Below are 282,321 nucleotides of genomic sequence, written 5' to 3' on the forward strand. Positions count from 1 at the left end.
TGATGACTCAATAAGCAATTTTCAAAAGAATGGAAAAATTATACATAAATGAAGTCATGCAGGGTCTTACGTAGATTCATTATGGCCAAGCGGATATAAATAATATGTAAATAATTGTGATATCAGTCACAATGGCCTTAATGTAACCCTATAGTGATGTCAGCAAATGTTAAATCTTATCGGGGAAACTCATGCAACATGCGTAGTTTGGCTGGAAAGGTTCATTCATGTGTTCAGGCAATGGCATATGTATTTTTATTTTGTATTTTTATTTAACTTTACAAATATGATGTGGTATTTTTTTCAAAATGACTCGTTTATTTAACAGTTAGAACATCTTTGCATCTTTCAAAACATCTAAGGTGGGGAAATGAGATATTATAGCGTTAATTTAGCCATTTTTAGGGTTAAAATATATAGAAAAAATGTATGGCTTTTATCTTAAAGTGACATGCCTTTACAAAACGTATCGGGACAGGTTTGCTTTTTAAACGTTCTTTATGTCACAGGGTCAGATATTTCTTACATTTGGGTTGGAACTGTATATAAAATGTAGGTAAAGTTTAAACTAAGGGACATTAAAGGTGACAGAAATGCTTCTCATGATGAAACACAATTTTATCATCAGGCCTCTGGCATATTCATTAATTATGCCACCTTTGGTCTGCCTTTTGTCTCCATAAAGGTCTCTGACTGTATCTCTTTTTCAAATCTGTTACAGCAAAGTCCTGCATGCGCTGCATGTCTGCCATGCAGGGCTTCAAACCCTTTATAAACCACACCTGGGTCAGCTAGAAAGTCATAGCTCTTGCAAACAGGGAGACAGAAATCCAAGTGTTGCTTGAAGCAAAGAACCTCCTGTAATTGTTACCATTTATATTTTGCTTTATTTCCTTGTGGTACTATGTGGAAAGCAGTGGTACTGGCTGTGTGTCTGCTGGTGGCTGGGGTTCAGCCCATTGACGTCCCAACATATGGAGTGAAGCTATGTGGCCGTGAGTTCATCCGGGCAGTCATCTTCACCTGTGGAGGCTCTAGATGGAGACGCTCACTCAGGAGTTCAGGTGAGAGGCTGAGGGCACTACATCCATCACTGACCTTGTTAGGTCTCTAGTTACCATCACTGTTAGGGTTTTATCTGATGATTACGTATATATGATTTTATCTGGTAACTAAAATATGCTTTAGTTGTATGTTTGAGTCATCAAATTAAATCAGATGTATCAATATTACTATTTATTTCAGTATTTCTGTAGATTTAATGTATGTCCATGATTACGTTTCTTTACCATCTTATGCTCATTTGTGATTGTGTGTAATTTGGCAAAAAAACATGTGGCATTATGATGTTATTTTAAATGCAGATATGCAGAAAATACTATATACATTTGTATTGAACGATCATACTGTGTGGTATAATTGGCTTAGTCAGTGTTTACATTATATGGAATGTAGAGCTCTATTTTCATTTGCATCGTCATTAGAAGGGTTATCTTGAACCGGTTGCTTGAACCCCAAAATTGTTATTTTGAGCTTTTGACTGCGCAATAACTTAGTTTTGGTTATCGTTTGCTATTTCCCTAGAAACGTTCCGGGGATTAATTACTCTATTTTCACATTATGCCATCTTAATGACAAACTATTATTTAATCTCAATATGGAAGAGAAATGCAAGTATGTTTTTTGTAATTCCTTGTTTTGCTGCTGCAGATGATTCAGAGGACCCATTCAGCTCCAGTCAGATGGAGTCCTCGGAGGGCTTGATTCACAATCCTGTGGTGGAGAGTCTCCTCCAGAGGAACAGAGATCTGAGCTTCACCACTACAGACAGCCATGAGGGAGTGTTCAGCAGGCCAGCCCGTTCTTTCATCACTGAAGAAATCCTGCAAGCCCTACGCAAGGCTGACCGCAAGGGCCGGGACGTAGTGGTGGGCCTGTCCAATGCCTGCTGCAAGTGGGGCTGCAGCAAGAGCGAGATCAGCTCCCTGTGCTGAGTCAACCTTCGCCATATGAGTGAACAAACTGGCAGACATATACACAAGTACACAAACAGACACACACTCCTTTTTTTCCACTTGTCATGCATTTAAGACATTCTTTATTGAGTTAAACTATTGTGAACTGTTTAATTTGTTCTTTGTTTGAATTGTAAGGAAAGGGCTGCCATGTGTTTTAAATGTTTACATTTTATTTTATGGTTACAAATGAACAGCCTTAATTATTAGTCTTGAACCAAGCAGTTTTGTCTTGTCCAATAATTGTCACACACATTGTAATAAACGTTTTTCTGCGTCTGTAGATTGTTGGTATTTTGCATTGCTTCCCTTTTAGTGAAGTGGTTCCAAATCGAGGTATGGTCTCTCCAAAAGGTCACAAGATCAATAAATCTGAAGGGTTTAAGATGAAGGGTGGAAGACATTGTCTAAGATGAGACATTATTTGGAGAGCAACAAAGAAACAATACTAAAAAGGAATAGAATATACGACAGAACAATTACAATTAATCACAAGTCTATATATTTTTCAAACTATTCTTTGTTGACCAGCAAGTATCTATATCTTTAAATTAGTCAAAGTTCTTTAAAATTAATCTTAAGCAGCATGTTCATATATCTTTTGATTATAATTATTGATGCAAGAGTGTGATCAAATGTGGTAACGGTAGAGTTACTCCAGCTGTAACTAAAGTCTTATTAAGTGTTGATTATATTTTCACATCATTGAACAAAATCTCCAAAGTAACTAAAAGTAAAAGTATAAGATTTACCTCTGAACTTTAGAGGGGTAGAAGTACAAAGTAAAGTACCAACAAATGGAAATACCCAAGTAAAGTAAAAGTCCCTCAAAATTGTACTTAAGTGCATGCAGCACTTGATTAAATGTTATTTACTTTACTCCATTGCTACTGTGCAGTGAGTTTCAAGCGAGCTCTTATCAGTTACTGTGATATCTGGTGAGGTTTATTATCACAAAAGCTAAGATAAAAGTCACCAGTGTTGTTTCGATATGACATTAAATGTTTTTAGTGGCGTAAGGTAACTCAAGGCAAGTGAAGTTTATTTATATAGCACCAATATCACAGCTCTCTGTCAATCAGATGTATTTGTCTATTTAATATTTACACAAGGTAATTCAAAGTGCTTTACAAAAATGAAAGAGCATTAAGAAATACTCCACCGGAAACACATTATAAAATGGCGTTTAAAAACAGTCATTAAAAAGCAAAGATAATCAAATAAACATAAAACATGAATGACACAGGTATAAAATACATGAATAAAAGTTACATTGCAGTGTGAGATATATGAATAGTTCAATTAAAAGTAATGATTAAAAGAAACGTCTTCAGCCTGGATTTAAAAGTAGTAAAAGTTGCATCGAACCTGCAGGTTTCTGGTAGTTTGTTCCAGATGTTTGGAGCATAATGACTGAACGCTCCTTCTCCATGTTTAGTTGTGACCCTGGGCTGGGGACAGAAAACAGACCCGTCCCAGTACTTAAGTACAATTTTGAGATACTTGTACCTTACTTGAGTATTTCAATGTTTTGCTACTTTGTACTTCGACCCCACTTCAATTCAGAGGTAAAGTGTTCTTTAAATCCTCTACATATATGTTATACCTTTAGTTTCTTTGCAGATTTTGATTAATAAGATAAATATATAAACAACACTTAAAAAATACTTTAGTTGGAGAACCTGGAGTTACATTCACAAGTTATCCTGCAGTATACAAAGTATTTAAACTAGCTCCACCTTTACCAGCTTTGATAAACACATTAATGCATCAATAATTATAATCAAAACATATCATATATAATTCTGAAATGGGCCAATTTGCACAATGAGTAGGCTACTTTTACTGAAGTATATTTTGAAAGTTGTACTTTTACTTGAGTAACATTTCTGGGTCATTCCAGAATTGGAGGACATTTCATGTCCCCCATATAAAAAAAATCTAATAATCCATGCCCAAAAAGCTAAGACATGCACTTGTTGTCAGGGTTGAGTAAGCAGGCAGGACCCAAATGCAGATTTCCAAGAATAGTCCTTTATTCCAAGGTACAAAGTAGAAACACAGAACACTACCCTGTGACACACAGTCAACTACAAACAATGAACCAACAATGACAGACAGAAAAACAAGACCAACAGGGTGGGTGGAGGGGGTCTGGAGGAGGGACGCACAACCAGGACCAACAGGGTGGGTGGAGGGGGTCTGGAGGAGGGACGCACAACCAGGACCAACAGGGTGGGTGGAGGGGGTCCGGAGGACGGGCCCGGAAGGGGTCCCGGGCGGACGGCCCGGGAGCAAGGCAGAGTCCAAAAAGGGGCGAAGGCCACAGCGGGCGAACTCGGGGACCCAGGCATGAGAGCGAAGGCAGTGGTTGGGAGAGTCAGGGGGCCGGGCTCGAGGGCGAAGACCACGGCTGGGGAACTCAAGGGGCCGGGCTCGAGGGCGAAGGCAGCGGCTGGAAGAGTCAGGGGGCCGGGCTCGAGGGCGAAGACCACGGCTGGGGAACTCAGGAGGCCGGGCTCGAGGGCGAAGACCGCGGCACTCAGGGGGCCGGGCTCGAGGGCGAACAAGAAGGCGTCTACGGGACAGCTCCGGAGGACGGGCAGGAAGGCGCTGACGGGACAGCTCCGGAGGCCGGGCAGGAAGGTGCCGACGGGACAACTCCGGAGGCCGGGCAGGAAGGCGCCGACGGGACAGCTCCGGAGGCCGGGCAGGAAGGCGCCGACGGGACAGCTCCGGAGGACGAGCAGGAAGGCGCCGACGGGACAGCTCCGGAGGACGGGCAGGAAGGCGCCGACGGGACAGCTCCGGAGGACGGGCAGGAAGGCGCCGACGGGACAGCTCCGGAGGCCGGGCAGGAAGGCGCCGACGGGACAGCTCCGGAGGCCGGGCAGGCAGGCGCTGACGGGACAGCTCCGGAGGCCGGGCAGGAAGGTGCCGACGGGACAGCTCCGGAGGCCGGGCAGGAAGACGCCGACGGGACAGCTCCGGAGGCCGGGCAGGAAGGCGCCGACGGGACAGCTCCGGAGGCCGGGCAGGACCCAGTATCGGCCTGACAGGAACCGGAGCCGACGGGACAGCTCCGGAGGCCGGGCAGGACCCAGTATCGGCCTGACAGGAACCGGAGCCGACGGGACAGGCGTAGACGGGATCCTGAACATGACATGGGCTGGTGTCAATGGGACCCCGGATGGAGCAAGGGCTGGTGTCGACTGGACCCCCAACGGAACAGGACACAGAGTTGGCAAGACCCCCGGCGGGACAGGTGTCGGCGGGACCCCCAACAGGACAGGATCTGGTGTTGGCAGGAAATCCGGCGGAGCAGGTGTCGGCGGGACCCCCAACGGGACAGGACAAGGGGTTGGCAGGACCCACAGCGGAACAGGTGTCGGCAGGACCTCCAACGATACTGGACGTGGAGTTGGCAGGACCCTCGGCAGGAGAGTTGTCGGCGGGACCCCCAACGGGACAGGACATGGAGTTGGCAAGACCCCCGGCAGGAGAGTTGTCGGCGGGACCCCCAACGGGACAGGACATGGAGTTGGCAAGACCCCCGGCAGGAGAGTTGTCGGCGGGACCCCCAACGGGACAGGACAAAGGATTGGCAAGACCCCCGGCAGAAGAGTAGTCGGCGAGATCCCCAACGGAACAGGACATGGAGTTGGCAAGACCCCCGGCAGGAGAGTTGTCTGCGGGACCCCCAACGGGACAGGACATAGGATTGGCAAGACCCCCGGCAGAAGAGTAGTCGGCGGGACCCCCAATGGGACAGGACACGGAGTTGGCAAGACCCCCGGCAGGAGAGTAGTCGGCGGGACCTCCAACAGCACTGGACATAGGGTTGGCAAGACCCCCGGCAGAAGAGTAGTCGGCGGGACCTCCAACGGCACCGGACACAGGACCGGCAGGACCCCCGGCAGAAGAGCAGTCGGCGGGACAGGACATGGAGTTGGCAAGACCCCCGGCAGGAGAGTAGTCGGCGGGACCTCCAACAGCACAGGACATAGGGTTGGCAGGATCCCCGGCAGGAGAGTAGTCGGCGGGACCTCCAACATCACAGGACATAGGGTTGGCAAGACCCCCGGCAGGAGAGTAGTCGGCGGGACCTCCAACGGTACAGGACATGGGGTAGGCGTCGGCCGTAGAGCCAACAGGACACGGGGGGCTGGCGTCGGCCGGAGAGCCAACAGGACACGGGGGGCTGGAGTCGGCCGGACCACCGACAGGACACGAGGGGCTGGAGTGGGCCGAACCACTGACAAAACACGGGGTGCTGGAGTCGGCCGGACCACTGACAGGACACGAGGTGCTGGAGTCGGCCGGACCACCGACAGGACACGAGGTGCTGGAGTCGGCCGGACCACCGACAGGACACGGGGTGCTGGAGTCGGCCGGACCACCGACAGGAGACGGGGTGCTGGAGTCGGCCGGACCACCGACAGGAGACGGGGTGCTGGAGTCGGCCGGACCACCGACAGGACACGGGGTGCTGGAGTCGGCCGGACCACCGACAGGACACGGGGTGCTGGAGTCGGCCGGACCACCGACAGGAGACGGGGTGCTGGAGTCGGCCGGACCACCGACAGGAGACGGGGTGCTGGAGTCGGCCGGACCACCGACAGGAGACGGGGTGCTGGAGTCGGCCGGACCACCGACAGGACACGAGGTGCTGGAGTGGAATCCACAGGTGGACTGGAGGAGGCAGGAAATGCAGCAGAAGACGTCAAAGTCGAGACCCGAGCAGCGAGGCCCGGGAAGCATAGAGCCAAGGACCGCTGGCTTTCCTCAAAGTCTCGCCACGGAACAGAGGGCGGAACCATGGCTGCCGGGGCCAGAACTGGGGCTGGAACCATGGCTGCATGGGCCGGTTCTGGAGCCGGAACCATGGCTGTTGGGGCCAGAACTGGGGCTGGAACCATGGCTGTGAGGGCCGGTTCTGGAGACGGAACCATGGCTGCTGGGGCCTGTACTGGAGCCCAAAGCATGGCTTCTGGGGGTCGGGCTGCTAGCCTGGACTTGCGACTCCTTCTCCTAGGAGCCTTTTGGAGGCTCCGTGGACCTCCAAAAGCCAGACGAGTGCCCGCGAACGGCTCCTGGACAGGAGCAGGAAATGGGGAAGAAGCAGGGGTTGACTTCAGACGGAACACACCGAGATGTATGGTGTTAGGTTGGGAGTTGGGAGGCAGGGGGCTAGCATGCCTGGGGCTAGCAGGCCGGGAATCACACGTCGAGAGGAAATCCAAAATCCAGTCAGGTAAGAACTTAACTAGAGATGGATCCACTGTTGCCACCTGGTGAGCCTCTGCCAGAGCAGCCTCCCTCTGCTGAACACTGGACGCTCCCCTCCACCTACTATAGCAGCAAGCCAAAGAAAAGGTAAAATGTTGTAATTCCACCTCAAATGGATCTGCTGGGCCCATTTCTGGTTGGTTCATTCTGTCAGGGTTGAGTAAGCAGGCAGGACCCAAATGCAGATTTCCAAGAATAGTCCTTTATTCCAAGGTACAAAGTAGAAACACAGAACACTACCCTGTGACACACAGTCAACTACAAACAATGAACCAACAATGACAGACAGAAAAACCAGAACTAAAATACACACAAGACCAATCACACAAACAAGACACAGGTGAGGAGGGAGGAGAAAACACAGGGGCACCAGGTGAACACAATCGGGCAATCAGGCAGGACAGGGGTGAACACTTTTCAAAACAAAACAGGAAACAAAAGACAGAAAAAGACAAGAAAAAACCCAACACAGACAGATCGTAACACTTGTTGTGTTAAATATACTTGTCTTGAGACAAGATGCATATAAAGTTGTAGAAAAAGTGGTTTCAAAATATTATTTAAAATATCAAATAGCTCTCGAACACCCCCTAAAATTGCCCTTTTCTCTTGTCCCAGCTTTTTGGTGACCAACTTGCATGTCAAATATAACATTTCAAATAGGGTTTTTATTTACTTTTTTTGGTATTATTCTATTGATATATGTGTCTTGTAATGGTAAAATCAATTTGTTAAATCATAAACACATTTTAAATAACAGTAATTTTGCACAGAAGGTGTGTCCCTCAACATGCGCGCAACCCTGTTACCGAAACCTTTTTAGCTTGGCAGAGGAAGTGAAAAAACTGTTTGTCGCATGACACAGTGGAAAGGACATCAGCAAGCCATGTGCTACTACCATGGGTAGACCAAAACTAAGTCCTCTCTTTTATTTGTAATATATTTCCAATCTTGTCACTCTTGAAGGAGTGTGGCACTCATACAAACGCAACCCTGTTACTCACATTATGAGACTAAAACAAATTAATTTCAAATGTATCTTTCTTTAGTTAAATATCTAAGTGTGTCCATTCCTTGACAATAGCATTACATTGTGCAGCTAGCATTAATTCCTGAGGTAAAAGCTAAAATTAGCATTGATTTTCAACCCTGTTACTTGCAACCCTGTTACTAGAGTAACAGGGTTAATTCTTCATTGGAAAATATACATTTGATGCCTTAGCTGGGCAAATCACTTTTTTTGATGGTTTATTATCTGTTTTTCCTAAATACATAACAAAAAATAATAAAATGAAAGGTTCATTTTTCAAAAATGTTGGTGTCTAAATTGTCCTCCAATTCTGGAATGACCCTTCTATTGCAGGACTTTTACTTGTAACGAGGTATTCCTACACTTTGATACTTCTACTTTTACTAAAGTACAAGATCTGAGTACTTCTCCCTCCTCTGATTGTTTTGGACCTGCAGCAGACAGTGCAGGAAGTGTAAAAGTATGTTTACGTCACGGCATTTCCAGAAAGGGGGCGACCCATCAGGATGAGGCACCGGTAAAAACTGAAGAAACATTTTAAGCTTCACAACAAACTTTGAAACAAGGTTGTATATGGCTGCGGGATGCACGACAGACACCCTAGCGTGTCTCATAACGAGGTAAATGTTTTTAAGTCATATTGAATCACTAAACATCTTTAAACATGTCGCTTTAAATTTAACAAAATTCAGATACGAACTACGGTTTTGGGCTACTTTCACTTAGTATTTGGACTGTTGCCGCTGTGCCTTTATGTATTAACTATACCGTTACTACGTATGTATAAACTCACTAACGTTACAGTAAATGTAACGGGACTGTCCGCATGTATGCTATTTATGTACAACTTCAGCGTCGTACAACCTACAGTGTTTCGATGCACGTGCTTGTGATTATGACTCACTACATTTAATCCGAAAAAAATGCTCAAATGCTTTTTTTAAATACATGTTGAATGTTGCCCCTTCTGTGGATGATACATTTTCTGTGTATTCATAATGTATATAGGCTATGTGTATTTTTTGTACAGGCACTAAAGGTCTGGGTCCAAATGTAATGGCCACACTTTGGACAAGGTGGCTTCTTTCCATGTTGTTGGCCAACCTGCTAAATTGTCTTGCTCAAGGTAGGCTTATTTTGTGTTTTTGCTATGTAAATTAAATATGTATATGCTAAATTCTTCCTTTCCATCATATTTTTACTGTGCTTTTGTTACTTTGTGTGTGTTTTTTCTAATGTATAAATTGACTACCCTATGTAGAGAAAATATTGCCAATTTAGTCCACTACATTTATTTATAAGATCTATGAGACTTCCTACTTTGCTGCGTAAGATTGTTCTCTTACTAAATAAATTATCTGCTTGTCATTACGTTGTGTTTAAAACCTAAATACCAAAGGTTGGATAAAGTAAAGTTTGTCAAACTAGCTCAAATTCAACCAGCTACAACATTACATTTGAATGCAATATAACTTGCGTTGTCCAAGCTTTGGTAACACTATAGTACAATAATCTAGTTCCTTGGTGTACCACTACAAAACTGCTTCACAAAAATATAAAGTACATGTTTAATACATTTCCCTGATGGGATGTTGTGCTTACACTAAAGGCATTACATCAAGCTTTACATGTTTTGACGAAGGGCTATTTGTACCGAAACATGCTGATCACATGCCCAGAGGTTTTCTAATTTGTTGACTTCAGTATGATCTGGCATTAATGTCTCTTCTTTAGAAGAAGGAAGTGGTTACAAAGGAACGTTGCATTTGGGCACAGACCTAAACAAGGCCTCATTTCCTGTTAAAGTCGGTGCTCTTCCTTGCAAGGTGCGGTGCACAGGCATTTATTTGATCATAACTTAAACGTTTTTGAGCAATAATTTAAATGTAACAAAAGGTGTGAGTGAGTTTGTGGGTATGGGCGGATACACGTAAGAGTGTTTAGATCTCTGTACTTTTCTTGTGGTTCACCTGTTGCTTTCTGGTGCTCTCTTATATTCTCTATCAGCTATTCACTGGCCATCTCTTTACTGTTTTGAAAATTAAAACTATCTGACAAAAACACTAATGAATAGTAATAAGAATTCATATTTAAATTGCACTGGTAAAAGTGCTCAAACTGACAGTAAATCAATACTGGATGTTTTGACTGGAATGAACTATGGAGAGTTTTATGAAAAGTCTTTATTTGAATGTTTCTTTGAAAATGACTTTTTTTTTACTCACGATATCCTGGAAGTCTGTCACAGTATATTTCCCTATTGTGACTGGTACTTCCATTTTGGCGTGGCATGTATTGTTCAGGACAGTATAATGTTTAAGGGGCACTTCATACGACACGTGTTAAGTGGTGTTTAAGAATAATGAAGGACCTGTCTTTCTGATGACATGGTTGGAGTTCTACGTTCCTATTTTTTCTCATACACTAACCAAACACACCCTAATTCAACAGCTCCTACTTTTGTGAAAATGATAATGGTCAGTTTCAGTTGAAACACTTTTCGTTTCAAAATGAGATATTTGTATAGGAATATACTTTGAACAGAGTTTTTCACTTTTGGTTGTATCCCTTATCCTGTTTATTCGTACAGGTCCTCCTGTTGCTCCCTCTCGTCCTGAGTGCTATATCCCATGTGGTGAGAAAAACAATTGCGTAGATATCCACTGTAATCCTGGCCTGGACCCTCGGAACTCCACAGAGTACAGCCTGCACTGGGAGCCAGCAGATAGCGAGTAAACACAAACTAACATATTCAATGTCCTGTCATCTGACAACTTTAAAACTTTTGATAAAATATGTTTTAAACCTCTTGTCTTTTCCTCTTTTCCAGGGAGAAGCAGGGGATCAGTGGTAACACTTCGGATTGGATTATCTGTCGCGAACAATACAACCGCGGGAAACTTCGTGTTCGGGTCCAGGCTAAGAACCAGTATGGTTCTGCTAAATCTCCATACTCAATACTCAATACTGAAAATATCAGTGAGTCAGTCTTGAACGTTCTTGTGTTTGAATACAGACAAGGCCACTATCAGCAGTAATAATAATAATAATAATTATTATAATTATAATTATAATTATAATTATAATTATAATTATAATAATAATAGTATTTGATGCCAACCATTATGACCATTGTTTACCTATTTATGGGGGAAAAGTTGGTACTGACTTTTGTCACTCCTAATATTAATCTTGAAATTACTGATTTAGATTGAAGTGATACTTCATATTGGATTGTTTTTGTGTATATGTCTTTTTTTCTAGGCAAGTGGCCCCCTCCAAAAGTAGCATCGCATCAAGACTCCTTCAAAATTGACTGGACTTTCACCTGTGATGAGCAGCTCTTTTTGAGACATTGTGATGTCCGATATCGGACTGAGGCAGAACAAGACTGGCATGAGGTGTCTGGTTTAGGTTTTATCTTTCACTAGTTTCCTTTTCTTCACCTCAACATGCTCTACACTGCGAAATGGAGTTCAGACACAAAGATAATCTTGACAAAGATAAAACATTTTAAATTGTCGATTGACTAAAGCTATGTCAACTGAATGAATGCTTCATCTCCCCCCCCCTCTCTACACAGGATGAGGATGAGTATGATCTCAGCTATACGATGGACCATCCCCAGCCCAGCACCGTCTATGAACATCAAGTTTGTTGTTCCTGTGGCGAAGACTTGAAGAGCGACTGGAGTGAAATCCACAGATTACGAAGCAGAGAGACAGGTGGGTCCATATATGTCCAGTTTGTTTTTGTTTTTGTTCTACTGTTGAGTTAAAAAACAGTTTGACATTTTGTGAAATAACACTTTTTTTTTTTCTGAAGCGTTAAGATTAGAAGATTGTTAGATTAGATTAGATTCAACTTTATTGTCATTGCACAAAGTACTGCTGATGATGGTATTGTTTTTTTAACTTTAGTCTTTGTGTGTGTGTCATCATCACAACATGTACTCCTGTAAACACTTACTGTAGCTGAAACGACCACAGAAGGGGGTTTGAGTAATTTTTCAGGTGTTGTGACTGTGTAAAATACAGTTATGAAACCGTAAAGTTGTGTTGTTTCTTGCAGCGGCTTGAGTGAACCAATTGGAAGACATTCACTTAACAGATATTTACTTAAATGTGTTTAATGGAGACAGTTATAATGCACAGATCAAACAAAGAGGTCTCCTCTAATTTACCCCATCGGTATCATCCCCCCTACTTAACAAAATTAACATTTTACCTGCAAAAACTGAACCAAGGAGTTCAGAAAACCTGCACTGGGTTTTAATTTTGCAATATTCTTTCTGGTCTCTTATTTGGTCCTCCCGTCTTTAGCCCCTGTTGGAGTGCTGGATCTATGGCAGGACTGTGGCATAACTCAGAAAGGCTCTGACTGTGTTTTGACCTGGAAGGTAGGTAAACAATTACATACAATCATTATTCTCTGACTGAAATAAAGAACCACAGACTCACTTTATCCAGACTCTCTGTGGCTAACCTGTCTTTCTCCACGCCCTATCAAGAAACTTCCTCCGACTTGTGGTCTAATTCTGGGATATGAAGCCAGACTGTCTTACAACATCGACACTCTGGTGTTGCTGAATGTGTCTACAGCTGAGCCAAAGGGCTTATTGGTGTGTGAGGAGATACAATGCCACCTCACGTCCTCTCTAAAGGACGTATCCTCAGTCAGTGTATCTGCCTACAATGCTCAGGGGGCCACGGTGCCGTCTAACCTCACTTTGCCGATACCAGGTATCTTTTGATCTCCCATACTGTGGCTGTGTTTGAAATCACTGTTGACATACTGCATACTTCATAGTCAATAAGCATGTACTGCATACTGCAGAAATGTGATGATTTAGAATGCCATTACCAGTAGTATATAGATGCACAGTGTACATCACATCACTGTGATTAACGGTCCGAACTACAGTTAAATAATATTGTTTGTCACAAATGTAAACCATACTCACCTTTCCTATTTCATATTTTTTGAAGGCTTAATAAAACAACTAAAACATTACTGTCACTAGCCATCTTTAAAGGTAGGGTATGTGAGTTTGAGAAACCGGCTCGAGATCGCTAGAATTTGAAAATACACGACCGGAGAAAATCTGCCACTTCCTTACAGAGCCCCTCCTCCAACACACACGAACGCGCACATGACCAATGAGGGCACGAGATAAGTTTGTGCACAGATGGAAGGCTGACAGGCAGGTAGGCCATCCAGTTATTTTAGCCGGGCCGGCTAAAATGATTGGTCGTGCTTTTTACAGTACCACGGCTTCCACAGATGACATTTTTTTTATGGATATTTTGTCAAAGCACTTAAAATATTCATTGCTATCGGGATGTTAAGAGCATTCCATGGAATATAACAAAAAGTGTATCTTGAGCCGGTTTCTCAAACTTACATACCCTACCTTTAATTATTATTTAACTAACGCTTGAGTCTTTAACACGTCGGCTTAGCGCTCCTTACTTACAGTTGAGTAAGTCCATTGAGCTTTCGTCTCATAATCAGAAATTCTTGCCAATCTATTTTAAATCTCTCGCATAAACAGAATCTATATAATTTTCTGTTGAAACGCACTACACACTCACGTGTTTCAAGCCATAATTAGAATGAAAAGTATGTAACTTTGATAGAATATGTGCTAAAAGTAGATGCATATCATCAAAGGTCATTTATTGTAAGATCAAAACAAGTCAGTGTTTCAAATATGGAATAATTGACACAATATATAAAATATCTTAAACATTTCTCAATCAAATCTAGGCTTTTTTTGGTTCTTCAGTAAAATTCACTTTGAGCAGCTTTGTAAAATAAGGTAATTGAAAGAATATTTGTATTATCAAAATCAAATAACAAAGCATGTGTGTCTTTCTAAGGTAAAGAGAAAACAGATCAAGCTATTCACGTTGAGATGAATGAAGAGAACCTCACTGTATCCTGGGATTCACCCTCTCAGCCCTCAGACAACCTGAAGGAACATGTGGTGCAATACAAACAAGCTGACTGTCCTTCAGGCCAAGGATTTGATTGGGTCAAAGCTACCACAAACCAAACAACAGCACTTTTTAAAGGTCAGTTTATTTTGGATATGTTTATAGTAATACAACATGCAACAATGCTGCCTCGATCTTTCAAACGTCTGATTGAGAAGCCCTAGAAAGCAATACAGACCATTCATTTAAAGTAGAAATACACTTCAAAGTAGTATTCTTGGTGCTGCAATCAAACTGCATTTGTTTCCAAACAAATATTGATTTTTATTTGACCATTTTGTTTTTATATATACACTGGAGGAAATTTGATTCCCTGCAGATTTTGTAATTTTACCCACTTACAAAGAAATGAACAGTCTGTCATTTTATGATAGGTTTATATAAACAATGAGAGTAAGAATATCAAAAAGAAAATCCAGAAATTGACGTTATATAAAAGATAAAAATTGATTTGCATTTAACTGTGGGAAATAAGTATTTGATCCCCTTGCAAAACATGTCTTAGTACTTGGTGGAGAAACCCTTGTTGGACACACAGAGGTCAGACGCTTCTTGTTGGTCTCCAGGTTTGTGAACATCTCAGGGAGGATTGTGGTCCACTTGAAGATCCTCTCCAAATCCTTCAGGTTTTTAGGCTGATGCTTGGCCTCTCGAAACATCAGATCCCTCCACAGATTTTCTATGGGATTAAGGTCCGGGGACTGGCTAGGCCCCTCCATCGCCTACATGTACTTCTTCTTTAGCTACTCCTGTGCTGCCTTGTCCGTATGTTCAGGTTTATCGTCCTGCTGGAAGACCCATCCATGACCCGTTTTCAGTGTCCTGGCTGAGTACGGTACATGACTTCCCAAAGGAAGCATAATGTTTCCACCTCCATGCTTGACGGTGGGGATGGTGTTCTGGGGGTTATAGTCAGCATTTCTCTTCCTCCAAACACGGCGGGTCGAGTTGATGCCAAAGATCAACATTTGTGTTTCATCTGACCACATCATCTTCTCCCAAGCCTTCTCTGAATCCTTCAGATGTTCATTGGCAAACTTCAGACAGTCCTTCCATGTACTTCTTAAGCAGGGGGACCTTGCGGGCGCTGCAGGATTTGATCCATTATGGTGTAGTGTGTTACCAATAGTTTTCTTGGTGACTGTAGTCCCAGCTGCCTTGAGATCATTAACAAGTTCCTCCTGTGCAGTTATTGGCTGATACCTTACTCATGATCATCAATACCCCACGGGGCGAGATCTTGTGTGGAGCCTCAGACCGAGGGCGATTGATGTTCATTTTGTCTTTCTTCCATTTAGAAACACACACATTATTCTTCTGAATAATCGCACCAACAGTTGTCTCCTTCTCACCAAGCTGCTTTCTGATGATCGTGTAGCCGATCCCAGCCTTATAGGCAGGTCTAAATGATGTCCCTGAGGTCCTTAGACAGCTCTTTAGTCTTGCCCATGGTGGAGAGGTTGGAATCTGATTGATTGATTCTGTGGACAGGTGTTTTTTATACAGGCAACAAGTTGATATTAGGAGTACTTTTTTAAAAGAAGAGGACTTATGTAACCGGTCTGTTGGAGCCAGAATTATTGTTGGTTACAAGGGGATCAAATACTTATTTCCCACAGTTAAATGCAAATCAAGTTTTATCTTTTATATAATGTCAATATCTGGTTTTTGTTTTTGATATTCTTACTCTCACTGGTTATATAAACATACCATTACAAATACAGACCGTTAATTTATTTGTAAGTGGGTAAACTTACAAAATCTGCAGGGGATCAAATACTTATTTCCTCCACTGTATCTGTAACAACATGGCTGCTGTTACTGTCCAAATCAAGGAACATTTGTAAAGATCCCAAAGTACTAAATCCCCCTGTCTTAGTGCTAAAAATACTAGTAGCATTAATAAGCAGGCTTGTTAACATTCCTCTGGTTGTTCCCTTGCATTGGGATATCTACTGTGGCAATTTGTTGAGTTGCCTCATTGCAAACTCTCTGGTAAGCAGAGATTTAGCTTGTATGTCCAGGGCTTTTATTGTGAGATGGGGATCATGACCGGGTGGCTGACAGGATTGTGTTGTAAAGCGCGGCTTATATAGAACCAATCTAAATGCACATGGTATAATTATTCTACAGCCATTACATTTAGCAATCAACTTTTACTTGATGATCTTAATTGAAGAAAAAATTTTGTCGCTTATCCACCTCTCAATGATAATCACCACTCTTGCGGCTTTCACACCAGTATGATTGCCTGTTGAACTCTGGTGTGTGTCTCCCTCTGCAGGTCAATATAAAAAGTACACCCCGTACCAAGTGTCACTGTTCACTTTATCACATGGCAGTGAAGTCCATCACATTTCATCCGTTATTCGATATTCACTTGAAGGATGTAAGTATTTTAGCATTGTTTTCAGCTGTCTTTTTTTAAATATTACAGTTTATTTCAATAAAACATGTTGTCTCTTCTCATCAAATAAACTGGACTTGTAACTATCATGTACTTCTCTCTGTATAATTTCAGCCCCCTCCGCAGTGCCATCATTTAAGGCCTTCTTGATTGCTGCCACTCAAGTGACCTTGTTTTGGGAGTCTGTTCCTCTATCCAAACAGCGTGGGGTGATCCTGTACTACCAAATAGTTGTATACAGTGGAGTACACAGACACGGTAGGCTACACAGCAACAATATATAACAAAGGATAAAAGCGTGAATCTCCAGTGATGTTTGCAGAGAACAATGATTGGATGGAATGCAATGCACACATTCATTTTAAAAAAAAACGAAAAACTTTTCATCTAGCAATATCAGTTGCCAAAATGTGGTTTATGGCTACATACCTGAAACACTAATGACACCCCCACCTGTCATAGCTGTACTACTGTGCTAAGTGCAACTGTTAGCCCGCTTTACTAAATGTGGAAAATGCTAAACAATATCAGCATGTTAGCATTGTTAAAGTGATGTAGAAATTAAGAGTTGAATGTCAAAATCGATCCTAACTCTTGAATTGGTTCTGTTTTATGTGGGGCATTACAAAATGAATTTGAATGTATAAAATAATGATGAATATATTAAAATAAATATAATTAAGCATGCCAGAGTAATGATATACTTTGGTGATTCTCTGGTCACTAACTTTACCTCAAATTATTTCTCTCTTCTAGTTCACAATGCGAGTGTATCCCCACAGCAGGAAAATACTTATAAGCTGGAGCATCTCAGTCCAGAGCAGGACTATGAGGTGCGAATAAGAGCCGTGACGGCAGCCGGGCCCGGAGCAAATGCCACCGCAAAGTTCAAAACGCAGCACGATTACAATTACGGTATTGCTTCACATCTTAATTATTTTCTTTTTGAATGTAATTAGCCATTTTGAGAGGTGTAATTAGATTATTCTTAAACCATAACAGGTTGGTCCGTACATTTCAGGCTTTAATCCCCCTCCCCCCCATTCACTCTCTTTTACAGCCCACCTAATATTACCAATTGTGCTTGGAGTCATTTCAGTGGTTGTGATATGCCTCGTCATTGCCTTATACAGGTGAGATATTCATCTTTAACAACTTGTCATTGTTTTTTTTCATATTGCTCAACCTATATTGTCCTCTGAGTTATGCATAGCTGTTATACATCATGTATTGGTGTTATCCATTGTGTGAATATTGAAGCTAGTAAGTCAAAAGTCAAAGTCAACTTTAATGTCAATTTTTCTATGTGTTTGTACAGACAGAGAGATCGAAATAACGTTTCCAAAAATCCCAAATACAATAATACAAATATACAAATATGTATAATGGGGCGTGTGTGGCGTAGTGGGTTCAACCCCCACTGCAGTCAGCATGTCGTTGTGTCCCTGGGCAAGACACTTCACCCCAAATTGCTCCTGTGGGGATTGCCCACAGTATTGAGTATGTAAGTCGCTTTGGATAAAAGCGTCTAACAAGTAACATGTAATGTAATGTATACAAATATGTATAAATATGTATATCCTCTATACATATTTGTATGACAGTTCATGTTCTTCATGTAGTGTTTCTTTTTGAATATGGGTGTCTTATATTGTTTTTTGTTTCTAATCTCTTTTGTCTCTTAGTATTTTTGGGCGAGAGATCAAAGCGTGTCTTCCAAGTTTCTATTACAAAGTGCCAGATGCCCGTAACAGCCACATTTTCAAAAACAAGCACCTGGTAAGAGATTGACAAAGAAATGACTAATTTGTCTTCTTACAGTATGTCAGAAAAAGATTTAAACTGATTGTTGTTCTTGAGTTATGTTATTATTTTGCTAATCCAATGGTATCACTTTATCCCATTTACAACTACAATTCCCGTTAGGTTGTCAAGTACTAGTTGGATTGTGTATAACCAAAACATAACAGAAGAGCCTGACTAAATATTGGTTCTGTCTTTGATCTCCAATAGATTAGTGACTCTTTGGATTGGATCTGCTTTCCCCTCTATGAGCTACATCCCAAGATCTCTCTGTTGGAGGTTGTGGAACTCCGAAGCAGGGTTTTTAAGTCCTCCCTGGAAAAAGCCTCCGACCCTGAAGGATTAACAAGGCTAGTGATCGGAGATGAGTGTTCACAGATGGACAGTCAAGACGATAAGAGGGAGGAAGCTGTCCCAGAGGAGTGTCACAGGGCAGACCATAGATACGGAAGAGAAGAGTACAGCAAAATGGTTGACTCCGAAGAGGAGAGGGACAGGAAGGAGGAGAACGAGGAAGATTGCTTGAGCTCATCAGAGGAAGATCAGTCAACGTCGGGCTACGAAAAGCACTTTATGCCCACTATTTTTGAACTTAGAGTTTGATGTTTTCTCTATGAATGGACTGCATTTGAATGGATTGCATTTAGACAGTGCTTAATGACCCCTCAAAGCTCAAAGTCAGAATTCACCCATTCACTCACATTCATACAGAGGCAGAGGCTTCCTTACAAGGAGAGACTACACACAAGCCATTGGGAGCAATTTTGGGTTAAGTGTCCTGCCGTGCTGGGGACCCAACCACCCTCTACATTGACTTATCGACATTCATCTCACATGTTTTTTCTTTTTTCTTTGAAATGTGCAGGACATGTTTAATGTAGAAATGTGATTTTAGACCATGACCCTCAGGAAAGGTTTCAGTAGCATCTCTGCAGGCCCCAGGAGGGTGGGCTCAGGTCATTGGAAATGTACCAAAGCTTATGACAGTCAGACAGTTTTTCTCTCTAACCTGACTTCTACATTTAAATATTACTTATTAAGCACATGGCAATCACTTTCCTTACATTTCCTTTTTTAATTACATCTCAAATATAGGCCCCCATTGTTGTGGGTAAGGCAAAACAACACATGTGGCCACAAACTGACAATGTACTGGGGGTGCAGTAAATAGTATTTATTTTATGATCAAATCAAATCAAATCAAATCAAGTTTTATTTATAAAGCACATTTAAAAGCGATTTTTGGTCGAGCCAAAGTGCTGTACATGTAATAAAAACACATGACTACAATCACAATAAAAGACAATAAATTACAACAGATATTTCAAAAGAAAACACAGGGAAAAGTCAGGAGTCGTGCTCCGCTCTGACTAGAAGGCCAGGGAGAAGAAGTGTGTCTTAAGAGTAGATTAAAAAACCCCTAGGGTCTGGGCCGACCTCACATGGAGGGGCAGAGTGTTCCAGAGCCTAGGGCCAGCTGCCGCGAAGGCTGATCGACACATTAATCCAGACTGGACCCTAAATATAAAGTAAATTAGGAATTGTTTATGATGATAGCACCTTCTTATACACATAATGACATGTATAACTCAGGATACTGTTTGGAATGTAAGTACATTTGTGTTACGTAAGTATGTATAGTATGGACATTTAAAAGGAAAAGCCATGCTAAAACGTAGTTTTTCTAATCAGGTGTCCCTGAATGAATGCCCTATCCATTGGCTGAGGATGTTTTTGTTCAATTTGAATTATTAACTTCCAGATAAGCTTGTGAATGTTGGACATTTGATCATGTGTTAATATGTAAAGCAGAAAAGCCCATATAACATACAAATGAATTTAAGAGCTACAGGAACTTTTGCTATTTTGAACCAACTGAATGTAAATGTTAAACTGTGATATCTGGAGTTATTTCATGATATATTTAAAGTGGTCATTTGATATTGCATCTTTTACATGATATTGCATTTTTTACATGGTTTGTATGTGTAAATAAAGAAACGTCCTGTAAAAAAGAAATTAATAACTACTACGTTTTTATTTATGTATATACAATTTCAACAAAAATAGGATCAAATGATATACAATTTTTTTATTTCCTTATTAATCTGTTGAACTTTGAGTTGTAGCCCAACTAATACACACTTTATTTAATATGAAAACTTTATAATATTCCTTTATTTCATGATCAAAACACCACCCACATCCTGTAAATGCTTTCATGATTTATAATATATACATTTACTGTTATGTTAATTAATCCGTACCATCATATGTATTTATTATTATGGTTTGTGCTTAATTTTTAATCATTATCATAAACATTTGAAAAAGCGACTCTGTAATCTCGCGTAGTTTGCGAAAATGGGTAATGAACGGAAGCCGCTATAGGTCAATTTCAATCGGCGTGCTCATTTGAACAAGAGGAACCGCTACGAAGCAGGGGAGGACAGCGGCCCAGTACGAAAACTCAACTTTCAACTAAATATTGTACGTAGAGTATGGTGCTTGTACTTTAACAAAACATTTATATTAGAGATATTTAACATCGAGGCCGTTTTATCGGGTAAGGTTTTCTGATACAACAAATATCAAGTGTCCGTTACATAGCATTAGCCAGGCTAGTAGCATTAGCATCGTCAGTTAAAAACGGCTCAAGGCTTAGCAGCTAACGCCAGCTTGCAAAAACGTGTTCACCAAATGTGAACCCAGTATTGGCTGTGAATCACGTATTGAACGCAATGGTGTACTTCAACATTCAGATGTTGTGTTCTTCTTAACATATACGGTGGTACAGGGCCTCATTTTGATAGCAGACTGGCATTTTTCTGTTTTTATGCCGGGCACATTGTGACCAGTCGGGGGCTGCGCCTGTCGACCAGGCCCGAGCAAGAAGGGCAACTTTACCAGCACCAAGACAACTGTGCAAAGGCGTCTAAAACTGTGCGTTAACAACCGATATGTTCAGGATAAACGACAATATGCTGATCAATTGCTAACCAAGCCAGTCAAATATGCGTTAATTGGTTTAAACCACACATACTGCGAGCTATGGACCGGACATGGCGGCCCAGCTAAAGCTACATGGCTAACTTATTTCGCGACAACTTTTCTAAAACCCGGATGAACACCACTCCTCTGGTAAATCGCGAGTGTCCCATCCACGTACACGGTGTGGAATGTAGAGGGAAGATATTGAGACACAAAGCGTTTCTCTAACTTAGACCAGCAGACCGGGTGGCGCGGGGGTGGGGGAGGATTAACTTGGAGCGGCTAAGCCGGGTCACAGAGATTTTAGCTAGTCGTGTTGTCTAATGACCTGTTTTTTTTGGTTCCACAATCCGATTTGCATTCATAATTGTATGTGTTAGCAGGCTGGCACTTTGTGTGGCCTATCGTTTCCGCGCTTATATTGTCTCTTAAAATTAGCCCGTAGCTAACTAGTAGGCCCCTATGTCCGCCTTGAACCTGCAACATGTGCACCTTCTTCCTACACATGTCCTTAGGCTTTTCCCTTTCTTCTTCGATCATCTTGGAACTGGTTCACTGACCGAAACGATAACACCAAGTAGGGTCTGCAGAGGTTTATATAACCGTATATATTAAGAATGGACCCCTTTTTATTTATTTTTAAAGAAAGGTATTGCATTGAGTGGCTTGAAAAGTCTCTACAGCATGTGCAACTTCTTCCTACACATGCCCATAGGCTATTCCCTTTCTTCTTCGATCATCTAGTAAACTGGTTGATTGACTGAACATGTGTCACAAAGAAGGGCCTGTTAGTTATAACCTTTTATATTAAACATGGACCCTTTTTAGTAGAGTATTGCAATGACTGTTTAAAAAAAAAAAAAGTCTTCATAGAGCCATCAAATTGTGTGTTAGTAGTGATTACTAAAGATGTCATCAAAAGTAGCCAAACTTTTTTTTTAAATAGTTGATCTGTATGTTACTGTTCACCCTGTTGGAAGAAAATAAATCACATGGAATCTTATCTTTCAGTTTCTGATTTGGGTTTTTAAATCAAATATACGTGATTTATTTTTGCAATGTGATCTCAGTCATAATACACCCATAGGAGAGGTAGTCCTTGGAAGGACAAGTATTTGGGTCTTTGCAAACAAATTTGAGTCGTACTCTTTTTTTTCCTCTGCTAAAAGCCATAATAAAATAGATAATTGCCTCTGTATTTCCTAAACATCCACATAGTTTTTGGAGATGATGCATAAAAAAAAACATCTGACTGCCAGTGATGGTGTTTGTATTCATACTGTCTGATCCAAAAACCACTAACTACTTCTATGTAAACGTTTTATATTGTGTGAATACTCTCTTTATGTGTATAGAAATACATTAATGTGGATTGGTTTTTGTACACGTTTGTTTTTCAGGATGGAGTGGCAGCCAGATGAGCAGGGACTTCAGCAGGTCCTCCAACTGCTCAAAGACTCACAATCCCCCAACACAGTCACACAGAGAGCTGTCCAACAAGTATCCTACTTCACTGCAATCTGGGTGTTAATAAAGCTAGTTTTCAATATTCTTTTTCTGCCTGTCCAATAACATCAATGTTTTTAGTGCTAGTGCAAAGGGATCTTAACCCGTACAGTGTTCTTTATTTGTTTTTACTACTGCCATGTTATCAGATTTGAGTGTTATCCACATGTTTAGGATTTTACTGTTTCCCCAGAGTAGAAGAAGGGCAGTTGATCAAGAGCTAGAAGCAAGCTCCTATATCTGAAAGTTGCATCAGCTGCATAAAAGTCTCTTTTTTTTCCATGGGGAGGAACTTGTAATTCTACAAACATTTTAATATTGTACAGTTGTGAAACACATTGCTTGGTATAGAGATCAAAGGTTAGTCACCTGACTTGAAAATTCAATATGAAATGATCCTTAACTGCCATGCTAGAAACTTGAACAACTCAACCAATTCCCCGACTTCAACAACTATCTCATCTTTGTACTCACGCGACTCAAAACTGAAGGTGAGAGCCAGATATATTTTTTGCCATTTTGAACACACTTGTACTGTAGTCTAGTTTGTCAATTTTGCAGCTGTAATGGTATTATTTTGTTCCGGTTTCGAAAGGCCTTTTGTCTTTAAATTGTTCTTAGAAATGCAACAGAATCTACTTTACACTTGTGTTACAAAACTGTGATTGTGCAATTTATTGAGTTTAAGTAGAACTGGTATCTCGACAGGAATATTGTCTATTTTGCATCTTGACTGGTTTTTGGGAAACATTTGGCATGTGGGGCTTCCCCCCCCCTCTTAGATCAGTCAAATTATTGGTTGTTTAGTGTTAGTCGACTAAGACTTAAGTAAATTAGTCATATGGCCGGCAGCCTGGTTGTTAGTATCTGGACATGATGAAACACCCAGCTCATTGATTTACAATGATACCTTATGTTCCTATATTTTCTGATCCAGATTTACCAAGGCTCTGCTGACAGCCCAATTCAATATAATAAAAAACAAAATGGGTATTATCAGGGAAATATATGCAAAATCATAAAAAAAACTTTAAACTTCATTAAATAGACACATTTTGTTGATGGGTTGTTAACCACCCTCAACTTTATTTAAACTTATTTTTGTTTGTTTTCTCCGCAGACGAGCCGACTCGCTCTCTGAGCGGTCTGATACTGAAGAACAATGTTAAGGCCCACTACCAGAACTTCCCCCCAACCGTTGCTGAATTCATCAAGCAGGAATGTCTCAACAACATCGGCGACCCCTCGCCGCTCATTCGTGCTACCATTGGTGAGTTTTTTGTTTTACTGAAGTGTGATGTTAAATAATTGTTGTGGCCTAGCTTCCCTCGACACTCACACTCCTCCCCTTGCCCTCTGGAGATGATGCATAAAAACATTTAAAACATCTGAATGCACATGAAGGGTTTTTGTATTCATACTGTCTGATCCAGAGCTGCTGCAGCCGCTCTACATCCTGTTAATTATAAATCCCTATCTGACGTCTGCCATCCCCCGTTTCTCTCTCCTCTAGGCATCCTGATCACTACCATTGCCTCCAAGGGAGAGCTACAAACATGGCCTGAGCTGCTGCCTCAGCTCTGCAACTTGCTCAACTCGGAGGACTACAACACCTGCGAGGTCTGTACCCACGCTGCTCCGCTGTGTTCTTCCTTTGTTTTTAACCAATGAAAGGCTGGTTGTTAGTATCTGGACATGATGAAAAACCCAGCTCATTGATTTACAATGATACCTAATGTTCCTATATTTTCTGATCCAGATTTTCCAATGCTCAGTCTTGTTGCTCAATAGTGATATATTTAATTCAATCTCTGTTCGTTTTTTGATGTGTCAGCTCCTACTTCCGACTGTCATTTATTTTATTTTAGTTAAGTCTGAGACATTTATAAATTCCCATTGTGAAAAATAACTTGACCGAGACAAAGTTTAGCATTTGTGACTTAAATGAATTGTGTACAGTGCTCACTCTCTCCTCTGTGTCCCTGTATGTTTGCGTTTGATTTGACAGCCTCTCTGTGTATGTCCGTGTCTCAGGGCTCGTTTGGAGCACTGCAGAAGATCTGCGAGGACTCGTCGGAGCTGCTCGACAGCGACGCTCTGAACAGACCTCTCAACATTATGATCCCCAAATTCCTCCAGTTCTTCAAGCACTGCAGCCCCAAGATTAGGTACAGGAGGGAAAGAGGCTCACTCTGATTGGTGTTTGTTATTATCTTCTGGATGTGATGCACAATATAACGTCTGACTTACAATGAAGGTGTTCGTATTCATACTGTCTGATCCAGATATTACCCTTTTATCACTTTACAAATCACACTGAGGTGCAACTTAATAGTTAGATAATTGCCAACTTTTTTTTTTTTTTGTGCCGCATTGTTGAGATCTAACTTTATTTTCAAAAACACAAATTAATAATCGTTTTGGGCTCACACTAAAATATGCCCTATGCAAGATGAGGTGTTAGCTTTTTTTTTTAAATACATTAATACAAGTTCAAACCAATCCTAATGTTGCTATCACTAATCCATCTCTCTGTGACTGTAATACTGTTTTTTATTAATGTCCCTGTCCCTGCAGGTCTCATGCCATCGCCTGTGTGAACCAGTTCATCATCGGCAGAGCCCAGGCCCTAATGGACAACATCGACACATTCATAGAGGTATGCTGAGTGTTACTAAGGTTTACTGTCAAACATTTCAGTTTCACTGTATGACAAATACATATGGGAGTAATCTTTCACCTGGGAGAGCCTTTCCATAACAGGCTTTTTACATTTAAACTTGCAGTTGTACTTTTAAGTTTGTATCGCATCTGGACATGATGAAACACCCAGCTCATTGATATACAATGATACCTAATGTTCCTATATTTTCTGATCCAGATTTGCTAAGGCTCTATGCATAGCTGAAGGTTGATCTGACTTTATTGCTGCGTTTGAGTAGAAGTCCAAAGAAAGTAGAGTTTGCCTCATTGTTAAACATTTTCTTTCCCTAGTTTTTTTTATTCATCCCAACGTGTTATTTCCCCCCCCAAAAAAACAGAGTCTTTTTGCGCTGGCAGCAGATGAGGACTCTGAGGTTCGAAAAAACGTGTGCAGAGCCCTCGTCATGTTACTGGAGGTCCGCGTCGACCGCCTCATCCCACACATGCACAGCATCATCCAGGTAAGCGTTGGACATTTCCTCAATCAACTGTGTACCTCCATTTAAAAACATCTTTAATGGTATGTTCCCAAAAACACAAAGCAAATCGTTTTTACATATAAAGTCAATGCAAGGACACTCATTTGCACCAGCAGACATTGGCATATTTTAAGCTGCTGAGAAGTTAAATTGAAGCAAAGTGTCTCAATGGAATATCATAAGCAGAAATGATCCTACGTTCAAGCTTGCAAAGTGACTCAAGTCAACATTTCCTGTTAACATGGCATAAGTCAGTCTTGTATCTGGACATGATGAAACACCCAGCTCATTGATTTACAATGATACCTTTTATGTTCCTATATTTTCTGATCCAGATCGGCCAGGGTTTTGTTCTAGGATGTTACCCAATAGTACACTTTCCGATCTGAAATGCATATTTCTCTCACCCCCTGCAGTACATGCTGCAGAGAACCCAGGACCCCGACGAGAACGTGGCTCTGGAGGCCTGCGAGTTCTGGCTGACTTTGGCTGAGCAGCCCATCTGTAAGGAGAGTCTGTCCGGACACCTGGCGCAGTGAGTAGAACTACTGTAGATGTCGTGTGTGTTCTGTGAAGCCTTGAAACGATATCAACCTTTCATGTCACCATTCCTCTGGCCAAAATAATTGTTGTACAATATTATCCTTAAAGTGACTCGAGGCAACATTTCCTGTTAACATGGCATAAGTCAGTCTTGCACCTGGACATGATGAAACACCCAGCTCATTGATTTACAATGATACCTTATGTTCCTATATTTTCTGATCCAGATCCGCCATCTTAACTCTAAATGTCACTAAAATGAACGGCAATTATTTTCATGATTATACAAATTTGAATTCACAACAATCACCTGACTGTTTTCTTTTTTTTTGTATTGTGTTCCATTCTAAATTCTAAACAGCCCATCCCTAGTTTCTCTGTTTTACTGTAGACTCAGTTAAAATAAAATAAAAAACGTATAATTAGCCGCCACTTATAAACTTGCACATGAGATTTCTCGGATGTTTTAACCAAGCACGTAATATCCTTTCTCCCCTTGATGTAGACTGACGCCTATCCTGGTCAATGGGATGAAGTATTCAGAGATAGACATCATACTATTAAAGGTAAGCTCTCTTTTTATTGTTTTACCCAATGCTCATATACTATCTTATGACCCTATAGTGTTTTTGGATGATTGCTGAGCTACCTCAACATAGTTGGACTTTTGAGTCCTTCTTGGATCTGGATATGATGAAACACCCAGCTCATTGACACACGATGATACACTATGTTCCTATATTTTCTGATCCAGATTTGACAAAGCTCTGTTCTACGCTGTTGTATTTCTTCTCCATTTCATTTTTCCACGACTATACTCATTGTAAAAATGATCTATGCTGAAAAAAGTATAGCATTTATGGCTAAAGTAAATAAAATCATGATGTTGCTGAAGTAAAGTGTTGTTTTTTTACACAGGGCGATGTGGAGGAGGAGGACGAGGCGGTACCGGATAGCGATCAGGATATCAAGCCCAGATTCCACAAGTCACGCACCGTCACCCTGCAGCACGAAGGAGCAGAGGGTGAGCAGGACAATGACGACGATGATGACGATGACGATGATGACGACGACACGCTGTCTGACTGGAACCTGCGTAAGTGACGGAGAAATATATTTCCTGAAACGTGGCAACTTGTGAAAAAGGGGCCATTTGCTGATTGACTGTGTACATTTTGTCTGAATTCAGGTCTAAATTCATATCGTTTCCTTTGGACCAACTACAGTTTTCCACTCTTTCAGCACGTTGTACATTCACTTCAAAGTAGATAGTTGGTTTTCATACAGATTTGCACAAACTAATTGTAGCATACTCCAACCTAAAAAAAGTTTGTTTTTATACAAATGGATGCACTTTAAAACTAATGCCCAATGTCTGGATATGATGAAAAACCCAGCTCATTGACACAAGATGATACATTTTGTTCCTATATTTTCTGATCCAGATATGGCACAAAAGTTTCCACTTAGTCCATAATTGTTTTCTCTGTAACTTGAACATTTTCCATAGTTCAGAACAGGTGGAATGCTTTCCTATGAGAAACTTGTATAAATCTCTTTCAGACCAATAAGGAGTTTAGCAAACAATGCCATTGATAAAGTTGGTTGAAATGGACATGCAACCCCAGACAACATTGTTTATATCTGTATTTCTTCCAGTGTCTGTCATCAGTAGCCACCACCCTGCAGAGTGGGTTCCTGCCTTAATCTTCTGATGTCAAGTCGCATGTAAAACAAAGTTTGGGGGGCGTTTAAGAATGATTGTAATTTTATTTTTTAATGTAGGAAAGTGTTCAGCTGCAGCGCTGGATGTGCTCGCCAACGTGTTCCGTGACGACTTGCTGCCCCACCTCCTGCCGCTGCTGAAAGGCCTCCTCTTCCACCCCGACTGGGTCATCAAGGAGTCTGGCATCCTGGTGTTGGGGGCCATAGCTGAGGGTAAGACTGACAGGACTTGCTTAACAGGCTTTTTTTTCACGAAACTGTGTCTCAGAGCTTCTTAAAATGTAATAAACTATGAATGTGTCACTCACTTAACGGGAAGAAACCAAGCTAACTGACGATATGACATTTTTTTTACCGAAACAAAACACAAGTCTCACAAGAAGCACCTAAATGAGCCCTGAGCGAAAAAATGCTAACGCACTTAGCACATAACTCTAGGTTTAAATCGATCGATATACTTGTCGGATCTGCACGAACAAGCTTTGCTAGCAAGCTGAGATTCCACAAATTCTAGAAATATAAGTATCATCACTGAGCGATCAGAACTCGCGACAGGGGAAGCAAATGCAGACATCACACGGCGTAGCTTTAGGTAGCAAAAAACAGATATGCTCACCGTTTGCTGTTATTCTGATCAAAAGTTGTGTTCAATGGCATTAAAACGAGAGAAACGCGGCTGAAGGTTAATCCATAGGTTAATCCAATGTGTCTGTCACTTTGAAAAAATTCTTGATCTATAATTCCATTTTTATGTCAAACTGAGTTTTCATATTAGCTGCTAATGATAGCTTCCAGAGTGTATGACAGTTTCGGCTACGCGTCACTCCCTCCTTATTTGGTAACGTGTGTATGTGGAACTTCTCCTCGATTCCATTGGCTCTAGCGGTTAAAAAGGGATGTCAATCATCAAAATCGACCAAGGGGGGCCAGAGATACGTCAAATCCACCCAAATGACCCCAGAAGTGATTTTTTTTTTAAGATCTCTCTAAATAGGTCAAATTTAACTTGTTTTGCATCAATCTTGATACAGGGTACTTATTATATGTTATAGTTTGGATTCCTAAAGCTTTTAGTCTACTCGTATCCCATCATAGTGTTCAATCTGAATTGACCTTAAAATAAAAAAAATCTAGATTGATTCTGGCTCTTCTACATCCAACTCACAGGTTTATCATTGCTTTGAGAAAAAAGATTATTAATTTACCCCTTTTTAGAAGTGAAGTTATGGTCATTTGTTCTGGGAATGTCATTTTCGAGCCTGAGACCTGGAAAACGGGCTCGGGGCTTAACAGGTTAAAACATTTGTAACACTGAATACAAACATGTGATACTTGGGAGAGCAGCTGTCATCTTGCTGGCTCAGTATCTGCTAAATAGTCTCTTACATCTGGACATGATGAAACACCCAGCTCATTGATTTACGATGATACCTAATGTTCCTATATTTTCTGATCCAGAATTATATAATCTTAGAACATTCCCGACCACACATGAACAAATGTTTCTAGAAATAAACTAGGGTAAACCAGAGGCTCAGGACAAACATGCGGTTGTGGTCCTTTCAAAATTCCAGTAGAGAATAGTCAATATTTGTATTGGCCACTTATCCGAAACGGAACCAATCTTTAATTTAATACATTTCCGTAATGGTAAAATCTCGGCTTATTGTCCTTTAAAAACAAAAATAAAAAATTATCTAATGTGTTGCCCCTCTTCATTCCTCAGGCTGCATGCAGGGCATGGTGGCCTACCTGCCAGAGCTGATCCCTCACCTCATAGCGTGTCTATGCGAGAAAAAGGCCCTGGTGCGCTCCATTGCCTGCTGGACCCTGAGTCGCTACGCACATTGGGTGGTCTCCCAGCCCCCCGACTCCTACCTCAAACCCCTTATGACAGAACTTCTTAAACGCATCCTGGACAGCAACAAGAGGGTGCAGGAGGCCGCTTGCAGGTAAGCAGCTTCCCATTCCCTTTTTTAAATCTCAGCTTACTGATAAACAATGATTTTTTTTTTTACCCATTTTAATAATAATTCATTTATTTTATATAGGTGCCTTTCAAGGCTCTCAAGGTCGCCGTCCAAACACAAAACAAGATACACAATACATAACACCAGCATAAGAAACATAAAGACAATGCAGTATATAAAAAATAACATGAATAAAACAGGATGTGTGATGGATAATGATCAGGGTGGATATGCGATTGTGAACAGATATGTTTTGAGACGTGATTTGAAAATACCCAATGTCTGGATATGATGAAAAACCCAGCTCATTGACACAAGATGATACATTTTGTTCCTATATTTTCTGATCCAGATATGGCACAACATTTTCCACTTTGTCCATAATTGTTTTCTTAGTAGCTTGAACATTTTCCATAATTCAGAACGGATGGAACGCTTTCCTATGAGAAACTTGTATAAATCTCCTTCAGAACTATATTTTTAGATTAAATATTGATGTTTTCTCTCAGTGCGTTTGCCACCCTGGAAGAGGAGGCGTGCACAGAGCTGGTGCCCTACCTGAGCTTCATCCTGGACACACTGGTGTTTGCCTTTGGGAAGTACCAGCACAAGAATCTCCTCATTCTCTACGATGCCATAGGAACCCTGGCAGACTCAGTGGGTCACCACCTCAACCAGCCTGTAAGTGCCCCCGAAATCTATACCTGCACCGTGCCTTCTTTACCACATGCAGGATCATACATAGTTTCACACTAAAGGGAATCTCACATCATACTATTTTTCCATTTTCAGGAGTACATTCAGAAGTTGATGCCCCCCCTTATTGCAAAGTGGAACGAGCTGAAAGACGAAGACAAGGATCTCTTCCCACTACTAGAGGTGAGAAGTTTTTTTTTTTTTAATATCGATACATGCACTAAAGGTGACTTATGTTAAATCCGTCACATTTTCCTGGCCCATGATTAATGACTAATTGGTGATCTTTCATTTTATGTATTGTTTTTATACAAATGGATGCACTTCAAAACTAATGCCCACTGTCTGGATATGATGAAACACCCAGCTCATTGACAAACGATGATACATTTTGTTCCTATATTTTCTGATCCAGATATAAAAGCTTAGTTGTTGGACAACAAATCTTTTGTTTTTCGTTCTTTGCTTTCTCTATAACTTTAACATTTTCCATAGTTCAGAACAGACAGAATGCTTTCCTATGAGAAACTTGTAAACATCTCTTTCAGACCAACGAGGAGTTAAACAAACAATGCCTTTGATAAAGTTGGTTGACATAGACATACAACCCCAGACAACATTGTTTATATCTGTATTTCTTCCAGTGTCTGTCTTCAGTAGCCACCGCCCTGCAGAGTGGTTTCCTGCCTTACTGTGAGCCCGTCTATCAGCGCTGTGTCACACTGGTCCAGAAGACTCTAGCTCAAGCTATGGTGAGACTGCAACACACACAAAAGTGTTGTGAATTTATTCTATTAAAATGTTTTACAAATGGCTGCATTCACCAAAAACAAGCCCAGTACCTGGATATGATGAAACACCCAGCTCATTGACACAAGATGATACTTTTTGTTCCTATATTTTCTGATCCAGATATGCAACATATTATGTTTAGCCAAGTGAGACAGTTGAGTGTCCGCCATTTTAAGTCTGTGCAAACCACACTTCTAATGTTTCTTCCTGTCTGAACAGATGTACAACCAGCATCCAGACCAGTATGAAGCTCCTGATAAGGACTTTATGATCGTGGCCTTGGACCTGCTGAGCGGCCTGGCCGAGGGTTTGGGGGCTAGTGTTGAACAGCTAGTGTCCCGATCGAACATCATGACTCTGCTTTTCCAGTGCATGCAGGTATGAGCGAGTGGTTTCTCGTTTCTCTCTTTTTATGAATGGAGAAAAACACTGAATACAAAAATGTGATACTTAGGAGAGCAGCTGTCATCTTGCTGGCTCAGTATCTGCTAAATAGTCTCTTGCATCTGGACATGATGAAACACCCAGCTCATTGATTTACGATGATACCTAATGTTCCTATATTTTCTGATCCAGAGTGATATAATCTTAGAAAATTCCCGACCACACATGAAAAAATGTTTCTAGAAATAATAGGGGTAAACCAGAGCCCTTTGACCTGCTGCTGGCCGAGGGTTTGGGGGCTACTGTTGAATGGTGAAAAAGTAAACAAAATGTACAGGAACTTTTATTTATTTTTAAGGATAACACTAAAGTGTCTGTTTGTTGCAGGACACGATGCCCGAGGTGAGGCAAAGCTCCTTCGCTCTGCTGGGGGATCTCACCAAGGCGTGCTTCCTGCATGTTAAGCCCTGCATTGGTGAGTGTTTCATCACAGCACTGACTTACAATGCCATTACAACGCCTGTCCTCTACTATCTGGCTATCAGCAGTTACCAGCATTAGGCGCTTTCACACCAAGTACTTTGCCGTACTTAGTTCATCAGAACTCTTTAGTTCTGAAAGATCGCGTTCACACCGGAATAAGTCCCTGAGGGAGGATTAGGCAAATGAAGCCGCTGACGTCACTTCTTCTGCTTTGGTTTTACTGGCAGGCCGCAAACAACTTCACGGTGTATACTGCCACCCGAAGTCCCCGGAGTTGGGGACTGGCTTCTACTGAAGCCTTCAGAGTAAATCGCCAGAACGCCGACATCTCATCTCCACCGCTCCCACGTTTTATTTTGTGTTGCCATAAGTTAGTCTCTCTCCGTTTGTGCGCTGGGCTAATGCTAATGCCAGCAAATAAAATGGCTACTTCATAAAGGTTTTTTCGGAGTTTTACGGGGCGTGGTTTGCAATCCGCCCAGCCAATCAGAAATGGGAACCTTTTTCTCCCATGAAAGTACCTGCTCTCTAGCAGGGACTGAAAAGGTTCTCATGAACTAAGTTCTAGTTCCGGATTTTTTTGGTGTGAATGCAAATTTTCAGAACTATACTGGGAAAAGTACTCCGGTGTGAAAGCGCCTATTGACTGTTTTAATCTCTGTAAAAGCCTTTTATACGAGCACTAAATGTTCCTCCCCAATTTAGTGCTCGCTCGCCACACTCTGTGATGATCACCTTACAGACATTCGAAATCTGATTAAAACGTGCGGATGACTTTTGAGTCTGAGAAGTGTGTGTGTAGAGCTTGGTGTTTCAAGGAGGGAGAGCAGTTTGTAAATCATACATGAAGTTGTAAAGGCAGAACTTGTGTAGTGTAAAAGTGACTGGATGTCTTTCTGTTCGTATTGTAACCTGTGTGTTCGTGTCCTCCCTCCAGCTGAGTTCATGCCCATCCTGGGACTCAACCTGAACCCAGAGTTTATCTCGGTGTGTAACAACGCCACCTGGGCCATTGGAGAGATCGCCATGCAAATGGGTAAGTGTTTGTGCTTATTGTTAAATAATAAACCCTTTTTGTCTGCTTATTTGAATATAAAGCCCAGTATCTGGATATGATGAAAAACCCTTTATTGAAAAAAGATGATGCGTTTGTTTTAATTTCTGATCCAGATATGCCAAATGATGTTTAGCTAAGTGGCACAGTTGAGTGTTTGCCATTTAAGTCTGTGCAAACCACACTGCCAATGTTTTTTCACTTTGCCATTCATTGTTTTTAGTACATGAAAAATGTCCTTTTCCTCATGACAGAAGGTTTCTAAAAGTTGTAATACATTCCACCTATCGTGGAACGAGAACACATGGGCTCAATAATCAAGTCCAGTATATGTCATTTAACCTGTGTTAAATCAATGTTCTTCTAGGTGCAGAGATGCAGCCGTACGTGGGCGTGGTTCTGCCAAACCTGGTGGAGATCATCAACAGACCCAACACACCCAAGACTTTGCTGGAAAACACAGGTACGCACACTGTCAGACACAGTTTAGGTTGTATGTACTTCAAACGTTGGGAAGCATTTGAGTGTCAGAGGGAGTTGACGTTAACTTGTTTCGCCTCCCTGTGTGCAGCCATTACCATCGGCAGACTGGGTTACGTCTGTCCCCAGGAGGTGGCGCCACAGCTGCAGCAGTTCATCAGACCATGGTGAGTTTATTGTCATTCTGATGTCATGAAATCACAAGTTTACTGATATTAAAATGAGACACTAATCACTTTTCTGGTTTGAATCCCAGTAGCCCTTATAGCAATACATTTGTATGAACTTTAATTCAGAAAGGACCATTCTTTTTGGTTTACAGAAGAAAAGAAAGTTTATTGAGACAAAATATGGATGAATAAACCTTCCACTTTTGTCCACCCCCTTTCCCAGGTGCACATCGTTGAGGAATATCCGAGATAACGAGGAGAAGGACTCGGCCTTCAGGGGGATCTGCGTGATGATCGGTGTGAACCCTGCAGGCGTGGTGCAGGTGAGCAGATGTGTAATAAAAGCTGTAGATGCTACAGAGGACGTCCAGCTGACTCCTTTCTGGAAATGATGACACACCCAGCTCATTGATTTATAATGATACCTTATGTTCCTATATTTTCTGATCCAGAATCACACTTTACACCCCTGACCCTGTTCATTTGAGCTCTGAATTTACTCTCAACCTCTTGTCTCTCTCTTTCTCTCTCTCTCTCTCTCCAGGACTTCATTTTCTTCTGTGACGCTGTGGCCTCCTGGGTCAACCCCAAGGACGACCTGAGAGACATGTTTTATAAGGTGAGAGCCTCGTCATCAGGAGTACCATCACTGTTCCCATCCTTTCACACTCAAGGACCTCATGTTAGATGATTAATGTTTTCAATGAAATGTTCCTCAATTGAGTGCTCGCTCGCCACACTCTGTGATGATCACCTTACAGACATTCGAAATCTGATTAAAACGTGCGGATGACTTTTGAGTCTGAGAAGTGTGTGTAGAGCTTACTGTTTCGAGGAGGGAGAGCAGTTTGTAAATAAATAAAACAACTGGTGTATTTTCACATTCAGTTTAATCGCTATTTATTTCATAACAAAGTTAGTTAATTTGTTGCATCCCATGTTTATAGGGGTGTAACTTATTAGTTTGGGAGAGAGGAAGAAAATTACCATTTGTAGATCAAATACGCACCCTGTTAAGTTGAATTCTTAAAAAAGTTAAACCACTGTCCTTTTAAACTCTCAATTTTAAACATATCGATTTACTGAGTTTATTCGGCATCCATGACTGTTTTCCTTTTTCTTTTCCAAGATCTTGCATGGCTTCAAGGACCAGGTGGGGGAGGAGAACTGGCAGCAGTTCTCAGAGCAGTTCCCACCCCTGCTGAAGGAGCGTCTGTCTGCCTGCTATGGCGTTTAACCCGACCTCTTCCTCGTCCACACAGGACACCAACCTGTTAGGTATGTCCAGCAAACCCCCCCCCCATAATTTAGTGGGAATGCTGATACAGCATTCAAACTACTTGTTCTTCTACGCACAAATTCTTTATTTTTATTCCGCCGGGTTATTTTGCGCCTCTTCTGCTTCCACATTCCAGAAACTCCGTTCAAACATGAAAACGTTCATTTCGATCGGGAATCGATGGCTATTACTTTTCTCATTCATAACTTTCATAATTCCAGGGATATATCCCATAATTCATCACATTTTTAACATGGAAGTCAATGGAGAAACTCTTCAGACTTGAAAAATCTTCATGCGACGTAGAAAAACATCTCGTAGCTTGAAAAATAAATAATTAAACAAAATGCCTCTTGAGGGCATGAAGTGACAAAAACTTTCAACATGTCTCCATTAAGGCCCATTGTAAATTCAGCCTGATCTTTCCTCACAGCAGCAGCCGCACACCTTTAGTCAATCTGCCAAAAAGGCCACATTATTGACCCGAAAGTACACGAAGCACACTTCAGACGCTCGGTGTCCTTGAGATGCTTCACGCGTTGAAATTTCACAGATATCTGTCACGGTTCTTCAACAAAACGTTCACATGTAAGAGGTTTATCTCTCATTCAGATGGAAAGGCTCTCCTCTCACTGATTGCTGCACATCACCTTTGATCTCTGGGCTCAAGCACAGGTGTTTCATAACGTCGTTAGCTCAAACATAAACACCTGTGTGTTGGAGACAGAGGTCGCGTTAACCGAATATTTTCCGTCCTTGACGGAATTTTTCCAAGAATGACGGAAAAATCTGAAAGCAGTCCGTCATTTTGACAGATTAGAACACAATTTGGAACAGCGCCAAAATGTCCACCAGCGGCCCACATTATATTACATCCTTAGTGGCCAGGTCGACTGAGGGCGATCTACTGTACTCTACTGTAACTATTATTTAGTAATTCACACCCCTGTCCAGTTGGTGGCTAGTGTGTGCATATTAAGTAGCTATTGTCTAGTCTTGTATTTGACCTTGTTGATTACCTCGTTGTTTAACTGGCTTTAGCAATCGCAAAATGTCACGGCAGCTGAGTGTCCGAAGCTTTTTTAATAAGCCCAGTAATTGTGATGGTGTGGATAAACGAGGTGAAAAAAGAGGGATTGATGCAGTGGAGGATGGACAAGCCAGTAAGACTAAAACTGACAACGTTCAACCAGCAGCAGAGGGACAAGCAAGTGGCAAGGAAAAATAAATCATTCATATTCGTTTTGACATGAAAAGTGTAACGCATATGGAGATATGACATGATGTCATAACTCCAACTGACAAGCTCAGAACGCCACCAAACATCACATGATGTTAATCACATTAATACTGTGGCCCTAAACAGCTCTACATCAAATCTGATGTTACATAATGTGGTGTTACCATGGCAACGCATCCCTCGCCATAAAACAATGTCGATGTAACTCCAATGGACATGGTCCGATCGTCCCCAATCTTCACCTGTATATCACCGTTCCATACCTCAACAGCTCTTTGCCAAATCTGACATATCACCCTCTGCGTTTCCATGGAAACACATCCCTTGCCAAAAAACACGATGTTGTCGTGATACCTATGCAAATGGTCAAAACGGCACCAGATAATGGTTAATGGCCCGGCCCTCAACAGCTCTACGCCAAATCTGAGATCTCAACAAAAACACGATGTAACGCCTATGAAAAGGGTCAAAACAGCACCAGACTTCAGATAATGGTTAATGGTCCGGCCCTCAATGGCTATGTCAATTATGGGTTGTCATCATATGCCGTTTCCATGGAAACGCATCCCTCGCCATAAAACACGATGTTGTCGTAACTCATATGAAAATGGTCAAAACAGCACCAGACTTCAGATGATGGCTAATGGTCCAGCCTTCAACATGTCTGTGCCATTAGTGAGTTTTCCTCAAAAGCTGTTGCCATGGCAACGCATCCCTCGCCGTAAAACACGATATTGCTATAACTCCTATGAAAATCGTCAAAGTGCTGAAACTTCGCGTGTGCTAACAGTCCAGCCGTGACGACATCTACGTGACTGTTTCTTCCAATGCCGTTGCCATGGTAACACAAGGCTCACCATGAAACACGGTTTTCTCATAACTTCAGTGAAAATGCTCCAAACGGCCCAAACCTTCACAGGTTTGGTAAAGATGCAGCCATCCACACATTTAAGCGTATTCTGGGGTGTCATCAAATGCCGTTGCCATGGCGACAGATCACTCGCCATCAAGTTAGTTCAAAAGTTTGCAGTTCAAATATTCTGCTGCTTTTCCAAGCCTTTTTACTTTCTTTTCTTATCACACATTCAAGCCCCCAGTGTTCATGTATAATTTCAATCTAAATTCTTCACTTTCTTCTTACACATTACATTTCAGCATAGCAGTTCATCGTCAGCGTTTCAGCATAAAGCATTCCCACTAGCAATTTCTTCAGGAATCGCATTCTCTAGTTAATATAAGCTCTTCAGTTACTCGTATGTGATTTTAATTTCTTTCCTCTCTGTCTTTTCCCCAGGTTAATGTAGGGGAGGGTTACTGGGGAACTCATTGCACTGCCCAGATTGTGGGGAGAAACACGAGCTGGAGGGATGTGACCGGCTTTGACCCTCCACTCAGCGGACGGCCCCCTTTTCCCCCCCGCACCCTGTGTGTCTCTCTGGGGGAGGGAGGGTGGGAGGAGGGTGGTGGGTGTGGGAGGGTAAACTGGGGATATACATATACCTCTCGGGTTAAACGCCTCACTAAATCCAACTCACTCTAAAGTGACTTTCGCCCACAGGGATCCTAGGTGAGGTAGGGGAGGCTGGCTTCGACCGCCCCCTCCTCCATTTGATTATTTTGTTATGATAGGTGACGGCTGGGAGGGCAGGGGAGGGGGGGTTGGCAGATAGGTACATAAAAAGGAATGATCTGAACCAGCGTAGGGTGCCACAGTCCCAAACACCACATGCACGTAGTCCGTAGACTCGCACACATAGATGTGATTTAATCAGGCTCGTGCCAGAGGCTAAACTAAAAGAGGCTTTTACTAAGTAACAATGCAGGAAATGTGCACAAATAGTTTGCACCTTTTACCAAGAAATTGCATAAACCATTTGGTGTGCATATACATGGGTCTTCTCTTTTCACATGTACATTTAGCTGAATTTAATTTCCTTCCTCTTCCCTCAGTTACTGAGTTCCTCTCCAATCATAGGCCTCTTGTTTTCCTCTTCGTTTGAGGCTAAAGAAGACGCAGTAGGACTAAGGTTTTACCACCGCAGTACCAAGCTATTGCATGGCATATGATCACCTCTTAAGTGACGCATGTTTAAGTGAATGTTGGTCTTGTTGCTCACTTGATTTATTATTAGAGTAATTGTCATCAGTATTGGGAGGCTGCCATAATTTGAAGCTGTCAGGTGCTTGGTTCGTTTGTCCTCCCATCCATACATATTGACTAATCAATGTCCCTTTTAGTTTAATGGAGGCTGTGCTTGTGAAGACCAATTCTAGGCAGATGAATACAGGAATTAGCTTAATATCTGATTGTTTGGAGAATCCCTCTGCAACAAGAGTTCAAATACTGTAGGTAAGTTGTGAAGCCATTTTGCTGCTGCTGCTTCATTTTAAGAGACTTCACGAAAACAGACTAAATGAGAGCGATAAGACATCACCAAAAATGAATCGGTTCTTACTCGTATAAATGCACTTTTTTCTTTTTGTAAGAAATTGAGAATTTAAAATGTAAGAAACGGTAATAATGTACTGATCTTGAGACAATGTTTTTTTTGACAAGTGATTTTAGGACTGTTAATGGCTTGCTGAAGTAAGCGTAATGATATTAAATGGTAAAATGACTAGGTAAGACATGAGGCCTCTTAACAGAGTTAGTTTTATAATGTAGCTCCTAAGATGGATTGAATAGGATTTAAGAGGGAGACATCTTAATTGCAGTATTTTGGATCTTTGTGAACCTATCAATCCACTTCTGTGTTTGAGAGTCCCCGTCTTTCTGACCAAAGCTTTTCGTGAAACGGCGGCTCCTCCTGGTCATAGTCATTGCATGCTTCTCAGTCTTGCTCCAGTTTTCTTTTTTAAAGTAATTTTTATAATGGATCCATTTGAAGGGATCTACCTTATAAGAGCTTTGTCAATGGCAATGTCACTCTCTGCTGGACTAATAAGGTACTTCTCCAGCTTCTGATCAAACTAGTGATTGTTGTTGCCATATATTCACCCGTTAATACTGTGTAGGATTTGCCTGGGAATACACTGACTCTCGAGTCCAAATGGTTCTCCCCTGACACTGGTTAGCTTATGTGAGAGTGGTGGTCTTTATCCAGCTTTATCTTTTAGTCTTTGTCCATAGTGGATGGTTGTAATGGAAGTGTGTATGGCTGTTTGCTTGTTGGTGTTTTTACTATAAAGGTGTGTACGTGAGTACTGCTTAGATGTAATATTGCACCAGCCCTACAATAAAGTTATGTCAATGAAGTTAATGTGGCCACTTGGAGCTTCAACCTTCGCCTGCCAGTTATCACCACTCAAATCTCACTATGGCAAAAAGTCCAAATCTATTTCCTGAGTTGATGGGTTAAGTTTCCTTAACACCTTACAGGGTGGATACTAATGGCATCTTCTCCGGGTTTACCTGAAGGCAAGCGTTGAGTTTGGAGGCGGCCATTTGCTAATCACAGCCTCGACACATCAGTTCTTGGAGCAGCAACCGGTGAAGCATTAATTACCTGAATCACGCAGAAGGATGCAGCTCCTGGGCCACGAAAATTGGTTAAAAGTTGACCACTCTTCACCATGTTGGGATACACTAAGCGATATACAGAAGTAAATTCAAATGCACGATGTCCACTGGTTGTTTTTTTTTATTGTTTTTTTATTTTTATTTTGATGCACATGTGACAGTTTTGTTTTTATTAATTTATTTAGTTTCTGATTTGTTTTTTTGTTTTTTGTGCCCCAGTGCACAAATTTCTTTTGGACTTTAAAAGTTTTTTTTTTCCTTCTTTTTATTTAAAGAATAATTTGTTTTCGTTGTTTTATAGCGGACCATTTGATTATGTCAAATCTGATGTTGTGGTTGGACTGAAGGAGGGTCGGTGCTTGCTATGCTTGGTGCATACCTTAGGGAAGAATGTGGAAAAACTAATTCATAACTTTTTTTCAATCTGATATCAAGGCTGGCAATTGAATTCAATGTAGTACCTTATTTTTTGCTCAACTGTGTTGCAGATGGGATGTTATCCAACGTATCTTTTTATTTAATTTCTGTGAATAGGGGAAAATAAATTGTTTTCTATTAAGATTTGAGTAGTCTGAAGTTTTGTGATCTGTTTTATCAACTGAATCCGTTTGGGCCGAACTTGGTTCCTGAACTAAGATGAAATTCCAGTATACATTAAAAACCTAATTAATCAAAAGTATTTACTTTTGTACACAGTGCATCCAACTGAAATATTGAATTTATCTTGGAAGTGTTCCCTGGGATTATTTTAGATCTATACTGAAGTTAAAGACATGTCGAAAAGATAGACTTAAAAGCAAGCAGAGGTTGGAGAAGTACTCGGATCTTGTACTTCATTAAAAGTAGAATTACCAGAGTACTCTGTTACAAGTAAAAGTCCTGCATTCCAAATGTTACTCAAGCAAAAGTATTGGTATCAAAATATACATAGGGTACTTATTATGCAGATTGATCCATTTCAGAATAATATATATGATATGTTTAGATTACAATGATTGATCATTAAAGTGTTATGCAAGCTGGTAAAGGTGCAGCTAGTTTAAATAACTATACTGCAGGGTAGTTTGTGGATTTACTCCATGTGTAACTAAAGTCTGATTTAAGTGATATTTCACATCGTTAATCCAAATCTGCAAAGTAACTAAAGGTATTAAATGTAGTGGAGTAAAAGTACACTATTTACTTCTAAATAGTAGAGTCAAAATAACAAAGTAGCATAAAATTGAAAAAAGTACAAGCATCTCAAAATTCTACTTGAGTAAATGTACTTGGATATTTCCCACCTCAGAAAGTAAGTGTATCTGCATCACTCTCAAATGGCCTGTAGTATGCTCAGTAAATGCATGTTAATTAGAAAGGAGCACAATAAAAAATGTTTTTGCCATCTGAGCTCAAACTAAGTTGAATATCATATGCAGTGTAACAGACATTTAAACATGAATGTTACAGCTTTCCTAATTAGTCCAACATCTGCTATTTGTCCATAAGTGTTCATTTGATATTAAAGTTTCAAACTAGGTGACTTCCTTTCTGAGCTAATAATGAGCTTGTGTTATAATGGTGGTTTTGAAATGACAAGCTCAAACACCGGTTGCAATTATAGTTAACTTCAGAAAACAACGCCCTAACCACAGGCAACACTGTTTCCTCTCCCCGTCACATAAGTTTATTGAACTCACAACAGACGATGGTAAAGTATATTGTTTTTATTCTATCTTTTGGGTATGATGAGTATACCCTTATAATGGCCATTGTCAGCAGGCTATAGACTGTTCACTAGTTGTTGGTAAACTCACTTTCTTGCTGACAGAAAAACTTCCCAACTCTCTGAATGAATGTTATCCATATTTAAAATAAAATAATGGGAGAATATATTATGAAAGGAAACCTATTTATTATAGATGAAGAATGTGGTTGCCAAAAGCAAGCCCATTTAGCAGTGTTCCCCCATGACTTTTCCCAGAAGCTAACATAGATATGAGTATCATAGAAAGGAAAAAAGAGTGGCAAATAAATGAAGTGGGAATTAAAACGAGTATGTACCTGAACGAAAAGTATTACAATTACCTCAACATGTATACAGATGGATCTAAGAAGCAAGAATGCATGGGGATAGGCGTGTATATCCCAGAATTCAAAATATCAATCTCAAAACGAGTGTCAAATAACTTATCAGTTTATACAGCAGAAATACTAGCAGCAATTATTGGGCTACAATGGGTTGAGGTCAGACCTGATAGGGTGGTGATATGCACAGACTCACTGCTTTGAAAAGCATACAGTCGACAATAACTGAGAGAAGATTTATTTATTGAACTTAACCATTGCTTATTGAGACTTCAGAGAAGGGGAATAGATGTGCAGTTATGCTGGGTGCCTGCACATGGGGGGGTTCAAGGGAATTAGCATGCTGATAAGTTAGCAAAAGATGCGTTACAAAGGAAATAGCAATACCAGTTTCACTTGGGAAAGGAGAAGGAAAAGCAATAAGAAGGGTATGGAAATATGGCAGAAAAGGTGGGAGGAAGATCAGAAAGGGAGGAGATACCACAAGTTACAGAAATCAGTCATAAAGATCTATACAGAAAGGAACAGACGGGAGATCATCATCACTAGACTCAGACTGGATCATACAGGATTAAAGGGCACAATGTTTATAATGGGAAAAAGCGAAGTTGAAGAATGCAGGTGGTGTGGAGTGAAAGAAAAATGTGGAACACATATTACACTGCAACATGTACAAAACAGGGAGGGAAAAACTAAGAGACAGGGTCAGAGAGGCAGGAAGGGAGTGGAGCCTGATGGGGATACTGGGAACAGAAGGTGAGGGGGTAAGAGCTACCAGGAAGGCCATTCTTAAGTATTTTAGTGAAACAGGATTGATTGGAAGAATTTAAAACAACGTAAATACAATGGTATAATTCCACAAGTGGTGATAGGATGATGTGGTGATACACACTCTTGTACAGTAGGTGGCGGTATGCACCTTAAAATTGTTTGCAATCCGCCAATAACCGAGAGAAGAAGAAGCCGACTCCAAGCTGTCCGACTTCAGGCGAGCTTTTTGAGACCTCCCCCGGCTGCAATCGGCTATTCTCGTCTACTTTCGAGCTGACCCCACGTGACACCGGCTATATATGCCGGTGTCGTCAGAGGATCTGTTCCTTTTCACGCTGCGCGAGAGTATCGTGGCCACATTCTTGTATGCTACAGCGTTCGGTTTGGTTTGAACGTCTGATCTGAGGGATTTCTCTGCATACAGCTGGCCGCGTGCAGCTTCGCGACTGATCCAGTCGGAGCCGCGGGTTGTTGACTCGTCCTCCAGGAGCTGTGGCCGGCTGTGCAGAGCTTCGACGGAAAGGTTTGTGTCAACTTTGTTGGTGATGGCTGTGTTCCCGCACCCTCTCCCAGCTAAATTGTCCTGATTGCTGTCTTGTTTATTGTTTGGCTTAGACTTTCTGGTGACGACAGTGTTCCCGCTTCCTCTCCCATAAAGTTGCCCTTATTGTGCTATGTTTTACTTTTTTGCATAGCTGATTGTGGCAGCGTTGTCCCCGAGCTATCTTTAGCATTTTGAGTTTCCAGCTTTAGCTGCGTGTCTCGTTTAATTTAGTTCAGTAGCGTGGCTCAGCCTAACTATATCGCTGTTATTTATGGGTTAAATGCAGAGAATAATTGTCACTGTGTGCTCTGCATTTGTGACCATTAAAGAGGGCATTTCTTGGCATCTGCAGGCAGCATGGAGAACTGGATACAGCGTGGGAGGCGGGGCCTCATTCATTCCTATGAGAGTTGCTCATTGGCGCATGAAGATAAAATGGCCCAACTTTTGAGAGAGCGAAACGTCACAGATTACCCGTCATGCCTGAGAAGTACCCGTATGTGCGCTCATAGAGCATGCGCAACTTTAACCACGTCAGTAGGGACGAAATAAAACGATAGTTACGTCTGTAACTACGGTTCTATGAGTCCCGGATGACCGCCAGAGTATCTTGTCACTCAGAATTCTTGTGTGCTCGCGAGAAGATTCTGGGAACAGATCCTCTGACGACACTGGCAGAGATAGCCGGTATCACGTGGGGTCACAGGTGTCAGTGGCTGCATCTCACTTCGGTTAAATGAAATCCTTGCGTCGTTTCCCTGCGTTTAGTCCCTCCCACCAGGGAAGCATGGAGAGATGCAAGGAAACCATGAGAAGCAGGGAAATGAGCTTTAAGAGCAATGAGACGTCCTTTCCTCCGGAGCGTCACGTGAAGCGACGTCCGTTTGTGACTCCGCACAGCTGATCGTCTGACAGCAGCCAGCTCTGTCCCCGTTATTTTCACAAACACCCCCGCCACACATTTACCGACATAAATTTGTATCATCCCAAATAAATAAAATAAAATAAGAACTCATTCTCAAAAAAGATAAACGCCACTCTCAAAATGTATAAACGAACAATAGTTTGATTAATATTGATTAGAGTGCACAATATAAATAAAATAATTGAGAGAAGAAAAATATATGTTATCTATCAAAACCCAGTTGGATTAACATTCATTGGATTGCACACTTTGTTTGTGTGGATATGTAGCAAATTCACATTTTAAATAGTACTTAAAGGTGGGGTATGTAATTTTGGAGAAACCAGCTCGAGTGCGCTAGAATTTGAAAGTACACAATCGGAAAAAATCTGCCTCTTCCTTACAGAGCCCCTCCTCCAACACTCACGAACGCGCACATGCTTGTGCTTATTGTTAAATAATAAACCCTTTTTGTCTGCTTATTTGAATATAAATAATCCTCTAGCTTGGAACACTATGCAAAAAATATTGAAACTCAGCATTTTGATTCCCTTGCATCATTTTAAAGCACGACTGGATGAAATATTATTGGATACCTGTAAATGTAAATAGATGCTAATGTATACCCCTGTATTTATGTTGTGATGTCCTTTTTGTTTTCTGTTTGTTTTTATATGTGTAACTCAATGTACCACAGGTCTCCCTTGTAAAAGAGATCGTTGATCTCAATGGGATTTTTAACCTGGATAAACAAACAAACAAACATAAAGCCCAGTATCTGGATATGATGACAAACCCTTTATTGAAAAAAGATGATGCGTTTGTTTTAATTTCTGATCCAGATATGCCAAATGATGTTTAGCTAAGTGGCACAGTTGAGTGTTTTGCCATTTAAGTCTGTGCAAACCACACTGCCAATGTTTTTTCGCTTTGCCATTCATTGTTTTTAGTACATGAAAAATGTCCTTTTCCTCATGACAGAAGGTTTCTAAAAGTTGTAATACATTCCACCTATCGTGGAACGAGAACACATGGGCTCAATAATCAAGTCCAGTATATGTCATTTAACCTGTGTTAAATCAATGTTCTTCTAGGTGCAGAGATGCAGCCGTACGTGGGTGTGGTTCTGCCAAACCTGGTGGAGATCATCAACAGACCCAACACACCCAAGACTTTGCTGGAAAACACAGGTACACACACTGTCAGACACAGTTTAGGTTGTATGTACTTCAAACGTTGGGAAGCATTTGAGTGTCAGAGGGAGTTGACGTTAACTTGTTTCGCCTCCCTGTGTGCAGCCATTACCATCGGCAGACTGGGTTACGTCTGTCCCCAGGAGGTGGCGCCACAGCTGCAGCAGTTCATCAGACCATGGTGAGTTTATTGTCATTCTGATGTCATGAAATCACAAGTTTACTGATATTAAAATGAGACACTCACTTTTCTGTTTGAATCCCAGTAGCCCTTATTGCAATACATTTGTATGAACTTTAATTCAGAAAGGACCATTCTTTTTGGTTTACAGAAGAAAAGGAAGTTTATTGAGACAAAATATGGATGAATAAACCTTCCACTTTTGTCCACCCCCCTTTCCCAGGTGCACATCGTTGAGGAATATCCGAGATAACGAGGAGAAGGACTCGGCCTTCAGGGGGATCTGCGTGATGATCGGTGTGAACCCTGCAGGCGTGGTGCAGGTGAGCAGATGTGTAATAAAAGCTGTAGATGCTACAGAGGACGTCCAGCTGACTCCTTTCTGGAAATGATGACACACCCAGCTCATTGATTTATAATGATACCTTATGTTCCTATATTTTCTGATCCAGAATCACACTTTACACCCCTGACCCTGTTCATTTGAGCTCTGAATTTACTCTAAACTTCTTCTCTCTCTCTCTCTTTCTCTCTCTCTCTCTCCAGGACTTCATTTTCTTCTGTGACGCTGTGGCCTCCTGGGTCAACCCTAAGGACGACCTGAGAGACATGTTTTATAAGGTGAGAGCCTCGTCATCAGGAGTACCATCACTGTTCCCATCCTTTCACACTCAAGGACCTCATGTTAGATGATTAATGTTTTCAATTAAATGTTCCTCAATTGAGTGCTCGCTCGCCACACTCTGTGATGATCACCTTACAGACATTCGAAATCTGATTAAAACGTGCGGATGACTTTTGAGTCTGAGAAGTGTGTGTGTAGAGCTTACTGTTTCAAGGAGGGAGAGAGCAGTTTGTAAATCATACATGACGTTGTAAAGGCAGAACTTGTGCAGTGTAAAAGTGACTGGATGTCTTTCTGTTCGTATTGTAACCTGTGTGTTCGTGTCCTCCCTCCAGCTGAGTTCATGCCCATCCTGGGACTCAACCTGAACCCAGAGTTTATCTCGGTGTGTAACAACGCCACCTGGGCCATTGGAGAGATCGCCATGCAAATGGGTAAGTGTTTGTGCTTATTGTTAAATAATAAACCCTTTTTGTCTGCTTATTTGAATATAAAGCCCAGTATCTGGATATGATGAAAAACCCTTTATTGAAAAAAGATGATGCGTTTGTTTTAATTTCTGATCCAGATATGCCAAATGATGTTTAGCTAAGTGGCACAGTTGAGTGTTTGCCATTTAAGTCTGTGCAAACCACACTGCCAATGTTTTTTCACTTTGCCATTCATTGTTTTTAGTACATGAAAAATGTCCTTTTCCTCATGACAGAAGGTTTCTAAAAGTTGTAATACATTCCACCTATCGTGGAACGAGAACACATGGGCTCAATAATCAAGTCCAGTATATGTCATTTAACCTGTGTTAAATCAATGTTCTTCTAGGTGCAGAGATGCAGCCGTACGTGGGCGTGGTTCTGCCAAACCTGGTGGAGATCATCAACAGACCCAACACACCCAAGACTTTGCTGGAAAACACAGGTACACACACTGTCAGACACAGTTTAGGTTGTATGTACTTCAAACGTTGGGAAGCATTTGAGTGTCAGGGGGAGTTGACGTTAACTTGTGTCGTCTCCCTGTGTGCAGCCATTACCATCGGCAGACTAGGTTACGTCTGTCCCCAGGAGGTGGCGCCACAGCTGCAGCAGTTCATCAGACCATGGTGAGTTTATTGTCATTTTGATGTCCCGATTGAACATCATGACTCTGCTTTTCCAGTGCATGCAGGTATGAGCCAGTGGTTTCTAGTTTCTCTTCTTTTCAGTGATGGAGAAATATATTTTGTGAAACTCGACCTACTTGTGAAAAAGGGGCCATTTGCTGATTGACTATGTACATTTTGTCCGAGTTCAGGTCTAAATTCATATCGTTTCCTTTGGACCAACTACAGTTTTCCACTCTTTCAGCAAGTTGTACATTAACTTAAAGTAAATAGTTGGTTTTTCATACAGATTTGCACAAACTAATTGTAGCATACTCCAACCTAAAAAAAGTGTTTTTTTTATTTATTGTTTTTATACAAATGGATGCACTTTAAAACTAATGCCCAATGTCTGGAGATGATGAAAAACCCAGCTCATTGACACAAGATGATACATTTTGTTCCTATATTTTCTGATCCAGATATGGCACAAAAGTTTCCACTTTGTCCATAATGGTTTTCTCTGTAACTTGAACATTTTCCATAGTTCAGAACGGTGATTTCTAGTTTCTCTCTTTTTATGAACGGAGAAAAAGTCAACCAAAAATGTACAGGAACTTTTATTTATTTTTAAGGATAACACTAAAGTGTCTGTTTGTTGCAGGACACGATGCCCGAGGTGAGGCAAAGCTCCTTCGCTCTGCTGGGGGATCTCACCAAGGCGTGCTTCCTGCATGTTAAGCCCTGCATTGGTGAGTTTTCATCACAGCACTGACTTACAATGCCATTACAACGCCTGTCCTCTACTATCTGGCTATCAGCAGTTACCAGCATTGACTGTTTTAATCTCTGTAAAAGCCTTTTATACGGGCACTAAATGTTCCTCCCCAATTTAGTGAATGATGATCACCTTACAGACTTTCAAAATCTGATTTAAAACGTGCGGATGACTTTTGAGTCTGAGAAGTGTGTGTAGAGCTTGCTGTTTCAAGGAGCGAGAGAGCAGTTTGTAAATCATACATGAAGTTGTAAAGGCAGAACTTGTGTAGTGTAAAAGTGACTGGATGTCTTTCTGTTCGTATTGTAACCTGTGTGTTCGTGTCCTCCCTCCAGCTGAGTTCATGCCCATCCTGGGACTCAACCTGAACCCAGAGTTTATCTCGGTGTGTAACAACGCCACCTGGGCCATTGGAGAGATCGCCATGCAAATGGGTAAGTGTTTGTGCTTATTGTTAAATAATAAACCCTTTTTGTCTGCTTATTTGAATATAAAGCCCAGTATCTGGATATGATGAAAAACCCTTTATTGAAAAAAGATGATGCGTTTGTTTTAATTTCTGATCCAGATATGCCAAATGATGTTTAGCTAAGTGGCACAGTTGAGTGTTTGCCATTTAAGTCTGTGCAAACCACACTGCCAATGTTTTTTGGCTTTGCCATTCATTGTTTTTAGTACATGAAAAATGTCCTTTTCCTCATGACAGAAGGTTTCTAAAAGTTGTAATACATTCCACCTATCGTGGAACGACAACACATGGGCTCAATAATCAAGTCCAGTATATGTCATTTAACCTGTGTTAAATCAATGTTCTTCTAGGTGCAGAGATGCAGCCGTACATGGGCGTGGTTCTGCCAAACCTGGTGGAGATCATCAACAGACCCAACACACCCAAGACTTTGCTGGAAAACACAGGTACGCACACTGTCAGACACAGTTTAGGTTGTATGTACTTCAAACGTTGGGAAGCATTTGAGTGTCAGAGGGAGTTGACGTTAACTTTTTTCGTCTCCCTGTGTGCAGCCATTACCATCGGCAGACTGGGTTACGTCTGTCCCCAGGAGGTGGCGCCACAGCTGCAGCAGTTCATCAGACCATGGTGAGTTTATTGTCATTCTGATGTCATGAAATCACAAGTTTACTGATATTAAAATGAGACACTCACTTTTCTGTTTGAATCCCAGTAGCCCTTATTGCAATACATTTGTATGAACTTTAATTAATTCAGAAAGGACAATTCTTTTTGGTTTACAGAAGAAAAGGAAGTCATTGGGACAAAATATGGATGAATAAACCTTCCACTTTTGTCCACCCCCCTTTCCCAGGTGCACATCGTTGAGGAATATCCGAGATAACGAGGAGAAGGACTCGGCCTTCAGGGGGATCTGCGTGATGATCGGTGTGAACCCTGCAGGCGTGGTGCAGGTGAGCAGATGTGTAATAAAAGCTGTAGATGCTACAGAGGACGTCCAGCTGACTCCTTTCTGGAAATGATGACACACCCAGCTCATTGATTTATAATGATACCTTATGTTCCTATATTTTCTGATCCAGAATCACACTTTACACCCCTGACCCTGTTCATTTGAGCTCTGAATTTACTCTCAACTTCTTCTCTTTCTCTCTCTCTCTCTCTCTCCAGGACTTCATTTTCTTCTGTGACGCTGTGGCCTCCTGGGTCAACCCTAAGGACGACCTGAGAGACATGTTTTATAAGGTGAGAGCCTCGTCATCAGGAGTACCATCACTGTTCCCATCCTTTCACACTCAAGGACCTCATGTTAGATGATTAATGTTTTCAATGAAATGTTCCTCAATTGAGTGCTCGCTCGCCACACTCTGTGATGATCACCTTACAGACATTCGAAATCTGATTAAAACGTGCGGATGACTTTTGAGTCTGAGAAGTGTGTGTAGAGCTTGCTGTTTCAAGGAGGGAGAGAGCAGTTTGTAAATCATACATGAAGTTGTAAAGGCAGAACTTGTGTAGTGTAAAAGTGACTGGATGTCTTTCTGTTCGTATTGTAACCTGTGTGTTCGTGTCCTCCCTCCAGCTGAGTTCATGCCCATCCTGGGACTCAACCTGAACCCAGAGTTTATCTCGGTGTGTAACAACGCCACCTGGGCCATTGGAGAGATCGCCATGCAAATGGGTAAGTGCTTATTGTTAAATAATAAACCCTTTTTGTCTGCTTATTTGAATATAAAGCCCAGTATCTGGATATGATGAAAAACCCTTTATTGAAAAAAGATGATGCGTTTGTTTTAATTTCTGATCCAGATATGCCAAATGATGTTTAGCTAAGTGGCACAGTTGAGTGTTTGCCATTTAAGTCTGTGCAAACCACACTGCCAATGTTTTTTCGCTTTGCCATTCATTGTTTTTAGTACATGAAAAATGTCCTTTTCCTCATGACAGAAGGTTTCTAAAAGTTGTAATACATTCCACCAAACGTGGAACGAGAACACATGGGCTCAATAATCAAGTCCAGTATATTTAACCTGTGTTAAATCAATGTTCTTCTAGGTGCAGAGATGAAGCCGTACATGGGCATGGTTCTGCCAAACCTGGTGGAGATCATCAACAGACCCAACACACCCAAGACTTTGCTGGAAAACACAGGTACACACACTGTCAGACACAGTTTAGGTTGTATGTACTTCAAACGTTGGGAAGCATTTGAGTGTCAGGGGGAGTTGACGTTAACTTGTTTCGTCTCCCTGTGTGCAGCCATTACCATCGGCAGACTGGGTTACGTCTGTCCCCAGGAGGTGGCGCCACAGCTGCAGCAGTTCATCAGACCATGGTGAGTTTATTGTCATTCTGATGTCATGAAATCACAAGTTTACTGATATTAAAATGAGACACTCTTCACTTTTCTGTTTTGAATCCCAGTAGCCCTTATTGCAATACATTTGTATGAACTTTAATTCAGAAAGGACAATTCTTTTTGGTTTACAGAAGAAAAGGAAGTCATTGGGACAAAATATGGATGAATAAACCTTCCACTTTTGTCCACCCCCTTTGCCAGGTGCACATCGTTGAGGAATATCCGAAATAACGAGGAGAAGGACTCGGCCTTCAGGGGGATCTGCGTGATGATCGGTGTGAACCCTGCAGGCGTGGTGCAGGTGAGCAGATGTGTAATAAAAGCTGTAGATGCTACAGAGGACGTCCAGCTGACTCCTTTCTGGAAATGATGACACACCCAGCTCATTGATTTATAATGATACCTTATGTTCCTATATTTTCTGATCCAGAATCACACTTTACACCCCTGACCCTGTTCATTTGAGCTCTGAATTTACTCTCAACCTCTTGTCTCTCTCTTTCTCTCTCTCTCTCTCTCCAGGACTTCATTTTCTTCTGTGACGCTGTGGCCTCCTGGGTCAACCCCAAGGACGACCTGAGAGACATGTTTTATAAGGTGAGAGCCTCGTCATCAGGAGTACCATCACTGTTCCCATCTTTTTACACTCAAGGACCTTATGTTAGACGATTAATGTTTTCAATGAAATGTTCCTCAATTGAGTGCTCGCTCGCCACACTCTGTGATGATCACCTTACAGACATTCGAAATCTGATTAAAACGTGCGGATGACTTTTGAGTCTGAGAAGTGTGTGTGTAGAGCTTGCTGTTTCAAGGAGGGAGAGAGCAGTTTGTAAATCATACATGACGTTGTAAAGGCAGAACTTGTGTAGTGTAAAAGTGACTGGATGTCTTTCTGTTCGTATTGTAACCTGTGTGTTCGTGTCCTCCCTCCAGCTGAGTTCATGCCCATCCTGGGACTCAACCTGAACCCAGAGTTTATCTCGGTGTGTAACAACGCCACCTGGGCTATTGGAGAGATCGCCATGCAAATGGGTAAGTGCTTGTGCTTATTGTTAAATAATAAACCCTTTTTGTCTGCTTATTTGAATATAAAGCCCAGTATCTGGATATGATGAAAAACCCTTTATTGAAAAAAGATGATGCGTTTGTTTTAATTTCTGATCCAGATATGCCAAATGATGTTTAGCTAAGTGGCACAGTTGAGTGTTTGCCATTTAAGTCTGTACAAACCACACTGCCAATGTTTTTTCGCTTTGCCATTCATTGTTTTTAGTACATGAAAAATGTCCTTTTCCTCATGACAGAAGGTTTCTAAAAGTTGTAATACATTCCACCTATCGTGGAACGACAACACATGGGCTCAATAATCAAGTCCAGTATATGTCATTTAACCTGTGTTAAATCAATGTTCTTCTAGGTGCAGAGATGAAGCCGTACGTGGGCGTGGTTCTGCCAAACCTGGTGGAGATCATCAACAGACCCAACACACCCAAGACTTTGCTGGAAAACACAGGTACACACACTGTCAGACACAGTTTAGGTTGTATGTACTTCAAACGTTGGGAAGCATTTGAGTGTCAGAGGGAGTTGACGTTAACTTGTTTCGTCTCCCTGTGTGCAGCCATTACCATCGGCAGACTGGGTTACGTCTGTCCCCAGGAGGTGGCGCCACAGCTGCAGCAGTTCATCAGACCATGGTGAGTTTATTGTCATTTTGATGTCATGAAATCACAAGTTTACTGATATTAAAATGAGACACTCACTTTTCTGTTTGAATCCCAGTAGCCCTTATAGCAATACATTTGTATGAACTTTAATTAATTCAGAAAGGACCATTCTTTTTGGTTTACAGAAGAATAGGAAGTCATTGGGACAAAATATGGATGAATAAACCTTCCACTTTTGTCCACCCCCCTTTCCCAGGTGCACATCGTTGAGGAATATCCGAGATAACGAGGAGAAGGACTCGGCCTTCAGGGGGATCTGCGTGATGATCGGTGTGAACCCTGCAGGCGTGGTGCAGGTGAGCAGATGTGTAATAAAAGCTGTAGATGCTACAGAGGACGTCCAGCTGACTCCTTTCTGGAAATGATGACACACCCAGCTCATTGATTTATAATGATACCTTATGTTCCTATATTTTCTGATCCAGAATCACACTTTACACCCCTGACCCTGTTCATTTGAGCTCTGAATTTACTCTAAACTTCTTGTCTCTCTCTCTTTCTCTCTCTCTCTCTCTCCAGGACTTCATTTTCTTCTGTGACGCTGTGGCCACCTGGGTCAACCCTAAGGACGACCTGAGAGACATGTTTTATAAGGTGAGAGCCTCGTCATCAGGAGTACCATCACTGTTCCCATCCTTTCACACTCAAGGACCTCATGTTAGATGATTAATGTTTTCAATGAAATGTTCCTCAATTGAGTGCTCGCTCGCCACACTCTGTGATGATCACCTTACAGACATTCGAAATCTGATTAAAACGTGCGGATGACTTTTGAGTCTGAGAAGTGTGTGTAGAGCTTGCTGTTTCAAGGAGGGAGAGAGCAGTTTGTAAATCATATATGAAGTTGTAAAGGCAGAACTTGTGTAGTGTAAAAGTGACTGGATGTCTTTCTGTTCGTATTGTAACCTGTGTGTTCGTGTCCTCCCTCCAGCTGAGTTCATGCCCATCCTGGGACTCAACCTGAACCCAGAGTTTATCTCGGTGTGTAACAACGCCACCTGGGCCATTGGAGAGATCGCCATGCAAATGGGTAAGTGTTTGTGCTTATTGTTAAATAATAAACCCTTTTTGTCTGCTTATTTGAATATAAAGCCCAGTATCTGGATATGATGAAAAACCCTTTATTGAAAAAAGATGATGCGTTTGTTTTAATTTCTGATCCAGATATGCCAAATGATGTTTAGCTAAGAGGCACAGTTGAGTGTTTGCCATTTAAGTCTGTGCAAACCACACTGCCAATGTTTTTTCACTTTGCCAATGTTCTTCTAGGTGCAGAGATGCAGCTGTACGTGGGTGTGGTTCTGCCAAACCTGGTGGAGATCATCAACAGACCCAACACACCCAAGACTTTGCTGGAAAACACAGGTACACACACTGTCAGACACAGTTTAGGTTGTATGTACTTCAAACGTTGGGAAGCATTTGAGTGTCAGGGGGAGTTGACGTTAACTTGTTTCGTCTCCCTGTGTGCAGCCATTACCATCGGCAGACTGGGTTACGTCTGTCCCCAGGAGGTGGCGCCACAGCTGCAGCAGTTCATCAGACCATGGTGAGTTTATTGTCATTCTGATGTCATGAAATCACATGTTTACTGATATTAAAATGAGACACTCTTCACTTTTCTGTTTTGAATCCCAGTAGCCCTTATTGCAATACATTTGTATGAACTTTAATTCAGAAAGGACAATTCTTTTTGGTTTACAGAAGAATAGGAAGTCATTGGGACAAAATATGGATGAATAAACCTTCCACTTTTGTCCACCCCCCTTTCCCAGGTGCACATCGTTGAGGAATATCCGAGATAACGAGGAGAAGGACTCGGCCTTCAGGGGGATCTGCGTGATGATCGGTGTGAACCCTGCAGGCGTGGTGCAGGTGAGCAGATGTGTAATAAAAGCTGTAGATGCTACAGAGGACGTCCAGCTGACTCCTTTCTGGAAATGATGACACACCCAGCTCATTGATTTATAATGATACCTTATGTTCCTATATTTTCTGATCCAGAATCACACTTTACACCCCTGACCCTGTTCATTTGAGCTCTGAATTTACTCTCAACTTCTTGTCTCTCTCTCTCTCTCTCTCTCTCTCTCTCCAGGACTTCATTTTCTTCTGTGACGCTGTGGCCTCCTGGGTCAACCCTAAGGACGACCTGAGAGACATGTTTTATAAGGTGAGAGCCTCGTCATCAGGAGTACCATCACTGTTCCCATCCTTTCACACTCAAGGACCTCATGTTAGATGATTAATGTTTTCAATGAAATGTTCCTCAATTGAGTGCTCGCTCGCCACACTCTGTGATGATCACCTTACAGACATTCGAAATCTGATTAAAACGTGCGGATGACTTTTGAGTCTGAGAAGTGTGTGTAGAGCTTACTGTTTCGAGGAGGGAGAGAGCAGTTTGTAAATCATACATGAAGTTGTAAAGGCAGAACTTGTGCAGTGTAAAAGTGACTGGATGTCTTTCTGTTCGTATTGTAACCTGTGTGTTCGTGTCCTCCCTCCAGCTGAGTTCATGCCCATCCTGGGACTCAACCTGAACCCAGAGTTTATCTCGGTGTGTAACAACGCCACCTGGGCCATTGGAGAGATCGCCATGCAAATGGGTAAGTGCTTGTGCTTATTGTTAAATAATAAACCCTTTTTGTCTGCTTATTTGAATATAAAGCCCAGTATCTGGATATGATGAAAAACCCTTTATTGAAAAAAGATGATGCGTTTGTTTTAATTTCTGATCCAGATATGCCAAATGATGTTTAGCTAAGTGGCACAGTTGAGTGTTTGCCATTTAAGTCTGTGCAAACCACACTGCCAATGTTTTTTCACTTTGCCATTCATTGTTTTTAGTACGTGGAACGACAACACATGAGCTCAATAATCAAGTCCAGTATATGTCATTTAACCTGTGTTAAATCAATGTTCTTCTAGGTGCATAAGTTGAATTCTTAAAAAAGTTAAACCACTGTCCTTTTAAACTCTCAATTTTAAACCTATCGATTTACTGAGTTTATTCGGCATCCATTACTGTTTTCTTTTTTCTTTTCCAAGATCTTGCATGGCTTCAAGGACCAGGTGGGGGAGGAGAACTGGCAGCAGTTCTCAGAGCAGTTCCCACCTCTGCTGAAGGAGCGGAAATGCAGGAAATGTGCACAAATAGTTTGCACCTTTTTCCAAGAAATTGCATAAACCATTTGGTGTGCATATACATGGGTCTTCTCTTTTCACATGTACATTTAGCTGAATTTAATTTCCTTCCTCTTCCCTCAGTTACTGAGTTCCTCTCCAATCATAGGCCTCTTGTTTTCCTCTTCGTTTGAGGCTAAAGAAGACGCAGTAGGACTAAGGTTTTACCACCGCAGTACCAAGCTATTGCATGGCATATGATCACCTCTTAAGTGACGCATGTTTAAGTGAATGTTGGTCTTGTTGCTCACTTGATTTATTATTTGGTTGTTTTTAAAACAAATTATTTTGATGCACATGTGACAGTTTTGTTTTTATTAATTAATTTTGTTTCTGATTTTGTTTTTTGTGCCCCAGTGCATACATTTATTTTTTACTTTAAATGTTTTTATTTTTTATTTAAAGAATAATTTGTTTTCGTTGTTTTATAGCGGACCATTTGATTATGTTGTGGTTGGACTGAAGGAGGGTCGGTGCTTGCTATGCTTGGTGCATACCTTAGGGAAGAATGTGGAAAAACTAATTCATAACTTTTTTTTCAATCTGATATCAAGGCTGGTAATTGAATTCAATGTAGTACCTTATTTTTTGCTCAACTGTGGTGCAGATGGGATGTTATCCAACGTATCTTTTTATTTAATTTTCTGTGAATAGGGGGAAATAAATTGTTTCCTAATAAGATTTGAGTCGTCTGAAGTTTTGTATTCTGTTTTATCAACTGAATCTGTTTGGGCCTGACTGGAAACTACCATGCAGATGGCTCTTGGTTCCTGTTCAGCTGGGAGGAGTTTCACTTGTTTTACAAATGAACTAAGATGAAATTCCAGTATACATTAAAAACCTAATTAATAAAAATTATTTACTCAATTTTTTTGTACACAGTGCATCCAACTGAAATATTGAATTTATCTTGGAAGTGTTCCCTGGGATTATTTTAGATCCAATCTGAAGAAGTTAAAGACATGTCCAAAAGATACACTTAAAAGCAAGCAGAGGTTGGAGAAGTACTCTGATCTTGTACTTGATTAAAGTACCAGAGTTTAGGAGTACTCTGTTACAAGTAAAAGTCCTGCATTCCAAATGTACTCATTATGCAGATTGATCCATTTCAGAATAATATATATGATATGTTTAGATTATAATTATTGATCATTAAAGTGTTAAAGCTGGTAAAGGTGCAGCTAGTTTCAATGACTTTGTATGCTGCAGGGTAGCTTGTGGATTTACTCCAGTTAGAACTAAAGTCTGATTTAAGAGTTGATTATATTTCACATCATTAATCCAAATCTGCAAAGTAACTAAAGGTATTAAATCTAGTGGAGTAAAAGTACACGATTTACTTCTAAATAGTAGTGGAGTAAAATAACAAAGTAGTATCAACTTGAAATACTCAAGTAAAGTACAAGTATCTCAAAATTCTACTTCAGTACAGTACTTGAGTAAATGTATTTCCCAGCTCTGAAAGTAAGTGTATCTGTATCAAACTAAGTTGAATATCATATGCAGTGTAAAAATAAAATGTGACAGACATTTAAACGCAAATGTTACAGCTTTCCTAATTAGTCCAACATCTGCTATTTGTCCATAAATGTTCATTACCTTGGTTGGTTATTGGCTAATGGTTACACAAGCCAAAACATCGTTATGACAAAGTGTCCCAAATCTGATCAGCTCATTTTCAGACAGGTTTTTATATAAATGGATCAGGACAAAAAGTGAGCAAATCTTTTTTCCTGAAACTTTCAGAATCTCTTTACACAGAGGGGACACATGTTTATGTATAAAAGACATGAACAAGTGTATTTTGCATGATAGGTCCCCTTTAAAGTTTCAAACTAACTTCCTTCCTTTCTTCCTTTTCTCAGCTAATAATGAGCTTGTGTTTTATCCCATTGGTGGTTTTAAAATGTGACAAGCTCATACACAGGTTTGCAATTATAGTTAACTTCAGAAAACTAAACCCTAACCACAGGCAACACTGTTTCCTCTCCCCCGTCATACGTTTATTGAACTTAAAACAGACGATGGTGGAGTAGAAGGTCTCCAGCGGGTGTGGTTAAGCTGGAAGGACAGGATAAACAGATGGAGGGTGTTGAAGTAAACTGATTATACAAGAAATGCGCATGGAGATAGTTGTTAAACCTGCAATGTATGTCATATTATAATCAGGAAATGAACACAGGAAAAACAAGAAGTACGGGGGGACAACATTAAGGGTAGCCTAAGCTTGTTAAGGTTGGTTAGAGGTGTGAGTAACATCTTAAAGCCAGGCCAGCATCCTTCAGAGACCATCTGTCAGCCAGGTAAGGTTTTTCAAAATCGGGGTGCCTTTTTTGTGACAGACATTTAAACGCAAATGTTACAGCTTTCCTAATTAGTCCAACATCTGCTATTTGTCCATAAATGTTCATTACCTTGGTTGGTTATTGGCTAATGGTTACACAAGCCAAAACATCGTTATGACAAAGTGTCCCAAATCTGATCAGCTCATTTTCAGACAGGTTTTTATATAAATGGATCAGGACAAAAGTGAGCAAATCTTTTTTCCTGAAACTTTCAGAATCTCTTTACACAGAGGGGACACATGTTTATGTATAAAAGACATGAACAAGTGTATTTTGCATGATAGGTCCACTTTAAAGTTTCAAACTAACTTCCTTCCTTTCTTCCTTTCCTCAGCTAATAATGAGCTTGTGTTTTATAGACTGTTCACTAGTTGTTGGTAAACTCACTTTCTTGCTGACAGAAACACTTCCCAACTCTATCTGAATGAATGTTATCCATATTTAAAATAAAAATAATGGGAGAATATATTATGAAAGGGAACCTCTTTCTTATAGATGAAGAATGTGGTTTTGTCTTTCAGCAAGAAACTGTTTACTGGTTTAAGAAAAACAAACAATCTAAAGGAAGGTACACAGATTCAGTCGCCTTTCTGTTTACTGGGTTAAGAAAGAACAACAATGGAAACAAAGGTACACAGACTGCAAAAGTCAAAGCCAGGCTCATAACATCCCCTTAACAGCAAGTTGCGATCTTTTAATAATTGAAAATAATATTTTAAGGACCTGCATGGTCTGTCCCAATTCTGTGTGTAGAAGTGATGCCCTGAGTTTACATTTAACATTGTGGTTTTGTTTTGACAGTTTAATCCCACAGGCCATAACACAGTTTAATGCCTGAGCTCTGTTAAGCCACTATAAACAGTATTTCATTTTACTGTACACATTTTAATTCTGTATCTCTTATTTTATTTTCATGTATATAGACTCCAGCTTTTACTTGGTAGCTTACAACATCCTCTCCATTATTTAGCTTATTGTATTTATTTATTTTTCTGACATTTATATAGTTTACTTAATTTGCATCACTTGCACATTGGTCTTGCAACACAATATGCATTATTTTATTCTTATCTACTCTGTTTCTTCTTGCACTATTTTTATTTTATTGTTTAAAGTCTTATATAATTATATTGCAATGTTGGAGGAACTTAAAGGTGGGGTAGGTACGTTTGAGAAACCGGCTCGAGATCGCTAGAATTTGAAAATACACAACCGGAGAAAATCTGCCACTTCCTTATAGAGCCCCTCCTCCAACACACAAACGCGCACATGACCAATGAGGGCACGAGATAAGTTTGTGCACAGATGGAACTGACAGGCAGGTAGGCCATCCAGTTATTTTAGCCGGGCCGGCTAAAATGATTGGTCGGACAGTATTACGGCTTCCACAGATGACATTTTTTAATGGATTTTTTGTCAAAGCACTTAAGATATTCATTGCTATCGGGATGTTAAGAGCATTCCATGGAATATAACAAAAAGTGTATCTCGAGCCGGTTTCTCAAACTTACCTACCCCACCTTTAAGTGCTTTGACAAAAAATCAATAAAAAAAAATGTCATCTGTGGAAGCCGTAGCACTGTAAAAAGCACGACCAATCATTTTAGCCGGCCTGGCTAAAATAACTGGATGGCCTACCTGCCTGTCAGCCTTCCATCTGTGCACACATTTATCTCGTGCCCTCATTGGTCACGTGCGCGTTCGTGTGTGTTGGAGGAGGGGCTCTGTAAGGAAGTGGCAGATTTTTTCCGGTTGTGTATTTTCAAATTCCAGCGCACTCGAGCTGGTTTCTCCAAAATCACCTACCCCACTTTTAAAGGTAGGGCACAGATGGAAAGCTGACAGGCAGGTAGGCCATCCAGTTATTTTAGCCGGGCCGGCTAAAATGATTGGTCGTGCTTTTTACAGTAGCCTATTACGGCTTCCACAGATTAATTTTTTTTTATGGTTTTTTCGTCAAAGCACTTTTTTATTATTCATTGCTATCGGGATGTTAAGAGCATTCCATGGAATATAACAAAAAGTGTATCTCGAGCCGGTTTCTCAAATGTACCTACCCTTTAAGATTTTCATTGCCATTTCTATCTGTATACTGCACATTCTTTTTCATTTAATCGTTTATTTAGCAGGGACAATGCACATTAATGAACACTTAAAACAACAACAAAATGCAAATAGTGTAAATATGCCGGATTTTAGTTTGGAGCTAATTTCCATCCGCAATCCCTCACATAAAACATTTAAGAACAATTATTCACATAGCAAAAACAAATACATGATATGCAAAAAGTGCAAAAGAGCAGCATACACAAGTATTTACCACATGGCAGTACAATCTAGCAGCAACGACATATACAGTGCAAGATAAGATACAAGAGCTACCTAAAGTGCAAGAGGAGATACCCCTGTGTTAAAGTGCATTTAGCGATGATTGCACGTCTGTTTGTTTCTCAACCATTCTTTGAGTGGAGTCGACCTTTAAAACTATTGAGAGTGGGACAATCCCGTATCTCAGTTGGGAGGCTATTCCACAATGAGCTGAATGGAAAGTACATTTTGGTTTTGACAATAAAAACTTTGAATCTTGTTAAAAATAATAATAATCGAAGAAGAATGCTTAGACAGTGTAAAAATACTCTTTTACATGTAAAAGTCCTGCACACAAAACCTTACCTAAACAAAAGTACACAAGTAATGTCATTGAAATATAGTTAAAGTAGAAAAAGTAAAGCATTAATTGTCCCATTTTAGAATCATACATATTATATTACTGGATTATTAGTTACTCCTAAATCTTGAGATACACAGCTTTAGTTTCATGCATTATCAATAGAAACTAAATAACCACACTGTTTCCTCTCCCCCGTCATACGTTTATTGAACTTAAAACAGACGATGGTGGAGTAAAAGGTCTCCAGCGGGTGTAGTTAAGCTGGAAGGATAAACAGATGGAGGGTGTTGAAGTAAACTGATTATACAAGAAATGTGCATGGAGATAGTGGTTAAACCTGCAATGTGTCATAAGAATGAGAAGGGAGCATGTCGTATTAGAATCAGGAAATGAACACAGGAAAAACAAGAAGTACGGGGAGACAACATTAAGGGTAGCCTAAGCTTGTTAAGGTTGGACAATCAACACTTTAAAACAACTGTGTTTAAATTATAGTTAGATCTGATATTTATTTTATTGATTTCTATTGATTTCAGAGTTGTAGCGCACCACTGAGTGCTGCTGAAAAGCATAAAATGAGACAACTAATACAATATGTACCATTGATGCCTGAGCTGGCCTTATCATTTTTTATTTTGTTGATGGCGTTGTGCTTGCTGGACTCCATCTATTTTTAGATAATACCTGGGAGGATATAGAATTAAAACATACAAAGAAAACAGTGAAAGACTTCCGCCTCACATACTGAATGCATGGTAAGAACTAATGTAGCTGGATTTGCCAGTTAGGTTAGAGAAATATAAGTGCAGCTATATAAGTATACTCTACTACACATAACAGGTGAATGCTGCACCTGTTTACTGTTCAAAATGTGTCTAACAACCTTAGTTACCTTTCAGATTGTAATATACAACATCCTCTTCCTGCCCAGTGAAAACATTGCATCGCTAAAGTTGTTGATTTTTAATCTGATAAACAGTTTCTTTATAGTCCAAGAAAATACCCCTAGTTCTTTAGATAAATAAACTACTTAACAGTAAAACCTGTGCTCATAATATTGTCATATTTGCTCTGATGCAAGTCAAATTTCAGACTTGATCTGACCATTAGTAAAAGTTTGAACGAAGGGCTTTTTGTAGTAAATCCTGAAATGCTAGAGTTCGAATGGAACCAAATGGGGCTACACACTACTTGGTCATCTCAGCTTTGGTCTAACCTACTTGGTTATCTCACATTTTAGGCCACTCAGTCTAAACCCTTAATACATGCAAACGGTTGATGTGGATCTGCATCAAATACACAATTCAAGAGAACCACAACAACTTACCAAAGTTAACAAACCTGCATATGTTTGATCTTGAGGAAAAAGCTCTTCAAGTTGTATAGATATTTACACTTCCCACTTCCAGAACTTATTTAGGAATGTTTGTTATTGTTCTTTCAGACAATATGGCACACCATGCCCACCCATTACCTGAAGATACCTGTAGAGAAATGGAGCCAGTGCCAGAGGATACACCAAAGATCCAGGGCTACGACTTCAACCAGGGAGTGGACTACCGCGCACTGATGAAGTCCTACCTTACCACCGGTCTGCAGGCCACTAGGGTGGGCTTGGCTATCCAGGAGCTCAACAAAATGGTGAGATGGTTGAACACAGAAAGAGATCTTTGATGAATACGCACGTACATTTCTTTGGTTTTGTTAGATTGCATTGTTATCTTTTGATTATGCACAATTAACTGATGGCATGGTTTTAATCGGTCTAATTCACTCCACATCTAGATCGAGAGGCGCCAGCAACCGATGAAGAGGATAAATGGATTTGCTGAGGAAGACCCATCCACTTGCCCCTGCCTTAACAGCTGCACCATCTTCTTCAGTTACACCTCAAACCTCATCAGCAGTGGAGTCAGGGAGAGTATCCGCTATCTTGCAGAACACAAAATGGTACAACTCTCCTAAAAAATAAGGCATTAGCACCAGGATTAAGTCGTTTTCTAAAATATTAAACTAAATTACATAGATTTTTTATTAAAACAGTACATGATTGATCCATCAGTTGAGAAAAAGATGAATAGATAATTAAAATAATAGTGTTAATCATTTGTATAACGATCACCATTTCTCTCTGACTATTGTTAAATGTTAGATGCTATCTTGTCCACGAACTGCACTATTGAAACAACCATACATATGAATCTGAGGAATATACAGTATAGTCTTGTCCTGTAGTCCACTACAAATCATATCTGTTCCCTAATCAATATGTCTTTCTATGTATAGGTGGATGTCTTAGTGACAACAGCTGGAGGTATAGAGGAGGATCTGATCAAGTGTTTGGGCCCGATGTACATAGGAGACTTCGATATGCCTGGCAAGCATCTTTACAAAATAGGACTGAACAGGTCAGAGAACATGTTGCATCATCAGAATTTGACACTTTGCAAATGGAAATACCACATTAAAAGTGAAATTAAATTAAAAAAGTGTTTTTGATGTGCTGTGTTCCATTGTTGATACAGGACAGGAAACACACTGATGCCTGAAGAAAACTATGTGAAATTCGACAAATGGTTGATGCCCATTTTAGAGCAGATGCTGCTGGAGCAGAACACTCAGGTGTGTGGACTACTTTTCAAACTTTTCAAATGTTTCCCAAAAATATAAAAATGCTGCAAGTTTCGAAAATATATTTAAAAAAAACTCAAATAATATTATTTGTAAGAAGATTTTTTTTCGCCCTCTCATCAAGCGCACTTATTTTTTGTTAACTTCTTTCAGGGCGTTCGCTGGACTCCATCTAAGATGATCCATCGGCTTGGCAAGGAGATCAACAACCCTGAATCTGTTTACTACTGGGCCTACAAGGTGAGTCCTGCCGGTATACATTAGACTGGAAATGTGTGGACTTTTGGAAAAACCGAGGGATTTTCCTCTAAAATACACTAAACATTGATCTGCTGACGATTTCAGAATAACATCCCGGTGTTCAGCCCTGCCTTGACAGACGGTGCCATCGGAGACGCGTTCTTCCTCTTCTCATTCAAAAAGCCCGGTTTGATACTGGACATAGCTGAGGGTAAAAATAATGGGAAACCTCATTGGTGCTTACCTTATTTGAGTCTGTGTTTGTAGTTGGTCTTACTCAATGCATTTGATTACAGATATTACAAAGTTGAACCATCTTGCAGTGGCAGCCAACAGCACAGGGATACTCGCCCTGGGAGGGGGCGTGTCCAAACACCAAGTCTGCAATGCAAATGCATGGGTACGTTTTCTACGTTTTTGATTATGAGATTGTTTTGTTGTTATGTAAATACATATATCTTATCAAATATGGAAGAGAGGTTGCAAGTGACTAAAGGATACATTGCTTTGTCTCCCTCCAGAGAGCCGGAGCTGATTATGCTGTGTTTGTGAACACGGCTCAGGAGTTCGATGGCTGTGACTCTGGAGCCAGACCTGATGAGGCCGTGTCCTGGGGCAAGATCAGCTTAGATGCCAAACCTGTGAAGGTATTTGATATCAAGTATTATATAATTGGTCCATTACACCTAGCCTGATTGGCCCAATGGGTCAAACCCTCTGATTGGCCCATTTAATCGAGTCATTTGATTGGTCAATTGAAACAAACCCTCTGATTGGTTCAATGGTTCAATTAAAGGGTTCAATCATTATGTGTGACTGGCGAAGCCACACACAGTAGGCTATAGTATTGGACATACTTACCTTATCGTATTCTCCTTCTTCCGCCACAAATGTTGTCATGCTACTCGTCAGGCAACGTTGACACGAAACACACAAAAAACACATCAAAGCGTGCGGAATGACCGGGATCGGGTTGCTATGTCTTTTATAAGAGATTCGCCTAGCAGTTTTCACGCAAATCACAGAAAACTGCGATCATTTGCCCCATAGGAATGAATGGGAGAGCTGGTTAAGACTTAGATTGGGTGACATCACGACTAGAGGGGACAGGAGCTGTAAAAAAACTGCTTTGATCTTTGAACACACCTGTCGGTCGTTAACTAAATCCAGTTTCAGTCACACAGTCAACATTTCTCTGAATTTTGTAGTTAATTTTAGAGATTGAGTAACTTATTCTTTCATCACAATAACAGGTCTGAACAGGCCCTTGTTGGAAAATGTATTTGATGTTTTAACAGCTTCTCATTTCTCTCTTTAGGTGTTTGCAGATGCTTCCATTGTTTTTCCCTTACTGGTGGCAGAGACCTTTGCAGTTCATGCTAATAAGATGACAGCTGGCAAAAACGAGTCAACAGATGTTTCCTAAATCTGTTAGAAACACTAAACATATTTCATTTTCCTATTTATTCTTTCTGTAACATGAACTGTGAAAATAAATGATATATGCATTTACAAACTGCTCTTCCAGTCTTGACTACTCAAAGACAGCATTCACCCATTCATAAACATACAAGTTTCCACCTGCTCATCACTGTAGACTAACATTCACACACAGTCACATACATTTTGGGCGCCAATATTGTTCTTTTTACTCTACTACATTTATGTACTACTTTACATATTCAGACGATAAGATAATACAAAATACAAATACAGATTACCATGACGGAATATTAAATTAGAATTAATTGCAGAGATCGGAACAACTCACAGGCTATGCCTAAAAACTAATTTAAATGTCAACTTTTCTCACAAAACTCATCAAGGGTGTCTTTTAAGAGGTGATGCTCTTGGAAACTCGTGGCAAAGAAAGTCACTTAAAATGTACTAATGTACTTACTAATTATTATTAATTTAATTATTAATTAATCATTAAGGCAAGGCGGGGCAAGTTTATTTATATAGCACCTTTCAACACAAGGCAATTCAAAGTGCTTTACAAAAATGAAAGACATTAAGAGCATCCAGTTTTTTAAGTCAAACTCCTCACTCTCACACTTTTCTCTCTTGAATCTGAAATAATCACTGACGAAAAAGCAAAAAGCAGCGGGATGATGCCGGAGACACAGCTCCTGAGAAAATACTTTTTGTTATGCGTGGAACTCATACATGCCAACCTTTCCAAATCCAAAAGAGGTAGGTTTGTATGGAGCTAATTTCCTGCCATAACTCCACAAACAAACTAAACAGGTTTTACTAATGCCTCATGATTCACTAACAAACACAATGTGGTTTGCAAATACAAAACACCATCTACAAACTAATGCATTTAGTTTTGCAAAGAAAAAACGTGTCTATCAAATAAACACATACCATTTTTCTAATAAATCATGTTTCAGAGACAAATTCAGCATAGGTTTTACAAGTACACACATTTTTTTTACAACTACAACACTTCTTTTTACAAGTACAAATCTTGTTTTTACAACTACACTTTTTTTTACAGGTACAAAACTTTTTCTTTTCACGGCGGAATATTACTGCCAAAAGTCACGTGACTCACTCACGTGACTTTTGGCAGTAATATTCCGCCGTGGTTGTGCTCATACACAGGGGGTGTTTCTCAATCGCGAGTAAAGCTGCTTCAGAGCCACTATTTCAAGCATACTACGTCATTGAGTGCCGCCGAAGTACTGTTCCAATCTCCAGCATACTTGGAAATCTACCGAGCCCGGCGTACTCCGTTTGGAGAAATATCGAGGCTGCACATGAGTAGACTTCGCGGTCTTAAAATCCCCACAATGCTTTGCGCACGGACCAATTTCCCCAAATCTGTGGCGGAAGATGTAAGGCGGGGCCTCTCATATGATGCACACCTGCACACTTGCTAGCCTGTTCCACTCTTTGTTTTCCGAATGCCAGGAAGTATTCTTGACTCGCTTCTGAAGCAAGATGCTCGGCAGACATGTGCTACCAAGCAAGCGTACTCGCGATTGAGAAACACCCAAAGTCACACATGCTCACTCACACATGCTCCACGGCAGCAGGGGGCACTACTGAGTCCATTGGGAAGGCGGGAGGTTGAGCAGAGAATGGAACAGCCCTTGCCAGCCTGATGACAGCGGTGTTTCTCGCGATCCAGCGATCTGAATTTAGCGATCACAACGAAAACAGCCAAGACACATATTGAGCCCAGAAAATGAATGTTCTTAGGGCTGTAAATATAATAAGCCTTTGTCTAAAATGGACAACATTGTAACTAAGGAGATTTAAACTATACAGCGATTCTGCACTCGGTCAATCAGCTGCTCTTCATTTTCTTTCCTGCTATATTCAATGAGTTATACAAATATTTTTTACCATATGTTCTGAATAAAACTGATACTGTTGGACTCGGTACTAGTTGACTGCTACCAGAAATAAAAGGAAGTACTTTACTGTGTACTTTGTGAGTAATCCTCTGTCAGAGTCCCCTCCATAGTACATAATGCATGTTTTTTGCTATCTTTGATGAATGATAAAAATAAAATGTTACCATTAGTTCTTAATGAAATTGATACGGTTTAACTTTGTATTAGTAAGCCTACTACTAACAATACATTGAAGTACTTTTACTGTGTATTTTTTGAGAAATACTCTGTCAAAGTCACCTGCTGAGAACAAAATCAAGCCACTTCTGCTAAGTTTGATGAGGGAATTCTTTTTTGTTGCCATTAGTTCTTCGTGAGATTGATCCTGTTGGACTCAGTACTACTGAAACTACCCCCACAAGTACTATGAAGTACTTATTGTGTACTTTTCCAGTAATCCTCTGTCAATGTCCCCTCCTGAGTACAATAATGCATGTTTTTCTTTTGATAAGCGTTAAAAAACATTTCTTCCTGAGACTGATATTGTTGGACAGAGTATTTTAAGAGGATGGTAGACATGATATCAGCGATACTTCCAGTCAGTACTCCGGCAGCAGCATTTTCACACCTTGGAAAGTCTTTAGAGTCTGGCCTGGAATGGATAGCTGGTCACAAATATCCTTCAGCAAAGTAACACACTCTGTCACATGGTTGCCCTCTTATGATGCTGCTGTCTTTTAATATATAATTATTCCTCTGCCGCTAGTTCGTTCCTCGCAGATTCTTCAGTCTCATCAGCCTCATCCTTCCATCAGTCCCAGTTAACGCCTCCAGCACACTTCCAGTATCTGATTCCATATGATATTGTCCTGATGCTGTAAGGGTGATGCCCCATGATCACAAAATGACCCCTCTAAAGTCTGAGTGCCAAGGACCTCATATTATGTCTGTCATTAATGTTACATAACCCATTCTAACAATTTTCTTTCCTTTTTTCTCTTCTCTTAACTGAATAGTCCTGTCTTTAAGTATAACCAAATGTAAAGTCCTTTTCCTGCACCATTTTAAGGCTTCATAACAGGCATGTTTACTGTATGTGTTTGGAGAAATAACACAATCAATGGCCCAGAATTGTACTTCATAAACTATGAATCTTGTGGTGCTTGAAGAAATACAGACGGGTTAAGCCGGCCAGGTTATATATATATATATATGCCTTTTTTGGAGCCATTTTTTTCAATATTTATTAAAATGTCACTAGTTATTTAAACAAACCACTATCTGAGGATAATACAAGCAACCATAAAACGATAGTTACGTCTGTAACTACGGTTCTATGAGTCCCGGATGACCGCCAGAGGCGGTGCTTTTAGCACTGGATATGTCCATCGTGCGCATGCGCAGTACGAGTACCAATATCAACAAAGTCACCTGTGACCCACGTGACACCGGCTATATCAGCCAGTGTCATCAGAGGATCTGTTCCCAGAATCTTCTCGCGAGCACACAAGAATTCTGAGTGACAGGAAACTCTGGCGGTCATCCGGGACTCATAGAACCGTAGTTACAGACGTAACTATCGTTCTATTTCGTCCCTACTGACCGTCAGAGGCGGTGCTTTTAGCACTGGATGACTTATACCAACCGTGTCATGAAGAATCCCAGCCCTGGCTCACTACTGGAAGCAGCGGAGCTCGGCAAAAGGACCATGCCCAAAGAATGGGGAGTGGCGACATTAACCCGATAACTGGAGAATGTGCCAGAAGACGCCCGCGACGCCGCGGCGCAGATGGTCTCCAGGGGCGCCCCTCTCAGGGCAGCCCAAGATGTTGAGATGCTCCTTGCAGAGTGGTATCTCAGCTCAGATGGCAAGGGGCGGCCACTGGCCCCGTAGGCATGTGAGATGGTATCGACAACCCAGTGGGGCAGCCACTGGTAGAGGGCACACCTCCTTTAGTGCCGCTATGGCAAAAACAAGAGTTGCTCCGACTGCCGTATACAGGCAGTAGCCTCGATATTCGCCCTTTGGGCACCCACAGGGCACAGCCACTTCGACGTGCCGTTCTCCCGAATGTCAAAGCGTGCCAGCTGGGCAGGCTGATTGAAGTGGGTTTGTGGAAGCACCCTGGGCAGGAATGCCAAGGGCAACACCTGAGAGTCCCACCTGGGGCATGTATCGTTTATGGAGAGGACATGTAACTCCCCAATTTGCCTCCCTGAGGCCATGGCAAGCAGAAATGCTGCCTTCGTGGGCAGCCACCAAAGCCCCACCTGGGCCAGGGGCTCGAAGGGAGGAGATGATAGGGCATCCGGCAGCAGGGGCAGGTCCCAAGCCGGAGCCCTCGGGGTGCTAGGGGGACGCTGCCGTAAAGCCCCTCTTCAGGAAGAGGGACACCGACCTGAGGCACCCCGCCGTGGCGCCGTCGACCCGAACATGTCGGGCAGAAATAGCAGCCACATAAATTCAGAGTGGAGTGAGAACGCCCACTATCTAGAAGGGACTGCCGTCTGGGCAACAGTGTACCTGCTGTCCCAAGGAACATGCATATTCTTGCCCCTCAGTTGGGGTAGAAAGTACGTGAGTGCAAGCTGCACAGCCCGAAGCTCGAGCACGCTGACATGGCGTGCACCCTCCTGGGCAGACCACTGACCCTGAGCGGTCCTGCCCTGCCGCACTGCACCCCACCCTAAGAGACATGCACCTATGGTGACGGTCTCCTGGCGGGATGGGATGGCGCCCATGGGCACGCCCATCAGGAGATAGACCCTGCCCCTCCGGCGTGACAGAGAGTGGAGACAACGCTGCAACGCTCTGACTTTCCTGTGCCTGTGCCACTTGGCATCCAAGAGAAGGCTGATCAGCCACATCTGCATGGGGCACAACGACAGCGGGCCTAAGGGCCCAACGGCTGAGGCAGCCGTCAGTCTGCCCAAGGGCCGGAGGAACTGAATATCAGGCACCCTCTTGCCGAGGAAGTAGGCCTCCCTAAAGTCCACGGTTGCGAACCACTCCCACTGTGCATGTGCTGCGGTCAGCATATGGAATGGCAGCACCTCCAGGAATCTGTCGATTCCTCTGAGGTCCAAGAGCAGGTGAAATCCGCCGACTTTCTTGGCCACGAGAAAGTACGCAGAGTAGAACCCCCTGGGCTAAGCAGAGGGTCTACTGGCTCGATTGCCTCCTTGGGCAGAAGGACGGACAACTCTTGGGCTAGAGCTAGGGCATCTGCCGGATCGCTGACGACTGTCATTTTGGCCCGGCCGAAGGCTAGGGGCCGGAACTGCGGTTCGTACCCCTGGGTTAAGGTGAAAACCCCCCAAGGGCCGGAAGTACAGACAGCCCAGTAGCTGAGCTGCTGCTGGGGGGAGGCCGGTAAGGCTCTGAGGCACGAGGCCGCCTAGATGGCCGGCAGCAGGGGGCACAACGGATGAGTGGGCCGCTGGGACCTGCGCAGACCACCAAGGTAAGCTGGTGGCTGAGTGCGGCTGCTAGAGGGGCCCCTGGGCCTGCTGGGAGTGGACACAGGCCTATAAAGACCCGAGAGCTGCTGCCTGGTCTGCCTAGCTTGGGCAGCACGCTCCAATGCCTACAGGGCAGCTGCCCCAAACAGCTCCCCTGACTCGACTGGCACACTACGGAGGACATGTCTCCGACGGTGGTGACTAAGCAGGCCAAACCTGGCGACGAGTCTGCCCCAAAAGGACATGACTCGTCCCAATTCCCTAGCATTAGGGCAAAGGCTTGCAGTGATGCATCACTGAGGCCCAGCAAAGAAGGCTCAGCCGGAGCCTGCTGCAGAGAGGTAGAGACAGCCAGTATCAGATGGGAGAGGGAGTTCCCATGCCGCTGTGTCGTAGGCCTTACAGAGCAGCTCGTTTGTGACCCTGCACTGAGGCCTAGGGCGCCTGGCATCCGCGGCCAGAATCGCGGAGGCGATGGCAGGCTCAATGGATGGCAAGCGACCCAGCCCCACCCTCGCCGGATCCTGCATGGCAGCAGAGTGGGAGAGGGCCCTGGTGTGTCTCTAGCATGCATGGAGCTCCCTCAGGTACTCCTCCAAAGGAGGAACAGTGGGAATGAAAGGGGCAGGGTTATGCCTGAAGAAGGCGCTAGCCTGGGTCGGCCTGCGGAACCTGAAGCTGCAAGCGTATCAGGGCCGCACGAATAATGGCCGCCATGGAGCCGTCCTCCGTGCCCTGCAAAGAGCTCTGAGCAGAGGAGTGGGGAGCCTCTTCGGGGGTGAGCGGGGCCCCGCCCCCCCCTTTTCAAGAAGCGGTTCAGCCGGAGCCGCTAGCGACATGGCATCCTCAAGCAGAGGTGAGGCAACCGAAGGCGGGCCAGGCGGCAAGCTAGTAGCCCCCACACCGGCCCCTGGCTGAAGGGCCAACAGGAGCGGCTTTGTCTGCTCCATGATGGCAGCTAACCGATCCACCTTAGGGGACAGCCCACATGAATGAGCCATTCTGTGGGTAGCCAGATGCAGCGTAGCCGGGAGCGGGTGCGGGAACACAGCCTGCACCAGCTACCCGTTTAACGGAAAGAGTAGAGCGGTGCTGCTACTCGCCGAACAGAAAGAGGGATGTAATTACACCCACGTTACCGGCAGAGGGCGAGAGCGCTGCCTTCGCCTAGCTGGATTAATAAACAAGGCAGTCTAGCGTCTACCAGGAGCGGGGGCGAGAACACTGCCTTCACTGGTTAAGTTCGAGACGAATGCCAGATGCAGCGTAACCGGGAGCGGGTGCGGGAACACCGCCTTCACCAGCTACCTGCTGAACCGAAAGAGTAGAGCAATGCTCCTACTCGCCGAATACAAAGAGGGATGTAACTACACCCACGTTACCAGCAGAGGGAGCGGGAGCGAGAGCACTGCCTTCACCTAGCTGGATTAACGAACAAGGCAGTTTTAGCATCTACCAGGAGCGGGGGCGAGAGCACTGCCTTCACTGGTTAAATTTGAGACGAATGCCAGATGCAGCGTAACCGGGAGCGGGGTGCGAGAACACAGCCTTCACCAGTTACCTGCTGAACGGAAAGAGTAGAGCAATGCTCCTACTCGCCGAACACGAGAGGGGTGTAATGTCCTACACCCACGTTACTAGCAGAGGGAGCGGGGAGCGAGAGCACTGCCTTCACCTAGCTGAGTAAATGAAAGTGCAAGGCTACTAGCAGAGGGAGCGGGGAGCGAGAGCACTGCCTTCACCTAGCCGAGTAAACGAAGCACGGAGCTACCAGCAGAGGGAGCGGGAGCGAGAGCACTGCCTTCACCTAGCTGGATTAAATAAAGAAGTTCAACAGGACAGCTTAGCCGGGCGGCTGCTGCTAGAATCAAGTACACGTCTACCAGGAGCGGGGGCGAGAACACTGCCTTCACTGGTTGAGTCAGAGACAAATGCCAGATGCAGCGTAACCGGGAGCGGGTGCGGTAACACAGCCTTCACCGGCTACCTGCTGAACGGAAAGAGTAGAGCACTGCTCCTACTCGCCGAACACAGAGGGGGATGTGAATGACCTACACCCACGTTACTAGCAGAGGGAGCGGGAGCGAGAGCACTGCCTACACCTGGCTAGATTAAACGAAGAAGCTTAACAGGGCAGCTTAGCCAGGCAGCTGCTGCTAAGAATCAAGCAGCACGCCGAACACGCCAGATGTTAGCCAAGTGGCCGCTGCTAATAGCCAGAGTGATACGTTACAGGGCAACGATACCGGGAGCGGGAGCGAGAGCACTGCCTTCACCAGCTGAGTTAAATAATGAAACTAAACGGTCCATGCAAGGTGTTAGTCAAGCGGCTGCTGCTAACAACCAAGCGAAATCAAGTCGAAAAACACAATGTTTAAGACCAGATAACTAGCTTCCAAAGAAGAGAACAGCACAGAGCTGTAGTTACAGTAGTAACCATGGCCAGCCTACACGGCCTAGAACCGTAGTTACAGTAGTAACTATGGACAGTACTTGCACGGCTTAGAACCGTAGTTACAGTAGTAACTATGGCCAGTACTTACACGGCTTAGACCCGTAGTTACAGTAGTAACTATGGCCAGTATTTACGCGGCGTATAACCGTAGTTACAGTAGTAACCATGGCCAGTACCTACGCGGCTTAGAACCGTAGTTACAGTAGTAACTATGGCCAGTACTTACGCGGCTTAAAACCGTAGTTACAGTAGTAACTATGGCCAGTACTTACACGGCTTAGAACCGTAGTTACCAGAAAGTAGCCCGACAATAACAAGACAGCAATCAGGACAACTTAGCTGGGAGAGGGTGCGGGAACACAGCCATCACCACAAGTTGACACGAACCTGTCCGTCGAGGCTCTGCACGGCGCACCGCCGGCCACAGCTCCTGGAGGACGCGTTAACAACCCGTAGCTCCGACTATCAGTCGCGAAGCTCCCCGCTGTATGCAGAGAAATCCCTCAGATCAAACGTTCAAACCTGAACGCTGTAGGCTGCAAGAATGCAGCCACGGTACTCTCGCGCAGCGAGAAGATGAAAGGAACAGATCCTCTGATGACACTGGCTGATATAGCCGGTGTCACGTGGGTCACAGGCAGTGGCGTTTTTATATGTACAAAAGTGGTGGGGCACAAAAAACTTAGATGTCTATATATAAGCTTCTGCAGTGACGTGCAGTGAGGTTCATGGCTGCTGAGGCACTGGCACTGACTCTTCAGGTTTACAAATATTATATTTTGACCTAAACCAAAATATAATATTATTTTCAAAAGCTTTTTTTGTCTGATGCTTCGATTAATTTTAAACAGACAGTTCAACAAAAGGATACCCAAAAAATGTAATTTTATCATTTAAATATTGAATTGTTCTCTCTTAGTAAGATCCCATTTTCAATAAAATGGCGGTCTTACCTTGACTTGAAGATGAAGTCCATTTGCCTATCCTTCTGGACAAACATTTCTATTACTTTTTTGTAAAAGTCCTCCTTATGTTCTTGTAGTTTCAAAAGTCTATCATAAATCTAATCCATAGATTTATGATAAAAAAATTATATAAGTAGGGTAGACATGTGGATGTTATCCGGCTAATCAAAACGTGCATTTATCTAACAGGTACGTTTCCCACAGATCTTATTTCGAGCTATTTTCTAAAATCCTCTGGAGAAATCTCATTGCTTTTTTGTGCTTACTTCCTGGTTTTAGGACGCGCCACTGCAGCTCTCTCGTCTCCTCTTCACACACCACACTTTTCGCGGCACACGTACTTACAGCCAATCAGCTCTGAATGATTTGAGATGACGTATGGTGGGGATGGTAGCTCCGTGCCCCTCTGGTCATTATTTTTTTGCCACACACATTTCATTACAAAATACTCTGAGCATGCGCAGTGAAGTTTTTACAGTCACCGTTGACTTCACAGCGAGAGGAAGGGGCATAATCAGGTTTTGTCCCACATGGCTCTAAACAGCTCAATAGGCACACACTGTGACTGTAGACACACTAATTAGAAGAACACAGACTAAAACAGCAATGTACAGACGAATCAGATGATTAAACATGATCTTAAAATATATTTTATATATTTTTTTATTTATTTTTTTGCATTTTTGTAATCATTATTTGTAATACTTTCTGCTGACACTAGGTGGGGCTGTGCCCCACCTGCCCCTAATGACCAGTCGCCACTGGTCACAGGTGACTTTGTTGATATTGGTACTCGTACTGCGCATGCGCACGATGGACATATCCAGTGCTAAAAGCACCGCCTCTGGCGGTCAGTAGGGACGAAATAGAACACCCTTTATCTAGAGAGCCATTGAAGCCCATGAAGAATTTATCCTTCCACAAATCTTTTCAACTGCTGTATTAATAAAGTTGCCACGTGTTTTCAAATTCAAGTTAAGGAACTATCTGTGTAAAACATTACAAATATTCTTCATTTGCAGTATTTAAAATTTTTTCAGAAAGACTGCATCAATTATATGCTATATATATTATATATAAATATATATATATATATAATATCAATATTGTTATTAACTTAACAAAAATGGGATAATTGCCATGGATGTGGTGTTTGATATAGTTTACGTTCAATTTTAACTATTTTAGGCAGAAAAACGTATATTGACGAAACCTTTTTTAATAATTTACTATAATTTAGAAAGGTTTTTGTGAGAAATCATTTCAAAAGTAAACTTATTTTTCATTTTATATTTCAATTTGAAATGTTTGCACACAACATTATTAATTTTTTTAATTAAATGTTTTAATTAAATTTTATTTTAATTTTTATAAACATTTTAAGTTATGAATCCATTAATTGTATTGTATTTCCTTGAGGCTGGGGAAGATATCCAGCATGTGGTTCAACATGTAATACAAGTAAGTATATGTACAACATGGAAAAGTAAATAAAATAAGTTTAATAGGAGGATGTGGATTTATTTTCTCTCACCTTGTAATTACACAATCAAACAATCTATAATTTAGCTCTGATCTTCACAAAAACATTTTGTTGAATTGGACACATTTTTCCAAGCTCTATTGACAGACATGCAATGACAGGGACTGATGGAAGAATCTGAGAGTAATGAACTAGGAGCAGAGAAATAATCATATTTAAAAGACAGCAGCCCCATAAGAGGTCAACAAGAGTCACAAGGGTGCGTCACTTTGCTGAAGGATATTTGTGACCAGCTATCCAGGCCAGACTCTAAAGACTTTCCAAGGTGTGAAAATGCTGCTGCTGGAGTACTGACTGGAAGTATCGCTGATATCATGTCAACCATCCTCTTAAAGTACTCTGTCCAACAATATCAGTCTCATAAGAAAGGTGTTTTAACGCTTATTCAAAATAGCAGAGAAACATGCATTATTGTACTCAGGAGGGGACATTGACAGAGGATTACTCAAAAAGTACACAGTAAAAGTACTTCATAGTACTTGTGGTACTAGTACTGAGTCCAACAGTGTCAATCTCACGAAGAACTAATGGCAAAACATTTTTTTTTTCCTCATCAAACTTAGCAGAAATGGCTTGATTTTGTTCTCAGGAGGGGACTTTGACAGAGTATTTCTCAAAAAATACACAGTAAAAGTACTTCAATGTATTGTTAGTAGTAGGCTTACTAATACAAAGTCAAACCGTATCAATTTCATTAAGAACTAATGGTAACATTTTATTTTTATCATTCATCAAAGATAGCAAAAAACATGCATTATGTACTATGGAGGGGACTCTGACAGAGGATTACTCACAAAGTACACAGTAAAGTACTTCCTTTTATTTCTGGTAGCAGTCAACTAGTACCGAGTCCAACAGTATCAGTTTTATTCAGAACGTATTGTAAAAAATATTTGTATCACTCATTGAATATAGCAGGAAAGAAAATGAAGAGCAGCTGATTGACCGAGTGCAGAATCGCTGTATAGTTTAAATCTCCTTAGTTACAATGTTGTCCATTTTAGACAAAGGCTTATTATATTTACAGCCCTAAGAACATTCATTTTCTGGGCTCAATATGTGTCTTGGCTGTTTTCGTTGTGATCGCTAAATTCAGATCGCTGGATCGCTAGAAACACCTGCCATCAGACTGGCAAGGGCTGTTCCATTCTCTGCTCAACCTCCCGCCTTCCCTATGGACTCAGTAGCGCCCCCTGCTGCCGTGGAGCATGTGTGAGTGAGCATGTGTGACACTGGGTGTTTCTCAATCGCGAGTACGCTTGCTTGGTAGCACATGTCTGCCGAGCATCTTGCTTCAGAAGCGAGTCAAGAATACTTCCTGGCATTCGGAAAATGAAGTGTGGAACACGCTAGCAAGTGTGCAGGTGTGCGTCATATGAGAGGCCCCGCCTTACATCTTCCGCCACAGATTTGGGGAAATTGGTCCGTGCGCAAAGCATTGTGTGGATTTTAAGGCCGCGAAGTCTACTCATGTGCAGACTCGATATTTCTCCAAACGGAGTACGCCGGGCTCGGTAGATTTCCAAGTATACTGGAGATTGGAACAGTACTTCGGCGGCACTCGATGACGTAGTATGCTTGAAATAGTGGCTCGGAAGCAGCTTTACTCGCGATTGAGAAACACCCTGTGTATGAGTCAGTCACGGCGGAATATTACTGCCAAAAGTCACGTGAGTGAGTCACGTGACTTTTGGCAGTAATATTCCGCCGTGAGAAGAAAAAGTTTTGTACTTGTAAAAAAAAGTTTTGTAGTTGTAAAACAAAGTGTTGTAGTTGTAAAAAAAAGTTGTGTACTTGTAAAAAAAAGTTGTGTACTTGTAAAACCTAAGCTGAATTTGTCTCTGAAACATGATTTATTAGAAAAATGTTATGTGTTTGTTTGATAGATACGTTTTTGCTTTGCAAAACTAAATTCATTAGTTTGTAGATGGTGTTTTGTGTTTGCAAACCACATTGTGTTTGTTAGTGAATCATAAGGCATTTGTAAAACCTGTTTAGTTTGTTTGTGGAGTTATGGCAGGAAATTAGCTCCATAGGTTTGCTCGTGGCAAATGTGCACGCCCAAATTAGGTAATCAGAAGAAATGGAACCCCAGTAATTACATGTATAAACCATGTATTTAACATATATTGCATCATTTTATGCATTTTTCAGAAAAAGTGGTAGTTTGGTAAACAGTGACATCAACGACATGTTTGGTCTGTAAAATGCCCGAAAAGTAAAAGAATGGGAGATAAATATCCCAAAGTCTCCACATTTTATTATATTTTTAATGTGTTTCTGGTCCTCTTTCAGTTGCATTGTTGGAGAAGCCTGTGACATAAGATTTTCAACGACATAATTACTCTGTAGCTATGTTAGTTTGACAATAAAGAACCTTGAACCTTGACAGTGTCGATCAGGGGTGCCCAACCTTTTTTGTACCGAGAGCTACTTTTTAAGTGGCCAGTCTGCCGAGATCTACCAGTCCAACTAGAGAGGCGCAGCCATTACTGACAGCCGACTACCAGGTAAATACACACTTCTACTTGTATAAAACTGACTTTGTACGATTAATACTTCATAAAATACTGCAGATCCTTTATCTTACCTCTTTCTAATCTACACACATACAAGTATTTAACTGAAGTTACACAACAGTGTTGTTGATACAGAGTTGGAGTTTATTCACACGTCACAAACTACAGTGGGTAATGTTTTCAAGAAACATTGAACAGTGCTGCCACATATGACATATGAAAAAAAGAAAAGACTGAACCCTTTCTTTGTCATTATATAAAAATAGTGTTGCTACAAAAGTATAAATTAGTTTTACTAATAAGACAACTCAGATCTGAAGCTACACAGGAATCTGCTGCCAAAGTGCAATAAAAAAGACAAAATTAATAGAATCAAACCCTTTTCTTTTTTTTGCATTTTAGTAGAGTATAAAAAGAAATGCCTTTAAAATAGGATGCAAGCAACACTAGTTTCTTAACCTGAATTGATAATAGACTATAATCAATTTAAACAGAACAGATCTTAAAGTTTGCATTCTTATACCATTTTGTACAATAATTATAATGAATAAGTTCAAACAAACTAAAACTTACAGCTGATTAATAACGGTATCTAACTTGAGTTTTTATTATATCAAAAACCTGTTGAAATGCTACTGTTATTTTTACTGTCCCCAAAAAGCGCGTCGGCAGCCTCCAGGAATGCTTCTTTCACAACTTCGCCGTCTTTGAAAGACTTCATGTGTTTTGCAAGAACGTGACTGACACGATAAGATGCTATGGTAGCAGCCTTGCTCTTGTTGTTGGGCCTGGTGAAAATTGACTGCTGTGCATTTAGCTGTCCTTTCAGGTCCCTCACCTTTTGGGAGCGTAGGGCAGAATTAGGAGGGAATTCCGTCTCGTAGCGTTTGTGCACTGTTTTGAAATGCCGCTCCTAAATTACCCTTCTTCGATAAAGCCACGCTCGCATTGCAGATGAGACAGATGGACTTCCTCCCCACTCGGAGTGAAAATTATATATTTTGGGCTCTTTTGCTTCTGCCATAATTGTGGTCTTGTGTGTGCGGACTGCACAGCAAACTAGTGCCCAGTAGTGATGTGTCGGTCGCGAACGAGCCGGCTCAAAAAGCCGGCTCTTTTAAGTGAACGACGGGAGCCGGCTCGCGCCCGCGAACGAGCCGTTTTTTTGTTTTTGTTATTTTTTGTTAAGTAATACAAGACAGAATGATATGATGATCTCCGCGCTACAGCTGCTCCGTGCATGCATGCAGTGGCATGTAATATCCAAGGATTAGAGACTGTTGGATGCTGCTGTTTTGAGCATTGCAATACATTTATTTGTATTATGTTTTTTTATGATTAGAGACGGTTGGATGCTGCTGTACTGAGCATTGCAATATATTTATTTTCACTATGTTATTTATTTATGATTATCCTTGGGCTCAGCAAAGATTTGATGTCAGCTGTTGCTGTCTTTTTTTCTATAGTTCAAGGTTCAAGGTTCAAGGTTCTTTATTGTCAATCTGACATAGCTACAGAGTAATTATGCAGTTGAAAATCTTATGTCACAGGCTTCTCCAACAATGCAACATAATAACATAACATAATAACAATAAGAGCAAGAGCAATACAAAAATAATAATAGTTATAAAAATGAAATAAAGTTATGATGTGGAATAGTGCAGTATGAGTCTATATACAAGTTATTGGAATGATATATATATATTAGGTATTAGATACATACTACTGAGTAGCAGTTGAATGTTTGAAGTTGTTTCAACAGTTCAATTTTTTAACAGTCTCACTGCCCGCGGGAAGAAACTGTCTCCGAATCTTCTTGTCCTTGCCAGGATGCTGCGGTAACGTCTGCCAGACGGCAACAGAAAGAACAGTTTGTGGCTGGGGTGATGGGGGTCTTTGATAATCCGTAGTGATTTCTTCCTGAGCCGCTGGGAGTAAAGGTCCTCCATGGATGGCAGCTCCGTCCTGGTGATGTGCTGTGCAGTTTTCACCACCCTCTGTAAAGCCTTACGATCGAGGTCGGTGCAGCTGCCGTACCAGGCCGTCATGCTGCCAGTGAGGATACTCTCTATCGTGCACCTGTAGAAGTTGCAGAGTATCCTGGAATCCATTTTGAACCTCCTCAACCTGCGGAGGAAGAAGAGCCGCTGTCGAGCTTTCTTAGTGATGGTGGTGGTGTGAAGAGACCAGTGGCGTCGCCTGGCCTGGGCATCCGGGGCTTTAGCCCCGAATGTTTTTTCTGTAGCCCCGGACAATTCTCCCTCAATAATATAATACATTAACCGTGCTTTACGTGAACCTCATCATGACACAAGAGAGGACGGCAGCACTGTAATTTCCCGTGTTCATTGAATGCAACAGAGGCATGACACCAGACCAATCAGAGAGTTGCATGGAAATAAACGTGTGCTTGTGTCATTCAAGCTCGGCTCTGTGTGTGTGTGTGGCAATAGCGCATGTGAGAGAGAGAGAGAGGGGGAGAGAGGGAGAGGGAGGGACCGTGCCAGCATGGACCATGTTGTTAGCATCTGGTTAGCTAGCTGCACTAATGGACATATGGAGCTGTTTGCTCCACAAGAAGCTGGAGGAGAGTCCTCTCCTCTCAGACTCAGGTGAGCTAAAGGACTCTGAGTGTTTAGATACATAACTTTAGTCTAAGTTATCTCAGTGGGTCTCAAACGGTTTGGTCACAAATTATTCAAAAGATTATTTCCGCACACCTTCATATGATCATTATAGTTATAAAAAAAATAAGAGAATAAAGGAAAAACAGTTATGAAATACTATATGGCAGTAAAACAAGAATAGAGTTTAAAAGGAGAGTGATTTGTAAAATATCCATAAAGAAAAAGTACATCTGTTTACAGTTCTGCTTCATATGGGTGTTGAGAGAGGTATCCATAGATCTCTTCATTTTGCTCTCAAAGTGCACCAGATTGATGCATCTAACTTCAATATTTAAAAAAAAATCTTCCCGGGGGAGCATCCCCCCGGATCCCCCTCGAGGAGGTGAGCCCCCCACTCATAAAAAATACCACTTTACCCCTGCCTATATGCCGTGAGCTGATTATCGAGCCTTCATTGTAACAGTCGCGGGTGTACTGTGTGTGTGCGTGTGGGGAGTGTTGCAGTAAAAAATGCCACTGTAGTGCCGCCGCCACTGTGGGCTAAGCCCCGAATGTTTTCAGGTCCAGGCGACGCCCCTGAAAGAGACCATGTCAGGTCCTCAGTGATGTGGACCCCAAGGAACCTGAAGCTTTTGACTCTCTCCACCGTAGTCCCATTGATGGCGATGGGGGCGTGTCCCTCTCCCTGCTGCTTCCTGTAGTCCACAATCAGCTCCTTTGTTTTGCTGATGTTGAGATGGAGGTTGTTCTCCTGGCACCAAGATGTCAGGTTTTCGACCTCCTCTCTGTATGCCGTCTCGTCATCGTCTGTGATCTGGCCGATGACGGTCGTGTCATCAGCAAACTTCACGATGGTGTTGGAGCTGTGTGTGGCCACGCAGTCGTGGGTGAACAAGGAGTAGAGGAGAGGGCTGAGCACGCAGCCTTGAGGGGCACCGGTGTTGAGAATCAGGGTGGAGGATGTGATATTTCCCACCCGCACTGCCTGGGGTCTGCCCGTCAGGAAGTTCAGGATCCAGTCGCAGAGGGCGCTGTTGAGTCCGAGGTCTCTGAGCTTGATGGCCAGCTTGGAGGGCACAATGGTGTTGAATGCTGAACTGTAGTCAATGAACAGCATTCTCACATATGTGTTCCTCTTCTTCGGGTCCAGGTGTGAGAGGGCAGTGTGGAGGGTGAGGGCTATGGCGTCGTCTGTGGACCTGTTTGCTCTGTAGGCAAACTGCAGGGGGTCCAGAGATTCAGGGAGGGAGGAGGTGATGAATAATTTGACTAACCGTTCAAAGCACTTCATTATGATGGAGGTGAGTGCTACTGGGCGGTAGTCGTTGGGGCAGGTGATGATTGTCTTTTTGGGGACAGGAATGATGGTGGAGTGTTTAAGACATGTGGGGACTACAGACTGCAGCAGGGACCTGTTGAAGATGTCTGTGAACACCTCTGCCAGCTGAACTGCACACACCCTGAGAACACGGCCAGGGATGCCATCAGGTCCAGGAGCCTTGTGTGGGTTAACCCTTTTAAAGGATTTACACACATCTGCCCTATTTAAAACAAAAGGGCAGTGTAGCTCCTGGTCCCTCTGTACCTCCACAGCCTGGCTGCTCTCGAAGCGTGCAAAAAAACTGTTTAGCTCATCTGGGAGAGATGCGCACGCAGACACTCCCGCAGCACCCCCCGCTGCTCCTTTGTAGTCAGTCATTGTCCTTAGTCCCGCCCACATATTCCTAGTGTTACAGCCTTTGAAGTCAGATTCCACCTTCTCTTTGTACTGTCTCTTTGCATTTTTTATTGCTCTCCGGAGATCATACCTAGACTTCCTGTACTCCTCCAAATCTCCCGCTGTGTGCGCGAGAGTGCGCGCTTTCAGTTTGCCGCGCACCTCACCGTTTACCCAGGGCTTTTGATTTGGGAATGTCCGTACAGAAACCTTCGGTACCACGTCATCGATGCATTTCCCAATGTAGCAGATGACAGTGTCCGTGTGTGTGTTGATGTTATTGTCCTCAAACACACTCCAATCCGTAGATGCAAAGCAATCCTGCAGTGCTGAATCTGACTCCTCGCTCCATCGTTGTACTGTCCTTGTTATCGGTCTGTCCCTTTTAAGTTTCTGCTTGTAAGCAGGCAACAACAGTAGTGAGATATGGTCTGATTTGCCGAAGGGAGGGCGAGGGAGAGCCTTATATCCATTCCGGAAAGGGGAATAAACATGGTCCAGTATGTTTCCCCCGCGCGTCGGGAAGTTGATGTGTTGGTAATATTTTGGCAAAACCTTCTTCATGTTGGCGGTGTTGAAATCTCCGGCCACAACGAACGCCGCATCTGGCCGTGAAGTCTCGGTTTTATCAATAAACCCAAACAGCTGATCGAGTGCCGTGTTGTTGTCGGCGAGTGGCTGCGGCGGGATATACACTGCTGTTATCACAACAGATGTGAATTCCCTCGGCAGATGGAAGGCCCGACATGAGATCATGAGGTGCTCTAGCTGTGCGGAACAGTCCGATGAAATAATCTTCACATCTGAGCACCAGTTGTTGTTAGTCATTACACACACACCACCTCCCTTACTTTTCCCCGAGTTTGCAGTCCGGTCCTGACGAAAAATAGAGAATCCGTCAGGGACAATAACGGAGTCCGGGATAGCGGGGTTGAGCCAAGTCTCAGTGAGAATTAACACGTTACAGTTCTTAATGTCCCGTTGAAAAGCAATCCGGCTTCTGAGTTCATCTAGCTTATTTTCAATGGATTGAACATTAGCCAGAAGAATACTCGGAAGAGGGGGCCGATTCTCACGTTTTCTCAGTTTGACCAGCAACCCGGCCCGGCATCCCCGCTTTGTCTTCTTCTTGCGTCTCTCAGGTAGAACAGCAACAGGTAGCCATGGTGAATCTCCATTGTCTGTCGGAGGGTTAATATTGTCCACGAAGTTTCGCAATTGGAAAAGTTCCTCTCTGCTATATTGTATGGCAGAGTAGGTGCGGTCGGCTAGCATGTTGCGAACCATGTTAAAAGTAAAACGGCAAAAGTAAAAGAAATATGTACAAAATACGAAAATGGGCAAAGTTGGAGAGGGGCACAAAGACGATGCGGCCATCTTCACCGGCGCATCACAGTTAATACTGAAATAGAGCCCTGCTGTTTTGTCAGGGCCTTTTCTTTAAATATAATTTTAAAATGTCGATACAGTAGCCCCTTTTTTTAAATGTCTATGCTTAAGTTTTTATAGGTGTTGCTATCTGCTTTGTGTAGCGTGGTTCTACAAGCAAGTCTGTGCCTTCATTGGGTGGTATCAGAGAGATACAAGGGTCTGTAAATGCAATGAAAACAATTGGCCACATGCAGCAAATAATTGATATTAAACATGTAATTTTTACTTTTGAATACTTCAGTACAAAGGATGTATTGAATAATTTAAGTGATATGTGTACACATATAAATCATTAGTCAAAACAGGGCTACATTTGATTGAATTATAAAAGGTATAATATGTGGTAAACTGAAGAGCCGTTTGGGAGCCGAAAGAGCCGGCCCTTCTTGGTGAGCCGAGCCAAATGATCCGGCTCACCAAGAAGAGCCGGAATTCCCATCACTAGTGCCCAGCCCACTGCCTACCAGCCACGCCCCGATAAATCACAAAGCTTTGATGCGTTCAAGTGCATTATTCTGGCACAGGAAGATTATGTTATAGGACATTAACGATAAAACAGAATATTGTCGTTCTATTTTTAGACACATCTCGCGATCGACTGAAACACAGAGGACTGTTTGTATGATGGGATCACAGACACGCTGCAAACGGTGTCCGCCAAAAGCCGAGTCCAGTGTCTATGTAGTGTCATTTTTATTTGTTATAGTTTGGGAAGATTGAAAATCGGTAGGGAGAGTCAGCTAAATCGGTAGGCGGTAGAAACATGTCAAAAGCGGTAGACTACCGCCCAAATCGGTAGGGTTGGCAGGTATGTAAAGGTAGGGCACAGATGGAAAGCTGACAGGCAGGTAGGCCATCCAGTTATTTTAGCCGGGCCGGCTAAAATGATTGGTCGTACTTTTTACAGTACTACGGCTTCCACAGATGAATTTTTTTTATGGATTTTTTGTCAAAGCACTTAAGATATGCATTGCTATCGGGATGTTAAGAGCATTCCATGGAATATAACAAAAAGTGTATCTCGAGCCGGTTTCTCAAACTTACCTACCCTTTAAGATTTTCATTCATTTCTATCTGTATACTGCACATTCTTTTTCATTTAATCGTTTATTTAGCAGGGACAATGCACATTAATGAACACTTAAAACAACAACAAAATGCAAATAGTGTAAATATGCCGGATTTTAGTTTGGAGCTCATTTCCATCCGCAATCCCTCACATAAAACATTTAAGAACATGACAATTATTCACATAGCAAAAACAAATACATGATATGCAAAAAGTGCAAAAGAGCAGCATACACAAGTATTTACCAGATGGCAGTACAATCTAGCAGCATCGACATATACAGTGCAAGATAAGATACAAGAGCTACCTAAAGTGCAAGAGGAGATACCCCTGTGTTAAAGTGCATTTAGCGATGATTGCACGTCTGTTTGTTTCTCAACCATTCTTTGAGTGGAGTCGACCTTTAAAACTATTGAGAGTGGGACAATCCCGTATCTCAGTTGGGAGGCTATTCCACAATGAGCTGAATGGAAAGTACATTTTGGTTTTGACAATAAAAACTTTGAATCTTGTTAAAAATAATAATAATCGAAGAAGAATGCTTAGATAGTGTAAAAATACTCTTTTACATGTAAAAGTCTTGCACACAAAACCTTACCTAAACAAAAGTACACAAGTAATGTCATTGAAATATAGTTAAAGTAGAAAAAGTAAAGCATTAATTGTCCCATTTTAGAATCATACATATTATATTACTGGATTATTAGTTACTCCTAAATCTTGAGATACACAGCTTTAGTTTCATGCATTATCAATAGAAACTAAATAACCACACTGTTTCCTCTCCCCCGTCATACGTTTATTGAACTTAAAACAGACGATGGTGGAGTAAAAGGTCTCCAGCGGGTGTGGTTAAGCTGGAAGGATAAACAGATGGAGGGTGTTGAAGTAAACTGATTATACAAGAAATGCGCATGGAGATAGTGGTTAAACCTGCAATGTATGTCATAAGACTGAGAAGGGAGCATGTCGTATTAGAATCAGGAAATGAACACAGGAAAAACAAGAAGTACGGGGAGACAACATTAAGGGTAGCCTAAGCTTGTTAAGGTTGGACAATCAACACTTTAAAACAACTGTGTTTAAATTATAGTTAGATCTGATATTTATTTTATTGATTTCTATTGATTTCAGAGTTGTAGCGCACCACTGAGTGCTGCTGAAAAGCATAAAATGAGACAACTAATACAATATGTACCATTGATGCCTGAGCTGGCCTTATCATTTTTTATTTTGTTGATGGCGTTGTGCTTGCTGGACTCCATCTATTTTTAGATAATACCTGGGAGGATATAGAATTAAAACATACAAAGAAAACAGTGAAAGACTTCCGCCTCACATACTGAATGCATGGTAAGAACTAATGTAGCTGGATTTGCCAGTTAGGTTAGAGAAATATAAGTGCAGCTATATAAGTATACTCTACTACACATAACAGGTGAATGCTGCACCTGTTTACTGTTCAAAATGTGTGTAACAACCTTAGTTACCTTTCAGATTGTAATATACAACATCCTCTTCCTGCCCAGTGAAAACATTGCATCGCTAAAGTTATTGATTTTTAATCTGATAAACAGTTTCTTTATAGTCCAAGAAAATACCCCTAGTTCTTTAGATAAATACACTACTTAACAGTAAAACCTGTGCTCATAATATTGTCATATTTGCTCTGATGCAAGTCAAATTTCAGACTTGATCTGACCATTAGTAAAAGTTTGAACGAAGGGCTTTTTGTAGTAAATCCTGAAATGCTAGAGTTCGAATGGAACCAAATGGGGCTACACACTACTTGGTCATCTCAGCTTTGGTCTAACCTACTTGGTTATCTCACATTTTAGGCCACTCAGTCTAAACCCTTAATACATGCAAACGGTTGATGTGGATCTGCATCAAATACACAATTCAAGAGAACCACAACAACTTACCAAAGTTAACAAACCTGCATATGTTTGATCTTGAGGAAAATAGCTCTTCAAGTTGTATAGATATTTACACTTCCCACTTCCAGAACTTATTTAGGAATGTTTGTTATTGTTCTTTCAGACAATATGGCACACCATGCCCACCCATTACCTGAAGATACCTATAGAGAAATGGAGCCAGTGCCAGAGGATACACCAAAGATCCAGGGCTACGACTTCAACCAGGGAGTGGACTACCGCGCACTGATGAAGTCCTACCTTACCACCGGTCTGCAGGCCACTAGGGTGGGCTTGGCTATCCAGGAGCTCAACAAAATGGTGAGATGGTTGAACACAGAAAGAGATCTTTGATGAATACGCACGTACATTTCTTTGGTTTTGTTAGATTGCATTGTTATCTTTTGATTATGCACAATTAACTGATGGCATGGTTTTAATCGGTCTAATTCACTCCACATCTAGATCGAGAGGCGCCAGCAACCGATGAAGAGGATAAATGGATTTGCTGAGGAAGACCCATCCACTTGCCCCTGCCTTAACAGCTGCACCATCTTCTTCAGTTACACCTCAAACCTCATCAGCAGTGGAGTCAGGGAGAGTATCCGCTATCTCGCAGAACACAAAATGGTACAACTCTCCTAAAAAATAAGGCATTAGCACCAGGATTAAGTCGTTTTCTAAAATATTAAACTAAATTACATAGATTTTTTATTAAAACAGTACATGATTGATCCATCAGTTGAGAAAAAGATGAATAGATAATTAAAATAATAGTGTTAATCATTTGTATAACGATCACCATTTCTCTCTGACTATTGTTAAATGTTAGATGCTATCTTGTCCACGAACTGCACTATTGAAACAACCATACATATGAATCTGAGGAATATACAGTATAGTCTTGTCCTGCAGTCCACTACAAATCATATCTGTTCCCTAATCAATATGTCTTTCTATGTATAGGTGGATGTCTTAGTGACAACAGCTGGAGGTATAGAGGAGGATCTGATCAAGTGTTTGGGCCCGATGTACATAGGAGACTTCGATATGCCTGGCAAGCATCTTTACAAAATAGGACTGAACAGGTCAGAGAACATGTTGCATCATCAGAATTTGACACTTTGCAAATGGAAATACCACATTAAAAGTGAAATTAAATTAAAAAAGTGTTTTTGATGTGCTGTGTTCCATTGTTGATACAGGACAGGAAACACACTGATGCCTGAAGAAAACTATGTGAAATTCGACAAATGGTTGATGCCCATTTTAGAGCAGATGCTGCTGGAGCAGAACACTCAGGTGTGTGGACTACTTTTCAAACTTTTCAAATGTTTCCCAAAAATATAAAAATGCTGCAAGTTTCGAAAATATATTTAAAAAAACTCAAATAATATTATTTGTAAGAAGATTTTTTTTCGCCCTCTCATCAAGCGCACTTATTTTTTGTTAACTTCTTTCAGGGCGTTCGCTGGACTCCATCTAAGATGATCCATCGGCTTGGCAAGGAGATCAACAACCCTGAATCTGTTTACTACTGGGCCTACAAGGTGAGTCCTGCCGGTATACATTAGACTGGAAATGTGTGGACTTTTGGAAAAACCGAGGGATTTTCCTCTAAAATACACTAAACATTGATCTGCTGACGATTTCAGAATAACATCCCGGTGTTCAGCCCTGCCTTGACAGACGGTGCCATCGGAGACGCGTTCTTCCTCTTCTCATTCAAAAAGCCCGGTTTGATACTGGACATAGCTGAGGGTAAAAATAATGGGAAACCTCATTGGTGCTTACCTTATTTGAGTCTGTGTTTGTAGTAGGTCTTACTCAATGCATTTGATTACAGATATTACAAAGTTGAACCATCTTGCAGTGGCAGCCAACAGCACAGGGATACTCGCCCTGGGAGGGGGCGTGTCCAAACACCAAGTCTGCAATGCAAATGCATGGGTACGTTTTCTACGTTTTTGATTATGAGATTGTTTTGTTGTTATGTAAATACATATATCTTATCAAATATGGAAGAGAGGTTGCAAGTGACTAAAGGATACATTGCTTTGTCTCCCTCCAGAGAGACGGAGCTGATTATGCTGTGTTTGTGAACACGGCTCAGGAGTTCGATGGCTGTGACTCTGGAGCCAGACCTGATGAGGCCGTGTCCTGGGGCAAGATCAGCTTAGATGCCAAACCTGTGAAGGTATTTGATATCAAGTATTATATAATTGGTCAATTACACCTAGCCTGATTGGCCCAATGGGTCAAACCCTCTGATTGGCCCATTTAATCGAGTCATTTGATTGGTCAATTGAAACAAACCCTCTGATTGGTTCAATGGTTCAATTAAAGGGTTCAATCATTATGTGTGACTGGCGAAGCCACACACAGTAGGCTATAGTATTGGACATACTTACCTTATCGTATTCTCCTTCTTCCGCCACAAATGTTGTCATGCTACTCGTCCGGCAACGTTGACACGAAACACACAAAAAACACATCAAAGCGTGCGGAATGACCAGGATCGGGTTGCTATGTCTTTTATAAGAGATTCGCCTAGCAGTTTTCACGCAAATCACAGAAAACTGCGATCATTTGCCCCATAGGAATGAATGGGAGAGCTGGTTAAGACTTAGATTGGGTGACATCACGACTAGAGGGGACAGGAGCTGTAAAAAAACTGCTTTGATCTTTGAACACACCTGTCGGTCGTTAACTAAATCCAGTTTCAGTCACACAGTCAACATTTCTCTGAATTTTGTAGTTAATTTTAGAGATTGAGTAACTTATTCTTTTATCACAATAACAGGTCTGAACAGGCCCTTGTTGGAAAATGTATTTGATGTTTTAACAGCTTCTCATTTCTCTCTTTAGGTGTTTGCAGATGCTTCCATTGTTTTTCCCTTACTGGTGGCAGAGACCTTTGCAGTTCATGCTAATAAGATGACAGCTGGCAAAAACGAGTCAACAGATGTTTCCTAAATCTGTTAGAAACACTAAACATATTTCATTTTCCTATTTATTCTTTCTGTAACATGAACTGTGAAAATAAATGATATATGCATTTACAAACTGCTCTTCCAGTCTTGACTACTCAAAGACAGCATTCACCCATTCATAAACATACAAGTTTCCACCTGCTCATCACTGTATAACATTCACACACAGTCACATACATTTTGGGCGCCAATATTGTTCTTTTTACTCTACTACATTTATGTACTACTTTACATATTCAGACGATAAGATAATACAAAATACAAATACAGATTACCATGACGGAATATTAAATTAGAATTAATTGCAGAGATCGGAACAACTCACAGGCTATGCCTAAAAACTAATTTAAATGTCAACTTTTCTCACAAAACTCATCAAGGGTGTCTTTTAAGAGGTGATGCTCTTGGAAACTCGTGGCAAAGAAAGTCACTTAAAATGTACTAATGTACTTACTAATTATTATTAATTTAATTATTAATTAATCATTAAGGCAAGGCGGGGCAAGTTTATTTATATAGCACCTTTCAACACAAGGCAATTCAAAGTGCTTTACAAAAATGAAAGACAGAGCATCCAGTTTTTTAAGTCAAACTCCTCACTCTCACACTTTTCTCTCTTGAATCTGAAATAATCACTGACGAAGAAGCAAAAAGCAGCGGGATGATGCCGGAGACACAGCTCCTGAGAAAATACTTTTTGTTATGCGTGGAACTGCCAAAATGTTATAAGCCCTTGTAAACAGTGACACAGTACAAAGTATAGAACAGAATTAGACATTTCACATGGGCAATGATTAAGAGACAAATAAAGAAACTGTAGCTGCAACGATAAATGAATCAACAACTATTTTGATAATTTGTTTGAGTTATTCTTTATGAACATTTCTCAGATTTCAGCTTTTCGGGGCTTTTATTTGAAACTACTTCCGAGAAATGAGACCGGAACCGGAAGTTGCGTTTGGTATGTTTTCGGCCAGGAGTTCGTCTTGACAAAACTTGATATTCCTGAATCATATTAGATTCCAGTCATATTTGTGTTTGTTTAACTTTACAGATAGTGGTCACTGTTTTGTTGGGTGAAGGCTTGTTACCGGTGCTTGGCATCGTCAACGGCTGCACCTGTTATCAATAACATCAGTTAAAGCCAACGTTAACCTGCTGTCGTTGTCAACGTTGCGTTAAGTTAGTTTTTTTTAGATTTATGTAACATTTATCAGGTGCGTATATACCGCTATCTGGCGAAACCTAAAAACGGATTGCATTCACGGGTAGCTAAATCTTTATTCAAGCATCTTACCTCTACATTGAGTTCACGCTAAGCTAACCTAAAGATTTGCATTGTCGTAAGACGTCCAAACAAAATAAAGGAAGTGTTAATTTAAAGTAATGCTAGTTTACAGTGAGTGACGACCAAATAAAATATAAGTAATGCTAATTTAAATTGATGTTATCTTACAGTGTATGACGACGGCAAAGTAAAGGAAGTGTTAGTTTAAAGTAATGTTAGCAGTGAATAAGTAGAGGTCTTTGACAGAGGAAAGGTGATGTCTGAGGCCAGGGTTACTGTGTGTGACTCGGAGAGTGGACCCGGTCCTGACCCGCTGACATCTCCCAGTGCTGAAGCTTCTGGGCCCGACTTGAAGGGGTAAGACTTTCTTACTTTATACTAAAACAACTGGCTGTTAATTTTACACAAGGATAAGGGTTTAACAGAGGTGGAAGAATACCTCAGATGTTCTACTAGTAAAAGTAGAAATACCATAGTTTAGGTGTAAAACAATGTTACTTAAGTGAAAGTCGAAAAGTATTGACATCTAAATACTTAAAGTACCAAAAGTATTCATGCAGATAAGCCCATTTCAAAATCATACATACTGTATGATATCATTATAGGCTAATCATTGATGATGACATTTTAATTATTGTATTTACAGCTGGGTAGCACGTGAATTTAATCCAGATGTAACTAAAGGCTTGTTTAAGTGTTGATCAGATTTCTTTAAATCATTTACCCATATTTACCAAGTAGCTAAAGGTACTAAGTAAATGTAGTGGAGGTAAAAGTCAACCATTTACCTCTGAATTTTAGTGGTAAATAATTACAAACAAGCATAAAATGGAAATACTTAAAGGGGACCTATCATGCAAAATGCACTTTTGTACGTCTTTTATACATGAATATGTGTCCCCGGTGTTCCAGGGAACTCACCAAGTGTCAGAAAACACAACCCTCTCTATTTTCCTCCATACCCAAATCTCTAAAAAAGGGGCTGCAACGGATCTGATAAAAACTGATCCAGATTTGAACACTTTCCTGACGTCAGGACAGTGGCGCTACGGCTATTGGGCCAACTCCACCAATCAGGAGGAGACAACCACGGCATTGCCGTTCGAAAGCGCTGGATACGCTGTAGTACATATGCCAGGCCTCTAGATGGTGCTGTTGCTCACAGAATCAACCCTTGCAAAAACAGAGCTATAAATTGTCAAATTGAGCGAAATGAGTCATGGCTAAAATGCATGATCTGTTTGGTATTTTGAAAAAAAAAAAGTATAAATATGCCTTATATAGGTATGGTCCTACACTATATTATTCAAATATAGCATGGTAGGTCCACTTTAAGTACAATACAAGTACTTCAGAATTGTACAGTACTTGAGTAAATGTAGTAACTTTACACCACTGGGGGTTAATAACTAGGTTGATTTATATTTTCTTTCCAGTCTTGTGCCTGCTAGTCCCCGGTCCTCAACAGATGTTAGCCCCTCACCTTCTGCTGAGGTGAGTGGCTTGTTGTCGTTACCATGGGAGATGTTGACACACATTGCCTCTCACCTTCCTGCTCAGTGTGTCATCACTGTGCTGCCAAAGGTTCGTCAAACATTCCATCATTTCCATACAAGTATTCTAAAGATGTCTTGAAGGCCAATTTGTGTTGTTTACTCACTAGATTTAGGTATCACAATGTGATGTATTTCTAGTGGGAAACCGTTGTCAGGTGTAATCTCATGCACATGTGCCATCCTCATGCAAGTCTTAACATCGCTATTAGAGTTAAGAAACAGTATGGCAACTATTACAAATGTTACCTCTTCCTCCTCTTTTTAGGTCTGCCATACTTTGGGCAATGTGGGTAAGGACACCACCGCGTGGCAGCTCCGGGCTCGCAGACTTATAGGATCCCAAGCTGTCTTTCCAGTGGGGCCAAGGGAAGACTTTGACTGGCCCTCTGCTTGCCTGGAGATAGAACAGCTGATAACCTGCTGGACAGGCCAAGGGCATCTCGTGGCAAAACAGACCAAAAAGGATGAGGAGGAAAGCGAAGAAGTGAGGCAGCAGCAAAGGGCAGGACAGGAAGAGGAGCCAGTTGTAGAAGGACAGCAAGATGGTAGAGAGGAAGGGCTGGAAGAGGTAGGAGTGGAAGGGCAGGAGGTTGCTTATGGTGTTGATGAAGGAATGGAGGTGGCAATGGAAGGTGAAGAGGATGAAATTCAGCCCATTGTAGGAGGGGACCAACTTGAAAGATTGAGGGAGGAGTTGGAAGAGAGACTGGATGATGATGCAGGAGCACTGATGGTAGAAGAAAGGAACCACAGGATGGTGTTCAATGATATTGAGGCGTTAGGTGGTGCTCCAAATCGCATGGAGAACCTGGCAGACCCAAGGAATCTGGGTAATAGAAGACGGGTAGAGGTGAAGCAACGTCCGCCCCCCAGAAATCCGAGCCCACCTCCAGCGCTGGAGTGCACCACCCTCCCTACATGCCACATTGCGCAGGTCAACTCAGTCCTCCTGCTGGGGGGGGAGGGGGCAGTGTGTGCCACAGGCTCCAGAGACATGAATGTTAAACTGTGGGATCTAAAGGCAGGCTCGCTGCTGCACACACTGGGAGCAAGGGGGGAGTTCAGCACTCATCGAGGCTGGGTCTGGTGCCTGGCGTCTCAGGGACCTCTGCTGGCCTCGGGGGGCTTCGACAGCACTGTGAGGCTGTGGGACCTACAGGCGGGGGGTGCAGCGACGGGCCTGATCAAGACCGGGGCCGCTGTCCTCTGCTTGTCCTGTCAAACGGATGTTTTGGTGGCTGGAACATTTGACAAGAGGGTCAGCATGTATGACACCAGAGGTGAGGGGTTGAGCCTATAACAGTCCATAAAGCAATCAAAGGTCATTAATAATGTGATAATAAAACATCCAACTATTAATCAATATTATAATTATTTATTAAACACCTTTTTACAAAGTCGAATATCAAAGACATTTAGAAGACAAATCACATAGATAGATATAAACTTTATTCATCCCAATTTGTATAGTTCCTGAATTTATGCAATCATCTTTTCCACAGCTGCTGAACCTCTGGTGAAAAGCGTCCGTCTCCATGGCAACGCTGTGATGTGCCTAGCTGCAGATGACAAGTACATCATCTCCGGGAGTAAAGACTGCACGGTGGCTGTCTATGACCGGAGGGCATGCAAGGGCTTGAAGAAAATTCGGGTATACACAATAACACACAGATGCCTTGATGTTTTTATAAAGAACATCAACCTGTAACCTTGAGTTCTTGAAGAAAACCATGTTTTTCTTGCATTCCTCCATGAAGAATCTAAAAGTCTTGATAACTGATGTTAACAGGGATTGTTTTTAACAACGCATTTTCACTAAACCTTACCATTGACAACACTGGGAACGAGCACTGGATAAATGAGACCTGGGGCCTATACTACAAAGCCGGATTTTCGCTTAGCCGGCTGACTTCAGGGAAAACTCGGGCTTTCCGGTCCTACGACGCTGGTTCTCTTTTTAGCGGGCTAGATCTCCATGGTAACTTATGCTGAGCGGCTAACCTCCTCGGGAGGAGGTTAGGTTGCAGGCTAAGAGATCAACTCAGTGAAAGCACCGCCTGCTGACCAATCAGAGCTCCGTGTGCGGAGTTTAAAGCTATCAAGTCATATTACAGGATAGAGGAAATACAGAAAAACTGCCGTTGCAGGAAAGACGGCCGGCAAAAATCAACTGACTGTGTGAACGTGAAAATTAATAGAATATCCCCTCCTATCTTCAGAGCAATCTGACTATTATAACATTAGCGTTAAGAAAGCTTACTTAAATATCTGCCACGACATAAGTAACCGGATCAAAGTAACATTAAGTACAGTCTGCGGCACTGTGAGTGCAGACGTCGATGTGTCCCATTATCATTCATATCATATCACATCATAATGTATCATATATTTCCTTATCTGAGTCAGCTTCTTGAGCCGTATCTGGCCGTGCAACACTCACAGTGTCACATACTGTATGCAGAAGTATTATTTTAAGCAACACATTAAGTTGACGAAACACTCGAGTCAAATTCTCCTAATTAAAGTCAGATCCACTCGTGTCTTGGACGGGGCATTGATTTCATAAACCTGTTAATGTACGCATTCAAACGCTTTTTCTTTTACCAGCTGTATTCACCTTGCAGGTGCAGCTATGTGGCTTTTATCCTGGATAAAGTGTTTAAGTCATGGATGTTTAAAGTTTAACTTCTTCATATTTGACTAATATTAAAGTTCACTTTTCATTCAGGAAGTATGACGCTGCGCTGTCAGTACGCTTGTCCATGTTTGAGATTGGTCGAATGCTCCAAATACCACCCCTTTCATGTGAACGCGCACCTAACTAGATAGGACACGGCTGGCTTGAGCGATCCACTTGATAACCAGCGTCGTAGTACAGTTTAGCCAGAGCGCGTATGTTTTGGATTGGGCCGGCTAACTCAAACATATCCAGGTTAGGTTGAACCAGCTTCGTAGTACAGGCCTCTGGATTATAATGCATGATTTATGTGATCGTTTTTAAGTGAATACTTTGTTATGGTATTGCTGTTAAACATGGCCCACATTTTCTTCAATTCATCAAGCCTTTCTCCGTTGTTAGATTCTTTGTTTACAGTGGAGATATGAGAGAAAAAAAGTTTTCTTCAACTGTTCGATGTAAAAGATATAAACATTGTATTTTTGTGGGTGTTTTATTTCTTTTAGTTTGCATATATGGTAAGATGCATCTGTGTACCTAACTTGCACAAACCCCTTTCATTTCTAGCTGAGCTCTTACCTGCTGTCCATGAGCTACAGTGGCTGTGAAGTATGGGCAGGGGACAACAGAGGTATGCTCCACTCCTTTTCCATGCAGGCGGGGACCCTCAAACCTCTGTCCCAGTTTGATGTGGGACACACAGCTCTGGTCACCGGCATCCACAAGTCAGCTGGAAGCCTCTACACCTGTTCATCTGATTGCACTGTCAAGGTAGGATGACGTATTCTTTTATAATAGAATGGCCTCTTTTCTGTTAGTATATTTCTTTGTTGTTGTTTTAGTTTTTCCTATTTTTTATTTAATTTTTTGTCATTAAGATTTGTATTCCATTTTTCACATTTTATGCATAAATGCAGAACAAACATAAACAAAACCAAAGGCATCCAACTTAGAGGAAGCAAAACAAAAACAAAAACCCCCCACATACATATGCGCACACACATATACATCAACATAAAGCATGTAAATACACATTTACAACATATATATCATATACACGTATATATACATATACACATATACAGATACACTTCCTGTCCCTAGTACCCTGTACCCTGCCTAAGACAATGTTGATATAGGCCAAGAAGATGTGCCACATTCCGTTAGATTTGCTTGGGATGTTATTTACCCTGGCGATCATAATTTCAAAGGCATTTTTTAAGCCATTGTGTAAACTCTGGCTTATGTGGGCTCTTCCAGTTGTGCAGAATAAGCCTGGCAGCTACAATAAAACCTGTTAAAGTCAGTCCTAGTTCTGCTTTAGTAAGGCCTGGTGGCACAAGAGACTTGTCCCCTAGCACAATTTAATAATGGATAAACTTGCTTCTCGCATGCCTTGTAGCCCAACCTACATTCGAGCCTATTTTGTTTTTTGTAATTGACTCAATGTGATTGTCAATAAGGATTCACTTTCCATGGTCTCATGAGTGTTAATAAAGGTTGAATAAATGAAAAAAAATCTCATCTCATTACAGGTACATATCCCTTGTGCCCCTCCAAGGACTGTTTGCATAATGCCTCACCAAATGGGAGTCAATGGGGTTAGTATTCAAATGTGTTAACCTTTTAAAAAGGATGTTGTTACTTTACTTAAGTTAATTTAACAAAGCATGTAATGTAATTAGTTGTTTGATCTATTTGGGAAGGAGAGAAAACATCTTTATCAATGAAGAAATAACAACAAAATTGTAAAAAAGTTAACTTACGTAAGCACACAAAGTCATAATGAATACAATTCCTGTTGCCTGTCTGTTTTTCCTATGTATATTATTCCAGGCTCATTGTCATTCCTAAAATGTTTTTTTCTTCCCTTGTCTTCATCCTCTCACTTACTCTCCACCTGTCTGTCTTTGACTGTCAGCTAAGCGTGGAGGCTGGAGTCCTTGCTGTAGCTTCAGGGGAAGATTGTTTGGAAATATGGAGGCCCAGAAATTGAATGAGCAAGACCTGCAAACTACGAGACAAGACTTGAAAGCAGGTGTTAATAAGACCTTTCAGCCTGTAAAACACCATACTGGTCTTTTAGCATTTTAAACTAACAACAAATGCAAAACTCTGAAGATGTTAGTGACTTGACAAATTACCACAAGAAGTTAGGACAGCAAATTATTCCAATTGAATCCTTCGTGGTACATATGTCCAAACAAAGTATTTTATTCTGCTGCAGTAACGCACACAAATGTTCTTGGAAATATGCATTACCAGTTGCTTGATTAAGCTTTAAAAGTTAATTTATTTTTGCTCTTCCATGTGTTGATGTGTGATGGTTGAGAAGTTTAAGGCCCCTTTTTTTAGCCAAAAGCTCTCGGCCCTTTTTATTGAATTCTTTGTTAAACCTGTTGAGAAGTTTCTCTACAAACAAAACTATAAATATGTAAACACAGGAAACGTGTTTGTCTCATGCACTTATTTACCTTCTGTGCCAGTAGATTTCAAAGACACTTTGTTTGAAGTGTAGAAATGTGTTGATCTTGTTTGAAAGCTTGTAAATCCATCAAAATCATTTCAATTACTAAGCTGTACCAAAAGCACTAGTCATCTAAAGTGAATACTTGTATCCAAGTTCTCTGTGACACACGGATTATATTTGTAAATCTTTTTATATGAACACACTCCTCAGTTTGAGTCAGTGTGATCTGTTTGGAAGTTATGTCAGCCTTGTGTGTTAGTTTGTGTGTGTGTTACTTTATAAAAAGTATTGAATTGCTTGAATGAATCCAACTATACATTATTTGCACAATACTACACATTTCCATCCATTAAAGAAGTTACCATTAAATAGCCTGGAAATCTTGTGTCTGAGTTTTTGGCTGCATGTGTTTTCTGCCTTATGGGGAGTTCTGATGTCATGGCTTTATGCTAAATGTTTAAACAAAGCTAAAATGGTATAATAATAATAATAATAATAATACATTTATTTATTATAGCACCTTTCACAGAAATAGATTTCACCAAGTGCTTCACAAGTAAGAATAAATATATACTTGAGTTACCCATGTAATAGTTAGATGATGAATCTTTTAAGCGCGACTTAATGTGTTGTGTAAAGAAGCAACAATACTAATGCATTTAAGGGTAAAACAAGTGTTGTCTTTAATTTAGGCTTAAAATGCATTGTCTACAAGGAGATACTTTAAGGAAAGGTTAAACAAACAACAACAGTGTAATGGTTTGTGCAGTCTCAGTGGCAGGAGATTAATCTTCTCACTAGAAGGTTATCTTTAAAGGTCAACTATTATGCAAAATCCACTTTGTCATGTCTTTTATACATAAACATGTGTCCCCTCTGTGTAAAGAGATTCGCTCACTTTTTGTCCTGATCCATTTATATAAAAACCTGTCTGAAAATGAGCTGATCAGATTTTGGCCACTTTATGTCATAACGATTTTTTGGCTTGTGTAACCATTAGCCAATCACCAACCAAGGTGACACCCCCCCACCTTATCACCTGAATCTCTTCCTAGAGCACCATTGTGTGCTTTTTAACCAAATATCTCTCAGAGGGGCGTGGGGAGTGGCTCCTTATTTTCATCTAAAGTAACACACAGAGAATCAGCACTTTTGAAACAGGGCTGAAACAGAGGGGATTATGGGATGCTACAATGATCTGTTGGGTATTTCGAGCCAAACACTTTAGAGACATGTTTTGTATATATCTGAGAGCTATAATATATTGATGTAAAAACAGTATAATAGGGGACCTTTAACATATTTGACTGTAAAAAAAAAAAGCAGTTGCCGTCTGTGAGATCTGTGTTGATCATCTGTCCTGGAGGCAGTCAAAGCAGCACGCAGGTCTTCTTATCTTTGAAAGGATTGGAGGAGGCAGCGATGCCGGTGAGCAGAGGGTCGCTGCGCCGGTGATCCTGACAGAACCGCACCAAGTCTCCTGCTGTCAGGGAGATCTGCTGGGAGAAAGGTGGACAGGGTGGAAATTCACAGGATTTCAGGCATTGTGAAACAGTCATATTTATGTTAAACTATTTGACATTGTTTTTAACAAAGACTTGGAGGTATACTCGTTTTTTTTTTTTTTTTAAAAGTACACTAAGAATACCTTGTGTCCCTACAGGTGCACATAATTACTGTCCATAAAGAGTGCTATTCTGGATTAAATTACTGTACTTATGAGCCATTCCTAGTGCTGCTAAGAATGTGGGATAACATTTCATTGTACTACAATAATTTGTAGACACAATTAAGCTGTACTTTTGACTCAAATTGTATTTTAAAACCCTTCTCAGATAACTATTAATAAAACATACATGAAACAAAGCTACCAATATGTACATTTGAAATATAGTTTAGAATGACACATTGTCCTAAATTATAATGAAGATACACTTAAAAGTTAGAATTAAGTGAATCATTACTGATTAGTTAAATTAGGATTTCTTCAAATATATATATAGTGCATCTAAATGATGGCTCAAAATAGTTAAGTAGTAGTCTTAACTTTGGTTTCATATATCTTGAGTAGCACAAATGATGTAGCAATATCAGGAGTATATTGTATTTATACAAGAATCAGCACACATTTATCATGACTATAGCTAAATTAAGTCTTGTTCAGCGTGCTTTGATCCACCTGGATGTGATAAAGCATGCATGTAGTTAACATATTCTTCAGAATTGTACATACCTTTATTCTCTCCATGCACGCCTCCACCCGAAGTTGATCCACCAGTTTTTGCGCCTGAATAACACTGTTGCTGCTGTTTCCTGACATTGCCTTCTGTGTGCAGATTCAGCCAAAGTCCTGATAACTCGACTAAATATCCTTCTTATTTTATGAATAAAAAAGGAGCAGCAGGAAAATGATTTAGAGCAATATTCTTCCAAATCCAAAGAGTTGGCACGGATTGTGCAGGAGTCAGAAAAGCTCTTCTTTGTCACCTGTAAAGTGACCCCTTTTTATTCACTGTTGGGGGCAGTTCAAAGGCTCTGTGATATGAAAGGTCATACAGCACAGTGTTGGAAATGTCACAGACACCACTGATTCAATATTAAAGGCTAAAACATGATGCTATGTTTCGGGTCATTGCTGCAATATGTGCCTTTGCTTTTAACATTTTAACATTAATACATGGGTTTGCTTATTGTAAATGCAATATAAGAAATCTTGAGGTTTTTCAATTAAAGATTCAAATGCCTTATCGTCATATGCACAGTATAGCTACAGTGTAGAAATGGCAATACAAATCTTAAGTCCCAAACTCCTCCAACATTGCAACATAGTTATATAGGACATAACACAAATAAAAAAATACAAGAAGCTTAATAATGCAGAGGATGTTGTAAGTGACCAAGTAAATGCAGGAGTTTACATAAATAAATAAAGATATACAAGAACAGAATGTAAAATTAAATATTGTACAGTAAAATAAAATAAAATACTGTTTATTGCAGTGATAACTATTTTGATAAATAAAAAGTAAAATGCCAACAGATGAATGCTTTAGGTTATGGAGGCACTTAACAGAGATCAGGCATGTTGTGTGTTAACCCTGTCTTAGCCAGTTAAGCCCCAAGCCTGTTTTTCAGGTCTCAGGCTCGAAAATGACATGCCCAGAACAAATGACTATATCTTCACTTTTAAAAGGGGTAAATTAATAATCTTTTTTTTCAAAGCAATGATAAACCTGTGAGTAGGATGTAGAAAAGTCAGAATCAATATAGATGTTTTTATTTTAAAGTACATTCAGATTGAACATAGTAAAAAAATGTAAATGATTGTGTCCGTCCAAAAAAAAAAACATTACTTACAGTGAAAACCACCCTTGAATGATGGGATAGTAGACTAAAAGCTTTAGGAATCCAAACTATAACATATAATAAGTACCCTGTATCAAGATTGATGCAAAAAAAGTGCAATTTGACCTTTTTAGAGAGGTTTAGAAAAGAAAAACCCATTTGGGTGTATTTGCCATATCTCTGGAACCCATCGGTCGATTTTTGTGATTGAGACCTCTTTTGAACCGTTAGAGCCAATAGAATCGAGGGGAAGTTCCTAAAATCCATCTAAACATTACCATTGGTGAATGAGAGTGATGCGCAGCCAGCATGCCCAAAACCGGAAGCTATGTTACACTTTATATGAAAAGTATGTTTATTGACATAAATGTTATGATGGATTATCAGTAATCATTTCAAAGTGACACAGAGACATTGGATTAACCTTCAGCAGCGTTTATATGCGTTTTAATGCCATTGAACACAACCTTTGATCAGAAAACAGCAAAGGTAAGACGTATTTGCCGTTTTGGCCCCGTAAAGTGAAGTTGTGTGTTGTCTGTGCTTGCCTTCGCTGCCGTGAGTTTTGGTCGCACAGTGATGATACTTATACCATTGGAATCTGTGGAATGTCAGCTTTCATATGATATCTAGTTTGTGCAGATCCGATGAAGTATAAAAGATTGCTACCGTGAGTTATGTGCTACGTGCGTTAGCACTCTTTCGCTTCCGCGGGCGGGGGCATGGGGTTTAACACCATTCACAGACATTTTTTTACATTTTTGCTTTTGAATTAAATCAGCAAAAAACACTTTTAATTGTTATCCATTCAGTCACATGTAGGCTTATTAAAGATAACTGCTTGGAGGTCATTTCCACCTGCCTGAAACATTGAGCCAAATAAATAATAATGTCAAGTGTGCAAAAGCCACCACAATCATAGTATGGGTTAATAAACATTTTTTTTTTTTTTTACAGAATATCAATAAATACAGACGCAAATAATGAACAAGTAATATAAAAACATTATGTCAGTAGAATTCATAGGTGAGCCTCTAAGCTTATTTTATCTATACTGTATTTGCAGCATTCAATGTTATTATTTACTGAAAATAAGTGGATCGAAGGTTTGTTTAATAAAGGAAGTTAACTGGTCTAAGAAAGACACACAATTTAAACCAAGGTACACGGCTCCAGTAAAGTTTTAGTAAAACAAGCGATTTAACAACCTGTTCAGCCATGGTTCAGACAGAAATACACGTTGGGCATGTTTGTCCCTCCTCGCTCTCCGTAGTAGGAGTTTCCATGTCACAGGGTATCGTAGCCTGTACATCCATGGTATGTAGCAAGCAGGAGACCCATGTGTTGTTTATATGCACTTTTGTGTCCGAAGCCAGCCGATTAATACAGAACCATCTTTAGCTGACGTCTCTTCAAAACAGGTATTTTGTCAGCTCTATTTTCTATTATCTATGTCAGTCGATAGGACCAATCTAGCTCATAGTTAGCTTGTCTGCTAGCCAACGACATTATCTAAAAAGAAGTTCTTAAGTGAAGGACTGCAGTTTTTGATATTATTGCAAAAGACAACAAATCTAAAAATGTTGTATACTTGGTTGTTGTGTGAAAATGAAGTATACAGGTAACTCTTTATTCACATTTTAAATTAAATATATATGCAGTGTCATTAAAACTAGCTGCACATTTACCAGCTTTGATAAACACATTCATAACTACTTTTGGTACTTTAAGAATATTGTGATGCTAATACTTTTGTACTTTTACTAGAGTAACATTTTTGAATGCAGGACTTTTACTGAATATATGACACAGAGAATAAAAAATGAAGAGATCTGACTATTTTACACTGTATATTACTTGTGAAAACTGCAGTAAACACAAGTTTCAAGTCTCATATACTCTATATTCATGTGCATAATAGAGTTGTGTAAAATAACAAAGAGCCTTCCCTAAAGCCTTGTTATTTATTCTTCTGGAGAGCCTGTACACATGTTTTGTGATCATTTTCAGTGATTATGAGTAAGAACATTTAAATAAGATAAGATTTGAAGTTGGCTTTATGATCTTCCTTTTGCTTGTTGATACAAACATACAATGTATGCAGAGAGTCTGCAGCGGTACCGCCAAACCCCCGACCCGTCTTGTAACACGGAGCCCGTTTCCTACACCATCAGGGCCGGTTCTAACCAATTTGCTGCCCTAGGCGAGATTTTAGCTGGCGCCTCCCCCCCCCCCCCCTGCCAGAAAATTGTTCAGTAGAAAAGGTTAAGTATCCAAGGAATACACAATAGAATATATAAAGAATAAATGAAAAATCTCTACAAAAGACCAATACACTATAAAAACAGAAACTTATTGACATAGGTAATATACATCATAAAGGCTTCAAATGTATTCAGTATTGTATGAACAAGTTTTAATTGGGGTATGGACGTCACATCCTCTAGGGCGGTCCGGGGGTATCCCCCCCCCCGGCAAGAAATGTTTGAAAATGTAAAGTAAAATGCTTCAATCTGGTGCACTTTAAGCACACATTACTAGAGACTAGATCTAGTGGGTACAACTCTAAACACCCATATGAAAAAGATCGGTTTACATTTTAATAACCAAATATGTGAACATAACCAATAACCTACCACAGCCAATAACAAATAAATGTAACTTATTTTATTTTTGTTGTTCATTCATATCTTATTTTACCTAGTTAACATTTATTTATGCATATTTTTGTATCTCAAGTTTTAAACGATATTTTTGGTTTACTGTCCTATAGTATACATTGAAATGATTTCAAACCTGTTTATCCAAATAATTATAAAGGAGTGCCTTGGAAATATTTGTTTACATAAATTGCATTTATCTCTCTTGCTCGCTCCCACGCCCACTTTAGCTGTGAGCTGCGGACGCCTGATAAGCCAACACCCCCCACTTTCATCACTTACAGCGCCCATCGTACAGGGCAAATTAAAAGTGTAACCGGGGTGAAAAGGGTGTTACATTTACTTAATTATGAATGTTGTTACATCAAGGCCGAAAATTAGGATGAGCGCAAACAGTCAAAAATGTTTTTTTCCCCCCCAGATCTGGCGCCCTAGGCGACCACCTATGCCAAAAACCGGCCCTGTACACCATGCTAAATGTATGTCTGCATAAAGCTGAGTTATGATCGGTCATAATAACACACAGAATTTGGTGATGATTAATTAGTTTACAGTGAGATTTACTCCCATACTTTTGGCCATACTCACGCAGCCCTACAAATGAATTGAGATTTCCACACAAATGTTCTTTAGCAAGTGTGCAGAGCAGTGTTGATTTAAAAAAGCAATTTGAAGGTTGGATATTTGTAAACCTTTTTTTGTGTATATATATATATATTAATAATTTAAGATGTAAATTAATTCCAGTTAATTAATTCTATTTTTATTGTGACATTTGGTGGCATCAATGTGTGCATTTGATACAGATAATGGAGCAGTTGCTTTAGGGCCACAGTGTATATCCCTTAAGGTCAAATAATGAGATCCTCAACCTCCGCCCCCCTCTCGCACCTCCACACAGAGCCCCCCCACATATCAAATCCCAACTTAACCCCTGCATGTATGTATTGCGACATTGAAAGACACTTTTGCAGTAATCAAACCTGCAGCCTGCTAAAAACAAAAGCATGGACCAGTTTCTCGAGATTGTGTTGAGACATGAGTGTTTAAGTCTTGCTATGTTTTTTAGGTGGTAATATGTTTTTGTAATTCCTTTTGATGCGGTTGTTAAAACTGATTCCCAAACTACACTGATATTTCTGACATTGTTTGATGTCTTACAGTGAGAGACATCAAACCAATTGTCAGGGACCAAGCAGTAAGACAACAGGACACAGGAATTGTTTAAATAAACTGGGTTTTTTATTTCCCCAAAGATCCAAAGAAAACATCATAAACCAATAATTTCTAATAACTATAAAAGAGGTTAACAGAAAATACCTCAAATAAACATGGCATCAACTTAACAGGTGTTACCTCAACAAACTGACCTCGTACACTGACAAACCAAGGAACCTATATAGTGGCTTGGCCAAACCAAGTTGAAACCAAGGGATAATTACTACTAACAGAATACACAAAGGACACTGACAAAACCCAAAAAACTTTGACATGGAAGCAGGTGGTTTGTCCCAATTGGCTCCTCGCAGTATTTATGAGTCCTCAGCGCTCAGCCACGCCCTTTGCTGAACCAGGAGTGCTTACGAAAGCCTGTTCATTTTTGGCACCAACATTTATTGTACCTGTTATCACATGCTGAAGAAAAATGACATCTCTTTTGACTCAATCAAGGCTCTGCTTTGCATCACCTTGTATGATAACCAAACTTGTTGTTGTTGCAGAAATCATGTCTGACGGTGACATTTCTAATGCCAGAGAGGCTGTCCTTAAGCCTAGTTGCGAACTCCCGGAGGACACGCTAAAGATCAGGGGCTACGACTTCAACCAGGGGGTTGATCTCCAGGCAATGATGGACTCCTTCATCACCACAGGCTTCCAGGCCAGCAGCTTGGGATTGGCTATCCAAGAGATAAACCAAATGGTGAGAGACATCTCGCTGTAGCAAAGGTTATTTTACAAAAAGCACATTTACTTTACTTCTTACCTATGTCTTACCCATAGGACAATGGTCTCTGTGATTGTTTCCTACCCCAATACAACAGAGGTGAATAGGTTCTCATTGGTGGGCCACACAGTACTAAATAACCCCAAAGGAAGAATTAGAACAGCAGGTTGGCTTCCTAGAAATCACTTGATTGTCTGGAGCTAGAAAACATGACATGACCGGAATCTTTTTTGCCTTTTATTGACCTTTTATTTTGACAGCCACAACAGAGACATTAATTCTGCAGTTGAAACATTTGTAAGGAAACTGTCAGCTTCTTCTGTAGATTATCCAGATGTACTGTTTCTTGTAAAATATATTTGTTTTGTTTAGCATAACAAACTAAATTCCATTCTCCTCCATTGTATCAGGGTGGAGGCAGAAATGTCAGAGACAAACATTTTCAAACCTGGGCGCATACAACGATAATTATCTGCATATATAAAAATGGGAAGAGATAAAGGCTTTTTGGGGGTGAACTGATCCCTTTTAAATGATATAGATTCAGTAGCCTGTGCTAATATGTAATGTTGACCATTGTTGTTCAATGACTCCACACTCACAGATAGAGAAGCGTCTTGAGCCAGTGGAGGAGGGTGAGGGAAAAGAGACAGATGAATATCGCAGCAAGGCGGGCTGCACCATCTTCCTGGGTTACACCTCCAACCTCATCAGCTCTGGAATCAGAGAGAGCATCCGCTACCTGGCTGAGCACAAAATGGTACACATTTATTACGTTTCTTAAAATATTATCCATGTCATAGTTACATCACAGAGAACATCTTAAAGGTCACCTATTATGCAAAATCCACTAAAAATGTTGTCCTGATCCATTTATATAAAAACCTGTCTGAAAATTAGCTGATCAGATTTTGGCCACTTTATGATGTCATAACGTTTTTTTGGCTTGTGTAACCATTAGCCAATCACCAACCAAGGTAACACCCCCCCCCCCCACCTTATCACCTGAATCTCCTCCTAGAGCAGTGCTTCTCAAAGTGTGGACCACGGGTAGCCCGTGAGCGCCCCCTAGTGGTCCGTGAGTATATTGGTAAAATATTGGAAATAAATAAATAAATTAAAGTTTTCCGCCCTCTCGCGGGAATATCTCCGCAATGGAGCGAGATTAAGTTTCACTTTCAATTGCATGATATAGCCCAGCGCAACATCTTCATCGAACATGTTGCCACTTGTTTGCGGATTTGTGGAGTTAGGTGGTCTGCGAGGTTTTCTTTATTGGTTAAGTGGTCCTTGGTATGAAAAAGTTTGAGAAACACTGTCCTAGAGCACCATTGTGTTCTTGTTAACCAAATATCTCTCAGAGGGGCGTGGGGAGTGGCTCCTTATTTTCATCTAAAGTCACACACAGAGAATCAGCACTTTTGAAACAGGGCTGAAACAGAGGGGATTATGGGATGCTACAATGATCTGTTTGGTATTTGGAGCCAACCACTTCAGAGACATGTTTTGTATATAACTGAGAACTATAATATATTGATGAAAAGAGTATAATAGGGGACCTTTAACACTTTGACCAATCCAACAGGGAGACCAGTCTATCATTCTGAACCTGTCTCTTTGTTTTAGGTGGATGTGATTGTAACCACAGCTGGAGGCATAGAGGAGGATTTCATTAAGTGTATGGGTAACACATACCTGGGAGATTTCAACATGTCTGGCAAGGAACTCCGCCTAAAGGCCATCAACAGGTTGGTTACTACATCCTCAGAACCATGCTGCATAATGGTATAAACTGTAAATATGTCACCTTTAAATTGTGAATAGCAGATGTTGCTCTGTACTAATAATGACAAAGGACAAGACACAGGTTTTAAGATGCAAATATTCATCTTGTTAAGTCTTGTACTCTATATCAGATGCACTGTTTGTTTACATCTTGTTAATCCTGTGACCTCTTCCTCCTCCTCTGTCCTTGCTGGATGAAGGATAGGGAATCTGTTGGTGCCCAATGACAACTACTGCAAGTTTGAGGACTGGCTGATGCCCATCCTGGATCAGATGCTGTTGGAGCAGAACGAACAGGTGGGTCTCTCTAATAAGTATATTCAGAATCAGAATTAGAATCAGAATCAGTATACCTTTACTCGTCCCACAGAGGGGAAATCTACATTTGTTACAGCAGAAAAGAGCCAAAGACAGCTTAATATTATCTAAGAAGCATGCATACAAAATAAATACATAATAAAATAGTCCAAGGTGTCTTTAAATGTCAGTCCAAAAACCAAAGATATTCAGTTGAATATGATGTGAAACAAAAAGAGAGTAAATATCATCATTTGAGAGATGTCATATTTGCACGAGAAATTACTTTCTATAATTATTAATTGATTTACCAATTAATAGGAGTAATATTCTTCTGAGCACTTCTAACCACAGGATTTCACTTAGGGACCGTCAATAATTCTTTTTTATTATGTGCCTTTTTGTTTCTTCCCTGGTATAATTTATGGTTGTTATATTTTAAATACATAATTTGACTATCTGACTTTACTTTAACACGCTCCCAAAAACATACGGTAGATGTATCATTACACCATGAAGCTATATTTAAAAATTGTTTTAAATGAGAGTTGTTAAGGTGTAAAACTTGAGATCTGGGATGTTTTTGAATCCAGACTGGAATAATGTCAAAGCTGTCATTGCTGAAAATGAATGTAAGAATTGAGGGTCAAATGTATTAGTGGAATTGCAGAATTGTTACACCCCTACTAAACGCTGCAGTTGAATTTTATAATTTTGTCTACATTCTTTTTATTTTTTATTTTAGGGGACCCATTGGACTCCCTCAAAAATGATCCATCGGCTTGGCAAGGAGATCAATAATACTGAATCTGTCTACTACTGGGCGTACAAGGTGAGATGTTATATATGTTGGTAAAGGGTAAAAAAAAATTAAACTGCCTGAAATTCTGACAGTCCTGAAGAGTATAATAATAAACTTGTTAGCAACAATAGCACATTTCTCCAAAAATGTATGAATAATAAATTAATTGTGTATTTTGTTGAGTGAATGGTAATCAAGTTGTGACATGAGTGGACTATAAAACCTCTATGACCGGTTGTTGTGTCAGTACAGGGTTTTTACAGTCAGTAAATATGTTTTTGTTATCTTCTGTTTCAGAATAACATTCCTGTGTTCAGTCCGGCACTGACGGACGGCTCTCTGGGTGACATTCTCTACTTCCACTCTTTTAAAAAGCCGGGCTTGATTTTGGACATTGTGGAAGGTAAAAGCAGCTTTTAATGTGTCTAACAGAAAAGGATCCCTGCAGCTGCCTCATCTGTTGGACGCTTCATGAGTGTGTATTTTTTTCAAGATATTCGCAGGATGAACGGCCAGGCAGTGTTTGCCAAAAGGACGGGAATGATCATCCTGGGAGGAGGGCTGGTCAAACATCACATATGCAACGCTAATCTTATGGTAACTAACTTCATGTCATCTTTATTTATCTATACTCAAACTTAAATTCACGGCAACTTTTAAATGCAATACCAATGGCCATCATTGGTGAAACACAATTTCCTGATACTTATAGTTTTTTTTAATTGAATATATTAAATTAAGTTCCTCTTTGAACTATAACAGTTCATATTTACCCGTTTTTTCTAAATTATGAATACTCTTACTTTTAAAAATGTCAGGGTTTATTACACCTATCTACCTTAAGAGATTCATTTCATTGCACAACTTTTAATGTATTTTTACATCGCAGTATTGCTACTTTTACTTCAGTAGAGCAACTTAATATTCCAACCACCACTGCTGGCCATGACGATATTGTTTAATAAAAAAAAAAACGTTGATAAAGTTAAAACATATATTTGTGCTCTCTAGATTTACACTTGTGGATAATAACCCCTGCTTTAACATGGACATTACAACACCAGTTCCCGTTCTGACGTGCTCTTTCTCCCCCCCCCCCCCAACAGAGAAACGGGGCTGACCACGCTGTGTTTGTGAACACGGGTCAGGAGTTCGATGGCTCTGACTCTGGAGCCAGACCTGACGAGGCTGTGTCCTGGGGCAAGATCAGGATGGATGCCAAACCTGTGAAGGTACCGATATTTAAACCAATGTCTATGTCAACATACAGTAAGCCTTGACCAGAGCAAGGTTTGTGTCAATATTATGCTCCATATGCTTTCATTTGTTTTTATTTGAGATATCTTGCCTTCTGCTTTACTTCTTCTGTTATTTAATATATTTCCAACATGCAGCTGATATGTTTTTAAAGAATCAAAGCATTAACAGCCGACATTAATCTTTAGGCTTTTTATATTGAAGAAATTAGTCATATTTTGACATAGTCTTACATTTTATTGCGGGATGTATTTTTTGAAACATTTTTTATAGCACATCAGAATTATTAACAAGTCGAGGTTAGCTGGATCCTTGAAGCAGTTAAGTCAAAGATGTTTATAACACCTTTGGCCTCAAAGGGGCAGTGTCTGCACATTGTTTGATCCAAGCATGCAGTGGGGCAATAAAGCACAAAAACCAGTGTATGACAAAAACTTAATAATGAAAACAGAAATCAGTTTAGTGTAGCACAACACAATTACACACAGTAAAATAAAAGTGGTACAATGCTCTGTTCCCAGGTGTATGCAGATGCCTCTCTGGTCTTCCCTCTGATCGTGTCCCAGACCTTCGCTACCCACGCCGACAAGTTCACTGGCTGCAAGAAAACTGAATAAGATGTTCGCCACCCCCCCCCCCCGCGCGAAAATGCTTTGTTAGAAGCCACCACCATGTGCTGATATAAGTTAGACCTTATAAAAACTCTATTGACAATTTAAAGAAACAGCATTATATACAATGCTGAAGTTGAACACTTTATTTATTTGGACTCGGTGGTGAAGGGTTTCCTAACATTAGTTTATGATAAAACTCTCTATTCAAATAGTTGAAATAGTATGGAGTAGCAGGCTATTGCATGTACCAAAGAGACTGTCCAGAATGCATCAGGTTTTAGCTGTGTGTGTGTGTGTGCTTGCGGGTTTGAGAGTGTGTGTTTTAATAGAAACACACGTTATTTAAGAGTTATGATTTATTGTTGTTTTATTGTGGAATGGTGCACTGTCCTATCACTTGTATATTACCTCATTGCTTCTCAGTTTTATCCTTACTTTCACTGTTACAGGTGGAAATATGTATGACTTTAATAAATCATAAATAAATATTTCAGTCCCATTTTTAAAAGTCTTTGTGCACTTTGTCCGTTTTAAGAAGGCCACAAGGGGTCCATCATGTGACACTTCATTACACATGACATTAACAGAGCAAACACGTTGTATGTGGCTTCTGATTTCTGGCTAAACATTTTATTTGGAGTATAAAGTTTGCAGCTTCTCAGTTGCATTTGAAATGAAAGAGAAGCACTATGCCACATGATAAGCTCTGACATAGATTGTATACCTTTCAATTGTTCAGTTTATGGGGATGTGGAAAACCCATAAATTGAACAATGTTTATTATTAAGGTCATGGTAAAAAAGTGATCATTTGTATTTCATTAACTCATGTTACTTTGAATTCTTTAAAAAACTTGTTTTCTGTCGCATGTCTCCACGATGAACCGAGAACCCAAAATCAGAGACAATTGTTGATGAATTGTAGTAAACTCAGGGCCTTGTTTTACCACAGCAAAACATTTGTTTACAAAACTGTCACGCAACTCATTTACAATAATCCAAGTCAAATGGATCCAGTTGTCGGCTCAACCAATTTCATCAGACATTTTCCAAATATATTTGGATTCTTCTTTCATGGTGAGAGAAACGTTTGTTCTCTCCAAGCATTCACTCTGGGATGAGTCATTGATAGATAGATCATCTTGGGGCGAAGTATTCCTTTAATGCCGTTTATGAGATCTTCCAATCCCCCCCGAGGGGCTCATAACAGCATCACGACTTCCGCATGTCTGGCTACAGCTCGCTCAGGAGGTGGGACTCTCAGCTACTTCCCTTTCTGCCTTCTTCAGCGAAATCAACCGCATAATGTAACAATGATAAAGCCATTTCCCGTTACAATACATCAGGCTGCTATTGTGGGAGTGGATATTTCCTCTGGCTAATCACTGCTCCCATATCCTTTACACACAGCCACAGTTAAATCCACAACCCAGTTATATTTGCAGGATTTGGAATGGAAATGTGGGTAGTCATTGAGTCGAATGGGAATAAAATGTATTCTCTTTTCCCAGAGGAGTTGTTGAAATGGTCAGTGTTTTTTTTTTTTGTGGGAATGGTGACCTTTTCTTATTTGGAAACGAAATGGAGATGGAGAAGTGGAATTGGAACTGGGATAAGGTCAACTTTCCCAAAACCTCAGCCCCATGTGACACTCACACACACACACACACACACACTTTGGGCGTTCCTGTCGTGGTACAAACTGCTTTTCCATTCAGCCCTTCTATCATTTCCTCTTGGCGGTGCAAGAGTGTGTGTGGTGTGTATACATGTGTGTGTGTGTGTGTGTGTGTGTTTACCCAGGGTTTGACAGTTAAAAGATTTCTCTTAAAGGGCAGTGTTGTATGGATTCTCAGCCCTATGGAAACTTATGTTTGCTCTGTGCTTAATGGAAAGATTACAGAGATACTGAGAGGGCTGAAAAGAGTGAGATAGAGACGTGTGTGTGTGTGTGTGTGTGTGTGTGTGCGTGCGTGCGTGCATGCCCGTGTGGATGAGCTGCAGTCACGCTATAATAATATTGTGTGGCGTCTGCACAGAGCAGACAGTCTTTGCCCCTTCCTCCTCTATGGAACAATCAGTACACTGTGTGATGTGCAGGGCCACAGCACTCATAATGGCAATTACGTCTTCTGTGGCCAGATTTGCAGCTCTTTTTTTTAATGGTGAGAACCAAAGAGTCAGACAGGGAGGGGGAAAGAAGAAGGAAAAGACGTAGGGAGAGTTGAATTGCTGCACAGCTGCAGGGTGGGGTAGATCTGGGAGGAGTGGAGGGAAAAGAAGGCTAATACACAGAGGATAGATTTGTTCACATTAGCATATTTACAAGTGTTTATACAAGGCCATCATTTCCACTGGGGATCACTTTTCAAAATCCTGTTTTTTTCCTGCTCACTTTTATTGTTTCAGGTTAATTTTCACTCAAGTTCCTTTTAACAGTGTCCTCTTATCAGTGTTTTCATAATGTCCAGCCACCATATTCCAGATAACAGAAGAGAAGTGCTGATAAAAGTGTAGCATTCACTTATTACCTTATGCTCACAGAAACTATAGTGAAATTAGAAGTTTGCTGCTCTACCCTATTGGTGAAAGGTTGTGACAGATATTATGCATTATTGTACACCGTTTTATTTGAGTAAGATTTGCATATGTGTCCTCTAATTAGTGCCCTAAAAAGTTATGTGTTATTTTCCACATTTTATAGATGAGAAAATCACTAGATGTCGACAGCTGTCAGTAATGACACATAATAATGGTGACAAGTGTAACAAATCTGAATTTACAACTCAATATGGAACAAATTCGTTATAGTTAATTATAGTAAAGAGTTAACAACAAGGGACTTATGTCAGCAAGCTTAGGATGTTGCATAAAAAAGTAGGAAGGAAAACTTGGTTAAAATAAACGTTAGCTATATTTCCAAAGTTAATTGTCTCTTTAAAGGCATATGCAGGGATTTTCAATGGCTAGACACACAATTCAATGTTTCCTTACTTGTTTTTTATTTACATTTCTCCGTGCTATATTTGTGTGTTTTTCGCTATTTTACTTTGTTTTTTTTTGGAAAATCTGGTATACCTGTAAAGAATGCTTAAATTCAACATCAAAGCTAATCCACAGTCCTCTTTGTGATACAACCGCAGTTGTCAACTTGTATTGGGCATATTTTACAAGTAGAGTTAATGCAAATATCTTTAATAATAAATAACTGAATATCATAAAAAAAAAGAAGACTGTCTTAATGCATTTTTATCTTTTTTTACTTCATTGTTTCCCCCACTTCTAAAACCAAAGGTATGGCCTTAATTGTGTGTGTGTGTGAGTGAGTGACAACTGCTCCTTATCTCCACCTTTGTTTACCTGTTATGTTGCCATAGGAACTCCCACCTTCGAAGCCTATTGGCCAACCTGAAGAGCTGAGCGGCAGGTGAGACAATGCAGGTGCGTGGGTGTAGGGAGGGAGGAAGACATTTGCAGAGAGAGGAGGGGCCGGCCGACAAACAAAGACAAACCCTCCGATATAGAAGGAAAACAATAGAGCAATAAATGTACAGAAGGCTTTGATAAAGGGAAGAATGAAGTAGAAGACGAGTGATAAAGGGTACGTGACCTTTTCCTCAGAAACAGGAAGTCGCCAGTTGAACCGCTTGTGACGCAGCTGTCTGAGGCTGATGACGGCCATGTGTCACTGTTGCTATAGTAACCCAATCAGGGGCAAACATCCGGATGTCTGCTCACTTCCCATGTCACCATTATAGATCTAATCATTTAAATACAACATTAGTTCAAATTGATGATAAGGTGAGATTTGCTTTGGTAGAAGAGTAGGTAAGAAAGTTAAAACAATACATTTTCACATGAGGCAAGGGCAATTCAGAATAGACGAGTTGATAATGAGTATTTCACATGTTGATACAATTAGCTTATGTCTTTTTTTTGCCCTATTATGCTTTTGGGGGTTTACCCGTTACTGTTATGTAGGTTTTTGTGCATGTAAATTGTCTACAAAAGCTAAAATCCTCTATTGTTTTCCTTTGTTTTACGTCCTTAACATAGTGACTTCATACGCTTCTATTGGCTTGTGCCCCAATGCATTGTAGGGCAGTATGAGAAGATTCAAGCACTTTTTGAACATTAAAGCATGTAAAAAACATGTAGATGCACACTATACAAATGTTAAACCTGACAATGAGCATAATAGGGCCCCTTTAACATTATTTTATAAACAGTTATGCAGAATCTCTTATAACTGAGTTTAACCACATTGCATCATCACTCATCACCATGTACACCGGAAAAAAGAGGATGTAAGTGACAGGTTTCCTTTAACGTTAGGGTATTTATATCCTTGATGAATAAATAATACTTATAATCTTTTATTTCATGTTATAGTTGCTTATATATACATGATATATAATATATAGAGACATCAGCTAAGAAAATCAGTTCAAGTACTGATGTGAGGTTTTCACACAGTTTGTTTATTCGAAACTCAATTATTAATATTTTCGGTGATTTACTGACATCCATAAACTTGCAATCAAGAGGCACAAAATCAAGTTTGGTTGAAATCTGATTACCTGCACTATTGTTCAATTATATTTTCATCTCTAAATAATGCTTAAAAATAGAGCAATTGTGACTGAATATTTGGACATTTTATAGGAACCTGAGTAATTTTCATGTGTTTGAGATGGTGGCAGCTTGTTGAATTAACAAAATGAGAAGTCAGATTGAAAGCAGAGTTTATATCGTGCAACTGGGGCATGGAAGTGCACAAAACATACAACTAAAATCAACCTGGACTCCAGAGTATTACAAAAAGTGGAAACAGTTGCATAATGGTATATTGCAGGTAATGTCAGAGGAAGTAAATGACAAATAACAGCTTTTCATACCTCCAACTCTTTGGAGGAAATTATGAATAGGGTATTCAGTTTGTGCAGTTATGCACATAGGTCTTAAGATTTCCTGACATTACAAGACTTAGATTTCAAGGAATGAGGTTAGCATGGGCACAACATGGACACACTCATAGCTATGAATAATAGATTGTCGCTATGTAGAAATGCAGATATTCTAGTGTTGTTCCCTCTGTAGTCATCTCTGAAAGATTTCCAGCTAATGTGTGGTAAACGTTTTAGAAGAGGTTACGCAATTCACAAGAGGTTAAAAGTTAATGTTGCATAACTGAACTGTGACCAAAATAAAGCAACACATGGTGTAAATGGATTTGTTATCATAAAGACATTAAGGTCAAGCATAAGCAGCCTGGTGCAAGAGCATACTGACTTAATGACTTAACTGACTCATTTCAACTGAGGACAAAGTCATCAAATGATCTGATGGATTTGAGCTGAGTGGAGGAACTACAGTGAAATGTCCTGGTCTTAATTTGGAATAAAAAACAGAATTGTATTTCCTAGGTTAGGCACTTGTGAAGAAACTTTAACTCCGTCCAACTTTTAATTTGTTTATTTATTTATTTCACAAAAAAATTGTACCAACAACAGGCATAAAACCGACACAAAAAAGCTTTGAAACCTGAAAAATAAATCAAAAGAAAGCAAAAACGGTGAAACACATTTTTCATCAGACCTTATTAAAGGTGGGGTATGTAATTTATTTCAGAAACACTTTTTGTTATATTCCATGGAATGCTCTTAACATCCCGATAGCAATGAATATATGAAATGCTTTGACAATAAATACATAAAAAAATGTCATCTGTGGAAGCCGTGGCGCTGTAAAAAGCGACCAATCATTTTAGCCGGCCCTGCTAAAATAACTGGATGGCCTACCTGCCTGTCAGCCTTCCATCTCGTGCACAAACTTATCTCGTGCCCTCATTGGTCATGTGCGCGTTCGTGTGTGTTGGAGGAGGGGCTCTGTAAGGAAGTCTGAAGGAAGAGGCAGATTTTTTCCGGTTGTGTTCTTTCAAATTCTAGCGCACTCGAGCTGGTTTCTCCAAAATTACATACCCCACCTTTAAGAAACAGTTTATAACAAGAATGCATTTTAACATATTCTTTTCTTTTTACATACATTGTTGGTCAAACTAGCTTATAAGGTTTCATAAAAAGTGAAGACATTTATGGTCTGTAAATTCAATAAGACGCCAGGCATAAATCCAAGTAACGTGTTTCATTACAGAATGTGAGTGTGTACATCTGTCGAGGAAAATATTGAGACTAATGGTTTTAGCATAAAGTGAACCAATATTTCATAGTTTAGAAATGCATTTATTAAAACATGCAGTTGCCACAAAATTCAGACTTTGAGACGATTGCTACAGTCATTATTCAACATAGTGGCAATAAAATGACCTGTGTGTGTGTGTGTGTGTGTGTGTGTGTGTGTGTGTGTGAGAGAGAGTGGAAAAGAGACCAGTCTCCTGTTCCTGCTGAACTGAGCCAGCCGACATCACACACTGATTATCAGCACAGCAGGCACAGGAGACTGACCCAGCAGGGGGGAGGGAGGGGGGACAAGGGTGACACACACACACACACACACACACACACACACACACACACACACACACACACACACACACACACACACACACACACACACACACACACACACACACACACACACACACACACACACACACACACACACACACACACACACACACACACACACACACACAAAATCAGTCAAACAGACACTGATGCTCATGCAGAAATCAACACGTGGAAGCCAAGACAAAAAATTAATACAAACACAAATCCCCACCCCACATTAAATGAGCATGGCAGGCAGCAATGCAGATGACGACATGAGATGACATGTTGCTCGCCCTTCGGGGACAGGAGCTTCGACTCTAATGAGATGGCTGACATTTAGCAGGGACTGACACGCTGATGCCACACAATTTCAGCTTGTTCAGCAGATTACCAGTTATTACCAGAAGCTCATGGATAGTGATAACTGCTTCTCAACAGTTATCTTGACCACAGTGCAACACCGAGTCATATTTGGAGCACACACCTACTCCACCACACATGCTCGACACACTTACTGTTATGACTGATATGATGAGGATATCGGGGTCTTTTTTTGGTGGGAGTCTAATAGTATTTTTGTTCAATTGAGAAGGAACATGTTTTTACCTCTTTATTGCAAGACTGTTTTAAAAGAGGAAGTGTGTTTCGATTTACCGTTGTTTAATGCTAACTGGCACTGAGCTACACTACTTAGTCAATTTACCATCCACATTCAGTGCAGTTTTAACTGAATTTCCAGAAAATCCTCAAATAAAAAGAAAGTAAACTTATTACACTTTCCATCCATTTCGACCACTTTTATTAGGAGTTTGGCAAATTTGGAAATGTTTCTTTTGAAATGTCACACATTACAGATGACAAGTTAATAGGTAATGTAACTCTGGATTACTTAATCTATACATCTTTATAACCCAAATTAAGATTAAGAACAGGGCAGCAGAGTGCATTTTATATATTCCATATTTTCTCAGTAACAGATACTAAATAAAACACTGAGCTAATAAATAGGTTCTCATTCTTTAACCAGGTGCAATTACATCATTGTAGAAGAGAGTTTAATGACTTAAAAATTGACAGTCAACCTCAAATGCAGTTAAAACATGATGGAAATATGATATTCATGTTAGTTTCATGTAGTGATTCAATTTGGTATTTTAATTGATATCCATGAAAACAACAAGATGGATCCACTCTATATCTATATACAAGTAAATTAATGTAAATAGTGGTGGTTTGATGCAGTCCGGCCCCTCCCTGACCTTTACTCTCCTCCAGCAGGCTGCAGCCCTGTGGCGGCAGAACTTAACCACTGTGAACATGGCAGACACTCACTGCTCACATGTGGGCTAAGTCCTGCTGCCGCAAAGCCAGGTCGTACTGGCATCTGGCTTTTGCAGAGAGCAACAAGGGCGTGTATGCAAATTGGAAACACGGGCGTGACCATGTGCGAGTTATCAAATTAGTGTGCGTCCGTGTTTGTGAGAATTAGATGGCTATTTTCATGTCAGCCATTGGAAATCCCTGGCAATGTGATTCAGTCCTGTAGTCTCAAAAATCACTCTACCAGGAATTCCCCTGGCCATCAGAGACAACAACAACAATTTGTGGTGAGAGGAGGACTTTAAAGAATGCACAAAATAAATAAAAAACAACCCCCATCTTCGTCGCCTCTGATACTTATCGTGAGAGGTTCTTTCCCTCCTCTGTGTGAAAGAGTGAATTATAACAGTAGAGCTTCATCGTTGTCATTCACAGGTCACAGTCATTCTCAGCCCTGTGTGTGTGCGTAGTTCTTGTCAACTCCCAGACTTCCCGTGGCCTCTTATAAAAATAGCTTTTCAATGACAGAATGGAGAATTAGGTTAGAAGGAAGTGGCCAGTGAAGTGGCACTCCCTTTAAATACGTTTGCCCCGCTCTGTTCTGGCTCTTTATCTGTGCCCCTTGTGTGGAAAAAGAAAAGTCCGGAGAGCACTGTGCCGTGTTTCCTCTGCTGCTAAGCTAATGCTAAATCTCTCAGAAGAGTGGAATGTTCATGTTAAGTACAGAAAACTGATATTGTATTTATATTTTAATGCGTCTTATTACTGCCTGTCAAATGACACCTGATATAGACAAGTACATACACTCACCCCCCCCCCCCCCTGGAGCAGCACCTCTTATTACTCTGAATTCCTTTTTCTTCAATTTTACCTGTCTGGACATATTTTGATAATTGAATGTCATTCCAAGCTCCCAATCCACTTTGAAAGCTATTCTGCCATCCTATTCAGGTCTCTCTATTCTCAGCAGCATGTACAAGTTGTGAGTCAGTGGGACGCTTTTGGGGAACTCCAGACTCTAAATACGTTTTATCCGGATGTCTGTTGTCACTGTGGGGCTGTTGCAGGGCTGTGCTAGGGACGCAGTGAACTTGGAAATGATTGCTAACGCTGTATCACTGTCTGAGAGTTTGGAAAGAGCTGTTAGACGTGCAGATGCTTAACACTAGTTTTCTCAAGGCCAATGTTCCTTTCAATGGGGTCAAATCAACCAATGAGGCCAATTACTACACCTCAGAAAACACAGGATTTGAGGTCAGCTCTATTTAAACTTTGTGATTGTCTTTCTCAAACAGAATACTGTGGAAAAAACATTTCTGAGACACTAACTTACTTTAGAACCAGGTATCAAAGGTATTTACTCATAGAAAACAAAAATATCTACTTCAAAGTGAATCTTAACCCATCTTGTCTTGCCTTTTTTTTCTAACTGTAATCTTAATTTTAGTTTTCTCTTATGCGACATGCATTATATCCATGGTCAGTCTCCACATGTTCATAATAAAACGTTCCATCACAGAGAAGCAGGTCGTTTAGGGTCCCAGCACCCATCAAAGACAGTACGCTAACTCCTTTTTAACTCCACTCTTCCATCAACCCAAAACCCTCTATCCCGCCACCCTTTCATCTGGCAGTGGCTCGTCTCGTGTGCTATTTTCTCTGCCTTTTCATCTTTTCCATCGGGTTCTCTCTTCCCCTTCGCGTTCCCCCCGTCAAACCCGCAGCCGTTAATGTGTATGAGCTCATTCCTTCCCTTCCTTCCCTGTAATGACGGCGCTCTGGTTGACGCACGCTGTCCAACACCTCACCTCAAGACGCTGGCTGTGAGGATCCTAACATGTCTCACTTTAGCATTTGGCCTGTCTTTCTTTTTGAGTGCTACGGTGGCAACATGTTGTTAAAACTTTTCTCAAATTTGGTGTGTATTACGGTTAGGAACAATCACAAAGTGCTACCATGCTGGCTGCGACTTATTGGCATCTCATAGTTTGTGCCAACGTGTTGCATCCCGATGGAGGCATGGTATAGGAAAATGAGTGTCACTGGATGATGACCGGCAGCAGATGTGCAATGATTGAGTGAACATGTTTTTAGAGAGTGTCTTCATGGCATACAGCCTTGTGTGCGGGTGCTTTGAAGGTTTCAGGGTGTACACTTAACGCTAAGTGTGTGTTCTACTAAGTTTATATTCGTGCACACGACCTATGGAGGCCGTGTAGACGTGGCCACGGGCTGTTTTCTCCAAACCGTCTCTCCCCTTCAGACAGAGCGCAGAATTGACATTGCCGTTTACACAAGGGCACACAGTTAAGTGGAAAAGCCTCTGTTGAGACAGCTGGATCTCAACCCCTTGTTGTTTCAACACATATCTTCTCTCTCCCTATGCCCTTGCACACACACACACACACTAAGAAATGCACACATCTCAAAGGCCAGGCACAATCTGCCTCTCCGCACATAATGTTCTCAATATCAACAAACAAACACAGTTATCACAGTGGGCCGCCAGGCAAACATGGCATGTGCTTTCACCGGGCTTCTTACTCTGTGCCACAACCAGGAATAGTACAAATACATACCAATCTGACATCATTCACACGTCCAGGCTGTGAAGCGCTTCACAGAGCAAACAGTGAGCAGGGCGGCTTGTGGGCTGGCTGTTCGCTGCCATTGTGCACTTCATTAATTATTATGTATCAAACTGAAGCATATTTATAGTTTGTATATTTCCGTAGCGTCAGAGAATTTTACAGAGTGTGATTGGTTTCCGACCTCAACCTCATGAGAAATGGATCTAATGGTTCATGACATTATGTCAACACTTGAGCACAAGGGTTATAATACAGTCTGAATTCCTTGCTCAAAGGGTAAATTAGCCATGTTTGCTTTTCATCATTGCTGTTATATCAATTACACCTATAAAACACACTCGCCCTGATGAATGCAGAGGAAGACAACACTATTCAAAATAGTGAAGAGATGAGGATGAAGAGGAACGATGCATGACACAGCAGAAACTGTAACAGCACTTCCTGCAACTTACTTGTTGCTCATTCAGTTTCCTAACCCAACCAATAGAACTGCAAAACTGTAAAAAAAAGACTGCATTACAGAACGCATCCCAATGACTCAAACATAGTTCTTTGAACTCACACACCTCACAGTACCACACCCTGGCTCTCTAACTACCAGACAGACTGTGTGTCTGGGTATGTGTGCGCATGTGAGAAAGATTGTATGTGTGTCATGTTGCGTGTGAGGGAGTAATTATTGCTGAGGCCGTGACATTCAGTGACATTCAAACAAGGACTCGCGCTCTACTATGGGACCTCTCTGCTGCATTTTTCTTGAACCAAAGGGGAACGCTCATTGGCTGGCCTGGAATCAATGGAAAGCACCACATGTGGGACATTAGTCTGAGAATTAAAAACGTACTTCCAGCTCCAAATTGAACACAAAAAAAAGTAAAGCTATAGCCACAGCAATGAAGAGCCCAGCCCAAGCTCGTGGTCCGCTCGCTGCAGCCCAATGCGTGTAACCCTATCCTCGGCCTGATTCGTAGCCAAACACCCTCACCACCACCAGCCCTGTACTTAGAGTACAGCCGCCCTGCTGCCACTGAACCACACATGCACAAATGGATGCAGTAACTACACACACACTTTTATTCCACTACGCCACGGTTTCCTGAGCCCGGGCCAATTCCTGAGGATTGCTGCCGGGCACACCCACCCACCAAAACCAAGGCTTTCCTCAAAACCTTGATCCCCACCTTCTCTCCTCCTTCTACTCCTTATTTCCTCCAATCAATCATCCATTAAGCCTTTCCTGCTAGGCTTTCCAATCTATTGATTCCCCTCAGTAAAAAGGCAGATAAACTTCCAACAATCCTTTTTTGGCCACAGAGGTTATCTTAAGTCATACTCAGTTGCATACAGAGCAAAGCAACAGATCCATGTGTTGGACTAAATTAAGTAATTCTTATCTTGACTTTTCTATGTGCGTCATCATGTCAATGCTTCATTTCACCTTCCACTGCCTGTTCATCACTTCCAGAGGGGAACCAGACAGGACAGTGGACAGGAAGACGGAGACAGCCGGTCCTAGCTGAAACTGGATTAGCTACAGTAGCCGCTGGATTCCCTTCCTTTCATGGAGGTTTGGGAGCTCGCAGACTTACAGGGCCTCTGAACAATGAGAGGAATGTTCCAGCGGCTCTGGCCTTGCTTCACCACTACCATTACGTCTCTCGGCTCCTTTTCGAGAACTTTTTATGACCTCTGTTCCCACTCTCTTCTGCCAGCAACAGCCGCAGAGAGACGCACAGACTGACATACATGCAGACAGACGGATGACAAGCATGTGGCGTACGGATAACATACATAATGTGAGCAGACAGTTGGAAAGGAAGGCAGACAAACAGGTAGAGGCAAACTCATTATGCAATTATTAATTCAGACGGTTGGAGTTATCATCGCTAAAGCAAACAGACCAAAAGACAGAGTGGCAGACAGAAAGACAGGCAGACACAAATTAAGCCATCCCATTCAAAGGAACTATTTAGGGCTGACCTTTGTAATAGAGCCGGTCCAGAGTGGCAGACCTAAGATCAGGGCAATATTCCAGTGCCAACATTACAGTGCATTTGAACAGCAGGCCCACTTTACTGTCGCTCCGTGTGAATATCTGTCCCGATCAACAGGTTGCAGGAGTTGCTCTGAAGTGAGTGTGAAGTGCCCCTCTGTGGAAGACCAGTGATTCAAGACACACACACACACAAAGTCAAAGAAAAGCGTACAGATTTGCCAAGTCATAAAGTCATAAAACACTAAAAAGGCAACAGTCAACTTGATGCTGCACCTACCTGAGAGTACAGTTTTGACTCCTTTCCTCTGTCTCAATGTCACTGTCCTTATGCTCTCCAGGGTCACACTCTGAAGTCGAACTTCACAGTTGTCGCCCCCCCACCCTCTATCTCTCTCAGTGTTTGTCTGTGTCCCCCCACTCCTCGTCCCGTCCCGTGGGTCTGTTTCTCCTTCGACTGTGCTGACAGGAGTGTGTGTGAACGCGAGTGTGTCTGGGAGCCAGACAGGGTGAGAGTAAGAGAGTGGGCGGGCCCGCCTCAGAGCAGGGGATTCCTTTATGACGATGTCAGAGAAGAGGAGCCCTCCCCTTTCTTGTCTCCTCTCTGCCTCTCCTCTCCTCCCCTCTCCTCCCTTCTCCTCCCCTGTGCATGGCTGAGGCTGCTGCTAGAACACAGGAAAGGGGGCAGGGAGGTAATTGGCTGCGCAGCTGCTAATAAATGAGCAAAGACTGTTTGAGTCAATAGCAGGCAGGAAGACGGTCTAAATGTGCAGTGTTTAGTGGACAAACACTTGTAACACGTTGTTGTCAAGAGACGTGAAAGTTCCCAAAAAGCCAAAGAAAGTGAAGATTTCTGTCTTTGTCTGACAATATCAAAGGGAACGTTATTATCCTACAGGCAATGATACAGGTAAGATGTCGGATTATGCTCTCTATATTAAACTGGTTTTCAGAGGTTTGTTTTGCTTTTCTCCGATAGTGTACACTTGTGTTTGCATCATGTGGATATTTGTATTTGTTAAAATAGGATATGATATAAGACCTTTAATAGTACAAATAACTTTTCAAAGAATTACAGACAAAATTATCGTAAAAAAGGCCCACAGGATATAAAACCAAGGTAAAAGTCATACATGTTTTTGTTGAGTATTATGAAGTCTATTGAAAGATGGCAAAGAGACATTTGAAGCTGAGGATTTTTTGACAGATACGCAACCATGCTGAAATAGTGATAAAATCGTTACCTTATCAATTCTGAATGTTTTTGATCAAGTTGGTGAGAAGTGACTTTGTCTCTTGTTTTGGTGAAACTTTAAGCTGCTTTTACCCAGAGGGACGTAAACTGGGGCAAAAGTGCAGGGTTTCAGTTATCAAAGCAAAAAGAGATACACAAATGTTCCAGATAACTTAAGCCTGATGCTTTTCAAATATGAAAATGAGTGAGAGAAATCTTTGGGTATGATTCAACAGATAACATGTAATTAGTGAGTTTGCGTGACACTCTTTGTGGTGTCACAGCCAGGGCAATTCTTCTTCCATGTGTTTTACTGATAGCGAATATAAATCATCATATATGCATCACCACTGTTTTAAATCAACGATTACTAGTTGTGTTTTCACTTAGAAAACATCTGAAACGTATGAACATCAAGGTCTTTGCAGATTCAAACCTGGGTTAGGCTGTTGTAGTTTTGCGTGTGTATGTGTGTGTGTGTGAGGTGTTTGTGTTCAAACCAAGCTTGATCTGCACCTGTCAATAATAGGACCCTCTTCCATCTACACACTAGTCTCTACCCTTCCCCACAGAGAGACAGTAACATGAGCTTCAGAGAGGGGCTATTAGAGGCTTTATGACTTCCCCTTCTTTCCCCGAAGCCTTTGGGTTTGTGTGTTTGTTTGTGTGTGTGTGTGTGTGTGTGTGTGTGTGTGTGTGTGTGTGTGTGTGTGTGTGTGTGAGCGGCACAGACAACCACGCCCCTGCGAGGGAGCGGACGTCACACATTCCACAATCACATACACACTCATGTGTCTCTTAGCAACACATACACAGCTTAGTGAAATGACTATGCCAGTAAGACACATGACCGCGGCACATCGTTTATCCTCAGATGGGATAATGTTTTGTTTATGGACCTCAGTTTCTATGTTTTCTTCGTCGGGGATTTACAACTTTGCATAGCTGCCGGATTTGAACGAAGTCTAATGAATACCTTAACTTTTTGATTGTTGGTTAGCAAAGATTACTTGTGGTGTGGCTGAAAACTTTCCCAATCTGCATCATGTGTTTTTTCTCTTTGTGTGTATATTTGTATCAATGCATGAACGCTGATTATCTGTTCAAATTAGGCCATTGCAAGACTCATTGTATGAAAATACAATGAGTCTTGCCCTGAAAAGTCTAAAGACACTGTAGTATGTGATAAACTCGTCTCTGGTAAAAAAAAAAAAAAAGCCCCAAAAACGTTTCCATCCCCGGTCTGTGGTCTAAACCTCAGTGCGTGCCGTGCACACTCCCCTTTCATTTTGCCTCACAAAGATGACAATTAGCGTATCCGCACGCAACACCAGTACTGTAATGAGTGAGATGACACACATCTGTAGCAAAGATTCTCTCAAAAGCTACTCAACAACTTTCATTTCTGACCAATACCACCTCTTTCAGCCTGGATGAAATATGATCCAAATAAACCTGGTATGAAGCTGTAGATAGGCAGCCATTTCTGGCTTCTTTTCAACCAATGCCAGTTAACTGAGAGCAACTCTGGTGCGCAATGTTCTGCAATCATTCCAGCTGGCAGTAAAAACTGATGCTGCAAGAGACTGCTGCTTCTTCTTACCCTGAGGGCATAGTTTTTATGATTCTGTTAAACATGATCTACTATATATATATATTATCTACTATAGACATATCTACACTAGTGGAAAGTGTAGTGATATGTTAGCATGGTTGTAAATGCTCCAGCTGCGTATGTCTTTCAACTGATGTGTCCATTTTCAAAAGATAACGTGCAGGTGTACCGATGGCAATGTGTGAGTGTGTGTGCAGTTTGTGTAAGCATGTGTGTATAATAAAGAAGTCATTCATTACAACTTTGACCTCGAAGGTCACTGTTAGCTGCAGATCTAGAGCTCCAGTGGGTGAATGTGTCGTCTTTAGTTAATGGTTCATTGAGAATATTGCTACACTGTACTGTATATCCTGTTTTACGTTAAAGGTCGATGTACAGACCTTTATGTTTTTGACTGTAAAAACTGTTTCAAATCATGACTTTCAATGTTTAATCGCACAGTTATTTTTGATAGTGTATGTGTAACGAAGACTGGGTCTCAAACAGATCATCAAAATAGTGCTGCTTTAAATAGCTGCAGGTGTGCTCATTTCAAAAGTACCATGTTAACCAGGAAGCATGGGTAACACCATTTCCTAATAACTAAAAATGTCATTGTTTGGGGGTTTAATAATCAGAAATGAGTAGAATCTGATGATTCATTATTTTAAGATAACTGGGTGTAAATGTGTAGCTTATTAGAATTAAGTTAATTAATTTGATCAACAGTTGGTTGGCCTATGGGGAGGGGCTTAATAAGCCTCTCGCCACAAATGCTTTGGGGGAGTCTGATGGTGGCTGTATAGCAGACAGGTGACCATAACAACTTTTTTTCAGCAAGCTGTATATGTATATTTTTCACTCTCTGTTTTTGAGTTGGACGTCCAAGAGAGTTAGTTTTTTCCACATTTTTTTGTATATTAAATTTGTTTTTGTCATCTTATAATTATATTCTTAGTTATTTGACCCAAAGCTTTTGTAAAAAAAAGTGTTTTGTGTCAAACGGCTTGTACTGTATGCATGTGTGTTTGTGTGTGTGTGTGTGTGTGTATGTATGTGTGTGTGTGTGTGTGTGTGTGTGTGTGTACTGTTTGCATGCCTAGATGTGTGTGGGTCACACGGGATGTTTGACTTGACCGTCTTAGACAGTGAGTCAGACGACAGTGAGTCAGACGACAGTAAGCGACTCTAATCTGGGCCACTGGGTTTGGGAGTCAAAAACAGAAAAAAAACTCCATCGACTTCCATTCGGTTGTCATGGTGAGTCAGATCCAATTATGCAACAAGCAGTGGAAAATGGTTTTGGAGAGAGAAAGAAAATGTAGGAGAGCGAGAGAAATAGCTACTGTCGGTGCCAGCTGATCTGTGAGGTTTGAACGTTAAACTTATTTAACCAGACACGTTGGCTGGAAAGGCTTTCGTATTGACAGCAGCAGTTTCTGCACGGAGAGGCAAAACTTGTCAGTATGGAGTCCTTCGTTGTCTCTTTTTACATTTTGCAACTTTTGAATGCAAGTCAGCAGAATGGTAATACCATGTATAAGGGCAATGGCATTGGTGGAGGTACATTTACTTAAAGGTGGGGTATGTAATTTATTTCAGAAACACTTTTTGTTATATTCCATGGAATGCTCTTAACATCCCGATAGCAATGAATATATTAAATGCTTTGACAATAAATACATAAAAATGTTTAATCTGTGGAAGCTGTGGCGCTGTAAAAAGCACGACCAATCATTTTAGCCGGCCCGGCTAAAATAACTGGATGGCCTGCCTGCCTGTCAGCCTTCCATCTCGTGCACAAACTTATCTCGTGCCCTCATTGGTCATGTGCGCGTTCGTGTGTGTTGGAGGAGGGGCTCTGTAAGGATGTGGCAGATTTTTTCCGGTTGTGTATTTTCAAATTCTAGCGCACTCGAGCTGGTTTCTCCAAAATGACCTACCCCACCTTTAAGTATTGTACTTTTTGGACATTTTGGTACTTTATTATTTTAATTTATTGCTATTTTATACTTTAAAATGTATTTAAACACTCATGGTTAATTGCACATATGAAAAAACCTGACATGCTGATATGGTTTAATGCAGTACAGTACTAATCTACACAATATTTTTAGTATCTAAATGTGGTCCTCATCGACAAATTACAATCCTAAAATGCTCTTGTAAAATAATAATATTATAATGTGAAAAGATCCATTCTGCATAACAAGTAATTTCACTTGTGTGGCATTTACTGAATTTTAAAATTCTCTCTATCATGTGCTAAACTGGTGCTAGATAGTGCTATCCACCCTGCTAGCAGTATTATGCACCATGCTGGAAAAGACAGGGCAACTTTTCTGAATCAACTTCTCAAATTTCATCCCTCTTTACCTTCTCCCAAATTCCCGGTGCTCTTTTTTTCCCTATCCACCCATGACCCACTCCCGGGACATTTGAGGTCACCCTTTTTACACACCTCATCCAAGCTGGACCAAGTCACTGGAAACCAGTCAATAACTCGGTCATTCAGCCCAAAAGAAGACCAGCATAAACTCAAACCAGGCAGCTTAGAGGCTTTAAAATGATCCACTTGACTTTGACTGTCCTTATTTTTTCTTTCCTTTACTCTCTCTCTCCTACCTCTCTGGTATTCATGTGTTGGCAGTTGCCGTGGAGACAGGACACATAAACACTGTGGCGGTAGACAGGAAGTGCTGCGGAACCACAATGGCGTCACTGCGGCTCTGCACTCGCTCTCCCCTCTTTCTCTCCTCTGTCTGCCGGAGCCAGCTCGCATGCTATTATCCTTAGCAAGCTAAATGTAGACCACACTGCTCTCTCCTTCTCTCTGTTCGCTCTCATTTCTCTCATTATTATTAGCATTGCTTTTTCAGCTGTGTCCCTCACTCACTCTCTGCCTCTCTTTCTTCAACTTTTATGCCACATTAGCTGGAAAAATCTCTGTCTGATTTGCGGTGTCTGGATGCCTGGTGTCAGTTGATGTGCTGAAAAGCTGTCGTGCTTAAAGCGTTTTAAAAGTTCGACCTGTCTGCGGGGCGTTCACTGCCGAGAAGCTGCTACCCTGTTTCAAAACTGGGTCAAGAATGTGTGTACTGTATGTTTTGGAGTTTGCGTGGATGTGTGAAAATACGTCAGTGGATTCATAGTTATAGGTACAAGGGCGTCAGATTATATGCATACTGTATGTGTACTTTATATATCATCGAGTGAGTCACCAGGTGAAGTCAGAGGCTAATATAGCAACAAGGGCAGTACCACGGAGAAATACAAAGAATGTGTGTGGTCCTATTGCAGAGTCTTACATCAGGCTGACATTAGTGCACATCCCTCCTGTTTTCACTCTGTCTTTTTTACACATCCCAGCTCTAAATATACTCCTCTGGAAAAACCCCTTGAGAACATACCGCCCTCTCCCACTCAACATGCTAAAAATATCCAGCCAAGACCACCTTAACTCACTCGCTTTACTTTCTGTCCTCGCTCCCCCTCATTTGCTTCCCTGATGCACCTCTCACTTGTTCACCTTTTGTACTCAACACCGGTTCATTATCTTACATGAGCCTTAACTCCTTTATGTGATGTGACCTTTCTTTTTACTTACTTTGACCCCCTTTTCCGCTTCCACCTCCTCTCTGTATCGCTCTACTGATAGCGGCGTCTTCTTCCAATCCCTCAAGGCTGCTTTGCATTTCTGCTGACATCCATCCATCCATCCATCCAGCCAATCAGAACGCCAGCCAACCAGTCGCTGGACCAAACAGCTGACGTGGACTTGGCTGGAGGTCAAACCAGGTGAAACACATGAGTTCTTCTGTTACCAGAAAAACAGAGGTGGTTTTTGGAGTCAGCTCATAGTATACTAACAACTGAGAGAGAAAATCAAGGAGAGTTGAAACACATGTGAAGACCTAAGATTCACCTACAACTAACTACAATGCAAGCAGTCTCTTGACACCGTTTTCCCCCACAACTTTCACACTAGCAGGGTGATTGCTGAGGACCCAAGGAAGTGCAGTATTGAGTGTGAAGTTCTTTGGATGAGAGGTTCCTGAAAAAGCTGCAAAAAGCAATAACATGGCCAAGCTATCAGGCGTTCAGACATGCTGCGTCCATAAAACAAATTCCATATAACAACATAAAAGACAAGGGCGAGATTGTAAACGGGAAACCTATCCAAGAGCATAATCATTAAACAAACACTAAAAATCAATGCCAAAATATCATCACATTGTCTTCTTACCCCTCTCTACTCATTAGGTGGATTCAGATTGAAACAGCAACGCGGTAGTAATTGTGAATTGAATGAATGTTGTTGGTGGTGCTATGGCTGTAAAAAGAGGAAGAGGAAAAGGAAGCGAACCAGCGAGAAACATTTGAGAATGAAATGTAGTTGTGAAACTGGCATATGGATATGTTTGTATTTTTCCATTTGAGGAACTAATTAAAAATAGTGAACTGTACACATAAGACAGTCATTTTCTCAATGTTTGTTTATGGTGGTCAACGAGAGAGGAAGCCTATCTGTGGCCATATGGAGTTTCTGTTCCTCCGTTCAACCGCTGACATCATTTGGAGTGACACACAGCCGGTGGACTTCCTCCGTCCCATTAATCACTTGTGTGTTAACAGGCACACACACTCTCTCCCCAATTCCTGTAGCCTTTACAGCTCGGCACCACATTCCGCCCTCCCTTGTTAGCTTCCCGGCTTCAACATCAGCCTCCAACGCTTTTTCCCAGCTGGCCTGCCCACTTAAAAGTGACCTTTGACCCCTCCTCCTTCTCCCCTCCATAAAACCTCCAACCTCCATGCTTTCTCCACCTGCTGCTCACCTGCTGTGTGAGTGCTGAAACCAGACGAGGGAGGACCTGTCTTTAAACTGACTGATTTGTATCAAGAAAGGCCTCTCTTTTTTTAAATGGAGCTTTGTGTGTACTTTGGCTTTCTCGCACGTGTGTTGTAAAACAAAAAGAAGTTGAACAACCCGAAAGCCGTTGGTGGGCAGGTGATACTTCTAGCGTGTTATCTTTACAGAGGTGAACCTGACAAGAAGGATTATCAACGCTGAGCTCTGATTGGCTGATTATGAGCTGAACTTTTGAACATTTGAGAGTTGAGGAGAGTGATTGAAAGTAGGGTTAACAAAGACTCAAAGAAAATGACACATGGTTATTTGATTTGTTGTAGATTTTCGGGGAGTTTGTTTGGTTATAGATATTGTTGATTATGTACATTTTAAGCCTTAATTTATGCAGTGCTGGCAAATTATAGTATAGTAGTGCCAACGCCATGGCAATTAAACATGCTGTTAAAACTCTGAAATGAACTGAATGAAGAGGACAAGTAAAAGATGGAAAGAGAGAGAGAGAGAGTCATAAAGCCAGAGTGGAAGTTAGTAGTCAGCTTTATGAAGTGATGAGAACGAGTAGTATATCAACTTTTATGATACTGTAAAAACACACAGATACATCTCAGTAGGGAGAGTTAGGGGTCTGCACAGAGGTCTATTTCTGCCACTATGTTAGGGTCCACAGTAGCCAAAACACACATTCAGTGTGGGATGAGCAGTGGTCTGTCAATGTGTGTAAATCACAAGCTGCACACATACATCTGCAGACTCCTCAGTGTAAATAAAGTTAGTCATCTCCACCGCCTAAACTACTCCTTCACTGAATCAAAAAGGAGTAAGAAAAGTCATTAAAAGAGTACAAGTAAAAACACAAAACAACTCTTCACTCTTGAACAAGTTTTTTCCAGTTTGTCAAAGAAAAAAGATTTGCAAAATTAAACAAAATTTGTTGTGCAAACCCGGTGGCTTTTCCAAAACTGTGTAGGCGTCACACACTAAATGGGTGGTTTAGCAAGTTAAGCCAAGGTGTGCACAAACTGGGTGTGTCTGTGTGTGTGTTTCCGCTACCCCCACCCATGTGAAGGGTGCTCTTGGGAGAAGGTATGTGCCTGCACTCGTGCCCACTGGTACTTCGGCTTCCCTCCATTTTGGCGTATGCAAGCTCCCAACCCAGCTTTCTGTCTTTGTTCCTTTCATATTTCTTACTTCATTTTGTTTCTGTGTTTTATGATTTTTGGGGTAAGCACAAATCATCAAACTTGTTTCCCTTGTTTCTTTTGTCTGCCCTCTCGTGCTCCCTCTCTCTCTGTGCATGTTGGTGTAGCTGTCCTTATTTGGCTTCTCTTCGAGTGAGTGGGAGTGTGAGTATGAATGTGACTGTGTGTGTGTGTTTCCTCCTGACTGTGAGTCACTGCTTGTCTGACTCACGAGCGCTAACAAAAACACAGAGTTACCATGGGGACACACTCACCCCTCCTCTCCCTGCCTCCCCTCCCCTAACAGTCTCAGCTCTCCCTCCTTGCGGGCACCGCTACATCCCGGGCATCCCTGGCACTGTTACATGGGTGGGATGGTGGTGGTGGTGAGGTGGGAGAAAACAGAAAGAAACAAGCATACAAGTAAAGTAAAAGCTGGTTAAAAGAGGAATAAACTGTAAACTTAAATTCAAGTCCAGGAGCCTGCAGCAGGACAGAAACCTATTGTGCTAGACAAACAATAAACTATCATCAATAGTAAGTAAAAAGGTTTTCACTGGCTGTGACGGGGGAAACAGAAAAGTGCCCACCTGTGGCTCTATTCTCTGCTTTTGTTCGCTTGCTTTTACTGCTCTGAAATTGCAGCCTGCTTTGAACTGGGCCTGTGTTTGATGTGCTGGCGTCAGTTCTCGGCCTTGCTACAACCTCCAGGGAGCTTGATAATGTGCCCACGTGTGGCGTTACATTTCGACAACCATCAGGTAGGGCATTGGACGTACCCACAGGCTCACTTTATAATCCCTACTTCCTGGATGTTAAATGCTGGTGGTGCGCCACCCAGTGGATCTATTCCTAACAGACAGATGGGACAGATAAACTGTACTGTATCATTGGGTTATAATGGCAGGTAGTGTTCTGGACATTTGAATAACACTCTGACTGACCAACCAATAATTGAAGAATGTATGATGTTTAGACGTTACCAATTACCCCAAAGAGACTTTTCCCCTCGAAACTACTCCCATTAATTTCCCTTCAAAAACTGTTTGAGGTGAACCCAATATTTCAGAAATATACCTTTTCAAAACACACAAATAAATACTTTTTCATTTGGGAGTAGAGCTGGAGTGTTTGGTTGAGGATGCTGAGGAAACATTTTAGTATTATGAAAACCTCTCCTTCTTTTGTACGCCACACTGGAGTCTATCAGAGCACCTGCAGCAGTATACTAAGACCAGTGTCCATTTAAATGTACAACTTCTAAACCTTCGAACAATGAAAACAACAATAACATCCACATAATGTGCAATAATACTTTTTCAACATCACATGCAAACTTACACTCTATTACCAGTGGCAATATTACTCTTAATATCATGCACACATTTATTTTTCTATTCAGGTTTACTTATGTTTAGATATTTTTTCTTACTTTTATTGTTATTACATTTTGCAATCATGTGAGTAGTTTCTTTAAACACTTTATATTTGCAGGCAGCTCTTGTTTTTATTAATTAATTTTACTTTGCTATTCGTTAGTGTTTCTTCCTATAACTGTTCATGTTAGTCATTCATATTGTCATTTTGGGGTAGTCTCTAGAATATTCTTCTGGATAAATAAGGCACTATTTTTTATTTTATCTTGTGTCAACACATCAGATTTAGGCCAGAAGGTTGTGAACCACTGGACTGGATACCAAACTGCCAGGGGTGGGAATAGGCCTATGTTACATTTTACTACACAAACTACTACTCTATCAAAGTAAAACTATACAACACTGTCCTGATTGAGGATCATTATGGGTTTGGTTATCATTCTTGTACTTCAGCATGGATTTAAAAAAATTGCATCTACTTTTTTTTGTTACCTTTATTGATTACATCCACAGGGCAATCATGTTTAGTGACGCAAATCACACACACCCATTGATTGCGTCCTCAACAGGTGCATGCATGCTGGGACTAGCTAACATGCATACCGCTAAAATGCCGATGTAAAATGCTCATGTTGGACCCTCCAGATGGGATTCTGCTTTTAATAAGGAACTTTTTACCTTCTTTGTGTGTCATGGGGCCTTCGCGAAAAGATTCCCTGTTCTGTTTGCAGAGCCTTTTCTCAAAATGTTTGAACACTTTAAGAAGTGCATTTGGATAGAGAGACGAAGTGGACTAGTTTGCCTATTTTGATTTGAAGAGGACCGTGCAGAATAAGGAGAACTCCGTCTAACAGGATGCCGTTCATACAGGTGAGTGCAACAACAGCAACACACTTCCTGCACTCACTGTACACATGAAGCCACTGCGCATATGCACCACGACACAGTAAAAACTGTGCAGTCTCTCCCTTTCTGTTGTGCATGAGTTTGTGTGATGTCGCTGCAGCGTCTGTGGAGTTTATCGTTCATACCGCATGTGTTGTCTGTCTGCTTTGGCCATGTTTAATTCTGCTGATGACTCTATAATATGTGGCATGGTAGTTTTCTACATGTAGTCTATTAATACCCGCCGTGGTGTCCATAGACTCTTTGATTGCTGGTCATTTTGGTCTTTTCTGGTTAATTCTAGTAACGGTACACAGAGTAAGGAGGCTGTATAATTCATAATCAGTTGCAAGCCTTTATATGAACAGGCTTCCATCTACAGAAATAGATGTTCTTGTTTGTTTGGACATCACTTGTTGCTGATGTCGATCATAACACCCTCCTCAACATTAACTCAGAAAAGCTCAATTTTAACTGACCAACCCTTTACTTATGCAGGTCAATTTTTACTCTTGTATTTTGACTACTGTATTGAGATAAAGCTAGCACCAACACCAACAACAGTTTATGCTGTTTACACGATAAGGCATCAGTATTACAAATACTCAATAAAATCCTCGAAACATTTGTATTTTTGGCTAAACCTGTCCATTTTGCTTTATTAAACTCTTAACACTTACATTGTTATGTCAGCAATTTTATTTAAGTAAAACATCCTTATATTTCTTCCAGCACTTTCTTTCAGCAACTTGATACATGCAGACTGAAGGGAGATTTAGACCAAAAATACAGCTGCATACTGTACACCTGACCCTGTATGCTGCCAGACAGAGAATCACATGAAAGTACGGAAACACACTCTTTCCCGTCAACCCCTCACACACATGCACAGACTCTCTCACACACCAGACACACAGTTCAATTACTTTTGAACTCTATTTAACCTTTGCTTGGCCTTTAAGCTCTCAGCAGCTGGCTGGTGGAGAATTGTGAGAACTGAAACTGAAAACTGAACGATAGCGTAATCCTCTGCAAGAGAGAAGGAGGGAATTAAAGAGGAATCATAACAGAGAGACTAATAACGAGGAAGAATGTGAGATAATACATTTCCATTCACACAAAGAGCTTTAAAACAAAGTGTGTGCCTTTGGAGCAGATAGATGGGAAAGCAAAATGTTAAGTATTGAAGAGACAGACTACAGAAGGCATGAGAGATAATGACAACAGTTTAATATATTCAAAAACACCATTGTCACACTTTATTGAAAAAATGCCACCTGCCTTATATACTGTATGCTTTTACTGTATATATACATCAGCCATGGTATCATAGAGTTTTCTTTGCTGTGACTGTCAGAACATACATAGTGAAACGCTAATGCACACACAGAATGATGTACAAAGATGAATTAGGACACTGTAAAGGTGTGAACAGGTACAAAAAGACAAGTTCTCCAATTTGCACTTTCACTTGTTGCAATGCATTGTATCAACATAGCTTGGATTGCGGCATGTATACCTTCTCTACACTCGTACACATTGTGCTCCAGCATGACAGCTGTGCCCCTGTGCGTAATAATCCTCAGTAAGCTCCATGGCTCCTGCATTCTCTTTCACTAGATCCCCCGGAGCATCTCTGACCTCACTGTGCAGCCTTAGCTACACCTCTCTGCCCCACAACCTGCTCACACTCTGCTCACGTTGGACCCCATCACATCCTATAACTATCTTTCGCGGCTATAGTTGCACTTCTGAGCTCATTCCCGGTCCTGACCCTTATCTAATTAATGGAATAGTACAGCATTTTTGGGAAAACCCCTTTTCACTTTTGGTTGGAAAGTGTCACCTGTGCTAAATGTGAAGCTACTGCAAACAGCAGGTTAGCTTAGGTTAGCATAAAAAAGAGAAATGGGGGAAACGGCTTACTTGCCACATCTTAATCAATGTTTTTAATATGTAAAAAAAAAAATCACATTTGTTTAATACGTACGAGTGTAAAAACATCCACTTGCAATTTGTGCCGGACTGTTCCCTGGCCATGACAACTAGTGGACACCAAAAGACGTTACTCTTCTTAACTAAGTAATAGTCCTCTAGTATCAGAATAAAACCAGCCTGCTTAACCATCCTCTCTGTTTTATTTTCCGGGCCAAACGGGACCTCTTATTTGTGGAGCAAGTTTGCCCCCTGCTGTACACATCGGGCCTCCTCCAACCTTCCTCGCCTACTTTCCAGCTTCCATGGTTAAATGTATCAATACATTTTATGTTAGTGGTGCTTCCCTTTGTTGTGCACCGGAGCATTTTAGAAAAGAGTTTAGTGGTAATACATTATTAAAAGTGAGTGCTAAATAACACGGAATAATGTGTTATTTAGGATAATGGATATAATGGATAATGGATTACCTTTTTGAACAAAAGCAGGGCTGATCTGATGACCAGTTAATACACTCTGTAAAAATACGTGTAGGAAATGTTGCAACCAGAACACACAGCCATCCTTTTCTTTATGCGTGATAATAAAATAGATCTGCGTGGGCTGAAGGTGGAGGCTCTGAACTCTTTCACAGTGATCTTCTGCCCATCTTGGGCTTCCTCTGAATGATGGGCCAAAACTCCCACAATGTCCACAATCATTGTTGTCACAGTGTCCATAAAGCTCTTTTAAAATGCATGAAAATGGGATAATATTTTCTTTTTATAGTTTGTTTATACTTTTTAATTATAAAAATAACTCTCTCCCTCATTTGTTTGAAACAAGTCTCTAGAAGTGTGGATAAAGGAGGATTAAAGTGATGGGGATGTACATACATTTGTAAAAACTTGACTTTAAAATATGCTTTTCCTTCATAGTTCCTTCAGTCAGTTAGCACTTCCTTCATATTGTGCTTTAAAAAGGAGAAAATAAGCTGTTAAAGAGTCTCTGAAGTGGCTCAAAAAGTCAAATCCATAGTACAACTTTTTTCCTTTTGTCTTCTTATATCTTGGTATCCTTCGCAGAGCGCTCAAACATCTGTCATTGGAGGGGAAAGTCTCAGAAGTTGCTGAACAGCTCATATTTTTTCATCCAGTCCATTTGTGGAGCCTTTCTCTTTTCTTTGTTATGGACCTTCATCTTTTCCTCTGCTGCCGTAGCGCTCAGACTCAGACCCATCTCAGCGAAAGGGTCCATCAGCTGGCTGCCTTCATCTTCTGCCAGCTAAATGGGAGATGGAATGAAAGAAGCACAGACAGAGATAAAGGTTGAGGGTACTGACTTCTATGTAAAAGACCAAACAGAATACATGTAATCCTCACACCCACCTGTGTGCTGTTGCCCTGGCTGCTGAGGTCGGAGCGCGTGGACCTGAAGGACTGCGTGGTGGAGCTGCCGTTGATCTGAGGGTTCGGGGAGCCGTTGGATATGGAGGGACCGTCATAGTCTATAGAAAGGAAAATCCCATAGATTTTTGTTGTCTTTATACATAGTCGATATTCAAAGGAATGGGTTCCCAGTCCAACCATGTTTGTATTAGGGTTCCCTGAGGTCTAATCCAAAAGTATTGCCAACATTTCATAATAAAATATGGAAAAGTAATTACAAAAAAGGCTTGTTTCCTTCCACTACGGTTTATTGTGAGGTTTTTAAGGAAGGTTATCATCATCATGTTCATCATGTATGTAATGATTTATAAGCTAAATCTGTTTCCAGTGCACATGTCTCATCTGCTTACTTTAACTTTTCCACCTCAGCCGAGTATTACAACTTTTTTGCAATATTGAAAGGTTATTTTGCCCGTTGAATGATAATGCAACTAATGTTTTAGTCGAGAACTATATACAATTCTTAAATGTTCTTGGTTTCCCAGAAATAACCATGTCATTTTCCACTCATTATAGGAAAAATCTGTTGATTTAAATTGAATTACTTCCAATAATGGTTAATATAACCTCTGATATTTTAGCTGAGCATGCAGGAAATGTAAATGTACACAAAGAAACAAGTGAGAACGTAGGTGCTCTTCAAGTACTTTCCAAAAAAAGTGATTGAACTCTAAAATAGTAACCAGTTTTGTTGACCACCTCAGAATTTGCAGTGAAATACCTGCTATCACTATCTATTATGAAATGACCATAACATGCATGTTAATGTGGTGTTCTGACAGTTATGTGCATGTTTACCTCTGAGATGGCTGATTGTAGGGACGACCCCACTCCTCTTGAAGTGTTCGTCTGTCTCTTGGTCCACCACCAGCAGCCAGGTCTCATCTCCCCCTTTCTTAACGAAGGCCACCACCTCTGCATGCCGCATGCCTTCGATGTTCACACCATTTACCTGGAAAACGGAGAAAAAAAGAGAAGGGTTTATTTGGAAGGAAAGAGATTTTTTTTCCGAAGACAAACTTTTCCATGTCCATGAATTGCTTAAATGACACTCAACTTAGTTTTGAATGCAACACCTGAGTAAACCATCTTCCACAACTTTCATTTATACCACACTGAGAGCTGTGCTACCTAAATTATCCAGTAGGTGGAGCTGTGGGACAACATACTGATTACACACTTTTCAACATGACCTCTCTACAAAACGTTACGCAAACTCTTGTTATGAATTATGAATTCTTGAAACAGGGTTTGAGGGAAGCATTAAGGGCAGCTCTACAGGGCAGCTGTTGAGTTATGATTTACCACGATTAAAGACTCCTTCAATTCCAAAAGGGGTTACAACAATCGTCCCTCAGAGGGACAAAATGATATGTCTGCACGTGATTGACCATTTATGTCACAATATTGGCATAACAAAACAGAATAGCCTTTCTCTTATCTAGATGCTGTCTACATTTGGAGGCCTGCTTTGTCTAGACCCTGGCTTCTCTGAGGCAGGTAGCTTCGCACCACGCCAAGTTAGTGTTGGTGCACAATCAATTATTGATGGCTCTCCTGGGCTCCGGCTATAGTGCGGGTTTCAGGTGTCCAATTCCTGAGGGGGAATTTGTTTAAAATTCACCGCTTATGACAAGATGGGACACATTAGTGAAGCAGAGGGAAATAAACCCTTAACAACTGCTTTTGGGCGCCTTGGTGTGTGGAAAGTGGGTTATATAAATATAAAAAATAAGACAAATGGGTTGATTGAGAGAGACTTTATGGGCTTTTCAGGGAAGAAAGGAAACAAGATCAAGAGAGAGAGAGAGAGTGGAAGGAAGATAAAAAAAAGAGAGGAATTGACAGATGGAAAATGTGAACTGCTCCTCTCCTCTGTTAAAAAAAAACGTATCCTTTCTTCCCAGGACTCATGATAGACAAGCAGACGGACATACAAAAAATAGACATCAGTCAGCCAGGGACACAGACAGACAGTTTGATATAGAGAGAACAAGCATCTTTGTATTGGGCCAAACAACAGGTGTTGTGTCATGTTTCACAGCCCTTCATTAGCAGTCCATCCCACACAAGACAATACACTCTGCTCCCTGCACACACTGGCTAATTAATACGAGCTGCAGGAACAGTACAGAAGCTTATTTCTCATGGGAATATTCCTAAGGGAACCTCTCGATACTTGTCGTGTGTGTCTGTGTGTGTGTGTGTGCACGAGTGTTCAGGTGTATAACTCATGAAAGTCATGTAGAGTCCAGCCACCTGACACATTTTTGATGTTGTTTGGTTGTGTTAGTGCAGCTAGACTAACCTTGGATCAATCAAAACAAACAATTTCCGTTGCGTCTGCACATCTGTGTGCACGTTGCGTGTGTGACATTTAACTGACCATGCAGCAAACAATGAGAGGTGATTAAGATGAAGTCTGCACCCCATTGTTAGAAAAGCTGTTATAGATAATGCATGATTCAGCAACTGCACAGCCTGTTAGATAAATGAGTGGAAAATGTAATGTTCCCACAACAGCTGTGATGTTTTTTTTCCAGTGGAAAGAGTACTTATCACTCTGCGTAGAAAGATTTCATGGTAATGTCTCAGCAGTAAGGACACCATTTGTTGTTTAAAACGATGGACAGATAATTTTGTTCTTTGATAATTTTGTTCTATGCTCCTCAAAAAACACCTGCATGACTACAGTTACAATGAAAATCAATATGCATCTAAGTGGCTATGTGAACAGTTTGACCATGGTCACCAAATCTGGTCTGTCAGGGATTTTTGTGTGTGCAATTCAGTATCTCGCTTGTTTTTTCATGCATTTGTATATGGAACCAAAAGGAACAAGGACAGATTTCCTTTTTTATGTTTAAAGGTGGGGTAGGTAAGTTTGAGAAACCGGCTCAAGATACACTTTTTGTTATATTCCATGGAATGCTCTTAACATCCAGATAGCAATGAATATCTTAAGTGCTTTGACAAAAAATACATAAAAAAATGTCATCTGTGGAAGCCGTAATACTGTAAAAAGTACGACCAATCATTTTAGCCGGCCTGGCTAAAATAACTGGATGGCCTACCTGCCTGTCAGCCTTCCATCTGTGCACAAACTTATCTCATGCCCTCATTGGTCATGTGCGCGTTCGTGTGTGTTGGAGGAGGGGCTCTGTAAGGAAGTGGCAGATTTGTTCCGGTTGTGTATTTTCAAATTCTAGCGCACTCGAGCTGGTTTCTCCAAAATTACCTACCCCACCTTTAAGTGGTGCACATGATATCTCTGAATGTATTTATTTGTGTCTGCTAAAAATAACTTTACAAAAGACACTTCTGCTGTACTTAGGCACAGTGAGGCTAATAACAGATTGTGAATGACACCACAAAGCTAAAAATGTTTGCGATAAAGATGATGTACTGGAAACTAAAACATTGGACCTGTGCAAAATGTCATGTCAGTCCCTCCAATAGTTGAGTTTATGTCCAACTGGAACAAGGAGGGTTACAGACCGACATTACCACCCATAGAGCCACATTGCTAAAATGGTTAAAGCTAATCATTTCTGAGGCTTTTTATAGTTGTCTACAGTCTTGTGCATTCAAAATATAAAAGTAAAATGCCTGACAAAAACTTAGAATCAAGTTTCTTTGATGTGGAACAGCGTGAAAAGGTTGTGATCCAGGTATCAGGTGGGCTACCAAGAAGTTAACCTCAAGTGTGAGTATTGTGCACTTTTCTATGTTCTTTAGTGTCACCCTCAAGTTTGTAAAGGTACAGAGTACGCACTGTTGAGCACAGGCTGAGCAGAAAGCCTGATGAAGCATTCACTGGTGTCACTGCTTCTGCCAAGCATCGACAGCTGGGCTCTCATCATAGCCTTTACAGCGCTGGCTGCTGATACACCTCCAGCGTAATGGGGCGTGGTGAGAAAGAGACAGAGAGAGAGAGATCTGTCATGGTTGTTCACCTCTCTAACAGGCTGCTGACAGATAACACAAGCGCTGTCTTGACGCATGGTTAGAGACGGTTGCAATTATCAGCACGTGCACACACACACACACACACACACACACACACACACACACACACACACACACCAGGTCTCTCATAAAGTTGACCTTAAAGCGTCCCACAGGAAATGCAAAATACTTCCAAAACAAAAATAGTGCGAAGTCTAAACGAGATTCAATGTGTTAAATTCTATTTGTATTACATTCACACAGTCCCAGGCTAGCAGTTTCCCATGTTGTCTTTGTGCTAAGCTAAGCTAACCAGCTGCTGGCTCATGTTATATTACACTTGATTCATCATTAGGAAAGAACATTATCTTTTTGTTGTGCAAAGCAACTTTCATATCTCTGCAAGGGGCTTTTAGGATATTAGTCTCCTATCAAATAATACCAGTAGCTGTCTGGGAAATAAGAAATTAACCAAACATTTGATTGAAAAGTTGTCTTAAACATGCAAATAAAAACCTTACATGTTGGGAGATCCTATATGAACTCTGTTTAGCCTCCCTATCAGACCCCACTGAGTCCTGTTTGGCCTGGTCTGCACCCTGAAGTTCAGCCAGTGAGGACAAAGGTCATGGGAATGAAGGATGAATGTTGTGTGTGTAAACTCAGATGGAAAACTGCTTATAATGAAAATGATGATGTTACTGCCAGCGTAATTGGTTGTACTCTTCACCGTGGCAAACTTGATAAAACACTCATGATCTTGTCACCTATTTGCTCATGTCGAGATGAATCGAATATCTTTTAACTTTTATTTGACTGACACTTAAATGCATGATATTCAGTTTGGGACAGAAACGTTTTAAAATACAGTTTAGAGTCTGCTTTTGTTATCTGTTGTTGGGGACACTCCTTCTGTCCTTGCATCTTCGCTATCCATTGCTTTTTTCTAATCCAACACACACTGTCTACCTCTTTTTCTCTCTATGTTTTAAAAGAAGCGGCATACACACACACTCCTCCTCCCCCTGCCACCCCCTGCGATCGGACTGATTTATAACGGACTCTCCTCCCCCCTTTGACCGGCCTCTTCTCTCTCTCTGCAGTCTGACACACAGTGAAGATTGAGTCCAGGCTTCAGGTCCTGTTATCTTTAGTAACAGAGGCCTGGCAGCAGACACACGTGTGACTCCTGCGTTGTTAATTACAGCTGTGACAGTTTATGTAGATGGGGTCACATCTGTATTTGATCAAGTGTGAAAACGCAAACGTTTCTGTAACTTTAGACAAAGGTATATCTACTTTTTTTTTTGGACCAGCTCTCTGTATAATGATTCTTCCACAGATGGCTGACTTTTCTACTTTCTACTATTGTTGGATTGAGTTATTCTCGAAGAAATGGACAATGACATCTGTTGACTTTTAGTGACGTTCTGAGCAGCCTGGAGCTAGGGCTGTGCAATTAATCGTATTTTAATCGCAATTACGATTTTGGCCTGCCACAATTACGAAAACAACATAATCGAAAAAAACAATTATTTTGCTTTGCTAGGTTGTGACAGTGCACTGCAACATATTTGATCTAATTTAATTTTGGTCTCATTTATTTGTATTTATCATATTTATATATGTTTAGTAGCTTGTGGAAGTGCGCTCCAAAATATTTGTTGATCTTGTTTATTGGTATTTATTATTTTGATATTATTTATTTAAATGTATCATTTATTTTTGTATTGGTTTTTCAGTTGAATTATACGTTCAGGGTAATCAACAGTTGAAAAGATACTGTTCAAATTATTATTTGTATTTGTTTTAAAGTTCAATAAATGGATTTTTTCAAAGTCAATGAATAATCGTATTTAATAATCGTGATATCAATTATTGACCCAAATAATCGTGATTATGATTTTTGCCATAATCGCACAGCCCTACCTGGAGCTACTTTCGCTGAGAAGCACTGGTAGGCAGTGCTGCGTGTTGGTGTGTTGGTGTGTCATGGATTTAATGCTAAATAGAAGGTCAAATAAGTGTACATGGAGATTTATTTGGAGATAATGGACTGCATGGTTGTGTGGAAATGTGGGCACATGTGCAAAATCAGGAGTGTAGGCACACAGCAGCACACGTATACAGTTCAAACACACCTACAAAGCAACAGAAAAAGTGGCACAACGCAGGGCGAGAAGAGGCTTATAGAGGGATTTTCTCACACCCAGTAAATCATATTACTCTCAGACATCTACCAGATTAACCCAGAATAATTCATCAGTAGTCACCTCATTAGTGTGGGTTCATTCCTCTGCCTGGGTCTGCTGTCAAAGTTCATACATGCATGTAAACACTCACTTAATACTCCTTAATATTCCTTTAAGCTTATCACAACCATGGGAGGTCTCTCGCCATCCCATTAACTTCCGACACAAAAATACTCCTAACTGATCCACCACCCACCACCGCTGCATATACACTGGGGCTATAACCTTGTATTTGTTTATGTCACATACACATCTGTTTTTGTATCTGTATCTAAAGCTGCACTCGTTCGTTTTTGAAAGTCTACTTTTCATTTTGTATCTTATTTTGTTTTCTATTGCAATCTATACTCTTATAGCTTCCAACTAAATAATACCATCATACAAGTCAAATAATAAAACATTCAATACAGAATTGCATTGAGCCATATTGCATGCATTTTGTTAACAAACTCAAGGTGGAATTTATAGTGGCCAGAGTTCAGATTAATTAAAAATGTAAAAAAAAGGATTTGAGAAAATATCGTATAGGCAAAAAAGTGCTACAGTCATCATTCTACAGTTGGTCAAATAGCAAAGGATATTGAAGTGTCAGGAAGTCCAGATAAATACAAAGTTGGTCAAATAGCAAAGGATATTGAAGTGTCAGGAAGTCCAGATAAATACAAAGTTGGTCAACAACATTTTAATTAATCCCACCTTTTGGGAAAAAATATACAAACCTATTTAGCTTGCTTTGTTTCTGAGGAACGCTCTCAAGACACAATTTCAGAAACTATTTGTATTTGTTTAAAGGTAAATCTATTCATAGCTAAATAATGTATCTGTTAATCTTTACATCTAATCATACACAACAACAATTATAAAATGCAGTCCAATCAGCAAAAAGGTAACAGAGCTTCAAATCTGACCATGTTCACAAAAAACGAGACCAGAGGAGGATTTACTGCAGTGTTGTTGTATTAGACTGCACTGTTCTGTAATACCCAGACAATACATCCACGCTCCTTTGTCCTACCTCAATCAGCCTGTCCTGGGCCCGGAGCCCGGCGTGGTCTGCAGCTGATCCGGGGTCCAGGGAGCGGATGTATTGTCCGGGCCTGGATCGATCACTGTGGAGGTTAAAGCCGTAGCCGGCGTCAGACCGGATCAGGTGGCAGAGGCGTGGAACGAGCTCGGACGGGTCGACCGGGGGCCGCGACTGGACCTGGGCTTCAACCTGGGCAACAGCCTCCTGCAAGGGAAAAGTAAAAACATAAATGCACAAGTTCATACTTTAGTTACTGATGACAAACAATGGAAAGTAAAATTCTGAAATGCTCCATGGAGACATGGGATCATTCTCAGAAAGGAGCTAGAAACTAAATCACAACATTTATATTGTCTTAAAGGTCTCCTATTATACTCTTTTTCATCAATATATTATAGCTCTCAGTTATATACAAAACATGTCTCTGAAGTGTTTGCTTCGAAATACCAAACAGATCATTGCAGCATCCCATAATCCCCTCTGTTTCAGCCCTGTTCCAAAAGTGCTGATTCTCTGTCTGTTACTTTAGATGAAAATAAGGAGCCACTCCCCACGCCCCTCTGAGAGATATTTGGTTAAAAAGAACACAATGGTGCTCTAGGAGGAGATTCAGGTGATAAAGTGGGGGGGGGGCGGGTTACCTTGGTTGCTGATTGGCTAATGGTTACACGAGCCAAAAAATCATATCACATCATAAAGTGGCCAAAATCTGATCAGCTCATTTTCAGACAGGATTTTATATAAATGGATCAGGACAAAAAGTGAGCAAATCTTTTTTCATGAAACTTTCAGAATCAGGGGACACATATTCATGTAGAAGATACATGAAAAAGTGGATTTTGCACAATAGGTGACCTTTAAAGCCTTTAAAAGTGGTTATAAAGGTGCAGTATAAATATATAGTGTTATTTGCCCATTGCAGGTCATTTGATTACAGCATGTGACTAAAACGCATAACTGAGTCCCTTTACCCATTTATAGCAACCACCGCTCAAGCCTTTCTGGTTAATGTTTATACACATTTTTTTTGGTGGAGTTTGATTTCACTACAACATTGTAAAGAAATCCCTTTGTTTATGGTCAACCTAACCTCATACAAGGATTCACAAGATATCTTGGGCAAGCCCTTGCAGTGCAGAACCTTTTTAGGCAACACAACTACATAAGCTCTTGGAAAAGATTATGTATTGGGCTAAAATTTGCAACAAAGTTGTGTAATAAATAGGTAAATGCTAATTTCTGGTTTCACACAGTCTGTTGGGTGAGAATCCATTGTTTTTAGACCCATCCAATCACCCCTAAATCCTCCATTCACAGTCGCTCTTTATACGTCACGTCTCCTGTTATTTTAGAATTTGAGTGCATTTATTTTGTATAAGTATGGATCCTAATAGTAGTAATAATAATAATAGTTATTTTCTATAACATCACTCTTTCCTGATGCATCGCCTTTGTCAAAGTTGTTGAATAGATTGTATGTACTTGGAGTGAAAATGTCCATTTGCAGCTCATCACTGACAGCTCTTAAAGCCTGCGTGAAGACATTTATAGAACCTGTATAATCACACTGATTTTCCACCCACACACCGGGTAAAACATGTGCAGTGAGAGGGATGAGAGCTGGTGGCCAGCTCTGTAACCTCAGCTGATATTAGCTGTGAGGTTACTGACAGGTAGAGTGGGTGTTGGGTGACCAAATATGAGTCTACATATGGTGCACATACTGTGTTCATCGGACAGATCTGTATTACGCAATCTGATAACTCCATTGTTTCATGTGAAGCAACTATCATGGTCCGTTTTGTGCATGCTAAAAATACAAATGGAGTATGTGGGTGGCATGAGAGAGAGAAAGAGAGACAAAAGTACTGTAGAGAGGAGAAGATGGTTCATGATTTATTATGAAAGAAAGACTTTTTTTTTTAAAACTTCCCCTTCAACATTCTTGTGCCATTATTGCAAATATATTTGAGGAATTATGGCTGAGTCTGGATCACCACAACAGAGCCTGCAAATAAGCCTCGACAAAAATAACACAGATGGCAACATATCATTTATTTTCAGGCACTGAATTCTTTAAGAATTCTTTAGGGTAACTGTGATCTGGCAGTCTGCCCTGAGTAGAAATCAAGAGCAAAAACTCTAATGAATCCCTCCAAATCTTCCTTTCCTGGCCAGAAAGGAAGTTCCTGTGTTGGGCAGCTGGGTTAGATATTCCAAGGGGGGAGACAAAACATTTTAAATCAAATATATTAGCATCCTGGGATCGAGGCAATGAAGAAACAGCAGAGAGAGGGAGAGGAGGAAAAGAACAAGCAAGGAGGGAGAGAGTGCGTGGGAAGGAAGAAAATGAGATGCAGCGAGAGGATTGAGAAGGAGAGTTCAAGAGGAGAAACAGTGGATTTAAGAACAGCCTGCAGAGCCCAGAGAAATACTGCAGACTGATAGATAAACAGAGCCTTACAGAAAAATCAAGATGACAGAAGTTTACAGTTAGCGACCATGGAGAGGAAAAGAGCTCGCAGTGGAACTCATTTCACATAAACAGTGAGAGTAGCACAGCTGGGAGTCATTATGTGGGGGAGACGCAAGTGTCTGCCAATCTAACCTCTGACTGCCTCTCGATGAATGTACACACCCACTAATCACCCCCTGGGGCCTGTACCATCTCTCAACGTCTCAGTCTTTGGTGTTTGAGTGCATTTTGGACATTTTTGATTTGGTCTTTTTGTGCTGTGGGTTTGATCTAACAAGCTTAATTGTGCATGTTTGTGTCAGTGATGGAGGGAGACAGCACGACTGTGTGTCCTTGGTTTATTATTGATAGTGCATAGATCCAACTGTCCTACTTGTGTGTTAAGGATAGAGACCTGTGGTTTGAAAGATTTTAATGTCAGCCAGAGGGTATTTGAGGGCCTGAAGTTACCATACTCTACCTTACGAGAGGTCATTGATTGAAATGGGTTCACCATGTTTGTTTGAACTGTGGGTGTTTGAAAATTGAAAAATGTGAAAAATATTTGTATCTGAGTGGAGGAAAAATAGATGTTTTCCATCTTTGTCGGCAAACAGGCTGTCATCAGGAAAGCGGCCGCTTATCTGCATCTGTACATCTTTCAAAACAGTCCCAATGGGAGGAGACGCAGTAACTGGTTGGAAAACACTGTCCATGTTTTGTTCCAGGCTCATAAATGTCCACATGGAAAATTCTTCAATTAATCAGAGTGCTTTTTCTATACGGAAAACAACATGGAATATTTCACGCCCACAGCAGAACATTATGGAGTTTGGTAACACAACACACACACAGTGACATTCTCAGACATACGTACTGGCCTCTGTGTGACTGTGGCACACTGAGAGGATGTAGCCAGTTGTCAATGGGACAAGTGCCATCCCATGAATTCCTTTAGCTTCCTGTCACAATCAGCCTTTGTTTGTCAGTCTGTGTGAGTACATGTGTGGGAGAGTGCAGTGTACACACAAGACTTGTGTTTGACTTTGTGGTTGGGTTACGCCACTTTGACTACATTATAAAATACACAATTTTTTTTGTTTATTATAGTGCAACATGAATTGTCACGCAAGGTCAGACAGGGGCTGCAGCTTTGACTTGAAAGCCCATGTCATTTCTTTGAACTTTATAAATGTAAGCTACATTTTCACAAAACACCAGCCCCCTAGGTTACAGTTGCATTGCCTATCGAAATATCAGTTTCCACACAACCGTAACTAGCTAGCTGAACAATGTTCGCTTCATGAGTTTTTTGAAAATGCTGTCTCTATCTGACTTTAACATATCCAGCTAACATTAGAAAAATCTGAATCTTACATTAGAGGCATCAAATAATCAAACGCTGGCAAAACGTTCTGTCTAAACGGTACAATTAAATAAGTTAGTTAGTAGTAAGCTAGTTTAACGGACATGCTAATGCTGAGAATTACAGCTTGATGTATATGCAGTGTTCTACATTTTGGTGATGATTGGATAACCTTTTTTTTTTTTTTTACACGTTTAATTTTTATATTTCCCTCTGCATGCGACCGCTGGCAGTGGCGTTGGCAGTTGATGAAACTAGATCGCAGCTTATTGAATAATTTAGCGGTGGGATGGCTCATGACCGCCGTTAACCCTTTCACAGCCAACGATCATTTGCTCCCTGTTTGCACACACACAATGGAGTGTGTTTGGGCACGCATGTGTTTGTGTGTGCTGTTATACTGTCGCTGAGTTGTTACAAAGCTAATTTAAATCTAGTGTGTGTGTGTGTGTGTGTGTGTGTGTGTATGCATGCATGTAAAGGATTTTGTCAACAATACTCTCACTTGCATGCTTTCCAAAAGGGGATTAACGTAAACTTAATATCCCGGTTATAATAAATCAGGAGGTCAAGTTTCCTTTGAGCCCTCAGTCCTGCTGAGTTTGGTTGCTAGATGTGGCAGATTACCATATCTTGAAAGCTGTGTGAGAACTGCATTGGATATAGAACACATTATTGAGAATAAATGATATATACTTGACAAAAACTACATCTCCTGAATGCAACCAGGTAAAGTTAAGAGTTATAAAAGCATATCATTTGTAAACTGATCAATCGATAGACGCCAGGTTAAACAAACAAGAAAGCATTGAAGTCATTTTAAGGGAAAATCCAATGTGCAGTTAAACTAAAAAGTGCATTCATCATACAATAATGTAATTTATTTTATGACTTTCCATAACTTGACCGGAGTTCTTTCCTGAGCTAAAAACTGAATCCCAGTTTTTATTTTTTTATTTTCAGGTTAGAACAATTCAGCTTGATTCAAAATCCTGTTTTCCTGCTGCGCTATGTAGACCTAAGCATACAATGTTCAAAACAGCTGCAAACATTTACTTTAGCCCCAAATAAATTGCAATAAAGTTGGAGCTTACATTTGAGTTTATGTCTCTAATTGTTTAACTTTTGACTGGCTCATGTATAGTTTTTCCAGAGTTTAGTTATAACCTTACAGTATATAGTATAACCTTGATGGTAGACAGAGTTTTCCAACAACTAGCACAGTTGTCGTGTTAGCATTAGCCTGTGCTACCTAGCTATGGCTGCTGAAAGGTAACATTGCAAATAGATGATCATCCCATGCTGATGTTGTGTAACGTCAGTGTAGCGAAAACAACTGAAGCATTTGGCACTTTTGCTTATGTAATGGGTGACAACAAGTTGTTTTTGAGACAGTAGTGGAACCAGTACAGCCAGTTCCAAACATCTGTGAGAAAACATGCATTCATTTCATTTCATTTCAAACCTTTATTTAACCAGATTGGTCCCATTATCTACATGTAATGAGATTGATGTAGTTTGAAGAGTTCTGAGTGTACTCGCATTGCTCTGTATCTGCGTGACAGCACAGTGCACAGGCTTCATAGCTTTAAAGAGTTCAACCAAACCTCGAACGAGGATAATTTACAAGGGTTTTACCAAATTAATGAAATTGCTGTGTCTCAGACATTCTGACCGTGACAGCTCTACCCTGAAATTGATAGTGTGTGTGTGTGCCTGCAGCTGCCTTAAGTGTTGCTCAATCAGAGAAGAGAGCAGATCTGGCCGGCTCTCAGAGGGCGAAAAAGAGAGAGAGGATTGGGAAAGGACCAAGAACAGCTGGAGAAATCCAAAAGTGGGATTTGGAGCTTTTAAAAATGAAACTGAATAAAAGGTCATGGGGGAAAACAGCGACAAGAGAGAGCAGATAGAGTGAAATAGGACATGCAGAGAGGAAGATGAAGCACAGCATGTGTAGGAGAGCACGAAAGGCAGCACTAGACAGAGCAAAGTGAACATGAGGATTGGCCAGAGATTTTGATAACCAAAAGTTTTTTCCCACTGGTGTTGTGGTGTGTTGCGTAACAGCTCAATGATACGAAAGCTGGCTGTGTGGTTTGTGTGTCCAGCTCGGCTCTACCAGCGGTCTCTAAACTCTAGAAAGTTTCCTGCTCTGCTGAAGTCTGTGTGAGTTATGTGTGGTATTTGTGGTACAGGCAGTTTGAGTGTTTCCTGAGATCATAACTCAGTAGCAAGTAAAAGAGAGAGAGGAGCTTGAGGTGGAATGTCTAAAAAAATAACAAGCGAATGCATCTCCTGGCAAAGAAAACATAAAATACTCAAGGAGCTGCATTGTCAAATTGTAAAACTGGTATACTGAATTACTCATGAAGCAAGTATTAGTGTGACCATGTATCTATCTTTGTGACTAGTTGGACTAAACATCAGAATTCTAGGTTGATGGGTAATACAGATTCAAGATGCAAAGTGGATCCCCTGCAATTTAAGTCAAATTCAATGTTTTGGAGAGTCTTGCATTGTGATCTTTTGCAAACATCCCATCTGCTTGCATTATGCTATTTATTATGCCTATTACCACATGCCGTTATTTTCACTGCCACAAACCATGTGTTGCAGGGATATTTCTTTCAAAGAAGAGCAGCAGTCCTTAAAAATGTGCAGTTTGTAAATGTCAGTTCACTTTAAATAGACTGAGGCAACATTTCCTAAAAAAAGCAATGGTACAAGAAAAATAAATGCTTATGGGCTAGATCCACAAAACAAAATTCACAAATTATAAATTCAACCAACAAAAGAGCAAAAACAATGTATACGCTTTCAATTGCCTTGAAAGGTTGAAGATTACTTACAAAATACTTCTCCCAACATGGGTCACACTCTCCAAAACATCTGATAAAGTGGGCATGGATGTTTTCTGTCATTTAACACTTGTTGCAGATGCTTGCAGCTGAACTGTCAAGCTGATTGAAAAGCTGCAGGGCTGAAGCTGCAAAACTCCTGAGAGTGCAAACATATTGTGAAGGGTGTCATAGCTGCAGGCTGAGCTGTCACTGAGCACTGATGAGATCATGGTGGATTTATTGGCCGTCAGCTCACTAATTGTACAAATAATTAGCACAGAACAAGAGCTTTGATAGTGAACAGATAACAACTCCCTCCAAGGTGTTACTTCATGCTGTAGAAATGTCTATAACAATTGCCTTGTAAATGCCAACAATAATATATATCGTACAAAATGTCAAGGCTTATAAGACCCCTGAGGGTTAAAAAGTCTCCAATGTGGCGATCACACAGAGAGAGAGTCGTCAAAGGCAGTTCCATACCATGAGTACTTTGTCAACAACACAAGTGTACACACATACAGCCTCTTTGTGAGAGGAAATGTGGCTTTGGTTTCCGTAAAAACCTGCTGTATAGGGTTGATTGAATTGAATGGACCTGCTTAATGCTATATTTATTATCTTAGGGCACTGCAGTAGGAAAAGGATCAAAGCATTGATCTGGACACATATCAGTCCTGCTTCATGTTCATGTCCAAATCACAAACCGGCTTTGAAACTGGCTCTTCCACTCTATCAGCATATTGTACAATGAGTCTCAACATATCCTTTAGCGTTTCATTCTCACGGTGTATAACATGAGGAGGTTAGTGAAACTATGCAGACAGACAGGCAGACAGACAGAAAGAGAGAGGTGAAAGACAGCAAACCAACAGGTGGTTTAAACCCCCCTCTTATATTTTCTCCATCTGTCCCGCATTAATTTCATACGCTACATTCTTCCTTAATGTCATCTCATTTACATTGATCCTCCTCAGAATACTTACTTGTCTTCTTTCGAACTACATTCTTTAACCATTGCCTAATCTTATCTTTGAGTACCGCACATTACAACACATTCCCATAGTGAAGTGGCTGCAGAATACAAAACTTCTGTCTATTTGCATCTAAATGTCAATTTATATTATGTGGGCTGCTGGCTAGTGTATGTGTGTGTGTCACAGATGACGGAGTAAGATTTCTGCTTCTTAGGTTATTTTAAGATATAGTTCGTTTTAAAAAGCATTGAATGGATTAATCTAAAAACAAGGCCTTGATTAGGATTGAAATGTCTTAAATCAATCTTACAAAAGTCCTAAAATGCTAAGACATTTGAAGTAAGATCTTTTTTTGTCTGTTACTCCATAAATACAAAACGGAACTAAACGTGAAAAGTACGGTGAAAAGTACTCCGGTGTGAACGCGGCTAAAACATCTATATTTACTGAATACCTCTTCAAAACATTTTTTAAATCTAACTTCCCCTTAGCTGTAGGAACCCGGTTTCCATCTACCTCTGTTTTTTTACGTGTAACAAGACGGCAGTTAGTGTTGTTGATGCACAGTAATATGTGTGTGTTTGTATGTCCACACCCCTGTTATCAGTGTGTGGCAGATAGCCCTATCACTTGGTTAGGACTTAAAGTGAAAGAGGCAGATGGAGACAGTTTTTTAACAAAAAACTAAAAGTAAGGCTATAATTTGAAGATGCCACCTTGAAGGGTGATGGATATGTGATAATGATCTATTTGTGATATTTTAGACCAATTACAGTTAAGTTTATGATTTTGTTTAAAGTTCCTTATCTTCACCCACTTTCTAGACACACATTACACTACTCCTATGTTTATGTATAAGCCTCTGGGTCCAAAAGCTGTGAAGAGACACTATATATGACATCATGTAGACACAACCATGCTCTGTAGGGGAGCTGTTGTACATTACATCAGGCTGAACATTCCGTAGCTCTATATGTGTGTGTTTATCTGCAAAAGACAGCAGAAAGATATACTTTACATGCAGACTTTCGAAAAAAGGAATAAATTAGAGGGGATTCCCACCTGGTGCACATCTTATACTTTAACCCACGCTAATCTCACACACCCATAAACTATACCTCCCCCCTGTTTGTCAAGTGTTACTCAAGTATCAATAGAATTCCCAATTGATTCATACGGATACAAAGCCTCCCATCACATCTTTGACTCCCACAGAGTGTGTGTGCACACTGCAGGGATCGATTGTGTGGGAACGTATGCTGGCTCACAGCTGTGAGAGCAGCAGAGAGCAGATGCAAACTGAACATGTGAAGGGACCAAAACATGAGTAACCGGTCAGGAGTGAGAAGAACAGCTATGAAATGGCGCAGTTGTTACAAAGGCTAAAGTCTTGAATAGGTGTGCAAATCATAAACCCATAATGTTAGCAACATATGAAGTGCTCTCTTTACTGCTTTCAAAGACATCTCTATCCACAACAGAAGGTTTGTTTTCTCTTTCTCTCCAATTGCTGGTGAGGCTGCTGTGTGGGCAGCACATTAATCAATCTTTGGCCTGGCCACAGCCGACCTTCTCTCCACTGGTATTCCCACATTGAACAACTACAACTTTGACTATTTGGTATTTCTTTGGATAGCAAGCTCTAGGAACGGACAACATACAAGCATTAACGACTTAAAGAAGGGATTTTAAAGATCAGTCCCAGAAGATCTAAAGAGGGCAGGAGATGGCAGGCCTGTTTTTCACATATTCTGACCCAGTAAGGTCTATATAAAAGTAGTGCTCTATAAATAATGCTGAAGATTTGGGTCAAGGGTTTTAATTGCTACAGCTCATTTGTGGATAGGTGAAGTTCAGTCAAGAAATGTAACGGCTTCATAATCTGTATAGTCATGGTTTGGGCGACAACTATAATAATACACTAGCAAATAATGAATATCTTTATTGAAAACTGACACAAGATCACAAATATATGCTGGATATATCAACTGAAACTAAAAGCAATTGTTATCATAATATACATTCTGTATAACTTAAATGTGAGTGGGCTTTGCTACTCAGCCAAGTTAACTGTCAATTATTATTAGGAAAACAATCAGATTTTAAACATTTTATAAAAAATGTTTTTACCAACTTCATTATAATTCCAGGTTCTGATATTAATAGATTTTTTTTTAGGGTGCAGACTGCTTGTTGGTCCTGATAATACAGATAAATAAAGTCATCGGCATAGCTATGAAAATATATTTTTACGATAACATATTTAACAACCAAGCATATAGATAAAATAGATGGGGGCCGAGCATAGAACCCTGAGATACTCCACAGTTTAGGAGGTCAGTAATCACTAGAGCAATGTCTTCAACAAAGTCTCTGACAAAACAAATTTAGATGTTGTGGTCTGTTGTATCAAATACAAAGTTTAATTGTATTAAAATCTGTCTGAACCCAAACCTTCATCCCTACCAAAAAATATATTTACACATTTTGTAGAGCAGTGTCATTTCTACGCTTTGCCAGATAGAAACTTGAGATCATGGAGATGAAAGCGTTCTTTATTATTTTATTTATAATTATAATATCACAGCAACCTAATCCAGGACAATTGACATTTCCTGTAGTTAAATCATTATTTCTGCTGTTAAACTGAGCCTGCAGAGACAGTAAGGTTGATGTCTTCTAGGTTAACAAGGGCAATATTTGATATTATCAGCTGTGCATGGGGAGATATTAAATAGAGACACAGCTGTGTACACACACACACACACACACACACACACACACACACACACACACACACACACACACACACACACACACACACACAACACACACACACACACACACACACACACACACACCTAGTATACACTCAGTTGTTCATGTCTCTCTTATATTACCCACCTTAATAATTTCTCCATTTCTCTTCCTCAATTCTCCAGACACACACACACTCCCCCCCCCACTAGTGACCCTTCCACTTCCTACAGGCCATGTTTTTACTCCAGGAATTTGGTTCACCCTTTTTTTTTTAAACACACACACACACACACACACACACACACACACACACACACACACACACACACACACACACAATCTGGACCCCTGCATCTTGATGTAACACAGTTGGTATTCGCAGGAGTGGGGGTGAAACACCAGTTCCAGATGTTACTAAAGAGTATTTTACACTAACTCACTCTTACCAATGTACAGCAAAATGTATATATCTTCATATTTCGTATCCTAAAGAGACAGGTTTGTTTGAAAAAAAGCTGAATAGGAATGTTTTGATTGTTGATATGCCAGGTTAAATAAGGTTAGATAAATAAAATACATTATCTTTGCCAAAAAGGAAGACTTGGAGAGGATTTTTGATATGCTCCAACGTCAGCTGTATTGCTCCACTTCAGCCCTTGTATTATACTGCTCCACTTCAGCCCTTGTATTATACTGTACATAACCTCAAACGTTTTGTCGAAGCAACAAGAAACAACCTCACGTTTGTCTTGTGCTCTTCAGATCATGTCTGGGTAGCAGGCAGAAATTGTGAACAGATGATCACACAGACTGAAGTGCTGAATAGTTCAGCATCTTTTCCCAATTATCCCGATCAAATTCAGAAATTGAGTCTGTGTAGGGGGCAAGGAGGAGATGTCAGAGAGCGAGACCTCGGCAATCTTCGCATCTTCTCGGAAGGTGGTGGCGAAGTCCATAGGGACTTGGCTTGGCAACTGGAAGGTCACCAGTTCAAGTCCCGGAAAAACCAAGTGCGACCGAGGTGTCCCTGAGCAAGGCACCGTTCCCTACACTGCTCCCCGGGCGCCGTACATAATGGCAGCCCACTGCTCCTAACACTAGGATGGGTCAAATGCAGAGAAACCGTTTCGTTACATAGTACCTGTACTACGTAATGACAATAAGTTGAATCTTCTTCAATCTTCAATTTTGCATTTCGATAAACTAATACCCTGAGATGATCATGTTTTTTATGCCAGGGACAAAAAAGGAATTTAAAGAAAATATCCCAGTGACAAGAAGTGAGAACAATATTTCCTGTCATGATGACATTCAACATCTGCAAAGAGATGGAGCAAATAACTTTTTCTTAAAGAACAATGTGGAGAGCCTTGTGTTGTCATCAAAGACCTCTCGTCTGTTTCTTTTCCCCCAACTTCTGTTTATGTTCCCCCAACAGATCCAAAGGAGTTACTATTTGTGTTTATTCAATTCTGACCCTGTGACTTTAAGCCCTGACCCTTAAAAACAGTGCTCTCTGTTCATGGTTTTCTCACGCAGATCTCTTTTACGCCAGCACCACAAATATGCACATGTTTAAGTATTTAGAAGTTGTCTGCAGAAGCATTTTCAGAAAATTGTTTGGCCTCTCTTGTTTACTCCGTCTTCTTGTCTGACTTGTTTAGTCTCTGCTGGTGTTTACATGGAGTTTGTTAAGGTTTCACCACCTGTGAAACACATGTGTCTTCCCAAAGTTACAAATGAACAAATGCTCATAAACTTCACAATAGCATACACATGCACTCACACTTAATAAAACATGTTGTGAATCTTCATAGAAAGCAGTGTTTCATTCTTTACAGAGCAAAGCCAGTTTTGCGCACACAAAGAGCACCTCTACGAACACACACCCCTCCTTTCAGTCTTAGTGTTTTAACAGATGTGTGTGTGTTTGTGTGTGTCAGTTTAATGTTCTCTATAGGGAGCAGATGATCTCTTGCAGGCCTCTGCAAATCTTACACATGATGTAGTGAAGTTTATTACAACACAAAGTGCTGTTCACATGTCAGTCTGTGTGCTCACAGCTGGGTCATCTGGACTACTGATATGTTTCTGACTGAGCCAAACCATCATATTATGTTACAAAGCAAATAACCATTTTAAAAGGTCAAAGTCATAATGGACATATCCGAGAGAAACCAAGACACTGCCTGCACACGTTAACGCTCATTTATGCAAAACCGTTTTTCCTTTTTCTTGTTGTCCCTCTTTTTTCTCACAAAACTTGTCGGTACTTTATTATTATTATTTTTTGCTATCTGTCCAGCGCACAAATCCAAATGCTGACTGTTACCGTAGCAACGACTTTCCATGTACTTCCTAGCAAGCGTGGTGTTAAACTGACCAGGAGTGCAGCAGGGCTGGAAAGAACAACAGCAATCCACAGTGTGTTTGTGCATGTGGTGGAGGTCTCACCACCAACAGAGAGGGAAAGTGCAGGCCAGGGAGAGGTGGGAGGAAAACAATATCTCCCCCATAATACAGAAACTGTCCTGCCAGGAACATGTCTGTCATGGATTTGTGGAATGGAATATTTCTATCTATTTGTCTTTGTGCACGGCATAACACAAAGGCAAAACATGCCTATCACAATATAGAGTCAACAGTGATCAAATGTCACCTTTTTATCTGACCCAGAGTCCAAAGATATTCATTATATTATGCTTCAATACCACTTTATTATTATGTGAGCCCAAGAAAGACTGCAAATATCCACATCTGAGAACTTTGAATTGATTATCAACCATAAAAGTAACCGATCATTTTCTGTGTTTGTTATAAAATAATAAAAAGTTCTGGTGAGAAAGTGACACCTGACACTTCATCTTGAGCTTTAATGACATACCCACGTCTGCACAGAGAAAGAGCACTGACACCTCAGGTGTGTTAGGGTAAAATGATACGTCTTAAACCCAAGTCGTAATGTTCTTGTCTTTGAGACGTCTCATCCTTTCTGACTCTAGCATCAATCTTAGTTCCTGCTAAATGTCTTGTCGATTGTCTGCTGGCCAGTGAGCAAGAAAGTGAAAAGAAAATAGTTAGAAAGCGACAGCAAACGAAGTGTCTGAGCTTTTTTTCAGTTTCATACAATTTTCTCTGATTTTGTCACAGAGAAATGGATCGAGAACCAGATAATAGCTTTAAAGTTTTTTTTCTAGGACTGTTTTATCGAGCCAACATATTTTATATGGGTTTTCAGTCTCAATATGCTTAACAGTGATACACTTTAAAGGTGGGGTAGGTAAGTTTGAGAAACCGGCTCGAGATACACTTTTTGTTATATTCCATGGAATGCTCTTAACATCCCGATAGCAATGAATATATTAAGTGCTTTGACTAAAAATCCATAAAGAAATGTCATCTGTGGAAGCCGTAGTACTGTGATGTAATGACCAATCATTTTAGCCGGCCCGGCTAAAATAACTGGATGGCCTACCTGCCTGTCAGCCTTCCATCTGTGCACAAACTTATCTCGTGCCCTCATTGGTCATGTGCGCGTTCGTGTGTGTTGGAGGAGGGGCTCTGTAAGGAAGTGGCAGATTTGTTCCGGCTGTGCATTTTCAAATTCTAGCGCACTCGAGCTGGTTTCTCCAAAGTTACCTACCCCACCTTTAAGGTTCTGTGAAAGACACCCATTGCATAGTATTTATTTGCACATGACACGGATTGGCCATGAAACTGAAGAAAGGCAGTGTAATTTAACCGAGGGAACATGCGCACTCACAAAACCCGTAACAGGAAAATGAATGGACAAAGTGATTACAGGTGCAGAAAGGACCATGTCTACCCATGTTTCTGCTGTGACCATGTATTCTGCCAGCTTCTATCAAACCTCTTCACCAAGTCTCCCCTTCACTGTGTGACTCCACTACCTCAAAATGTTTTACTTTCCCCACTCCCCTGCCCCACTGAGGGGGGCCCACTTCCTGAAAAGTCCCTCCAACAAATCTTCAAGGTTGTTATTGCCTTGGCTTCTCTTACTTGGGTTCCCTCTGTCCAAAAGCTGTCTGCTCTCCATCCCTCCCTCATTCTTTCTCTCCTGCCTTTCTTTGAAAATAAAACTTATGAGAAGAAATGTGCTGATCTCAGCAGTCTCGCTGAAACAAACGGACTTTTACAGCTGTGACAGAGTCAAAGAATTAGGAGAAGCGATTCATCTTTCATCTTTTTAGTTACGATTGTTCACTTGGTGATTCATGTTTCCATGCTGATCAGTCTGTTTTCCCCTCTGCTTTCGTGGTTGTAATTACACGGCACTGATTGCCAAAGATCCTTGACAGCCACATGGACAAATGACAAACAAGTTGAAATATGTTATATTAGCATGCAGTGTCAATACTGAGTCTGCATATCTGTTGTGGAACCAGGGAAATGGAAACATCTTACATTTTCCACACTATCAAGGTATCAATTGAGAAACAGAGGCAGGTTTCAATGTGCCAGTCTCAACAGGAGTTTGCTTATGGTCGTCAAAGTACAAGTTTAAAATGTCCCAATAGCAGCTCCTACATTTGATATGCACTGATGCTTTTTGGCTTAATCTGCCAAACTTTTGTTCCCATCCTTTCATAAGTCATACAAAAAATAAAAAAGGAACAAGAGACCTCTAAGCATTTCCCTGAGCCTCAGCCAGGCCAATCCGAACCCACCAGGCACTGGGATTTCTTGCCATAGGTCACAAACCCAGAGCTGAACACACACACACACACACACACACACACACACACACACACACACACACACACACACACACACACACACACACACACACACACACACACACACACACACACACACACACACACACACACACACACACACACACACCACACACACACACACACACACACACACACACACACACACACACACACACACACACACACACACACACACACACACACACACACACACACACACACATTTAGGATTTAACTGATTGGCCCTGTCGCTGCAGTGCATTTGTAGAAGTAGTGCCTGAGTGCTGCTCACATATGGGCAGGGCAAGCCTAAGTGAAAACACATGTTTGTGTAAATGCAGAAAGCAGAAGTGGAGCGGCCTCGTCCCGCTGATAGAGGCCATGTGAAACCAAAGCCCATCAGATCTTTGTGTTCCAGGAGAGACAGAGCGAACGGAAATACATCCTGTTTTCCAATTTAACATGGAATAACCAAACAATGAATCTGATTTAGAAAAAAAAAGTGTATCAAATGACTATTGAGAAATATCCAACCAACTGTGACAAGGAGTTATGAAAACAAACACAGGAAGATGTGAATGTCCTGTAAAGTTCCTGCTTGAATATAATTTCACAATATTATCAATATCTACAGGGTTAAGAGGGTTAAAAAAAAAAGCCTAATCTTAGAATCACACTTTAAAACTAATGTAACCTCATTACTTCTCTTTATTTTTGGATTACCTCAATACAAAATGAAATGCCAAAAGAAAACAACAATGTAACATTTGAAAAGAAGAGAGGTCATAATGATGAACTGGAAATGTAGCAATGGTTTCACTCGAGCCTCAATTCATTTTATGTTGTGAGACTTGTGAAGTGCTTTTTTTGTCTAATCTAAATCTGATTTTTCTAATCTAAAACAAAAGGCTTTCAGAAAATCTCCCAAACATCTTTCTTGATTCATAAATCTTTAACTATTTCTGTGCATTTCCTGTTCTTCAGAGCCACTGCATTGTCCGTTTCCAGATTCTTAACTTCTGAAGGCTCACCCCCTCTGACCTTTCCTTGCCCTCTGTGACCTAACTCAACATCTGGAGCGAATTCAGCTAGCCATGTTCCTCCCTCAGGACACACAAATTCATTATCAGACATACCCTAAACATGCAAGGAAGGCAGAAGAACAGGACGGAAACTTGCATAACATATACTAATCAAATCTGAAACTGGCAAAGCAGCAAGAGAACAAGTCCGGGGTGAGGAGAATCTGTTCAGGGATGACTCACGTCACTTATCTGCAATCTGTTCGCTGATGGGTTTAGTATTTTTAACTCTTGTGTTTGGAAGTTGACATACTCTAAGAATGCTTTGTCTGAGTCTCTGAAAAAGACTTGTGTTTTTAGGCTGAATGGCAAGGCCTTATGTTCTCTACACATAGAATATCATTGACTTGATGTTAACTAAAAAAAAAGCTCACATAATAAGAAAATAGTTAGAGAATTTGGGTAATACTCTTGCTCTTTTTCTGCTAAGCGTTACATGAGAAAATAAGTATGCATTTACAGGCAGCAGCGTTAGCTTAAATCCAGACTGAAAATGGCTAAACAGTAAGTTTTGCTCTGTTGAAGATCTTCTGAAAATCTGGCATTATAGATGCTCATAGGCTGATTTTGTTATCTTTTTGCCAGAGCCCGTCAAGCTGTTTCCCTCCATTTCCAGTCCCCTATGCTAAGCTAAGCTAATCCTCTGTTGATATAGCTTCAAATTCCCTGCGCACATACTGTAAGTGTGCCGTTGATCTTCTTATCCAACTCTCTGCAAGAAAGCTAATCAGTATATTTCCAAACTGTAAAAATCACTAGTTGAAGAACTGTAAATGTAAAATGCTGCTGATTTCCTTTGTCCTGGGGTTTTGGACTGAGGATCAGACAAAGCAATTCATTTAAATACGTCAACTGGGGCTTAGGGAAGTTGTGATGGGCTTTTTTCATAAATAACTATTGTTAGGCACTTCGCAGTTGTTTGATCAAATAATCATGAAAATAACATACAGAACTATCTGTTATAAAAGGATTGTTAGCTGCAGCTCTAAACAACTGGTCATATTCTGTTCTGACAGATACAAGTTTGAGCCGGAAAACATCCTTTGGTTTCTTGCGACCAACCAGGAGTTTTGCAGCTAGGAATAACAAGATACATATTAGGCAAAAAGGGAGACCTATACATATTACAACTGTTGATCAATACTCCACCTGTATGTCCCCCCTTAGAAACCAAACACCATTAAAAGAGTAACACAAGTATAAAAGATAACTAAATTAGACTGTTTTTACTGTTCTCTCCTGTCAGGCCAGCTTACCTTCTTCGCAGCCTTGGAAGGCGACCTCCTGGTGGGCTTCTGCACCTGGCTGCTCGGAGTGACCGGCTGCTTGGACACCGAGCCGTTCTCCCGCTTCTTGCTTGGGGAGGATGGGACAGAGGATGGGACAGAGGATGGGGGTGGCGAGGGGGAGGCTGGGGGAGAGGAGGAGGACGGAGGTGAAACCCTGACGATGGCCATCTCTTCTGTGGGTGTGAGGCGGAGGCTGCGCAGACTTTCATGTGTCTCTTGGTCCACCACCAGCAACCTGGTCTCACTTTCCACTGCTTTGATCCGCTGTACCACCTGAGGGACGGGAGAGGACGGTTGTTCACTGCTCATTTTGTTTCTTAATAGAAGGTTTAACTCCCAAGCTTGGCAGCAGTGAAACACTAAAGACTGCAGCTATAGGAAAATAACCCAATCGCATCAAATGATATTTGGTTAACCAGCTCCGTTAGAAGCATCCAGTCAGCGCAAAGACATCTTTCGAAATGATTTAACACATTCACACTTTTCTCAGACATGTGGGTGTACAGAGCCTTTCACAGTGGTGATAGAAATATGTAAACATTGACCAAAATATCAGACACTATGAACCATAAGATGGCAACTAATCGTAATATTTCAGGAAAAAAGCCAACAATTTGATGATTTTGCCAATATTTTGTACTTTATCTTTGTCTTGATATTTAAGAAAAGACCATCTGATTAATTTAGTGCAAACATTTGCTCTGAATCAATCCTTCGTGTCATTGATGTAGATACATACTGGGCTCTCCAACCCTTAAATGTGGGCAAACATCATTAGATGACAAAACAAGCAACTTTGCAATTCTTTGTGCAAAGCATACATTTAAAGCCCCATGGATGCAGAAATGTTATGAGAGCTTCAAACACAACAGTCAACAGTTTGTTTTTATCTCTGTTGTAACAAGGTTACAGATAAACCTAATGTTCCTCTGTGAGCCTGGGAAAATGATTATCTGAGGCTGCTGTCTCTTTCTGACAACCAGTGCGAAAACAGTCTCTCAGCTCTAAGTCCTTTGACAGTGCATACCTGCTTCCAAACAAAGGGATGGTGCAGGTTAGTCACATGTTTCGGTCAGGTCTAATTAGAAGCTAAATGAAAAGTTATGTATCGCAGTAGGAGGAGGGTAATGCATGCAAAACCGGTGTGACCTTTTGATAGTCAACTACATTCCTCCTGTAACATGAGGTAAAACCACATATATCATATGAATGCACATCTACTTGCCTGGTGATGTGTCTCTTTCTCCACGTTCACCCCATTCACCGACACCACCCGGTCCCCCGCGCGCAGCCCGGTCGCTTCTGCGGGGGACCCAGTCTCCACTTTGCGGATGTACTGTCCGCTCTTCCCTTTCTCGCCATGCAAGTGAAATCCATACCCGTCCTCCGATTTTGCCATGACACAAAGCCGTGGTTTCCGTTCGCTGGCCATTTTTCCACTGACGTTTTTAAAACCTCCTGCAGTTTTTAGTTAAAGTATTATTACAAGTTAAGATGCAAAGAGAAGAGTTTAGGAGAGCTGTTGCAGGGCTAACTTCCACGGAGCGAAAACATATCTGCACGATACGCACGCTTTCCATGTAATAAAAACACTCAATACAAGCAGCTCCAAATGCACTTCACAAGAAGAAATCCCAGGGATAAAAATACCAACAAAACAGGCATCAAACTTCAATAAAACGATGGAGCCAGTCCTCCAGATCGTGTGTCCTGTGTCCAGCTGAGGCGCACTGCTGGCGACTCCAAAACTGATCCGCTGCAGCGCGCACAGACTTCAGAGCCTCCAAGACAGCATCATTGATGTGACTGCAGACGTGTTGGAGTCGAAATAATCAGCAGGGCCTCACCTCTCCCTCCACATTTATCCATAACAACTGATCGGAGAATATGCATGCAGTTATGCTGTAGTTTGCGCAGGTTGAGCGCCGTGTGCGCAATAGCACCACCTCCCTCTGGCCAGGCTACCTGTTTGTCTCTCAGGAAAGTGAAATATTCGGAGCACAGTGAGAGGATTCAGAGTTATACAATACTGCCCCTAGGTGGTGGGTTGTAAACAAATGGTTAAGTAAATATAAAGCACTGCATGCTGCATTGGGTTTAAGAAATATACATAAAATATACATCTTCTCAGCTCAACAAACAAGATTCAACATGTGTTTTTATTAACATATAATTCAATAAGAGCATGCAAACCACAAGATGACTGACTGACTGTAGTTCTCCATTCATAATTTAGACCAGGTTCTTGCCTAAATTGTTAATTTAATCTATAACCATTTAACCCCAACCCTAGGGAAAAAATGCCCCAAATGACTAACCCAAAGCGAATCACAGATCTTCAACCATAAGGCACCGTAAATGCATATTTTTGGTGACCATTAAAGAGTAGAAATATGAATCCTTAGTAAGTAAACCAATTTCTGTTTTGATTATTTGTTTAGTCTACTATATAATCAACATTTTAAAGGCAATATTACCACTACTTAACTACAAAACACTATTAATTTTCATTTATCTATGCTATAAATAAAAAAATCTCCACAACATTAAAATAATAATAAAAACAACGAATCTATACAGTAGTTATACATGACTGTAGCTCATAGTTTGGATGGATTCTCAAAGCTAAAGGGCCAACATTATCTTCCATAAATAAAACATCTTATATTGCAACTTTTTGTATCTGTTTTGTATTCTTATAGTTATTACAATACTTTTGTTACTCTTATTTGTAATGTTGACTTAAAAATCTGCTGAACTATTGCTGTTCATACATTTTTGGTAATATAATAAATATAAACTAATGTTAAAGGGGCCCTATTATGCTTTTTGGGAAGTGTGTATAGGTTTTTGGGTATGTCTGCAAAGGTTAAAAACGCCAATCACAACGTAGCCGGCGAGCTAACCAATCAGAGCACACTGGGCTCTAGTTCCAGACAGAGGGTGAAAAGAGGTGCTGCAGCACAGGCTGTATGAGACAATTTCTTTTGGAACATTAAAGCATGCAAACCTGTCACTGTAGTCACATGAGTATGATATATCCTTTTTAAACCAATGCTTTATTATTGCAGTTTCTAACAGTGACCACTGGAGGTCAATGAACACTCATGATTCAAAAGGTGTTTCAACTACACAACACATTTCTGGTCAAACCTTTTAAATCAAGTTATTGTGTCCACTGAAATTAAATAAGGATAGACAAAACTTGAACAAAATCATATTTTTTCTTGGAATGCATGATGGGGAGATATCGCTTCATTGCAATATGATATAATTAATACAGACATTATTGACATCATCAATGATACTAACATGACTACCTAGTTACTATTAGGAAGAAGAGCTTTGCTGCAACGAACAACAAACAGCCGATCTCCGGTATTTCCATCATGCTATCCTACAGATCTTCCTGTCCTCAGCAATGGCTCCATTTGCTCATAGCATTTTCCTTTATTAGATCATTTGGAGAAAACACAATCAGATTATTGTTTGTCTGCTATGGGATCTGGATTCACTTGCAACTTTTTTATGATGTCCACGCGCTGATAGATGGTCTATTATCTTGATGACCATTTTAATGAATACATCAGGGTTCAACTCAATCAGGCCAGGAAGGACCATCATTTTAATGGAGGGGACTTAAGTTAATTAATTCATCACAACACAGTTACAGCAACAGTATTGTCTTGAGGAACGAACACATTCCTCATGCTTTATACTGTTGAAAATGGGACAAACCTGCTGATCATTTTGTTTAGTCCCTAAATGATCCAGGGGGAACAGAGCTGCAGAGATTCAACATGTATTGGCAATCTTTGATCACTGATTTAAGGGTTATTAGGGCATTTACCACAAAATAGTGGCTCCTGATTCTTAAATTTGACAGTTTGCAGATTTTCTTAATGTTCTATATTTATTGAGTCAGACAAAACAAGCAATGCAAACACCTCACTTTGTGCCATGGAGAAATTGGCGAAAGGCATGAAATCAGAGGTTTGATATTTTTCTTTTCATGGATTTTGCCTTGTGTATTTTGTTTTCGAGTGTACGAAAGGAGATTAAAAGTGTACTGGCATTCGGAGCACAAGGTTTGTATCAGTTACCAAAAATGTACATGAAATTATGTGGTGTGTGCTCTCTCTGACAACACACACTAGTCTGCAAATTAATAAGAAAACAAAACGTCAGCTACAGTGAGCATCACATTAATATTCGTCATCTGTCAGCATACACACATACACACACTCATACACACATTTTAACAGCACAGGAGAGGTATTTGGCTCAGTTGCCTTGTGTCTAGATTAAAGAAGACAGTTGCTGGCATCAGAGGAGAACCTCAGGGCAAAGTCCAAGTTTAGTCTTCAATGTAATGTCACATGAGTCACAAACACACAGGACACACACAACAACCACCACAGACAATATTATGTACTGTACAAGCTCCAGGTTTTCTTAAGCCATATGACAGAAACGAAGGTCGGTTAATTTAAGTGTGTTTTAATCTTTTAGCCAGTGAAATCTGGCTTATAAAACATCTGCCATATGCTGTCATTTTCAAAATAAGTCTTTAGAGGATGTGATGACTCGAAACAAGGCATATCACCTTACATTGCTATTGTTTGTTTCAACATGTAGAAGTGAAATGATTCAATGTATCATCCACAACAATGGTGTCTTTCCATCTGTCTGCATAAACAAACACATGATTTGGATGTAAATGTAACCAACACATTGATCCACTCCCCTGCTGCGCTTTTCCTCCTGCTTCAGTTTTAAAGAGTCACCTAAATATCAAATAACCTTTTGAGAAATAAACCTAAGAGAGGGAAATGCCACTCTGAAGTCACAAAGTAGGTTTCTGTGACTATTATATTCCTGCTATTATATCAAGATTGTAGCACTGCATGCAGTCTTCTTCAGATACATTTACTTTGACACTTTCCAAATAATAATATCTAAACAGTGAGAGTGGTCAAGTGATAAGGATTGAGAAGGAAAGCATGAGCAATTTGGTTTTCGGTTTGTTTTGACACTGAGTGGGAACATGCATTTATCTTGGGCTTGGTTTACTGCAGGGAACTTTTTAAAAACATAATTGAAATGCCCTCCCCATGTCAAAGGCAGGAAAAAGATCACAGCTCTCAGCTTTAATTAACTGCACGGAGTCTCCCCCTCTCCCTTTTGCAGCCAAAACACCCAGCGAGCTTCAAGAGAAAGTGTTCTTGGCTTTTATTTTAAATGTTAAACTAGTTTCAGGTTGGGCTGTGATTGGCTTCTTGTTTTGCTGCAATGCAACACAGATTTAAAAAAAGCAGCAATGATGCACAATTATAATGTACAATTATTCACCTCCACTTAAATAAATGCTTGAATTCCTTTCCGCTCTATCACCACACACTGACATGTTGTTTATTTAAACAAACAAGATACTCACCTTCTTCCTCCTCTCCCTGAATTGTCAACAAACACATCTTGTGTGTCCATAAAGCCATGTGTGGTCAGTTTGATGGCGTCTGATTTGTGTCTTCCCAGAAAACAATAAATCCCTGGAATTCCTGTTTACATTGAAATACTGTACAAACTGTGATAACTACAGTATCTATCTATCTGCGAGCGACAGTAGGCATTTGCTAGCATATCGACCTTAGAAAGTCCTCAGGCCTTAATTGTTTATTCTAGTACAACAAGGTTTTTCCTTTGTTTAAAGCTCCCATGTCATGCTTTTCCGGTTATTACCCGTCCCCTTGTGTGTTATGAAGGTTTTTATGCATGTAAACGGTGTGCAGAGTCAAAACCCTCAAAGTACACCCTGTAGCGAGTAAAACTCTAACACAGAAAATACCTCCCCAAAACGCCTCGTTGGAGATACGTCACTGCCCATTTGAGTCTTCCATTTAGTTCCGGGTACGGCCTGATGTCATGCGGTACCCGGAACGAAATGGACCAATCCCGAAGAGCTATGGCCACACCCAGCGGCGCTGGCCGCACCCTCTGCCAGCCTAACATTTACTGTTGGAAGCTCTGGTTCAGTTCACAACCGATCCAGTCATGCCACTGCCAAGGACCTGTTTCCTGAAATGTGAGGAGAAATCTGAGCTGTTTGTCCTACCGACGGAAGAACCACGACGAAGTCAGTGGTTGAAATGTCTTTTTAACACTGTTCCTTCAGAGGTTCGAAGAACCGGCATTTCACAGACGAAAGCTTCCAAAACATTGCCCAGTTTGAGGCCGGATATGCACAGCTTGTTTGGACCGTTTGGAGCAGGGGAAGATTCGGGTACACAACCTGTAAGTTTGCATTGTTATTTGTGTATTTATCAAACAAGACTGTTTAAATGTGTAAACTGTGTTGGACTGCTAAGCCATTGACACAGTGCTAACTGTGCTAACTAAGTTGCTAGCGTTTCCATATATCAACTCTAATATCAGCAGATGGCCTTGCATACATGTATCTCATAGCAGGAGAATGTCTGCATTCACACACAAAATACCTATTGACAGTATACTCCGGGTGATTTGCCGTGCGGTCAGTCGCGAAACGTAATTACATTATAGCTGGCGTAGCGTGTATGCTACCGATCTAACCGACGGAGCTAGACCTGGGTCGGAAAAACATTTTTGTTATGCTACGTTGCTAGCGTTTAAATATATCAACTACAATGTCAGCAGATGGCCTTACATGTTTGTCATGGCAGGAGAATGTCTGCAGTCACACACACGGAATACTCATACAGTATACTCCGGGTGATTTACCGTACATTGTGACAGTACATGCAGGGTTCGAGTTATAAACTGAGCTCTATGGGGTTCTTTGAAACTAACGCGTGCGCACGCATGCACGCGCACACACACTCAATCACACACACACACACACACACACACACACACACACACACACACACACACACACACACACACACACACACCAATAATAAACATGGACAGGGGTTACTATTTAAAAAAAAATTGCAAATGTATTTGGGAACCTATCCATGTGAACATATTTTGGGGGTGGACCTCAAATCCTCTAGGGGGGTCCGGGGGCATGCCCCCCCCTGGTAAGATATTTTTTTAATTTTGGAGTTAAATGCATCAATCTGGTGCATTTTGAGGGGAAAATAAAGAGACTAGATCTATGGAAACACCCATATGAAACAGATGCCACATCATGTAGACAGACAGTCACCCTGTGTGAGGCAAACCCACATTTGCGCAGCGTTGCATTCACAATAGCCTACATTAAAAAAACAAAATCGCTAGGCCATCGGGAAACCTCCCGGCCCTCCCGATGGCCAGTCCGGGCCTGCCAACAGCTCTACTTGCTACAAACTTAAATATGAAAACATAGCCGTGGGAACATGTTTCAAATGGGGGGTGCTGTGGGGATGACACCAGGGCCGGTTCTGACCAATTTGCTGCTCTAGGCAAGATTTATGCTGGTTCAATTATATCTTATTTTATCAGTTAACATTTATTTATTCATCCATATTTTTTAATCTCTCCAGTTTTAAAGGATATTGTTGGTTTACTGTCCTATAGTATACATGTGCCAAGAGCAAGGACTGTCTTAGGTAAGACAGCTTTTATGTGCGCAGCTCCACTTGCTGAGCAATCTCATTCCTCTGCATGTTTTTAAAGCTATATATATATATATATATATATATATATATATATATATATATATATATATATATAGAGAGAATCAGATCAGACGTTTTAACTTTCATTTAGCAAAAAATAGCATGAAACTTTACATGCAAGTTCCAAAGTAACTTCCTGAAATGTAATTGTCTGCGGTGATTCTACGGAGTCCCCAAAGGCCCAAAATTGTGCACACAAAACATATTTCCGGCTGCCCGGGCCTAAGGAAGTAGCTCTACTTATGAAATCTCTGTTAGTTTAAACTCCCACTTCACTACTTTACATTCAAAACAAATAGCTTATAACATGTGGCATGGCATTATTGATAAAGCCACATATTAGTCTATCAAATAGTTACATCATACTTATCTTAACCAGCAACACCAATAAAATACTGCTTCACATAAATGCATCGCAAATAATCATCAGTTTTTATTCAATGCATATAGAGGCAACATAACCACACATCAACATTTCATCCATGCATTTCTTCACTTGTCAGTTGTTGTTCAAGCTCTCAAACAAACAAGCGGGCAGTACATCACATCGGCTCTTTTTGCTGCTACTTTGACAACATGGTTGCAACCGGTTTTCGTGCTGTTGATGCCAATTTTCATTTTTTTATATAGTGAGTTGATGATTTCATAAACTAAGAGTGAGGTACATTTTCGCCTCGCACATTTTCCATCCAAATGAAGCAACATTTCTAAATCATTTTCAGACAAATTTGACTACACATGTTAGTGTTGTTAGATCTTATTGTCTTATATTTTTGTACAGCACTTTGAATTGCTTTGTGTTGAAAGGTGCTCTGTAAATAAACTTGCCTCGCCTTGTGATGACTCAAAATCTACTAGGATTAATAAAGGTCCAAAGTGTCTATTACGTTAGTAGGAAATCCAACCTAGAGCAACTGAGCATTGGAATAGAACATGTAAGGCCCAATGAGACATGTTGAATCATTAAACATCTGATAGAACAAGAACAAGACACACCTAGTTTTTGTTTTTCTAAAAACAAAACAATGAGGTAGATACTAGCTGTCATTTTTTTTAAGAAGGGGCAGCTTGGGCGTATTGTTGAACATAGCCGTGGGAACATGTTTCAAATGGGGGGTGCTGTGGGGATGACACCAGGGCCGGTTCTGACCCATTTGCTGCCCTAGGCAAGATTTTTGCTGGTTCATTTATATCTTACTTTACCTTAACATTTATTTATTCATCCATATTTTTTAATCTCTCCAGTTTTAAAGGATATTGTTGGTTTACTGTCCTATAGTATACATTGGAATAATTTCAAACCTGTTTTTATTTATCCTAATAATTATAAAGGTGTGCCTTGGAAATATTTGTTTACATAAATTGTGATAAAACCGTTTGAGACCCACTCAGATAACTAAAGTGAACTATCTAAACACTCAGAGTCCTTTACCTCACTGAGCCTCTCAGGGCACATGGAAAATGTAACCGTGGTGAAAAGGGTGTTATCTTTACTTAATTATGAATGTGAACATCAAGGCCGAACATTAGTTTTTTTTGTATTATATTTGTATTATATTTCCATTTAATCTTGTGGACGTGCAGATTCCCTGTCCTCCATCAGGGGGTGCTGCAGCACCCTCACCACCCCTACTTACCACGGCCCTGTATGAAAAGGTTCAACTGCGCACACACACATCATCTCGGCTCGCGCAGCACGCTCACAGGCATAGATTGTGCAATAAAGTATTGCGCACCTTGGAGGTGCAGTGCAGCAGGCATATTGTTATTCAAGAGATGCGTTGTTCTTTTGGAAAACATGTTTTTCTTTTCAATAATACTCATTACATTGACACATGCATTATTTGTGATTAAAATAATGGTTGTTGGTAATGTATTAGCGACCCCCACAGATGTATGATTTCACTGCGTCCGTGGGAGCTCAGACCCCTCCTTATGGGAGCTCAGCTCCCATTGGCTCCCACATAACTCGAACCCTGAGTACATGTACATACTGCATGTATAGCTAACGAGGCTAGCTGTATGCTAGCGCAAAACAATGTATTCATGCAAGTTACAATGTATGACCGAACGTAGCAGAATACCCGTATAAGATTGCAATTATAAACACGTTATTGCTAGCCTAATATGAACCACTAGCTTTTGTTCATAGTAGTTTTATTACACTACATTATAGTTGCCGTTCCTCCGAGCTAGCGTTCATATCGTGTTAGCTACCAAAGTAAACAATAAAGCTAGCATATTAGCTGGCAAGCTGTTCATTAGATAGATCCACACTCCTACCACAACTACTACTAACGAATCTAAAACAACTAAGTTTCTCTAATATTTTGTGATTTGCATTTGATTTCGTCCAGCCAGATCCTGGCGGACAATACATGATGGGGACGGGACTACTACTACTGAGGCCTCATCCTAAAAAGCACCGGCTGCGCCCAGGCAAGATGCAGGGAGGAATGGATGATATACCGTGTATATATGTATATTTATGTTCATTTTGTACATTTCTAAAAATAAAGTTTAATGGAAATACTTAGTAGGCCTATCCTTTCTTCCCTGAATTATTTGCTCCTATAACATATCATTCATATATAACAAACCATGATTTGATTTCTCATCAAACAGTAGTAGTTTATTACAGGTAAAAATAACTTACTCTTTGTTATGACCGGCTCGTAGGCCACAACGGAAAGACAAGGAGACATACACGAGTTTACAAAACCACGGCACATTTATTGTGGTAAATGCAGAGATAGGTGGTCGAGGGGAGAGAATCGCCGAGCCGCTTTGGAGAGAGACGGGCCGCTGGGCTTAATAGCACCTCGGCTACGGAGGTGTCCGTGATCGCGCTGATTAGCCTCTTCAGCTCCACCCCACCGTAAGACCTGCAACACACCTGCACAAAGGCCCTGGGGCCGTCACACTCTTCTATAACAACAGTTGTAGGTACAGTTCGGTTAGTTAGCGTATAAAATATACGGCTGTACCGACGCCATTACAAGACTGATGTTCCCCGAAAAAAGCGGGCGGAGCCTCTCTGGCGGTTGACTAATCAGAACAGAGTGGCCGAGCTGACCAATCGGAGCACACTAGGCTCACAGGGAGGGGGGGGCAAGAGCTCCAACCGTTTAGTGGAGAGAGTGAATACTGCTGAATACACATACTTTACAGAGATGCTGTATGCGAAACCAATGTGAGTTTGGAAAATTGCACAGTATAAATCTATTTTAGTATACCTCAACAATGTAATTATGATCAGTGGAAATGGCCATGACATGGGCCCTTTAAGTTCTTTGAAAAGAAGTCGGCCTCTCATGGCTAGTTTTTCTCGGAATCATCTTAAAGGCTAAACAAGTTGTAATGTGCTCTTTTCTCTGCTTGGTAAAAATACGGGTCCTTCACTTAACATTGAGGTCGATGGAACAAAAGCAGCATTACCCCAAACACAGAGGTAACCAGAAGCTGCAGAAGGCACAGAGTGTGTTTCTACCCCCACACCCTGCCACACAAACAGGTTGTCAGTAAACATAGAATAAGGGCTGCGTATATGTTATAGAAGTGCACTAATGAGGGAGGGGACATAAAGACAAGTGGAAGGCGCAGCGGCACAGAGAGGAAATGGCAATGGAAGAGGAAATACCGAATCAACTATGTGCAATATGTGCAATATATATACATGCCGTTAATAAGTGTGCAATATATACCTGGCTGCTAAATCCACAGAACTGTTAGGGTGTGTATTTTTGTAAATTGTGTAACCTTTTATTTTATTCTATTTTTTATTCTATTATAACATTTTTTTAACTTTAATACTTTTTTATGCATGTAACATATGCAACATAATGTAACATTAAGCTTTATTTGGCTCTTTTTCTGCTGTAACAACGTAAATGTCCCTTCTGTGGGACTAATAAAGGTATTCTGATGATTCTGAAAATGCTCAGGGGGAGAACATGATAAAGGCTACTGGAAACCCATGCTGTACAGCGATGGAAATCAGTTACATTTCATAGATAGTATTATAAGCTTCACTGAATAAAATAATGTCAATGATATGTGTTGTAATTTAGTACAACTCCATTGGAATATAACAGGTTGATATGCATAATCTTACTTTTTGTTTACATCTCAACCTGCATAAGTTAACTGCTAGATGTGTAAATGACCAATTGTTAGCTGACATGTTTTTTATATCAGCTTAAAAGATTATGAGTTATTGTTGAGTTTACAACTCCCCCCCACAATTAGTTATCCCGTGTTTAAGAGAGTAACTTCACTAATTTTGCACATTTGCGCATTATGTTAATTTCAAGTTACATCCTAAAATATGTTTACAAAAATGTTTTATAGTCAGCTTTTCCTATTTTGTTGTATCACTTCTTACTTACTCAGTTTTTATTTTTATTTTGTGTGCCTTCTGAATAAGTTAAAAAGTAGTTACTTAAGACCCATACTATTATGTATTTATTCAACTTGAGAATGGAGTGGATGAAAGTTACAGTAAGTCTTTCAACGTGTTTATGACATTGTAATTGAATATACTTCAAAACAGGAAAAAGTGAAGGGTATAACCAAACCAAACAAACCCCACCACCATTAACACAAATTGAAAGTCATCTGATTTTATTTTTCTGACATTAGATCTTTATGTGGCTTCATGTTAGCTGTCTGCAGCTCATTGCATTGTGTAGCATGAATGCAGGGTGAACATTACAAAGAAGATTAGTTTATTAATATTCATGATGACCAAGTTAGCATTCATGCTTTTTATTTGTTTAAGGATGTAGAACTCAAAACTCCACAACTAAAGTGGCCTATAATCTTATTTTTGTTTTAATTCAGTGTTTTTCACACACAAACAATGTATCCTTCAAGGTATCAATTTTTCCACAGGTCCTTCTTGCTGAACTCAAACCCACCACAAACATTGTTAGCATGGTTTTGCTTGGCTTACGTTAAAACTTGCCACAGCAATTTCCCAATAAGGTTGGCATACAATATGAAAGCTCAAAGTCCAGGAGCTAAATGCTCACTTTACTTCTCCATGGCAGTTTTTTAGAAATATAAGATAGAAGAGATACACGTACATGTACAATACTTGGCTGAGCTACTTCAAGGAATGTTCATAGATTAGTTACATTGATGTTAAAATGTCACAAAAAAGCCCTATCTAAAAAGCCAGAAGAAATATAATTGTAATGTTCATGACAAATGTTTTAACAAGCTTTACAATTAACCAACAGAGCAGTGCTCAAGTTACTTAAAGCAGCACAAGTTTACTGTAAGAAAGAGAACAACTGCGGAATTTCAATATTACCGTAACTCCCGGTAAAAAAACAAAAAAACAAGGTGAAATTATCTGTACTATAATGGCTCACATGATAAATTCAGCATAATGTGTCGCAGCACCAAATATCAGAGATTCTCCTTAAAAAAATAATAGCAGATTAATATTTGGGGAAGTACAGCTGTATCATTTATTGTTGACTGTTAGATGAAAGGATCAATCAGCCACTTTCTGCTGAATATAGTTGCGTTTTCCAAGAAACAAAATGTGTTTACGAAAAACAAATATTTCCAAGATTCTTCCCTGAATGTTAAAGCTAGGGTATATGCAAATAGTTGTACTTGTTGAAATTCTCTACTTTCCAACAATTATCAATAAATCTAAAAAAAAAAAGAACTACAAACGTTAACTGAAGTTTTTGCAGGCCTGGAAAAAGCCTGTCCAATCAATTCATTTGGCCTGCAAGAAGTGATTGGACGGCCTACCTGCCCGTCTACCTGCCCAACCGTGCACCTGCACACACTGGTGTTTCACGTGCTGGCGAATGTACATTATACAGTTTCCATCAAGATAACAGGTATACAGTGATTGCATCAATAGCAAAAAGCACCAGCAGTACATTTAACAAGGCTTCTTACTATAATATGATCAAATATGAAAAATAAATTGGAGAAAAATGCCTCCTGTATTTTCTTCTATGCAGTTAAGGTAAAAACAGCTGTTTGAGAGCGTACAGCTTTTGAAACGTGTTTTGTTTCATTTTGAGATGTTGCATCTTTACATAGCCTAATGCTTGTACACTGCAGCCAGCCTAAATACAGTTCAAAGACATAGAGAACAAACACAAATCAGTAATGAGGGTTATTTGCTCACTCTGGTCCTCTCTACAAAAGTCCCAGTCAGATAGGGAGTATCAGCAATAAAGACAGGAAATACCTATCAAAAAATGGTCCAGGAGTGAACAGTCCCACGTCCCATTTTGTAGCACACTAGATCATGGTGACCATGCTTGAAGACTCAAAGCAATTGCTGGCCATTCAGCTCTGTTTTTGTAGTAAAAGGGTGATTGTCAAGGTCCTCAATAACCGGCATTTGGACAGGCTGCTGAAACATACCACAGACACATAGATTAGGAATACAATAAAGACAAAATGAAAAAACTTTGACATAGGCTGAGACTTGTTGTCCATAAATACATTCCTAGACATGTTATTGTTGAGAGTTACCACCTGGGGCTCAGTTCATTCGTGTGTATTACATTAAGTGGGCTTCATGAAACATGTTTCTACTATAAGTATGACTTTAAATAATACAATACAATGACAAGGCTAATGGCTTTATATTTTTTAAACACAATGATTATGCCTGCCCGGGTCCTTCTTTTAAAAGGGGCCCTATTATGCTCATTTTCAGGTTCATATTTGTATTTTGAGCCTCTACTACAATAGGCACTTAGCATATCATATATAATGTATTGGTGCAATGGAAGCGTGAGTGTTACGTAGTGAGGCGTTTCAGGCAGGGGTGGGGGGGGGGAGAGAAACTCCCTCTGGAGGGAACTTTGGGATTTTAGCCTTTGCAGACCATTTACACACATAAACCTATATTACACACTACAGGAAAGGGAAAACCCCAAAAATGCATAAAAGGGCCTCTTTATGGTTAAGTATACCAGTTGTAAAATCTACTAGGCATGAGGTAGGAATGTTGGCTTTAATCAGAAACTAGATGGATCACATGAATATGGTTAACACAATACCTGAATGCTCTGCATGGTTCCATTCTGTGTGTGATTTCCTGGCGAGTAAACAGGATTGTGGTTTTCCTTGGGGGAAGTTGGTCTACCTCTCATCTGGCCTGCGTTCCCAACAGTGTTTGGCTTCTGGATGCAGAGCACCTTCTTGAAGCTCTGCCTGAAGTTGTCAGAGAGGAAGCCGTAGAGGATTGGGTTGGCGCAGGAGTTGACATAGGTGAGGATGACCAGGAAGAAGTAGATGGCAGCATTGGTATTGCTCTCAGGGATGATATGAACCAGGTTGACCATGTTGGTAGTGAAGAAGGGCAGCCAACAAAGTACGAACACCAACACGATGATCACCACCATGCGTGTCACCTTCCGCTCTGATCTACGCCGCCTGGTCCGGCCTGCACGCACACCCGCTGACCTCACCTGAAAGTGAGATGGGACATTGAGAAGGTTTCATGAGACTTTGACAGAAGAAGCTACAGGGAAATTCAAAAGTGTATTCCAGCCTGATCTTCCAGGAATTGGGGTGCCATACAACACAATTGCATTCTCAATAACGTTTTGAGGAAAACAAAAGTTGCCCCGGATTACGTTTGTATACAGATATACAATATATTACAGATATGTTTCTAATCATGATCCATAGACGTCCATTCAGTGTGGAGGGCAGGGGGAAGAGTCAATGTTTACTTTTTTTACTTCATACCTTAAAGGTAGGGTAGGTAAGTTTGAGAAACCGGCTCGAGATCGCTAGAATTTGAAAATACACAACCGGAGAAAATCTCCCACTTCCTTATAGAGCCCCTCCTCCAACACACACGAACGCGCACAAGACCAATGAGGGCACAAGATAAGTTTGTGCACAGATGGAAGGCTGACAGGCAGGTAGGCCATCCAGTTATTTTAGCCGGGCCGGCTAAAATGATTGGTCGTACTTTTTACAGTATTACGGCTTCCACAGATGACATTTTTTATGGATTTTTTGTCAAAGCACTTAAGATATTCATTGCTATCGGGATGTTAAGAGCATTCCATGGAATATAACAAAAAGTGTATCTCGAGCCGGTTTCTCAAACTTACCTACCCTACCTTTAAAGGTGGGGTAGGTAATTCTCTTCAGAAACACTTTTTGTTATATTCCATGGAATGCTCTTAACATCCCGATAGCAATGAATACATTAAATGCTTTGACAATAAATACATTAAAACATGTCATCTGTGGAAGCCGTGGTACTGTAAAAAGCACGACCAATCATTTTAGCCGGCCCGGCTAAAATAACTGGATGGCCTACCTGCCTGTCAGCCTTCCATCTGTGCACAAACTTATCTCGTGCCCTCATTGGTCATGTGCACGTTCGTGTGTGTTGGAGGAGCGGCTCTGTAAGGAAGTCTGAAGGAAGAGGCAGATTTTTTTCGGCTGCGTACTTTCAAATTCTAGCGCACTCGAGCTGGTTTCTCCAATCTTACCTACCCTACCTTTAATGTCAATGTAAAAAACATACTTATTTTAAGACAAGCATGATCTTTTACTTGAGCTATACAAATAGTAGTGTGGACTAAACACAAGCAAGTCGTTTTGTTAAGCTTTAGTTATCCTTAGTTTAAAATTAGAACATTAACTATATTGTTGTTTTTTAACTTAATCTTAATATGAGGCAGGGGTGTGTATTTAGAGACCATTAAAAGCCAAAGGCCAGTTCTATTTATCTCATTACCTTGATAACAATGAGCAGGTAGCAGAGGCAGATGACAACCAGAGGACCAAAGAAGCCCAGGATGGATGTGTAGAGGATGAAGGCAATGGCCCACAAGTTGTGCGGCTCAGGCCAGGTAATGTTGCAGGTATTAAAATCCTCCTGTACATGTGAGTAGATCGTGACGGGCAGCACGACCACAAAGGACACAACCCACACCATGCCATTCAAAATCTTGGCCACCTGGGGCTTCCGCCAATTGGCACTGCGACCAGGATGAACCACAGCCATGTAGCGATCGATGCTCATCACCGTCAGGCAAAAGATGGAGGAGAACTGGCTCATGGCATCAGCAGTCATGTACACCTTGCAGAAGAAATCTCCATAAGGCCAGTAGGAAAGCACACCACTGGTGCCTAGGAAAGGAATTCCCAGGATGCAGAGTTCATCCGCCAAGGCTAGATTGAGGATGTACATGTTGGTTATAGTCTTCATCTTGGTGTAGCGAACCACCACATAGATGACCAGAGTGTTACCCAGAAGACCCACAATAAAGACAATGCTGTAGACAACTGCAGTGACCACGTTGAAGGACATTGGTTCGGGCAAGTCTGAGTTATTTTTGTGGGTGGGGTAGCTTGGGTAGGGCTTGGAGGAAGGCAAGGTTGCATTGTCAGATATTGACGTCCAATTGTAGTAGCCATCCATGTTGAAGGAGGTAGTGCTGGTGTCTGTTAGGATTACAGTAAATTAGGGAAAATGCAGACACAAATGTACAAATGTGATACTTGAAAACACCACATGTTAACTATACTAAGAAATGCAATGTTCAGCTTGGATTGTCTGTCTGGCAGTTTGGCAGTTTGGGAAATGGGACCATCCAAGCAGTATCTGAACCCCGGGGCTGTTCTAAGGCGAGTTTTGTCTTTAAACAATCTATGTTATGTATACCTTTGCACCTTACAACAACACATGGGTTTGAGGCATTCTGGGCAAGGTGCCAATATTATTAGGGAAACGTTCCACTACATTTCCTGGGCCAGTGGCCAACAGTCCATTTCTCTTAATGGGAAGTTAATCTTCCTAGAAAAGGATAAGCAGGTTCCAAGTGCTGTCATTGCAGTTGAATTAAATGTGGGAACAAGAAACAGCAGCCAAGTGGCACGTATAGCCAAAATCCTCAAAGAGCTAGAGTGCCACAATGAAAAATATAAATTAAGGGATTTGAAGTGGAACATAAGTAATTTATTTTGTCAACTATTCCATTAGTTTTGTGAAATCCCTCAAGTGTGATAAAGTGTACTGGTTCTGAGGCAATATACGTTAGGACTATATTCTAGCATATAAAAGTGTGATTGTATGTTGAGCTGATAATTTAAATAACAACAGGAAGTCATCTTGTCACTTGTCCCGCCAACTGGAAACATGATTGGTGGGATTTTTTATTTTAGAATTGAGGTTCAACAGGAGATGAGGTAGACAATGGATAACTTCACTGCTTGATGGATGTGTGCTCGTGTGCATTCATGCAGTCTGGGGACATCAGGAAGTTTGAGCTGAAGATGAACTCAAGTCAGTGTCTTGTGTCCTTTCACTGCTGTTAACATCTTTTTTTTCAAAGTCAATTTAGTTCTAATTTTGCCTTTTAATATAATCTGTGTGGTAGAAGTTCTCAGATATTTAACCATATTGAAGGTAGTAAAACAATGGAGTAAAAATACAACAACATTGAATTAAATTACTAGAAGTAACATTTAGCAAATTGACTCATTTCATATTAAAATATATTTTAATTGGTGATGGATTCATGTGAACATTGTTCTAATGTTGCAGCCGGTAAAGGTGGAGTTAATTGTAAAGTGTGCAGCACCTCAATATTGTACATAATAAATGTACGTAAATTCCACCAATTATAATGCAGCTGAATGTTAGTGAATTTAAGACCCTTAATTCAGATAGTAAAATGTTTATTCCACCACAGAGCAATTGATTGAAGAGTAATTCCTAATTTAATTTTAGACGTTCATCTTTAAGATTACAACCAAACTTAAAATAATGATATAAAGTTGTGAAGGTATCCCTAATTGACATATACAATGTAAAGCCTGTTACAGCAATTAAAACAATGGCTGCCCCCATTAATAATATAATTCCTACTGCCATTATTGTGTTTGACCTATAATAATAATACTAATAATAACCTTAAAGCAGTCAGTTGTCAGCCAAAAATGTGTTGCACAAATAAGAAGTGTGACGTAAAGATGCATTGAACCGTGCTTCAAAACACGGGAATGACGCGCAGCCCGCACTGTGATGTTGAGAACACAAACACAGGAGCTCCTGTCCCCCTTTACACTGCTTGGTATTTGAAATGTTGTCAACTGATCTATAACACCTTCAGCCCACAGCCATCCGATGCCTGGCTCGTTATTAAATCTTAATTTTGCCAAATAAACTTTTATGGCTCACAAGTTTTCCAAACGCACATGTCCACGCAGGGCCGTCCCTGGCCAACATGAGGCCCCACGCAAAGTTATATGATGAGGCCCTCTGTTTCGCGAGCGTCGACGAGGGGAGCCTCGCAGCGGCGAAACCCTGCCGCGCCACTACGGTTACGGCGGTTTTGGTCCGGCCTCCTCCGGCGTCATATCCTACCGGGCGCGTTTCAGGAGCATTTCAGAAGCGGAGCGTCTTGCGTGCCGGCTCGCAGTTTTTGTTGATTTGGGCATATTTCCTGGACAGGCTACTTTGCAGACCCTATCCCTCCGTAGTCTATCAAGTAGGAGGAGAAATGCCAGCGTTCTCCTCCGGTTTACAGGCACTGTGTAAATTATATATATAGAATAATTATGATGATGAATGCATTTTTTTACCACTAAAATACAGCAACACATCTTTGATTCATGTCGTTTATAACTGGAATATTACAATTATTATTAACTTTGTCTGTACAAAGTAGCCTGTCCAGGAAATATGCCCAAATCAACAAAAACTGCGAGCCGGCACGCAAGACACTCCGCTTCTGAAATGCTTCTGAAACGCGCCCGGTAATGTATTCTGGTATGACGCCGGACCAAAACCGGACGCGACGCAGACGGACCCGGTGGAATCGAGGGGTAGAGTGAACTAACTATGATACAAGCATTTCATTAATTTACATTTACATTTCTCTTTTAAATGGCGTGGTATTCAACGTACCTGTGCGCCTTTTCCTCTCCACCTATATCAGTAGGCGTGATGCGCGTCTCCCACGATATTCATCAGGTTTCTCTGGGGTCAAAATCAACTCTCTCGTTCTTTTCCTCAGTCGCTTGAAAGAGAAACCTCACACTTGAATTGTCATCCTGCGGCATTTTCTTGATGTCACCACGCTCAGGTTTCAATTTCCACAGTCGCTAAAAGCAAAATTATCTTCCAGGATTTTCCGCGCAAGTCTCAAGGAAATTCTGTGCGTCCTAAAGCTGATCTTTCCCAGGGTCATTTAGCGCTTCGACGCATTCTGCGAGTATTTATGTGGAAAACGTCCCCCCGCCTTTTGGATGGGAAAGTCCCACCCATAGGTGGCTGCAATCACCTGACAGCACGAGACTAGTTGTTTGTGTAAAAACACACATTGAACACATTGTTTTCGTTTTTTATTTAGAGGCAGTGGTGGGAATAGAACTTAGATCTTGAGTAAAAGTAGAAGTACCATAGAATAGGAATACTCTGTAACAACAAGTGAAAGTCCTGCCATCAAAATGTTACTCAATTAAAAGTAGAAAAGTATTGGCATCAAAATAAACTTAAAGTACCAAAAGTAAAAGTACTCATTTTGCAGATCGGTCCATTTCAGAATATTATATACTACATGTTTTGATTATAAATATTGCTGCATTAATGAGTTTATTCAAACTGGTAAAGGTAGCTTGTGAATTTACTCCAGGTTTAATTAAGTCTTCTTTACTGTAAGTGTTGATTATATTTCACATTATTAATCCAAATCAGCTAAGTAACTAAAGATAATTAAAAACAAATTACTGAGAGAAAAATGACACAATTTACCTCTGAATTGTAGTGGAGTAGAAGTACAAAGTAACACAAAATTGTACTTGAATAGTTACTTTACACCATTGTTTAGAGGTTCCAGTAAATATAGTCATACTAACTTTTTCCCCTACTGTGAATGAGAGACAGCCAGAGTCATGGAGGTGCAGCCTGGGGAACAGATCACCTTGATGGTGGCCCGGGGCACCTGAGACGGAGGGAGAGATAAATTAGGCTAAAACGGAAAAGTGGTGGAAGGAGGATGAAATTGCACATTGAAGGAGATGTGATGATAATTGTTTGGGAAAGCTGCCTAATTTGAAGCCATTAGCTTCATGTTGTTGTCATCCAGGTCAATGCAGCGTTAACAACAGGCTGCCGCACGCACGCACGCACGCACGCACGCACACACACACACACACACACACACACACACACAGAGAGCTGAGATGTGTTCTGTACTGCATATGTGCTGCTGTAAAGCTGTGGCAGCCATACTATAGTCTGCATATGAATGAATCAAGCTGAACAAATACCTGACACAGCCCATATGATGAATGATGAAGTTGTTAATGTGTGACATTATTGGAGGTGACAGTGTGATCTGGTGTCTGCATGATGATGATGATGCAGTGAGCCCGGCTGTGTGAGGCGTCTCTATCTCAGCCGTTTGCATCACTGCCTCTCAGTCTCTCCCACAATCTGGAGAGAAGCGAAAGAAAATGATCTGAAAATGAAATATGACGTGTAATTTTTTTGTATTTGCTGCACATTTTTGCAAAAAGTCCTGGAAAATGACGCCTTCCTACACACATACAAAAACGCACACACACACACACACACACACACACACACACACACACACACACACACACACACACACACACACACACACACACACACACACACACCACACACACACACACACACCAAACACAAGATAAAGTTGCTCCTACAAAGGAGCAGCGGGGGGTGCTGCGGGAGTGTCTGCGTGCGCATCTCTCCCAGATGAGCTAAACAGTTTTTTTGCACGCTTTGAGAGCAGCCAGGCTGTGGAGGTACAGAGGGACCAGGAGCTACACTGCCCTTTTGTTTTAAATAGGGCAGATGTGTGTAAATCCTTTAAAAGGGTTAACCCACACAAGGCTCCTGGACCTGATGGCATCCCTGGCCGTGTTCTCAGGGTGTGTGCAGTTCAGCTGGCAGAGGTGTTCACAGACATCTTCAACAGGTCCCTGCTGCAGTCTGTAGTCCCCACATGTCTTAAACACTCTACCATCATTCCTGTCCCCAAAAAGACAATCATCACCTGCCCCAACGACTACCGCCCAGTAGCACTCACCTCCATCATAATGAAGTGCTTTGAGCGGTTAGTCAAATTATTCATCACCTCCTCCCTCCCTGAATCTCTGGACCCCCTGCAGTTTGCCTACAGAGCAAACAGGTCCACAGACGACGCCATAGCCCTCACCCTCCACACTGCCCTCTCACACCTGGACCCGAAGAACAGGAACACATATGTGAGAATGCTGTTCATTGACTACAGTTCAGCATTCAACACCATTGTGCCCTCCAAGCTGGCCATCAAGCTCAGAGACCTCGGGCTCAACAGCGCCCTCTGTGACTGGATCCTGAACTTCCTGACGGGCAGACCCCAGGCAGTGCGGGTGGGAAATATCACATCCTCCACCCTGATTCTCAACACCGGTGCCCCTCAAGGCTGCGTGCTCAGCCCTCTCCTCTACTCCCTGTTCACCCACGACTGCGTGGCCACACACAGCTCCAACACCATCGTGAAGTTTGCTGATGACACGACCGTCATCGGCCAGATCACAGACGATGACGAGACGGCGTACAGAGAGGAGGTCGAAAACCTGACATCTTGGTGCCAGGAGAACAACCTCCATCTCAATATCAGCAAAACAAAGGAGCTGATTGTGGACTACAGGAAGCAGCAGGGAGAGGGACACGCCCCCATCGCCATCAATGGGACTACGGTGGAGAGAGTCAAAAGCTTCAGGTTCCTTGGGGTCCACATCACTGAGGACCTGACATGGTCTCTTCACACCACCACCATCACCAAGAAAGCTCGACAGCGGCTCTTCTTCCTCCGCAGGTTGAGGAGGTTCAAAATGGATTCCAGGATACTCTGCAACTTCTACAGGTGCACGATAGAGAGTATCCTCACTGGCAGCATGACGGCCTGGTACGGCAGCTGCACCGACCTCGATCGTAAGGCTTTACAGAGGGTGGTGAAAACTGCACAGCACATCACCAGGACGGAGCTGCCATCCATGGAGGACCTTTACTCCCAGCGGCTCAGGAAGAAATCACTACGGATTATCAAAGACCCCCATCACCCCAGCCACAAACTGTTCTTTCTGTTGCCGTCTGGCAGACGTTACCGCAGCATCCTGGCAAGGACAAGAAGATTCGGAGACAGTTTCTTCCCGCGGGCAGTGAGACTGTTAAAAAATTGAACTGTTGAAACAACTTCAAACATTCAACTGCTACTCAGTAGTATGTATCTAATACCTAATATATATATATCATTCCAATAACTTGTATATAGACTCATACTGCACTATTCCACATCATAACTTTATTTCATTTTTATAACTATTATTATTTTTGTATTGCTCATGCTCTTATTGTTATTATGTTATGTTATTATGTTGCATTGTTGGAGAAGCCTGTGACATAAGATTTTCAACTGCATAATTACTCTGTAGCTATGTCAGATTGACAATAAAGAACCTTGAACCTTGAACCATTATAAAATGCCTCTGTAGGGAAAAAAAGTGTGTATGTGCAAATCCAAGCATGTGTGTGTTTGCATGCGCGTTTACAGTGTGTACTACACCATTGCATTTTTTTGTAAGCTATTAGTCTGAAGCATCAATTGGGGTTAATAGGGGACAGTAGGAAGTTGATGACGTCTCATTCTTTATGGGCCAGTCTGACTGGTCCTAACCAGACCAAACAGGCAGATGAGACTTGTGATTGAGTGTTTAAATACACACTTTCAAAGCCTGTGTATAGAGGCTTGCCCTGCAGGGACAGTGGTGTGTAGTGGTACTGTCACGATAATGACATGAGGGCAATGCCAGCTGTCAGTTTCAAGGTTACTACGTCAATAGAAAATCCTTTTGAACCATGCACACCATATTTTCAGGTGTATATTTTACCTTGTAAAACGATTTGCTTTTCTTACAGTCAACCAAAGCTGTTGGCATTACAGAAATCGGACCAAACCTAAACGTGTCAAACTGGAGTTAGGGGGAATTAAGCAGAAAAGAGCTTTTGAATTACTCAGAGACTTCTCCGTCCCTCTTCTTATTTCCCTCTCCCTTGAGTTTCCCCACTAACCTTATTCCCTTTATCACCCACTCATTTCATATGGGTAACAGATCCATTGTTTTTCTGCCAGGTTGTCTAGTGTGTGCTTTTTGGACCTTATTGTCTGACCACTCGATGTTGGTTTCCTTATCTGCTACTGGTGAGGTTTTGCCTGTTTTGCCGGTTCCTTTAAGCCTTTTGCATTCAAGTATTTTGTGTCCTTTTCTTGTTTGCAACTAGTTTTGTTACCTGAAGCTCCACCAAGTGTAAACACCAAAGTGTGTCTCCAGAGAAAGAGAAAAAACGATCTGGTGTAAGGAGTGAGCTTAACCTCTGTATCCCTGCACTCCTTATCGCAGCATGAGGAGCAGCTCGAGCCTAAAGTAGCTGCTATTTGCAAAAGACCTCCCAGAATATATATATTTTTTAAAACTCTTGTTTTGTTTTATTGATTCTGGAAAAAGAATTGAGACAAGATGATCACAAAACGGTGTCTAAAAAAAGCCTGATTTAGTCTATGGATGGGTAAACACCTGAACTATGATGCGTTTTTGCACCCTATGTTCTGCTAACAAAAAACACCAGCCTACAAGAATAAATAGTATCGGCAATGTAAGCACCAAGGTTAAAAGCGGTCATGAAGGAGATAACCACTAAATTATCCCACTGACAGAGAAAACCTGCCTTGCAAGAGCTCGGCCTGGGATTGTTCCGGAAGCTGTACAATGGCCAGATGACCACAGCTGTGAGGTACATCAACACCGCTAACACGTTGCATGCTGTCAGGACTTTGTCAAATGGTGCGGGGAAGAGAGACAGAAGGCGGCAGACGGTAAAGATGATGACGAGGAGGGCAAAGATGAAGCAAATGGAGTAGACAGCGACACACCACTGGAGCCCTGGATAGCTAGAGTACTGGCGGTGGTCCAAGCAGATGAAGATGATGCAGGCCACAAAGGCCTCCAGAACCTTGAGGAGGCCCGGGACTGTGGACAGGAACCCACTCAGCTCGCCGGGTTTAGCTCGGGTCAGCCCCACTTCAACGGCGTACAGGATAAAGACCAGACAGGAAGTGACTGTGGCACCGATCTGTCTGCTGCAGCTGGAGCAAGTGTAGAACCTGGGAAAGATGATGGACGCTGCTAGCACCTGTGTGAGGAAAAGGTAATTATAAGAATGAGAAATGATTCATTCTAACCTTACTGTCAGTCTTTTTGACTTATAAGAACAATTGCACACTTAACCTGTTAGACCCCAAGCCTGTTTTTCAGATTTCAGGCTCGAAAATGACATGCCCAGAACAAATGACTATAACTTCACTTCCAAAAGGGTTAAATTAATAATATTTTTTCTCAAAGCAAGGTTACATCTGTGAGCTGTCAGAATCAATATAGATGTTTCTGTGTCAGAGTGAATTCAGATGGAACATAGTAAAAAAGTGTAAATTCTTACCTCCGCCTAAAAAACCCCCATTACTTATAGTGAAAACCACCCTTGAATTATGGGTTAGTAGCCTAAAAGCTTTAGAAATCCAAAGTATAACATATAATAAGTACCCTGTATCAAGATTGAGGCAAAACAAGTGAAAATTGATCTTTTTAGAGATATTTAGGGAAAAAAAGTCCAGGCGGACTAAGCTTTGGGCACATTTGGGCACATCTGGTTCCATCAGTGCCATTTGACCTTTTTCAGGTACCAGACTGTAAAAATCATTTTATAACATTGAATCATCACTATAGTTATTCATTCCATCATAAAAAAAAAAAAAAAAAAAAGATTATTGTAAAATTTAAAAAATAAATAAAAATATTTAACCTGCTAATTATTGTCATGGATTTGAAAACTGATGTTGTTTATTTGCTATGTTCTGGCTGCTAGCTCAGTGAATTCTTGCCTGCAGTGATGGGGTGTATACCCATGGAATCTGTGGAATCTCAGCTTTCAGATGATGTGTTGTTTGTGCAGAAAGTATAATTATAAATGATAATTTTTGTGAGTTATGAGCAGAAATAGCATTAGTCCGTCTTTGCTAAGGGCTCATTGAAAGGCTTCTTGTGGGAATTATTATTTATTTTTTTTTTTCGTGTAGTCAGTTAGCTGAGTTTCTTCCCGTCAGCTGGGTGTGGAACATTCATAGTTTCATAAATGACACTTCAGAGATCACACTGGTGCTAGCAGATGTAGCATTTTCGGACCCTTCGGCGGGTCCGTGGGGTTGTAAATGATATCCTACTCTTACATTATGTTAGCTGTAATTTGGCCTTCATTGGGTTCATTTGATAGATAGTCTACAGATTTTTCACTGTCAACATCTATATATTTTACTTTTCAGTTCTGTGTTTCTGTTCTTTTTGTGTTTGTTAATTTCTTTTTTTTGTTCTCACATTTTGTGCAAGGCCTTGTTTTAACTTGCTGCTGTGATGAAAAAATTCCCAAATTGGGATCAATCAAATAAATCTTATCTCTTTATCACTTATTGATAACCCCTTTTTTTCTTTGTATATTAGCAACAGTAAAAAGTACATTATCACCAGTAAATAATAAACATACATTTTTACAACAGCCTAATGTCAAAGTTAGTCAAATGTGATTATTATCATCTGGTTTGGGGAGCTGTGGCTATATTAAAATATACTTTTTTATGTTAATAAAACTCAGCTTCTCTAAATCTCTTTTAATTGAATTGTAGGAGTAACAAAGTAAACCAAATGAAACAATTTCAGGAAATATTTCTTAAAAAGTACATAAATTAATTGTGTGATAAGGTGGATTTGTTCTCCCTCTGTACCCTTATGTTTACATTTTCATCTTGGCTCACATAATGTATTTATTTAAAAGGTTAGCTCATTCATTTATGTTCAAATGCATCTTCTTTTCAACCTGTACACTTTAATATTCCCAATAACACTAATGTCACTGGCTTCAACAACAATCCATGTCAAGTTTATAATACAAATATTTGTAAACAAAGACAAATGAGAACATACCAACCATTAGAGTTGCCAACATGGTAAAAGCGGCAGTGAAGTCCTCCCAGGAGATCGGCAACTTAGAGCTGAGGCTGAAGAACTCCAGGAAGAGTATGAGAAAGGTGACGCAGAATCACAAGCACCAGGTGAACATGCACCACGTCCAGAAGGACTCGGCCCTGTTTCCCACTGAAGCCACCAGGCTGAATGAGATACAGGTGAGGATCAGCTCCAGTATCCGCACGATGCCCACAGGCACTGTCAGTGTCCTGAAATCCAGTGTCACCATGGTGGTTGTAATCCTGTTACTGTGGTTCTGGAGAGATATTTAATAAGATATCCTCTTTTCACCAGCTTCTTTCCTCTTCCTTCTTAATTTGTTTTATTATTTTTGCTTTCTCAGGCCTCGCAGCTCATCGGGTTAGTCCTGCCTGAATGACGGATACAGAAAAGGTGAATGCAGAACCAATGGCCGGTCCCTTGTCAACGCCCATCTGTAACTTCTTCCTTAAATAAGCGTGTGAGATATATGGAGGGTTTTTCTAGGGGTGGGGTATCTGGTGTTTCCCTTTTTTTTGTTGCTTATCCGTTGTTTGCATATGGCATGGTCAATACAATAATTCAAATGATTTACAGCAGTTGTGTCCAACAGGAACTGCACCCTATGACGTGTCCTTTCACTTCACCCTTTTTGTTATTAATTATGTTTGCCAACTTAACAGCTTGCCCACACATCAATGGATTCAATCTGTAAATGCGTTACAGGAGGCTTAAAGGAATCTGGCCTCAGTGCTACAGAAGAATAATGTAAGATATACATGGAGCTTATATTTGTCTTTCACTGGATATGAAATGTAGGTGTGAAATACTGCATAGAGAATACATCTGAGGTATGATATTAATGTTGCTTTTTAGGACATGGATTAATCAACTAAGGGCTTTCAATTACAGTACTGTTCCAAATGAAATCCACTTTACTGCCAACTGTTTTAGATGGCCACACACACACACACACACACACACACACACACACACACACACACACACACACACACACACACACACACACACACACACACACACACACACACACACACACACACACACACACAAGATAAAGTTACCAGTGTAAAATGCCTCTGTAGGGAAAAAAAGTGTGTATGTGCAAATCCAAGCGTGTGTTTGCATGCGTGTTTACAGTGTGTACTACACCATTGCATTTAATTGTAAGCTATTAGTCTGAAGCATCAATTGGGGTTAATAGGGGACAGTAGGAAGTTGATGACGTCTCATTGTGATTGAGTGTTTAAGTAAACACTTTCAAAGCCTGTGTATAGATGCTTGCCCTGCAGGGACAGTGGTGTGTAGTGGTACTGTCACAATAATGACATGAGGCCAATGCCAGCTGTCAGTTTCAAGGTTACTACGTCAATAGAAAATCCTTTTATTTATTTAATCGTTTATTTGGCAGGGACAATGCACAGTAATGAACACTTAAAACATTAAAATGAACCATGCACACCATATTTTCAGGTGTATATTTTACCTTGTAAAACGATTTGCTTTTCTTACAGTCAACCAAAGCTGTTGGCATTACAGAAATCGGACCAAACCTAAACGTGTCAAACTGGAGTTAGGGGGAATTAAGCAGAAAAGAGCTTTTGAATTACTCAGAGACTTCTCCGTCCCTCTTCTTATTTCCCTCTCCCTTGAGTTTCCCCACTAACCTTATTCCCTTTATCACCCACTCATTTCATATAGGGAACAGATCCATTGTTTTTCTGCCAGGTTGTCTAGTGTGTGCTTTTTGGACCTTATTGTCTGACCACTCGATGTTGGTTTCCTTATCTGCTACTGGTGAGGTTTTGCCTGTTTTGCCGGTTCCTTTAAGCCTTTTGCATTCAAGTATTTTGTGTCCTTTTCTTGTTTGTCACTAGTTTTGTTACCTGAAGCTCCACCAAGTGTAAACACCAAAGTGTGTCTCCAGAGAAAGAGAAAAAACGATCTGGTGTAAGGAGTGAGCTTAACCTCTGTATCCCCGCACTCCTTATCGCAGCATGAGGAGCAGCTCAAGCCTAAATTAGCTGCTATTTGCAAAAGACCTCCCAGAATATATATATTTTTTAAAACTCTCGTTTTGTTTTATTGACTCTGGATTTTTTTTTAGACAAGATGATCACAAAACGGTGTCTAAAAAAAGCCTGATTTAGTCTACCCTCATTGATATGAATGGATGGGTAAACATATGTAAAACTCAGGTATTCGGTATTAAACTCTTAAGACTTAAGGCAATTTAATAGTATGCCACAGTGTAGTCAATCTGGCAAAAAATGTTTTCTCTTTTATAAAATACCAAAAACAGCAGCTCATTGTATGTTTCTATACAGAAGTACCCTAAATTGTCCTTGAATGGCTCAGTCGCTAGAGTGTTTACATTCTTATAACATTGGCTGCAATGATCTAATTTCCTTACACTAATTTCCTCAAAACAAACCTAACCCAGGTAATAAGTTATTGTAATGGACTACATTTCTAAAGTTACTTTATCATCCCAACTCCTTACTGAGCTGAATCAATACTCCACCGCTGATCACCACGATGAGGCAAAACATGTTTGTGTGTGTTTTGGTGTGCAGGAAAGGGTTGAGTGGAGGACAAAGAAAGTTGAAGATAATTAATGAGAGGAGGTCCAGAGTGGCGACGCTGTGGCTGGCGCTGTGTGTTCATGTCAGAAGATGAAAAGGTTTTAAAAATAAAAAAAATCAATCGGTATCTGTGCTGTATGATCACTCTTCTAGAGAAAACCCACACACAGTATCAATGGGAGAGTTTTTTTAAGCTTTTGAGTTTTAAAAAAAATCTCCCTGTAGTCTGTTTGTATCATCATTAAATTACATTTTAATGTAGGCACCGGGCTGTCTTCTGTGTTAATCAGTTTCCTTTTTACACAATATATCCGTACTTAAAGGAATACAAGTAGAAAGTATGAAAGCAAATTACATCTCTCTGTTGTTTCACTATGGGATTAATTGCTTTGAGAATGTTTAAATTCATAGTTGTGATGCGCATGAGCTTGGGGAATTATTTTGCATGTAAAGATTGTTCATTTAATTAACTGCAGACTTATGATTAGCTAGTTAGGTTAATAACTTGTGCTTAACTGTGAGAGCAAAGCAAACTGCTGTGTGTTTCCTCTGATTGTATCAATAAAATAAGATAAAAAAACAACTATCTTAAAACAATCTGAGTTTCCAGGAAATGTTTCTCCTAATCTGAAGATTTAAAAAAAATGAGCGTCACCCAGACATCATACTCACTCTTTGATAAGCTATAAAAGTTCTCAGTGTGTCTTTTTGCATTATGCTAATTAATTGCAGTACGTTATCTTCCTGTTAACACGGCCCTTTATCATTTCCCCTGAGGGAGTTGTTAATTAGGAAAGACAGAAAGGCTATATTTTATTATTAAAGGAAAACCCATTTGACAATCATAATTATAACTTGCCAGGATTTTCGAAAGAAGACATATCATTAAGCATTCAGGCGACATTAGGCTTTCATGGAGTGACAGTGTCAGCCTGCATTTAACCCTCTGTCTGAAGAAAGGGAGGATTTGCACAAAGTGGAAGCTCGAAATAACAACTCCTGGCGTCTGGTGTGGGAATGTTTGAGAACACTTGTCCTTCAATGGTGAACATAACATTTTCTGAGCTGGATAAAAAAAATACTGACTCTCCTCAGATCTTTCAGAAGGAGTTATGGCTCTAAAGCAGGGGTGTCCAAACTACGGCCCGGCAAATTAAAAAAGTATAATGGAATATAGCCCACAAATGAAACTTGTGCTTGACTTCTATTGTACTTCTTAAATATAAATGTAAACATATATTACACAGTACTATTCATGTGATAATAAGACCACTTTTCAAAATAAATTCAGTCAATTAAAGTTGGAAACATTTTCAAATTTTCTTAGTTGAAAAAAGCCCAATGACTTATTTACAGAACAAGCTTAAAATACACCCTTCCTATTTCTCCTTAATATAATCAATCTGAGGCTTCTGTTTTAAGGGATGAGCTGCCAACACTCACAAGCATAATGTACCTACATTTGATTGATTTTGCTAACTTATAACTGAACTTATGACGCAATATACCTCTAGTGAGTGGCCCAGCCCTTCGTATATTTTTTTGTATGTGGCCCTCAGTGAAAACAGTTTGGACACCCCTGCTCTAAAGGTTAGTCTGGCTAAGATCTGGATATCAGGGGATAATGTACTAGCTGGTAGGATTGGAAAACAGATTTTAATTTGGCCTTTTGCAAAAGGGGTTGGAGTTAGTGTTATTTCTTGTTAAATACATATCCGTTTAGGCAGGTTTAATCTAAAATGACAAGTTAAAGTGAAAGTAAATAAATGAGGTGTTGACCTTGCTGACCTTCTGAAAGCGCAGACATTTAAATACAGTGTGAATATAATACATATGAAAACTTAGATTATGTTTTGTAAATGTATTGGACTCAAGACTCAAAGTTTCAACATTTTCAAATGGTCTGTGTTGATGACAGATTGCCTCCTATAGCATTAACACTAAACCACAGGAAGAGTGAGTTTTTTGGCTTCTTGAAATTATTTTTTCTTAAATGAGATGACAATTGGTCCAAGTGCTCATTTAGGATCTTTGTAATCATTTTTGAAAAATCACTGAGGTTACAGTATATTAGCTATGAGCAATTAGCTGAAAGAACCTTTGACATTGGAAAAATACCATGTAATAAGTGTATCTTCAAGGTACAGTTACATGTTTAACCCTCCTGTTGTGTTCGGGTCAAATCTGACCGATTTACTACTTTCATCAATCATAACTTTTTGTTTTATATTCGATTGAATTAAGGCTTTTACGATATCCTTCACAGTAGACATTTGAACATATACAATTGCTGATCACCACTTTCATTGAATTTTGGATGATTTTGTCATGGTGTTCCCGGTCAAAACTGACCGCCATAAAGAAAAAGGAATTAGTAACCATCAGGATCAGATAAAACACACACACACACAAACACACACAAACACCCACACCCACACATACTAGATGTGTTTTCCCCCCCTTATGTGCCCATCCCCCCATGTGAATCACACCTGGCACACACACACACGCACACACGCACACGCACACACACACGCACACACACACACACACACACACACACACACACACACACACACACACAGTACAACACACACCTACAGCTCCTAAAGCATATAATATATATCAGGATAAAGCCGTTGTGTATTTTATTATGTGAAGCACTAAATGGTTTTAGAAAAATATCGACTCTTTGTTTGTACTAAACTAAAGCATACAAATTGTTATCACTGGAAACATCGCGTCGTGATTAAAGCAGTTAATAAAATAATATCCAGGGGATGCATGCAGAGCTGTCATTGGCTGAGATAAGTCCGGCCGTGCGTCACGACTCTTATAAACATCACTCCATTCGCGGAGGATACATCAGTGTATCCTCGGTTATAGCTCCTCCAGAGAGCCTCCTCGATGCTCGATCCTCGGTCCTCGATGTGCATTTAGAGAACTGAGATGTCCTTCAACATGGCACGCTGAAATCCATTTCCGGGTCACTACCGGAGGACCGAGGAGTCGAGGAGGGTAAATTAGAGAAATGAGAAACCTTCAACGAGTAAAAACCTACTTAATTAAAAAATATGTATAAAAAGTTCAAATTTGTTGAACTTTGACAGTGCAGCCAATAGCTGCTGAAAAATGCTTAAACTGAAGAAATTAAGAAACAACCACAAAACTTACTTTCTGAATTTCCATAACTCTACAAAAAACAAAGTTGCCTAATAAGCCAAGAAACATTTGCTTTGTTAAACATCAGAATGCGGAGGCAGATACAAGGTTTGTTTATAAAAGCACTGATATAGTCTTTAAAGTGGAATCCTCTGCTAGCAGTATTAGCATTGTAGCTAAGACTGTAGCTTTCTGCTTTAATTTGCATACACATTAGATAAAGAGGGAATAAGTTTACTATTTGAACAGGTACACTTTTTATATTAAGACTTAAAATGACTCGGTAAACATGCAGGCATTTTCTCTCTATCTCTCTCTCACAAACATTTTTCAAATATAAGGCATCGATTTTTTTACCCTGGACAATCTTGAAGTAGTGCCAGTTAATAAGTGGTGATATATTTTCAAAATGTCCTCTCCTGATTGCTGCACAGGATCCCTTTTAAAATGAGTAAGAGGTTATTGGGAAATAAGATGAATTAAGTAAAAAATTGACCTGAAGTTAAGAAATGTGTTTATTGCTGATAACTAAATGTCGATACATTTATTGAGGTTTATTCTTTACATTAAAACGTCAATGTAAATTCCCTAGAATAAGAAAATTGATATAAAATAGTCTAAAAGAAATAAATGTTATTACTTAATAAGCAAATATCATCATAAACCAGAGATGATAGAGGGTATTGAAACACCTTTGACAGGCATTGTTTTTTTCCTAGTCAATATTAAACAATATAAACGTAATGTGTGAATTAAGGACAAGTTAGAGGTAAAACATTTAAATACTTTAAACTTGATTTATTTTAAAACATATAAACACATTAAGGGTCAACGATTATTGTTGCTTAAAAATACTGTACACTAAGAATCCCTTAAACATGTCCTTACAGCTGCGTTCCCTAAAATTCCTTCTTGGGGAGAATCAAAGTAAATGAGTTACAAGATAAGTTTTGCCAATGCCATTAATTACAATCATTGATTTAGTTTAAACTGCACTTAATGACTGAACCTGTCAATGATTGTCAATAGTGTTTGACACACTCCCCTCAGATAACAGAGTCAGAGCAGGTTGGAGGAATGTCATTGATTTAATGAACATACAGCACAGAAACACTTTCCCACTGCTGAGTCCAGGAGATCCTTTCTAAAGTACAAGCTTAGATTTCATGAACAAATGTAATTCTTACAACTGATCTGTAGCTGCAGCCCAGTTTAAATTGCCACCATATTTATTCAGTTTTATGTAGACGAAAACACTCTGTTTAATGCATTTTTGTCTCTTGTGCAATCTAAATGAAAGCTGATTGTGCATGCCTCTGTGTCTGACAGAAACAGACAATTGACTTAAAAAAGCTCTCTCTTTCTGACAGACTGACATGAGAAGAAAAGCTACATTTCCACGCTCCGGTTGCTCCTTTTGAGTCCAGATCACTCACACGGATTGGTGTGCCAGGTAGCACAAAGGCTGCAGGATTACAAGTGAGATTTGGTTGATGTCTTTTTAGACTTCCTATTGGTTAAAAAAGGAAAATAATGAATTGACGTCATACTTTTTGTAGCTTTCCGTTCCTACCCACCACAACTTTGAGCAAGAAAAGAAGCTAAATAAGAAAAAAAGAAAGATAACACCTTGAAAAAAGTTAGCTGTTAATTAAAGGGTTTTCTCTTCCACTTTTCCCACACATCGCTTCAACGTGGAAATATCTCGCTGTCTCGCCTCTACCTGTTTCTCTTCCTCTTCTCTTCCCGTTGCATCTTTCAATGGACGCACTGCTTGTCACTGTTCATGCATCATGTTAAACTAATTGTTATCTGTAGGCATTTACTTTACCAGAAAATGATTTTACGAATAAAGAAATAGTACATTTTAATTTCTTTTTTGTGGAGCATTATATTAGATGATTATGAGGGTGCTATCAATCTACTCTACAAGTATTTTTAACAAGCCGCTATGCCTTTAATCAGCAGGCCACCCACGAATGATGACATCACAATCATTTAAGTGTAGACATAGATTGACATGTGGCCTTATTTGACTGTGACTCAGTGTTATAAAAACTAAAGTAGGAGCTCAAAATTATGACCTGCACTATTTGATTTACATCAGGATCCAAAGTTCTACCAGGCTAATTTTATTTTTTACAACAGTGATATAATAGTTTTAATCATTAACTAACTCCACATAGTATACAGGGCACCAAACATGCTGTTCATTTAATCACTCATCTTTAGCAGAATATATGTATTGCATTCAGCATTGTGTGTAAAAGAACAGTACATCTATAAATCCCTGGATTGTTTTCAGTTCACGTTGAGAGGCAGCAGCTTCACTCATTGCTTACAAAGAACACAAGGCGTATGGAGTAAACTGTGTCCAGGGTGTAAACAATGACGTTGAATATCGTCATGAAGGTGACCACCACCAGTTTATCCCAGGGACAGAGGGAGGCACAGGTAATGGGTCTCTTATTATTGCGGAAACTGTACAGTGGCCAGATCACCATTGCTGTTGTATACATCACCGCTGCCAAAATGTTATAGACAATCACAACTTTGTCAAAGTACGGAACAAAAGAGGTCAGCTGTGCAGTGGTGATCAGGATTATGAGGAGGGCGAAGATGAAGCACAAGGAGTACGCGGCCACGCACCACTGCAGTCCTGGGGAGCTTGAATACTGTCCTGTCTCCAGGGACATGAAGATGAGACAGGCGAGGAACGTCTCCAGCATCTTCATGATGCCGGGCAACGTGGAGAGGAACCCGATGTTCTGCCCGCTTGGACGAAGGCGAGTTAAAACCACCTCGCCTGCGTACACCCCGAAACAAACCCAGGACACAACAGAGGCTCCGATCTGGCGGTGGCAGGTCTTGCAAGTGAAAAATGTGGGGTATATGATGGAGACGGAAAGACACATGAGAGTTGACAGCATGGCAAAGCCAGTGGTGAAATCGTCCCAGGCAAAAGGTAATTTGGCGTTGACAGTTGTGAACTCCAGGATGAGAATGAGAAGGGTGAAGAAGAAGCAGAAACACCAGGTGAACATGCACCACGCCCAGTAGGGAGACTGTACGTAGCCCACTGTTGCCACCAGGCTAAAACACATACAGGTGAGGATGGCCGCCATTATTCGCATGATGCCCACTGGCTGAGTGAGCGCCCGCAAGTCCACACCAATCATGGCTGCACAGGATGAATCTGTTTGACCCCAAAAAAAAAAATGTTTCCAATGTCAGATGATTCTTCTCAGTGCACCCCTCGTTCAGCAAGGCCTTGTTTTTCAAACCAGCTCCTGTCAAAGAAATCCATGTAGCCAAGAGCTCCTGAGCAGGTGTGTTCTTTGAAACAGAAACTCAAAGTGTGGTGGGTGTATACTCAAACAGAGCATCCCAGGCTTATCTGCACAGTTTATGGCCCGTGTTTGACTTTACGGATTGGATACAGGTTGTCTGTTATCATATTCATCTCACGCCACTCACATTGCACTCTGGTCCTCAGTGCAAGCCTTGTTCAGAAACTAATCTCCAATACAATGATGGGGTGTAAGGTCAAGTCCTACGGAAAATCACACCTAACCTGTCATGGATATCTGGATCCAAAGATAGATCTCATCTTTGTCCCTGGGTAGTTTAATAACGTTTTTTAAATCAAATATATAGTTTTTTAATTGAAGTGTATAAACTTGTCAGTTAACAGCATAAAAACACCCCATGGTATACTAGTTAGAGCCTTTAGCCCCATTTATTAGAGTTGACTTTAACTACATTAAAATAACGTGAAGAAAGTTTATATTATTCTATTCCACATAAAAAAGAGAAAAATAACAATAGATTGTTTAGTGTATTTACTCAATGTTAGTCATTACATCAGTGTTTACATTGCCCTCTACCAAAAGCAAAATATACTGTTAAAACTCAAACTCACTTTCTATACATTAAGCCAAGAAGCAAAACAAATTATAAAAAAATCAACCTTGTATATGACAACAAAAGCACTCATTACAAAATAGATATGTTGTATTTGGCTGCCTTTGGTACCCTTGAAGTTTGCATTATGGTTTGGGTCCAAAATAACATTGTGTAATGTGGTCGATAACCTATAACTTATAGACACAGAAAGCCCTTTTTTTAAATTGATGTTTGATTTTATTCTCTCTCCTTCTCTTTATTTGTGTTTACAAGATAATTATTATTTCTACTCGTGATTCTCCATTTTTACTATAGAGGGCAGCAATGCTTGGACTGGAGTAAGATTGTGTATCTAACCTCAAAAGATATTATTACGATAAGCAAAACAGACTTTAATCCTGACCTATCACTCACTTTCCTTTGTTAAAAAACACATTTACCGTCACTACTTTTTTTATTTTGACGTTTCATCATTAAATGTGGCAACACAGAGGAGTGACTACATATCATGATAGAGAAAAGTTTGTTTATACGAAAAGCAGCAAAGTTTGAGTGGAGTTGTGGAAGGTATACACACTTTGGCACACCTTTGCAAACATCCTTAGAAAAGGATAGGAGAGGGGCAACTGTGCCTGTTTAAACATTACACAGTTTATTAAGTCATTAAACATATTACTCATTTACAAGTCCAAATCCAGGAATGTTTTTCATTTGTTACTGAGGTGCTGAAACAGTTAAGAAATAGTTACACTTGCGTTGTTGACACATTTACCGTCACTACTTTTTTTATTTTGACGTTTCATCATTAAATGTGGCAACACAGAGTAGTGACTACATATCATGATAGAGAAAAGTTTGTTTGTACGAAAAGCAGCAAAGTTTGAGTGGAGTTGTGGAAGGTATACACACTTTGGCACACCTTTGCAAACATCCTGAGAAAAGGATAGGAGAGGGCCAACTGTGCCTGTTTAAACATTACACAGTTTATTAAGTCATTAAACATATTACTCATTTTCAAGTCCAAATCCAGGAATGTTTTTAATTTGTTACTGAGGTGCTGAAACAGTTAAGAAATAGTTACACTTGTGTTGATGACACAAATCACACTTTTATTCCTATTTCAAACACTGGAATTTACAACGATATACACTACATGAGTTTGCAACTGAGACTATCACTGTCATATCAATGCTGTATCAAAAATAACGGAATTAATAAGAGTCAATTGAGAATAATGCAAGTAAAAGGGTATAACAATAGATTGAGATAACATCTTCTTAATGTTAAAAACTAGACACAGGACTGTTATTCCATGTCCTTAGAGAATGTGACATCAATAAATAGAAGTCAACAAATAAAAACTAAGATTGACAAAGAGTGTCAGGGTTATCATGAACAAAATACAGTGAATCTTTAACAGTAGTTATCAAAGAGCTGCTTTATCTAAGTTCTGGTTGACATTTGACACCTGAACTATGATGCGTTTTGCAACCTATGTTCTGCTAACAAAAAACACCAGCCTACAAGAATAAATAGTATCGGCAATGTAAGCACCAAGGTTAAAAGCGGTCATGAAGGAGATAACCACTAAATTATCCCACTGACAGAGAACACCTGCCTTGCAAGAGCTCGGCCTGGGATTGTTCCGGAAGCTGTACAACGGCCAGATGACCACAGCTGTGAGGTACATCAACACCGCCAACACGTTGCATGCTGTCAGGACTTTGTCAAATGGTGCGGGGAAGAGAGACAGAAGGCGGCAGACGGTAAAAATGATGACGAGGAGGGCAAAGATGAAGCAAATGGAGTAGACAGCGACACACCACTGGAGCCCTGGATAGCTAGAGTACTGGGGGTGGTCCAAGCAGATGAAGATGATGCAGGCCACGAAGGCCTCCAGAACCTTGAGGAGGCCCGGGACTGTGGACAGGAACCCACTCAGCTCGCCGGGTTTAGCTCGGGTCAGCCCCACTTCAACGGCGTACAGGATAAAGACCAGACAGGAAGTGACTGTGGCACCGATCTGTCTGCTGCAGCTGGGGCAAGTGTAGAATCTGGGATAGATGATGGACGCTGCTAGCACCTGTGTGAGGAAAAGGTAATTATAAGAATGAGAAATGATTAATTCTAACCTTACTGTCAGTCTTTTTTACTTATAAGAACAATTGCACACTTAAAGGTGGGGTATAGGTAAGTTTGAGAAACCGGCTCGAGATACACTTTTTGTTATATTCCATGGAATGCTCTTAACATCCCGATAGCAATGAATATCTTAAAGGGGACCTATCATGCAAAATGCACTTTTGTACGTCTTTTATACATGAATATGTGTCCCCGGTGTTCCAGGGAACTCAAGTGTCAGAAAACACAACCCTCTCTATTTTCCTCCATACCCAAATCTCTAAAAAAGGGGCTGCAACGGATCTGATAAAAACTGATCCAGATTTGAACACTGTCCTGACGTCAGGACAGTGGCGCTACGGCTATTGGGCCAACTCCACCAATCAGGAGGAGACAGCCACGGCCATTGCCGTTCGAAAGCGCTGGAGACGCTGTAGTACATATGCCAGGCCTGTAGGTGGTGCTGTTCTCACAGAATCAGCCCTTGCAAAAACAGAGCTAAAATGCAAATTGAGCTAAATGAGGCATGGCTAAAATGCATGATCTGTTTGGTATTTTGAAAAAAAAAAAGTATAAATATGCCTTATATAGGTATGGTCCTACACTATATTATTCAAATATAGCATGATAGGTCCACTTTAAGTGCTTTGACAAAAAATCCATAAAAAAATGTCATCTGTGGAAGCCGTAGTACTATAAAAAGCACGACCAATCATTTTAGCCGGCCCGGCTAAAATAACTGGATGGCCTACCTGCCTGTCAGCCTTCCATCTGTGCACCAACTTATCTCGTGCCCTCATTGGTCATGTGCGCGTTCGTGTGTGTTGGAGGAGGGCCTCTGTAAGGAAGTAGCAGATTTCTTCCGGCTGTGTATTTTCAAATTCTAGATCACTCGAGCTGGTTTCTCCAAAATTACCTACCCCACCTTTAATGTAAATGATATCCTACTCTTATATTTTGTTGGCTGTAATTTGCCCTTCATTGTGTATATTTGTCAGATAGTCTACAGATGTTTTGTCTTTTACTGTCAACATGTATATATTTCCCTTTTTTAGTTGTTTCATTTTTTATTTTGAGATGTTGATAAAAAAATGTTCACATTACGTGCAATGCCTTGTTTGAACCTGCTGCTTTGATGAAATGTTTTCCCAAATTGCGATCAATAAAGTTAATCTTATCTTGTTATCTCTTATTGATAACCCCTTTTGTAATATATTCGCAACAGTAACAAGTATATTAGCACCAGTAAATAATAAACATACATTTTTACAACAGCCTAATGTCAAAGTCAGTCAAATGTGATTATTATCATCTGGTTTGGGGAGCTGTGGCTATATTAAAATATACTTTTTTATGGTAATAAAACTCAGCTTCTCTAAATTGTAGGGGCTAACAATTTAAATACATTTTTCTTAAAAAGTACATCAATGAATTGTCTGATAAGGTGGATTTGTTCTCCCTCTGTACCATTATGTTCATATTTTCATCTTGGCTCACATACTGTATTTATTTAAAAGGTTAGCTCATTCATTTATGTTCAAATGCATCTTCTTTTCAACCTGTATACTTTAATATTCCCAATAACACTAATGTCACTGGCTTCAACAACAACCCATGACAAGTTTATAATACAAATATTTGTAAACAAAGACAAATGAGAACATACCAACCATTAGAGTTGCCAACATGGCAAAAGCGGCAGTGAAGTCCTCCCAGGAGATCGGCAACTTAGAGCTGAGGCTGAAGAACTCCAGGAAGAGTATGAGAAAGGTGACGCAGAAGCACAAGCACCAGGTGAACATGCACCACGTCCAGAAGGACTCGGCCCTGTTTCCCACTGAAGCCACCAGGCTGAATGAGATACAGGTGAGGATCAGCTCCAGTATCCGCACGATGCCCACAGGCACTGTCAGTGTCCTGAAATCCAGTGTCACCATGGTGGTTGTAATCCTGTTACTGTGGTTCTGGAGAGATATTTAATAAGATATCCTCTTTTCACCAGCTTGTTTCCTCTTCCTTCTTAATTTGTTTTATTATTTTTGCTTTCTCAGGCCTCGCAGCTCATCGGGTTAGTCCTGCCTGAATGACGGATACAGAAAAGGTGAATGCAGAACCAATGGCCGGTCCGTTGTCAACGCCCATCTGTACCTTCTTCCTTAAATGGTCAGTAAGGAAATGTTAAATAAGCGTGTGAGATATATGGAGAGTTTTTCTAGGGGTGGGGTATCTGGTGTTTCCCTTTTTTTTGTTGCTTATCAGTTGTATATATGGCATGGTCAATAAAATAATTCAAATGATTTACAGCAGTTGTGTCCAACAGGAACTGCACCCTATGACGTGTCCTTTCACTTCACCCTTTTTGTTATTCATTATGTTTGCCAACTTAACGGCTTGCCCACGCATCAATGGATTCAATCTGTAAATGCGTTATAGGAGGCTTAAAGGAATCTGGCCTCAGTGCTACAGAAGAATAATGTAAGATATACATGGAGCTTATATTAGTCTTTCACTGGATATGAAATGCAGGTGTGAAATACTGCATAGAGAATACATCTGAGGTATGATATTAATGTTGCTTTTTAGGACATGGATTAATCAACTAAGGGCTTTCAATTACAGTACTGTTCCAAATGAAATCCACTTTACTGCCAACTGTTTTAGATGCCCCCCCCCCCCCCCCCCACACACACACACACACACACACACACACACACACACACACACACACACACACACACACACACACACACACACACACACACACACATACACACATGCACGCTCCGACCCACACACACACTTAATGGTTTCATCTGAAAGTGTCCTTTATCTAACGGAACATTTAGATTAAATGTTGCGGTACAAGAAATATTTAAGAGTGGACAAAAATGTTCTAAGTGTTTTCGCCAAAATCTTAAAGAAAATGTATATAAAATGTGTTTGTGTTTTTATCCAGTCTTCATTGGAGTACCCATTAGAAGAAGAAAAAAGGTTTTGCCACATGATTCATTAGTCAAACCTCTTCAAACATGATTAAAATAAATCTCTATCTTGTTTAGATGAGTCTGCAATACTGTGACTTTGGCCCAAAATGGGTAGTGGTTATGATATGTTCCCATGAAGCAGGGGTCAATGGTTAACTCACAGCCTCTCCCATCCCCACCCCACCTTTCAAACACTGAGCCCTAACGTCTATAATTCCACAATCACAACCACCAGATATTTGTCCTTCGGATGTTCCTCCTTTTTCACTACTACTCACTGTTTCTGTATGTCACATTGAGCACCAAATAAAACACATTTGCTTTTATAACGTATTGATTGTGACCAAACACAGCTTAGTCAGTTTTTGTATAAAACATGTGAAGAATAGCAAACACTATTTAAGATCAGAAAACGAGGTCCAAGCAGAATAGGGCTGTCATGGTTTCTCTAAAGGGAATAAAAGACATTAAAAAAAATAAACTAATGATCTTATGATACTTGTAAGAGGCTTTCTAGGCATGATGCTACAACTACAAAGGTAGAGATAAGTTTGTCCCATTGTCAATGTTATGATATTGCTGTACTGTATTTCCTTTACACATGCAGTAGCACTGAATAGCATGCAGAGGCAGCCAAAACCTCAGATTCACTCTCCTTTGGAAAGCGCTTTGTTCGCTGGCCGTTCCCCTTATATAATGCTAACACTATATTGTATTGTGCAGATACATCACCACAAGTCTATACATTGTTTTTTCTTTATGGAAAATCCTAATCAGTTTACCTTTAAGCCCCAACCGAGACTCTACATAAAGCTGACCCACACAGGAAATCATAGTCAACACCATCTTTAATGTGTTCTGTTGATAATGTACATAACCGTTTACATTACTAGATTTTACACCGTTTAAAAAAACATACATTCAAAGTTCAAGTTTCTGGAGGCCAATATGATGTGTTTTATATATATTTAAAACAAAGTCTCAAACTGAAAAAAAACACCTATTTTTAAACTCAGATTTTTGTCACTTATCTTTCAACCAACACTCTGTAAAATAAACTGTAACAAAAGACTAAGACACAAAGAAAAATAAATTAATGCTGGCGAGAGGAAAGAGCTGCAATAATGATATATTGAAGACAGTAGAGGCACTGACGCTCTAATACGATTATTTGTCTGGTTTCCAAACAAAAGTTAACTGACAAGAGACAAAGAAGAGAGCTATCTCTAAAAGTCTCTTTGGGGTGTGACCGTCCTTGAAGACATTTCCCTGTCTGTCGATTGGCTTGTCTCCTGTGGGCTCCAAATCCAGTGTACTGTTTATTTATATCCTGTCCTGTCCCATCAAAGATTCATCCATGAAGACTGCCACAATATTCCTTCGACATGGTCTTACAATACCTCTGGCCTTAAACCCTTAGTTTATCAGAGCATCACAGAATCTCCTTTTATGACTTTGCATTACTGATAACAAGAGATAGATCAATAGAGAAAATGGGAGAAGGTCTTGGGCCTATCTGTAATTGTATAACCTCTGCAGGAGTCAGGAATTGCACTTTGTTAAAGGATATTTACTTTGATATTTCCAAATCATAGATACATTTTCATCAGAAATAAAGTAGTTTACAGCCATGTTTTAACCTATCCCTTCTATTTGTGTTAGAAGGTGCCCCTGTGTACAGCCTACTGCTAAAGGATAAAATGGCATGCTTGTTTTAATTTATGCATCCAATATGAAATATGTTACTGGAAGTTGTTTGGCTGTCTGCTTTTCAAAAGCTGCCTTCATTATACCTCTTTAGTCTTAGCCTAAAATTAGCTTAGTTTTATTGTTTCATGTGTTTCTCCCATGATCTGGAATACAGCCCATTGAATTTAACTCATGTTGCTCTCTCTGATGGTGTTAGGTCACAGCTATGCTCTGTCTCAGCTGACTCCCTGTGATGCTCACTTCCTGATTCACTGTATCCAGTATAATAGGATAACATAGAGATGTAATTGAGGCGAACCGATTATTTCACAAATGTGTGAAAACCGTTAACCAAACACTCTTTTATACTTACACAGCAGAAACAGAAATTATGTAGTAGGCACTAAAACAGAACTTTCTCCTAGTTGAAAGAAAACACTAACCTGTAATACTTCAAGAACAACACAAGTACCTAAAGCCTTAACAAACAATGTATGACGTATAACTTGCAAAGCCCTCCTCCTGTTGAGATGTGCTTAAACTGACCCCACATTCTGCTCTCTGTTAAGGATGGAGGGGGAACGGGCCTCAAACATTATAATTTTGCAAGTCTGCCGTCCTCTAGTGGCCATACATATGAACAATAGGAAATGTTTTCTTTGGATTCCCTTCCTATGTCGACCTGCAATTATCAAGTGTGGCTGTAGCGGAGTGCATTCCAGATGTAATGGGACATGTCCTTGTGACAGTCCTGTGACCTCTCGGTATCCTCAGCCCCGTCCTGACTGTCATCAGGAACTTCATGTGTCAAAGTCATGTGTTTAAACTTTAGAGGTTCACACAGTATGTGGGAGATCTAGTGTTGCAAAATAACACTCTCATTTCCTGCTTAACCATAAATTACAAATATTGACCTTTGGAAGAATCCTGCTTATAAAACAGAACTACTAACATAATGTTCTCCTCCGTATCATAACTTATTACTAAATAGTTGATCTGAATGTTGGATTCCCCATGTTAATACTTTACTTTCACTCCCTTACTTCTGCTTCTTACATCATTTAAATAAATACAAACCTGTTTTAATCCAAAATGTTATTTTATTGTTTAGAACTGCTCTACTTAGCCTTAAACGTGTGATGTCATTAAGTATAAAGTATTGAGCTGCTCCATAGACAATTTATATGGAAACTTTAAGAGACCCTTCCTCAGGGTGCTAACATATTTATAAATGTATTGTCTATGGAGCAGTCCCTGGCATTATACTTAGTGACAGCACCATTTTGAGTTTTAGATCTTTTGGATTTCTGAGAGAGTTGTTCATGTTAAGTCATACTTTTGGATTTTTTTATCCAATAGACATCATGTATTGAAATGTAAAAAGACCCACCAGGGTAGATTAGAAATGGTCACTAGGGAAGGAGGACAGTTCAACTTTTATTCATCCAGATGAAAGTGTAGGGAAAGCACAGTTACTGGTGTTACACGTCAGAAAACAACATGGATGTCAGTTTTTTTTATAGTGGGGAATAAAAGGCATGCAGCTGGTCATCTTTTTCACTATCGTAGCTTTAACCTCTTAAATTAAGTTTGGAATATCCCACACTATCTGGATGAAATAGGATTTTTACAGCTGAAAAACTTGAGGCTGGTTTCGTTTCCGTAGACATTCTCACATGGTTTTCATTAGGTGAGTCAGACTGAGATTAGACAACAGGAAACTACACAGGAAAAAACACGTACATACAGATGTTATCATGGCAGAGAGAGTTTAGTTATTATTCATCGACAAACAAAGTAACATTATTTTCTGTTAATCTGTCAAAAATAAGCCTTGGTCCCTAGTTAGAGTGTTTAGTACTACTAACTTTATGTACGTGTTTTTGTTGTTGTTTGTTTGGCCAACAAAAAAACATTTGTTCTTACAGGCGTCATTCACCATCTCTTTTTGCTGAATTCTGTGTTCATATTTGTTATTGCCTTTATGTTCATTATTTGAACAATGCTATACAAACACTGTATATTATACTAGTTATTCCTTTAAGACCCACCCATCCACAAAGAATGAAAGGGAGTGGAAGAAGGGAGGGTTTATCATGAATCTGTCGAGCTCCAGTCCGTCGACTGGATCCCAGTAACTGTAAGACTTCCTCGATAATTGTTTTTAGAACGCTCTCGCTTTTAATGCGTTTCTTCCTGCCTCACTCAGTGCCAAACAGCTCCAGTAGAGAGGCTGCGTGATTCTCCTTTATTTAGTTTGAAGGTAAGTGGTAGAAAACCTTTTATTTTTACAAATGCAAAGTTACATAATGATCAGCTGCTGTTGCTACTATGTTAGAGTATGTTGTTTATGAATGTGTATGTTGACCTGATTTAGCTGGTTATTAACCCACTTGTTTACAACAGATACAAAAAAATATAAACAGTGAATTGTCAGAAGTAGACATAAAAACCTCTATCTAGCCACATCGTCAAAGCAAAACAGGGCGAGGCACTAGTGAAATGGAAAATGGGCCAAGTTACTATTCAGCATGAGTCACAGGAAGTTAAACAGGGATTTACTGGCAGTCCAGAAGTATGAGCGAGAATGACCAGCATATGGAGACCACAATATTTCATAGCATCAAGTAGCACTTTACCAGTTTGCTTCACTTAAAAGGGTCTTAAAATGTCCATCTGGAAGCTTTTTGTTTATATAGCTGTCCGTTATGTCACTTTCTATCGCAGAATGAGTTAACACAATGGTGGTAGAGTCGATGACCCATATATCTAAACTCTATCTTTCCTAAAAAATGTGTCAACTAAACAGGATAACGGTAATTTGGGGAATTTTTTGACACCGGATCAGTTCCACATTTTGCAGAGAGTAACAGTCTGGAGTAGCCACAGGGATCTGATGAGTTTCAGACTAAAGGCTGCAAACCTCTTTTCAGGGTTTAAACCAACTAGTTTCACTTAGGCTGTTCTCATGCTCATGGCCTGAACAGCATGAAATCACATCCTGGCTGCTCAGAGTCATGGAAAAAGGCCAATTATTGCCTAACTTCTTATTACAACTGTTTGGTTTTTCGGCCCCAATAATCTGAAACCTTAAAGGGGACCTATCATGCAAAATGCACTTTTGTACGTCTTTTATACATGAATATGTGTCCCCGGTGTTCCAGGGAACTCACCAAGTGTCAGAAAACACAACCCTTTCTATTTTCCTCCATACCCAAATCTCTAAAAAAGGGGCTGCAACGGATCTGATAAAAACTGATCCAGATTTGAACACTGTCCTGACGTCAGGACAGTGGCGCTACGGCTATTGGGCCAACTCCACCAATCAGGAGGAGATAGCCACGGCCATTGCCGTTCGAAAGCGCTGGAGACGCTATAGTACATATGCCAGGCCAGTAGATGGTGCTGTTCTCACATAATCAGCCCTTGCAAAAACAGAGCTAGAAATGGTCAAATTGAGCAAAATGAGGCATGGCTAAAATATATGATCTGTTTGGTATTTTGAAAAAAAAAAGTATAAATATGCCTTATATAGGTATGGTCCTACACTATATTATTCAAATATAGCATGATAGGTCCACTTTAAGAATTAAAGAACATTTTTTAGTATTAGCAAATCAACCAGGACTAAAATCTTAAGGAAGGTCTTTTTGAGAACCTGGACAAGTATATCGCAACATTATCAAAAACGACTTTAATGGCCTGCTTCTCTCACTACAAGCACATGTTTCGTCTGGTATATTGCCTCTTTTTACTGTTTTATTTTGCCTGTCAAAGACCAGTAACAAGCCTGCTGCTACATGTCTCCAAAGTCACGCTCAGTTTTTTCCCTAGGGAGGAAAGTGCATTTGTTCAAGTAGTGTATTTTCCTAGCACTTGTTATGTACTTGAGTTTTTGCATTTTTTCAGTCACTTTGACGCCCTTCAACAAAAACTTCAGAGGCATACCACATTAAGTGAATGGTTATTTTACAGATTAAATACATACCTAATAACACACGATGCACAGTAATATATCAAACTAATAATAATAATGAATAAAATAAACAATACGATTATATCTTTACCAAATACAACAGTCAAAGTACTGCTTACTCATACTATTTAATACTTGGAGTATATGATAACATATATCATGTGTATGTAATAATGTCTTTACAATGTTACTTTAACTTCAAGCCATTACCGATGTTTTTATGATAATGTATAAATGAATGTGAAGATAGTCATTGTGGGTGTTCACGGTTGTTCACGGTTGTGTGATTTTGTAAAGAGGATGTGTAACCTGTCGTCAGTGCTATTCTTCTGCAAAGCTAAGTTAGTATGCGGAAGTGAAGCTGTGTTATAATTGAATTCCTCCTGCTGAAAGTGTATCAGTTTAATCAATACATCTGAGTTGAGCTTAATAAACCCAAGTGCTACTGTTTTGCTAGCTTCCTCTTTGCTTACATCTACATAACAATCCCCTTTTTCCTCTGGCTGTAATCCTAACCAAACCTAAAAAAAACGAAGGAAATTAAATTTTGGCTTCTCAAAGGGGTTACGTGATGCAATAAAGGTTAACTGCTTCTGGAGTAAGCTAGTGATTGGGAGCAAAGTGCTACTGGAGGAGGTATTCGGTGGAAGTTGTTGAGGAATTTGATTAGAGGTATACTTAACCTCGCGATCAGCCAAGTGAAGGGGAGGGCGTGAAAAACGGTTATGAAGCCTCAGTATCAACTGGTTCCATATCTTCAATAGTCAGATTACTCAAATCAGTTTAAAGGGCCTTGAAATTAAGTCTGGGCTTCTTGATAAGGTTTGGTAGTTGAAAAATATGGAGTATGTTCTCGTTGGAGAAGCAGAGGCAGAATTACAGTTTAGGATTCCTTAATCTGTATTTCTGTATCTGTATTGACACTGTCCTTTTTAAAGATTGTAACCTTTTTGTTAACATTATATGTAAACTATGCGTGCCATAAGTTGGAGGATGTGCTTCAAGACCTATGAAACAGACATTCAGTAAACTATTTAATTTCCCATTTCCTTTAACCTGTTATAATATTTATAAAAATAAAAATAATAAAATGACAATTTCTAGATACAGTACAACAGTAATCTTAGTGGTACAATGTTAAACCATGCATATCGAAGCATACCCTTCACCAGCTTTTCATCACACATGTAGCTACCACTATGTAATGAAAAGTGTTCACATACTGTTTGTGCTGTACTGTGTTTCGTGGCAGCAATACAATGCATTTTACGTTTATAACTACCTTTAAGACTTAGAGCCTTTTGATTAACCAACAAAAATACCCTTTTCTCATCCGCAGTACATTTTTTGAAGATGGAAAAAGAATACCCACCACAGCAACAAGCTCCACCTTACCCTGGGCCGCCTATGAACTATGGCGGTGCAATGCCACAGCCAGGGCCGAACGCTCAGCCGGGCTACTACCCCGCAGCACCCCCACCCATGCAGGGAGGTTTGTGTCTGCCCTACTGCTTTCAAAGATGATAATCTTTTTAATGTCCTTTTAACCTTGCCCAGGATTATGAGACCAACAACACAATTTAAAGGGGCCCTATTATGGGTTTGGGGGGTTTCCCTTTCCCTCCAGTGCAGCTATAGGTTTTTGTGGTGGTGGTCTGCAAAGGCTAAAATCCCAAACTTCCCTTTCTCCCCCCCCCCTGCCTGGAAAACGTCTCAATTTGACTCGTTAGTTCTCTTCCGAAATAAGCAATCAATCAATCAATCAATCGATCAAAGGTTTATTTATATAGCCCAATTTCACAAATGAACATTTGTCTCGGGGGGGCTTTACAGAACATAGTGACATCACCATGTAACACTCTGGCTTCTATTGGCTAGCGCTCCTTCACATTATACGTGACAGGCTTAGGGGCGGGACATCTCTAAGCTATTGACCAATCACAACAGAGCCGGCCAGCTAACCAATCAGAGCAGACTCTGGTTTCAGACAGAGGGTGAAAAGAGGTTCTGCAGAGAAAAATAAAGCACTTTTTCAACATTAAAACATGTAATCATGTCACAGAACAGGCAACATCTGCTCTTGCTCTGACACAAGCACACTGTCAAACATTCCTCATACACTTTCAGATTGAAGGCTTGCAGTGCTGCCTCTGTGCTGTAAACACTGTATAATATAAATAAACGGTGCATTATTAAAGATCAACAGTCAGTTGAAGTTGCACGACACAGTGAAAGACCTTTCTTTAGGGAATACCCTTTTGTTATGACGACATGCAAGTATGACTACAATGTAGCATAAAAGAGCCCCTTTAACATCTTTCCTTTGTCAGAAAATGTGTGTATACTAATGTCTTGCTTTGTAAAGCCTTAACAGAACATTTTATATACTTAAACACCAAAAAAGCAAAACGTGATTTATACAATAATAGATCAAAATCCCCAAAATATTAATAAATTAGATTACTACTATTGCACTTGTATGCGCTTTATGCTATGAATATAATAATACAGTACTTTGGTAAAGGTGATTTAAAGAAATATCTGCTCTGATCTGACTTTCCTGATTTGATAAATGTTGTTTCATCTGCCAGATGCTCCAGCCACTGCTGTTCCTGCCACAACAGGTGAGACCAAGCACAATCTGTCCTATGTGAAACACAATACACATACAGATAGTGAACATGTTTCTGTTCCAGCTTGTGGAGTTAGAACTGCCCCTGCACAGAGCCTCAGAGTCAGTGGGTGAAGTCCTCAGTTTCCTACCAAAGTTATCCGAAGAATAGTTCATTTGTTTCGGATGTGCATAACAAAAAGCTATTGTCCACTGTCTCTTTTTGTGGCTTGCAGTCACATTTTGAGTATTTCTTGTTGCAACAGATGTTAGCTATTCCAGTTAAAGAACTTCTTTAGGTTAGCTCCAAATATAAATACATATAACAACATAATAAGGTGACAGTGGGCTTGTTTAATGAAGGATGGGTCAGATTAACACACATTTAGATATTTTTCATGTTACTGTCTCTTAGTTTCCTTCGACACCTTGAGTCAAATCTGAGCTTTCCAGTACTCTAAATATCTATAATGTATTACTATAAATACCCTCAATGGTTGGGTGGCTCACTGACAGCAACTCCTTACCAAAATACAGATGGTGTTCTATTAGCAGCCTCTGCTGGTCATGTTGATTCAGTGCATTCAGTAAATTGTATTCTCGAATCTTTGAATGAATGCCCAAAAATGGAAATTCTACAGAAACAAAAGATACATCCGCCTAGCTGGCTGGAACATGGATTACGAAATGATGTGTTAAAAAAATGAAATAGGTAACTCTTAAAATATATTCAGTTTATTGCTTCTGGTTTTCAATGATCAAATGTTGCTGTGAGAAATGGGGCATTGTACTCATTTTAAGCAATTTGTGCATTTGTCATCCTCAGTGACTCACGTGATTGTAGGACATGTACTACATGACGTCCCAGGACAAACTGTCTGTCCCCACTGCCAGCAGTCAGTGATCACCAGTACAGAGCGCACAGCAGGCCTAATGACCTGGGCTATCTGTGCTGGCCTCGGCCTCTTTGGGTAAAAACAACAATATTTTCTTGTAGTGTCTGTTTTATGGGGGGAAAATGTTTCTGAAACACACCAGAAGATCCTCCTTTAAAGGTCACCTATTATGCAAAATCCACTTTTTCGTGTCTTTTATACATAAACATGTGTCCCCTCTGTGTAAAGAGATTCTGAAATGTTCAGGAAAAAAGATTCACCCACTTTTTGTCCTGATCCATTTATATAAAAACCTGTCTGAAAATGAGCTGATCAGATTTTGGCCACTTTATGTCATAACGTTTTTTGGTTTGTGTAACCATTAGCCAATCAGCAACCAAGGTAACCCCCCCCCCCACCTTATCACCTGAATCTCCTCCTAGAGCACCACTGTGGTGACCAAATATCTCTCAGAGGGGCGTTGGGAGTGGCTCCTTATTTTCATCTAAGTAACAGACAGAGAATCAGCACTTTTGAAACAGGGCTGAAACAGAGGGGATTATGGGATGCTGCAATGAACTGTTTGGTATTTCGAGCCAAACACTTCAGAGACATGTTTTGCATATATCTGAGACCTATAATATATTGATGAAAAACAGTATAATAGGGGACCTTTAAGAACTGTTGTTAATTGTAGAGTTACTGTACAATTGACGTTGTTTCCTCCTACAGGTGTTTTCTTTGCTGTTGTATACCATTCTGCGTTGATTCCTGTCAAGATGTGGAGCACCGTTGTCCTTCCTGCCAAAGAGTCATCTACGTTTACAAGCGAATGTGAAACCAACTGTGATTAAGGAAGAAGACCTACATTCTTATCTGCAGCTTTACTTGCTCTTTGATTATTTTTACACTGATCAAAATTATACCCTAAAATACATTTATCCTATTGCTGACATTGTCATAGTCATTTTGCTACTTTTTCACAATTCAATGCTAATGACATAAGCCTCACACTGCAGGGAGTCATATTAAGCAGTGAGTGGTGAACTTGTAATTCAATAAAAAACTGATGCCATTATTATATTATTTCATAATACAAACACAAACAATTATGTTGATGAAAGATATACAAAATAACTGTGTCTTCTATAGTTATGAGTCTCTGTAAAACCAAGACAACAAGATTAACCACTGATAAGAGAAAACAGATGTTGTAATTTTTATTAGCAGTTTTAATTTTGTATTCACCAATAGTTCTTACACATGTGGTCGACACGGATATACTCACAAAAGAAACAGTAAAGATAACAAAGCATAAAAGGGTACACATTTGTGAGTGTAGAGAGGGTAGAATCTGTTTGGATAATTGTCCTGCAGTCTTTGCAGGATGGTTTGTTGAAATACATGTAATTCTTATTCTATTGTTGTTTTATTTTGGCATTGCCTCAGAGAAATCATGTTTTGTTAAATTCTTCAAGGTAATTTTTTTGGAAGGCTGTTGTTCCTTTGACATGTGTGCCATTGTGGTTTGCTGATCTTTTTTCAACGTTTATCTATCCAACTAATCCTCTAATAACTCCAAATATGAATAGCCGAGTATTGATTTCTAATCTGCTGTTCCTAGACCTGCTCTTATTAGAGAAGCACTGAGCGGTAAAACACCACAGCAACACTGATCGACATTATAATGTAAAATACACTTATCATGCTGAAATTGTCCTGGTTATTTTTGCTTTTTCACATTTGAATGCTAATGACATATGCCTCACACTTTGGGGATTCATAATATGCAGTGAGTGGTGAATTAGTTAAATAAAAAGCTGTTATATGAACATATTTTATATTATATTTGTATACACAAACAATCCTTTTGATGAAAGAAATACAAATAACTGTCTCTGTATATCGTGAATCACTGTAAAATCAAGACTACCATATTTTACTATTTAGTAAGGTAAACATTTTTAAAAGTATAGTTGCTTTTCTGTTTACTGCTTTAAGAAAGAAAAACAATCTAAACAAAGGTCCACAAACTAATCACGTTGTGGATCTTTTATCTAAGCAACCAGGAACGTTAGAATATAACATAATGCAAAGACGGAAACATGGTCATTGAAGTTAAAGATGATAATGTTGTAAAACGGTATGAGAGACAGAAAATGTACGACAAGTCAGTCTCGGGCATTTGTCTGAAGACTGAGTGTAAATAACCCAATTTGTGTTCTTTGAACCTGAAAAGGATATTGCATTGTTTTTGTTACTTTCATTGCTATTACATGTTTTAATCGTAATTTAAATCAACTTCCTGTTTTTTTTAGACATGCTTTTATTTTGAAAGCGACTTTGAGCTATTAATAGGAAGTTACTGTTCCCCAAAGAAAAACTTGACGGAGATGAACCAAGCCCCCAGGAAGTGCGCCGGACTCAGATGAAAATATTCGTGCTGGCCAAACGGCGGTACTACACTTCCTTTTGGTTGCCAGGCCCGGAAACACTTTTTCCCATTGACTTACATGGGGAAAGAGTGGTCTGTAAATCGTTGGATAATTTTTTTTAAACTAAATAAACTACCCAGTATGAACACTTAATAGCCCTTATTAAAAACATTCGTTCCTCAAGTTGTAAAAATGTGCTAATAACGTTATTCTGTGAGTTATTTCCATTATGAACGCGCATCTAACCCACGGGACCGCGCCGCCCGGCACGTTCATGTTACGTGTTCAGCACTACATGCGTTTATCTTTACCCATGGATGCACAATAAGAACGGACCCATATCGCCTTACTGCCAGCCCACGGAGCTGTAATAATGGATATATTGCACATGTTTGCTGTAATTCATCATTTGTAAAATATTATACTACATGGGCTGTATGATTAAATCTTGTACCGTAAATGTTGTATTAAATAAAGTTAATATTACCGACGTAGATTAACGACCCTGTAGCTTCTTATTGCACTAAGAATCTTATTGCACTTTATATATATATATATATATATATATACATATACATATATATACATATATATATATATATATATATATATATATACAGTGCAATAATTCTTTCATGCTAAATGAAGCTCTGTTGCTTGGATATCACTAGATCCTGTTACAGCGTAATATAAAAGTACATAACGATTGATGTGTAAATTAGCATAATTACTAGCTAACCGCTAGCTGCTAACTGCCGCCTCGTTAATATCAAATCTATCATAACAAATCATTACCATGCTGTCATGAACGTGCGGTGCTGTTACGTGTACGCAAATTGACGTGCTTGATGTGAACGAGCATTTTGGGGGGCATGGTTAAAGTTGCGCATGCGCTATGAGCGCACATACGGGTACTTCTCAGGCATGCCGGGTATCTGTGACGTTTCGCTCTCTCAAAAGTTGGGCCATTTTATCCAAGCCCCCAGGAAGTGCGCCGGACTCTGATGAAAATATTCGTGCTGGCCAAACGGCGGTACTACACTTCCTTTTGGTTGCCAGGCCCGGAAACACTTTTTCCCATTGACTTACATGGGGAAAGAGTGGTCTGTAACTCGTTGGATAATTTTTTTTAAACTAAATAAACTACCCAGTATGAACACTTGTATAGCCCTTATTAAAAACATTCGTTCCTCAAGTTGTAAAAATGTGCTAATAACGTTATTCTGAGAGTTATTTCCCTCTGTATTATGAACGCGCATCTAACCCACGGGACCGCGCCGCCCGGCACGTTCATGTGATGTGACGTGTTCAGCACCACATGAGTTTATCTTTACCCATGGATAAGAACGGACCCATATCGCCTTACTGCCAGCCCACGGAGCTGTAATAATGGATATATTGCACATGTTTGCTGTAATTCATCATTTGTAAAATATTATACTACATGGGCTGTATGATGTAAATCTTGTATTAAATAAAGTTAATATTACCGACGTAGATTAACGTCCCTGTAGCTTCTTATTGCACTTGCAATATACCATTAAAGGAGTTGAACGTTGCTGTTTGCTATTACTATAATACCACGCAGGGATAAACCAGAGTTTACAACCTTTGCATGTGGGCACAACACGTTTTGACCCAGATTAATTAGCTATACCATGATATCGCCCGAGGAAGTCGTCATACTTATACATATATAAATAAAGATATATGTGTCAAAGCTCTAATCAAATTAACAGTTGTATTAATTATACTTGTATATGTATATATATATATATATATATATATATATATATATATATATATATAGCCTGTGTTTTATATTTATACACACAAATGAACAACCTTGTGTGTGTCAAATAACAAGTTGTATTGTAGTGTTTATTTTAGTGTTGTGTTATGCTTATCCACATTTTGATTTCAGAGCACAGGAGAATGCTGGGCACAACATAAAGCTCAAAAGTGAAGCTGGCAATGCTGAACAAAACCATCTAGTTATAATATTTATTCAGCTGAAAAAGTCAAAGCTCTACGAAAATGTAATTAAAAATACATAAGCATTTTCAGGTAGAAAATCAGCATTTTATATAGAAATTCACAAAAATAAGAAATGTATACCTCTTATGGCTGGCATTGTAGAACTAGGTGGAAAAAATAGTGACAACAAATGTAAATACAATTTATATAGATCAAAAGGTAATATATATAATATTGATTGCAATTATTAGATTAAAAGATCCACCAATTATGATCAACAGGAAAGCCCTCTGAAGGCATGTTGTGGTTTGAAAAAAAGTTGAGGATGGGGTCCAGACAGTTAAATCAGGAGAGACTTCATTTTGTTTAAAGAACATTTATTGACACATGTCATATGATAAATGTTAAGTCTTTGGCGATTAGACCCCGATCCTGAAATCTTATATCTAAAGGGGGAAATGCAGCCGTGAGCATATAGGGAACCTCCCCGGGGTCTAGACACTGGTGATGATGATGAAGATCTGGATTTGATGAGGAGATGGGATGAAGAGGAGGTGTGATGAGGTCTTTGGATTAGCTCTCCTGGCTCTGGATATGATGAACGGAGGTGGGTGGAGAAGAGGTGGATGGGGAGGAGGTGGATGGGGAGGAGGCGGGCGGCAGCATGAACACCTGAAATCACAGCTGACTGCAGGAGAGAGGAGAACCATTTTAAAGTTTGGCTGCAGCTCGGTGATTGGCTGCTGGAGAATGAGGTGAATGTAATAGGTTAAAGAGAACGCCTGTGATGAGCTGATTATAAGCAGCTGCGGAGTGAATGTATACATACCCAGTCTTCCTGAAAGAACTTGCGCTGAGCTTCATTTAGTGAGTCAGACTCATGGTCAGAATGCTGGTTGGGAGGCTCAGTTCTTCCTGTTGACAGAAGATGGCACTTTTCTGAGAGGGAGCCAGCCGGCAGACACTGGACAGTGGCACACCAACAGATGAAACAGGAATCCATCTGAGAGGCTATGCGGAAAAGGATAACAAATAATGTCAGCAAGACATGAACATATATAACCACTATCATTCAATTCTGTAATTGCAGGTTTGTTAGCATGATATTTCAAACATAAATGGCCTGTCTTAGTTTAAAGCCCACTCACCACGTCAAGGTGCAGGCCACGAGTGAGGACACAACAACGATCACAAACAGTACATACACACGAGACAAAACTTACATACATATAAATAACTTACATATACAATGAACAATGATAAAGATTTAAATCACAATTGATCATAACTCAAAATACATATATTTTTATATATTACCAAGTGGTTTCATGTAGGCTACAACCCACACAAGTATCATGCTAAATTAAGCTCTGTTGCTTGGATATCACTAGATCCTGTTACATCAGCGTAATATAAAAGTACATAACGACTGATGTGTAAATTAGCATAATTACTAGCTAGCCGCTAGCTGCTAACTGCCGCCTCGTCGTTAATATCAAATCCATCATAACAACCCATTACCATGCTGTCATGAACGCGCGGTGCTGTTACGTGTACGCAAATTGACGTGCTTGATGTGAACGAGCATATTGGGGGGCATGTTTAAAGTTGCGCATGCGCTATGAGCGCACATACGGGTACTTCTCAGGCATGCCGGGTAATCTGTGACGTTTCGCTCTCTCAAAAGTTGGGCCATTTTGTCATCATGCGCGATTGAGCAACTCTCATAGGAATGAATGAGGCCCCGCCTCCCACGCTGTATCCAGTTCTTATTATACATCCATGATTTTATCATCATGCGCGAATGAGCAACTCTCATAGGAATGATTGAGGCCCCGCCTCCCACGCTGTATCCAGTTCTTATTATACATCCATGAGATGAACGGAGATAAAGTACACACATTAACGGAGATATCTACATTTAAATACGGCAAAATCAAAAGAAAAAGTTTACATTAAAGTATTAGCACCCCCCGAAGAGGCACAAGGTTAGTATTAACTATAATATAAAAAGGTGGGTTGTATCCTAATTCGTTTAGCCTTTAGGCCTATAGGGTCAGTGTATGTTTTGGTCAAATTGAAATACAAGGCGTTTTTCTTTATCATGGTCAAAAAGGGATTTACTAAACTTAAAAAACGGGATGATTTTCATTTTCTACTTCTCAAAACAAAAAATAAAAACTACCGTTTTTTTTCATATTCTGCGACCGGAAGTTACCTTACAAAATAAGAGCGCAGATGAGGTCAGAATCCGTGTATCTACGGTCCATTTGTTTTTCTTTATTAAACAAGTAAACGGAAGAGCGTCTGCGAGGCGTTTTTGCTTTTTGCTTTTTACCTTACTAAAATAATGGTCCTTGGAGCGAGGGGCGGGGCGAAACTCACGGAAGTGATTTCAAAACAAAAGCACTCGTATGCTAAAATCACACTTTGAATCACTACAGTATCCTATTGAAGGAACGGTGATTATTATAAACAAGGGGAATTTAGCGATCACAATGAAAACGGCCAAGACACACTTTGAGCCCAGAAAACGAATGTTATTAAGGGCTGTACACATAATAAGCCTATGTCTAAAATGGACAACATTGGTAGGAGATTTAAACTATAGCCTACAGCTATTCTGCACTGAGGCCTCTCGAGTTTGTTTTTTCAAATCAGCTGCTCTTCATTTTTTTCCTGCTATATTTGACGAGTGATACAAATATTTTTTACCACAACTTCTTAAGAAAACTGAGACTCTCGGTGTGACGAAGGTAACTTCAGCACTTTAGTGAACAGTTTGCACTTTATTAGCGTGATTGCACAGTACAGTTTGGCATTGCATATTTGCACATTTTACATAATTTATACTAATTATTGAGGTAGTATTTATTAACTGATTAAACCGTATTAATTGGAATGTCGTCTGGCAGGTGCTGGTCGGGTCCTCGGCTCCGCCTGAAAAGATAGGGGAGTTATAGCGAGAGCGCCAAAAGTGTTTATGCTGGTGTAAGAATGACAGCGGTTGAGAATAATCAGGGTGCAAATAATATGTTGAGGGTGTATAAATCATGACGTTAAGTTGCATTAATTGTACAATTACCACTGTGTAAAGTTGACATATCACTCACCCCATGTCTGTTGCTACTGATTGTGTGCACCTGGTGCCCTGTGTTTCTCCTCCCCCCTCACCTGTGTCTTGTTGATTGATTAGTCTGTGGTTATTTAGGCTCTGTGTTTCCTGTTTGTGAAGGGTAATAAATGCCCACACCGGGTTATATTTGAACTCTCTGCCTCCTTGCTTGGTCGGGCCGCTCAATTGTCAGCTTCACAGTCGGACTCGGTTCTAGTTTGACTTCTACCAGAAATAAATGAAGTACTTTTACTGTGTAGCCTACTTTGTGAGTAATCCTCTGTCAAAGTCCCCTCCATAGTAGGATACATAATGCATGTTTTTCTGCAATCTTTGATGAATGATAAAAATACAATTTTACCATTAGTTCTTAATGAAATTGATACTGTTTGACTTTGTATTAGTTAGCCTACTACTTACAATACATTGAAGTACTTTTACTGTGTATTTTGTGAGAAATCGTCTGTCAAAGTCCCCTGCTGAGAACAAAATCAAGCCACTTCGGCTAAGTTTGATGAGGGAATTCTTTTTTGTTGCCATTAGTTCTTCGTGAGATTGATCCTGTTGGACTCAGTACTAGTGAAACTACCCCCACAAGTACTATGAAGTACTTACTGTGTACTTTTCCAATAATCCTCTGTCAATGTCCCCTCCTGAGAACAAGAATGCATGTTTCTCTGCTATTTTAAATAAGCGTTAAAAAAACCTTTCTTCATGAGACTGATATTGTTGGACAGAGTATTTTAAGAGGATGGTAGACTTGATATCAGCAATACTTCCAGTCAGTACTCCGGCAGCAGCATTTTACACCTTGGAAAGTCTTTAGAGACTGGCCTGGATAGCTGGTCTATCCTTCAGCAAAGTGGCACACTCTGTCACTCTTGTTGGCCTCTTATGATGCTGCTGTCTTTTAATATATGATTATTTCTCTGCTCCTAGTTCATTCCTCGCCGATTCTTCCATCAGTCCCAGTCATTGCATGTCAGTCAATAGAGCTTCGAAAAATGTTTTTTTGTGAGTGAAGGCCAGAACTAAATTATAGATTGTTTGATTGTGTAATTACAAGGTGAGAGAAAAGAAATCCACATCCTCCTATGAAACCTATTTTATTTCCTTTTCCATGTTATACTTACTTGTATTAGAACATTTTCATGTTGAACTAAATGCTGATATATCTTCCCCAGCCTCAAGGAAATATATTAAAATAAATGGATTCATAATTTTAAAAAATTGATTAAAATGTATAAATTAATAATGTTGTGTGCAAACATATCAAATTTAAATATAAAATGAAAAAAAAGTTTACTTTTGAAATGATTTCTCACAAAAACCTTTCTAAATTATAGTAAATTATTAAAAAAGGTTTAGTCAATATACGTTTTTCTGCCTAAAATTGTTGAAATTGAATGTAAACTATATCAAACACCACATGCATGGCAATTAACCCATTGTTGCCCGCTATTTAAATTGACTTTGGTTAGTTAATAGAAATATTGATATTATATATATAATTTTTTGCACAGATAGTGCCTTAACTTGAATTTGAAAACACGTGGCAACTTTATTAATACAGCAATTGAAAAGATTTGTGGAAGGATACATTCTTCATGGGCTTCAATGGCTCTTTAGTAAAGGGTGTTTTATGGTTGCTTGTATTATCCTCAGACAGTGGTTTGTTTAAATAACTAGTGACATTTTAATAAATATTGCAAAAAAGGGCTCCAAAAAAGGCATATATAACCTGGCCGGCTTAGCCAGTGTGTATTTCTTCAAGTACCACACGATTCAAAGTTTATAAAGTACAATTCTGGGCCATTTATTGTCATTTCTCCAAACACATACAGTAAAAATGCCTGTTTTGAAGCCTTAAAATGGTGCAGGAAAAGGACTTTACATTGTATTATACTTAAAGTGGACCTATCATGCTATATTTAAATGATATATTGTAGGGCCATACCTATATAAGGTATATTTATACGTTTCTGTTTTCAAAATACCAAACAGATCATCCATTTTAGCCATGCCTCATTTCGCTCTATGTGCTGTTTGCTGTCTACGGGGCTGATTCTGTGAGACCACGCCCCCCTGCAGGAGAGGGTAGCCGTGCTCTGATCAAGTCAAGAGGGGGAGAAAAAAAGATCTCCGTCCTCCGTGTTTTATTTATATATACAGTCTATGGTTTTATTATATTATTATAGGCCTATAGAGTCGTTATTCATTTGTTTTAAAGCTCAATAAATAACAAAGAAGACTTTTGACCGGCACTTTTCTAATTTTGTCCGGAAGATTTAAACTTTAACGGACATCTTGACCGGCGAAAGAAACTGAAACTGAAACTCTGCCGCACGGCCCCCTCGTTCCTTGGAAGAGGCAAAGAGGTGGGTGTTTGTCATCTGCTGGTGGACTAACCGGAGAGAATTACAGTGCTTGCCTCGACGGGGAGGGATTGCATTGAATTAAAGCAGCGGGAGCAAACGCTTGCCTCGGGGAGGGAGAAAAAAAGCCACAGCGGAGAATAAACAGAAGGGTAACCATGGTTACCATAAGAGCGGGAAGTCTTCTTCGCTGCTTTTGTGGCAGACTACAGCGCCACTTACAGGCCTGGCATATGTACTACAGCGTCTCCAGCGCTTTCGAGCAGCAATGGCCGGCCGTGGCCCAACCCCACATTCCCCTGATAGGTGGAGAGTTGGCCCAATAGCCGTAGCGCCACTTCTGTGACGTCATAGAAGTGTTCAAATCTGGATCAGTCTGTATCAGATCCGTTGCAGCCCCTTTTTTAGAGATTTGGGTATGGAGGAAAATAGAGAGGGTTGTGTTTTCTGACACTTGGTGAGTTCCCTGGAACACCGGGGACACATATTCATGTATAAAAGGCGTACAAAAGTGCATTTTGCATGATAGGTCCCCTTTAAAGACAGGACTATTCAGTTAAGAGAAGAGAAAAAAAAGGAAAGAAATTGTTATAATGGGTGATGTAACATTAATGACAGACATAATATGAGGTCCTTGGCATTCAGACTTTAGAGGGGTCATTTTGTGATCATGGGGAGTAGTTATATTCATCCCGCTTCCATCACATTAGTATGTATAAAAAGTGACAGGTCACACCTACGACTACTTATGCTAATGACCTCCTTTGTTCGAGGTGTTATGACATGCCGGTGTGATATCACACCTGCATGTTATATCCTTTGCTGTGAGGGGTGAGGTGTTATCACGTGCAGGTGTGATATTCTATTTTTAATATCCTTTGTCTGTGTGCGTGTGAGACTGTCTCCCCCTGTCCCCCTCACACCCCTCCTGTCACCTCCTGATTTTGCTGTGATGCCAGAAGATAGTGAGGGGTGGAGTTAGGTAAAAAAGAAATCCGTGCAAATGGCTAAAAGCCAGTCATTTCCACTCACTAAGTCACCTAAAACTTTTATTGTCCTCTCTAAATTAGATTAGTTTTTTGTTATATATGATTTGTGTTAACTAAGGATGTTCTCTTAAGTTGTATGGCTTGTAAACTAATGTTGAATTACTTTACTAACTACAAGGGACTCTCTTTTTGAAAGAGGGTAATAATAATTAAAAAAGAGGTTAATGACCCCCTGATATTGTATTTGTAATGTTTAATTACTTCACACAACTTTAAAACCCCCTATGAAGTTGTTGTTAACTAAGGATGTTCTTTTGAAATTGTATGGCTTGTGAACAAATGTTTAATTACTTTATTAACTACAACGAAGTCTCTTTGAAGAGGGTAATAATAATTTAAAGATCTTAATGACCCCCTGATCTTGTCTTTTTATTGTTTAATTACTTTATTAACTATAAGGAAGATTTACTGGTGTGCTTCCCTAGATGATGTAAATAGTCTAAGTGTCATGTTAGGGGGACATTACGGAACTCAGGAGTCCGCCCTTGGAGGCTTGGAGAGCGGATAAAGAGAGGTGTATTTACCGGTGTTGAGCCCTGGACGATGTAAATAGTCCAAGTGCCATGTTAGGGGGACATTACGGAGCTCAGGATTCCGCCCTTTGAGGCGTTGTTAACATTAATGCTTTTTGCTTTTGTTTTTGTTACTAATGCCCCTTTCACACCGGCGCTTTTCCAGCTCCGGCTCGGAGCTGGAGCTGGAAAAGCGCCGGTTTTTCCTGTTCACACCGCAGCGGCGCCGCGTCATAGCTCCGGAATGCGGTTCACTTCCAGCTCCAAAAAATTGTCGGTCTAGAGGCAAGAGCTTCGGAGCTATGACGCGGCGTCGCTTACGTCTCTCTTACGTCGAGTCGTGCAGGAAACTAAACCCACCTCCCCTGAACATGGGTCGACTGAAGAGTCTCGTCATGCCTGCCTACAAGCAGTAGTGCTGAGCAAAGTGACTAGAAGGCAACCACACACTTATAAAAAAAAAACACACTTTATAAAGTCAGGCAACACTAACCAGGCTTCGTGTGATTCTGTTTATTTGTACCTTACTTTGACCATCCGTTCGCTGTTATTGATCATTGTGGAGAGCAGGCAGACGTTTTGTTTGTTATTATAGCAGCTATCGGATGGAATCAATACATGGGCTGCACAGGTTGTCATGTCCGACTATCACAAGTAGAATCATAATGAAAAATACGCCGGTAAAATGTGCCTGTCGAAAACGGCTTAGCAAGTAGTCAGTTTAGCTTCGGTTGCTATGCTAACATCACCCATGTTATACCAGAGAAACTTTCATAACATCGTTGTGATGCCAAACAGCGTCAATTCAGACTGACACACATTCACTTAAGGGGAACAGGGGATATGTATCAGCTGCTTGTGTGACAGTCAGACAGTGAATACTTTAGAGCCGTGTGAGCTAACGGGAGAATAAACTCCTGTGGAAGAGCAGCCAGCACTGCAGCGGTCGGTAAATGCCGCTGAAACACATTAATAAACAATGAACCATGGCACTCTGGAGAAAAGTATAAGGTTGGAGAAGTCGTTATTTAATTTGATCTGGCTTCGTATGATTAAAAGCAACACGATCATCGACCCGATGCAGTCCCCCCCCCGTTGTTGTTGTTGTGAGCTCCGTTGGGGAGAAAATCAGCGATGTAAACGGTGACATCATGACGCAGCAGCGGCAGCTGGGCGGTGTGAACAGAGCGGGAGCTGAAAAGGGAAACCGGAGCTGAACCAGAAAAGCTCTAGCTAGGAGCAACTGTAGAAAGGGAAAAGCGCTGGTGTGAAAGCCGCATCAGATACTTTTTAGATACACGTTTGAAGTGTGCAACACTTTACAACTGATACTTTGTAAGGAATATGGTTTCTTGGTAGAATATAGAGTACTTTGTATGGAATTGGGTTTTCTTTAGAGCTGTTTTCAGTGAGACAATGCAGTTTTTGATAATTTTAAGTTTCAAGTTTCAAGGCTTTATGGCATATGCCCATTAGCTACAGTGTAGATATGTCAATGAAAAACATAGGTCACAGGCTCCTCCAACAGTGCAACAAATATATATATATATATATATAGAGCACATAAAACAGATAAAATACTGCAATAGAATGTTTTGATATGACAGATTTGTGCGTAATTCTCTCACAAAGGAACTGTAAGATACACGTTTATGTATGCAAAACTTGGTAAAATATTCATTAATTTGTAATGAATTGAGTTTCTTAAATGGAGAGTTTGTGATTTTAACACTGTTTCGATGAAACATGCAGTTTTGATAACTTGACTTGACTAACATTACTTTTTTAAATATATGTTTTTAGATGCTTTACTTTGATTTCTTTCATGTTATTTTAACACAACATTACTTTTTCATATTTTTCAACATACTGTGATATTGTTTTTCTCTCCTTTTCCATTATATTTTTGAAAAACTACACAGTGATTTTTATCAAAATACAACATGCAACTAATACATTATACAATATTACGACTTTTTGCGATATTTTCAACACAATATACTTGTACCTTTTTTTTTTGGTAGGGCTTCAGGATATTTGGCATGTCATGCATAAAACCGGTGTCATCTTTCCTGAAACTGACGTGCAGTTATTTTTTTGCTTATTCACCCTCTGAATTTTCCTCCCCGTCCCTCTTCCTTCAGCCATCACAACAACAATCAAATCAGATCTGTCAAATTAAACACCTCTTCCCAAAGCGTGACTTCCCTATTGAGGGAGTGGGGCAGTAGGACCTAACCCGATTGGCCAAATATACTAACATGCAGAACGTATGGTATGTTTGAAAAAGACTAACCATCTATCCAGTTCAAGCTGTCTTTAAGATGTGACATCTCTGACTTTTTCCCGTAAAATCGTGACAAACTATTACTTATTCTTACATTTGACCTCTTGCTGCTTGGTTGAAAATGATAGATGAAAAATAACTTTTTAAAAAGAGTCAAACAGCGAGGGACATTATATGGGTGAAAGAAACTCTCATTTCTACAGATGACTCCCCCCACTCAACGCAATAAGTCCCACCCCACTCAGCAAATCATCCAAAACTAAGGACCCCACTAAGACGAACAGATTTTCTTTAAGACTGTGAGTCTTAAAGGCACTTTGGGATTTTAGTAAGACAATCCAGTTTTCTGGAAATAACTTAAATAATTGTTTTCTCCTACAAAGATACTTATAGTTACACTTTAATGGATGCAAAACTGTATAACTTGGTAAAATATTCATTAATTTGTAATGAATTGAGATTCTTAAAGAATCAAACTCTAAATGGAGAGTTTGTGATTTTAACACTGTTTTCGATGAAACAATGCAGTTTTGATAACTTGACTTGACTAACATTACTTTTTTAAATATATGTTTTGTTAGATGACTTTACTGATTTTTGCTTTTTTTTTTTTCTGCTACCAAGATACTTTTAGATACAGTGTGTTGTCTGACAACTTTACAACTGGTAGAATGTCAATCACCAAGTTTCAAGGCTACAGTGTAGACATGTCAATGAAAAACATAGGTCACAGGCTCCTCCAACAGTGCAACAAATAGAGAGATATCTATTTAGACAAAGTATTTGATTTTTCTAGTTTTAATTTTTTGCATACCTCAAAGTGTATCTAAAAGTATATTGGCAAGAGAAAAAAGCCTAAATCTGCCTAGTGTCAGTAAAAAAGTATTAAAATCACAAACTTGCCTTTTAGAGTCACAGTCTTTTAAGAAAATAAATGTGTTACATCAAAGGCTAATTAGATTAGACAACAAAGGATCGACTACAGGGGGGGGGGAATATCACACCTGCATGTGATAGCACCTCACCCCTAAATACTATGACCAAGTATACCTGTATTCACCCTCTGACCTAAAAGCTAAATCTGCCTAGTGTCAGCAAAAAAGTGTTAAAATCACAAACTTGCCTTTTAGAGTCACATTCTTAAATAACATCTATTTAGACAAAGTATTTCATTTTTTCTAGTTTTAACTTTTTGCATACATAAACGTGTATCTTACAGTTCCTTTGTGAGAGAATTACGCACAAATCTGTCATATCAAAACATTCTGTTGCAGTATTTTATCTGTTTTATGTGCTCTATATATATTTGAGAGTCCAGCAAAATCCCGTCTCTTTGCCGGCCTACAGGCCCCCAAAGGACGGCCCAGAGACCTCCAAGAGGTCTCCCTGAAGTGGGGACTTAGTTTATTTCACACATCCAGGAGAGAGTCCGGCAAAATCCCGTCTCTTTGCCGGCCTACAGGCCCCCAAAGGACGGCATAGAGACCTCCAGCATGTCTCCATAACAGTGGCACTCTGTTTATTTCAGACCTCCAGGACAGAGACCGGGAAATTCACCTCTCTGTGCCCGCTCACAGACCCCCAAAGGACGGACTAATGACCCCCAGCATGTCCCCATAACAGTGGCACCTCCATAACCTTGCACACCGTGAGTCCCCGGCAGAGCACTCCCCCACAGACTAAACCCAGGTATTCACACCCACCAGAACCTCGTGCCCCTGGTGACCCTAAAGGGGGTGGATTTTGTGGTGCTTTTATGTCCGCCCATCAGCATCCAAATTCGGCCTTCTTATTGGCACCACCACCCCCCTTCTGGGCTGGAGGTTCAAACACTTTTTTCACCCTCCTCTGGCTTACACCTCCTCCGCCAACACTTGAGCGCTCATCACAGGGTTCAGCACCAAGGAGAGTGCCTCCCCGGTGCTGATGGAAAGTGGCACTTTATCTGCCCCTGGGAACCTTCAAGGTTATATTTAATTTGTATTTAATTATAACAATTTATTTGAACAAAAACAGTACACACAGTATGCATAACAAAAACAATTTACACGGTAAACTATTTAAACAATGTTTACCCAGGATTCAGGCACCTTCCCTGGCTTGTAAAGTGCAGTTATGCGCCCTGGAGGTATTGTACTATTTACAAAATGTATACCCAGGATTCAGGCACCTTCCCTGGCTTGTAAAGTGCAGTTATGCACCCTGGAGGTATTGTACTATTTACAAAATGTATACGCCCAGACGAGAGTGCAGCAAGTGCAGCAGAAGCCAACTGTTGCTATCTTTAATCTATTGCCGCCGAAACATAATTTCAGCCAATCAGCGTCGTCAAATCTGATGGTCACAGGGCGCCTACATCAGCGCCCGGTGCAGTCTGTGAGTTGTTTGGACTCGTATCCAAGGAGACAAAACAGAAGCTGTCATACACTCTGGAAGCTATCATTAGCAGCTAATGAAAACTCCAGTTTTTTGACATAAAAATTGAATTATGGATCATCAACTATTTTTTAGAATGACAGACATATTGGATTAACCTATGGATTAACCTTCAGCTGCGTTTTTCTCGTTTTTGATCAGAATAACAGCAAAAGGTGAGCATATCTCCGTGTTTTGCTACCTAAAGCTACGTTGTGTGATGTCTGTATTTGCTTCCCCTGTCGCGAGTTCTGATCGCTCAGTGATGATACTTATATTTCTAGAATCTGTGGAATCTCAGCTTGTTAGCATAAGCTTGTTTGTGCATATCCGATAAGTATATCGATTGATTTATACCTAGAGTGCGTTAGCATTTTTTCGCTCAGGGCTCATTTAGACGCTTCTTGTGAGACTTGTGTTTTGTTTCGGTAAACATGGTTCATATCATCAGTTAGCTCTGCGTTCTTCCCGTTAAATGAGTAGGACACGAATAGTTTATTACATTTTAAGAAGCCCTGAGACACAAAAACGGGGGAAAAAAGCCCCTTAACAGGTTAAATGGGAATTAAATCATTTTAAGTAATTTTGAGTGTTCCCAAAGCCCCGGTGTTCTGCAGTTTGTGTGGGCCTACTGTACTGTTGCACAGTTTATGCTGTAGAAACTATGTCCAGGACAAGGTGTTTGACGTTTTGGAAGATTCATAGCTACACCACACTGAAGATTATGGAGGTATTGATCAGTCTTCTCATATTTTTAAGCCTCAATTTGTCCTCCCCCCCCCCCTCTAACATCACCAGAAGTCATCATTTAGGGGGTCTTTTCTCAATTTTTTTTTATTGTTTGGTCACCATTTCCACAGCCCCACCTAAAATATTTTCCACCAGCCGCCACTGCTCAGTAAGCTACATTAGACAGGTTAACATTCAGGATGTTGTTCATGTTGCCTTTGTCCTAGGAAAATCCAGAGTCCTTCCTTTAAAGCACATCACAGTGCCGCGACTGGAGTTGGCAGCTGCAACACTGTTGGTGAAGGTGGACAAAATGCTGAGGAAAGAACTACACATGGACTTAAACCCCTCAGTCTTCTGGACGGATAGCCAAACAGTACTCAAGTACATTGGTAATGACTACACTAGGTTTAAGACCTATGTTGCCAACAGAGTGTCACTGATACGTGACAATAGTGAACGGTCTCAATGGAGATATGTAAGCAACAAGGAAAATCCTGCTGATGACGCCTCGAGAGGAATGAGTGCAGTCAAATTCATTCAGCAAAAAAGGTGGATACATGCCCCAGAGTTCCTATGGAAGCCAAAGGAAAGTTGGCCTGTGGAAAAAATCATTGACCTCCGAGCCAGTGTTGCCAAAATGACCCAGAGGTCAGGAAAAAACGCTGCTGTATTCACAACAGTGGCAAGCATGAAACTCCCACAGACCATCTTATGTCATACTTCTCTGATTGGAAGAGGCTACTTAAAGCAGTGGCATGGTATCTCAAGGTGAAGAATGCTCTGATGTTGACCGTCAAAAAGCGTAAAGAGCTTTCCTCAGGTCCCATCACCACCCGCTCGAGCAGCGAGCACTGAGCTAAGCGCTTTCAGGAACACACTTGGTGGACAGCTCCTCACAGTGGAAGACCTCTCACAGGCAGAGAGGTCAGTCATCACCTATGTTCAAAAGCAATCCTTCCCAGTGGAAATGGCAGCGCTGGAAACCGCTCCATTTAGAGTGCAGAAGAGCAGTAAGATCTGTAGGCTCGATCCTATACTGGATGAAGGCATCATGAGAGTAGGTGGCCGCCTACACAGATCTGCAATGCCTGATGAGACCAAGCCTGATGCAAGAGGTCTGACCCGTACAGTGACGCTCCAGACGAAGACCTCTGGTATCGATAGGCCCATAGCTAAGCTGTGATGCCTCCTGGAGAAGGAAGAATAATAGGTCTTCCTTAAACATCAATAAGGGATGTAATGTATATAATTTATTTTTCTAAATTCATTATTTATTGGTTGTTTTACAGCTCCCTTTTGGTTAATTGAGTAATTGATTCTGAGAGAACAATTAGGGGCCGGTGTGTCGGAGCCGCATTTAAGTTTATTTTGTTTTGATTTATTTGGAACCTTTTATTAATGCATTTTTCTGTTTCAGTGAGTGGTGCGCTTTGCTCAGGTGAAGGGGGCGGGGCTAACGCTTTAAATTGGAGGTGCAGGTGTGTGACGGGAGGGCAGCAGGCAGCAGCAATACCGTCATTGACACGCAGACGCAACCTTAGGCTTATAGAAGATGGATTATTAGGATCTGCTGTTTAAGTTTACGTTACATTTTGTTTTCCTATTTAGTTTTATTTTTTGCTGGAAATAAACGTTGAAAAGCAACCGAAACGTCCAGTAGATTTTTTACTGCGAGTCTGACACTGCTTCCCAGCCCCAAGATCTACATGTGGCCAAGAACAAGAACTTTTGAGGTATCAAGTTACAGGACAAACTTTTGGGGTTTTGGCCACTACATACTTCAAGAACAACACAAGTACCTAAAGCCTTAACAAACAATGTATGACGTATAACTTGCAAAGCCCTCCTCCTGTTGAGATGTGCTTAAACTGACCCCACATTCTGCTCTCTGTTAAGGATGGAGGGGGAACGGGCCTCAAACATTATAATTTTGCAAGTCTGCCGTCCTCTAGTGGCCATACATATGAACAATAGGAAATGTTTTCTTTGGATTCCCTTCCTATGTCGACCTGCAATTATCAAGTGTGGCTGTAGCGGAGTGCATTCCAGATGTAATGGGTATGTCCTTGTGACAGTCCTGTGACCTCTCGGTATCCTCAGCCCCGTCCTGACTGTCATCAGGAACTTCATGTGTCAAAGTCATGTGTTTAAACTTTAGAGGTTCACACAGTATGTGGGAGATGAGGAAAATCTAGTGTTGCAAAATAACACTCTCATTTCCTGCTTAACCATAAATTACAAATATTGACCTTTGGAAGAATCCTGCTTATAAAACAGAACTACTAACATAATGTTCTCCTCCGTATCATAACTTATTACTAAATAGTTGATCTGAATGTTGGATTCCCCATGTTAATACTTTACTTTCACTCCCTTACTTCTGCTTCTTACATCATTTAAATAAATACAAACCTGTTTTAATCCAAAATGTTATTTTATTGTTTAGAACTGCTCTACTTAGCCTTAAACGTGTGATGTCATTAAGTATAAAGTATTGAGCTGCTCCATAGACAATTTATATGGAAACTTTAAGAGACCCTTCCTCAGGGTGCTAACATATTTATAAATGTATTGTCTATGGAGCAGTTCCTGGCATTATACTTAGTGACAGCACCATTTTGAGTTTTAGATCTTTTGGATTTCTGAGAGAGTTGTTCATGTTAAGTCATACTCTTGGATTTTTTTATCCAATAGACATCATGTATTGAAATGTAAAAAGACCCACCAGGGTAGATTAGAAATGGTCACTAGGGAAGGAGGACAGTTCAACTTTTATTCATCCAGATAAAAGTGTGGGAAAGCACAGTTACTGGTGTTACACGTCAGAAAACAACATGGATGTCAGTTTTTTTTATAGTGGGGAATAAAAGGCATGCAGCTGGTCATCTTTTTCACTATCGTAGCTTTAACCTCTTAAATTAAGTTTGGAATATCCCACACTATCTGGATGAAACAGGATTTTTACAGCTAAAAAACTTGAGGCTGGTTTCGTTTCCGTAGACATTCTCACATGGTTTTCATTCGGTGAGTCAGACTGAGATTAGACAACAGGAAACTACACAGGAAAAAACACGTACATACAGATGTTATCATGGCAGAGAGAGTTTAGTTATTATTCATCGACAAACAAAGTAACATTATTTTCTGTTAATCTGTCAAAAATAAGCCTTGGTCCCTAGTTAGAGTGTTTAGTACTACTAACTTTATGTACGTGTTTTTGTTGTTGTTTGTTTGGCCAACAAAAAAACATTTGTTCTTACAGGCGTCATTCACCATCTATTTTTGCTGAATTCTGTGTTCATATTTGTTATTGCCATTATGTTCATTATTTGAACAACGCTATACAAACACTGTATATTATACTAGTTATTCCTTTAAGACCCACCCATCCACAAAGAATGAAAGGGAGTGAAAGAAGGGAGGGTTTATCATGAATCTGTCGAGCTCCAGACCGTCGACTGGATCCCAGTAACTGTAAGACTTCCTCGATAATTGTTTTTAGAACGCTCTCGCTTTTAATGCGTTTCTTCCTGCCTCACTCAGTGCCAAACAGCTCCAGTAGAGAGGCTGCGTGATTCTCCTTTATTTTGTTTGAAGGTAAGTGGTAGAAAAACCTTTTTATTTTTACAAATGCAAAGTTACATAATGATCAGCTGCTGTTGCTACTATGTTAGAGTATGTTGTTTATGAATGTGTATGTTGACCTGATTTAGCTGATGTTATTAACCCACTTGTTTACAATAGATACAAAAAAATATAAACAGTGAATTGTCAGAAGTAGACATAAAAACCTCTATCTAGCCACATCGTCAAAGCAAAACAGGGCGAGGCACTAGTGAAATGGAAAATGGGCCAAGTTACTGTAAATTATTTATTATTATAGATTCAGCATGAGTCACAGGAAGTTAAACAGGGATTTACTGGCAGTCCGGAAGTATGAGCGAGAATGACCAGCATATGGAGACCACAATATTTCATAGCATCAAGTACAGCACTTTACCAGTTTGCTTCACTTAAAAGGGTCTTAAAATGTCCATCTGGAAGCTTTTTGTTTATATAGCTGTCCGTCAGTGGCGTCGCCTGGCCTGGGCATCCGGGGCTTTAGCCCCGAATGTTTTTTCTGTAGCCCCGGACAATTCTCCCTCAATAATATAATACATTAACCGTGCTTTACGTGAACCTCATCATGACACAAGAGAGGGCGGCATCACTGTAATTTCCCGTGTTCAGTGAATGCAACAGAGGCATGACACCAGACCAATCAGAGAGTTGCATGGAAATAAACGTGTGTCATTCAAGCTCGGCTCTGTGTGTGTGTGGCAATAGCGCATGTGAGAGAGAGAGAGAGAGGGGGAGAGAGGGAGAGAGGGGGAGAGAGGGAGAGAGGGGGAGGGAGTGACCGGTGTCAGCATGGACCGTGTTGTTAGCATCTGGTTAGCTAGCTGCACTAACGGACATAAGGAGCTGTTTGTTCCACAACAAGCTGGAGGAGAGTCCTCTCCTCTCAGACTGAGAGACTCAGGTGAGCTAAAGGACTCTCTGAGTGTTTAGATAGTTAACTTTAGTCTAAGTTATCTCAGTGGGTCTCAAACGGTTTGGTCACAAATTATTCAAAAGATTATTTCCGCGGCACACCTTCATATGATCATTATAGTTATTAAAAAAAAAGAGAATAAAGGAAAAACAGTTATGAAATACTATATGGCAGTAAAACAAGAATAGAGTTTAAAAGGGGAGTGATTAGTAAAATATCCATAAAGAAAAAGTACATCTGTTTACAGTTCTGCTTCATATGGGTGTTGAGAGAGGTATCCATAGATCTCTTCATTTTGCTCACAAAGTGCACCAGATTGATGCATTTAACTTCAATATTTAAAAAAAAAAATCTTCCCGGGGGAGCATCCCTCCGGACCCCCCACGAGGAGGTGAGCCCCCCACTCATAAAAAATACCACTTTACCCCTGCCTATATGCCGTGAGCTGATTATCGAGCCTTCATTGTAACAGTCGCGGGTGTGCGTGCGTGTGGGGAGTGTTGCAGTAAAAAATGCCACTGTAGTGCCGCCGCCACTGTGGGCTAAGCCCCGAATGTTTTCAGGTCCAGGCGACGCCCCTGCTGTCCGTTATGTCACTTTCTATCGCAGAATGAGTTAACACAATGGTGGTAGAGTCGATGACCCATATATCTAAACTCTATCTTTCCTAAAAAATGTGTCAACTAAACAGGATAGCGGTAATTTGGGGAATTTTTTGACACCGGATCAGTTCCACATTTTGCAGAGAGTAACAGTCTGGAGTAGCCACAGGGATCTGATGAGTTTCAGACTAAAGGCTGCAAACCTCTTTTCAGGGTTTAAACCAACTGGTTTCCGGGTCCGTCTGCGCCGCGTTGCGGTTTTGGTCCGGCCTCCTCCGGCGTCATACCCTACCAGGCGCGTTTCAGAAGCATTTCAGAAGCGGAGCGTCTTGCCTGCCGGCTCGCAGTTTTTGTTGATTTGGGCATATTTCCTGGACAGGCTACTTTGTACAGACAAAGTTAATAATAACTGTAATATTCCAGTTATAAACGACATGAATCAAAGATGTGTTGCTGTATTTTAGTGGTAAAAAAATGCATTCATCATCATAATTATTCTATATATATATAATTTACACAGTGCCTGTAAACCGGAGGAGAACGCTGGCATTTCTCCTCCTACTTGAAAGACTACGGAGGGATAGGGTCTGCAAAATTAGTTTGTGTGTGTGTATATATCTATATATATATGCTATATATGCTCTGAAAGTTCCACTTCCTGCCTGCCCGACCTTACGTTACGGCTGCGCCGCGACAAAAATAGGATTCGATCCTAATTTTAGAGGAGCCCTGCGCCGAGCCGCTTCTGGGACGCTTCTGAGCCGTAACGCGCCGCGTGTGGTGGAATAGCACCCATTGACTAGAGTGGCCGCGATCGCCGTGAGCACCGCGGCGCAGCCGTAACGCGCCCGTAACGCGCCGCAGACGGACCCGGTGGAATCTAGGCTGTTCTCATGCTCATGGCTTGAACAGCATGAAATCACATCCTGGCTGCTCAGAGTCATGGAAAAAGGCCAATTATTGCCTAACTTCTTATTACAACTGTTTGGTTTTTCGGCCCCAATAATCTGAAACCTTAAAGGGGACCTATCATGCAAAATGCACTTTTGTACGTCTTTTATACATGAATATGTGTCCCCGGTGTTCCAGGGAACTCACCAAGTGTCAGAAAACACAACCCTTTCTATTTTCCTCCATACCCAAATCTCTAAAAAAGGGGCTGCAACGGATCTGATAAAAACTGATCCAGATTTGAACACTGTCCTGACGTCAGGACAGTGGCGCTACGACTATTGGGCCAACTCCACCAATCAGGAGGAGACAGCCACGGCCATTGCCGTTCGAAAGCGCTGGAGACGCTATAGTACATATGCCAGGCCAGTAGATGGTGCTGTTCTCACATAATCAGCCCTTGCAAAAACAGAGCTAGAAATGGTCAAATTGAGCAAAATGAGGCATGGCTAAAATATATGATCTGTTTGGTATTTTGAAAAAAAAAAGTATAAATATGCCTTATATAGGTATGGTCCTACACTATATTATTCAAATATAGCATGATAGGTCCACTTTAAGAATTAAAGAACATTTTTTAGTATTAGCAAATCAACCAGGACTAAAATCTTAAGGAAGGTCTTTTTGAGAACCTGGACAAGTATATCGCAACATTATCAAAAACGACTTTAATGGCCTGCTTCTCTCACTACAAGCACATGTTTCGTCTGGTATATTGCCTCTTTTTACTGTTTTATTTTGCCTGTCAAAGACCAGTAACAAGCCTGCTGCTACATGTCTCCAAAGTCACGCTCAGTTTTTTCCCTAGTGAGGAAAGTGCATTTGTTCAAGTAGTGTATTTTCCTAGCACTTGTTATGTACTTGAGTTTTTGCATTTTTTCAGTCACTTTGACGCCCTTCAACAAAAACTTCAGAGGCATACCACATTAAGTGAATGGTTATTTTACAGATTAAATACACAACATACCTAATAACACACGATGCACAGTAATATATAAAACTAATAATAATAATGAATAAAATAAACAATACGATTATATCTTTACCAAATACAACAGTCAAAGTACTGCTTACTCATACTACTTAATACTTGGAGTATATGATAACATATATCATGTGTATGTAATAATGTCTTTACAATGTTACTTTAACTTCAAGCCATTACCGATGTTTTTATGATAATGTATAAATGACAATGTGAAGATAGTCATTGTGGGTGTTCACGGTTGTGTGATTTTGTAAAGAGGATGTGTAACCTGTGGTCAGTGCTATTCTTCTGCAAAGCTAAGTTAGTATGCGGAAGTGAAGCTGTGTTATAATTTAATTCCTCCTGCTGAAAGTGTATCAGTTTAATCAATACATCTGAGTTGAGCTTAATAAACCCAAGTGCTACTGTTTTGCTAGCTTCCTCTTTGCTTACATCTACATAACAATCCCCTTTTTCCTCTGGCTGTAATCCTAACCAAACCTAAAAAAAACGAAGGAAATTAAATTTTGGCTTCTCAAAGGGGTTACGTGATGCAATAAAGGTTAACTGCTTCTGGAGTAAGCTAGTGATTGGGAGCAAAGTGCTACTGGAGGAGGTATTCGGTGGAAGTTGTTGAGGAATTTGATTAGAGGTATACTTAACCTCGCGATCAGTCAAGTGAAGGGGAGGGCGTGAAAAACGGTTATGAAGCCTCAGTATCAACTGGTTCCATATCTTCAATAGTCAGATTACTCAAATCAGCTTAAAGGGCCTTGAAATTAAGTCTGGGCTTCTTGATAAGGTTTGGTAGTTGAAAAATATGGAGTATGTTCTCGTTGGAGAAGCAGAGGCAGAATTACAGTTTAGGATTCCTTAATCTGTATTTCTGTATCTGTATTGACACTGTCCTTTTTAAAGATTGTAACCTTTTTGTTAACATTATATGTAAACTATGCGTGACATAAGTTGGAGGATGTGCTTCAAGACCTATGAAACAGACATTCAGTAAACTATTTAATTTCCCTTTTCCTTTAACCTGTTATAATATTTATAAAAATAAAAATAATAAAATGACAATTTCTAGATACAGTACAACAGTAATCTTAGTGGTACAATGTTAAACCATGCATATCGAAGCATACCCTTCACCAGCTTTTCATCACACATGTAGCTACCACTATGTAATGAAAAGTGTTCACATACTGTTTGTGCTGTACTGTGTTTCGTGGCAGCAATACAATGCATTTTACGTTTATAACTACCTTTAAGACTTAGAGCCTTTTGATTAACCAACAAAAATACCCTTTTCTCATCCGCAGTACATTTTTTGAAGATGGAAAAAGAATACCCACCACAGCAACAAGCTCCACCTTACCCTGGGCCGCCTATGAACTATGGCGGTGCAATGCCACAGCCAGGGCCGTACGCTCAGCCGGGCTACTACCCCGCAGCACCCCCACCCATGTACCAGGGAGGTTTGTGTCTGCCCTACTGCTTTCAAAGATGATAATCTTTTTAATGTCCTCCTAACCTTGCCCAGGATTATGAGACCAACAACACAATTTAAAGGGGCCCTATTATGGGTTTGGGGGGTTTCCCTTTCCCTCTAGTGCAGCTATAGGTTTTTGTGGTGGTGGTCTGCAAAGGCTAAAATACCAAACTTCCCTTTCTCTCCCCCACACCCCTCCCCCCCCCTGCCTGGAAAACGTCTCAATTTGACTCGTTAGTTCTCTTCCGAAATAAGCAATCAATCAATCAATCAATCAATCAATCAATCAATCAAAGGTTTATTTATATAGCCCAATTTCACAAATGAACATTTGTCTCGGGGGGGCTTTACAGAACATAGTGACATCACCATGTAACACTCTGGCTTCTATTGGCTAGCGCTCCTTCACATTATACGTGACAGGCTTAGGGGCGGGACATCTCTAAGCTATTGACCAATCACAACAGAGCCGGCCAGCTAACCAATCAGAGCAGACTCTGGTTTCAGACAGAGGGTGAAAAGAGGTTCTGCAGAGAAAAATAAAGCACTTTTTCAACATTAAAACATGTAATCATGTCACAGAACAGGCAACATCTGCTCTTGCTCTGACACAAGCACACTGTCAAACATTCCTCATACACTTTCAGATTGAAGGCTTGCAGTGCTGCCTCTGTGCTGTAAACACTGTATACTATAAATAAACGGTGCATTATTAAAGATCAACAGTCAGTTGAAGTTGCACTACACATGTGTGAAAGACCTTTCTTTAGGGAATACCCTTTTGTTATGATGACATGCAAGTATGACTACAATGTAGCATAAAAGAGCCCCTTTAACATCTTTCCTTTGTCAGAAAATGTGTGTATACTAATGTCTTGCTTTGTAAAGCCTTAACAGAACATTTTATATACTTAAACACCAAAAAAGCAAAACGTGATGTATACAATAATAGATCAAAATCCCCAAAATATTAATAAATTAGATTACCACTATTGCACTTGTATGCGCTTTATGCTATGAATATAATAATACAGTACTTTGGTAAAGGTGATTTAAAGAAATATCTGCTCTGATCTGACTTTCCTGATTTGATAAATGTTGTTTCATCTGCCAGATGTTGCCTATGCTCCAGCCACTGCTGTTCCTGCCACAACAGGTGAGACCAAGCACAATCTGTCCTATGTGAAACACAATACACATACAGATAGTGAACATGTTTCTGTTCCAGCTTGTGGAGTTAGAACTGCCCCTGCACAGAGCCTCAGAGTCAGTGGGTGAAGTCCTCAGTTTCCTACCAAAGTTATCCGAAGAATAGTTCATTTGTTTCGGATGTGCATAACAAAAAGCTATTGTCCACTGTCTCTTTTTGTGGCTTGCAGTCACATTTTGAGTATTTCTTATTGCAACAGATGTTAGCTATTCCAGTTAAAGAACTTCTTTAGTTTAGCTCCAAATATAAATACATATAACAACATAATAAGGTGACAGTGGGCTTGTTTAATGAAGGATGGGTCAGATTAACACACATTTAGATATTTTTCATGTTACTGTCTCTTAGTTTCATTCTACACCATGAGTAAAATATGAGCTTTCCATTACTCTAAATATCTATAATGTATTACTATAAATACCCTCAATGGTTGGGTGGCTCACTGACAGCAACTCCTTACCAAAATACAGATGGTGTTCTATTAGCAGACTCTGCTGGTCATGTTGATTCAGTGCATTCAGTAAATTGTATTCTCGAATCTTTGAATGAATGCCCAAAAATGGAAATTCTACAGAAACAAAAGATACATCCGCCTAGCTGGCTGGAACACGGATTACGAAATGATGTGTTAAAAAAATGAAATAGGTAACTCTTAAAAAATATTCAGTTTATTGCTTCTGGTTTTCAATGATCAAATATTGCTGTGAGAAATGGGGCATTGTACTCATTTTAAGCAATTTGTGCATATGTCATCCTCAGTAACTCACGTGATTGTAGGACATGTACTACATGACGTCCCAGGACAAACTGTCTGTCCCCACTGCCAGCAGTCAGTGATCACCAGGACAGAGCGCACAGCAGGCCTAATGACCTGGGCTATCTGTGCTGGCCTCGGCCTCTTTGGGTAAAAACAACAATATTTTCTTGTAGTGTCTGTTTTATGGGGGGAAAATGTTTCTGAAACACACCAGAAGATCCTCCTTTAAAGGTCACCTATTATGCAAAATCCACTTTTTCGTGTCTTTTATATATAAACATGTGTCCCCTCTGTGTAAAGAGATTCTGAAATGTTCAGGAAAAAAGATTAGCTCACTTTTTGTCCTGATCCATTTATATAAAAACCTGTCTGAAAATGAGCTGATCAGATTTTGGCCACTTTACGATGTCATAACGATTTTTGGTTTGTGTAACCATTAGCCAATCACCAACCAAGGTAATCCCCCCCCACACCTTATCACCTGAATCTCCTCCTAGAGCACCACTGTGGTGACCAAATATCTCTCAGAGGGGTGTTGGGAGTGGCTCCTTATTTTCATCTAAGTAACAGACAGAGAATCAGCACTTTTGAAACAGGGCTGAAACAGAGGGGATTATGGGATGCTACAATGATCTGTTTGGTATTTCGAGCCAAACACTTCAGAGACATGTTTTGTATATATCTGAGACCTATAATATATTGATGAAAAACAGTATAATAGGGGACCTTTAAGAACTGTTGTTAATTGTAGAGTTACTGTCCAATTGACGTTGTTTCCTCCTCCAGGTGTTTTCTTTGCTGTTGTATACCATTCTGCGTTGATTCCTGTCAAGATGTGGAGCACCGTTGTCCTTCCTGCCAAAGAGTCATCTACGTTTACAAGCGAATGTGAAACCAACTGTGATTAAGGAAGAAGACCTACATTCTTATCTGCATCTTTACTTGCTCTTTGATTATTTTTACACTGATCAAAATTATACCGTAAAATACATTTATCCTATTGCTGACATTGTCATAGTCATTTTGCTACTTTTCACATTTCAATGCTAATGACATAAGCCTCACACTGCAGGGAGTCATATTAAGCAGTGAGTGGTGAACTTGTAATTCAATAAAAAACTGTTGCATGATGCCATTATTATATTATTTCATAATACAAACACAAACAATTAAGTTGATGAAAGATATACAAAATAACTGTGTCTTCTGTAGTTATGAGTCTCTGTAAAACCAAGACAACAAGATTAACCACTGATAAGAGAAAACAGATGTTGTAATTTTTATTAGCAGTTTTAATATTTTATTCACCAATAGTTCTTACACATGTGGTCGACACGGATATACTCACAAAAGAAACAGTAAAGATAACAAAACATAAAAGGGTACACATTTGTGAGTGTAGAGAGGGTAGAATCTGTTTGGATAATTGTCCTGCAGTCTTTACAGGATGGTTTGTTGAAATACATGTAATTCTTATTCTATTGTTGTTCTATTTTGGCATTGCCTCCGAGAAATCATGTTTTGTTAAATTCTTCAAGGTAATTTTTTTGGAAGGCTGTTGTTCCTTTGACATGTGTTTTGCTAAGAGGCTCCTAGCCATTGTGGTTTTCTGATCTATCCAACTAATCACTCCAAATATGAATAGCCGAGTATTGATTTCTAATCTGCTGTTCCTAGACCTGCTCTTATTAGAGAAGCACTGAGCGGTAAAACACCACAGCAACATGGAGGTCTCTCAGCTGGTGCATCTTTCTCCAGGGGGGGCTGTACCAAAATGTAAGCATAGTATACACAAAGTAAAAACATATGTCATATTACAACGCAGGGCTAGCTCAAAGGCACCACTGAACTTGACACAGTCTATTGTTTTAGAAAGGATGTGCCTGTTTTTGTCAACCTCCGTATGATGCTTACTGATCCCTATCCTGTAGCCTTCATTGAGTTGGACAGTTGTGTTTACTTTCCTTAACATGCTAGTCGCATAGTAATTTCCATGTGGACTCTAGTTTGTTCATGCTTTTTCGTTTTTATTTTAATATGTGCTTTCAGTCGCAGACACCTGTCTGGATCCATGCTGGGTCTGATCCTGACGTTTGAAAAATGAGGCAGGGGAAGCAAAATACTAATAATATTTGCCGGCCGTACTGCTTTTTACACTGATCCACATTATAATGTAAAATACACTTATCATGCTGAAATTGTCCTGGTTATTTTTGCTTTTTCACATTTGAATGCTAATGACATATGCCTCACACTTTGGGGATTCATAATATGCAGTGAGTGGTGAATTAGTTGAATAAAAAGCTGTTATATGAAAATATTTTATATTATATTTGTATACACAAACAATCCTTTTGATGAAAGAAATACAAATAACTGTCTCTGTATATCGTGAATCGCTGTAAAACCAAGACTACCATATTTAGTAATGGTAAACATTTTTAAAAGTACAGTTGCTTTTCTGTTTACTGCTTTAAGAAAGAAAAACAATCTAAACAAAGTATTGAAGTTAAATGCATCAATCTGGTGCACTTTGAGAGCAAAATGAAGAGATATATGGATACCTCTCAACATCCATATGAAACAGAACTGTAAATGTGGAGGAAACTTCTGTGTAGTAATGCATGGAGTCACCGACTCAGGAAGGAGACACGGTGAGAGTTGGAGCTTTGATGTCAAACACTGATGGGTTTATTCAGAGTATTCGGCCGGAGGATTCACATCACAAATCAAAGAGTCAGAGGTTCTGACCACACGGTAGAGTTGCCACGTCAATTCTGAAGAACCTCTCTCTATGCTAGACCTTTTAACTGGTTCACAGAGAATCAACATCTCTGAAGGAGTAGACTAAACACTGAATCATCTGCGTCCGACGCTCATGGCCTCAAGGATTTCACATCCTAGAGCCCACAAACACCGATAAAGAAGTGCCTCAGTGTTCTCACAACAATTACCCTTCGTGCCAGTCAAGTTGACCGGTCTCACACTGGTGACAACAACACATATGGCACCAAGGCCTTTCCTTAAAGGAGATAACACATGTCAGAGTAAAAGGTTAGATATCTAGAAGAATTATTCCTTAACAGTTCCTCTCTTTTTATCATTTTTGATAACCTTAAAACATTAGTCTAATAATTCTGGTCAATACTTAAATCAATAGGCGTCTTCAGATTCGAGTGTGGTCTCACCTTACATTCAATTACATCACAAAGTAGAGTAAGATTGAAACATTCAATCACAATGATTGATACAGGCAATCATAATAGGAACAATTATCTCTCATCAGTGTTTGGAGCATCTTTTGTCAATAAGTACAATAATGAACACACATAAAACACAGATACATAATAGCAAAATATTTGTTTTAAACTAATATCTTTTATCATTTAAACCCATTAGTTAATGTCATTTATCAAACTATAAAATCAAAACCAGCAGCAGCTTAAAGATTAGCTTTAAGGCAATCACTAGTCAAAAGCATTTTAAATTTAGGATCATAAGAGATCCAGCTAAGGCATACAATTCACAGTGGTGATTTGATCAATCTGTAATCTGCAAAGTTGCAGTGTCCTCAATTTTAGGATTACTTTACGTTTACTTCATTACGCTTTAGCCAAGAGTAAGGCACTTAGTCTTAGAAAAATCAATACATTCATTTTAGTCAAGTACATTGTTCAAAATCTGAAAAGGAAAAGTTAGGCAAATATTCAAAGACTTTTGTAAAAACCTGGAAAGGAAAGATTAAACATTCTTAAAACTTGAATTAATACATTTGTAAATGCTACAACTGATCTGTACCAAATTAAGTCTATCACTTATTCTTATTAGCCATACTTACCTGATCATCTACTTATGGTACTTGGAAAGGGTTCTTCTGTGTTTATCTAATGGTGAATATAGAATATCAATTTAAAAACTGAAATTAATCCAGTACTTGAAACATCATTTTATGTCTGTCTGTGCATGGGTAATACATGAAAGAGTTGTGTTGTTAAGCCTGAGTGCTGGATGATTAAGGATATTAACATTATCTGTTATAATATTAGAAATACCTTATTATTCAATACCTTATAATCTGAGAATATTTATTTATTAATTTTGTTTAGTGTGAAAATGTAATCTGATCTGACTAAATATATTTATCACCACTATTTAACACATGTCTGGTCATTGGAAATATAAAAAAAACAATCATTAATTGTACATCTTTAAACATCTGGACATTCAATTCAAAGTTCATCTTTGTACAAGAGCTGGAAGAACATGTCCGTCAGGCTTCCTGACTCGTTCTCCTCCTCCCTTTATGACACTGAGTGTCTGGTGTGTAAAGGCATCCTGATACTGTAGATTAGCACTGAGGTGCTGATTGGCTCAAACTCTTCTTCATCAGAGTGCCATATTTCAACCCCCCAATTGCTCTGCTTTTGTGTGGCTCATTCAGTGAGCACTGTAGTTGACCCACCCAGTGAGACGGAGGCTCATCTGCCTGTATTCCTTCTGCTATCTGCTTGAGTACAACTGCGTATTCCAGGTGTCCCCTCCCGTGATGGGAGAGGTTAGGAAGACATCAAACTCCTCCAAGAAACATGGAACCTTGTATTATAGAAGCCTCTGAAACCCTCGCTCGTCCTGCAGGGTTGTCTGCTAGAGCCCACCGAGCAGAAAGATGAAGAGAAGAACCCCCTCTTATCAGAAAGGTGAAGAGAAGCATCCCATCTCGAACGACCTCGTGCTTCCTTGCACGTGGCTGGGGGTGCTCTCTGCACCCGGAGAGTGTGACCCTCTCTCTCTGACCCTTGGCCTTGAGAGCTGTCCTAGTTATTGGGTTAACACCTGATAGGGATGTTTTTCTGAGTGAAGACAACTCAAAGTAATGGATTAGCACATTATCATTTAATTACAAAAATAGGATAGGCCCCTCAGAATTATTTGGGAGCCTTCCTGACACATGCACATTATCATTTTGAAGGTTTGTGTTAGTCATTTAACATGCAAGAATCATATACTCATCAGTCCATAGCAGAGACATGTTATTGTAAGTTAAAGGTGAGCTTGTCCCTGTGGATATAACCCCTTCCCAATGATTCTAAATGTATATTAATTCACCATTTACCTTTTGATAAAATATTAGTTTATCAGAAATATTTAGTCTCTTCCATAAAACATAGGTTTGAGAAATAAATTACCCAATATAAAATCAATTACTCAATATAATTGACTCTTCCCTCCCTTTTCTTACATATGGTACATATGAAATAATAACTTAGGAGTCTATTTAAGCATGGTATAGTTTATAATCTATTAATCGAGAAGACTCAGTATCACCTGTGTGCAGCTTACAAAAAACCATTGTGATAAACATATATTATGCAGGAAATTGATACATTTGTTGAAAAACAAAGCTTATCTGATTTGGGAGGAAAAGTTTCATCCCTTTAACATCTGAGTTATTACTGAAGGCATAGCATGAATGATATTGGGTGTCTGAGGGTGTCATTACTGAGAAATGTCAAACAAAATCAAAACCTTACATTTGAAAACAGGTTTGCATTCCTCCACTGAAGGTGACGTTATCATTGGAAACAATAAAAGCTAATTGTTTTGATGTAGAATCTATATATTGAATCGTTAGAGCAGAACAGAATGGTTGTATTGTAGCCTGAGTTTTGTGCAGCCTTTAGTTTTACCAGGTGGAAACATTGTCTATATAATGTGAATACATGTAGAACTAGACATTAAGAGACCCCTGACATTAGGCCTATTTGAAACAATAGTAGGGGCTTTTACCAGCTCGCCAACTTACAGGCATCCTCTGCATAGCAGTATGAATAGCCTTAAAAACAACCCACTCTGTGGTAACGAGAGTCATGTATCTGAACCAAATGCCCTAAGTGAAGCCGTTAGTCTCATCTGACTGACCCAAGGGTTGGTGCTGGTGTGACAGGGAGGCTTCCAAGTGTTCATAGCAGATGTCATGCTTTCAGTTCATGGCTCAGTGGGGGGGAGCAGACCCATGTGAGACAGTATCAACAGCTGTAATGTTCAGTTTGAGGAGTGTCATTCTCTCTGGGAGCAGGAAATGGTGTCCATTCAGACCAGACCATTAATGTCATGTAGAGCAGCCATAGCATCTCTGTGACTGCACTCAGCCGGACTGCAGCAGGGCAGAACTTGGTGACTTTTAGTGAAGCCGTCCAAGGCCATAGACAAAATGGAACCACGTACTAACAAAAGGGACACAAGGTCATCAATGTCTCTCTTTACCTTTGGCCTAATTGTAAAACAAATTAGTGGAAGAAATGTGGAACACTAATCCATCATCATGTGACATTTAGAGTAATTTAAATAATTACTTATGGGTTGAAGTCAAATTAACATTAACATTAGAACTAAAGTCAGTCAAAATTGGACGTGCACGGATCAGAATCTAATCAATACACCATTTCCCCAGCTCTGTAATGAAAAGGATATCAAGATTAGGTACATTACAGGAGTGTTAAAACATCCAAACATGCATCTTATTCTAGTAGAGATTAGAGGACAGGTCTAATGTTGTGAACAAAATGATCAAGTCAAGTTATTTTATTTATTTTATCTTATGTACCACATTTAATTTAATAATTAATCTTAAATTACTAATAACTTTAAAGAAGGCAACAATTTACAATGTGGATAAGGTGACTACTTATCCAAAGTGTGTGGGTGTGTGTGGGTGAGTGTGGGTGTGTGAACAGCTTGTCTGCCCAAGGTTAAAACATTTGGGACAGCAGTGAGAATGTTATGAGAAACAATTTGTTGCTTAGACTGAACTCGAAAGAAGCTAGACTGGAACATTTGAAATAAATCAAAACACTTGCACCTTAATTAAATACATTTGACATTTAGCTTGAGCTGGGTTCAATACTTTCTTTATGGTATTTAAATTGGGCTCAAGAAGAACCTTTACATGGATTTGGCTTGCAACACAAAGTGATACCGATCTCTGTCTGTTATGATTTGAAAGTCTCATGATTTAAAGTGTAGGCCTGTGAAGGAGAGGCCCTTGGAAAACAACCTCTACTTCTTTGTTAACTGTATTACTTATTGTAAAGAGATTGCAACATTATACTTTTTAAATAATTGCTCAATTCATTTAACACATTTATTATGCACACTGTAATGAAAACGTCAACAAATATATTGATCCTGGCTTAACCAGCGACCTTTACTCTTTTGTTCATAAGCTCGGTTTCAGAAAACTTGTCAGTAGTTTAACAACTATTAGAATTGTATTAATGTCTATGGAGACCAATTGGTTGATACGAGAAATCATTTGAAGCAGTTTAATAAAGACTGTTAAACTATATTTAAAACTGTAATTAAACTTCAACTTATATTAATTATCTGAATCCAGTGGCCAGTTGGAACAGACAATCAACAAAGTTTCCATTTTGCAGCAACAGCGCAAAAGGTTTCAACAATAATTTGTATTATGTCTGAGTCAAGTTCTGTCTTATCAGCTTTGTTTCGGAATGTGTTCAATACATTACGTTTTTTTTTTCATTATTACCATACAATACATAGATTTAAGAATAAGTGAAACAAATAATACAACATTGACCTAAAACAGCAGACAGATTTTGCCACCCTGACCTCCTCAGGCAGGTTTTTACGACCAGCAGTGATGCCTCTGAGGGTCTCAGGGTGCAGGACGGGGCATAGGGTTTATAAAAGGTCACAAACATATCTTAACATAACAGCAATACAATTTAAAATGTATTCTTAAAATAATATAATCTTATTTTCTTCTTACACCTACAGCGCACACCCTGAACAGTGTGCTTCTTGTTTACATTTCCTCTGCACACTCAGATGCAGGACATAAAAACACTCTTTTGCTATTTATTTTCATTTTGCAGCACATTTATTCTACAAGAATTTTGCAAAACACTATATATTATTTATTTTTCTCAAGTCATTTACTTTTGGTGAGTTAACTAAAGCTTAGTTTATTTTACCCTGGCTATGGACTGATTCATTATTAGTTGTTACAAAACATGCACAAGACGGCGGTTAGTACAAGAAAAACCACACTGCAATTAGACGAACAAACATGAACTCATAATAAACACCAGTGCGTCAGCAACAGATCATCCAGCTCAATTTAGTCCGAATTCAAGAGGTTTCAGAGGGGGTAGGGAATTATCTCTCAGTGGTGTACCTTGACTCGCACTCCCACCCTTGTATACAAGTCTTAGATCGGTGCCTGGCAGCTGTCCAAGAGCAATAACTAGCTTATCCTCTTGCGACCCCACTACTACTGCTCTAGTGGTGCTATGCCCCCCCGATCTGGAGCACATAGACTTTTTTTCCCGCTACCCTTTCTATCCAAAAACTGCAGTTAACTGTAGTCCTACTCGACCAGCCTATACACAGGCTATCGTGTTCATCCCAACGATGAAACACAGTTTTGTTCTACACTTGCATGCCACTGCCCACCCGTGATCAATTAGCCTATGATTTTATGTATGCACCCCGGACCGGCACCAGCTCCTCCAGCAATGTAGGGAGCTGTGTCGCATCAGGTAATGCACGCACCTCGCACCTGCCAGCTCGTCGTAAACGGCCACAAGCCACGAGAGTGCTTTTAAACCGTCTCTTTTTTTAAATAGAGGCGGCGGTGGTGTGAGTTAAAGCTATAGACAAAAGCTGTGATTTTCTCCCTCTTAGTTCACTTCACCAGCCCATGCAGATACGGGGAGGTATTTTGCATCCCTGCGACTGCCTGTGCGGAACACATGCCCCGAGCAGCAAAACGGCTGCCTGTACGGCACACATGTCCCGAGCAGCACACACAGAGGACACACACACCCGGAGCCGCAGCTGGAGCCGTGTTTTTTTTAGAGGCGATAGGGGTAATATCTCTGGCTGCTTATGTTAACTGCTAGTATTGGCCGCTGAAACACACAGAGGAAATCAGCCAGGTCAGCGTCCCTGGATGATCCCCTGGGGTTAATAGCCCCAAATGTTCATTAACCAAAATGAAACACAGCCACTCAGCTTCACAGATAATTTTAGGATACCGTCAAACACAGATTCTGGTAAGGCAATGTCCAAATGTAGATTTGAAATCACACTTACCAGTCTCTGAAGATCTGTTGGTATCCTGCCGACAACGCCAATTTGTGGAGGAAACTTCTGTGTAGTAATGCATGGAGTCACCGACTCAGGAAGGAGACACGGTGAGAGTTGGAGCTTTGATGTCAAACACTGATGGGTTTATTCAGAGTATTCGGCCGGAGGATTCACATCACAAATCAAAGAGTCAGAGGTTCTGACCACACGGTAGAGTTGCCACGTCAATTCTGAAGAGCCTCTCTCTATGCTAGACCTTTTAACAGGTTCACAGAGAGAAATCAACATCTCTGAAGGAGTAGACTAAACACTGAATCATCTGCGTCCGACGCTCATGGCCTCAAGGATTTCACATCCTAGAGCCCACAAACACCGATAAAGAAGTGCCTCAGTGTTCTCACAACAATTACCCTTCGTGCCAGTCAAGTTGACCGGTCTCACACTGGTGACAACAACACATATGGCACCAAGGCCTTTCCTTAAAGGAGATAACACATGTCAGAGTAAAAGGTTAGATATCTAGAAGAATGATTCCTTAACAGTAAACAGATTTACTTTTTCTTTATGGATATAAAAGAAAGTAAAGCCTGACTCCTGGTTAAATGACTCCTCGTCCCTGAGTACACTCACCACCTTTCAGCAGGAAAGGAGAGAGGGAGAGAAGGCTCTGTGGGAGCTAGTGCTACAGAACTTGGAGCAGGAGGCTCGACCAGAGAAGGCTCCCCGTCAGACAACATTTCTAACACAGGCACAGCATTTCTGTATTAGCAGTCGGCTCCTTGTCCGGCGACAACCGGCGGCATCTCATGACGCATGACGCATCTACTGAAGGTGCATCTACGCTGGGCATATTTGTAGTCATGCGTCATGCCGGCGGCTGAGTACCGGCATCTTACTTACTCAGTAAGAAGTGCCGGTACCACATGGGTAAAAATCAGAAGTGCCGGTACTGCGTACCGGTGAGTACCGGCCCAATTCAAGCACTGATCCTAATTCGTTTAGCCTTTAGGCCTATAGGGTCAGTGTATGTTTTGGTCAAATTGAAATACAAGGCGTTTTTCTTTATCATGGTCAAAAAGGGATTTACTAAACTTAAAAAAACTACCGTTTTTTTTCATATTCTGCGACCAGAAGTTACCTTACAAAATAAGAGCGCAGGACCCTGGATTCTATTTCAAGTGCCGTAGATTTTTACTTACATTTTACGTTTTTTTTATTTTACACTTTATTTTACAGTTTACCTTAAAATCACAAAGAAATATCTTAAAGTCTTATAATAGTAATACACTTTTATATTACGAGTTACATATTTAATTACAGATAATATTTTACGTACATCTGCATGTATTGTCTGAAAGTGCAAAAATACTGTAAATATTATATAGTACATTTACTGTAAAAAAAAAATGAAATAAATGTTATTTGTTGTTATTGTCAAAATACTTAAAATAATGTTTTGATTTGTTAATTTATATTTAATATCTGTAATTTTACAGGATTTTGCAAGTTATTTAAAAAAACATGATAATTACTATAAAAATGTAGTTATTTCCTGTAAAATTAGGATCTTTTTTTACAGTGTACCGCACGTTAAGTCAGTAAAGTTAAACTGTCACTTATCTGTTAAAATCTTAGAACACGCCAGGTGAGCTCAAACTTCACCTGTCGGGTTCCTGAGTGATAATTGCACAGTTACTGCGCCTTTACGCGATAGCAGGATTCTCTCTTTTCTTCCAGTTTTACAGTAGTCCCTGTGAAGCTGTACGCTGCTCTTTTTTTTATCAGTTAAAGGTCCAGAGCACATCAGAGAACTCAACTTGCCTGTCTGTTGTGTGATTAATCGGATGTGGATGTTTTCATATGGATGATGGGAGCATACTTGGTGCTCATGTTTCTGTTTGTTACATGTAATTCACCCGTTTTGACATTTGCTGTTAACATAATGCTAGTTTATTGCTGAAGATTGGTGGTTAATCATTATTAGTGATTTGTGATTTCAACTCAGATGTGAATGTTTTCATAAGGATGGCAGCTTTCTTTTCAATTTTGCTATGCACTTTGATGTAATAAAATTACAGACCCGTTGGAAATGTTGATGTGATGTCATAATTGCACTTAATGATAATTTTAATGTGGATTTGGCACACTGATTTGCAATTTTTTTTAAAATGTCACTTCATATCAAAAAGGTTGCTGACACCTGGTCTAAAGTCAAATAAAGTATCTATCCATCTATCTAATGCAGATGATTTCTACCTCACCCCTCACTCTTATGATCATCTGACCATTTAGTAAAGTAAAAAAATAAGATAGTAGAGTTGCTTTTCTGTTTACTGCTTTAAGAAAGGAAAACTATCTTAACAAAGGTCCAACCACGTTGTGGATGTTTTATCTAAGCAATCGGCAACGGTGATTGAAGTTAAAGACGATAATGTTGTAAAACCGTATGAGAGAGAATATTTACGACAAGTCAGTCGGGGGCATGTGTCTGAAGACTGAGAGAGTCTTACAGTTTTACTTTCGCTCTAAGTAAATATTAACTTTAAATGTGGCACAATTTGGACAATCAATTCGTTAATGGTTAGATGGTATCAAGTGACTCTTGACCAAGTTCCATAAAATGTAGCACACTTTAAAATAACTGATAGCAGAACACCTGACAGTCAAGGGAAAGGTTTACAAACAACTGATTAACCCTGTTCGTAAAGCTTACTTCTGCAATTGCTAAGCAGACAATCTGAACAAAACACTAACTAATTTGTGCCACATCTTCTTATGCTATCATTTTTTAGCTGTTAGCAGCTATTGAATATGCAGGATTTTGCACTGTGTTTTGCAAATCAAACTTATCTGACAAGATATTAACTTTTTATATCTGTTAAATCAGATCTTTATTCTGCAGCTGGTGGGAACATTTCACATTTACTTTTAAGGTCTCTGAAGTGTCCAGTTGAAATGTAGGTTAGATAGGTACATAAATATAAACCCAAATTCACATCTTGGAACCTCTGCTGTGCTCACAAACCTGAATCCTGAGCCACCATAATGCCCAGCAGCAGCCATTTGGATGGCAGGGTGAGGCATAAAGTATAATCTAATCTAAGCAGCAATCAACTTTACTCAATGAGGTCATTGAGCATTATCTATTGATAAAAGGCCATTTCTTTTAAACCACATGGTTGCCTATAACCTGAAAAGAAAGTGAAAGCAAGCGGTTAACATATAAAACAGACTTTCTTGAAGTTGAAGGGCATTCGGGCGAGAGGCACATACGTGAAGGTAATGATTATTATTGTTTAACAACTAAGTACATTTTCTTTGCTATCTTTGAGTATGGTTATCATTTTAGTGTCGTATCAATTTTTATGTATGAATCGTTACTGTTATTGTTATTATTATTATAAACAAGTAATACACATATACATACACCCAAGACACTGTGGTCAAGTTCTATTGTCAAAGTAATGAAAAATAAACTTGAAATATATTATTTTCTTCCATTTCAGAGTCATTACTTGGAGTAAACGTCACCACTTCTTTACATAGACACTTCAGCTGAGGTAATTTATTTTAACAATTTTTTTATACCGATATAATTGTTGTTTTTAAATATAGCCTGATTATAAGGGATAGAACAGGGCACAGAAGGCATTACCGTATAGGGTCTTTTTGCAATGACTGCACTCAAAGAGAACAGCATTAACATGTTTGGGGATAAGTTAAATAATTTATTTTACCTTCAATGTTTGTAAAACGTAAGGTGCAGTAAACATGAACAGACTTATACATTTTCACTGAAATTGTATATAAACTAAATCTTTCAAGTATATATTAAAACTAGATAGACGTATTTAAAGGGTTTAATATAACACAAAACTGTCCCTATGGCAGTAGTACGCTTATCAAGTATATGCTGTAAACTCATAAGCAAGTACTGTGAGTATTTATTGAGTGGGACAATTTAGCTTTTGATCAAGTGAAAGTGAAAAATGTTTACAGTTTTTAGTTATTTTAACCGTGTACTCTTTAACTTGAACAAACTTTATTTGTTGTATATTTTCTGCAATAACAATTTAACCGACTTTAAAATATTAATAAATGATACAAAGTTTTCCTGTGCAGCACATTTGAGTCAGTATGAGAAGTTGCAAAGCAAAGGGATTTACAATATTATACATAGTTATAATAATAATTTACTATACATGATGAATGTCGTGAAATATTTGATCTCAATTGTTGTATCGATAATGTTTTTACAACAATTTCTTGTTGAAGCCATGGGAAACAAGACCCCCCCACCTTCCCCCCCACCTCCCCCCCCACCTTCTCCAAAAGGTAAGTAACTCAACATGTTTCTAAATATTGCCTAATAGATGAAATCAATCAAAATGGGACTAATGTTTTACTGCAAATGTTCACTTTACTTTTCAGTTCTGCCTCGGGAATGGAGGAACGGTCCTTGGGGGTGAGTTCATTTTTCAGTGTGTGGTGTCTCTGGTGTTTAGTGGCTTTTATTCAAATAACACTTTTTAAAAGCACAACAATGAACCTGCACAAGCCTTTGTTGAGACCCACCTTTGTTATGCAAATGTTTCTATTTGTTGTCACTTCTTAGAAAAATAATGTTTTATTTCTTGGGTCTCAGTGACACCATTATAATCAACTGATTTTCTTTTCCATTGAACAGAAAAAAAGCAGGAGACTCGGAGTTTGTGGACAAATACAAGCCTTATAAAGCTAATGTCGAGCTCAGATGTATGCTTTATGGACCTGTTGGTGCTGGCAAGTCCAGCTTCATCAACTCTGTGGACAGTGCTTTACGAGGCAAAATAGCTGGTCGAGCTGCCACAGAAGGGATCGGTGGCAAGAGCATCACCACAAGAGTAAGAATCCCTTTTCAGTGTTATCATGAATGTCTTACATTGTAACACTTGAAATGTAACAAGTCTTTTATCTAATATTTTACTCTACTTTTAAGCAGGAGACACACCTCTATGGAGGCCCTGAAAGTCATAAAAACCTTTCACAAGACACAACAACAATAATAAACATGAAGTATTTCTTCATTTGGCTCAGTGGTTAGAGCTGGTGCCCCATGCTCTGAGGCTCAGTCCCTGCTGACTCTCTATCTCCCCCTATCAACACTTTAATTCTCAAATAAAATGCTGTTTGGCCCAACAAAAATATGTTTTAAAATATTTGTTTTCGTTGTTTCACATTGTTGTGTTTTGTAAATGTACTTTGTTGAAAAAAAGATATTGATTTTGAAAAAATGTTGTTTTTCATTTTAATGTTTTTTGTTGTTGTTGCATTTTATGAAATGATGTAATGTTTTGACCTTTAAGGCAACCTAACTACCATGTCATTATAACGGGACTTTCTTGTCTTACAGTACAAAGCCTACAAAATCCAAAAAGGAGGACCAGGGACACATTACCCTTTTGTCTTCAATGACATCATGGGCCTTGAGAAGGATGCAGGAAATGGAGCTTGTGTGGAAGACATCAAACTGGCCATGAAGGGACACATGAAGGATGGTTACACGGTACAACTGAATTCTTTAAATCTTATCTCTGTTGCATGTATTTGAGTAACAAATCCCACTGCATGATAAATAGTTTGCACATGAAATATGGAAAACTAACAAGGTTCCAATAGAAACTATTGTATTTCTGATTTCTAATGTTATTTTTTGATTCCATTTAACATTGTTTTTCAGTTCAATCCTTCCTCTCCCTTGTCTGAGAATGATCAATACTACAACAGAAACCCCTCTCTAAATGACAGAGTTCATGTTCTGGTTTGCATCATCCCTGGCAGCATGTCAGGAATGCAGGATGATTCTGTGAGAAAGTTGAGGGAAGTCAGACTTGCAGCCAGGGAGATGGGTAAGGGTTCGGCTTTTACAATAATGCATACAATTTGATCTGACATAAATTACATATTTATTATATTTGTATATAATAAGACAAAATATAATAATGCAATAAAATAACTGTACCAACATTATTTTAATTGATTTTGATTCTGCTCTGTATTGGCAGGGATTCCTGAAATTGCTATTCTCACCAAAATTGATGACACCTGTCCAGAGGTTAGAGAGAATATAAGGAACGTGTATAAGAGCAAGTACCTGAAGAAAAAGGTACGTTTATATCTGACATTTAGTTTGTAGAGAGCTGTAATTAAGGTTGGAATATCATTTTGTTTTACACTGTAATATTGTAACGGCAACATTTCCTTGGATCAGCACTTCCAATTCTTAAATGTCAAATTCTTAAATGTAGATTGAGGAGGTGAGTGGCGTGCTGGGTTTCCCACCAAGCTGCATCTTTCCTGTGAAGAACTACCAAACAACGCTCGAGACAAGTGATGACACTGATACACTGATACTGAGCGCACTGAGACGGATGATTGAATCTGGAGAAGACTTTGTCAACGACCTGTAAAACTACATACTGCTGAGGCAGGTCTTGGTTTTATAACAACATGTTATAAAACCTTTTTGGTCCTGGGAACAAGAATGATAATTACATGAAGTGGGCAATGTAGCTTTTAGGTTTCATTTCCAGCCTGTAATGCACCATATCTATACTATAATAAATGATGGTATCTCTACCATAATGAGTAAATATGAAAAGGCTTTATTTTTTCTTTTTGATGTTGTTAGTTTAGTTTTTTTGACTCAAGTGGTAATTTATCCGGCCATCTCCAACTAATCGATAATCTGAATATTAGCAGGTCAAAAGACATAATTAGTTTCTAAAGTAAAGCTTTACGTTTAGACTTGTGATTACATAAGCTGTACCAGTCACTGATTAAAATATATTTTCCTATTCAATGTTGGACGAGATTTAAATTTAACATTTTACTATGGTTCAGGTAGAAACACAATACATCGCAAAAATATTGGAATTAGCTATTTGTCTTTCGTTATGAACTTTCTTTCTATTCCACACATTACTTTCAAGTAGGTAATTTCACATCTGTCCACCAGAGAGCGCAATTTGAGAGCAATTTGAGTTGTGTGTCAATGAGGATGCAGATCGAAGCTCCATAAAGGGTCAGATTACAAGGGTACGATTTGAGTCTTGGGTGCTACAAAATAATAACTTATGAAACCAAAGTATTTCACTAAACAAATGTGAAACGCTTTGTAATGCATTTTAAAGTCTGTAACTCCTTTAAAAAATCTATAAAATAAATAATATATAATCTCTTAGCCCTAACACTAACCCTATATAGTATATACAAGTGTGAATATAACATATAATTAAAACTACATTTAAGTAAATTAAAGGAGGAAGGCCTTAAACAAGAAGAGACAATCTAACATATTATAGAAAATGAGGACTGTGACATCCACCACTTGCTTTTTTGTTACAGAAAGGATTATGATGTTTTGGTAGAAAAAATATAGAAATGTGTCAATGCTCTCCTTTTACTGGACACCTAACTCTAATCCTCTAATAACTCCTAATATGAATAGCCGAGTATTGATTTCTAATACTGTGAGTATTTATTGGGTGGGACAATTTAGCTTTTGATCAAGTGAAAGTAAAAAATGTTTACAGTTTTTAGTTATTTTACCTTTGTATTTTTTTAACTTGAACAAACTTTATTTGTTGTATAGTTTCTGCAGTAACAATTGAACCGACTTTAAGATATTAATAAATGATAACAAGTTTTCCTATGCAGCACATTTGAGTCAGTATGAGACGCTGCAAAACGAAGTGATTTACAATATTATACATAATGATAATAATACTTTGCTATCCATGATGAATGTTGTGAAATATTTGATCTCAAATGTTGTATTGATAATGTTTTTACAACAATTTATTGTTGAAGCCATGGGAAACACACATCGACATCCCCCTCCCCCTCCCCCCTCCCCCTCCCCCTCCACCCCCCCCCCCCCCCCCCCCCCCCCACCTTCTCCAACAGGTAAGTAACTCAACGTTTTTCTAAATATTGCCTAATAGATCAAATCAATCAAAATGGGACTAATGTTTTACTGCAAATGTTCACTTTACTTTTCAGTTCTGCCTCAAGAATGGAGGAACGTTCCTTGGGGGTGAGTTCATTTTTCAGTGTGTGGTGTCTCTGGTGTTTAGTGGCTTTTATTCAAATAACACTTTTTAAAAGCACAACAATGAACCTACACACTCCTTTGTTGAGACCCACCTTTGTTATGCAATTTTTTCTATTTGTTGTCACTTTTCATAATCATGGTGGGTTCTTTTCTTGGTTCTCAGTGACACCATTATGCAAAATTGATAATAATTTGATCTAAACTATAGTTTAATGTTTTTCCATTCAATAGAAACAAAGTGAGAAAGTTGCAGATTGTGAAGGAATACCAGCCTTTTAAGGAGGATGTCCAGCTCAGATTTATGCTTTATGGACCTGTTGGTGCTGGCAAGTCCAGCTTCATCAACTCTGTAGAAAGTGTTTTACGAGGCAAAATAACTGATCGAGCAAAAACAGATGGGATCGGTGGCAAAAGCTTCACCACAAGTGTAAGAATCCCTTTTCAGTGTTATCATGAATGTCTTACATTGTAACACTTGAAATGTAACAACTCTGTTATCTATTATATTATTTTACTTTTAAGCAGGAGACACACTGCTATGGTGGCCATGAAAGTCAAAACATAAAAACCTTTCACAAGACACAACGACAATTAAAAAACATGAAGTATTTCTTTATTTGGCTCAGTGGTTAGAGCTGGTGCCCCATGCTCTGAGGCTCAGTGGAGGAAGATGCACGTTTGAATCTGGCTGTGGTCCTTTAACACATATCATCCTCTCTATCTCCCCCGTTGTTTCACATTGTTGTGTTTTGTAAATGTACTTTGTTAAAAAAAAATATTGATTTAAAAAATGTTGTTTTTCATTTGAATGTTTTTGTTGTTGTTGCATTTTATGAAATGATGTAATGTTTTGACCTTTAAGGCAACCTAACTACCATGTCATTATAACGGGACTTTCTTGTCTTACAGTACAAAGCCTACAAAATCCAAAAAGGAGGACCAGGGACACATTACCCTTTTGTCTTCAATGACATCATGGGCCTTGAGAAGGATGCAGGAAATGGAGCTTGTGTGGAAGACATCAAACTGGCCATGAAGGGACATGTGAAGGATGGTTACAAGGTACAACTGAATTCTTTAAACCTTATCTCTGTTGCATATATTTGAGTAACACAATCCCACTGCATGATAAATGTTTTGCACATGAAATATGGAAAGCTAACAATGTTCCAATACAAACTATTGTATTTCTGATTTCTAATGTAATTGTTTGATTCAATTTAACATTGTTTTCCAGTTCAATCCTATCTCTACCTTGACTGAGAATAACCAAGACTACAACAGAGACCCCTCTCTAAATGACAGAGTTCATGTTCTGGTTTGCATCATCCCTGGCAGCATAGCAGGATTGCAGGCTGATTCTGTGAGAAAGTTGAGGGAAGTCAGACTTGCAGCCAGGGACATGGGTAAGGGTTAGGCTTTTACAATAATACATACAATTGCAAATGATGTATTATACTTTGAAATAATATGTATTATGATATATAACATATATAATATTAAAATAACCTGTCCAACATTATTTGAACTTATTTTGATTCTGCTCTGTATTGGCAGGGATTCCTGAAATTGCTATTCTCACCAAAATTGATGAAGCCTGTCCAGAGGTCGGCAAGGATATAAGGAACGTGTATAAGAGCAAGCACTTGAAGAACAAGGTACGTTTATATCTGTAATTCAGTTTGTAGAGAGCTGTAATTAAGGTTGGAATATCATTTTGTTTTACACTGTAATATTGTTACAGCAAAATCTCCTTGGATCACCACTTTCATTTCTTAAATGTCAAATTCCTAAATGTAGATTGAGGAGGTGAGTGGCGTGCTGGGTTTCCCACCAAGCTGCATCTTTCCTGTGAAGAACTACCACTCAGAGCTCGAGACAAGTGATGACACTGATACACTGATACTGAGCGCACTGACACGGATTATTCAATCTGGAGAAGACTTTGTCAACGACCTGTAAAACGACATACTGCTGAGGCAGGTCTTTTTTTATAACACTATGTAAAAAGGTCCTGGGAACAAGAATGGTAATTACATGAAGTGGGTAATTTAGCTTTTAGGTTTCATTTGCAGCCTGTAATGCACCATATCTATACTATAATAAATGATTGTATCTTAATGAGTAAATATGAAAAGGCTTTATTTTTTCTTTATGATGTTGTTAGTATAGTTTTTTTGACTCAAGTGGTAATTTATCCGGCCATCTCCAACTAATCGATAATCTGAATATTAGCAGGTCAAAAGACATATTATTTTTCTAAAGTAAAACTTTACGTTTAGACTTGTGATTACATAAGCTGTACCTGTCACTGATTAAAATATATTTTCCTATTCAATGTTGTACGAGATTGAAATTGAACATTTTCCTATGGTTCAGGTAGAAACACAATACATCGCAAACATATTGGAATTAGCTATTTGTCTTTTGTTATGAACTTTCTTTCTGTTCCACACATTACTTTCAAGTAGGTAATTTCACATCTGTCCACCAGAGAGCGCAATTTGAGAGCAACTTGAGTTGTGTGTCAATGAGGATGCAGATCGAAGCTCCATAAAGGGTCAGATTACAAGGGTCCGATTTGAGTCTTGGGTGCTACAAAATAATAATTTATGAAACCAAAGTATTTCACTAAACAAATGTGAAACGCTTTGTAATGCATTTTAAAGTCTGTAACTCCTTTAAAAAATCTATAAAATAAATAATACATAATCTCTTAGCCCTAACACTAACCCTATATTATATACAAGTGTGAATATAACATATAATTAAAACTACATTTAAGTCAATTAAAAGAGAAAGGCCTTAAACAAGAAGAGACAATCTAACATATCATAGAAAATGAGGACTGTGATATCAACCACTTGTTTTTTTTGTTATAGAAAGGATTATGATGTTTTGATAGAAAAAATATGGAAGTGTGTCAATGCTCTCCTTTTACTGGACCCCTAACTCTAATCCTCTAATAACTCCTAATATTAACAGTCTCTGTATTGATTTCTAATCTACTGTTCATAGACCTGCTCTTATTAGTGAAACACTGAGCGGTAAAACACCACAGCAACATGGCAGTCTCTGCTCATGTCACTGCTTAGAGAGAGCGAGGGCTTCATACGTAAGACAATAGGAAGAACACTGATAAAGCATCAACCAATCGATAACACAGAGACCACAGCCTGTTCCTCTCAGAGGGGATGCAGAGTTGGATGGTGCATGGGTCGAGGACCACATGCAATCACTTGACCCTCTATCTATCTGCAGGAATACTGGTGACATGTTTTGATAAGTCATTGGGTGTGGCTGTGCTAGGCGATAGAGAGAATATATGCAACAGCAGAGTTCAGATAGGCATTGAGCTTCATAGTACTGCAGCAGGTACTGCCACTCTGCTCTCAGAGAAACAAAAATAGCAATCTGCCCGAAAATAGTCACATCAGCATCTATATAGAATTATTTTGGATCCATTGCTAATCCGAAACTGCTAAAACTTTTGAACTGTGGTAATCTGGAGGGTTTTTCTCGCTTATTTTCAACAGGGAGTGTTCATATCCATTCAATGTGTGACACACCCATCCTGCATCAGATTAAAAACATTCAAAAGAAAAGAAAAAAAAATTGAAAGGGTGTTAAAACATTTATAGCTGCAGGTCCTCACACAAAACACTACAATGTAAATAACACTGAGCAGGATTCAACAACTGACAAGTTAAGGCAACTATGTCTCATTCACAAGTTTAGGAACGTCAACTTGTAATTATGAACAACTTTTCACTGCTTTTTATTTTCCCCCAAGAAACTGTGGTCAAATGATATTGCCAAATTAGTGAAAAGGAAACTTAACAAAATAAATAAAGTGTAATATAGTCATTTGTGAATCACTAAAGATAAATCAGCTTTACCTCAGGAGGTCAGGAAACATAACATTGTACATTGATAAAGGCAATTCCTTTTAAGTCACATGTGTGCTATAACCGGGAAAGAAAGTGAAAGTGAGCAACTGTTATCGTATAAAAGAGACTTTACCTGTCAGTTGAGAGGCACTTGGGTTTGAGGCACAAAACTGAAGGTGAGGATTTATATTACTTCCCAATTCTTGTTATGCTATCATCATTTTGATTATCGTTATCCTTTTTGTGTAGTACAGTTATAGAGATAGTTACTGTATGCATGTTAACATTATTTTTATTTCAAACCTTTAATGTTTTGTCGAGCTGCACTTAGAAAAAAGGGAAATATATATAAACCTATATTTTTCTAGCTCTGGGTGTTTATTTGGTTTGATTGAATCTCTTTATAACCTGTACAAAAACTAAATTTGCCAAAAAGCTTCTTCTTTGTAGTGAGCAAGAGTAAATGAAACATACTGTGAAGTATATCATTCTCTGGATAAATACAAAATAAGTCATTTTACCAGAGATTGCTGCTTAGTGATTCACTTAGATGTCCGGGTCTTGGTTTGAATATAGTCTGATCATAAGGCAAATAATGCATTATAGGGTATTTGTTCCTGACTGCACTCAAAGAGAAGAGCGTAACACTCTCCTTTATTCTTTAAATAAAAGAAAGGGGATAAGTGAAATTATTTATTTGACCTTTAATGTCTGTTAGACATATTGGTGCAGTAAACATGAACAGACTTACACAGTTGCACTGAAATTGTAGATAAACTAAATATTTCAAGGCTATTTTCAAAAAGACTTATTTAAAGGGTTTAATATAACACTAATCTGTCCCTATGGCAGTAGTACGCTTATCAAGTATGTACTGTAAACTCATAAACAAGTACTGGGAGTATTTATTGAGCGGGACAATTTAGCTTTTGATCAAGTGAAAGTAAAACTTTTTTACAGTTTTTTAGTTATTTTACCTTCGTACTTTTTAAATTGAACAAACTGTATTTGTTGTATATTTTCTGCAGTAATAATTCAACAGACTTTAAGATATTAATAAATTATAAAAAGTGTTCCTGTGCAGCACATTTGAGTCAGTATGAGAAGTTGCAAAACAAAGGGATTTACAATATTTTACATAATTATAATAATACTTTGCTATACATGATGAATGTTGTGAAATATTTGATCTCAAATGTTGTATTTATAATGTTTTTACAACAATTGGTTGTTGAAGCCATGGGAAACAACCAATCTAGTCCCCCCCCACCTTCCCCCCCACTTTTTATAATCATGTTGGTTTCTTTTCTTGGGTCTCAGTGACACCATTATGCAAAACTGATAATAATTTGATCTAAACTAAAGTCTAATGTTTTTCCATTGAACAGAAACAAAGTGAGAGATTTACAGATTGTGAAGGAATACCAGCCTTTTAAAGAGGATGTCCAGCTCAGATTAATGCTTTATGGACCTGCTGGTGCTGGCAAGTCCAGCTTCATCAACTCTGTCGACAGTAAGGCAAAATAACTCGTCGAGCTACTGTAGATGCACTCTTCCACGGGAGCTTCACCACAAAAGTAAGAATCCCTGAAAGCATTTCACAAGACACAACAACAATTAAAAACCACAGAACTTGTTTTTCTCTGGCTCAGTGGTTAGAGCTGGTGCCCCATGTACTGAGGCTCAGTCCCTGAGGTCGATGGAAGTTTGAATCTGGCTTGTGGTCTGTTAACACGTGTCATCACTCTATCTCCCCCCTATCAAGAGGTTTATTCTCAAATAAACTGGATAATCTGGCCCCCCCCAAAAAAAATGTTTTGCGTATTCCGTTTTTTAATTGTAGTTTGATTTTTTTAAATGTGGTTTTTGATTTTAAGATTTTATTTTTTTATGTTGATTTGTGTTTTTTCTTTTAAATATTTTCTGTTTTGTGAAATTATGTTATGTTTTAAACGTTAGTACAGAGAGTACAAAATCCCAAAAGTACCAGTGACACATTACCCTTTTGTCTTCAATTACATCATGGGCCTCGAGAAGGATGCACGTACAGGAGTTCGTTTGGAAGACATCAAACTGGCCATGAAGGGACACGTGAAGGATGGTTACCAGGTACAACTTGGTACAACACAATCCCACATTGTGGTCATTTTCTACTATCAATATTATGGATGGGATGTACAGTATGAAATATGAAATATGGAAAACTAACGAGACTCCATTAGAAACTATTGTATTTGTGCATGCAAATTATTATTTTGTATTTAACATTGTTTTCCAGTTCAATACTATCTCTGCCATCCTTGAGGATAACCAACACTACAACAGAGACCCCTCTCTAAATGACAAAGTTCATGTTCTGGTTTGCGTCATCCCTGGCAACACAGCAGGATTGCAGAATGATGATAATCCATCACAGTTACTGACTGAGGATTTGGAGACAAAGTTGAGGGAAGTCAGACTTGAAGCCAGTGATATGGGTAAGGGTTGGATAATAAATGAACAAATACAATTATATACATTGTATTTTAAAAGTATATTTAATGTATCATAATTCTAATAAAATATAATAACACAGTAAAATAACCTGACCAACTTTATTTTAATTGAATCTGATTCTGCTCTGTATTGACAGGGATTCCTGAAATTGCTATTCTCACCAAAATTGATGAAGCCTGTCCAGAGGTCCACAAGGATATACAGAACGTGTATAAGAGCAAGTACCTGAAGAAAAAGGTTTGTTTCTATTGGTAATTTAGTTTTAGACAACTGTAATTCAAGTTGGAATATCATTTTGTTTAACACTGTTATATTGTAACAGCAAAATCTCCTTGGATCAGCAGTTTCATTTCTTAAATGTCATATTCTTAAATGTAGATTGAGGTGTTGAGTGGCAGGATGGGATTTCCACAAAACTGCATCTTTCCTGTGAAGAACTACCACTCAGAGCACGAGACAAGTGATGACACTGATACACTGATACTGAGCGCACTGAGAGGGATGATTGAATCTGGAGAAGACTTTGTCAACGACCTGTAAAACTACATTCTGCTGAGGCAGATCTTGTTTTCAACAACAACATGTAAAAAGGTCCTGTTAACAATTATGATAATTACATGAAGTGGGCAAAATGGCTTTTAGTTTTTTTTTTGCAGCCTGTAATGCATCATATCTATACTATAAATGATGGTGTCTCTACCTTAATGAGTAAAGTACAGTATGAAAAGGCTTTATTTTTCCTATATTTGATGTTTTCTTTGCATTATGTGTCAAGGAGTGAACTCTGAGGCATGAACTCAAATGCACGACTCAAACTCAGACTCAGGAGAGGTTCAAAATAAAGACTTTACTGGAATTAACACAGTAACAAAAACAGGGAATAACAATAACTCTCTTTCGAGGAAAAACAATGACAATACTCTGAAGCTTAGAGGTACGTAACACGTCTGTGGAGTAAGCTTGCTCAAAGTCCTGAATGAGGAAACAAACCGACAATGGACAGGAGGGAACTAGCAGAATATATACACAGGGTAAGGGGAACAGGTGGAAACAATCAGGGCGGGGAAAACAAACAAAGACGCAGGAGACAGATAGGGGCGGGGAGTGGAGGCCTGAAATGAGAGGGAGAATTACTATTCAAAATAAAACATAAAGCACAGGACAGAAGGACATGACAAAACTAACATAAAGAATAAACTTTCACAATAAGTTTCTTAGACATGACATTATGGTATTGTTAGTTATGCTTTTTTGATTCAGGTGGTAATTTATATTGCCGTCTCCAGGTAATCGAGAATCTGAATATTCGTAGGTCGAAGATGATTTGGTTGACACGTGTTCAGATTAATGATAACATATGCTGTACCTGTCATTGATTAAAAAGTGTTTTGTATATAATGATACTTTTTTAATGTAACCAGATCATATTCATCAAATAATGATAACATCAATATTTTTAAATTACATAATAAACATAATTGTTTCAATCACGACAACAGATCAGAGCAGTTCTGTGATTTGCAGCTCATTCAGATCAAAGCAGCTTCACTTGTCTCTAAGAAAACCCTCGTCAGATTTTAAAACATGCATGTGATTACACTCTCAAAAACAATACATGGTGTTTCTTATTTTTGCTTGCATTAAATGGTTCAACAATGATGTACATTAATTGTTTAAAATATTTGGTGTATCCATATTTTGTTGTTACATTGGGAGGGTGCAAAGTCATGATAATCAGTGCCTGTTTTATACAGTGGGCCTATTCTAGGATGGTTACATGTTAATGCTTTGATTTCTGTAAAGATGAAGATGAAGCTGTTGATCTACAATCATTTGATTCTCACCAATAATATTTTGAGCAATAAATGCATTCACACATTCAATTGTGACTTAGTGTGTACTGTAGTCGTTTGGTGTAAATCCTCATTGCTGAAAAAGTAAGGTTGAAACATATGTATTCAAACTTTATATGAATGTAAAGGATAGTCAAGGCAGCACATTTATTTGGTCTCTGCTGTTTTGCTTCTAACGCTATGGCCTAAAATGAATAATTGTACCGTATGGTTTAACAACAGCAAACTTGACATTTCACTCAGTAACAATGCCTCTACTTAAATGTCTTTAGAAATGTCCCTCTAATCACAAATGCTATAAACTCACTCAGATTCATTCCAATTTCATGCATTTTCTTTAAGTAGATTTAGAATAAGCAATTTGGAGAAAAATATTATATAACAACTTTTTTTTGTTAAGAAAATGACATCACCTATGTAATGCAGCCACAATAACACTGATGCCATATCACACTTTTGGGATATGAGATTACATTTAATTGAATTTAGCTGATGCTTTTATCCAAAGCTTTTATCGTGTCATTTCACATTTAACAGCAGTATCTTTACTGAATGCACCAGCTCAGCTTCAACACAACTCCCCTGCCAATACCATGATATACTGTGGCAATAAAATATCTTGACTCATAGCTCCACTAACACTTTTCCTCCTAAAATAAACTTCATTGACAAGATACATTCCATACACGATGTTTAGTCTGTATTATTACTTAAATACAATTTCAAACAGTTACTTATCTTAATAAAAAACATTCTAATTTAATTTGGATTTATTGCTACATATAAATTATTTGTATTTTTTCCATACTGCTGCTGCCTCTCGAGGTTAAGAGTAATACTACAGCACATAACACAGAATGACTGAGTGCAATGCAGGAAAATAGAACCTGTAGCTGGAGCCCTGCAAGCCCGCCCCTCCCTTCTCCCCTGATTCTTTTAAATCACATGATGTAAAGGAAACTGTAGATACCACCAAACCAGAATCAAACAGCTATACTGGACACACTTCACATTCAAACCATGTTTTTGTATTTCAATAGTATTCTGAGGTAAACTCATGAGAAAGTGTGTTTCAGTTCTAAAGTCACATTCAGATTCAATTTAAAAATGGGTGTAGAGGTCTGCTGTTGGATCTGACACAGACTAAATGCATTCAGTCATTCAGTTGTGACTATTGTCCTTTGTGAATGACTAAAGAGAAATCAACTTTACTTTATGAGGTCAGTAAACATTAAGTTGTACATCTATAAAGGCAATTCCTTTAAGTCACGGTGTGCTATAACTGAACATGAAAGTGAAAGTGAGCAGTTGTTATCATATAAATCAGACTTTTCCTGTCAGTTGAGAGGCACTTGGGTTAGAGGCACATACTGTAACTGAAGGTGAAGATTTTCTACAGTATTATTTCCCAATTCAGTATATTCTTGTTTTTGTTCAGAAAATGACATCACCTCACTGTAATGCAGCCACAATAACACTGATGCCATATCACATTATTGGGATATGAGATTACATTGCATTTCATTTAGCTGATGCTTTTATCCAAAGCTTTTATCGTCATTTCACATTTAACAGCAGTATCTTTACTGAATGCACCAGCTCAGCATCAACACAACTCCCCTGCCAATACCATGATATACTGTGGCAATAAAATATCTTGACTCATAGCTCCACTAACACTTTTCCTCCTAAAATAAACTTAATTGACAAGATACATTCTTGAGTGAGTAGCTGTTATCATATAAAAGAGACTTTCCTTTCGAGTTGAGAGGCACTTGGGTGAGACATACAGTAACTGAAGGTGAGGATTTCTATCACTTCCCAATTCTTGTTATGCTTTCATCATTTTGATTATAGCTATCCTTTTTGTGTAGTACAGTTATAGAGATAGTTACTGTTTGTATGTTAACATTCGTTTTTATCTCAAACCTTTAATGCTTTGTAGAGCTGTACTTAGAAAAAATATATATGTATATAAACCTATATTTTTCTAGCTCTGGGTGTTTATTTCGTTTGATTTAATCTGTTTATAACTTGTACAAAAACAGAATAGGCCAAAACGCTGCTTGTTTGTAGTTAGCAAGATTAAATGAAACATAATTCTCTGGATAAATAAAAGAAAGGGGATAAGTGAAATAATGTATTTGACCTTAAATGTCTGTTAGAAATAAGGTGCAGTAAACATAAATAGACTTACACAGTTTCACTGAAATTGTAGATAAACTAAATATTTCAAGTCTATTTTAAAACTCCATAGACTTATTTAAAGGGTTTAAGATAACACTAAACTAGCCTTAGCAAGGCAGAATTTCGCTTGTTGAAGTATATAGTGTACATTTAAAAGCAAGTGCTGTGAGTATTATTTGAGAGGGAGTGAATAAAGTAAAACATTTTTTTACGGTTTTTTGTTATTTTACATTTGTAGTTTTTAACTAGAACAAACTTTATTCGTTGTATATTTTCTGAAGTAACAATTAAACAGACTTTAAGATTTTCCTATGCAGCACATTTGAGTCAGTATAAATAAATAAAGGCAATTCCTTTCGACCACATGGTTGCTAACCAGAAAAAGAAAGTGAAAGCAAGCAAACCTATAAAACAGACTATGACTGTCCAGCTGAAAGGCATTTGAACAAGAGGCACATAACTGAAGGTAATGACTTTCCATTACATTTTACCAACTAAGTACATTCTGCATATGCTATCATCATTTTGAGTATCATTTTAGTGTAGTACAGTTATTATGTATGTATATACTGTGATTATTATACTAATCTCTGAATCTTTAATTTACTGCAAGAAATACAAATAAATTAAACATTTATTCTTCTAGTTCCAGGTTTCATGTTACTTTATTTATTTATTTGGTTTGATTAAATTATTATTATTATTATACTTTTTTTTATTTGACATAACTCAACTATCATTTTATATAGGACTACTGTCTTGTTGTTTAGCCTTTGTCTATTGTTAACATCCTGCATGTTTTCTATTAATTGTTGTGTTTTTCCTACCATCTATTACACTTAGCTTTTGATATTTTGTATTTATTTGTCAATATCCCTTCAAGAAAAAAACGAAAGAAAACATTTACTGTCTTTACTATAGAAGTCCCTAACTTCTGTTTTTTAACCCTCTATGGCATGACTTTTTATTTTGGGAGGAAAAAAATGTTTCACCATGTGTTTTAGGAGCTTAGGGGTCCCTGATATTATATCAATTATAAAATGTGACCCCCCCAGACCCCTCAACCAGGGGTTGGTTTGTTGCCTCAGGGCATCAATATGCTACGAGGGTATTGAAACACCAAAGATTTCTACAATTCAGAAAAAATAGAAAAAACAACTCTATATGAATTCAAAACGTTTTCTTTGTGTGTGTGTGTGTGTGTGTGTGTGTGTGTGTGTGTGTGTGTGTGTGTGTGTGTGTGTGTGTGTGTGTGTGTGTGTGTGTGTGTGTGTGTGTCTGTGTGTATGTGTGTGTATGTCTCTGTGTGTGTTTGTGTTTGTGTGTCTATGTGTGTGTGTCTATGTGTGTGTGTCTGTGTGCCTAACCCTATCTTGACCTTCACTGTCCTCACTGTCAGACGGAATAGCCCTAACAGCCTGATCGTTTCCCTTCTGCCCATAACATGTTTTGGTGTCCATTTCCTGTAAATATCAGTAGATGGTAAAGTAAAAACATTGACTAGGTTTATCATTTTTCAGCTGAGCACATTTGCACATGAAAAAGAAACTTGAAATATATTATTTTCTTCCATTTCAGAGTCATTACTTGGAGTAAACGTCACCACTTCTTTACACAGACACTTCAGCTGAGGTAATTTATTTTAACAATTTTTTTATACCGATATAATTGTTGTTTTTAAATATAGCCTGATTATAAGGGATAGAACAGGGCACAGAAGGCATTACCGTATAGGGTCTTTTTGCAATGACTGCATTCAAAGAGAACAGCATTAACATGTTCGGGGATAAGTTAAATAATTTATTTTACCTTCAATGTCTGTAAAACGTAAGGTGCAGTATCTGTTAAAATCTTAGAACACGCCAGGTGAGCTCAAACTTCACCTGTCGGGTTCCTGAGTGATAATTGCACAGTTACTGCGCCTTTACGCGATAGCAGGATTCTCTCTTTTCTTCCAGTTTTACAGTAGTCCCTGTGAAGCTGTACGCTGCTCTTTTTTTTATCAGTTAAAGGTCCAGAGCACATCAGATAACTCAACTTGCCTGTCTGTTGTGTGATTAATCGGATGTGGATGTTTTCATATGGATGATGGGAGCATACTTGGTGCTCATGTTTCTGTTTGTTACATGTAATTCACCCGTTTTGACATTTGCTGTTAACACAATGCTAGTTTATTGCTGAAGATTGGTGGTTAATCATGATTAGTGATTTGTGATTTCAACTCAGATGTGAATGTTTTCATAAGGATGGCAGCTTTCTTTTCAATTTTGCTATGCACTTTGATGTAATAAAATTACAGACCCGTTGGAAATGTTGATGTGATGTCATAATTGCACTTAATGATAATCTTAATGTGGATTTGGCACACTGATTTACAATTTTTTTTTAAATGTCACTTCATATCAAAAAGGTTGCTGACACCTGGTCTAAAGTCAAATAAAGTATCTATCCATCTATCTAATGCAGATGATTTCTACCTCACCCCTCACTCTTATGATCATCTGACCATTTAGTAAAGTAAAAAAATAAGATAGTAGAGTTGCTTTTCTGTTTACTGCTTTAAGAAAGGAAAACTATCTTAACAAAGGTCCAACTAATCACGTTGTGGATGTTTTATCTAAGCAATCGGCAACGGTGATTGAAGTTAAAGACGATAATGTTGTAAAACAGTATGAGAGAGAATATTTACGACAAGTCAGTCGGGGGCATGTGTCTGAAGACTGAGAGAGTCTTACAGTTTTACTTTCACTCTAAGTAAATATTAACTTTAAATGTGGCACTGTACATTTGGACAATCAATTCGTTAATGGTTAGATGGTATCAAGTGACTCTTGACCAAGTTCCATAAAATGTAGCACACTTTAAAATAACTGATAGCAGAACACCTGACAGTCAAGGCAAACATGTACAAACAACTGATTAACCCTGTTCGTAAAGCTTACTTCTGCAATTGCTAAGCAGACAATCTGAACAAAACACTAACTAATTTGTGCCACATCTTCTTATGCTATCATTTTTTAGCTGTTAGCAGCTATTGAACATGCAGGATTTTGCACTGTGTTTTGCAAATCAAACTTATCTGACAAGATATTAACTTTTTATGTCTGTTAAATCAGATCTTTATTCTGCAGCTGGTGGGAACATTTCACATTTACTTTTAAGGTCTCTGTAGTGTCCAGTTGGAATGTAGGTTAGGTACATAAATATAAACCCAAATTCACATCTTGGAACCTCTGCTGTGCTCACAAACCTGAATCCTGAGCCACCATAATGCCCAGCAGCAGCCATTTAGATGGCAGGGTGAGGCATAAAGTATAATCTAATCTAAGCAGCAATCAACTTTACTCAATGAGGTCATTGAGCATTATCTATTGATAAAAGGCCATTTCTTTTAAACCACATGGTTGCCGATAACCTGAAAAGAAAGTGAAAGCAAGCGGTTAACATATAAAACAGACTTTCTTGAAGTTGAACGGCATTCGGGCGAGAGGCACATACGTGAAGGTAATGATTATTATTGTTTATCAAATCAAATCAAATCAGGTTTTATTTATAAAGCACATTTAAAAGCGATTTTTGGTCGAGCCAAAGTGCTGTACATTACTACAAAACACAATAAACGACAATAAATTACAACAGATATATCTTAACAACTAAGTACATTTTCTTTGCTATCTTTGAGTATGGTTATCATTTTAGTGTCGTATCAATTTTTATGTATGAATCGTTACTGTTATTGTTATTATTATTATAAATAAGTAATACACATATACATACACCCAAGGCACTGTGGTCAAGTTCTATTGTCAAAGTAATGAAAAATAAACTTGAAATATATTATTTTCTTCCATTTCAGAGTCATTACTTGGAGTAAACGTCACCACTTCTTTACACGGACACTTCAGCTGAGGTAATTTTAACAATTTTTTTATACCGATATAATTGTTGTTTTTAAATATAGCCTGATCATAAGGGATAGAACAGGGCACAGAAGGCATTACCGTATAGGGTCTTTTTGCAATGACTGCATTCAAAGAGAACAGCATTAACATGTTTGGGGATAAGTTAAATAATTTATTTTACCTTCAATGTCTGTAAAATGTAAGGTGCAGTAAACATGAACAGACTTATACATTTTCACTGAAATTGTAGATAAACTAAATCTTTCAAGTATATATTAAAACTAGATAGACGTATTTAAAGGGTTTAATATAACACAAAACTGTCCCTATGGCAGTAGTACGCTTATCAAGTATATGCTGTAAACTCATAAGCAATACTGTCAGTATTTATTGAGTGGGACAATTTAGCTTTTGATCAAGTGAAAGTAAAAAATGTTAACAGTTTTTAGTTATTTTAACCGTGTACTCTTTAACTTGAACAAACTTTATTTGTTGTATATTTTCTGCAATAACAATTTAACCGACTTTAAAATATGAATAAATGATACAAAGTTTTCCTATGCAGCACATTTGAGTCAGTATGAGAAGTTGCAAAACAAAAAGGGATTTACAATATTTTACATAGTTATAATAAGAATTTACTATACATGATGAATGTTGTGAAATATTTGATCTCAAATGTTGTATCGATAATGTTTTTACAACAATTTCTTGTTGAAGCCATGGGAAACTCGACCCCCCCACCTTCCCCCCCACCTCCCCCCCCCACCTTCTCCAAAAGGTAAGTAACTCAACATTTTTCTAAACATTGCCTAATAGATCAAATCAATCAAAATGGGACTAATGTTTTACTGCAAATGTTCACTTTACTTTTCAGTTCTGCCTCAAGAATGGAGGAACGGTCCATGGGGGTGAGTTCATTTTTCACTGTGTGGTGTCTCTGGTGTTTAGTGGCTTTTATTCAAATAACAATTTTTAAAAGCACAACTATGAACCTACACACTCCTTTGTTGAGACCCACCTTTGCTATGCAATTTTTTCTATTTGTTGTCACTTTTCATAATCATGGTGGGTTCTTTTCTTGGGTCTCAGTGACACCATTATGCAAAATTGATAATAATTTGATCTAAACTAAAGTCTAATGTTTTTCCATTCAATAGAAACAAAGAGAGAGAGTTGCAGTTTGTGAAGGATTACCAGCCTTTTAAAGACAAGCTCCAGCTCAGATTTATGGTTTATGGATCTGTTGGTGCTGGCAAGTCCAGCTTCATCAACTCTGTGGAAAGTGTTTTACGAGGCAAAATAACTGATCGAGCTAAAACAGATGCGATCGGTGGCAAAAGCTTCACCACAAGTGTAAGAATCCCTTTTCAGTGTTATCATGAATGTCTTACATTGTAACACTTGAAATGTAACAACTCTGTTATCTATTATATTATTTTACTTTTAAGCAGAAGACACACTTCTATGGTGGCCCTGAAAGTCAAAATATAAAAACCTTTCACAAGACACAACGACAATTAAAAAACATGAAGTATGTGTTTCTCTGGCTCAGTGGTTAGAGCTGGTGCCCCATGCTCTGAGGCTCAGTCCCTGCTGAGGAAGATGCACGTTTGAATCTGGCTGTGGTCCTTTAACACATATCATCCTCTCTACAGTATCTCCCCCATTGTTTCACATTGTTGTGTTTTGTAAATGTACTTTGTTAAAAAAAAATATTGATTTAAAAAAATGTTGTTTTTCATTTGAATGTTTTTGTTGTTGTTGCATTATGTGAAATTATGTAATGTTTTGACCTTTAAGGCAACCTAACTACCATGTCATTATAACGGGACTTTCTTGTCTTACAGTACAAAGCCTACAAAATCCAAAAAGGAGGACCAGGGACACATTACCCTTTTGTCTTCAATGACATCATGGGCCTTGAGAAGGATGCAGGACATGGAGCTTGTGTGGAAGACATCAAACTGGCCATGAAGGGACACGTGAAGGATGGTTACACGGTACAACTGAATTCATTCAATCTTATCTCTGTTGCATGTATTTGAGGAACACAATCCCACTGCATGATACATGTTTTGCACATGAAATATGGAAAGCTAACAAAGTTCCAATACAAACTATTGTATTTCTGATTTCTAATGTAATTGTTTGATTCAATTTAACATTGTTTTCCAGTTCAATCCTATCTCTACCTTGTCTGAGAATAACCAAGACTACAACAGAGACCCCTCTCTAAATGACAGAGTTCATGTTCTGGTTTGCATCATCCCTGGCAGCATAGCAGGATTGCGGGCTGATTCTGTGAAAAAGATGAGGGAAGTCAGACTTGCAGCCAGGGACATGGGTAAGGGTTAGGCTTTTACAATAATACATACAATTACAAATGATGTATTATACTTTGAAATAATATGTATTATGATATATAACATATATAATATTAAAATAACCTGTCCAACATTATTTGAACTTATTTTGATTCTCCTCTGTATTGGCAGGGATTCCTGAAATTGCTATTCTCACCAAAATTGATGAAACCTGTCCAGAGGTCGGCAAGAATATAAGGAACGTGTATAAGAGCAAGCACCTGAAGAAAAAGGTATGTTTATATCTGTAATTCAGTTTGTAGAGAGCTGTAATTAAGGTTGGAATATCATTTTGTTTTACACTGTAATATTGTAACAGCAACATCTCCTTGGATCACCACTTTCATTTCTTAAATGTCAAATTCCTAAATGTAGATTGAGGAGGTGAGTGGCGTGCTGGGTTTCCCACCAAGCTGCATCTTTCCTGTGAAGAACTACAACTCAGCGCTCGAGACAAGTGATGACACTGATACACTGATACTGAGCGCACTGAGACGGATGATTGAATCTGGAGAAGACTTTGTCAACGACCTGTAAAACTACATACTGCTGAGGCAGGTCTTTTTTTATAACACTATGTAAAAAGGTCCTGGGAACAAGAATGGTAATTACATGAAGTGGGTAATGTAGCTTTTAGGTTTCATTTCCAGCCTGTAATGCACCATATCTATACTATAATAAATGATGGTATCTCTACCATAATGAGTAAATATGAACAGGCTTTATTTTTTCTTTATGATGTTGTTAGTTTAGTTTTTTTGACTCAAGTGGTAATTTATCCGGCCATCTCCAACTAATCGATAATCTGAATATTAGCAGGTCAAAAGACATAATATTTTTCTAAAGTAAAGCTTTACGTTTAGACTTGTGATTACATAAGCTGTACCAGTCACTGATTAAAATATATTTTCCTATTCAATGTTGGACGAGATTGAAATTTAACATTTTACTACATGGTTCAGGTAGAAACACAATACATCGCAAACATATTTGGAATTAGCTATTTGTCTTTTGTTATGAACTTTCTTTCTATTCCACACATTACTTTCAAGTAGGTAATTTCACATCTGTCCACCAGAGAGCACAATTGGAGAGCAATTTGAGTTGTGTGTCAATGCAACCCTGTCTCCTAGAAATTACGTTCCCACAAAACTAAACTGCATTCTCAAATACGTTTCGCAAGAAACGTATTTCCTTCCACGTTACGTTTGTTATGAACATATCTTAAATACGTTTATTTTCTACATATCTTCTAGAAACCTATTTTCTCTCACATGACGTTTGTTATGAACGTATCTTAAATACGTTTGCTTTCTACCTATATTTGCCATTTCTTTTCTAGCTTATAATAATGATAATAGTCATTTATTAATATCATTTTAGAGCAAACTTATTTTCGCGCTGGCTGGCGGCTGACTTTTCAGTTGACCAAATCCGTTATTATGCTGGTTAATGGTTAATAATCACAATATTGTTTGTAGTCGTTTCATACAGCATTCTCAATTACGTTTAACAAGAAACGTCTTTTGTCCCACGTTACGTTTGTTCTGAACATATCTTAAATACGTTTGCTTTCTACCTATCTTTGACATTTCTTTTCTAGCTTATAATAATGATAATAGTCATTTATAAATATCATTTTAGAGCACACATTTGAAATCGACGATCGGGTTTGATATCCTATGGTTAAATTAAAATCAGTAGGCGAGGCTGTAATTTCGCCAGCTGCGAGGCAGAAAATAATAGTTTTAACATGCCAAAAAGCTGCTGTGTTGTTTATTGCACCTCAAACATTAAAACAAATCCAGAGTTACGTGTTTCTGTACTTCCTCTAAGAAGAAAGGACAGTATACAACAGAAGAGCTCTGTGGCTTCAGGCTGATCGCCGTTCAAATGACAGCTGGTTTCCCCAAAAGTGGGCAGGGCTGTAAAGTGACGTAGGAAAGATCCTCAGCTCGCTGATTGGATGTTTTAGCCGCAATGCACGTCGGGATATGGTGTTAATGCGATATGAAATCCGAAAAAAAATCAGAATTTAGGATGGCCGAAGACACTACACTACCCATAATCCCCAGCTATCGTTTGGGACTACAGTCCCGTTGACAAACCCCGTGATTAATCTTCAAGCTCTGGGATTGGATGTTGGAGTGGCAGTGCGCCAAGGTTACGCCGAGCGCCAAACAGCTCTTTGAAATGGAACGAAACCACGGCAGACTTTCCAAAACTGGACTCGAACGCGCCCCCAGAACTACAGATGCTGGCTATTGTGTTTTGCAACATGTTCTATGGCACGTCTCTACTGGGAATTGTAGTTTTAAATGACGTTTTCGTTTTTCCCAAAATTAGAAGTTGATTGTATTAAACTGTGTACAGCCCTGGAGGTTTAGGGGATAGGAAACAAATTGGTGTGTACAAATGTAAAACATGTAATTAATAAATGGGTGAAAATCGCTTGTGTCCATAATGGGAAGCATTAATATATACCCACATGCCAGCTCATTGTTACTTTGTAATTCTACTCCACTACAATTCAGAGGTTAACCTGGTATTTTTACTCCACTACATTTATTTTAGTTACTTTGCAGATTCTGATTAATGATGTGAAATATAAACAACCCTTAAAGCAGACTTTAGTTACACCTGAGTAAAATTCAGGGAAAGGTGATTGTCAAGTGCCAACAATCAGGAGAGATATTAGTTGGTGCTTGAGAAGACTAAACATTTATCTGCAGATCTCTATAAAGTATATTCATTACTCGTTATTCTCTACTAATAGTTAATTAAAGACTGTATATAATAGCTATTTTGCACATCCCTTTCAAGATTTTCTAAGGTTTATTGACATATCATATACACAACTATGTTGAAGTTATGCAATTAATGAAAAACTTGGGTCACAGGTTCCTCAACAGTGCATTACAAGACATCTATCAATATGTGTGTATTCCTCCACCATTAAACTCAAATTCTGCACATGTCTTATACTATCTACATACATAAGAGTATAATTAATATATATTTAATATCAGTTAAAATAAGTGCTTCAACACAGTTAACATTGCAGGAAAGCAATATATTAGACGTTAAGTACTTTGTCAGGCTTAATATTTATCTGTAGATAGATACCCCCAAAGCTTTTTTCTTATTTGAAAGAAAACCTAAAGTGTTCTTTAATGTGTTAATAAAGGTTAATTAGTTTGTCTGTTTTGCACATCCTCATATTAATATCAGGCACTAAACTGTTTTATTGTAGAGATCACTTACAGTATCTTCTTGATTTTTTATATTCTATATTTCTATCATTGACCTTCTACTTTCCCCCTATGAAAGTATGTACTCTTAATATTTTATTCATCAAATAACATTATTCAACAAAAATAACATTATTCAACAAAAATAATTAAATAACGTGCTTTAACCACTAGGCGGTGCACACAAGGTACACACAGCATACTAATAATAACTTTGTTAGTGTAGGACACTTATGTATGTATAACATCTGAAGATGTGTAGTTTTATTCATGTTTTTACATAATTGTACAGGATATTGCTATATTATTTCTCATGTTTTACTTCTACACATTAATATCTGATTTGTAAAACATCACAGACAGAAAGGTATATCCGTCATTTAATGGTAAGCTATTGAAATTGTGATTCCATAGATGTGTCTCCCATCACCCAAATCCCCTGACTATTCTCTCAACTCAGTATTTACATTCTTATATTCAAAGAAAATCAGTAATATCTTTAAAAACTACAAGTCCTTTTCTATTAGCTGTGCACTGTTATGGTGTAAATATAACCTATCTACCAATTGGATCAAATATAAAAGTCAGCCGAATTAGTGTTGATGCTGCAAGGAGACGTATTTTGTGAAAAGAAATGTAAGATGTTGTTTAATTGTTGATATATTTATGGTCCACGTCACGTATTCAGTTTCGGCGGCAGTTCTTCCTGTTTGTCCAGAAGTCTTCTCATCAGGGCTCTATAAATAAAGAACTACGGCAGATGTGTAATATTTAATGCAGCCGAACCGTGTATTACAATGCCGTTATGTGATGACTTTCAAAGAGAAAAGCAAGAACACTCGGAATAAAGTATTATTATAATTTTTTTTAATGTTTTCGGATTTCACATCGCATAAACACCATATCCCAACGTGCATTGCGGCTAAAACATCCAATCAGCGAGCTGAGGATCTTTCCTACGTCTGTTTCCAGTATTGTTCCTGTAATGAGAGTTCACATTTATGCTACATTGAAGGGTGGAATTGACTACACATCTTCAGAAACATAATTTGCTTCAGATATATACTGTAACTCATAGCAATATTGTAACCATTAAGAAAAGCCAACTGCATTAAAAACCCAGTTAACAAACACAAGGTAAAGTATTTTTCCTTCAGTAATGAAGATGTAATTCCAATGTAGACACACCTGGGGTCGCTGTTCAGTCTGTTACGCTGAGCCATGCATTGTCTGGAACGTAAAAGGGACGAAGAAGACAAAGTGAAGTGACGTACTTCCGGTTCAATGTGAAAACATTCCCAGTTAAACCATAGATATATATAAAAACATATGTTTATATATATCTATGAGTTAAACAACATAAACAAATCGCTTAATAAAAAGATAAAACACTGGCATGTAATTTACGTTTGGATTAAATAGAATGGTTTTGAATAATAGATGAGAGTAAAAATCTACGTCACAGCCCCACCCACTTTTGGGGAAACCAACGCTGTCATTTGAACGGCGATCAAGCCTGAAGCCACAGAGCTCTTCTGCTGTCCTTAGAGGAAGTTTGAGGTGTTTGACGTGCAATAAACGACACAGCAGCTTTTTGGCATGTTAAAACTATTATTTTCTGCCTCGCAGCTGGCGAAATTACAGCCTCGCCTACTGATTTTAATTGAACCATAGGATATCAAACCCGATCGTCGATTTCAAATGTGTGCTCTAAAATGATATTTATAAATGACTATTATCATTATTATAAGCTAGAAAAGAAATGTCAAAGATAGGTAGAAAGCAAACGTATTTAAGATATGTTCAGAACAAACGTAACGTGGGACAAAAGACGTTTCTTGTTAAACGTAATTGAGAATGCTGTATGAAACGACTACAAAAAATATTGTGATTATTAACCATTAACCAGCATAATAACGGATTTGGTCAACTGAAAAGTCAGCCGCCAGCCAGCGCGAAAATAAGTTTGCTCTAAAATGATATTAATAAATGACTATTATCATTATTATAAGCTAGAAAAGAAATGGCAAATATAGGTAGAAAGCAAACGTATTTAAGATACGTTCATAACAAACGTCATGTGAGAGAAAATAGGTTTCTAGAAGATATGTAGAAAATAAACGTATTTAAGATATGTTCATAACAAACGTAACGTGGAAGGAAATACGTTTCTTGCGAAACGTATTTGAGAATGCAGTTTAGTTTTGTGGGAACGTAATTTCTAGGAGACAGGGTTGGTCAATGAGGATGCAGATCGAAGCTCCATAAAAGGTCAGATTACAAGGGTCCGATTTCAGTCTTGGGTGCTACAAAATAATAACTTCTGAAACCAAAGTATTTCACTAAACAAATGTGAAACGCTTTGTAATGCATTTTAAAGTCTGTAACTCCTTTAAAAAATCTATAAAATAAATAATATATAATCTCTTAGCCCTAACACTAACCCTATATAGTATATACAAGTGTGAATATAACATATCATTAAAACTACATTTAAGTAAATTAAAAGAGGAAGGCCTTAGACAAGAAGAGACAATCTAACATATTATAGAAAATGAGGACTGTGATATCCACAACTTGTTTTTTTTGTTATAGAAAGGATGATGAGGTTTTGATAGAAAAAATATGGAAGTGTGTCAATGCTCTCCTTTTACTGGACCCCTAACTCTAACCCTCTAATAACTCCTAATATGAATAGCCGAGTATTGATTTCTAATCTGCTGTTCCTAGACCTGCTTTTATAAGTGAAGCACTGAGCGGTAAAACACCACAGCAACATGGAGGTCTCTCAGCTGGTGCATCTTTCTCCAGGGGGGGCTCTACCAACATTTAAGCATAGTATACACAAAGTAAAAACATATGTCATATTACAACGCAGGGCTAGCTCAAAGGCACAACAGAACTTGACACAGTCTATTGTTTTAGAAAGGATGTGCCTGTTTTTGTCAACCTCCGTATGATGCTTACTGATCCCTATCCTGTAGCCTTCATGAGTTGGACAGCTGTGTTTACTTTCCTTAACATGCTAGTCGCATAGTAATTTCCATGTGGACTCTAGTTTGTTCATGCTTTAAGAAAGAAAAAACATCTAAACAAATGTCCACCAACTAATCACATCGTGGATCTGTTATCTAAGCAATCAGGAATGTTAGAAAATAACATAGTACAAAGACAGAAACATGGTGATTGAAGTTAAAGATGATAATGTTGTAAAACAGTATGAGAGAGAATATTTACGACAAGTCAGTCGGGAGCATGTGTCTGAAGACTGAGTGAGTCTTACAGTTTTACTTTGGCTCTAAGCAAATATTAACTTCAAATGTGGCACTGTACATTGGGACAATCAATTCGTTAATGGTTAGATGTTATCAAGTGACTTTTTTATTGAGTTAAGTGACTCCATAAAAGGGGACACACGAACTGATAGCAGAAAACCTGACAGTCATGACAACGTTTTACAAACATGAACTACTGATTAACCCTGTTCGTAAAGCTTACTTCTGCAATTGCTAGGCAGACAATCTGATCAAAACGCTCACTAATTTGTGCCGCATCTTCTTACGCTGTTATTGTAGTCACTGGAATACTTTGTTAGCTGTTAGCAGCTATTGTACATGCAGGATGTTGCCCTGTGTTTTGAAAATCAAACGTATCTGACAATCTATTCACTTCACAATCCTGAGCCACCATAATGCCCAGCAGCAGCCATTTAGATGGCAGCACAAGGCATAAAGTATAATCTGATCTAAGGTTCAAGGCTCAAGGTTAGTTTATTTGTATAGCACATTTTAAGACACAGAGGCGATTCAAAGTGATCCACATAGGCATTCAACATATAATAATTAAAAACAAAACAAACACACAATCAAAAACAAACAACAAAAAGACAATTAATAAAAGCGATAAAATACTGGCTGCAACTAAAAGTGCAATGATAAGGCATGGTTAAAGGTTCTCAGGATAGGCTGCTTTAAAAAGAAAGGTTTTTAACTTTGATTTAAAAGAACCCAGTGTTGGGGCGAACCTCAGCATTTCGGGCAGTTTGTTCCAGGCTTGTGGTACATAAAAACTAAAAGCCGCTTCTGCAAATGTTGTTCTCATTCTGGGGACGACGAGTAAACCCGCTCCTGTTGATCTGAGAGCTCTGGCTGGCTCGTAACAGTAAAGCATCTCTGGCATGTATTCTGGTCCCAATCCATTTAGTGCTTTGTATGTTGAAAGTAAGATTTTGAAGTGTATCCTTTGTGTAATAGGAAGCCAGTGCAGCTTTTTGAGAACTGGGGTGATGTGGTCAATTCTCCTAGTTTTGGTGAGGACTCTGGCAGCAGCGTTCTGGATGAGTTGTAATGGTCTCA

The 282,321-nt window shown here is 39.8% G+C and overlaps 20 protein-coding genes, 1 long non-coding RNA gene and 1 other non-coding gene across 35 annotated transcripts; 16 read left to right on the forward strand and 6 right to left on the reverse strand.

The window, feature by feature from the left end:
* The first annotated feature begins 904 nt into the window (after positions 1 to 904).
* On the forward strand, positions 905 to 2,291 carry rln3a (relaxin 3a). Its single transcript, XM_034143351.1, has 2 exons — positions 905 to 1,064; positions 1,711 to 2,291. The coding sequence occupies exons 1-2, from the start codon at positions 905 to 907 to the stop codon at positions 1,992 to 1,994; spliced, it is 444 nt and encodes a 147-aa protein (XP_033999242.1). The 3' UTR covers positions 1,995 to 2,291.
* Positions 2,292 to 8,825: 6,534 nt separating this feature from the next.
* il12rb2l (interleukin 12 receptor, beta 2a, like) lies at positions 8,826 to 20,562 on the forward strand. Of its 2 annotated transcripts, none has more exons than XM_034143015.1 (15): positions 8,826 to 8,954; positions 9,343 to 9,460; positions 10,925 to 11,066; positions 11,165 to 11,313; positions 11,599 to 11,735; positions 11,918 to 12,059; positions 12,657 to 12,733; positions 12,845 to 13,076; positions 14,217 to 14,411; positions 16,618 to 16,722; positions 16,855 to 16,998; positions 17,497 to 17,655; positions 17,801 to 17,873; positions 18,426 to 18,519; positions 18,754 to 20,562. In XM_034143015.1, exons 1-15 carry the CDS (start codon positions 8,919 to 8,921, stop codon positions 19,144 to 19,146), a joined length of 2,196 nt encoding a protein of 731 aa, XP_033998906.1. In that variant the 5' UTR covers positions 8,826 to 8,918; the 3' UTR covers positions 19,147 to 20,562. The 2 variants fall into 2 exon arrangements, with proteins under 2 accessions (XP_033998906.1, XP_033998907.1); XM_034143016.1 differs by having other exon boundaries at positions 8,867 to 8,954; positions 9,365 to 9,460.
* A 389-nt stretch (positions 20,563 to 20,951) lies between these two features.
* On the forward strand, positions 20,952 to 47,943 carry LOC117492269 (transportin-2-like). 5 transcript variants are annotated; one of them, XR_004556841.1, is made up of 26 exons: positions 20,952 to 21,033; positions 22,935 to 23,034; positions 23,456 to 23,531; positions 24,161 to 24,310; positions 24,554 to 24,660; positions 25,075 to 25,208; positions 25,618 to 25,699; positions 26,082 to 26,204; positions 26,639 to 26,757; positions 27,271 to 27,331; positions 27,684 to 27,861; positions 28,551 to 28,703; positions 30,217 to 30,442; positions 30,970 to 31,141; positions 31,253 to 31,339; positions 31,801 to 31,908; positions 32,168 to 32,326; positions 32,720 to 32,807; positions 33,753 to 33,851; positions 45,939 to 46,034; positions 46,143 to 46,218; positions 46,442 to 46,541; positions 46,765 to 46,839; positions 47,179 to 47,277; positions 47,663 to 47,758; positions 47,867 to 47,943. XR_004556841.1 is itself a non-coding variant. In XM_034142423.1 (25 exons), exons 2-24 carry the CDS (start codon positions 22,936 to 22,938, stop codon positions 35,754 to 35,756), a joined length of 2,676 nt encoding a protein of 891 aa, XP_033998314.1. In that variant the 5' UTR covers positions 20,952 to 21,033; position 22,935; the 3' UTR covers positions 35,757 to 35,797; positions 38,333 to 41,115. The 5 variants fall into 5 exon arrangements, 4 of the variants coding, with proteins under 4 accessions (XP_033998314.1, XP_033998313.1, XP_033998315.1 ...); XM_034142423.1 differs by lacking the exons at positions 45,939 to 46,034; positions 46,143 to 46,218; positions 46,442 to 46,541; ... (2 more) ...; positions 47,663 to 47,758; positions 47,867 to 47,943 and adding exons at positions 34,237 to 34,332; positions 34,441 to 34,516; positions 34,743 to 34,842; ... (1 more) ...; positions 35,649 to 35,797; positions 38,333 to 41,115; XM_034142422.1 differs by lacking the exons at positions 45,939 to 46,034; positions 46,143 to 46,218; positions 46,442 to 46,541; ... (2 more) ...; positions 47,663 to 47,758; positions 47,867 to 47,943 and adding exons at positions 34,237 to 34,516; positions 34,743 to 34,842; positions 35,064 to 35,138; positions 35,649 to 35,797; positions 38,333 to 41,115.
* On the forward strand, positions 25,257 to 25,325 carry LOC117493708. Its single transcript, XR_004557021.1, has one exon. It is a non-coding gene; the product is annotated as a small nucleolar RNA SNORD41 (small nucleolar RNA).
* A 25-nt stretch (positions 47,944 to 47,968) lies between the features above and the next one.
* LOC117492270 (transportin-2-like) lies at positions 47,969 to 51,312 on the forward strand. Its single transcript, XM_034142426.1, has 9 exons — positions 47,969 to 48,007; positions 48,586 to 48,673; positions 49,035 to 49,133; positions 49,519 to 49,614; positions 49,723 to 49,798; positions 50,025 to 50,124; positions 50,342 to 50,416; positions 50,754 to 50,852; positions 51,227 to 51,312. Exons 1-8 carry the CDS (start codon positions 47,981 to 47,983, stop codon positions 50,784 to 50,786), a joined length of 594 nt encoding a protein of 197 aa, XP_033998317.1. The 5' UTR covers positions 47,969 to 47,980; the 3' UTR covers positions 50,787 to 50,852; positions 51,227 to 51,312.
* Positions 51,313 to 53,455: 2,143 nt separating this feature from the next.
* Positions 53,456 to 57,127, forward strand: LOC117492271 (transportin-2-like). Of its 2 annotated transcripts, XR_004556842.1 has the most exons (9): positions 53,456 to 53,556; positions 53,780 to 53,854; positions 54,192 to 54,290; positions 54,530 to 54,625; positions 54,734 to 54,809; positions 55,036 to 55,135; positions 55,359 to 55,433; positions 55,771 to 55,869; positions 56,312 to 56,506. XR_004556842.1 is itself a non-coding variant. In XM_034142427.1 (8 exons), exons 3-8 carry the CDS (start codon positions 54,200 to 54,202, stop codon positions 56,447 to 56,449), a joined length of 576 nt encoding a protein of 191 aa, XP_033998318.1. In that variant the 5' UTR covers positions 53,456 to 53,556; positions 53,780 to 53,854; positions 54,192 to 54,199; the 3' UTR covers positions 56,450 to 57,127. The 2 variants fall into 2 exon arrangements, 1 of the variants encoding a protein (XP_033998318.1); XM_034142427.1 differs by lacking the exon at positions 55,771 to 55,869 and having other exon boundaries at positions 56,312 to 57,127.
* A 1,577-nt stretch (positions 57,128 to 58,704) lies between these two features.
* On the forward strand, positions 58,705 to 90,432 carry LOC117492180 (deoxyhypusine synthase-like). 2 transcript variants are annotated; one of them, XM_034142299.1, is made up of 10 exons: positions 58,705 to 58,749; positions 87,515 to 87,711; positions 87,856 to 88,020; positions 88,357 to 88,478; positions 88,596 to 88,692; positions 88,854 to 88,940; positions 89,046 to 89,151; positions 89,237 to 89,340; positions 89,462 to 89,587; positions 90,259 to 90,432. In XM_034142299.1, the coding sequence occupies exons 2-10, from the start codon at positions 87,520 to 87,522 to the stop codon at positions 90,364 to 90,366; spliced, it is 1,107 nt and encodes a 368-aa protein (XP_033998190.1). In that variant the 5' UTR covers positions 58,705 to 58,749; positions 87,515 to 87,519; the 3' UTR covers positions 90,367 to 90,432. The 2 variants fall into 2 exon arrangements, with proteins under 2 accessions (XP_033998190.1, XP_033998189.1); XM_034142298.1 differs by lacking the exon at positions 58,705 to 58,749 and adding an exon at positions 78,563 to 78,618.
* On the forward strand, positions 58,706 to 65,825 carry LOC117492181 (deoxyhypusine synthase-like). The gene is made up of 10 exons (XM_034142300.1): positions 58,706 to 58,749; positions 62,907 to 63,103; positions 63,248 to 63,412; positions 63,749 to 63,870; positions 63,988 to 64,084; positions 64,247 to 64,333; positions 64,439 to 64,544; positions 64,630 to 64,733; positions 64,855 to 64,980; positions 65,652 to 65,825. The coding sequence occupies exons 2-10, from the start codon at positions 62,912 to 62,914 to the stop codon at positions 65,757 to 65,759; spliced, it is 1,107 nt and encodes a 368-aa protein (XP_033998191.1). The 5' UTR covers positions 58,706 to 58,749; positions 62,907 to 62,911; the 3' UTR covers positions 65,760 to 65,825.
* A 908-nt stretch (positions 90,433 to 91,340) lies between the features above and the next one.
* fbxw9 (F-box and WD repeat domain containing 9) lies at positions 91,341 to 98,743 on the forward strand. The gene is made up of 7 exons (XM_034143910.1): positions 91,341 to 92,028; positions 93,108 to 93,255; positions 93,493 to 94,507; positions 94,730 to 94,878; positions 96,472 to 96,675; positions 97,440 to 97,505; positions 97,826 to 98,743. The coding sequence occupies exons 1-7, from the start codon at positions 91,928 to 91,930 to the stop codon at positions 97,898 to 97,900; spliced, it is 1,758 nt and encodes a 585-aa protein (XP_033999801.1). The 5' UTR covers positions 91,341 to 91,927; the 3' UTR covers positions 97,901 to 98,743.
* A 934-nt stretch (positions 98,744 to 99,677) lies between these two features.
* LOC117493330 (guanine nucleotide-binding protein G(I)/G(S)/G(O) subunit gamma-7-like) lies at positions 99,678 to 100,694 on the reverse strand. The gene is made up of 2 exons (XM_034143838.1): positions 100,608 to 100,694; positions 99,678 to 99,870 (listed from the first exon to the last, which is right to left on the reverse strand). The coding sequence occupies exons 1-2, from the start codon at positions 100,692 to 100,694 to the stop codon at positions 99,745 to 99,747; spliced, it is 213 nt and encodes a 70-aa protein (XP_033999729.1). The 3' UTR covers positions 99,678 to 99,744.
* A 2,289-nt stretch (positions 100,695 to 102,983) lies between these two features.
* dhps (deoxyhypusine synthase) lies at positions 102,984 to 111,587 on the forward strand. Its single transcript, XM_034144041.1, has 10 exons — positions 102,984 to 103,140; positions 106,101 to 106,300; positions 106,929 to 107,084; positions 107,951 to 108,072; positions 108,310 to 108,406; positions 109,152 to 109,238; positions 109,506 to 109,611; positions 109,702 to 109,805; positions 110,315 to 110,440; positions 110,987 to 111,587. The coding sequence occupies exons 2-10, from the start codon at positions 106,106 to 106,108 to the stop codon at positions 111,080 to 111,082; spliced, it is 1,089 nt and encodes a 362-aa protein (XP_033999932.1). The 5' UTR covers positions 102,984 to 103,140; positions 106,101 to 106,105; the 3' UTR covers positions 111,083 to 111,587.
* A 24,253-nt stretch (positions 111,588 to 135,840) lies between these two features.
* Positions 135,841 to 164,735, reverse strand: LOC117493317 (Na(+)/H(+) exchange regulatory cofactor NHE-RF2). Its single transcript, XM_034143823.1, has 6 exons — positions 163,957 to 164,735; positions 162,699 to 163,004; positions 145,212 to 145,427; positions 138,795 to 138,948; positions 137,937 to 138,055; positions 135,841 to 137,832 (listed from the first exon to the last, which is right to left on the reverse strand). The coding sequence occupies exons 1-6, from the start codon at positions 164,161 to 164,163 to the stop codon at positions 137,668 to 137,670; spliced, it is 1,167 nt and encodes a 388-aa protein (XP_033999714.1). The 5' UTR covers positions 164,164 to 164,735; the 3' UTR covers positions 135,841 to 137,667.
* A 10,090-nt stretch (positions 164,736 to 174,825) lies between these two features.
* LOC117493262 (somatostatin receptor type 5-like) lies at positions 174,826 to 182,569 on the reverse strand. Of its 2 annotated transcripts, none has more exons than XM_034143735.1 (4): positions 182,301 to 182,569; positions 179,124 to 179,833; positions 177,421 to 177,831; positions 174,826 to 176,762 (listed from the first exon to the last, which is right to left on the reverse strand). In XM_034143735.1, exons 2-4 carry the CDS (start codon positions 179,808 to 179,810, stop codon positions 176,679 to 176,681), a joined length of 1,182 nt encoding a protein of 393 aa, XP_033999626.1. In that variant the 5' UTR covers positions 179,811 to 179,833; positions 182,301 to 182,569; the 3' UTR covers positions 174,826 to 176,678. The 2 variants fall into 2 exon arrangements, with proteins under 2 accessions (XP_033999626.1, XP_033999625.1); XM_034143734.1 differs by having other exon boundaries at positions 174,826 to 176,765.
* Positions 182,570 to 187,017: 4,448 nt separating this feature from the next.
* On the reverse strand, positions 187,018 to 189,919 carry LOC117493255 (myeloid-associated differentiation marker homolog). The gene is given in 2 exon segments (XM_034143724.1): positions 187,018 to 187,616; positions 189,459 to 189,919. Coding segments are annotated over 2 exon segments (858 nt in total). The 5' UTR covers positions 189,726 to 189,919; the 3' UTR covers positions 187,018 to 187,025.
* Positions 189,920 to 196,050: 6,131 nt separating this feature from the next.
* LOC117492264 (myeloid-associated differentiation marker-like) lies at positions 196,051 to 198,584 on the reverse strand. Its single transcript, XM_034142416.1, has one exon. It carries the CDS (start codon positions 198,420 to 198,422, stop codon positions 197,571 to 197,573), a length of 852 nt encoding a protein of 283 aa, XP_033998307.1. The 5' UTR covers positions 198,423 to 198,584; the 3' UTR covers positions 196,051 to 197,570.
* Positions 198,585 to 199,697: 1,113 nt separating this feature from the next.
* On the reverse strand, positions 199,698 to 203,353 carry LOC117492320 (myeloid-associated differentiation marker homolog). The gene is made up of 2 exons (XM_034142493.1): positions 202,941 to 203,353; positions 199,698 to 201,232 (listed from the first exon to the last, which is right to left on the reverse strand). Exons 1-2 carry the CDS (start codon positions 203,205 to 203,207, stop codon positions 200,642 to 200,644), a joined length of 858 nt encoding a protein of 285 aa, XP_033998384.1. The 5' UTR covers positions 203,208 to 203,353; the 3' UTR covers positions 199,698 to 200,641.
* A 4,661-nt stretch (positions 203,354 to 208,014) lies between these two features.
* Positions 208,015 to 215,270, forward strand: LOC117492958 (LITAF domain-containing protein-like). The gene is made up of 5 exons (XM_034143400.1): positions 208,015 to 208,206; positions 211,259 to 211,411; positions 212,511 to 212,543; positions 213,357 to 213,501; positions 214,138 to 215,270. Exons 2-5 carry the CDS (start codon positions 211,273 to 211,275, stop codon positions 214,241 to 214,243), a joined length of 423 nt encoding a protein of 140 aa, XP_033999291.1. The 5' UTR covers positions 208,015 to 208,206; positions 211,259 to 211,272; the 3' UTR covers positions 214,244 to 215,270.
* An 18,437-nt stretch (positions 215,271 to 233,707) lies between these two features.
* Positions 233,708 to 241,944, forward strand: LOC117492955 (cell death-inducing p53-target protein 1 homolog). 2 transcript variants are annotated; one of them, XM_034143397.1, is made up of 5 exons: positions 233,708 to 233,899; positions 238,676 to 238,831; positions 239,960 to 240,001; positions 240,815 to 240,959; positions 241,599 to 241,944. In XM_034143397.1, exons 2-5 carry the CDS (start codon positions 238,690 to 238,692, stop codon positions 241,702 to 241,704), a joined length of 435 nt encoding a protein of 144 aa, XP_033999288.1. In that variant the 5' UTR covers positions 233,708 to 233,899; positions 238,676 to 238,689; the 3' UTR covers positions 241,705 to 241,944. The 2 variants fall into 2 exon arrangements, with proteins under 2 accessions (XP_033999288.1, XP_033999289.1); XM_034143398.1 differs by having other exon boundaries at positions 233,729 to 233,895; positions 238,674 to 238,831.
* Positions 241,945 to 242,447: 503 nt separating this feature from the next.
* LOC117493030 lies at positions 242,448 to 243,130 on the forward strand. Its single transcript, XR_004556920.1, has 2 exons — positions 242,448 to 242,588; positions 242,862 to 243,130. It is a non-coding gene; the product is annotated as an uncharacterized LOC117493030 (long non-coding RNA).
* A 9,992-nt stretch (positions 243,131 to 253,122) lies between these two features.
* LOC117492944 (interferon-induced protein 44-like) lies at positions 253,123 to 266,290 on the forward strand. 5 transcript variants are annotated; one of them, XM_034143379.1, is made up of 10 exons: positions 253,126 to 253,205; positions 253,433 to 253,486; positions 254,202 to 254,261; positions 254,358 to 254,391; positions 254,614 to 254,809; positions 255,319 to 255,471; positions 255,646 to 255,814; positions 255,971 to 256,071; positions 256,214 to 256,421; positions 265,008 to 266,290. In XM_034143379.1, the coding sequence occupies exons 3-9, from the start codon at positions 254,204 to 254,206 to the stop codon at positions 256,373 to 256,375; spliced, it is 873 nt and encodes a 290-aa protein (XP_033999270.1). In that variant the 5' UTR covers positions 253,126 to 253,205; positions 253,433 to 253,486; positions 254,202 to 254,203; the 3' UTR covers positions 256,376 to 256,421; positions 265,008 to 266,290. The 5 variants fall into 5 exon arrangements, with proteins under 5 accessions (XP_033999271.1, XP_033999270.1, XP_033999269.1 ...); XM_034143380.1 differs by lacking the exons at positions 256,214 to 256,421; positions 265,008 to 266,290 and adding an exon at positions 259,822 to 260,359 and having other exon boundaries at positions 253,123 to 253,205; XM_034143378.1 differs by lacking the exons at positions 255,971 to 256,071; positions 256,214 to 256,421; positions 265,008 to 266,290 and adding exons at positions 259,579 to 259,679; positions 259,822 to 260,359 and having other exon boundaries at positions 253,135 to 253,205.
* Positions 263,392 to 266,072, forward strand: LOC117492951 (interferon-induced protein 44-like). The gene is made up of 5 exons (XM_034143387.1): positions 263,392 to 263,488; positions 263,871 to 264,020; positions 264,190 to 264,388; positions 264,544 to 264,644; positions 264,786 to 266,072. The coding sequence occupies exons 2-5, from the start codon at positions 263,934 to 263,936 to the stop codon at positions 264,945 to 264,947; spliced, it is 549 nt and encodes a 182-aa protein (XP_033999278.1). The 5' UTR covers positions 263,392 to 263,488; positions 263,871 to 263,933; the 3' UTR covers positions 264,948 to 266,072.
* Positions 266,291 to 272,075: 5,785 nt separating the features above from the next.
* Positions 272,076 to 275,634, forward strand: LOC117492950 (interferon-induced protein 44-like). The gene is made up of 7 exons (XM_034143386.1): positions 272,076 to 272,357; positions 273,070 to 273,130; positions 273,227 to 273,260; positions 274,200 to 274,352; positions 274,528 to 274,696; positions 274,848 to 274,948; positions 275,091 to 275,634. Exons 2-7 carry the CDS (start codon positions 273,072 to 273,074, stop codon positions 275,250 to 275,252), a joined length of 678 nt encoding a protein of 225 aa, XP_033999277.1. The 5' UTR covers positions 272,076 to 272,357; positions 273,070 to 273,071; the 3' UTR covers positions 275,253 to 275,634.
* Positions 275,635 to 282,321: the final 6,687 nt, after the last annotated feature.

The sequence above is a fragment of the Trematomus bernacchii genome, unplaced genomic scaffold (assembly GCF_902827165.1).
Source record: "Trematomus bernacchii unplaced genomic scaffold, fTreBer1.1, whole genome shotgun sequence".
NCBI classification, from domain to species: Eukaryota; Metazoa; Chordata; class Actinopteri; order Perciformes; family Nototheniidae; genus Trematomus; species Trematomus bernacchii.

What these genes read in the sequence shown, in the direction of transcription:
- LOC117492320 (XM_034142493.1), bottom strand. Translation starts at nt 203,207, where the DNA reads ATGGTGACACTGGATTTCAGGACACTGACAGTGCCTGTGGGCATCGTG. An exon ending in CCATGTTGGCAACTCTAATG is followed by an intron (nt 201,233 to 202,940) that starts GTTGGTATGTTC and finishes TTCCTCACACAG; the next exon opens with GTGCTAGCAGCGTCCATCAT.
- LOC117493262 (XM_034143734.1), bottom strand. Translation starts at nt 179,810, where the DNA reads ATGGATGGCTACTACAATTGGACGTCAATATCTGACAATGCAACCTTG. An exon ending in ACCTGCTCATTGTTATCAAG is followed by an intron (nt 177,832 to 179,123) that starts GTAATGAGATAA and finishes TCTCACTTTCAG; the next exon opens with GTGAGGTCAGCGGGTGTGCG. An exon ending in GAACCATGCAGAGCATTCAG is followed by an intron (nt 176,766 to 177,420) that starts GTATTGTGTTAA and finishes GGTATGTTTCAG; the next exon opens with CAGCCTGTCCAAATGCCGGT.
- LOC117492951 (XM_034143387.1), top strand. Translation starts at nt 263,934, where the DNA reads ATGGGCCTCGAGAAGGATGCACGTACAGGAGTTCGTTTGGAAGACATC. An exon ending in ACGTGAAGGATGGTTACCAG is followed by an intron (nt 264,021 to 264,189) that starts GTACAACTTGGT and finishes ATTGTTTTCCAG; the next exon opens with TTCAATACTATCTCTGCCAT. An exon ending in ACTTGAAGCCAGTGATATGG is followed by an intron (nt 264,389 to 264,543) that starts GTAAGGGTTGGA and finishes CTGTATTGACAG; the next exon opens with GGATTCCTGAAATTGCTATT.
- fbxw9 (XM_034143910.1), top strand. Translation starts at nt 91,928, where the DNA reads ATGTCTGAGGCCAGGGTTACTGTGTGTGACTCGGAGAGTGGACCCGGT. An exon ending in CAGCATGTATGACACCAGAG is followed by an intron (nt 94,508 to 94,729) that starts GTGAGGGGTTGA and finishes TCTTTTCCACAG; the next exon opens with CTGCTGAACCTCTGGTGAAA. An exon ending in AGGGCTTGAAGAAAATTCGG is followed by an intron (nt 94,879 to 96,471) that starts GTATACACAATA and finishes TTTCATTTCTAG; the next exon opens with CTGAGCTCTTACCTGCTGTC.
- rln3a (XM_034143351.1), top strand. Translation starts at nt 905, where the DNA reads ATGTGGAAAGCAGTGGTACTGGCTGTGTGTCTGCTGGTGGCTGGGGTT. An exon ending in ACGCTCACTCAGGAGTTCAG is followed by an intron (nt 1,065 to 1,710) that starts GTGAGAGGCTGA and finishes TTGCTGCTGCAG; the next exon opens with ATGATTCAGAGGACCCATTC.
- LOC117493317 (XM_034143823.1), bottom strand. Translation starts at nt 164,163, where the DNA reads ATGGCCAGCGAACGGAAACCACGGCTTTGTGTCATGGCAAAATCGGAG. An exon ending in CCCAGGACAGGCTGATTGAG is followed by an intron (nt 138,949 to 145,211) that starts GTAGGACAAAGG and finishes TCCGTTTTCCAG; the next exon opens with GTAAATGGTGTGAACATCGA. An exon ending in GCCAGGGCAACAGCACACAG is followed by an intron (nt 137,833 to 137,936) that starts GTGGGTGTGAGG and finishes TCTCCCATTTAG; the next exon opens with CTGGCAGAAGATGAAGGCAG.
- LOC117492264 (XM_034142416.1), bottom strand. Translation starts at nt 198,422, where the DNA reads ATGATTGGTGTGGACTTGCGGGCGCTCACTCAGCCAGTGGGCATCATG.
- LOC117492944 (XM_034143380.1), top strand. Translation starts at nt 254,204, where the DNA reads ATGGGAAACAAGACCCCCCCACCTTCCCCCCCACCTCCCCCCCCACCT. An exon ending in TGGAGGAACGGTCCTTGGGG is followed by an intron (nt 254,392 to 254,613) that starts GTGAGTTCATTT and finishes TCCATTGAACAG; the next exon opens with AAAAAAAGCAGGAGACTCGG. An exon ending in ACTTGCAGCCAGGGAGATGG is followed by an intron (nt 255,815 to 255,970) that starts GTAAGGGTTCGG and finishes CTGTATTGGCAG; the next exon opens with GGATTCCTGAAATTGCTATT.
- LOC117492958 (XM_034143400.1), top strand. Translation starts at nt 211,273, where the DNA reads ATGGAAAAAGAATACCCACCACAGCAACAAGCTCCACCTTACCCTGGG. An exon ending in TGCTGTTCCTGCCACAACAG is followed by an intron (nt 212,544 to 213,356) that starts GTGAGACCAAGC and finishes TGTCATCCTCAG; the next exon opens with TGACTCACGTGATTGTAGGA. An exon ending in GCTGGCCTCGGCCTCTTTGG is followed by an intron (nt 213,502 to 214,137) that starts GTAAAAACAACA and finishes TTCCTCCTACAG; the next exon opens with GTGTTTTCTTTGCTGTTGTA.
- LOC117492181 (XM_034142300.1), top strand. Translation starts at nt 62,912, where the DNA reads ATGGCACACCATGCCCACCCATTACCTGAAGATACCTGTAGAGAAATG. An exon ending in TCCAGGAGCTCAACAAAATG is followed by an intron (nt 63,104 to 63,247) that starts GTGAGATGGTTG and finishes CTCCACATCTAG; the next exon opens with ATCGAGAGGCGCCAGCAACC. An exon ending in TAGATGCCAAACCTGTGAAG is followed by an intron (nt 64,981 to 65,651) that starts GTATTTGATATC and finishes TTCTCTCTTTAG; the next exon opens with GTGTTTGCAGATGCTTCCAT.
- dhps (XM_034144041.1), top strand. Translation starts at nt 106,106, where the DNA reads ATGTCTGACGGTGACATTTCTAATGCCAGAGAGGCTGTCCTTAAGCCT. An exon ending in TCTACTACTGGGCGTACAAG is followed by an intron (nt 109,239 to 109,505) that starts GTGAGATGTTAT and finishes CTTCTGTTTCAG; the next exon opens with AATAACATTCCTGTGTTCAG. An exon ending in GATTTTGGACATTGTGGAAG is followed by an intron (nt 109,612 to 109,701) that starts GTAAAAGCAGCT and finishes ATTTTTTTCAAG; the next exon opens with ATATTCGCAGGATGAACGGC.
- LOC117492180 (XM_034142299.1), top strand. Translation starts at nt 87,520, where the DNA reads ATGGCACACCATGCCCACCCATTACCTGAAGATACCTATAGAGAAATG. An exon ending in TGCTGGAGCAGAACACTCAG is followed by an intron (nt 88,693 to 88,853) that starts GTGTGTGGACTA and finishes AACTTCTTTCAG; the next exon opens with GGCGTTCGCTGGACTCCATC. An exon ending in GATACTGGACATAGCTGAGG is followed by an intron (nt 89,152 to 89,236) that starts GTAAAAATAATG and finishes ATTTGATTACAG; the next exon opens with ATATTACAAAGTTGAACCAT.
- LOC117492950 (XM_034143386.1), top strand. Translation starts at nt 273,072, where the DNA reads ATGGGAAACTCGACCCCCCCACCTTCCCCCCCACCTCCCCCCCCCACC. An exon ending in CCCCCCACCTTCTCCAAAAG is followed by an intron (nt 273,131 to 273,226) that starts GTAAGTAACTCA and finishes TTTACTTTTCAG; the next exon opens with TTCTGCCTCAAGAATGGAGG. An exon ending in GCAAGCACCTGAAGAAAAAG is followed by an intron (nt 274,949 to 275,090) that starts GTATGTTTATAT and finishes TCCTAAATGTAG; the next exon opens with ATTGAGGAGGTGAGTGGCGT.
- LOC117492955 (XM_034143397.1), top strand. Translation starts at nt 238,690, where the DNA reads ATGGAAAAAGAATACCCACCACAGCAACAAGCTCCACCTTACCCTGGG. An exon ending in CCCACCCATGTACCAGGGAG is followed by an intron (nt 238,832 to 239,959) that starts GTTTGTGTCTGC and finishes TTCATCTGCCAG; the next exon opens with ATGTTGCCTATGCTCCAGCC. An exon ending in TGCTGTTCCTGCCACAACAG is followed by an intron (nt 240,002 to 240,814) that starts GTGAGACCAAGC and finishes TGTCATCCTCAG; the next exon opens with TAACTCACGTGATTGTAGGA.
- LOC117492269 (XM_034142422.1), top strand. Translation starts at nt 22,936, where the DNA reads ATGGAGTGGCAGCCAGATGAGCAGGGACTTCAGCAGGTCCTCCAACTG. An exon ending in CACTGCAGCCCCAAGATTAG is followed by an intron (nt 25,209 to 25,617) that starts GTACAGGAGGGA and finishes CTGTCCCTGCAG; the next exon opens with GTCTCATGCCATCGCCTGTG. An exon ending in TGCTTTTCCAGTGCATGCAG is followed by an intron (nt 32,327 to 32,719) that starts GTATGAGCGAGT and finishes TGTTTGTTGCAG; the next exon opens with GACACGATGCCCGAGGTGAG.
- LOC117493330 (XM_034143838.1), bottom strand. Translation starts at nt 100,694, where the DNA reads ATGTCAGGAAACAGCAGCAACAGTGTTATTCAGGCGCAAAAACTGGTG. An exon ending in CGTGCATGGAGAGAATAAAG is followed by an intron (nt 99,871 to 100,607) that starts GTATGTACAATT and finishes TTCTCCCAGCAG; the next exon opens with ATCTCCCTGACAGCAGGAGA.
- il12rb2l (XM_034143015.1), top strand. Translation starts at nt 8,919, where the DNA reads ATGCACGACAGACACCCTAGCGTGTCTCATAACGAG. An exon ending in CCTCACTTTGCCGATACCAG is followed by an intron (nt 13,077 to 14,216) that starts GTATCTTTTGAT and finishes TGTCTTTCTAAG; the next exon opens with GTAAAGAGAAAACAGATCAA. An exon ending in CTCGTCATTGCCTTATACAG is followed by an intron (nt 17,874 to 18,425) that starts GTGAGATATTCA and finishes TTTGTCTCTTAG; the next exon opens with TATTTTTGGGCGAGAGATCA.
- LOC117492271 (XM_034142427.1), top strand. Translation starts at nt 54,200, where the DNA reads ATGCCCATCCTGGGACTCAACCTGAACCCAGAGTTTATCTCGGTGTGT. An exon ending in AGAGATCGCCATGCAAATGG is followed by an intron (nt 54,291 to 54,529) that starts GTAAGTGTTTGT and finishes ATGTTCTTCTAG; the next exon opens with GTGCAGAGATGCAGCTGTAC. An exon ending in ACCCTGCAGGCGTGGTGCAG is followed by an intron (nt 55,136 to 55,358) that starts GTGAGCAGATGT and finishes CTCTCTCTCCAG; the next exon opens with GACTTCATTTTCTTCTGTGA.
- LOC117492270 (XM_034142426.1), top strand. Translation starts at nt 47,981, where the DNA reads ATGACTCTGCTTTTCCAGTGCATGCAG. An exon ending in GACTTTGCTGGAAAACACAG is followed by an intron (nt 49,615 to 49,722) that starts GTACGCACACTG and finishes CCCTGTGTGCAG; the next exon opens with CCATTACCATCGGCAGACTG. An exon ending in ACCCTGCAGGCGTGGTGCAG is followed by an intron (nt 50,125 to 50,341) that starts GTGAGCAGATGT and finishes CTCTCTCTCCAG; the next exon opens with GACTTCATTTTCTTCTGTGA.